The sequence below is a fragment of the Megalopta genalis genome, chromosome 10 (genome assembly GCF_051020955.1).
Source record: "Megalopta genalis isolate 19385.01 chromosome 10, iyMegGena1_principal, whole genome shotgun sequence".
NCBI lineage: Eukaryota > Metazoa > Arthropoda > Insecta > Hymenoptera > Halictidae > Megalopta > Megalopta genalis.
The window spans coordinates 9,345,292-9,573,357 of record NC_135022.1 but is presented as its reverse complement, the minus strand read 5'-3'; the positions used below and the strand labels follow the sequence as shown (position 1 = coordinate 9,573,357).

Sequence of the window (228,066 nt, the reverse complement as noted above, 5' to 3'; positions counted from 1 at the left end):
ATTCAGGTAAACTAAATATCTGCTAAACCAATCATTTTTCGTCTTAAATAATGTTAAAAAAAATGTATGATTACAATTGAAAAATTGAAGATGGCCTTGAAATTTCCGAAAATTTCTCAGCTGCGAAGAAATTGTTACGTTCGAATCATACGTTTCTCTGAACTGAAAAAACTTTCGTTAACACTTTGACGACCGGAGTCACATACACGTGACGTACACGTGACTTCGCGAAGATTTGAATTGTAGAAATCGATGTAGCGTAACTTTTCGAAGAATGCATCATAATTATATTATTAACCAAATTTATCCTGTTTATATTTATCAATAAGGTATATGTCATAATCGCACTATTGAAAAACTGTATTACAATTTCATTATGATACAAAAAATAATAATATATAAAACTATTAATACCTTGACATAACCTTGACACCACACGTGGGTAACAGATATTTTGAAAAATTTAATTTTTGAAAATTAATTTCTTCACCGTTCGGTTGTAATTTCTTAATTTCATTAAGGTTCGCAAGGCGTAAGAATGTTAGAAAAGGTATCGTATGTCACATAAAATTGCCGTAGAATTTGTATATTTCACCGAACAAAATACTATAATTTTATGAAAATTTCGAGACGTTCGCCGCGGCAAACAAAACGTTAACACTGTACTTGGGTGGCCTACTTTAGCTGAGACACCCTGTTTAAAACTTTTCCTATTCTATTTATTAATACTATTCTATTCTATTTATTAATACTATACTATTCTATTCCCCGTATATAACTTTAACTATATATATTTTAACTATTATATATAATATATTATATATATTAATATATTATATATAACTTTAACTATAACTATCTATTATTTAATTGGGACAGGCGCAGAAACTGGTGCATCTACTCTATTCGGTGCACGCTCGTTGCAATTCGGAATTGTCTCTCTCTCTCTCTCTCTCTCTCTCTGTCTCGAGAGAGGGTTGAGGCCGCGAAAGGATGACCGGCGAAGAGGATATTTCAATATTTTGATGTTTTGCCAAGTGGCCGAAACAAACGGCCGAACGAACCGGTCGCGTCTGGTCCGCGCAGATAAGAACCGGCGTGTGCGCGCGTGCTCGCCGGGGGCGTTTTAGGGGCGGTTTTCGATCCTATGGGACTCGCGGTTCGGCCGGCAGCACTCTCTCTCTCTCTCTCTCTCTCCTCGTCGTAGGACCTTCCCTCGGGAAAACGCGGCGTCGGCCAGCAAACGATTCGAACGTGGTTCGAGCGTGGTTTGCAGCGCTCGCGCCGCTCGCATCGTCGGCCGACTCGTCGACGAAAGGAGAGCTGTCTCCTCGACTGATAACGCCCGCATACGTATGCACGTACACGCGGACGACCGTTTGAAACGCCACCGACGTTGTCGCTGTTCCAACTTTGGCCTCAACTCGGTTTCCGTTTTCGAACGCGCATGGGAAAATAACCGGCTTTTTTTTCTTATCACCGACCCCGGCTCCAACAATTCCGTGTGCCGACTACGAACATTGTTACACACAGAGCTACTACTAGCTTCACCGCGCCGCGCCGCGCCGCCGCTCCCCGCTGCGACCGGTTGTGTTGCTGCACGAGGACGCGCCGACTCGCGGACGCGCAGATTGTTCAGCTGCCTTGGCAAGGCGGCGGCGGCGGAAAAAAAACGACGTTTGTAAAGGACACGTTGCGTGGCACCTTCGTAAACGTAGCGCAGGTGGCGGAGCCATGTCCCGGACCGTATCGTCGGGCAAGAAAACTCTGCACGCTCGCCGACCGGGTTCGCCACCCCTCGCCGCCGTTCGCTTCAGTCCCCGTTCTCCCGTTTTCCCGAGAACACGGATCACGGAGACGCGGAACGAACCACCGGACTTCTCGGATGCGACCTGCGATCTCTCTGTTTCGGGCGACGAACGGAAATGGCGAACGGCAAACGACAGAAACGCACGGCCGTGGTCACCGGAACCGACGAGCCGCAGCCGCCGCGGCATTATTCGAGTTTGCCGTGTGCCGCGCGAGATGCCTCGCCAGGCCAAGGAGTATTAACATCGTTATGGTTTATCTGTGCGTCCTTGGCTAATCTCTGTCCGCGAAAGATTACCGTATCACAGGAGTTACGTTGCGTTACGCCTCTGCCGCCTTAGTGTACCAGTACGTGGGCGTTTCTATCGTTCTCATCGTTCCCATCGCTCCCGACGAGCGGTCGGTCCCCTGTCTCGCTCCGTGTTTCTCGGAAGATTCGCCCGGCGTGCTTCACCGCCCGGTATATTCTCTTCTGGTCGCATCTCTTTCGTTCTCCGTCGACGCGGGCCCCGACGGTGCGTGCGCCCGGTATCGTTCTCTTATCGTTTCGCGCTGCTATTTATTCATTCGACCGGCATGCGAATCGGCATGGCATCGCGACGGAATTTATCGGGCCCGTCGATCTGGATCGAGGATGAATTTAGCGAATTCGATTCCGAATCGGCGATGTGTACGTATCACTTGCGTGCGGCGCTCGTTTCGCTCGCTCGCTCGCCGAGCGCCGTTTCACGTGGCCGACGGTCGGACGAAACAAGCCGTCGCTCCGCTGTTGTTGCTATTTATTTTTTATCGACGTTGTTATTGCTGTTACGCGGAACAGAGGAGGGCAGCCGACGTCGTGGACGGATCGCCGTGAACGAACAAATCGAAGGAGCCACTTGTGGAGCGCCGAGGAGCGCCGAGGGGGAGTGCCCGGGAGGGTTGAGGTTTGAGCCATTACGGGAGCTTCGGCAGAGAGCTTTGCGGAGTGGTTTAGGAGAGCTCCGCGAGAAATAGGGGAGAGCTTTAGGAGAGCTTTAGAGGAGAGCCGAGGAATGAGCAAAACGAAGCGGAACGATGCGTTACGTTCGGTCATGCTGCGTAGCGTTATCGCGGGGTCCGGCCGTCAGCCGATACCTTATCTAGAGTAGTTGCACAGTTCTACTAACAGTGGTTCCCAACTCGAGCGCACCGTGGTCTATTTCTTTTTTTTCAGATCGGCGAAACGTTCAACTTGTCGCGCCGCCTTCGCGTAATCCTTTGCGTGGCCTCGCGTTAGCTTCGTCCGTCCTCGCGTGGCCTCGCTTCGGTGTTGCGTACGCGTGTAGAAATCGTTTCGAGATCGAGACCAAGAACGAAAGCGACGAACGACAACGAAAACGAGGCTCTCGCGGTGATACTGGCGAGCGCGAATATGTATATATGTATGTATATACCAACCGAGATAAAAAATGAAAATGGAACACTTGTCGAAATTCGACGAGATTCGAGTCTCGCGATCCACGATACGCGCGATTCGCGATCCGCGTCACGCCATGCGCAACGGGTCCGGACGAACGGCGAGAACTGAAAGATCCAGCGAACATGCGGCCGCGACGTTACAAAGGAAACCGAACGAGTCGAGATGCGACGAGAACAATTCCGTTGGCTAGCAATTGGCCACGATGCAATGGTCACACCGGGCCTCGAGACCTCGGCAACCTCGGGAACCTCGGGAACCACGAAACGCTTCCAACTACAATTCCGCTCTATACTAAACCGGAGGAAGACTGCTGGTAGGAAGGAGTTAAAAGTTTCTTCGCCGAGCGCCGGTGTATCGCAAGATAACTCGTATCGCGGTGGCTGGAACACCGGCCGATAGAACGCCACCCACCATTTCGCGTTGCACGCGCCCAAGATACAACCCGTTCCCCGGTTTCGCCTATGCTTTTGCCTCCGCTTTCGTCTTTGCATTCGTCTCTGCCCTTCGTTCTCGTCTTTACACTCGTCTCTGCCTCTGCTTCCACCTCTCTGCCAGAGACTTTCGTCGCCGTCGCTTTCGTCTTCGTCGTCGCCGTCGTCGACGTCGTATCGTCTTTGCCTTCGCCTTTGCTTTTGCCTCCGCTTTCGCCTTTGCATTCGTCTCTGCCTCTGTTTCTACCTCTGCAGAGACTTTCGTCGTCGTCGCCGTCGCCGACGTCGTCGCAGTCACCGTCGCCGCCGTCGCTACCTCGTACGTCGGACATGTCGCGTCGACTAGCATGCATTGTATCAATCGGTAACACACGAGAAATAATCAGTCGCCGCGACGAATCGCTTTCCATTCGGTCGCCGGTGCCGGCACATTCGCATTTCTTTCTCCGCGTTTCTCGCACTGATTCAACACCGATCTCGAAGGTACGTATCCCCCTTTTCCTGTTCGTTCGTACTCCTGCTGCCCTGTCGATTTCGACGTTCCGTCGAATTCGCCGTCGAGAGACGTTCGCCGCGAAAAAAAAACGCTCGGCCGGACGGCGGTTTTCCTTGCGGCGGCGGCGTGTCGATGTTCACGCGCGCATTTCCGACTGTGACCCGTGTCCAAACCGCCGGCAAATCGGCCTACGTTACGCCGATTGTTGCGTCCGTTAAACCGGTTTATGCGTCGCGCCGGCAAATTCGGTCTCGAACGTTTTAGAAAATCGTGCGCGGCCATCGAACGTATAAGTAACAGCTTCCCTATAGCCGGAGTCCCTTTGCCCGCGAACTACAAAGCTCGTTCGCGTCGGTATTCGTGCACCACGAGAAAACTCGAAAACAATGGGTACCTATACACGTGTGAGCATAATCGGCGCAACGGTGCTGCGACAATCGCGACGGCCGCTTGCTCGCCGACGAGGTCGGTTGAAGGCGGCGCGTAACCCAGCTCGCGTAACCCTCGCACGATTTTCCAAAGCTGTCGTGTACCGAAATCATCGGTTCGGACCGTTTACGCCTCGCATTTTGGCGCTCGCCGTTCCATGTTGCTCTCGAGGAGCATCGTCGTCGATTCGAACGGCTCCGTCGAGAGAGAACACCGCAAAGTTCGCCGTAAAGACGGCACGCGACGGCAATCCTGATACACGCGGCCTCGACCGCAATCTTATTGTTTGGAAAAGAAGGATACGTTTCGCGCAAGCAGATTCCCGTAGCACACCCGTGCAACAAACATTTCGAATGTATTGGGTTGGCAACTAAGTAATTGCCGATTTCAGTTATAGACGTCTCTCGCTCCCATTTTTATGATATCCGTAAATGTTATATTATAAAATTATTATTATTATTATTATTAGTATGTTATTTTTTAACCGCTAGCTTTGAAGAAAGGAATCATAGCTCTATGGCGAGCACGCTGCATTACACCTTATAATCCTGATCTGCTGCCACCTGAACCGGTACCTCTGCAAGAAGAGGTAACAATATGTTCCATAAACAACCAAGCCTTCGTTAAACTCCATTATTTCTATTCAGCTAAGAAAAGCACTTCTATTATGCATCGCTTTCCAATGAGAATCGTTGTTGCGACGAATGAAGATATTTATATTGGGTTGGCAACTAAGTAATCGCCGATTTCGGTTATAGATGCCTCTCACTCCAATTTTTATGATATCCGTGAATGTTATATTATAAAATTATTATTATTAGTAGTAGTATGTTATTTTTTATTATCCGTGAATGTTAGCAACTGGACAAATTGAATGCAGCAGTCAAGGAAAAGCGAGCAGAATTGGTCGATCGTAAAGGTGTCATTTTCCAGCAGGACAGTGCTAGGCCGCGCACGTCTTTGTCCACTCGGCAAAAATTCATGGATATTGCTTGGGAATTGATGTTACACCCCTGATCTCGCGCCATCGGATCACCACTTATTTCGATCCCTGGACAACTCCCTTCGTGGTAAAATTTTTAACGACGATGACGCTGTAAAATCTCGCTTAACTCAGTTTTTGGCCGCAAAAGGATCAGACTTTCTACGAGCGTGGGGTTTTCAAGTTGTCGGAGAGACGGCGAAAGGTCATCGAACAAAATGGAAAATACATTACAGATTAAACTTCGTTCCAAGTAGAAAAAAATTTTTTATTTCATTGAACAAATCAGCGATTACTTAGTTGCCAACCCAATAGATATGCGTACGTAGATATGCGTGGACGAGGAAGACCGTACCACTTTGGAATTGAGTCGTTGATTCTGAATGAAGTACAGTAAATTCTCTCCAATTGTCCCTCTCAGCTTCTAAAGAGAAATGAAGAATTTCGGGAGAGGAGATATGGCTCACATTCGAGTCTCGCGGCTCGTTTTTACAGTTGTTGACAATCGGCGGCTACAACAACTAGCCGCGAAGCTCGAATATTCGTATCTTCCCTTCCCAAATTGTCCATTTTTATTTATAAGTTGATGGGCAATTGAAGAGAGAGTTTACTGTATTCGAGAGAGAGAGAGAGAGAGAGAGAGAAGAACAAGTACAATAAATTTTCCCTAATCACGCTCAGCTTGGAAACAAAAATGGACAATTTGGGAAGTGGTGGTGTACGATTATTCCAGCGTTGCGGCTCGTTTTTACAGTTGTTAGCAATCGGCGACTGTAACAACTAGCCGCGAAGCTCGAATAATCGTATCTCATCTTCCCAAACATCTATAGTACGGCGCATCCTCCTTCTTCTCGTTGTTACCATCCCTTTCTCCGTCTCGCCACCCTTCGCGCTCCTCGCTCGTCTTCGTTGTCCCTTATTCACCTGCGCGCATTCGTTTACCTCGCGAAACATGCACGCGTGGAACGAAAACGCGTCCGTAAACGGCCGAATTTTCGAACAACCGAACGGGATCGAATCGAACGTTTCGTAAGCAACTCCAACGTTGTTTCATTGTTGCGTACGTTGACCCTTGACGATGGAAGATCACCGATGCTAGAAAAATTCTGATAACGAATGGACTTGGACCTTACCGTACAGCGTCGGTCAGTCGTGTATACACGCGCTGAAAAGCGGCTCTCTTTCGGCCGAGAATATCGTTCGGATATTCTTCCTCTGCTCTCGCGCTCGCCGTTATTCGTTATTTTCCTTTCTTTTCTTCTCTTTTCGATCGCGCGACGCGATCCGATCCGAGTTCCGAAGCAGTTCCGAACACTTCGAATTCGAAAGTCCGAGGCTCGAAGCAGCCGAGGCTCAAACTTTCGTCTCTAAAGCATCGGTTTACCGCGGCGCCGATGGCCAAGCAACCAGCGTACGCGAAATCGCGTTCAACGTGCGAATCGATTGCCGATCGAGCGAGGCGAAAGAGAGGAGTTCGACAAAGACGTTGGCAGAAGCAAATACGCTTGGCAAGGGGGAGGAAAAGGAATGTATGTATGCGGATCGACGAACAGTCACGGATCGAAATTATTACGCAAACAAGCAGACCGTTCGTTCGTACGCGACCCCATGATTCATAACGCGTATCTTGCGAGTACAATGCAACGAGGTTGTTTAAACGAACGAAAGCTTTTCTTCTTCTCCGAAAGCTTGACCCCGCGCGCAACAACGTCGTCGTTCGGCCTCTCGTCGCGTCTCGTTTTCCGGTACAGCAACAAAAACGGAAACGACGTCGTAGGTTTGCTGTGTTTGAACGGAGCCCGGTATACTCTCTTTGCAGAGCTTTGCCCAATGCAAATATCATGCGTATCGCAACTTGCATCTCGCATCGTGCATCTTACGTCGTATCTTGCATCTTGTGTCTCGCGGCACATGTAGATGCTACACAAATATGTGTAATGCAATGGTAGAAAAATCGACTAGGAATTTCTCGATCTCGAAAGCTGTCGCGTCGACGCTTGGCTCACCGACGCGGGCAGCTATTGGCAAAGCATGGGCCAACTTTATCCTCGTCTTTTTATATATTTAATATAATTAATAGTATAATTTAATATAATATAATTTTAATAATATAATTTAATATAATATAATAAAAATAATATAATTCGTTATATAATATAACGTAGGTAGTAGGTAATAAGTAATTAGACGATAGATAATAGATGGCGAACAAACGTCGCGCGGCACACGTTTAACCCTTTCCACTCGAACGGCGACTCTGTGGCGCCACTAAAAATTGCTATACTATTTTTCAAAATCATTCCAAGAGCATATCAGACTCGTTTATATTGGAAAAAAAGAAGCTATTAAAACCGCATCGCATTCGCCAATAGGCTAAATTTCATATGCATATATATAAATCATATAAAATAATAATTAATAAATTATATAGGATAGAAATACTGTAGATCAGAAATAGCATGCTTTCGATTTCGAATTCGAATAGCTTCGACTGCAAAGGATTAATCGCGCTAGTCGACCAAATATCGCTGGTCAGTTGTTCCGTTCGCTGTCGCCTCGCGGAACGCATTAACGTGACGCGATTCATTTTTAGCAGAAATCAACGCTACATGCAGTTATTCGTTAATTCGGGCAGTTCACCCTTCGATCGGGAGGAACACCATCGAGCAGAGCTACTTACCGCGATAACATTGCTACGATCTTGCTTCTCTCACGATCGATCCCTTTCCGTGTTCGTCCATCTTCCGGATCCTCGATCGATGACCACGATCGTTCAATTAGTTCGCTCGTCTCGCCGTCGCAACGAACCGCCCTTATTTTCGGCGAACGCGCGCGCGCGACTTCGATCTCGAGATTTCGTTCGAAATCTCGAACCCCTCCCGAAACTGTTTCCTACCGCGTTCCCGTATCTCCTCCTCTCGGCCCTTGCGCGTTCAATTCCTTCTCACTTGATCTCAATTCGCACTTGCGCTCGTTCCCCCGATCAAGCGAAACACTTTACGCGCGCAATCGATAATCGCGATGTCGTCCTGCGATTTAGCGAATTCCATTTATTAGCAGTCGCACGAAAATGCACGGTGACCGCTGTTCTATGATTGGTAGCGAGGTTACCGTATAGTGTATATTATGCACGTAGCGGAGAACCAGCGGCAAAGTGAAACCACTGCGGACTGCACGACATAAAAAAAGAGAGAAGAGAAAAGAGAGGAGAAAAAGAGCGAGAGAGAAAGAGAGAGAGAGAGAGAGAGAGAGAGAGAGAGAGATGGAGAGGGAGAGAGAGAGAGAGAGAGAGAAACAATCGCGTCTCTCTGGATGGTCGAACCGAATCGGGTGCAACGCAGTCGGGGACTCTCTGTTTGATTGAAACGGCTTGTTCCGTTCGATCGGGAAATGCCGATTTCTTAATCGAGGGAAAACCTTCAAATAAATGCAAATATATGTGTATTTATTGGAAGCGGCGAAGAGACGGAGGAATAACGTTCGACTTGCCGGGGATGCCTACGGTTATAGGCTACAGTTGTAGGCTTACAGCGTACAGCGTGTTAGTTGGATGGTTAGATGGGGGAGGGGGAACTCGGCGACTCGGTGGCCCTGTATGCAACGGAGGATGTGTGGTGGGAGTACCGCGAATAGTACGCGAAGAAAACTATGCGCACGGTCGACGCAGATCTTCGCGGCCCAACATACACTCGCACGTATGCGCCAATTCCATCGGTTTCTGTTTGCCCGGCTGTACGCATGCGTCGCTTCTATCGTTTACCAGCGAAACGCGTTTTTCTTATCGGTTAAACAGAATATACATTATATTAAATATATCTATGCCCATGTACGTGTACATACATACGTACATACGTACATACATACATACATGCAAATATTCGTGTACGTGTATCGGTATGTACGTGTACGTTACATTATGCGCAACTTTCGTCTTCCTCCCAAACGGCTTGTTATTCCACCGTTCGAAAACGATGTTTTTTTTTTCAAACGATGTTCGAAATCGGATCTTTTCCTGCGCCTGTTTCCCTTTCGTTTCTTCTTCTGTTCGTCAACGTTCATCGTCGTTGGTCCTTGTCGTTTTCTTTATGGTCGATTTAACGTTGATTTATTTGATAAAAAAAGATAATTATGGAACGGAAAGAAACACAAGGTAGGGCTGTAACATAAAACTTTTTAAATCCCTATGGGTCAAGTCTTATTCATGTTCGAGAAGAAAAAAAGAAAAACAGTTAGAGGCCGAGGAATGACGGGAAAAGCTCGATAGGCTATTGTCAAAATGAACGTTGTGTTATCAGGCAAGCCAGCCGACCTTTTCAAATTTCCTTTTCAAATTTCCTTTTCGCAGTGACTCACCATGTACACTTTTGTTCTCTATGAGGGGACCAGGTAAACAAATTACCTGCGCTTGCGAACTGTGAGAACACGACCGATACAATCTACGAAGCGCCAGTGACGAGGCTAACAGTAAGATGCAGTTACACAAATCGACATTCGGAATCCGGCAAAGTCGATCGCATCTTGACACGGATCGTCGCATAGAGTAATGCGTGACAACGATAGAATATAAACGATCAACCGAAAAACGCTCTAATTACGCATAACATTAGGTATAGGCAAGTGAAATACGAACGTGGATCGATCGATCGACTACGCGCGCGATACTTTAGGTCGGTCAAGGTTACCGAGCTACCGTAAACAAATTCATACTCGTGGCTAAGTTTATTCGTTTCTTTTGTCTGCAATAAGTTTCGCTGATCGATCTTGACACGTTCGTCCGCGATTCATCCATCTCACCGCGTATACCGTGTTCCGTATTTAGTTGAAATTCGCCGTTATGCAACTCGAGTAAAACTGTTATCGAGTAGAACTGGTCCAGCGAATATATACATATATTTTTGGTTTTCATTTGCACGCGAACAAATCGAAACAAGTATGTAATTACTTTGGATCCGTTGGAATTTCATTTGATCGCGGTTGCGCAACGATACCATTAACCAACGACAGAAACAGTCCACCGAATTCTATCGTTAGCGAAACCAACGAGCAAATTGTTGTTATCGCTTTCGGTTAATTACCGAGGCGATGCTACGCCGCGCCGGTGGCTTCTTCAAGGTGACGACTACTCAGCTTAAAACTATGTACGCCAAAAATGGAGGAATAAATAACCGGTCAAAGGTTAATTTCATCATTTGCCATCGGTGCGCAACCTTATATTCTTCGAGTGTTTGGAACATCAATTACGAATCTTGTGTCGTCACATATCGATAAGTGTCGCGAAAACGACTGTTCTCTATTCCCACGGGCGATACCTACCATACCTTCTTTCTTGTAGTTAGCATTTTCTTGACAATTCCGACTCGAGTTGAATTCAATTCTCATCTCGACTTGCACCGTGATCGAATATTTCGTTATTTCTTACGTTCTTTTGTTTCATTCGTCGAAGAGAAAAATCGAAGAGAAATTCACGATAAAATTACCTCCGTTAAAACGCGCGCTCCTTTACAGTCAACTTTATTTTAATTTCCCTCGATCGTATTCGCTTCTGACCTAATTAATCGTTAAATTTATTTCTACGTGCACCCTCTGTATCGAATTTCGGCCCAACTTCGGAAAAAAAAACAAAGTTTAGGACAATCAGAACTTACAAGCATTCCCAACTTTTTCATCTTTTGCATTTTCCGTAATATACAATTTTACGACATACCTTATGAAAATTAAGTTCTCCAGGGGGACAAGAATGCAGGAAGAACATACACTTAGAAATTGCACGTTACGTTCGTATTAAGCTCGTGTGTATCATGTACTATCCGCCGTTCTGGGTCCTGTATACCAAATATCGCGTCTTGTATATTGTGTATTGTATATCGTGTATCGTGTATTCGAAAATCATAAGTTGATTTCTCGTTCGATACACTTTTCACGGGCAGAGATGGTAGCACTGATAGTAGATACAATGTAAGTCGCATTGCAATCTTCTACGAAACAGTTTTTCCTTTGCCAGTGTACTCTGATTTACACGTACACGCGCACAATTACACGGCTGAACGCACAGAAATAATTTACACATTTTTCGTTGCCATTGTTTACCAAATAGCTTAAAAAATAAATACTTTTTGCTGATTTCTCATCGTAATACAAACGAGACAACGAACGGTGCATGCTGCAGAATAAAGGGACGTAGAACACACCCAACCCTGAGGATCCAGTGTTTTTTTAATAAAAGATAAATCAACAAAACAAACGTAAAAACACGGTGATTGATCGACGAGATAAACAAGGAGAAAGGAAGTGGTTGGGTATTATCGGCACTAATTACAACGTTCTCGTAGGAAAAGTGCACAGAGATCGAAATACTCTCGTCGCTTCCTTTTTCCAACCGTTCGGCTAGATCACATAAGCGATCGGTATTCAACTACGAGACTATCCTTAACCGATTATTAGTCCGCAGCCCAGTCTAAAGTGTTGTTTACTATGATTCACCATGCCGCTTAACGCGAACGAAAATGGCAGTGGTGGCAATTTCTTTTCCAAAACAGCACCTACCGTCCAATTTGTGTCGACGCTTCCTACGATCAAAATTCAAATTATATTTCAATCTTTTTTTTTGTGAAATTCCGCTGCTACGAATCGAGAACGGATACTATACCTCTGAACACTAAATCGGCCTTAGGTAAATCTACTTGATAAGCAATAGTTCCAGTACATTCCTGTATTCGGGTATCAATCTCTAGTTCCACGCCTACTTGCAACTGTTGACTAGCTTTCTGATGAAAACATAGATGACAACCGGTTACTCCTGAGGAAAATAACGGGCATATTCAGACACAACTTTTCTATTTACGATACCTATTAGAACCAAACAACGTGAATCAATTTTAAAAACGCGTACCCAGACTTCCACTAATCGTAGAATCTCCGTTCGTATATCTTGCGGCGCCTGCAACAACGGCGACTTGACCTCCTGGTACACCAGGTCCTCGCTGATAAGCCAGTTCACCACCGAGCGCAACAGACGGCGTTACACTTTGAAGATAATGCAACACAAAAACGCCTGGAAACAATTTCTTTCTGTAGTTATATTCTACTACAATATTTCTACCTATCATCTCATTATACTGTTTTAATCTCCCACACTTACCAGAACCATCAAGTATATCTACATTGCCAAGCGTCAAAGAGGCAGTATATGCATCACCTCGATAATCTGCTGTCAGTTGCGCAGCAGTCAATTTACTTTTCTGTATTTGGGCTGCTAGCTTTCCCTTTAATCTCTGTCCGAACTGGTGAATCACATTAGCATTAAGATTTCCACTTGGATCTATGTCCCCTAACAATACTGGATAACCTTCCGTAGGTACTGGCTGTTTCGTACCAACGTACGTTGCTCCAAACCTGAATAAAATCAACTACAGTTAACAATGTGTACTTTATTATCGAATAACTAAAGTAAATTGTCGTCACGCGTAAACTTACCTGTATCCGGATGGACTACAAGAACTCATATTTATTGTATGAGAAATTTGAAAGTGATTACTGAGCCCCTTACTGATCATTAACTTTGCTCCTTCAAAATTTACAGGGAATACATCTGTCATAACATAAATGTGTATTAGCAAAATTAAAGTTAATCGTCAAAGCTAATTCGAATCTAGCATATAAAATATGTGTTGATCTCTTCATTTTTTTACTTTTTCTGAGAACACTTAACAGAATATAGTAGAATATAATAGCAAGTATAAAGAAATTGATAAGCTAAACTGCAAGGATACCTTTGCATTTCTTATGAAGATCTTCGATTGTGCCAGGATTTTCCACGGTACTCGGGACTTCGGTGGACGGGTATAATCCCGTGGGTGAATCTTGCTTTCCCACATTGGGCAATACAATTGAACCTGGAGGCGGCGGCGGTGGTGGCGGTGGCGGAGGAGCTGCAGCGGCTAATACGTTTCCCATTTTCTCTCAATTTTATGGTTAACAATTCCGCTATTTTTGATTTTCCAAATACAAACGAATGGAACACCGAAACTATTTTAGCAGACCTGTACTTCTACTCTGTACACGTACGCTCGATACTTGTTTCTATAAAATTCGTCAGCGAGAAATCCTCGCGGTCAAACGAATCGGCGTGCTTCTCCGGGAGTCGCCATTTGTAAGAGACAACCATTGATACCTAAGCCTCAAGATACGTAAGTGCATGCTCCAATTGTATCTGACAATGAATGTATGTACACATTGCATACTACATTCTTCTTACACTGTGGTTAGATACGCAATCCCATATGAGTGCTCATTCTACTCTGATATCTCGTCCGTGCCCTAACTTTGTTTCAAAATTTTTCCATAAGTGGCGCCACTATTCATAAATGGCGTTATTTTTAAATTTTCATATTTGCAACAATAAATTAACTATTTTTGCATGGTACGAATGCGAGACGGTCTCGTGAACATTTCTGTAACACTAGAAAATAGTGAAAAATTTTAAAACCTCCCTTTACAACAGTCCTAAACTTGCACAAGAAATACAGCGACTAATTATGCTTAAATACATACATGTAGGATTTTTTAATGGGGTAAACGGATTCAAATAAAACAATATAATTATGTATTCAAATTGAATATTCTACATAATGAAATTGATTAAACAAATTTTGTGGCAATAGCCAGTAGTTTCGTGTAATCAGCTCCTTTAGCGTGAGTATTCTTTTTCATAATTGTTCGCAGAATATTTGGAATTGGAACATGAATTCTGGTACCCAGTGGTGTTCCATTGTCATCTATTAGTACTAAGTTATTGCTGTCAAATTTTGGAACTTTTTCATTCTGATTCTGTTTTAAGCCCACCAATATACCTTTCTTCTTCTCACCTCTTATTGCAACCAGCACTCTGTCTCCTGTATCATTTAAAGGGAAGGATAAGAAAACAAAAATGACCAAGTACATTGTCAGTAGACTCACCTATATATCCAACTCCTGTCTTATTATAAACATGTATACAACGTGGTGGCTTCCCTTCCATCATCGCTTGCTTTCCTATTTCGCTATTATCTACAACTCTTAATCGTGTTAATCTAATTATTTGACTAGACACTGTCGACGTAGAAATATTTCTAGAGAAAAATGAAAATAACATCCCCCTTGTAGACATTATTGCACAATTATCTGTAAAACATAAGTACACTGTGTACAATTATTTCTATTACACAAGTCTATTTACGTAAAAGAACGTTATAGTCTTCTCTGACAATACTTAGTTCAAGCGCACATGAACACAATCATTTCTAATTAATAATAAGTTTTATTTTCATGGAATATTATTCCATATGATTGACTTGAATGTTTCATTAAAATTACCTCGAAATCGCAAAAGATGTCTTTATAAATGTTTGAATAACGAATTTAATGCGTGTACGCAAAAACGACCGTTTAAAAGAAGGTTTATCGACAGCTGAACATAACCTATATATTAATGTTAACAAAACGCATGTCCGCCGTAAAGAAACATGGAAGGAATACTGTGCTGCAGAAGAATGATACGACAATTAAATATAATTCATAAACTTAGAGCAAATTCAGTGCTGATACGAAAATGTAGTACAGAAAAAAGCTCGGACGATAGCGTAAAAATATCGGAAAGATCGGAAGAACAAAATGTTGATACAAAAAAGCACCTAAGTGGATTCGCACAAGCTTACGACAAATTCGAATCCATCGATAAGTCCTACGACCCTTCAAAACTATTAAAGCCTCGTTCGTTCGCTAAAATGCTTCGAGATTCGAAGTTCATAGACGTAAATTTTCTATATTCTGTAACATTGTACATTGTATTTAATTTACTGTTATTTTATAGAATCATTTTTTTTTTTAGCTTGGAGATCCCCAAAAAAAGGTTGTAATTGGAGAAATTTTCAACGTTGTTGGGGATGATTTATATATTGATTTTGGATGGAAATTTCATTGCGTGTGTCCAAAACCTAAAAAAGATACGAGGTAAATTATAAAATAATTACGGTCACAACGAGATCTTATTTTTACTGTTATTTTTTAGTAAATACGTTAGAGGATCGAAAGTCGTTCTTAGGATACTAGATTTGGAAATGTCTACAAGATTCCTAGGAGCACGTTCCGATTTAACGCTTTTGGAAGCAGATTGTGTTATCTTAAATTTAATATCTTCACCGATTCAAGATCAGAAAATACAAAAATGAAATTACATACATTGTACATTATAATAAAGACTCATCTCAGCGTGCACATGTCGTTTTTCTTCGATTTTCAACAACAGCAAAATTCAGAATTTACTGCTAGCGAATTTCGCCTAGCATAACATATTCTTTTCTTGTTTTAAATTACATAGTGCGACATAAATAATAATAGTATTTCTACTTATGCAACGACATATTACACGTTTTCAGTAAATATAAGAACATGACTTTTTATATGCTAGTAAAAATATATACAGTAAATTCTTCCCAATTGTCCTTCGGTTTCTAAACAAAAATGGACAATTATTAACAACTATAAAAATGAGACGCAAGGTTCGAATAATTGTATCTCCTCTTTCCAAATTGTCCATTTTTGTTTACAAGCTGAAGGACAATTGGGGAGAATTTACTGTATGCATATAAATATGTACACACATACATATATCGCACTACATGTATATATGATGAACATATCCATATACAGATTCTACCGCCGGTATATTTCTCACGTAATTTAATTTTAGCCAATTTTAGTTCTGTTGTTTACCATAAGATTGCATGGTGACAGTGTTGTAAAAAGCATTCAAGTACTTTGTTAAAATTATACAAGATTTATACAAAAAAACAAATTCTAATTTTCAGTTTCATACAAAATGATAAACGAGGTTTGTACACTTCACATAATAAAATTTTATTGAATATAACCTAGATATTTATTCTCTTTTTCCTCCTTAATATGTAATATTAATTGAACATCAATCAATTTGTTGTATATACATAGCAAACCGTTTGTTGTGGATGTTTCGAATCAATTTTGGTCGATGAACGGAAAAACATATTTGACGATAATTTATGGATCTCTATACATCAGTACACCGAAAATTTTAAAGAAACCAACGAGAGCATGAAGCAAATGAAATTAAGCGACTGCATCGAATTAATCACAGGTCGGAAGGTAGGTAATGCATATATGTAATTCTTTTGAATAATTAATCCTAAAATTATTATCTAATGGTAGTGCAATTATCTATTTGCAGATTGTAAGAATGAACCAAAAGTTGGTCGATTTGTGTCCTAAATGTTTTCAAAATGTACAGTCATATATAAATTTTCGCACTAGATTATTGCTTTCATTGTGTTCCGAGAAAGACGAGAACAAAAGTACAAATTTAATTCAGAGTGAGAAGGATTCATGTTTGTTAGGAAATACAACTACAAATGACAATAAATTGTTAAAAGAGGAGACACTGGCTGAGTGTGCAGTAAATATAGTCGAGTCTGATATACCTTTGTATAGTATAATCGATAACAACAATTCTATAGATAATATAAACGAATTAGGTAATGAACAGGAGAATAAAGCCTCCAATGATTTAGAAAACTCTAGAATTAATTTTGGTACTTCGATATCCTGGCATATAGACTTAAAACATCAAGACACCGATATAGAATCAGAGATAGATGTCTGTTCTGGTGAGGACGAAGAAGTATTGGAACTAGATGACCAGAAAAGAACCATTAATATCATTGAGATTGATACATCGTCGGAATCGGATATAGAAGTGTGCGATTATGAACCAATTGGAAAAAGATTTAAAAAATACCAAGTTTTTTCGCCACATTTACTTTTTTAACTGTTTACTATTTTTTTAAATTAATAACATTGAATTACAAACTTGCGAGAAGACTAGTATTCAAAATTTTGTTAATAATTGTACATAGTTTAAAATTTTAGAAAAGACATGTAATTATCTTTATAAGTTAAATTTTACATTGTGTTCATATAATGATTATGTAATTAATTTATTTAACATATTATAGTGTTGTAACATTTAATTATGAAAATATCATGTAGAATGGAAATTAATTTTTGTAATTCATTAGAGGAAATGATTGTACTGTATTACCAATGTTTGATTTATTTTTCTTCTTTGTGTAATTTTTTAACCCATTAGCTTAGTGGATTATGTAGTTGATTTCATTATGTGATGATATATACATATTTGTACATTTGCATATATGTATGTACGTATGTAATACAAAATAAGAATCGTGATCTGCGTTTTTACAGAAAGATCATTAATTTATGTTAGTGATGTAATAATCTTTGGAACCACATAAAAACAATGATACATATAAAGTTATCTTATCTACTGGTGCACAGCAATATGCCCGTTTAACCTTTCGATAATAATTGTAACTATTGCTCCGTTTACGCGTATACATAATTTTCGTTATTCAGTGTGAAAAAGTGTATATAGTAATAATAAATTAAACAAAATTTAATGACGTTAGCCATTTCTTGTCTCAGCTTTTTATAAAATTCAGTAAGTAAACAAATTATTGTAGCCATGGATCAATTGTCAATTATGTATAAAATAACAATGTACTTTTCTATTATCAACTATGTGTACCAAGTTAATTGCAGGTACTCAGAGCATGCAGATCTCAAGAATTTCAACCACCAGATTTGGGAAAGTAAGATTAAAAATTTGAAGCATAATTTTAACAAATGATTCTGTGGTTATAAAATACAATTTTGTTTATCGATCGCAGATCTTAATTGCGAATAGAGGAGAAATAGCATGTCGTATTGCAAAAACTGCCAAGAGGCTTGGAATTCAAACTGTTGCTGTATATAGCGACGTGGATCGTAATTCTATGCATGTAAAGCATGCAGACGAAGCATATTACATTGGTCCAGCACCTTCTAGTCAAAGCTACTTGCAACAGGATAAACTTGTATATATAGCAAAAAAGTCAAAGTGTCAAGCAATACACCCTGGTTATGGATTCCTTTCGGAAAATGCAGAATTTGCTGAACTTTGTGAGAAAGAGAACATTACATTTATTGGACCACCAGCAAATGCTATTAGAAATATGGGAATGAAGAATACCTCAAAAGCTATAATGGTAGCAGCTGGAGTTCCTGTTATAGCTGGTATACAAATATTTTTACAGAATATATAATGTGTTTCTGGACTATATTGTTTACCTTTGTACTTCTACTGCTTGCACTAGCAAATATTATGAAAGAAATATTCCAGTTTTCAAACTACATAATCATTTTTCTTCTGCTGACAAAACAAAAATGCACAGTAAACAAAACGAAGTGTATAACAATGCGTTAATGTAAGTATATTGTTATAACTTTCTGTTCATGAATAACTGAATTGCAGGATATCATGGAGACGAACAATCTAACGAAAGTTTGCTACTGCAAGCAAAACGAATTGGTTTTCCATTAATGATTAAAGCTGTTCGCGGTGGAGGAGGAAAAGGAATGAGAATTGCTTTCAAGGAGTCTCAGTTTATGGAAGCTTTAGAAGCTGCGAGAACCGAATCTGAGAAAGCATTCGGCGATGCAGCTGTATTGCTTGAGCATTATATCCCCGAATCAAGGCATATCGAAGTTCAAGTCTTTGCAGACATGCACGGAAATATTGTACATATGTTTGAAAGAGATTGTTCTGTCCAGAGGAGACATCAGAAAATTATCGAAGAAGCTCCTGCGGTATGCTGACAATTAAATTAAAAATAAATTAAATATTAGTCATGTAATATATATAAATACAATGTATCGTAGCCTGGCATATCAACGGACATAAGATCAAATCTAGGTGCAACTGCAATTCGAGCAGCTAAAGCAGTAGGCTATGTAGGTGCGGGTACTGTAGAATTTATAATGGATCGTAACGGAAATAGTTTTCATTTCATGGAAATGAATACTCGTCTTCAAGTGGAGCATCCCATTACTGAAGCGATTACTGGATTGGATTTGGTGGAATGGCAATTACGAGTTGCAGCAGGAGAAAAACTTCCACTAAGACAAGAAGAAATCGGGTTCGTCGGGCATGCATTTGAAGCAAGAATTTACGCCGAGGTATCCAATTTTTTATTTCAGCGATTCTGAAGGCTATGTAGGTGCTAAATTGTTTCTCAGCTTTCTTCCATGCTTGCTTTTTTTGTCTTTTTGAATTGTCTTGCTATAACAAACCATAGAATCCAAGGGATGGCTTCCTACCAGGTGCTGGACAGCTGTTATACTTGAGAACTCCCAAGGTTCTGCCCAAGATGATTAGAATTGATACAGGAGTTCGCGAGAATGACCAAGTATCGGTACATTACGATCCTATGATTGCAAAATTAATTGTCTGGGGAAACGATAGAGGAGAAGCATTAGCCGTACTCAGAACGAAATTAAACGAATACAATGCAAGTACATGTACTTAGATACAGTAGCGTAATCTACGTGTTCAACCATATTACTCTGTATACACATTGTCATGAAATTCTCTTATATAATTTTCAGATTGCCGGACTGGATACCAATATAGAATTCATTAAGGATTTATGTTCTCATCCCAGTTTTCGACAAGGTCAGGTACACACGGGATTCATAAAGGAACATTACCAACAACTATTTCCTAAATTACGTGTCCCGCAGTCAGTCGCGATGCAGGCTGTTCTTGCATCAATATTTTACGAAGATCTTCTGTCATTACAATCTTCGCTTACCACTGCCGACCCTTTCAGTCCGTTCGCTACAGAAATTGGATCGCGTTTAAATCACAATTTAACGCGAGCTTTTCGTTTTAATGTTTGCGATGAGGACATCGATATCGAAGTAAAATACATTGAGCCAGAAGTTTATTCTGTCAGAATAAATAAAATTGGGCCGTGGAGAAAGGTAACGGGTATGTTATCGAAGAAAGACAACTCGTTAGAATTGTGTACTGAAATCGATGGAAATATCACCAGCACGTCGATAATCAAGATTAATAATAAGCTACATTTATTTACCAAAGTTAGTATACTTTCTAAAGAAATTAATATATATTATATTAATAATTAAGTAATAATATGTCTAGTTTCGTTAATTCTCGAAATTCGTAGGATCGAGAGTGGCAATTCGTTGAACCCTCTATGAAATTTCTTTCTGATGATACAAGCACAAATTCTGAAGTAGATCCATGCAAAGCGTTAAGTCCCATGCCTGGTTTAGTAGAAAAACTGTTTGTTGCGAAAGGAAGCTTTGTAAAAGCTGGCGATGCCTTGCTCGTTATTACTGCTATGAAGATGGAAGTGGGTTCTTTCTTATCTTTTGTAAACATTATTAAATCATCTATTCATTAGTCAGTCGTTAATTGACAAATAATTTGATTTGTTCATAGCACGTCGTTAGAGCGTCCACAAACGGAACAGTTGAAGAAGTCTTGTGTTCAATAGGCGATAACGTGGCAAAGAATAAGATTCTTGTTAAATTGATTGAATCTACATCTTAAAATATAAAAATTCAAAATAATAAAAATGTTTGCCTTTTATTATCATTTGCTTCTCTTCGTTTCGGTTAGTGTTTAAAGATTTTATCTTGCCATGCGAATAAATTGAAATGAAGTCTCAAAATGAGATCGAGATTAATCATGCAATGTGTGCACACAAATGAAAATTTAAATTTTGAATTGTCGCGCGCGGGCGGTCATCGACGATTCCGAACTTCCGAACCCGAACATACCCGAAGTAACGGCGCGCGAACCGTATAAATTCGTTTTTCGAATTCTGTAGTGACTGATGAAGACGTATTTGGAAGGGTTACAGTTACTGTTTCATTTCTTTTTGTATGTTCAACAAATATAAAGATATTACGATCCTTGTAATAAATAGCTTTTAAGCTCGGGTAATAAAAAATGAGCAATTTTCATTCTCCTATGCGGTGTATTTCACCTAATGCAAGGTAAGTTGATCAACGTGACAAATTTAATTTCAAGAAAGGTTAGAATGCTGTTCGAATTTCGGAAAAAATATTAAGTTGTTACCTACATTTATAGAGTTCTAACTGCTAAACCTCAAGTAGAACAGACACTGGATATCAGACAAGCACAGAATAAAGCTAGGAACAGTATTACATGGTTTTTTGTCAATAGCTCTTTGCTTGGAATCATCGTTTTTGACATGTAAGGGACCAATTATATTTAAAATAAATAAACGATCAACTTGATCAAAATTAAAGATCAATACTCATACTATTTCTTATATTATTTTACAGATTGTATGGAGGTGCTGCGTATAAACCATTTTGTTGGGTCGAGTGGTGTTTAGCCTCTATATTTGCATTGAACGCGTTTTATCACATTGTACGATATGCTTGGGCAATATTCACATTAAAACCAGTCATCCTAAGTCCTAGACAAAGACGATTGCTAGGAGTCTCTGAAGATGACCCCATTTTCAAAAATGAAATTCCATCGCCACAAAAGTCATCGGAGCCAATATTTCCATTGAATTTGTCTTGCATTAGTCTGAATAGGCGTTTGACATCTTTAAGTTCTCCAGGATTAAATGAATCCAGTATGAAATATGTTTGTTTTTTCATATTCTAATTCTCTATTATACAGGGTGTCTCAGGTTTTAATGTTCAAACTTTGTCAGTGTATTCTATGGCACAAAGTAAGAAAAAAATGTTATGTAAACATAGGTAATATAGAGCTTTATTAAGAAGTTATAACAAAAATTAATAAAATTAATAAATTAATTTTTTTGTCAATCATGTATTGTCAACAACAGTAGACATTTCAAAATGTATTAATAAACACAGCATACATAAACGCACGGCATGTGCTGATCTATTCAAGCCAATGCTCGCAGTAACAGCAAGTTGATTACTATTCCTATCCTGAATTTTTGTTATAACTTCTTAATAAAGCTCTATATGACCTATGTTTACATAACATTTTTTTCTTACTTTGTGCCATAGAATACACTGACAAAGTTTGAACATTAAAACCTGGGACACTCTGTATAGATACATACATTATATATAGCAATATTATTTTAACTTTTTCTTTTCAAGAGAACTTTACATCGACAAATCCATTTTTCAAATACAGTAGTCCAACATCTCAAAAATCTACATCCAGTCCCAATGGTTCTTTTAATAAATCTCTTAATGCTTCAACAAATGCAAATTTAACTGGTGAGGATTTGATTCAAAGCGAGAAAGAACTACAAAATTATTTGGAAGAAACTCGACAAAGGAAACATGTTCTATCCACTGATATCGATCAACCCTCTAACTTGCTTAGTTCATTTTGGTCACATCCTGCGATTAGAAGTCCAGGAGAGGTATCTCCTTTATTGAGGAGCTGCGCATACCAATTAGCGCCTATTATCGGTATTATTGCAGAGCAAACAGTTTTGTACGACGGTCAAGGTTTTACCACGTTACCATACATATTCCGTTTTTGTAGATAAGTCAAAATCTACTAGCCCTGGTGCAGAAGAAGGACATTCACCTAGAGGTATGCTCGGAGTATCGGACGTTTGGAGAAAATACAGGATAGATTCTAACAAAGTAAACGAGTGGACGGCTAATTTACGCATGGCAAGTAAAAATAATTTTATTTCGGGTGAAAACTTCGTTGCGTGTTAATCATGTGTTAATTTAAAACCTGTTTGATAAATTTCAGTGGATTAGTAAGACCGTTGTCGAACGAGTGGCTATGGAAATTGATAATGTGTGCTCCGCTCTAGTTCGTCATGGTTTAAGCGATTCCCAACCAGGACATGTAGGATTGGATAGATTGCGAAAACTTGCTCAAGCACCATTTTTAGTCACAGCCATTCCAACATTACCGACTTTGGTACCATTCTTAGAACTTTCCAACAATCAGGAATATTTGATTAATAGGATCAAAGTTCTCGCGAAAGGAGGCTCTATGAGCGAATTCAAATGGAATGGCGGTGGTTGTCACGGTGGCAAAGAATGGGATTCTAGTTTGCCGACAGATTCAGCGGTAATTTAGTAAATTTCATATATTATAAATTATGCAAGAGAAATGTAATTAAAATAATCTGTTTAACACGTATATCTGTAACTTGTGCAGATAATTATGCACTTGATATCGACATACATGGATACGCAATTGGAAGCGCCATTAGATCAACCCGACGCACGGCCTTTTACCTCCAGATACATGGCTAGATCTGGAATGTCTTTACCACGGAGCAAAGGACCCATTATAGTGTGCCAATCCATAAATCCACCTTATTATAGTTTAACGCATAGTGGTGACTCGTTGCCCAATGACTACGAGGAAATACAACGGGTGAATATGTTTATTAAATTTCGCATGAGGGTAGTTTTTTTCGCGATCACGGTACTATTACGATAACATCGCATGATATGCGGGCATAACATTTGAGAACCTAATCGTCTCTTTCTATTCGGTTTCAGGGTAGAAACAATTTGTTTCATATATTATTGTTGTTCCTATACATCGTCAAGACCCGAGACAACGGCATGTTGGGTCGTGTAAATTTAGGTACTTCAGGCATAAATGTTTTGTGGGTAATCGACAGTTAAGCGTCCGCACATTCATGAAAATTTCAAGCATAAAAAATGAAACATTCGCTAAAAACCTAATGAAATACAAATCGAACAAATTGCATTTCATCGAAACCGTTCCTATCTTCAAATACGGACCGAAAAACGTGACAAATATTTTGATACCACTACAAATGCTTTATTCACAGTATTTACGTTTATGTACAAATAAATCACAAAACATGATCCATGTTTTAAGAATGTCAATTTTCAAGTATTTGGCTTGTTGTGTGGTAAAACCATAATCTACCACTTTTAATCGTGGTTATTGCCAATTTATTAATGTATTTTGTATTATATAGTTGTATGTATACACGCATAAAGTAAAAATGACAATAACAATGACAGCAAAATAAAAGAACACAAAACTGTAGGATTTTGAAGAATGGAACGAATCGATCGAATAAATGCGTACGAAGATGATAGATAACGAATACATTTGCATTTCTATGGATTGCAATATTCAATACGTCATTCCTGGGAGTACATTCCTATCTGGCGTTACTACCGATGCAATAAATTTTGTATACAATTTTATATCGCGTTTTTATTGGAATTTAACGACCGAAAGTCATACGTCGTAAAAAATTATGTTACACTCGTCGTGCAATTTATGATACAATCTTTGGATAATGATTTTCTTAAAAATCAATCGGTATGTACATTAAAGTTTAGCGTCATAATAAAATTAAAACGAACTATTCAACGTACGGTTGAAAAACAACAATGTATTGCTTCGCTAGCGAATGTCCAACCCTTCCGAGAGGTATTTGTGCGCGTAACGCTTCCATCGAAAGTTGCCTGAATCTAGAAGAAAAACACATCAAGTGAAAAGAAGACGATGAATTCTAAAAAGGAAACTTTTACAATCATTTGCCGTTCTGGCAATAAGCATACGTATATACGCACGTGCGTATGTGTTTGTGTATACTTGTATTTATTTATTTATTTATTTTAAATTATTTACGTATTCAAATACGAATTACCTATACATATTCCTACGTAATTGTTTTGTTGGAATTAGCTGGAAACTAAATGAACCAGAAAAGATAAAGAACGGTTCAGAAATAATGAGATACGTTTAAAAAATAGAATATTTGATGCGAATAGTGAATCTTGTACTTGTTAAAAGCAAAAGAAAGCAACTGTTCCCATCTTCCTTTTTCTCTTATTAATCTTTCAGACTATGTATCATCTCATCCCCACATATTCTATGGTTTTTGTAACTTGTTTCAATATAAACAGAGATATACAACGTATAGTACAAAATTAAAAAGATCATCTCCGATGGTTCGCTATTTCATTACTTGTTTCGCCCTGTCTGTTTCATCTTTTTTACTAATTGTTCTTCCCTCGCCTCTCTGTCTCTCTACTTCTCACCTAATTATCGTAGTGAGAAACATGTTCAGTGTTACAAGGAAAATCGTAAATGATCAGCGATCAGAAAGAGAGAGAGGGAGAGAAGAAATCGACCTACCTATCACCAGACTTCAGCCGATGTAGTCAGGCAAGAATCGCTTGAAAAGACACACAGAGAAACTTGTCTAGTTTAGGTGGTCGTAAACAATTTGGTTCCTTCCGGTAATATAACTTCTTCGCTGATATCGGCGACAGTGACAGTTAAAGGAAAGATCAGGGGCATTATTATCTCTTGGTGCTGCGTGACGTGTTGACCAGTAACGGTATCTGGTTGTCTAGTGATCGTAATAGTTTTAATGTTCTGCGCTTTCAGCAGTTGTGTCTGTCCAAGCGTGGTTTGCTGGTGCAGTATCCTTTGCTGATTTTGAGCAGACTGTACTTGCGCCAACGTTTGACCACGATTCTGATTCTGAACAAAATTTTGTTTGCATCTCTTGCTATGAGCGTACCGACTTCCGTTATTGTTGAAACGACGATCACAGGTTGGACAGGCGTACGGTCTCTGTCCAGTGTGAATGAAAACGTGCTCCTTCAGGGATTTCAGACGACGAAAGTTTTTGGGACAGTACTTGCAATGATACTTTGCCTCGCCGGTATGTGACGTTAAGTGATTGGCGAGCGTATCGGCTCTGGCGAAAGCGCGCGAACAGTACTGGCAAATGTATGGTCGTTCTTGAGTATGAGTTCTCATATGCATTTTAAGATAGGCGTTGGTCGTAAATGGTCGAGAACAAACCTCGCAAACGTACGGTTTAATACCATTGTGAGCCCTAAGGTGCGCGATCAACGTTGTCGATTGGGTGAAACTTTTCGAGCAGATTTCACAGAGGAATCTCTTGGAGCTGTCGGTTTCTTTGTTCTTCTTAAAAGTTCGATCGTGCTTCGATAAATGATTGGTCAGTTGCTCTTCTTTAATGAAACGTTTCGTACAGCGTGTACACTTGTATGGTTTGATCATATTGTGCTTGGCTACGTGTATCTTCAAATGTTCTCTCCTGTAAAACTTTTTCGGGCATATATCACAGAGGTATTTCTTCCCTTCGTGAACCTGAATGTGGCGAAGAAGTCCTTTCCTAGAGGTGTACTGTTTGTTGCACTCGGTACACTCCAATCCTACTATATCGGTCCTTCTTTTCCTACCGATCTTCTCCCCAGGCTTTTTCTCTTCCGGTCGTGGTTCGATATCCCTCAAGTCTTCTTCTGTGAGAATGCCTTCCGTCACGTGTTTTGATCTATGCTCTCGCAATATCTCGTTATTTTCGAAACTATCCCCACAGATGTTGCATTTTCTCACCTGGTCAGGGTTCTTTTCCGAACATTTGTCGTAGTGAGCTTTCAGTTTGTCCTTGCGATAGAATTTTACATTGCAAATATCGCACTCGAAATTCGGTTCTTCATGCAACAGTTGATGACGCAGTAACGATTTCTTCGTGCTGTACCGCTTTTTGCACTTAACACATTCGTGATTATCCATCGGCCAATCCAACCCGCTTTCGAAATCCGAATCGTAATCATCATCCTTGTTGACCTCGCTCGATTCGATTGCTTCGTTCGCGCAGGTTCTCTGTCGGTCCCTCTTATCCCCGAAAGAGCCCTGCCTTGGCCTCTCCGATTTGATAATTTTCTCTTCCTTCACGTGTTGATCCATGTGCTTTGCCAACGATTGTTTCGAGCTACACTTTTTATTGCAACTCGCGCATTCCAACTCCTTCTTCGTGCAATTATGTTTCTTCTGTGTAGAAGCATCGCGCTTGTTTCGTCCGTAATTTCCGTCCGTAGTGTTTCGCTCAATTATCTTTGCCTCTCGTTCATCTTCGTCCTCGTAATCTTCCAAGCCATCCTCCGTCTTAATTTTATCGATTATCTTTTGAGCTGCTCTCGCAGCTACTCGTTTGATCCGCTTGTTAGGATCGTACTCTTGTCCTTGGACAAAAGTTTTGTGATTCGTAGCTATAAGATGATTTCGTAAAGTTAGTTCATTACCGAACATTTTATTGCATTCTGTACATTTGTAATTTTTCGCACGTTCGTGTTGCTCCATATGCCTCTGCAACAAATCCATTCTCGTGTATCGCTGATAACATAGCTTGCAACTGAATTCGACCTCCGTATGGATCTCCGTGTTTCTAAACAAAACAATATCATTATTTGATCATTTTTTAAATTTACGACTTAATAGTTGGTTAAGACTACTTAACGCAATATATAGTATAGTAGTATAATCTTAGTATAACCTTATATTCCTACCTACCTAGAGTGTCTCTTCAACGCGTTCTCCGACAACTGTGCCTCGTTTTCTCGTTCCCCGTCCTTTCCTTTTCGTCTTCCTACTTCGTAATTTCCTTGCTCCTCCTCTTTAGATTTATCCTCGGAATCCCGATAACCATCTACATCCCTGTCAATCGAAAACTCCGTACCCGCTTCCAAATCTTGTTCAGACAATACACCTTCCACGACGTGCTTGGTTCGGTGATTCCTCAGTTTTTCCAACGAGTCAAATTCTTCTTCGCACACGCTGCATCTAAGAGCGACATGCGAAATCGTGTGCTTCCGCAAACCCCGTCTAGTAGAGAATTTTTCTAGACACTTGTCGCATGCGAAAGACGTGTCCATACGTGCCTCGCGTTTCTTTCGTTCTCCATTTTCGTCTCGATTACATATTCGATCTTTACCTTCGCTGTTCGTCTCATATTCCGTTTGTTTCGCTTTCTCCTCGCTTCTGGTTCTCTCTAGCTCCTCATGCTCTTCGTCAGGGGTTTCCTCTTCTTCCTCCACCTGCTTCGCAATTCTTTCCTCCTTTTCCGACTTTGTTGCAGCCGCGCCTTCTCTTCTTCTGACTCTTTTTCGATACTCGGAATTCAAGTTGTCTTTATCCACATAATCTTCGAAATCTAAACTATGTTCGTCTTCGTGAAACGAAATTTCTAACGGCAATAATTCCTCTTTCGACTCTTCTTTCTCTTTCTCGTGTTTTTTCAAGTGCTTACTAAAGGATATTATGTATATGTATTGTTTACCGCAATAGGGACATTTGTTCGATCTTTTACCGGATGGAGGCGATTTCGTGAGGTTGCATCTTTCACCATCTTTTTCTGGTTTTTCGATGGACTTTCGCAACGATAACGCTTTTCGGACTTCTTCGTGGGAGTGCATGTGTTCCCGCAAAACGTTTTTCGACAAAAATTCTTTGTCGCAAAGGTAACACATGAAAAAGATCCTTTCCGATTTGTCAGAGTCCTCAGCTTTCTTCAGTCGTGAACTTAAGTTTAGATTTTCAAAATAATTTTCCTCGTCGGAGTCTCGTGCCGTATCGGTGTTCCTTTGAACTAGCTTACGTTTGCTTCTTCTCATTTCGCTTTGACATTGATGATCTTGTTCGACCTTGACATTTGTTCTCGGGTCCTCTTCATCAGGTTGCTCTATTTTATTCGGATCTTCATCTTCTCTGTGGGTCACATCGGCTGCTTTCACCAACATATTGACATACTGCACGCAATCGTCGCGTGAGAACGATTCTTCCGATATTAGTTGCTGCTCTTCTCGGTCTTCTTCTTGGTCTTTTCGTTGACCATCATTTGCCAGTATACATTCTTGTTGCAATATATAATCGTGCTCTACCGTTGAAATATTGTCGATACAATTTTCATTGGTTTCGTGTTTCAGAATACATTCGTCCTTGGTCATAATGTCTGCAACTTTAACATCTTGTTCTTCTCTGTTAGAACACTCCTCCAACATCTGTTCCGACGCGATCACTTCTTCCATCACTGAATTGTCATGTTGTTCTAAACGCGAAAAGACTTTTAATAGAATATAAACGTATAGTTTTCTTAATTTTATAAAGGAAAACGTTTTATCTACCCGTTATTGCATGTTCCTGTTCAGCCAACTTTTCTACTTGCAACAAAGCCAACTGATCCTTTAGAAGAGACGACTTTTCATCACCAGACATCGTTTCCAATGTTTCTACAGCATTCTGATAATGATTTTCTATATGCATTCGTTCTATGTCCTCGTTTCTTTCTCCTACTTCCAGGTGTACTTCGACTTCGTTAAAAAATAATTCTTCCTTCATATTCATGGTAACGAACTTTTCTCTTAGAACTGTATCCGCTTGTTCCACCTGTAGTTTAAATTCGTATGCAGATTCAAGTTTATCCGCGCATATACAACATACGCGCGTTGGCAAGCCATCTCCAGGTACCATCTAAAACAAACCAAACACCGTTAACCCGCTTCTAATAATAATAATTGATTGTTTTATAATACCATCGAATTTCTTTACTTTTCTCTACTTTTCTTTATTTCTTTGCAAAGTAGAGAGGAATCTCGTACAAAAGTATACCAAAAGTATGTTACAGTTCCCGCAATGACACATAGAACATGCTATTTATCAACTGTTCCTAATTAGACGAGAAAACATTACATATCGCTACATTTTCTATAAAATATAACCTCTAAATGGCAAGTCTAACCTTAACGTTTGCAAAACTCATCGCTTTTGTCGATAGTGAAGAAACCTCGTTCTCTAGAAACAAGTCCCGCATCACCAGATTACCCAGAAGACAAACGCGACATATTTCCACTGTCGACACGATGCTTTCCTCCTCATTTTGCGCCGAATCGGACGTATTTATTCCTACGGCGTCCATATTTTGTTTGGTGGACTAGGTGACCTGTATCTGTACTCTGCACTCTGTACTCGCTTCTCACAGTCCGCAGCTTGTGAATAGCCTACAGACCACAATTTCAAACTTGTCGTTCCCTCCAGACTGATTGTACATACAGTGTACGTATGTATTAATGGTCAATCTCCTCCGTCAGCTTCGTAATAATTCAAGCTGCAACAATCTGTCAAATGTAATCACAGACATTTCTTATGAATTAATTATCTACTGTCGCACCCCTTTTTCTATACCGTTTTTAAGTATCCTCATTGATAATGTTATTCCCAGCGTACAAACCGAGCACTTTGTTTTACTTTATGCGATTATATCTCGTTTGTATGTACATACATATGTGGTATGTACGCGCTCCGTTGCCAGTCTATGATCGTCATGTGGCTCACAATCTTATGCATTTCTCTCCACGGGCTCTTTTCATCGTTATGTTATGTTGTTATGTACGCACCTGAAAGTTCAAGTCACGTCTCAACTCATTTCACGGCGTCACGATCGAATTAAATATAGCAGATAATATTCATAATATTCATTAGTTGCACTGAATGGCTGATTCTTTAATTTTATTGTACCTGCTTTTACTCCTATAGATATATACACACATTCCCACATTTACGTTGTATCGTATCTACAATGTACATAAATATGCACGTAGACTATGAACACAGACAAGAAAACATAAACAAACGTAACTTCTCGGTTAAACAAAGGGTCAACCAACGTTTATTTTAAACAGCCAATGAAAGAAAATGAAACATAAATTAATAAATATAAATTTAATAAATAACACTTAATAAATGCGATTACAGAGTTATAGATTTTTTCAATTCTACGTACATATGTACTTACACGTTACCATTTAAATTACAATTCGCACAAGGGCGCAGTGTTATAACTTGCTTGAGTTCATTATAATATTGCATTATTTGTAACCATTTGCTGATAGATCTATGAAACTGTAGTCACCAGGCAAAACGATCCACATATACATAGTTCGAAATACTTAGTAATTAGACAGAGATTTAAAATAAGGCTTTTTATTCCAAAACGAATAATCAATTTTCGGAGCGAGCGAGTTACAAACAGCGATAAGATTTTTCAAAAATCTCGTGAAATTTTAAAACGCCATCTACAATAAAAATGCTGGAGTCATTAATCAATTTAGTAATACATATCTATGATGAGATGTCGCTAGTAGACATTTCGAAGGTTTAGGACTGATTTCAAACTTAATTAAATGTGTGTAAATGAAAAATACCAATATATCGCATTTATTTTAATTTCTTTTTTTATAGTATAATTACCTCATAAGCATAGGTGGTCATTATGCTAGAAAAACTCATAGCGCCATAAAAGAATCTTATTAACAAAGTTAATAAGATTTATGCTACTAATAGACCTTTTGCTGCATGTACAATAATCTCTCCATTCAAGAACCATATCTGGGACCAACGAGGTACTTGAATTGAGAGAATGCAGCGAATTGCTGGGCTCCGATTGGCTGACAATTTGCAACCGAACAGTGCTGCCCTCATAGTAAATGACAAAGAGAGGAAATAGCGAGTGAGCACAAGTCAGCACTGCTGTCGTGCTTGCGGTAAGCATCATTCCTTTTGCGCATTCGTGCGCCTGGCGCTCGCGGCACGATATTTAACTTGTACTTTTCGCCTCGTAGGATTCTCGACTAGATTTGTCAGCGAATTTTCGAACGATGCTCAATGCACATTGAGATTTGATCTGATTGTATTGCATTGACCTGAATGTTAACGCGGGAGTATGAACGAATGTTGCAAGTGAATAGTGTAAATCTCGTATCTATCGCCAATAGATTTTCATTTCTTCTAACACCTATATACAACTCTTTTCAGGGAAATTTCTTTAAAAATGGCATTTATTCATTAAAATGGGTCATATTTCATCTTTCAGAAAAAAATATGAAGTTTACACTATTGCAATGCAGTGTAAAGTGAAACATATACACAAGCATCGTTCGAAAATTCGCTGGCAAATGTGATCGAGAATCCTACGTGGCGACAAGTACAAGTTGAATATCGCGCCGCATGTTTCAGATGAAGCGTCAGACTGTACAGATGCGCGAAAAGAATGAGACCGCAAGCACGATAAAGTGTGACGACGTAGGTTTCTCGTCCGTGTGGACACTTAGCATAGAGTTCGCTGGGTTCTTTCTCTCTCTCTCTCTCTCTCTCTCTCTCTCTCTCTCTCTCTCTCTCTCTCTCTCTCTCTCTCTCTCTCTTGATCATCTTCCGTTCTCTTTTTAAAGTAACTGCGCGAAGATGGATGTGTAGTAGAATGGTAGGGATAGAAAGGTTCTTGAATTGGGAGAAGAAAAAGCTCTGAATTTGAGAGGCGACTGTGTACAATGTAGCACAAGATGACGTCACAGATATCTTTGACCACATTGACCAAGAAAGATTATTATTTTCGGTATCGTGTAACATTATCTTCGAATATATTTAACATATTCGCACATCGAGCTTACTATTCTAACGTCAATTACATCATATAACAAGAGCCCGCTTAGCAAACTTCAGTAAACCTATACTAAACGGTATGTACTTGGTATGTACATTGGTATGTACATTGGTATGTACTTAGTATGTATATACGTGATACATTGGTACTGATCGTGAAACAGCATGGTATTGTACATTGGTACAATTTACGTACATATATACGTGTAAATGTGTAGATATGTATGTATATGTCGCCATATACACGCAGCAAGGGCATCATTGGATGAATCATCTTATGATGCGCGCGCAAGCAAATTATATGTATGTGTGCAGTCCGCGTTGTATATATGTACACACATGCAAAACATATTTATATGTATCATAACTGAGCACTGTGCATCGTTCTCTTCCTATTCGTTGAACACTGTTGAATAGTCGTGTTCAGTCGTGCTGAAGTGTTGAACTACTCTCAGGGGATTTGTACATATATAAATGTTAACAAACAGTTTAAAGTGACATTGGAAAATACTATTTTGGAAAATTTGTGTTGCGTGTTAAACATTCACGTATTTGTCTTACAGCAAAATACGTTGAATCATGTATGAAGAGTCGAGAATTTCTCCCGTACAGTGTCGGTGAGTTGTCTATAAATAGAAAACTTTTCGGGAAATTAAATGTCGGGATTAAATTGCGATATACTATCTACGAATTCGTAACATCCATAAATTATTTATAGTTGTAATGCTGAGAGACAGTTCTGAATTAGTGTTCCAAATAGTGTTGTATTTACCCTGTGACTTAAATATTTCGATAGAATGTAAGATTCATTTGTACATGGCGTGCGATTATTTTACGATTTTAATTACAAGTTTACCTATATACGTACGTATATGTATGCAAATGTAATGTATGCATATATATGCGTTTGATTGGCGAAGGAAGCAATAAAAACACGTAATTACGCATCGTGTACTTATCCACATATGTAGTATCGGTTTACGCGACGCGTTAAATCTAAAACAGCCGCGTTGTGGGAGATTTGTTCGAAAAAAAGCTCAAGTAAATGAGAGCGAAAGGGACGAAAAGAAAAAGCATGCTTGAAATAGAAACCAACAGAGAAGGGCTATGTACAGATATGTTTCAACTGGGAGGGATTACAAGTATTTTTAGCTATTTAGCTGACAGTAGCCATGCAAATAAGATTTTAAGTTTATAAAATCTTTTCGAATGAATGTCCTTTATATATTAATTTATATCCGTTCTATCAGGATAACTTGTATTGTTTATTTTGGTAGTGGTACGGAGAGCGAACAACGATATTATGAATTACGAAGTGGCAGTAGATCTCGTTCTCACACTCCATTGGTCCAAAACCGTGCCTTAGCAGAAACAGAAATCTCGGATCATCATTATGACTTAAGAAATCGAAGCCGAGAGAGATCCAGTACTCCCGGAGAAACTATGAACAGCAAAAGGTTCCCTTTTAGATCTTTCTTAGTTTATGATAATTATTATCTATTAGTTTCAAAAGTATACATCTTTTTTCAAAACTAGATCTGGAACTTATAGCAGGGTACACGATCAAAATATGGAAATGATAATGGAAGGAAGCGAAGAAATTACTGTCTTAGAAACATCTGAAAGTGATTGCAGAAGACCAGAAAATTCACCTATCTCTGCTAAAAAAGCAGAGCGACGTTCAGAGCGACAAAAAGCAAAGAGGGAAGTACTTGCAAATGGTCAAAATGAAAAGAAAGATATCTCGTCTGGTGAAAAGTATGAGAAACAGAGCAAGAATATTGCCGTGCAAAGGACAATAACTAGCGATTACTCCTCTGAAGAGGGTGAAAAGGATGATTCATCTAATAGGCCAAATACCGCGCATGAAATTTACAAACAAGCCGGCGATTGGTGGAAGTATGTTTTTCAAATAATACAGCCTTATAATAGAGATAAACATTTCTGCAAGTATAATGCTATACATTTAAAATACTATATTCCAGCGTATTTCCAAAGACAGACTACACTTATTCACAAACGTCACAGTGTCGGTACGAAATTGCTCCAGGTATACTAGCAATGCCTAATATGTCACGACGGTCCATACATTCGGACGCAGAAATGTCCGAGCGGTTGACGTGTAATCCATCGGTGAGCAGTACATGCAAAACAGCGGGTATCAAACGTGACACGGACACAATCCTTCGTTCAAGGTTGGTTGCTCGAATGTATTATCTGTACGACGGAGGTCGCCGGGTCAATATTGTGTTTACACTTTAATGTTGTAACGTCTTACCAAGACTAGGTACAGTAATAACTCGGTTACATTCATGTTCACCTTCTGAGGGGTCATACGGAAATGGAAAATTTTACAGGTTCACTTCTGAAGAGAAATATGTTTGCTTTCTTGTTTGCCTTAGACATTTGCTGCGTTCCGATTCGCCATTAAAACGTATCAACTCTCGTAAGTTGAAAGTCACATCCTCTCTTGAATCTGACACAGAATTGGACGACGCCGTAACAACGTCGAGCAGATCGAACAAGCAGAGGAGATTGATGGAACGTTTTACAAGTTTCGTATCCATCATTATTTTATGGTTTAATAAGATACTTGAGTTTTTAAAGCTCAAGACAGTCAGAAGAAGAGACTATAGTGATAGTTACCACTATTTGAGACATGGTATTGTTGAATCAGTAATTGCAGTAGGGTAGTGGAACCAATTACAGTGATGTCCACTTGCTGTGCCTTTGGTTTTTTTGTGGACGTAATTAACTATATATTTATCGAATAAGACATATTACATTTTTCTTTTATTTTTGAATAAAATTTGATAAATATGAAGTTAATTAAGCCCGAAAACAAATCAAGAAACACAGTAACTGGCTCCATTATCCTATATTTTCAAATTTTTTAGGGTTGATATAATCGTTAACTTTTTTCAATTACAGAATCTAAATGGTACAAAGCGTGGCAATACATTGACCATTATTTGCTGTATGTGTATATCTTTATGGTTAAAGTATTCTTATTTGACACGTGGCTGCTGAGCAGAGTTTCGAATATACGAAAATGGATAAGGCAAAGAAGCCCTAAGGTCCTTTGGGTCGCTCTACTACCATTGCTTTTTCTAATGGGTAAATTTTGACAAACGTGGAAATCATTTTGATAAACTTATCGCGAAAGAGATTTGTCTCGAGCATATCGTTTAGTGTGACCAAGATTTTCTTAAATGTTCGTCGGCAACATAAAATAAAATGAAACAGTTGAAGTGGCATCATTGAGCATATTGGCGAAATATCAACTATTTTGGCGTTTCTTTTTCTTTTTGTTTCAGGAATTTACATCGTGAAAAAACAGAACGTTATCAGTCTGGATTTGCTGCACGATATTTCCTATGATATCACTGAGACGTGCGATCACATGTATTCCGATTTTGTTAATAGAGCACGCTTCGGAAGCGATTTGCTCGTCGAATATATCAAAAAACTGAGAAATTTCCCAGCATATTTTCTATCCAGTGTAAACGTGTCTTTATCCGAGATACCTAACATTGGCTGGAATTTAGTCTGGTGATTGGCCACGATAAACTGTTTCTCCGTGAGATTTCTCACGATTAACTTTCGATCGAACGCGACGCTAGGACACAGCCCCTTTATTGCCTGTTTAGAATTTTTGTTTGAAAGGTTGTATGTCGTCGGAATCTCGACCGTCTCAATCTTGGATGTTTTATTATTCGCAACGCTTCTTAACATTTTGCTTTCTAATCTTCTCATTTATAGGTATTTGTATATTGAAAGTTTTGCGGTGACAGAATTCTTGACTTTTGTCGCCTGTTTTATTAATCGACCACTTCATTTATATAATAAATACGCGTGTCTGCATTTACTAATTTAGAATCTTAAATACTATAGTAGCGTGCGTGGTTATAAGTACTGTCGCGTTACGTATCTTAGGAGGATATTGTATTTGTAGCATGTAGTTGGAATGCTATCTTCAAATTATTTCAAAATGTACTTCTATTTATCCCGGATACAAATACGGAAGCGGATTGCTCCTTGGAATTCAGAGAACAACGCCGCGAGCAATGTTTCTCTGCACACATTTGGTGTCGCTGTGGTATCTGTGAGAAACATATTCGTATATCGTCGAACGCATTCGTTTTTTAAAAATTGCTTCTACTCATTTAATATAGTATTTTTCATATTCTCAAGTCACGAGATTAAAACGACATTTGATACGATTTAAGTATTCAATCGGGTCTGGGTTAGGGAAATAGATAAGTTAAAAGACGGGAGAAGGATAGATGGAGTAGGATTATTTGACTGGCGATGTAAAATGGAGTATTTGCGCTTCACGGGGAATATGGACACGATCAATATCTTGATGTCATCGGAATGGTGAGTCCCCTTCGTCTATCCTTCTCTCGATACCTATATCGAATCTAGAACCAACAAAGCTTAACAAAGATTGCATTTGAATTTTTCAGGTAACTGGTGTCTACCATACTTTTCGACGTCCTTACTTTCGATCGACGCGATCACTGGACGACTTCGAGGCCAGCACTGGACAATGTTAGAATTCTCTTCAAACGATAGAGAATCTTTTTCTAAGGCGAAACGTTTCGAAGAGACTGACGATTTTAGTACTATCGCTGAAAAATTACACAGTAGTATTAGTCGATTAGAAGATCGAACCATCGAACAAGGGGTAAGAGTATATAACAGATATACTCGTTCGCTTAAGCGTTATATTTAAATGTTTATTTTCTGTTTTGTAATCCTTACAACACTGTAATCGTTACACATGTTGGCCGTTGCAGAATCGCCTCTCGAGAGCGCTCGAGAGACTACGGGAAAACGATTTTGCCTGGTCTAGACTCGACGTAAGTAGCCAGAATGCAAGCAAATATAACGTGAAGAAATACGGATCGTAATAACGTAATATAAAAGGTTAACGCTCTCGTTACAGAATAAGATACTGTCACTGGAGAAAAGTATAGAAGATCGTAATTTAATCCACACTTACGATCACGAGTTTAACACGTTGAAGGAACTATATTCAGAATTGAAGTTGTGTTGTAACACTCGTTTCGAACAGATCGGTACCAATGACTTGGAGAAACGCATTGAAACGATTTTGGCCAAATACATTGATTTGCCGAATGATTTGCCGAATGATTTGCCGAAAACGATTCGAAATACGGTACTGACAGCGAATGACTATAATTCGAATGCGGATACGGAAACTAGTAAGGATAACTTTTCACTTCTTCTTTGTTCTTTTTTTTTTAATTTCATGGATTGTATGATTTGTAAAAAGAAATGAACATATCTACAGGGAGGATGGAATCTTTGTCTGTTGATGAACGCGTTCGTGAAATAGTCAGAGATGCCTTAAGGATATACGACGCGGATAAAACGGGCCGCGTAGATTACGCATTGGAGTCTGCAGGTACAGCATACATTTCTTCTGTTGTTGTTATTCTTCTTCTTCTTCTTCTTCTTCTTATTATTATTATTATTGTTATTATTATTACCTGATCAACATTGCGTTTCGTAGGCGGTCAAATTATTAGCACGCGTTGCACGCAGAGATACGATATAAACACGAGAGCTTTCAAGTTACTGACGTTTATGCTCTATCATGAAAATAACAATCCTCGAACAGTGATTCAAGGAAATCCAATACAACCTGGCGCCTGCTGGGCGTTCCAAGGATTTCCAGGATATTTATTAATTAAGTTGCGTAGCTCTATTTACATTACTGGATTCACAGTCGAGCATGCACCTAAGTCGATATTACCCAATGGAGAAATGAGAAGTGCTCCTAAAAAGTTCAATGTTTGGGTAAGCGAACCGCTTTTCAATTAAGATTGATACGTATTTGATAAACACATAATTCGTACAGGGTTTTGTCGATGAGAACGATCCTCTTCCGGTGATGTTCGGAGACTATGAATTTGCTGCCACGGATGACAATTTACAATACTTTCCTGTTCAAGTAAGGTTACTCGCATGTCATACGATTTCTCTGTTTGGAAAGTTGTTTAAACAGTTAACGTTTTTATTCGTAGAACACAACAATTCAGACTCCATACGAGTTCGTGGAATTAAGAGTGAACAGCAATCACGGACAACTTGATTACACGTGTTTGTATAGATTTCGTGTTCATGGTAGACCAGTATGAACTAGTGTTAGCCGATTGTGCGAGAGTGTGCTATTTTGTAATCGAGGTTCATGATGTGGTATCAGCAACATCAGCAGGACCAACAGCAACATAATCGGCAAGCCTGACTACTTAACAGAACAAGCTCGCGCCTCGAAAGAAACTATTATTTCTGGATACGTGCCTTCAATTGTCATCGTTGACGAAACGACCGATGTCGTTATAGTTGTAAAAGACGAATCTTGAAACACGCCTCTGCTTAGTGCGAAAGCGAACAAGGTGAACACGAGTTACCAACTTCGTCACCGGTATATTATAGAACACTAGTGTCGAGTGTGGAGTGTCAAGTGCACCGAATCGGAATCGATCGCTTAACAACTAACTTCACCTTTTCTGATCCTTTGCGTGGCTACTCGTGCTCTTTTGTTTAATTTTTTAATAAAGCACAAAAACATATGATAAGTGATCTTAGGTTTACATAGAAGAGAACTTGACTTCTGTGTGCTGATATTTTGCATCAAAACGGGCGAATCATGCTACAACTTCTACGGAAAGTAAACACTGTGTTCCAAATATTATCCAAAGCATAATAACCCTAAAAAGTAAAGATAATGCGACAGTACAAATTGTAAGAAAGAAAATGAAAATCACCTGATCGTTGTTTGATAATTGTGTTTGGAGTGTTTTTTACGGTCACCGAGTGTATGATGTATAATGTTCTTATTTTCTTTTTTCTAGAAGTTTAACATATTTTGTTCAAAATGCATGTGCTTTATGCCGTGTAACATATAATGCATATAATGTATGTATATGTATACATTACTGAAAATTAAGGAACACTATTTTGCAATCATGCATTTTAGCATTTTACACCTACCCTTTTCCTCTAATTTTCATTTATTTTGTTTAGTGCAATCACAGGATGTTCATCAATGACAAACCCATTCGGAGATACCACATCATTGTCGCATTGCTATTTAAACATTAATCATTTGTAATGTATTTATGGATTATACGTATATACACACATATCGTTGCAACGTGTTCTTTGCATTTTTCTTCGGTACAGGCCCAGAAGTATGTCTGTGCGCTGGTGTTAACAAAAATGTGCAATCTCTTAGTTCAAGCTTACAAAAGTAGTGCAATCTCTTACTTTAAGCTTAATTAATCTCTTAATTTAAGCTTATAAAAGCTTAAAAATTCCCATGGAAATACGGACATGTTAAAAATGAATTTTTCAGTAATCATTTTATGAAATAACATGCATTTATTAAACATTGATTTCTATCATAGACTGTTTTAAATTTGATGCGCTTCGTTTCGGGATCAGCACAGTGTTAAAACTACTTAACGACAAAGTAAAAACGGTAGACAAATTACCGACTGCCAATATATATTTTTTTAAATATCAGTTGGCGCCACTGTACGTCTCTCTGATTGTTTTTACTTGGTCGGTAAATTTGTCTACCAATTCGAGCGTTTCACCACTACGTATACTGGCGCTATTTCGACATTTTTCAAAAACCGATAATTCGTACTGGAATTAATATTGTCTTATGAGAGGAGTGGTAAAAATCATCTGTTCCGAATATTTGTAATAATAAATAAATTTTCGTTGTACCATGTACACGGAAAAGAGTCTCCTGAACATTTTCGTAGCCCTTAAAATAGTTCTTTGAACCCTAAATTGGCAGATATCACGTCAAAGGATCGATTATGATCACTTTATTTCAAGTTTCTTGTACTTCATTAACAATTGATTTATAATGATTCTCCCCTTCATAATATTCCTCCTCGCCTTCTCCACGATATTCGCTAGGATATTTCAAATATTGTTCTGGTTCCATTAAGTCCTCCGAACATTTCTCTGCCAGTGAGTCCAAGGAAACCTAGAAAATTTGTTGACTGCTGAATTATCAATCATAGAATATAGTGTAGAATAATTATTATATTATATTATATTATATTATATTATATTATATTATATTATGTTATGTTATATTATGTTATATTATATTATATACATTATAAATCATATGAAATGGGAATACTGTAAATCGGAAAAACTTTTTTGGATTTAGAGTGAAAAAGGTTGATACTAGATTTATGGAACGCGGTTCAAATTGTTTAATAAGATTACTTGAATTGCAAAGATACATTTACGGAAAATTCGCTCTCAACAAATATGTCTCATTGGACATGCATTATAATAAAAACCATTGAAGATCCGAATAAATATATGCTTTGTTGTCTTCACGAAGCAACATAAAATAGCTGTTTTTAGTGCTCCCCGTGATCCTAGCGTTAAAGATTTCTCGCGGTGGTTGATGTATATCGATAGCATCGGGTAACCGGAACACTTTTTGTCAGCCCAAGATGCATTTACGAGACGCGGATATCGTAATTGCTTTAACGAATCCGCTGTTCAGACGCGCTGCGCGATCGAAATTAGAGCGACCGGAAATTCTCGTTAGACCGTTTCCAGTCTATTTAGACCGATCATCTTGTCGGCCTTGTTTCCGGGAACTTCCGCTTTCGGGAATGTTCGAAGCATTGGTTGAATCCGTTACGATCCCGGAAACCGGATATTGTGAAACAGCTTTCCGATATTCATTTCGAACCGAACCGAACGGAACGCCGTACAGGGTGGTCGTTTTTAACACGTTAAATGTCACGGAAGACACCGATGACTGACGCGACCACGTTTAATTTTCGAACAGTGAACTCTGTGAAGTTTTCTAAGTATAATTAATGGAACGTAACAAGTAATAAATATTGGGTTGGCAACTAAGTAATCGCCGATTTGTTCGATGAAATAAAAAATTTCTTTTTTACTTGGAACGAAGTTCAATCTGTAATGTATTTTCCATTTTGTTCGATGACCTTTTGCCATCTCTCCGACAACTTGAAAATCCCACGCTCGTAGAAAGTCTGATCCTTTTGCGGCCAAAAACTGAGTTAAGCGAGATTTTACAGCGTCATCGTCGTTAAAAGTTTTCCCACGAAGGGAGTTGTCCAGGGATCGAAATAAGTGGTAATCCGATGGCGCGAGATCAGGGCTATATGCTGGGTGTAACATCGATTCCCAAGCAATATCCATCAATTTTTGCCGAGTGAACAAAGACGCGTGCGGCCTAGCATTGTCCTGCTGGAAAATCACACCTTTACGATCGACCAATTCTGCTCGCTTTTCCTTGACCGCTGCATTCAATTTGTCCAGTTGCTAACATTCACGGATAATAAAAAATAACATACTAATAATAATAATAATAATTTTATAATATAACATTCACGGATATCATAAAAATGGGAGCGAGAGACGTCTATAACCGAAATCGGCAATTACTTAGTTGCCAACCCAATATAAATATTTTCATTCGTTGCAACATCGATTCTCATTGGAAAGCGATGCATAATAGAAGTGCTTTTCTTAGCTGAATAGAAATAATGGAGTTTAACGAAGGCTTGGTTGTTTATGGAACATATTGTTACCTCTTCTTGCAGAGGTACCGGTTCAGGTGGCAGCAGATCAGGATTATAAGGTGTAATGCAGCGTGCACGCCATAGGGCTATGATCCCTTTCTTCAAAGGAAGCGGTTCTATTGCCGTTGGATCCTTTCTCTCATCTTCCTCTTTATCCTATACCGAGTAAACATGGTGCAATTTTAATCGCTGGAAACTTTTTCTTGGAAACCGAGGCTTGAATCATAGCATCCGCAGTCGACATAAATGTTCGTCTGGTTATCGCAGTACAATAAAAAAAGAAGTTACAAATGAGACAATGTCCTTATTATTAAATCACCGTCAGTCAAACGACCAGTTTCATAATTTTTATTTTACATTCATTGAATTCATAAAAATTGCTTCCATCAAAAATTGTCGAATACATTTTCTCGTTACGCAATATTATAGAAAATTGTGGAAAATGTAAATACATTCGATCCGATAACGTTTATAAGACAACACTGTACTTTTGGGTCTCGGCGCGTTTAGTGTTAATCGAGTCGCCTATTAGTATTTCAGATGCACATTTTCGAAGCACATATAATTCATTGGATTGTACAGAAATTGTCTGTATAAATTGCAATACGTATAAAGATCTGTTTTTTTTTCTTTTTTTAATACTTTTAACGAAGCGAACACAGTGTCGAAGTGTATTTAAATTCTTTGAACGTTCTTACCGTTCGGTACAACATTCGATCGACCGAATTTATCGTAACTTACGTAAAATCATACGATAATATTATCTTACCTCGACAGGTTCTTCTTTCGTTTCGTCGTACTCGGGATTTTTAACGTGAACGTAGTGGCCGTGCTGCATGCAAGCGTTCTCGAACGTGAAGCACCCGCGACCATAAGGCTGCGATTGTATGTTCAATGAATGATATAGTTTTTTTAGATTTTTCTGATGCCGGGTCGTTTCCCGGAACCACCCACGGCCTCACCAAATTTAACTCCCAGAATCCGTGGAACCTATGACGGGGGTGTATTAATTGACCAGCCCCTTGCATACGATCCACGATCCATGTGCCCATAAATTTCGTGTTCGTGGCCGCGTAGAGATACGATCCCATACCGTGCCGACAGTTCTTCTTCCAAGAACCTTCGTAAATATCGCCATTCACGTAATAGTAGACACCGAAACCGTATTTCATGTCCCGCTTCCACTCACCTACGAAATCCACGAGAGAAAAAAAGCGGAGCTACCAAAGAGATTTCCAAACGAAAATCACGGACGACGCGTGCAGATTAACCAGTTAGCTGTGTTCGACGAGTATACTCGTCACGGAGTAGTGGGCTGTACTTTGTGTCACGAAAAGTAGTGATCGTTGGCTACTTAAATTATAATTTTAGTTAGAAAACAAATTTATAAATTATATAAATATATTATTATTAATTATATATATACAAATATATTATTATTAATTATATTTATATATATAAATATATTATTATTAATTATATATATACAAATATATTATTATTAATTATATTTATATATATAAATATATTATTATTAATTATATATATAAGTATATTTTCCGAGATCTGTTAAATAAATCTAGATTTGTTCCGTGATGCGAGAAAGTTACAAAACTAAATGTTGCCTTTTCTGCAATATTTGTGGATAAAATACTTTTGGATTTCTGAACGTGTGCCCTTTTCTCGATGACTTTTTTTTTATAATCAGCCTCTTATCTGTTCATTTGTCTGACCGGTAAGAATCATCGAAGCTGACGTGTGCTACGAAAATAATAGCGTAGATATAGGTATGACTAGGTAGGGACCCACGTTTTCCAGATTGAAGCAGATCATTCTATTTTGATAGATGATTCCGTACCCTCGTATCGTGTTCCGTCCGGGTACCAAAAGGTTCCTTGACCGTACTTCACGCCTTGTCTCCATTCACCGTCGTACCTGGCACCAATTTTCAACACATAAAGGCCTCGGCCGTGCCGCAAGCCTTTGCAATATTGGCCGACGTACATATCGCCGTTCGGAAGTAGAGCTTTCCCGTGTCCATGTCTATCACCATTCTCGTTCCTTTCACCTTCGTACAACTGCAATTATCCTCTTTTTGTTGTTTAACAATCGTTTCACTCGAAAACGATATGATCTAGATACAGTGGCCCACAAAAGTGTTCGTACACCCTTTAAAACGCAATAACTTTTTTTCAAACTAGATTAAGTGATTTGAAATTTTTTAGATGATAGCGAAACTGGTCTACTAGACGATGATCAAAATGTCTTTTTTGAATTTCGTTATTGCTTAAAATGACAAGAGAAAATAAAAAACTCTCGTTTTTAAATTTTTTTAATCTAATGTCTGTAATGGAAATTTAAAAAATGCCATTCGTAGATCTTGGTGTAACTTATATGCATGCTTGTATTTGAAATTAACTGTAATAATTAATTAATAATTATTTATATAATAATTCATTATTATTTATATTAATAATTAATTATAATAAATTAATTAAATCAAATTAAAGATGACAAAAATCGCTGTTTTGTTTAACCGATTTCGATCAAATTTTCAACATGTGTATAAGTTACCGAGATCTACGAAAGGCATTTTTTAAATGTTTGTTACAGGATCAGATACAAACATTAAAAAAACGTGGGTATTAAGAGAAGAAAATGATAAAAATCATGATGTTTATAATGATACAGTTTATAGAGATATTAAAAGAAGAAAATTATAAAAAAACATGATGTTTATAATGATATAGTTTATAGAGATATTAAGAGAAGAAAATTATAAAAAAACATGATGTATATAATAGTTATGTTTATAATGATATAGTTTATACGGATAAAGTTTATAATGATGAAGTTCGTATGGATAAAGAAAGAAAGCAAAGGTCCATGAAAGAATTGGAGCCTCTTCAGGATTTAATCCATACCGGAAACACGTATTACCAGCACGATTTGCGTTCACGTTGCTTTTGAAAATGGAGGGATCGCAGCAAAGTATGTCACTGCATTTTGAATATTATTTCCGCGAAGATTTTAGATTATTAATTTGCAAAGAAGGATGCTTACGCCCAAGGGATTTGTTTCCTCTTCTCCTCTTTCACCAGGATATTCCATGTTTCATTTGGTTGACAGTTTCGTTTTGCAACCTCGAAACAAAATGAGGATCATGTGCCATAGACGCGGCGCACGTTTCAAAACGGAAATGGGCGTGTCGTTGTTTATAATGTTGACTTTATTTCGACTTATTAATTCGACTTAGCAGGATTAAGATATCATTATGATATTAAACTGCAATGTATTCTGATGCGTTATGCGAATGAATAGTTTAAGAGGAGATATATAATTTATAATTATATAATAATATAATATATATATAATATAATAATAATATATATAATAATATTATATTATATATATAATTTAACGCTTTATTTACCGGATTATAACAATCTCGTCCGTGATCCATGAAATTATTTAGATTAATATAACGCAACAAGCTCTTTTGAAATTATTATTTAAAAGAAAATTATCGAGCTTCTCTTAACATAGTTCACTCATTTAAAAGCATATTAATAGACTTTCAGCAGGTTTGGGGAGAAATAGATTTTTGAAATAGTAAAAATGAACTATAAATATTTGTATCTTCTCATGTAATATAATAAGAATGACAAATAAGCTGTTGATTATATTAAATTATATTATTATATTAAAAAGATAGTAATTACGTACGTACACATTACGTAGTTAAATATATTTGAAAATGCTATATCCATATGTAACTATTTCAAGGGAAGTTCATTTGCCAAATTCTGTATCTCGCGAGAAGATACAAACTATTTCAAAAATCTATTTCTCTCAGCCCCGGCTTCCAGTAAATAAAGCGTTAAATTGATAATGAAATGTGACGAAAAGATTGGTGGTAACATTTTCTGATTTACCACTTCGAAACATAATCGGCAAGGGTCGTAGACCGGGAAAGGAACACAATAAGAAGAGATCAAAGAATAGTATTAGTAAGAATCTACTTTTATTAAACTATACGCATAATTTTCTATAGAAGTCATATTTCCAGACGTAACGAATAGCCTATTTCGCAATGAAATTTTCAGAAAATAAATCTGTCAATTAACTATCAAAATTGATACATCGACACTTAAATTCACGAATAATCTCTTGTTCGACTTTTGCATTCTATACACACACGCGCGCGCACGCACACACACACACACACACGCATACAAGACACAGTGAAATAAATGTGATTGTACAGTTTTGGTTTCGTTCCATCCTCTCCGAATCGAGCGATTTTCGATAGGAGCGTAGGCGCAACGATGAAAAAGTTAATTCAACGGTTCACAATTGAGAGGTCGACCCGTGCAACGGGCGCCGCGAGGAGGCCGCCCCTCCGACGACGAGAACAACAGTAATCCGTGGAAATGAAAGAACGAGGGTTATATTGCGTCACCGGCCGGTCAACAGACCAATTAACGCCTGTTTCTCTTTCTCCTTCTTCCGGACCGACTCCAAATTTCGCTGCTTCCAGGAGCTCTTGCGCAGCTTTATGGGTCGCGAGCCCACGTATCGTCCTGAAATCACAATTTCCCTCGATCAAATAAATCAATTTCGCAACAGTTCGGGGTCACCACCAGCTTGTATCTCTCCTTTCGTTTCATTTAAAAATTCATCTGCCGGCAACACGATAAATTAGTAGACTTACGGATTCTTATGTGCAGAATGAAAACTGTCTACATTCACTGCCAAGAAGTGGGGGCACTGCACAAAAATCTATTTCTTCTTATCAATACGAGATGCAAAGAGTATATGATGTTTCGTTTCTTTGAATATTTTCACTGTTGTGTAAATCTGACGTGTTCATTTTTCTCATAAATTCATAAAGATCCGCAATTAATTAATAAGTAATTAATATTAATATTATATAATTATATAATAATTATATTAAATATATATAAATATATATCAATTATATTATATATTATAATTATATAATAATTATAACATAATTAATAATAAGTAATTAATATCTAACTACACTGTGATCATATTCGCTATATGAGCCGTTTATTTTGAAAGTGGCACGAATCACTTTTTTTTTCTTTTAGATGAAAAGATACCGTTCAATTGTAATGAATTGTTACCATTAACTCGGCTCATATGTATACAGAAAATCATTATTCTAGTTGAAAGATTCTAAACCGAGTCCCTGTAGAAAACTATAGCGAGCGTCAACAGCCGATTTTTCAGAACAGAGGAAGACCTTCCTGAAATGATTTACCATAAGAATCGTACAGTTTTGCAGCATCCCATGTACAATGCTGAACGTAAATTTTCAGAAGCAGAGTTCCAAAGACTGGAATATAAGATAATTCCTAGGGCAGTTCCAGGGAGGGGGGGCGTAAATAAACTCCTCGCGAAGTGGTTTTCATGAGAAACAAATTACAAGGTTCCGCACCCTCGTGAGAACATTGTTGGAGGGGTGGGTGTTACGTATACCTTGATATTCAAGGAGAATTCTTTCCGAGTTTGTTGTTTCTACTCCAGACAGACAACACCCACGATCATTATAAATACAATTTTATCACGTTTCTTTCGCGTTGTCTTCGACAGCTTCGGGCGAATCTTGCAAGTGTTCCATGCAAATTTCTTTTCGCGACCTCTACGTACCAGTTATTTAAATTTCAAACGTCCATTGTATTTACACATTCCCTGCCTACTACATACGAACATCCACCTGCATTCTGTTATCAACGAACCTCCACACCACTTCCTTTATTTCATCCGAATCGTGCAATTGTCTATTGCAATTTGACATTGCTTCGACAGGGACCGACGCTTGTGCTCAATTTCTCCTTCGAACGGTCACATAATAAACATTTGATTACAGAGAGAGATTCTTGAGGTGATTTGAAGTAACTTTTTCCTTAGCGAAAATGCAATCCGCAGCTTCGTTTACGAGTTATTAACGAAAAACGCTGACCAATCGGAGAGCTAGTGTGGCCGGCGACGCTCCGCCCTTGCGGCCAATGCCGCGTCGCGCCGGCCGTCTGACGCACAGTGGCAGTGGTCGCGAGGGCGGGGCGTCAGCCATACGCGATCTCTCATTGGTCAGTGTTTTTCGTTAATAACTCGTAAACGAAGCCACGGATTGCATTTTCGCTATGGAAAGAGTTACTTCGAATCGCTTCAGGAATCTTTAGCTCTAGCCTTTCAACGTAGCCATCCGGAACATTGAAATGTTTCATTGAAATTGTCCCTTCATCGGCGATCTAACTTTTGAATATTCAACGATTTTATTGTCTCAGGATAATGTTCGAAACATTTGCAAGATTTCAGCGGTGACACGCATTGACGAACATTGCCAAAGTCGTTGGATTTTTCAAGTCTATACTCGCGGAAAATTTCACGATGTTTTCGTTAATTTATTCCGGACTGGAATAACACCATGACTTTCTCCGTTGATGCGGTACAATTTTCGTTCGATTTGTTTCCACGAGGAAGAATAAATTCTCCAGAGTTTTTCTACCAATTTAGATCGCCGTTAGAATAACAAGATTCGATCGGAAACATTTCTAGCCGCGCCGATACGGAAAAAACGTTGTCGATTCTGCAACGACGTTTCGTTCGAAATGATTACGAATGCGAAACGTAAACCACGAAGAAATTATCGCGAGCGCAAAATATCCGATGCCCCGAACGAAATTTTACGTAATAATGACGGGGGCTTCGTTTATTTCCTTCAAATGCTAACGAACGAAAATCAAGTTCTCGAACGCTTTTACGTCCGTTAAAATGTTTTCAGGGGGTCGCGCTCGTTCACCGTCACCGGTTTGCTCAGGAAACGCAATGGATTGGCTCGATAATTTCGGAATAAAAGGAACGAAAAAGAAAAGAGCAGAAGAGGAACAGAGGAAGAAGAAAAAGCGTGAAGAGAAAGTAACAGCTGTTCCGAAAAAATTGAATTGATTGTTATCGGAGCGATGCATCGCGGGGATCATCTTGCGGCCAAAAATATTCTTCGAGATGCATCGGTAAGAGAGCGGTTCTATCTGGGAAAGGCACGCGACCTCGGAACACAACCATCAATTTTCCCGGCTGTTTCGCGATCGCCCACGCCGTCACCCATCTATCCCGTCACTTTCCGTCGCTTTTGGAAACGCGAAACTCGAAACACGACAAAAGAGACGCGTGACTCCTCCCGCGACGGCCTACCAAAAACTCCTAAAGCCTTCTACGCATTTGGACCCGGTCTCTTTCTCAATGAATTATCGACATTCGCAAAGAGTAACCCACATATGAGCCGTTTATTTTGAAAGTGGCATAAGTCACTTTGTTTTTAAGTCGAGATATTTAAGGGTTCGCGTTTTTTAACACGTTTAAAAATATGGATGCTAACTTTCGAGAAGATTTACTTGTATTTGTTGTCTCGGGATACTGATATTTTTCTCGGTATAAATAATTTCGTATAAACATTTAAAAAATCATCACTTTTCATTACGGTAAAGTGACTTGAGCCACTATCAAAATAAATAGTTTAGAAAAATGACTGACATATGTTAATTTTGTCCAACGTATTTTACCGAAGTGACGTTTTGAAAGGACAGTGATTTATTAAAATTGTTGAATAAATTACATATATAATAATAATTTGTACTGTGAACATATTTAATGTAAAAGTTTGATTTAAGTATTTTTTATTTTAATATTCATAAAACACAAAAATAATTGGCACATTTTGAAACATAAGTATAAGTAATTTGTATGAAAATACATCGGTTCAATTTAATTTTCGTCATCGATAAGCATGATTAAGTCCTCGGAAATCGTGTTTCGTTTCAAATTTTAAATAACTGTGGTATATGTCGTTTCGTCGTTCCAAGTAATAACAGAATTAAAAAAAAAAAGCATTTCAGTCATCGTCTAGTAGACTAGTCCCTCTATCATCTATAAAAAAAACTCAAGTCGTTTAGTTCAGTTTCGAAAAAATTATTCAGTTTTAAGAGATGTAGGAACACTTTTGTGGGCCACTGTACATCTATACCTTCAGTTGAAGATAAAATTAAGTGAACGGAATGTAAAAAGAAATGGATGGTAATTACTACACAGGGTGACCCAGGTTTTAATGATCAAACTTTGTCGGTGTATTCTGTGGCACAAAGTAAGAAAAAAATGTTACGTAAACATAGGTCATATAGAGCTTCACATTAAGAAGTTATAACAAAAATTCAGAATAGGAATAGTAATCAACTCGCTGTTACTGCGAGCATTTGGCTTGAATAGATCAGCACATGCCGTGCGATTATGTAAGCTGTGTTTATTAATACATTTTGAAATGTCTACCGTTGTTGACAATACACGATTGACAAAAAAATTAATTTTTTATTAATTTTTGTTACAACTTCTTAATAAAGCTCTATATGACCTATGTTTGCATAACATTTTTTTCTTACTTTGTGCCATAGAATATACCGACAAAGTTTGAACATCAAAACCGGGGCACCCTGTATATCCGAGATTATTATAGAATAAAATCTAATTAATTAAGTAGTAACAATTTTGTGTGTGATATCGAAAAATTCTGTTTATTTGCAAAAGTTTCGGTTCGCTTAGTGTTTGCGGTGTACCGATGAGAAAGTTATGAAAACCAAGATTTCAAGGGACTATCTATGAAAGATAATTTAAGTACACGCAAAATGTAGAAAGTTTATTTATAGCAGGGTCACGGATCAGATGTGCGTAGTTTTAGTCATAGCGATCGCAAGGTTCCGCCTAGCCAAACCAGGCACCTCAAACAGCCACTCGTATACCTGTTCAAAGGATCATCATTTCCGTGGTTCTACTTTCCATAAAACATTAACAATAATGGAACCGACAAAGTCTCACAATTACCATTTACTAAAAACAGAATCGTAAAATGTAAAAAGAGGGTTGCTATTTACTCAAAACTTATCGATATAATTATTGTCGTTATCGTCGTTATCATTGTCACAACAGAAATGCAAATATTGCGCCTTACGCAAACAGTTAACAATTCATTCTACATATATTTAATGGTTCGATGCATCCGGAGTTACAGCTTGAAATAGTTCAACTTTCGCCTACACTTTCACGTTGATCTTTATGCTTCCAATAATTAAGTAATTAAATAATTATGTCTACAGTAAAAATTACTTAGATGAAACGAATTTAATCCTAAGCAAGCAAACAGATAAAGAAACATTTTCTATTGGATGTGGCTCGTTTATAGCAAATCTGCGACCTCGCGAGAACGGGAATTTATTCAACAGCGTTTCGTTGGACCGTTTATTTTGAAAATGGTGTTAAGTCCATTTAAAAAAGAAAAAATGTGATATCGCGTAATTTATGCTTAATTTAGTGAAAAAAACTTTTTATTTATAACTAGTTAAAATTTAGTATCTTAAAAAATGCCAATGCTTTTTGTTCAATTTAAAATTGGTCGAGAAAAGAAATTGCGTAGCCATTGATTATTGCAACCCGTAAATATACATTATTTTAGTTAAATTCGCCTAAAAGAAATGTATACAGAGTGTCCCAGGTTTTAATGTTCAGACTTTGTCAGTGTATTCTATGGCACGAAGTAAGAAAAAAATGTTACGTAAATAGAGGTCATATAGAGCCTTTATTAAGAAGTTACAACAAAAATTCAGAATAGGAATAGTAATCAACTTGCTGTTACTGCGAGCATTGGCTCGAATAGATCAGCACATGCCGTGTGTTTATGTAAGCTGTGTTTATTAATACATTTCTAAATCTATTAATAACCGTTGTTGACAATACATGATTGACATCGATCGAAGATTTGTTTTTATTTTTTTTTTTTTCTAGCTGATTACTATTCCTATTCTGAATTTTTGTTGTAACTTCTTCATAAAGCTCTATACGACCTATGTTTACATAACATTTCTTTCTTACTTTGTGCCATAGAATATACTGACAAAATTTGAACATTAAAACCTGCGACATAATTACCCTATATTTTGTTAATTGACATATATGCTAACCCTTAATTTGCTCGCAACAACAGAAAATGGATTTGTACCACTTTCAACGGTCCATGTTACGATAGAAATCTACAAAAATGTTAATAAATATCGAACAGCTGCTCTTGGTGTTCCACAAGCATAACGTCAACACCGAAATCTCTATATCGAGCTCTAAAAGTAACTAACACACGTTGCTTTATAAGAATGTCAAGACCGAACTTGTTCAGACTTCATTGTCATTTTTATTAGAACGTTCGCTTAAATTTAGAAATTTGTTCGATCATTTCCAACGAAGGGGTCTTCGCGGTTTCGACGATTTTAAAATCGAATATATAAAACCGATCATTTCGAACTGTCACGATAAATTTAGCGTTAATGAGAATGGCAACGCCGTTCCTCAACTTTTCCTTCAATTCGTCATCGGCCTCCCACACGGTCACGAATTCTTCTCGAAATTCCGCGAGTTCTTTCCGGACGACGCGTTTTTCCAAGCTGACCGGCGATTGTGTAGACGATCGTCATCGCGCGAAGTACAGTAAATTCTCCCGAATGAACGCTCAGATTTTCCAGAAAAAAATGGACAATTTTTTGAAGAGGAAATACGACGATTATTCGAGCCTCGCGGCTCGTTTTTCGGATCGTCAACAATCGGTAACTATAAAAAAACGAGTCGCACGGCTCGAATAATCGTGTCTTCTCTTCCCAAATAGTCCACTTTTTTGTGCGCAATCCGAGCGCGAATTAGGGAGAATTTACTGTAGTCGGGATCGATCGGGGAACACGCGCGCGATCCACGATCACGAAGCGGTGCCGAGAGGCTCGATCATGGACTACATGTGCTCGAACTACTTGTTGCGTCTGACCGAATTCTCAGCGCGCCACTTGTCCCGCTCGATGATGTCCGCATGCGTTTCTCTTTGCGACGAACGAACAATAAAGCACCGATAAAGGCAGCGATTTATCATTTTCGCGAAGCACAATCGGCGACCTGACCCGAACGCGCATCCGAATATGCCGAGGGACAAACTGTCGAACCATCGACTCGACGCAGCCTACAAATTTCTAAAAATATATAGTCATTTCTTGCGTAGCATAACACTTTTGGACTTACATTAACCCTTGCACGAAGAATGCTTTCGTCCACTTCGCGGCTGTTGTAACTAAATCTAATTTCTATGCAGCAACTTTATCTCACATATTTTTATCGAATCTTGCAATATATCTTTGACCTCACCTTTTCCACAGATAAAAACTGACCGTTCTTTTTTCATGTAATTTTGTATATTTAATTCTTCTGAATTTGTATATTTAATATTTCATTGTGAATAATTAATTTAATAATTGATCCCCAATAATTATGTATAAAATGTTGCAAAATAACGCTTGTTAAAAATCAGAATAAATGTCTTATCGTTACTTTCATAAACCAATATATAGAACAGCCGTTTTTTGTGCTCCGTAAATCTAGCGTTAAATACCAGCTTTCAAGCCTGCCTGCCAGACCAGAACCTCCCCTTAACCCCTTAACGCACAGTTTTTTTTTTAAAGAAAACCGGCCAAAAGGAATCAATATTTTTTATGTAAAAAATTGTACGAAGATAGTTCAGAAGAAGATATAGCCGTTGATTGGAAGTAGATAAGCAATATCCAACCAAATCCACATCCTCGAAGGTTTCCATTTGTTACCGCCCCTGATTCAACTTTTCTTTTGGTGGAGAATTTTGATATACCGCGCTTTTGTTCCATGGAGAAAGGCTATATTTTATTCTTGAATAAATAAGTGTTATACAGCTTACAATCCCATGTAAATGATAAATATCAATAAAACGATTTTTTTTCTTTGCTTTCACATTGTTATTTTCAATTCTCGATTATATTCGGGTGTGAAGAATTATAGCAGCATAAAATACAACGCCGCTCGAATTGTCTCGAGTGTGCACAGTTTGGCCTGTTCGGCGCGCTCGAATTAACTCGAGCGTACAAGTTAAGGGGTTAAAGTTCCGAAGCTCGATGCTTCGAACTTCGCCCGATCGCGCCAAATGGCCTGTTACCTCGCGAATTATTTTTCCGAATGTGCTTACTAATGTCGTTCTCAGGTGTGTTAGACGGGCGACGACCTTAATTCTCCTAGAAGAACGCTCGCAGCGAGCTCTCGCGAGCTGAAACACGAGCCACCTTGGGTGACAATATGTTTATTTTGTAATCGACCGTGTCCCTCGCGGCTTACAATAAATATATCGACGGAAATATGCCTGGCATTCGAACGAAGAGAAGAACGCGTGGTCAGCGCGCGGGTCGCGGAGCATTCGTGTATGACTCTGATTCATCGGGATCGCTTATGCTTCGCGATCGGAGGAGCCTCGCCAGTGTCCGAGAAAAATGGAACGCGTTTAGGACGATCGGGAGAAAATCCGGGAGGAAATTCGGAATGAAAGTTCGGGGCGATCGCGCAACTTTTTCGTCGTCGCGGGACCTCGTAGCGAAGGAAGCCGATGCGCGCTCGAGAGGGTGGCATAAATTAGGCCATTTTCGCAGCCGCGTTGCAATATCGAAGCAATCTCTTTGCGCTCGTCGGCATAGACAGATGGTCGGACGGTAGTGGTACCAGGTACATCAAATAGTTTCGCAGTCGAAATATTAAGTCAGAGATTGATTAAACGATTAAATCAAAACATTAACCCTGTGATATCAGTTTTATGGCTTTACGCTACATTTAGATTGGACAGGAACTATAGACTCGGCGCGTCGAAGCATCGGCATAATCGTTAACACTTTAATGGCCGATCGCACGACGTATGAGCCGTTTATTTTGAAAGTGGCATAAAGTCACTTTGTTTTTAAGTCGATATATTCAAGGGTTTGCGTTTTAACACGTTTCAAAATATGGATGCTAACTTTCGAGAGGATTTACTTGTATTCGTTATCTCAGGATACTGATATTTTTCTCGGTATAAATAATTTCGTATAAACATTAAAAAATCACCACTTTTCATTACGGTAAAGTGACTTGTGCCAGTTTCAAAATAAACGGCTCGTATGTGCGGTGCTGCCGCCGAAGATTATTGGAAAAAAAACAAAAAAATGTACGAAAACACTTTCTTTCTATTTAATAAATTGTGCCATTCGGACATTAAATTACCACGACGTCGTTCGTCCCGATCCAGTTGGAAGATTAACCGGAGAAATAAAACGTCAATTAAGTTAAAATATCGGTAATAAAAAAGGGTGTACGAAGGGTGTAATCGTTCTTGCCAAGTACCGTTACACGTAGGTGGATCGCTTTAAAAATTATCACACGAAGGAAAAATATTAAATTTGTTGTATTAAATCTATTGTTATCGTTGTCGTTGTTTTGTTATTTTTTGTTTTATGCATATGTTCGCACATGTTGAATTGTTTCATGAATTTACATAAAGTTTTTTTTTTAAATCAATTCTTCAAAAATATTGCCGACTCCTGGCGACATGCGACCACTAAAGTGTTAACGAACTAATTTTACGCGGTCGTACAGTTTAAAAAATGTCGAGGATTTCGAGCGTAAGCCGTGTCCTTATCGAATCGTTACCTCAACGTTTCGCAAGCAATGGCTAAGCTAGGCTTCGTCAGGATCTGGTGACACGTCGATACAGTCTACATCTAGCTACGCAGAATCTCGTGTTTTTAAATAGGATGAAGATAAAAAGAGATAGCAGGAATTTGTTAACCGTTTGCGTACCACGAGCCACTTTTGCGCTCTTCAGATTTTCTGTCGAGGAAAGCCAGGGCATTTGGCCGAAACGGACGACTTACGGCCCACCCGAAATTTGTCGAAACGTGCTCGGTCTTTCAGACGCGTGTATACGTCGCGCGTCGCATCGCTGTCAGTAATCCAATTTGCATTTTGTTGTTACCTATTCTAAATTAATAGTATATATATTTTTTCATTCGTAACGTTTTATTTTATGTTTCACGGCTTTTTTCGACGCATAATCGAAGGAGCGCTATTGCGCTCTTCGGCGCTTTTCGACGCATAATCGAAGGAGCGCTATTGCGCCCTTCGGCGCTTTTCGAAACACAATCGAAGGTGCGCTATTGCGCTCTTCGGCTTTTTTCGACGCATAATCGAAGGAGCGCTATTGCGCTCTTCGGCTTTTTTCGACGAATAATCGAAGGAGCGCTATTGCGCTCTTCGGCTTTTTTCGACGAATAATCGAAGGAGCGCTATTGCGCTCTTCGGCTTTTTTCGAAACATAATCGAAGGTACGCTATTGCGCTATTTATACTGTTTTTTCAGAACCATCTGGTACGCAAACGGTTAATAAAAGAGCAAGCAAATTCGATGTTGACTCCGCCGAAGCGGCGATTGAAAAAGTTGGATGTCTTGTTGGACGAGTCTGATACCGCGTTGTAACGTAGAAATCCGAAACACTGCAAAAGCGTTAAACATGTGTACACGTGCACGTGTACACGTCCTGTAACGAATGAATGCAATGCGAGCAACGTTTCGGGACAAGATAATTCGTTATGAGGTATACGAATCGGAGCCAGAAGAAGATGGAGAACGATAAGAAGACAGTCAAGAACGAAGAGAAAGATGAATAAGGAGGAGAAGGCGAAGAAGACGAAGAAAAAAAAGTAGGGGAAGAAGAAGATGTCGCGAAACGTTACGTTTCTCAACGCGGAATTTCGATGACGTCGTGGACGCACCACCGACGAGGACGATAACCACACAATGACAGCGATCCGATCTCGATGACGAGCGACAAGGAGAGAGACGAGGAGCCGAAGCAACGGAATCTCGGACCAGAGAATCAAGAAGAGCAAGTCGAAGAGACCCGCGATTGGCTGTTCCCCATCGAGTGGAGGGGTCGTCGACGGGGGCGAGACGAACCGGTCGGGTAGGGGTTGCTGAATGAGTAGCGAGACGTCCGGCGTCGCGACGCACTCCGTCCCAATCACCCCGACGGGCAAACCAATGTCCGACTGCTCCGGCGAAAACGATCCAGAGCCGAGAGAATCCTCGTCGACGGGCAACCGAGCGAAAAAGATCGACTGATCTGAGAAACGAACAGACGGCCGTGTCTCCCTCCCGACGACGAAGGTGAGTGTCTCGTTCGCCTGACGTTGATCTTTGCGATCGCTGGACCACGCGTTATACCACGCGATCTCTCATTTACGGGCCGTGGATTTGTTATTTTAGAATCGCGATCCTCGATTACAAGACCGCGTTGTCTCTTTGATTTTCAAACCGTGATCTACGAACTAGGGAACCGCGGCCGCTGACTTTAGAATCGCGATCGTTCACTTTAGGATCGCGATTTCTTTTATTTTATCACCGCGACGACCGACCTCGAAGCCGTGATCTTTCGATCTAAGGACCGCGATCTTTGATTTTCTTAGAATCGCGACCTTTGATTTTTTAGAACCGCGCTGTAACTTTTTAAGCGAGGAATCGCGACGGTGCTCCTTCACCTTCTAAAGAGCAAACAAAACGTATGTATTTCACCTTCTATTAACCCTTTGATGTTTGTGTAGAGTACATTCGTTGTGGAAGGGTAAATTCCGCTTTTACCGCAGAACTATTTGCGATCAGAATTGTTTCAAAGTGTTTGTCTTTCGTAAGCTAGAATTAGTTCCGTACGTCTAATAAGTTATCATCGAAAAACACTTGCAAATAGGTAAACTATCTCTTTCTTTAGTTTTATTAATCTCACGAACGGTTAACATTTACGTCGAAATTTTCTACGATGTTCGATCTTACCGTAATTTACTGTAGGTTCAAAGCATATTTTCATTTCAAATATTCGATTATTTGGCATACAAATATTTTCCATTCTAACTATCGATTGTTTTGTTTAATAATTAATATACATGAAGAAATCGTGTAGAAATATTTATCTTGGCAAAATCTGAACACGAAAATATAATTAGATTTTAGAGAGAAAATATTCACGCGGTGAAAGATTAAATAATTTCTGTGATAATTTTTTCAATTAGCAAGATCATCCGTGTCCTTTTAAACTGTGTATTTATATTACGTGATCTTGGGCATCAAAAATATATGGAAACAATTATAATTAAGAAATAGCTATGATAGCAAGGTCGATGAAGATAATTTAATTTCGTAAATACTCCAGATGACGTCCATTAACTTTGACACAGTGTTGACTGGTTCTAGCACATTCCTGACTAATGTAAAATGCACATGCAGTTGTTATTGTTACTGGTACCCAAGGTCGCGCGAAGGTTATAATATTACTGTTATTGTTGGATTCGTATTGAACTTTGCTATTACATGATGATGGTGATAACAATAATATACAGTGTCATTCAGAAATACGCGCAAATAAAAAATAGTCAGATGGTAAAGAATAGTTGAAAAAAAATGATTGGATTGAAACAGAAGTATTCTTGACATTAGCGTGAACCATGTTAAAAAAAAAGAAACAGATTAAACAGATTATTATTACTCGCATAAAATTCTTTAAACTGTGAACTTAATTCCGTTAAAAGAAAAAGCAAAAAATTTGGAAAGGCAGCAATCATAAATAAAATCTCCCTCCTCATAAATAAAATCTCCAAACGAAATGAATAAACGGTGTGCAACGGGGGTGGGAGATTCATTGGGTTCCCAGACGTTCGGGGATATTTAAAATGGAGAATACAGAGGTCCATTTTATCGTGATTAGCTGGCATTGTGTCTTCGTACGAATTGTTCAGAAACGGATGACCAAAGAAACAGACACGCCACGTTTCATAATTCTCTCGTTAGCCGGTCAAATTGAATATGAGCAATTATCGCGGCGCTTTCACGCGAAATTTCCTGTGACATTTTGTAGTTCCTAATTGCCAATTGGTTTCCGGATATTAGGGAATTGTAGGTTCCATATTACACATAACCGGGATATTCAATAGCCGTCCGCATTGACACGAATTTCGCTTCCACGAATAATCGATGACGTGTTATAACTGTTCTGTGAATGTACCATTGAACAACTGTATCTCAATTTGGCTAAAAATTTTGTTTTGCGTTTAATTGGAATTCTTAATTGACAAATACAATACAATGTCATTGAATCGTTGCTGTTTTATATAAACAAGCATTAATAGTTCAAAACGATCTGAAAAGTAATTTTACTTATTGTAGTTCAAATTATAATTAAAATGTTTCTCTTTGCATAAAAAGGTCAACCGTAATTTCTTTGAATTTGTCTTCTAACTGATGTAAGTCACAAATAGGTTGCTTCATAGTCCGTTTTGAATATAGTCCGACAAGTTTATTACCGAAACTAGAGCAAAAGATTTGTTACATTTGTATTTTCTAATTTTCTCGAATCGAAAATAACTTGAACAAATTTGTTTCACCCGACACCTGTGTATAAAAATTAATTAACTATGAAGACGAATATGAGCTACACGATGATCTACGTGATAAATATTAATAAGTGCTAAAATACGCATGAGAGGGGTATCAAATTTTCAAATATTGGACCAGGGGGGTTCAAGTCCATCGCATTTTGAACACCTTTTTCTGAAAGAAGATTGATCCTACGCACGGTCGAATTACCTTTATAAGGTATACTTTACGGGTTAGTGAACCTTCATCGTATCGGATTGGTGTTGCCGAAGTCACCCACACTATTTTTCATCGATATCTCTCACCCTATATCGGTTCGTCATCATCACAAAGTGTTAAGCGAAAAAGTCGGGTGAACGGTTCGAATGAGTTTGAAACACTTTTTCTATTTTCCACATGCCAAGGAATATTAGAAATCCAAGCAATGACATTAATTTCCCACATTCGAACAAATAAATAATTATCGAAATGTCATTGGTATTCGTAAAATCCATCGGATATCCCGCAGATAATCGACAGAATACGATTTCCAGATGCTTATGAATCCATCGGTCACGTAACGATAACACGTTGCTTGAATCTCATTTTTGAAAATAAAAAGAAGTCACGCGAAGCTAAATCTGTTAACTTTTACTTTTTTTTCAAAAATGAAGCTCATAGAAGAAATGAAAAATGAATTGCAACAGCTGCTTAACTCGATACAGTCCCCCAGAAATTTCTTAAGACATGATGGGGATGAGAAAGCTGCACCAATTCAGAGGGGTATTACTCTGAAGAAGATCAATGCTATTAACATTTTTGTAAACCCAGACTATAGTCTCTTTTTAAATTTAAGCTTAAAGAAAAAAATGGCGACACACGATCAAAGAAACGGTGTTTTAAACGAAGAGAAGTGTACAGGTCTCGATTTAGGAAACACGTGTCATGTGTCGGGCGCTGGTGCACTTCTTATGCACTTCAAAATTGCTACGTTATTGAGACGATTTATCTAGAAAAATTTCTTATAAATTAATTATATATATATATATATATATATATATATATATATATATATATAATATATATTATATTATTATATATTATAATATATTATTATTATTATATAATATTATATATATAATATTTTATATTAACTATATAAAAAAATACAACAAAATTCTTTGGTCAAACTAAAAATGACTAAAAATATATGTATGTTTGTTAACAATGTGATTTTCTAGTCAATTCGATTATCCTACAATTAGTCCGGCAATATTTGCCACCGATCGATGTTCACGTGGCAATGACAAAGCCTTGTTCCGTCACGGGCCAGTGATATAGTCACTAAAATCGGCAAGTGTGGGAGTTTCGTTGTACTAAATTAAGCTGGAATGTTGTATAAATAGTCGCACCCATTGCAGAAATATCTCGAAAATGTAAACAGCCCAATCCCCTGTCGTCGAATAGGGAATTTGCGAGCGTCCTAATAACAGTCATCGAGACAGCGCAATCTTCTTACGCATTTCTACTGGCATCGTCACCAACTTTTGATTTAATTTATAATCGTGGTTTAGTTCGGGATAACAACCGGCCTCTGTTTAAGCCCACGTGCTTGCGTTTCTGGTCAGAGTATCAGTTTTAACAATCACGCTCGATATGACCCTATAAGGAATACTTAAACTTCTGTTCTTCGTACAACGTCAATTATAAATAAACTAAAAATCATTTTTTCGTTTTTATACAAGCTATCAACCGGACGATGGGTGATCGTACCATGTTCAAATATGTCCACGAGAAAGAATAAGATTTTTCGGTTTGAGATCTTATTTCTTTCAAAATAATGTACTTTATGCATTTTCAAATCTGTTCTTGTCAATAGTTCTCTTTGGATCATATTGGATATAAAGATGAGGATATCCCACTCGAGATTTTTAACTGTTTGGCTACGTTTTTCAGGATTGGAAAGGAGAAAGGAAACGACGCGCCGCTGTATCCAAACCACGATACGCGTTTCGAGGAAGAAACGTTCGACGAATACGAGATCGATAACGAACGAAAAGCCTAACAAAAATGATGCTCCCGATTGTTATCTTTATCTCCGCGCTTACCACACTTTCGACTTTGATTCTGGCTGTTCCTCTGACCGATTTTAAGAATAATCTGAACAGAAATGCGATCAACAATGTGGTCTCCCCCTGCTCCGCTAATGAAGCTTGTTGGGAAGTATTACCAGTAAAGGAAGAGATTCGCGGAAATATTCCTATGGAAGAAGTCGTACCAAAGTATACATTACAGTTCTTAAATCGTCAAACTTCTAAACCGAAAAAAATTTGGAATCTTCAAGAACCTTATTTGAAAATTTTTTAATTCTTCTATGACTTCCAGAATACACACACGAAGAGAAGCAGCGAGCGTAGATCCTAACACGATTATAGACTCGTGGGGGGAGAGTGCTCCTGTAATAGACAAAAGGGCTGACGCGTTGTTGCAGAATGCTAAGCAAACTAAAAATAAATTGCCGAAGAAGGATGTAATTATGTCACGTAGCTGGGGTGCTGGCGGAATGCCGTTTTCTGTCCTTTACATGAGTCCTCATAGTCTCCGTACAAATTATGCCAGTGAGTGATGAATATTAAAACATTGTCAACCAATAAAAGCTGTGGATTATAGATTGAAAATCCTAATATATGAAATTGTTCAAGGTTCTGCACAACAAGAGGTGCCAAAAACAAACGACGCTTCTACACCTTCTGCGACACATCCTGATTATCGTATCACATTACGCAATGGAGGTTCGTCACAGCCAAGAAGACAATATTCGATAATACCACAATTGTTTATATCTTATGGATGGGGCCCATTTGGCAAATGAGGAAAGTCTACCAATCGAAGTACTACTACTAAGTGATCTCATGATTTGGGCAACTGCACAGACACTTCTAGAAATTCTTGAATGTACATCTATAAAAAGTTGATTTAGAACAAGTTTCATTTCGATATCAGTTCTACCTCAAAAGCTCCTTTTGTCGTGCGTAACGTAAAGACAAAGTGTAAAAATAAATAAATATTCAATTATTTTTCAACTCACCATTCATCTCTTTCATTGCTTTGATGAAGTCCTGCGGATCTTTGAAGGAAACAAAGCCGAAACCTTTCGTTTTGTTTGTTCTTTTGTCCCTAACTACTTTTGCCTTTTGAAAACTGGGATATTTGCCAAACACTCTCACCAACATTTCATCTGTGACATCATTTCCTAGGTCTCCGCAAAATATTCGGAAATCATCTGCATGTACAAAGAAAATATTGTAAGCTATATGTAAAGCAGAAGAAAATTTATAAACGATACAAACAAGGTTGTAAATTAATCACCTTCGTCCCATTCTAACAAAGATGGATCTTCCCATATTTGTCCACCAGCCATCCGAACTATTTTCTTATTTTTCTTTCCTTTGCCCTTTGGATGACTTTCTTCCGCGCTAGCGTTTGCCATGATAGAACTTGCTTTTCCTTGACTAATTGCCAATTCAGCTGCGGTGCTAACTCCTTTTACCTTTGGTTTCTTTTTACTCTCATCTTCTGGGATCTTTGTATTGATAATCTGTTCAATAATTTCTGGGTGAATCATTGGTGCTGATGTGGATTCATATGTTTTTGGAGTGGCAGTTAAACATGGATCCACCATGTTTGGTAAATACGGGTTACTTATCTGTGCAGGTGACGAATATGTTGTAATAGAAGGAACCGTACCTGTGTATCACAAAAATATTCTTATAGGAAATGTATAGCACAGAAGCATTCTTATATATCAAGTGGTTGTATAATAATTTACCTTGTCTTGCTACTTGTTGTGGTATTAACATTGGAGGTGGCGGAGGTGGTGGCGGTGGTGGAGGTGGTGGTGGTGGAAACCCGATCATTGGTGGGAAAGCTAATGTTGCTGCCGCCGCAGCAACAACTGGTGTAGGTAATTCATGTTGTTCTAATTGTCTAGCTACTTGATTATATGTATTTGCACCAATTACGGGTCTAACCATTGGTGTAACTAACTGACCACCAATTTCTGCCTCGAATCTAGAAAATTATTTAATCTTACAGTTAGCTAACATTATATCTACATTACCTACAATTATTTAATCATACTATTACCTGTATATGCACTTGTATTAATTTATTTGTTTTCTAACAAACAAGCTGTTCAGAATAACATAATATGCAACTTGTTATCATTTCAAAAACGTAAATACAGTTTATGCGAAATGGTAACATAGAGTTCCTTGAAAAGGTTAGAGTGTTTATGTAGCTTATAAGTATACATTACCTGTTCATTTCATCTTCCATTTGTCGTAATTTATCCTCCATTTTGATACACTTCCTTTTTGATTTGCTCACAGATTCAAATACGTATCTTTTTCTCTAATAAATAACTTTATTTGGATAAAACTCCGCAATCGATCTGTAGAGAAGATGTCTTGTTGCGCGTCACTTCCCGAACTCCATTTTATGCACTGAACTAAACCGTAGAATACTCTAGTGCGTCCGACGGCATACTGTACTGTATTACAGTAGTGCCTCGCTACTAGTCAAGGAAGGGGGCAACCGGCTTAGAATTATGAAGCAGGTAGAGAAACTGCTCCTTCTTTGATTGGTTGACGCTTCACAGCTGAACAGTGCTGCCCTCACAGCTTTAGACAAAGAGAGGAAGTGGCGAGTGAGCAAGATAGCACGACATCAGTACAACCACAAGCGAAACAAGTCACACCAATGATCAATGTAGCTTGTCTCACTTCACCATGCTTGCGGTCTCACTCTTTTCGCCCCACAGGATTCTCGACCACACAGTTCAACAGTTCAACGTATTTGCGAACATCTTGAAACAATGATCATTTCTACAATTATTAAAATCTTTGAAAACCTGTAAGCTACATTTTAACTAATGATTTCTACCTGTTTCGTAACTCGACGAGGAATTGCCGGTGATCAGAATGAGGCGGTAAAACAGTTCAACACGTCTGACGTTAAATATACGTATATTTAACCCAACTCGACTAACACTTGCATATTCGCACATACACCGATGTCAGAAATTTAGCGAATTAAATAACAATTGTTGAAGCACGGCTTCTTGGTAAGACGCAAGAGCACAAAATTTGTCTATCTTGTATGTTGAGCTTTGCGGGGGACCGTTTTTCACCGTCGTCGTGATGTACGAACTGTCCACTAAGGTGAACATTTGGCAGTCGGATCAACGTACATCGGTGATGCGAAGTGTTTATGAAAACGGCGACTTTCGCTTTTTCTTCTGTTGCAGTCTTCTTCATAAGAATATCGAAACTTTCACTGTTAAAACGTTTCTGAAAACCAAGTGTTAATTATGTGATATATGATTGAGAAGAGTACAAATTAAAGAAATTAAGGGAGAAGAGGGCAATGAATGGATGAAACAGCGTTTTATTTCAAAAATATACAAAATTTTACAAAAATAAAAATATACTTGAATTCTTTCAATTTAATTTCAACTTTTCATTATTTCCGACACTCTTTACGAAATACATGAACACATAACTTTTAAAGTGTCACACTTGATAGGAATCAGAAGAATGAAAAAATCTTGAAGTCTATAAGTTTCAAAGCATTAAATTTATCATTTATATCATTCAAATATCATTTATAATGAAAATAAGAAAAATATTACTTTTTGCAGCAGTTAATTAAAAAAAACATGTTTATTTTGTTACCAGTTGGATCATTCTTTAACAATTTTGAAATGATGACCATAGATTTGAATTCAGTGACTCATAAAACATAACAATACTAATTTTCATTAGGATCATATGAAGTTGCTGCAGAGGTTACTACGCGACAAGTTTCCTCGTTGCATAAGCTTCATATTTTCATTTTAAAATTTCACTTTTACGAGTAAATATTTAAAAAAAATGTATACGTGAATCGTTAACGACAATCATGTTAACAAAATATACAACCAAATAGATGATTTTTTATGTCACATATCTGTAAGACCATAAATAAAGAAATAATTCTGACATTATTTAAAATTTATAACTCATCATCTGATTCATAATATATCTCCTGAATAGGTGAATCTCGACCTCTTGATTCGTGTGGTAAATATCCCGTTTGGAATAACGTGTCCAAGTTTACAAAATAAGATGGACTTTTTTCCAATACCCTTTCTATTTCTCCTTTTAAACGATCGTATGCTGCTCTCATACCTTGTGAATATTGAGTTAGTAAGTCTGAAAGCACATAAATGGCACTTTTCACGTTCCTTTCAAGGAGTTTTAATTATTAATTTTTCTTGAATACATACCTTTGTACTTTGATCGACTAACGTTAAATAGATAACGATAAAAACACAGTTGTTTGTAAAGTTCTAGTTCTGAATACTAAAAAATTAAGACCATATTATAGCTTTTAATATACTTGATAAAACGAAATAAGTATAATTTTAAGTTTACCTCTTTATGCAGCTCCATGACTCCACATTTCCTGCAAATTAAACACCCTAATGGAATCCGCCGTGTTCTTTCATCACATAATGGATTCTTGCATTTTAGCCAACCATCATAATATTTTGTCATTACTTCTCGCACAGCAAGCGTTAATGCATTTTGTATAGCATTTACATATGTCCACGGTTGTACCGTGCACTCTGGATTTGAACATGATGCAAGTGATAATTGATCACCGTTAGGCTGTGAAATAATTTTTTCCAATAAACATTAATTTGAATTTTAAATTTAAAAAAGAACTTCATTTCTACTTACCGTTTCGGTTACAATGTCCTTTATTATAATCTCGGACCGACAATTTTGATTTACACATTTAAATGTGAATGGAATACAAAATCTGTATCTTTCTTCATCTATAAACGTTGGTATATCGGCGATACTTTGTTCGTATATCATTTTTTGAGGTTTATAAATTTTCTCTAAACCTATATAAAAATATATTGTTTTATACCATACTTGTCCGATCATTTATTTTACATATTGAAATTCAAATTATACCTAAATTCCGCATTAGTATCACGTCATTGATTCCTTCGATTGGTTCACAAATTCTCAACGCAACCGGAAGTACTTGACTTAGTAAATAATAATTAACATCAATTTTCAAAGAACTGGATTTTTTGTACTCGTCGATGTGATATGCTCTATCAGTTGCAGACTTCTCCGATTTATCCTACATTACAAGATACTATTGAAGAATGACGTCAAACACTAAGGATAACTTTAGACATATTAATTTATACGAACTTCACATATGATGTATGGTACAATATCTCCAACTTTCCATGTTCTACCACCTTGCTTATTTAATCTTAAAGCTACTTGCACGTGAGATGGCTTCGGGTTTCCATATGTCTCTGGATTTTTCGATAACTGTTTTCTAATAATTAACGATGATAGGAAAACTTGATTGTTTCGAATATTTTTCGAAACGTTTTGCAATGCCAGGAAAATCTCTTTTAGCCGATTTTTGTTAGATTGATCAGAAAATAACTGATCCAATATACACCTTTAAAGTATTTAGAATGTTCAGTAATTGCAAGATAGAAAATATTTGTGCTGTTAACCATTTTTTACTGACTTTCCTACATCAGAAGCTAGCTGACAGCAATCCCTTTTCACAATAGTCAAACCCTTATGCTCTTGCGTTAATTCGATTTGTCCATTAGGTAATTTTGTCATTGTAACCGCAGCATACATTTTCTTCTTCAGAAGTAATAAATAGCGAAACACGCTATCGATATCTAATTCCACCAGCTTATACAATATGTTCACTTCTTGTTTGATCTAGAGAGTCGTTTTATCTGTACATGTAACTACTTTGATAGAAGTATTTGTGCTAAACATTAAATATTTACCATTCTACCAATAGAAAGAACCTTTTCATAGTCCATCGAATTAGTATTTATCATTATCGAATCAGTGTCCCCATATATAACTTCATAATTCAACGCTTCAATAAGAAGTTTTGTATCACTTAAAATTTCTCGACCTTTTGCTGTAAGATGTTTTTATATTTAATATGTATGCAACAGTGTGAACAGAGAAATTTGTTTCAAATTTTACCTGTTACCAAAGCAGCAAGCCCTTTAGCATAAAATCTACAATGAGGTGCGCCTAAACAACCGTATATGGAATTAGCTATTACTTTCAAAGCCAACTGTCTAATATTATATCGCATTTTCAACTCGGGTGAGTTATTTGGTTCATTCATTAATCTTTTCAGTTCCATTCTACTCTCGATCAATTTGCGAATTTCTGTTGGAATTACTCCAGGTTCTAGATCTGATTCGGGGAAAACTAAATCCTACAAGCACATTTATTCAGAGCAAGACTGAATATTTCTTAAATGATAATAAATATATTTACCCCGATATTAGTATATGCAGCACCACAGACAGTAGTGAAACACAAATTGTACTCTTCGATTATACTAGGATACAATGAATTGAAGTCCATTAATAATACGAGTTTATCGTAAAATCCTTTTTTGGGCTCAAGAACTAAACCTCCGATATAAGTTTCATTGTTCTTGCACGTATTTTCTGCAATCGATGCCATAGTAGTTCCCATAGTAGTTACTTTACTTGAAATAACTCGTTTATCTGGAGTTATATAATTTTTCGAGTGAAAAGCATGTAGTAATAAATATTCATTTCTTTCTGTACGTCCTAGTCTTAATGTTTTTGATAAAATGTTCCCTGTGGGCAAGTATATACATATTTCATTGAAAAAAGAAATACATTTCACATAATACGTCATTATCAGTACACGTACCAGTAATGCATGTAATTTCTAGTGCAAGTGGGAGAATATTAAGTTCATGTACAATAGAAAGAATATGGAATGCCTCTATTAGTGTTATTTTAATTAAATTATCTATTTTACTTGCTGTAGCATAAAATGATCTACATTCACCAAGTTTTATTTCTTTACATTCATTTTCGTTTTTCTTTAGAACCTACGATAGCAAATTTTTTGATAGTAATTTTAATTTTTTTAGTGAATTTAGTTTGAAATCTTAAATGAGCATTTATGAAATATTTACCGTTGTGCAGAGAGATTGGAGATCGTAATCTCTAACTTTCAGATTAAATTCCTTGGCTGAAACTTGTATATCACACATAGGACGACCACTAAGTACTTCATTCATATTTAATTTTCCCTACAATTTTTGCTCTTTTCAGTTTTTTTACAACAACTATATCAGTTGCTTATAGATTAAGTTCAAATAAGTATAATATGTCACAAAATTAAAACTTTATAGTAAAACATATACCTTAATTAAAGGAAGCGAGTAGCGTTTTAGCTTTCCAAATCTACTCCAATCTGGAACTTTTAGACTGGACATTCTGTGTATCAGTGTATAAAATTGAAAGCCACAATCATATCCAATTAATAAATCTGAATCTACTGTGTTCACTATTTTTAGCAATTCTTCTAGCAGATCCACTTCAGTATCGCATACTATTAGTTTGGTATATGCAATTTTCGAGAGCATTCGGCGTGTTTCTTGCGACCAAGGAGTATCACGCGGATGCGTGATTACTAAAATAAAATACATAATATTGAACATTCGAGGCAATATTAAAGTTTAGAATATGTAAATTTACATACAACAGATGTGTTGCTGAAACAGCGGTTTAGAAGGTTCTTTTTCAACGTGAAATTCGTGATGTATTAATATCGCAACCATGACTATTTCATTCTCTCGAGATTTCAAATTCAATGATGTTCGTACATTTAAAGTCATGATTGCTAATGGTGGCGAAGCTGGAGCCTCGGAACAAACTGATATGTTTTCCATCTTCGCACAAGTCACCTGTTGTGTTATACAATTTGTTGAGCTTTAGAACTTAACGATAGATCAAATCAAGAGATTAAATTATTATACCTTTATTTTACTCCAACAGATGTCTAAACTACTTGGTGATGGATGTTTCACATCTAACCAACAGGGTCCTTTAATATTTCTTTCTATTATAAATACTTCTAAAGCATTCACCGTGGTCCCAAAGACACGCTTTATCGATGATCCAGAATAATTCGAAGGCACAGCTGGATACCATGCTGGATATCTGACTTCTAAATATTTAGACACTAATGGAGTATCTTCTTGTTCAAAAGCATAATGTTTTGTAACTACATTGCAATCAAATTGTTTTATTCCTGATTTTTTTGCAAACTCATTAAATTCTTCATAAACATCTTCCATTGAATTCAATTTGAGTTCATCATTATTACCACTAGGAGATTGTATCTAAAATTTATAATTGTTAGAACATATTCAACAGGGGAAAAAACAAGCTTGATAAATATTTGATCATACATGCACTCTGGGAAGAAGATATATTCTTCGAGGAATATTTGAAACTTGTATACGGCAAGGACAGTATATATTCGTAGACGGTACATAGACCTTACCAAATAAGAATACAGTTCCAGGCTTTTTGTACGCATCTTCGTATGCATTCCACCAATAAAATCTTAACACTTCTTCTTTATTTGCATTTGTTGTAAGCAGTACAGGCAAATCTGTAGTATTTACTGTAACTTCAACATTTTTCGTTTGTGTTGAAAATTCAGTGTCCAATATTTTGCTGAAGTCTATAGATTCAGCATCTTGATTTGTACATTTATTTTCGAAATTATAAGACATGGCCAAAATTTCCCAAATATTTTACTATAGATTTAATAAGTGGATATTATGCCCACTAACGTATCACGATAAAATTACACAAAAGAGGTATTTTAAAATACCCATGTACTAGAAACGTATTAACACTTTTCGGAATTTCGGAATTCGTATTAACATTTATCGGAAAACTGAAATTGTGTAAACACTGCTATGATTCTTAAGAGACTAAAAAATTACAACAATAATCAAATATATTATCAAACTTGGTTTCAAATTTTATTTTCAAGCTACTGAACAACTCTGATACATAACGGAACTTTTGAACTAAAATTCAATATGGCTGCCATCTGCATGCGCATCAGGTAGACCATGTGCTGACGCTCATTTCATGCGCATGCGTTTCATAGATAGACAGCTTATCGTTGACAGTCGAACATCGCTGCAGAACACACGTGCTCGTGTATTTATTATTGAATCATTTACTTGACGAAGTTAACAGACATGAATGAAAAACAAAAGGTGCAGCATTTGATTGTTGATACGAGTGCATTCATCAGAAATGCAGCCTTACAGGTAAACTTATTACTATATTTTATTTATTTCGTAACGTCGATCAAAAATTTTATGTCAACAATATCAAAGTCAATGATATTGCTTTGATACTGAACTTAATTAGTTGTTAAAAATTCTGTAGTTTATAGTAATATAATAACGAGAAATGATGCCTTTAGGACATTGGAATAAATATAATAACAGAACAAGATGTAGTAAATGAAGTGACGAACAAGAGACAGTTGAGAAGATTGGTTGTCCTGCCATATGATTTAATAATACAAAGTGCACATCCTGAGAATATAAAATTTGGTAATCTAGTGTAATTTACATGTATTCAAACTGTTATTTAACATATGTATCAAAATGTATTTTATATAGTAATCGTGATATCATATTTATAGTTACCGAGTTTTCCAAGAAAACAGGTGATTACACAAGTTTATCAGCAACTGATATAAAAGTAATTGCATTAACATATCAACTGGAAAAGGAGAAAGTAGGAACAGATCATTTAAGAACTGCTCCACTTGTATCAAAAACTGTAGATTACAGTGTCAGTCAGGCTAAGGATTCTCGTACTACATTATCTGGTTTTTACATACCAGAGAAAAATGTAAGCATATATTTTTTAACTAATATATGTAAAACTGAATATGACTATTAAAATCTTTTTATGTATAGGAGGCTGTAGAAGAAAAAGATACAGAGAAATATGATTCAGAAGAATTAGGTAAGGAGAATGATTTGAAGAATAATGATGAAGAAAAAGTGGAAATACAAGTGGAGGACAAAGTAAAAGATTGCAATACCGAAGAAGAAAAATCAGAATCATATTATAGTGATTCTTCTGATGAATCGAACTATGAAACTGCAGATTCTGATGTCGACCAAGAAAGGACAGATGATTTATCTTCTAAGTTTTTAAAGTTAACTTGTGAACCATCAGAATTCATAGTTCAAGCTGAAGATAACAGCAAATACAATGTTAATGACATTCTTGCTACCATTGAAAACACTTCTGACAATGGAGATAACAATGTTGAATACAATGAATATGAAAGTGACGGAGACAATGACAACAATAATGATGATGACAGTGGATGGATTACACCTAGTATGATTTTTAAAACCTCATATTATGAAAAAAAAAATAGTTCTGTTAAATACATAGAATCTTCTTTTCATTGCAGAGAACATCTCTACCGTGAAGAAGGAGATTAATTCAGACCTCTTAGAAGAAAAACCTGCAACTGTCGCATGTTTAACAATAGACTTTGCGATGCAGAATGTTTTAAAACAAATCGGTTTGAATGTAGTAGCCTTGGATGGAAGATTAATTAAACAGATGAAAACATTTATCTTCAGGTGTTATGCATGTTACAAGACGACCAGTATCATGACAAAAGTTTTCTGTCCTAGTTGTGGCAATAAAACATTAAAAAAAGTTTCAACGACAGTTGACGAAGAAGGAAACCGACAAGTTCATATCAATTTCCGAAAACCAATTTCAAAGAAGGGAAAAAGGGTAGGCTTGTTCATTTTTTATTCTTTTCTGTCCAATTTTATGTAAATGGTAAACGATACACAATTTGTTTTAGTTTTCTTTACCAATGCCAAAAGGTGGAAAACATGCGAACAATCCCATACTTTGTGAAGACCAACCATTACCTGATCAAAAGCAAACAAGACTGGCTCGCACTAAAAATGATCCTTTACAGGATGATTACATAGCTGGATATTCTCCATTTATTATGCGCGACGTACATTCTAAATCAGCTATGTTAGGTATACGGCCATCAGGTTCTGTTAAGTATTGGATGAAAAAAAATCCAAATGAATGTAGAAAGAAGCGAAAATAAGAAATTTATATCATAATATGATATGCATCGTAAAAATATAATTTTTGTTTAATATGTACGTTAAACATTGTATATTGAAAATATCTGTACATACCTCTCAGATTTAATTTTTAATTATTCATCCTTTCCTAACATATTTCTCTCTTCGTAATGTATAGTATGCGTAAAACATTAAAAAAAAAAGAGAAGAATTAATCAAATATCTTGTCAATCATTTTATCTATTTTAAGAATAAAAAGGAAATTGCCCCGGGTGAGGATCGAACTCACGACCTTAAGATTATGAGACTTACGCGCTGCCTTCTGCGCTACCGAGGCTTGAAATACTTTTTCACTAAAATTTTATTAAAGTAGAAGTATATGGCAACACGTGGAATGAATCTTTTGAACTAAGTTTTGAAAGCTAAGCAACAGCCTATGAACATCTTCGTACAGAAGAGTGAAAACAAGTGTTTCCAAATTATACTTTTGTTTATAAAATGCTCAGCCCGGAAACATGGAACTTTAAGCCACCCCAACATTTTTTTTCTACACAAAAGAGAGATTTCAAGAAGACAGATGTACCAGACATCGTCAAATCGCATTTTTTCAATCATTCTGTACGTAAGATACCGTTCGTCATTAATTATTATTTTGGGTAGGTTATGTTTTGAGAAATCTTTACATAATTCGCAATTACTTTTGGCTTTGCGCCAGGTATCTCTGGTGCTTCCTGACACCGTCAGAATTCCGGATGATTTGCAAAGTTGCATTTCAGAAGATAGCGACTATTACCGAGTCAACGCTGTGAATGTATTTGATTTAATAAACAAAGAATTCATTGAGGCATTTGTTAAAAAAGGTAAATACATGATGCGGTACAAACAATTAATTAATATTGCTGTTTGATCATTGCTTACTTATCAAAGGTTTGATATTTCATTTAAACATAATAAAAAAAATTTACGCTTATTATTTACATAATAATTAATCGTAATAATATAACATATGTTAGAAACGATTATATTTATCATTATCCTATAAATGGAAATTCTTATGGATTAGAGCCAATATTTTAAATTAAGAAGCAAGAGCATCATAATTTTCTGCAATACAATGAATAAATAGTGAATAATGTATTTGATTGTATTACATAGATTTCAATTAACTTTTTTTAGGAGAACTGAGTCTTCTGACAATTGGAAATAAAATAGATGTGGATAATGCAATTGTCATTACACCAACTGGACATTTAATATTATCATTATTGACAGAAGATTTCCAAATACTCGGTTTAGAGGGAAAAGTCTCTTTTTTTGACCGTAAAGTACATACACGTTATGGTAAGTTCGAAGGAAGTAAATAAAAAAAAATCAGAATGCCAAAGAAACATCAAGTACCTATGCTAGTGGATCTAGCTTTACAGTCCATCGGCGAATTTGTAATTGCTTTTGGTAGATATATGACAAAGCTTGTCTGCACCATTTCTAAAACAAATCCAGAATGTGGAAACGTTAAATTACATTCAATGTTAGAATTCATGAAAGATTTACTAAACTCCAATGTACCACGAAACTTGTACAATAGAATGTCCGTGGCGGTGTTGACTGCGGTTGAAAATTTAGTTGAAGAAACCAGAGGTACATACAATGACTTTGTTTTAACTACAGCCTTCCTATCAGAAATGACAATTGCTCTTCACTTAACAGAAGTTGCTATAGGTGCACATTTAAGAACAATTGAATTCTCAATTTGGCCTAAAATTATGAGGCACATGCTTTATAATAAGTTACACGATATGGTCGGCCTTGAAGTTTTAGACTTGGGCTCAGGTTCAGCTGGTTGGAGAACATCCGACATCGAGAAAATGATTATCAATGGAGTTTCTGTCATGCCGAACTTAGCATGCTTCATTTTATGTTCTGACTGTACAGATAATATTATAATGGCCTTGGCTCAGCATTGTAAAAAGCTGCAAAAGCTAGATGTAACTGCATCTAGGTCTGTAACAGAACGCAGCGTTCTTCCTCTGCTTTCATGTAAATATTTAACACAAGTTAAATTATGTAGAACTTCAATGACTATACCTGGCTATGCAAATCTGTTCTTAGAGCATTTGAACATACAAGATATTGGTAGATGCGATGAGTTTGGGTTTGTTTTAGAGCTTGTCAATAAAAGAGAAACCAATGTTAAAGGTTCTTTTCACATAAGAACGTTTGAAAGTCGAAATTTCAGTATGGAACATTTATATCTTTTAGTAGACATGTGTCCATATATTACAAGTCTTTGTTTACTACGTGATGAAAGAATTGTTAACTTAACAATTCTTGCTACTCTTGACTACTTAAAAGAATTAAAGCTCTTGTCTTGCGATTTTTATACCCATGGAATAAACTCATTATTGGAAATAAAGGGTAGCACAATTATAAGTCTGCACTTGGAGCATGTAGAAGAAATTGATCTAAATGCACTTATTTCCATAAGCCAATACTGTCCAGGTATAAAAAGCCTAATGTTTTATAATTGTGAATTCTTAGAACGTGCACAAAGATATCCAAGGAAGCTTGCAGTTTCACCTTTTCAATTGTTAGAGAGAATCAAATGTGTAGCGGAATGCGCTAGTATGCACCTAGAATTTTTGCTTTCTCATTGTACGAATATCAAGTTTATACAATTGGGTTCATCAACTGGTATCGAAGATGAAACAATGAGAAGAATACTTTTGCAAAATCCAATGAGCAAGTTAGAAGAACTTAAAATATTATACAGTCATGATTTATCAATGAGAACTATACAACTGTTGATGGAAAATTGTGATAATTTACAACGTTTATCTGAATTAGAAAACTGGCAAGGAATATCGCCTGCAGAGTTAAATCTATTTAGAGAAGAATTAAAAAACACTAATACAAATTTGGATACGAGTCCAAATGTATTTTTTGCATAAATGAAATTTCGAAGGTGATTAAATTGTTGTAGACAGTGTAGGATATATTTTTTTACATTATCCTATATAATAAAGTTATATTAATTAATTAATATATAATCGTTTAATATTTTGTGCATACTGTAGATCGCGTAATCTAATATTTATATCTTTCCTTTTCTTCATGTTAAAAAAACAGTTTAGCAGGAACAATAGTTAACAGTAACTATTTATTAACGTAGATTTTATTGTATATTCGTGAATAAAGTTTACATTTTATTATTATTACTTTCTATTTATTTTTTTTACCGGTAATGCAAATTGAAGTTGTGACTATTGATTTAAAATCTGAAAGCTTTACACCTGGTAAGAAGAATTACGAGCACGTCCGAACATCGTTGAAAGAACGTTTAAAACATAAATTCGACGTAATATTTTCTTGGAATCCACCAGGTAAAGTAATCCCAATCAGCTTCTTAATTACCATTAATTTTGCGTGTTGTTCACTGAATAATTTATTTTACTTTCAAAGATGAAAATTTGTGTCCATCATCGATAGCAGCATGGTTTCACGAGCATCAATACAACGTTCTTCTTTGTCATTTAACTTTTACACAAAAAACTGAATATTCTTTAAAAATACCGACAATTTCAGAAGAAGGTGATAACAATACATTTTTTGAGTGGCTTGGAGTTTTTAGTATTTCTGGTGAATTGTACGTATAAAATATATTATAAAAAACGTTGGTGGTGAAAGAAGGTTTTACGACAATAAGTTAATTGTTTCAGAAAAAATGTTAAACCAGACGATTATGTAAACACATATATATGCCCATCACCGTCTATGGATGTTGGTCAAGTCAAATATTTGCAATGGACTGGTTTTTTTACAAGACAGCAAGTAACAAGTTTATATAAGGCCATAAAAAAATATGTATCAGTGCAAAACACTATGCCATGGGGTGTTTTACATGTACAAGGTTTTTCAGACAGTCCACTTAGTTGGGATTTAAAAGAACATACATTTTATACTGATGGTGATAATAGTTATACAATTGTATTTAGACCAGCTGCTAATTCCATTATACGGAAAAGTCTTAGTTCAAATAATAAACCAACAAATTTTCACTAATGATAGATAAATCTTCTTGTTGTCTAACGATACAAATAAAATGTATGAGAAGAAATAAATTATATTTTGCAATTTATACATCGTTTATTATGATATAGAGAATAATAAACGTTTAATGAGTAACATTTCTTTTAATATAACATCACTTTACATCAATATTTTTTGCAAAGAAATAAGTCAAAGTGTGGAATGTGTATTTAAGAATTAAACAAAAAAGCTCCTCAAGATTTATAGGATCGCAGTATAAAATACATTATATGTATAAATTAACTTTGACTATAGGGTTTTTAAATTATTTTTTATCTTTCTGTAGATGTTTTAGTAAATGCCGTGCCGCGAAAGCATTTATATACTATCATATAATACCAAAATTATGCTATAATTGTAGTATTACGTTATTGCACATATTAAACTTAGAAAGTGGAAAAGATCATCACATTATTAATTACGCTAATTGCTTTGTAAAATTACAAGACTAGAAATCAATCTAAATTGAGCGTTCGCGTGTAAATTAATTTAACTTATAATAAATAATATATAAGGCATACTGTACTATGAGATCAAAGTAACATATCACGTATATAGTTTTGAAAGCTTTCCAAAATGCCTTTGCAAATAAATAAATACGAAGTGATCCATATAAAGGTTGCTGCATATGCCTAGTTTGCCAACTTCATACTGCTTGCGAGATGAAAATAGTTCATTACTTATATTTTTTAAGACTTCTCAAGATTTCTCATAAATCATTAAATATAAAATGATTTAGATAAATATTGCTACTACCTTTATTTGTATTATCGACTAAAAATTAAAATGAATATTAAAATATTGTATTGCATGAATAAATATATGTATAGAACTGTTATTGATACTTAGACAAATGAAGCAACTATTACATGCATCATTATGCACATTTATATGGAAAGATAATATGATTTTAAATGAGAATTGAAGTTCTTATTATCACTAGTAGACAATCCACTATAATGTGGTTTACCTTTCATATTAACACATGAGAACTGTCTGATTCAGTAAATTTTACTTTGGAATTATAGTAGATGTCTTCAATCCCAGAACCGACAGACATGCGGGATTTAGAACGGGCCATGAGTTCGCCCAATTCATCAAAATCTTTGTACCTAATATAGAAATATAAAAAAGATAATAAATTTTAATTGTCATACCATATACATATAATATGAATTCATAGGTCATAGGAAATAAAGAAATTTGTAAAGAAATATAAAAAGCTTACCTGCTGACTGGTCGACTTTGATTTTCAGATGATTCTGAAGAATTTTTCATAATTGAAAATCTGTCATCCGCATTGAATGATGCGATATTACCTATTTTGGATTTAATTAGTTGTAGTGGTATTACAGTATAGAAGTGGGTAATAAATATATGTATATTGAAAATGATTTACCAGATGGGAATAACATTGTATTGTTTAAGAGATCACCATTCGTAAACGGTGAAAGACTATCGTCTTCTTCTGGTAGTAAATGATTAGTAGAGTCGCTTGTTATAGACTCGACCATTTCTAACCATTGCTGATTATGCGATCTGAATTTTTCCACTTTTATACGTGCTGCCCAATTTTTATCGCACATCTAACATTTAACAATTAGTTCAAATTGATTATCTCCGTGAAAAGGCTATAAATGTATACAATATACTTACAGCAATAACATCCAGACATGCGTCGCACACTTTTCTAATTGCTGGATTTTTATCATGCATCAAATCTATTAAATATCCAGGTGCTTCTGCAAATAATTTACGCATAACAATTCACGTTTTAGCATACTAAAATAAGAAAGAAAAGAATTTGATTATTACCATTACCAGTCTCACGTATTAAATAGTCTCTTGTCGAATCATGTTTAGATATTTGATAAAAAACATATATTATTTGCAAAACCATTTCATCATCTTCTTGCTTAGCTGTTAAAAATGAATTATTGTTAAGAATTAATATTTACTTCCTGTTTTCAATATTACACACACCTTTAAGAAGTTCGATAAGGGACAAAAGTATGTCGGCTTTACATAATAATCGTGCACAGTCTTCATCATAAGCTGCTGTACCCAAAAATATAACAATCTCAAGTACTAAATCGTCAGGTGCTTTACCTGCATAAAGATGACACAAATGAAATTCAAAGAAATGTTAATATAAAAGGAATAAAGTAAAAGGATTTCTATTTAGGAAAATATACCTGGCACAAGATTATTGCGTATCCATGGTATCAAATCACATCGATGGAGTATTTGTGAATAATCCAAGTCAGGTAATTCCAAATTACCTAATACACCGATAACTTCCAAAACAAAATCTTGAGAGTCTGATTGATTCAAGGCCATAGCAAAATCACCCACAAATTCCTAATATTTGTTGTTGTTAATTATGTGAAAAATTATTTCTAAATAATCACGCTTACAAATGATATATTGCATAGAGTAAACTAACTTACAACAAAACTGTCCTTAGTTGATTCGTGTTGAGAGATATTTCGTATCATTTTCATTATAAGAGGATCTTGATTTCTGAATGCTTTTTTTATAAGTCCTTGCAAACGATTATTTTCTACCATAAGTTGGGCATTTTTACTATTGATTGCTAAATTTATACCAAGAGCAACTAATTCTAATTTTGGTTGATCATCTTCAGAGTTCAAAATCATATTTGTTATCTTAAAAACATTTATATTTAATACAAATGAAATTGATGTATGTATACGAAAATTTTATAATGCTCACCATTTGTATGCATTCAGTATTTGTAAACATAGCTTTCACTTTATCATCCATACTAGTATGATATAATGTTCCCAAAATTATTGTCTTATTTTTAATGTCACTTTGACCAAGGAGTTTAATTAATTTTGGTAACAAGCCAACTCTTATCATTCTTGCCCTAAGCTTCGTGTCAAAGGAAAGATTGAACAATAATTTTAAGGTACTCAATACCAAATCAGCATTATTATTTTGCAAAAGTCTTGGTATTTTTTCAATAATATTTCCTTCAGCCTGAAACAATGGCAGATTATGCATGAACTGTAATTAAATAATATTAAAATTATTTATCATAGAATTATACCATAAGATCTTTATTTTCTCGAAATATCGATAATTTTTTCAAGAATGCAATAACTAGTATCACCAAATCCGTATTTGTCCTGTCCAATGTCTTGATCAGCATGCCAATTACGTTTTTTTTGCGCATTTTTCTCTCTACTTCCATATTTTCAGCAATATTTAATAATAAATAAAAGGCCACTGTAACACAACTTATATTGTAATATTTTCCAAACATTTCAATTATAATAACAGACCACTACCAACCTCGCAATAGATGCTCCTGCTTTTTTATTAAGCTTTTAAATTTCTTGCGACTTTTTTCAAGTTCCTCTTTTAATTTCTTAATGTCATTCTCAGTTACAGAAATTTCGCTAGATCGTTTTTTAATTTCATAATCTAGAGGACCATCGGTACTCCAGATGTCATCGATGATTTTATTCTTTTTGTCACAGTTATCATTTGCACTTGAGAAGAACGTTAAACCGGTAGTATTTTCGAAATGACGTCTACGTTTCTCCATGTCCTCTTTCCATTGATCATACCGACGTAGTTCAAAGTCTATTATATCCATACATAATGATCCAATCTGAAGACAATTATATTAGATGTATTAAGTGTATTAATGTTTTTAAATTATTCTTACTTACTCTGTATTCAAGCACAATATTATGAAATTGACTATATGTTGAGAAACAAAAGAAGATGTAGACAATATTTGTAGACAATTCTATGCTACGTCTCCAATCCTCTCTTAGAACTCTAGCTAAAGCACTTAACAGGGATTCTAGAAAGATACACATTAATTATAAATTATGTAACCAACATCTATAAAGATCAATATAAAAATATTTAATACCATTTTTTGTCAATTCATGCAGATTATCAGGTATTCGTGCTAATTGTAAGATCAGTGACGATCCCTTGATTTTTCCTGGAATCTCCTCATATAATAATTCAATGTAACTATCAACGTTGCTAATGATAGCACGTTCCGTTTCTCCATTGTCTATAGATAAAGAATTTGACGACGATGGTCTTGAAAGTTGAGAATTATTATCATTACCTGTATCAACAAATATTTAATGAAAAAACCAGAATTTCAAAAAACGTTCGAAAATATTTAATATAGATAAATAAACTAACTTGTAGTAATGTCATTTGTTTTACGATTCTGGAGATAGTAAATCAATTGTTCTACCTCTCTCAACCTAGATTCGTGAATTAAAGAACATTTTTCTATCACTTCTTTAGCAAGAAGTGATACATTAGTATCTGCATTCAAACTTTTTAATCGAATTATTTTTTGACATTCCTGTAAATGAGAACAATTATAAAACCATTTTAAATAACAATCGTGACAACGATGTATTGCATAACAATTGTCAACGATAAACTATTTGAAATAAACTATTACCTTACGTTCACCCAACATAGGGTCACCCAATTCACCCAAGATTAATGCTTCCACATCATAATTGACTACCAAAGCTTTTTCCGTAGGATGAACATCCAAAGATCCGGACCTCACTTTTCTAAATATTAAAAATACACTTGTTACAGTAGCACAAATAATATCGAATCTTTTGTCAAACTATTATCATGACAATTATGCGACGATCATTATCGTAATTACGTGATCGAACACCTACCGTTTTAAAAATTTTGCTTCATCCATTTTCAGATTTTATTTATAATTTCGAGCATGAAAATAAACCTGCCTTTCAAGTTTCAATAATTAATTCATCTCCATGGAGAACAAATCGTAGGTAGAACCACTAAGTACAATTCGTGTGAGATCATGTGAGATTTCTATGCTGTCATTGTCAATAATATTGTACGTACAGTACAGCATGTAATACTTTAGGTCTTGCGAGACTCCAGCCGCAGTGCGCTCCGTTAGCGAGAATAGAAGTAGAAATTGCTTCGCTTTAATTGGCTAACGATTCAATGCTTAAGACACAGTTCACTGCGGATTGGATGTGTAATAAAATGGTGGGGATGCTTGCAAAAGCTGAAAGAGGTAGAAAAATCATGAAAAACCTGCCGTATATGCATACATACATGCATACATAAATGCATACATATATGTTGTCATAGACTCACGGACTATAGAATTGTAGCACGGAGTACGTTTTCATGTACATCTCCCGTTTATTTCCTGTGAACAGCACCGACGGATGTAAACCCACCGTAATGTGATTTTAAGGGAAGCGACACTAGCGCCATTATCGGGACGTGAAAGAGTTAATAGGAGCGCTCAGTTGACGCCAGTCGTCGCGACGCGCAATCTATTTCGTACAGGATGCTCCTTAGAGCATTCTAAGGGATGTTCTTTTAATTCTTATTTATAAATCATACTACATATTTTTCTCATAAGATTTTAATATGACAATTGAATTTTAAAGTATCGAAGGTATACCATAATAATAATCATGAAGTAAAATTCTGAGTGTGAAAAATAATTGCACAACATTCTAGTATCCTGCAACAAAAATGTTTCATTTTCGTGATAACGATTATTAATCATTTTTAATGTACACCGTTTACTTGACAACCAAACCAACGTAGAATATTCGCTTGACAATGTTCTATAGACGCGTTTTTCATTTATGTTGCAATTCGTAAGAAATCTATTAAGCTATTTAATGTATGTATACCCGTGTGCATGTATACATGTGCATGCAAATGTAGGCATGTGACGTACGGCACGAGTGCTTGACATTTAAACGGAGCGCGCCGGATAAAAGGGGTTGAAAATTTAATTACACGTACCACGAAAATGATCGTTCAATTTACCGAATGACAAAGGCCATTAGTTATAATCAAGTTATCGAATCATCTTTTCGGGATTGCTTTACACATTTTGGACAGAACCAAACACATTATTTGTTTTATACGTACTCACTTCTCTCTTTTTTATCGATAATATTTAACCTTCTTCTTCACATTACATAAATAAGTGTGTACACAAGAACGAGAAAAATATATAACGATGCTTGCAAGAACGTTATTTTTCACTTAATTTTCGTAGATCATAAATTGCTGCCTCGAATTCTTTTGTTTAACGTTTTTCTAAAGGAACTGTAATTTGTTTCATCATAATTTATAATGCCTTCATTATAACATAAATAATCGTCTTGTACTTTATATTATTTTTTAAAACAAAAAATCAACAATTATCGCAGCGTTATTATTCTTTCTACGTAAATCGGTATCGCATACGCTGTTTATGGTTGCATTTAACTAATTAATAAACACATATTGCTTCATATTTACATTGCTTTGATAATCAATATCTGAAACTAAAATATACACACGCTTTGATTCTATTCAATCGTCTTTTGAATGGATATCCTCGAGAAGCGGGATATATTTCTTTCTTCCGATGTATCCATGATTATTCCTTGCGAACTGCTTTCGCGGACAGAATAATAACACATTGACAAAAGCAGCCGTGCACAGAATACGATCCTACAACAATGCATGTCGTTTTCATTTGGACACTTATTTATAAACGAGGTGACATGACATGCGCCATGGAAAATAGGACATAGCAATGGCTTAAAGGAGAAGAAAAGAGCGTCGCTCGCATAACTATCTTTGGTTATTCTGATTCTCGGTGTATTTTACTATGATACCCCTCGCGTACACAAAAGTTAATATCCGCTGTACCAATGTAACATTTTTAATTATTCACGACACGTATAAATTACACGAATTCAAATGCGTCTAATATTGCAATTCAAATGTCATCAAAGCAACAGAGAATCCGTTCTCGATTCAAGGTAATATCTCGTTTTGTATCGTATACATAATATGTAAACGAAAGGTTATTTTTCTCAGAATTACACGACAGTTTACTTTTAATATATATGTTGCATCTACGTTAGTACATATCGCACAAAATCTAATTTTTATTCAACATAATTCACGATTTACTTACACGCTTTTGACTACTAGTCTAAATAGTTTTGTGCGTCTATTTCAAACCAGACTGTTATTGCACTTAATTATTTATTGATTACTTTCAGTGCATTTGCCTTTTATTTCTTATAATCTATTGATACCTTTTGTAATTATATACCATGCATACGTCCGATGTTATGATATGCTTATACATTGTAATAAAAGATAGCTTTATTAAAGTTAAACGCTTAACAATGATTATTAGGTAAACTGCGTATGTTTTATAACAGGTGATAACTCCGTTTCGATCACTGGTTCTCTGTGGCAAAAGTAGACAAGAAATGGAAGATTGGTTGAACGTACTAAGAACAGTAACAGAGAATCGTGCCCAGGCAGATTCTGGAATCGCAGAAATGCTTAGTGGTAATCACCAGTGGTACGCAACAAGTCATGCAAGACCAACATATTGTAATGTTTGCAGAGATACTCTTTATGGTATGTAAATGTATTCTACTATTTTTAATCTTTTAACTAATTTAACAAGTGTAATACAAACAGAGCGTTTAAAAATTTCAATAACAAAGGTGTATTTATAATTAAAAGCTATAAAATGTATATTTGAAATTGAAATTTCTATTATTACCTCAACATAACAAAAGTAAATATGCCACCGAATGGTAAAAAGTGTATTCTTTTTGTAAACATAATATTCTGTGTTAACAAATATTTTATCAAATCTTTAATAAACATTAAGAAAGAAATTCATACGTCGGATTCTAGAATTAAAATAAGTGTTTTGAACACGTAACTATGTTAATATATTTATATATATATGACAGGTGTTACTTCCCATGGATTAAGTTGTGAAATATGTAAATATAAAGTTCATAAACAATGTAGTATAAAAGCAATAAATAATTGCAAATGGACTACATTGGCATCTATTGGCAAGGACATTATTGAGGACCAAGATGGGGTACGTATAATTAAAAGAATTAGTTCTCCGCATGCGATAAACTACTTAATTTATTGCTTAGGTTTATCATAAGAAATGCAAATTTTGTTTAAATCTTTTCTTTATTTCTTTCACTTCGAGTTACTTCATTCCTTTGTAATACATCCTGTTTCTCTCTTTATCAATTTTTGATAAAGTACACGTATAGTGGACCGTACGACATAAATGAAGTCAATAAATATGATTTATTACAATAATTTCTTTATTTATAAGAATAATCATAATTAGTAAAATAAATTCTTTTCTTGCTCAGAACATTACTATGCCACATCAGTGGATGGAAGGCAATTTACCAGTATCCTCAAAATGTTCTGTATGTGAGAAAACTTGTGGCTCCGTGCTCAGGTATGAAGCTCTCTCATAAAAAGTGTTTCACTTAATGCTTAAAACTTTTACTGATTATTATTCTGCTACTTCTTTAGACTTCAAGATTGGAGATGTTTATGGTGTAGAGCTACAGTACATACAGCATGCAGACCTGCCATAAGTGTTAAATGTCCATTAGGACCAGCTAAATTGAGCGTAGTTCCTCCTACAGCATTGCATAGTATAGGTAAATTTAGTAACATTTCTGCGTTCATATTTCCCCATTAAAAACTAGATGCAATCATATCGGTAATAAGATGAATTAGATGATTAGAACTTTCATGTAAATAGGACATTGAAGACATTCAATGAAATATTTAGAATCACCAACTTTCTAGAAAAAAGTATATGAAATTATGGAATGGATACTCTTGTAATAAGTTTTAATTTGGTATTTTAATTTATTAATCAAACTGTGATATATTCGTTTGCTACGCTAAATTTGCATATGTATAATTCAATGTATTTAAAATTGTTTGATATAAATATATATAAATATTAATAATTTAATAGGTAGCGATGAAGCTTGGGAAGCTATTAGACCTACTGGATGCAGCCCACTTTTAGTATTTGTAAATAGTAAATCTGGTGACAATCAAGGCGTTAAATTTCTTAGAAGATTTAAACAATTATTAAATCCTGCACAAGTATTTGATCTAATAAAAGGAGGACCAGGACCAGGGTAAGATTTTTTTGTGTAATTATACTTAAAATTTGTATACATTTCCATTTTTTAAAGGACTTAATTTGGTATCTCACTGTAAACAGGTTGAGATTATTTCGTCATTTTGATCCATTTCGAATATTGGTGTGCAGTGGCGATGGATCTGTTGGCTGGGTTCTTTCTGAGATAGATCGTTTAGGAATGCATGTAAGTAAAAGTAATGAATTTGACGAATTATATTTTGTTTTGTATATAATAACTAAATGCATGGAATCGAATTTTTATTACGTGATATACATTTATATATATATATATTTATCTTAAATTGTGTTATATAAAAGCTGTGATGCTCTATAGAGTTAATGTTGAACCACGGTCATATGCCCTTACAAATGCATGATTATTGATTACAATTGTAAAGATATTTAAAAACTATACCAGGAAAAAAATAAGTAAGATGAATTAAAAATAAAGTGATTATCAGTTCTTTATTGTCGCATGTTTGTTCTTTTTTCTCATTGTTTAGAATGTCTTAATATTTGCGGTATTATAATATTAGAGTACTCAAATAAATTAAGTTTCTTAACTCTTCTGTGAAAATCGAAATATCTTTTACCATATTTTACTATGTTCGGTAGACATATTTATATCAACAATATAGCATTTTATATAGCAATAAAAATAAAATGAAAAAAAAAATATTTTTTGTAAGAACTGTTTAGAATAAATGTAATCAGTGTGACAAAACTTTGAAGATAAATTGAAACAGTACCTTTTCATATGTATATAATATAGTAAAATATATATATTTTTCAAATTTTCTTGGATACTGTTTCTTGAATTTTATAGAAGATTTAAGTAAATGTTCACGAAAAGCTTTAATATTTTAAACAGCATGGCGTGTCTCTTTTATAATTTTATTTCAGATGATACTGGTGTTTATGCATTAGGATTCTTTGTATGCGTGAAGCTTCATTAACTTTATTTGTAGATGGTAAGTGTAAATTAAGCACGAATTCTTTAATAATTCTTGAATGTGACAATTTGTTTTTTAACTGTTTGTTCTTTACTGTTTTTTTTTCTTTAATCTCACATAGACATTTTTAATTGTCTGAATTTTTTATTTGTTATACTAGTTTCTTCAGGTCTGTTACAGTGATAAATAATACAGTAATGTACATAATTTTAAATTTAAATAATTAGTGACATGATATATCATACACATGTTTATACTAGACATTTTGCGATTTATTATGAAATTTCTGTTTAGCATATTGACAATTATATTTTATGCTATTTAATAGCATATTAAATCTAATCAAACAGATAATTAGTCTCTAGATTCACACAAAGTAATATTAAATTTAATTAACGTATTTCATTTTATTTTAGCTTAGGTTTCTATCTTTACTGCTATAATTTATTTTAGTTGTGCAGGAAACTTAAACGTTATGAATAATTTATTGTTAAAACAAAACATTTAATAAAATTAATATATAAGGAATTAAAGAGATGTGTAATTTAAAATATAATATTTTATAATTGGAACATTTCAGTTTTCTTTGCACTGTAGATTATGTAACAAGCAAATAAAATATAAAAATGTAACATTGCTATTAGTTGCTTGTACTATTACTATAAAATCAGTGGGACATATTTGCATCATTGTAATATGTTCTTGAACGTGAATTTCGCTTGATATCACTAATAAAAACATTTGTTGCTTCAAACTTTGAAATAGAAGCAGTGCCAAGTTGGAGTTTTACCTTTGGGAACAGGAAATGATCTGGCACGTGTATTGGGTTGGGGGTCTTCTTGTGATGATGATACTCATTTACCCCAGTTATTAGAAAAGTATGAGAAAGCAGGCACAAAAATGCTTGATCGATGGAGTATTATGACTTTTGAGCGTAGCATATCTTTGCCATGTCATAAAACTGCTTTAAGTCGATCCGATACATCTTTAAAGTCCAGTATCGCCCATCAATATGAGAACAGTGTTATTACTCATGTAACAAACATTTTACAGTCAGACCAGGACGATGTAGATTTATCTAGTATTCAGTAAGTATTCTGCAATGAACCGTATATACAAACATGCAACATAAACAAATTATGCAACAAGTAGTAATCAAGAATAAATTTGTGAAATAACGAGATAAAAATATTAAAAATTTTATAGTCGCATTATAATTTATATATTAATATTTGGTGCAATAAATTGTGTTAAATGTGAAGCACTTAAAAATTATTTATTTTTAGAATTTTGTGTGACACAGTAAAAGATTTTGCGTCACATATAGTAGAAAATATAAATTTAAAGGACCAACAGGTGGAAGATAAGTGTAAGATACTTCAGCAGAAGCTTGATTTGTTTTTACAAACATTATGCAAAGAAGGAGGATATTTGAATGAATATACTGATGAGATAGATAATAATACCCTAAATGCTGATGCATCTTTACCGCTTGAAAACTATGAAAAAGGTGTGCTAGAGAAACCAGAAAAAGACATAACGAATTTAAAAAAGGTTTTAAGAGGAAGACGTTTCATAGAGAAAGAAACTGTAATGACAAGGTATGTTATATAGAATCTTTAAAATTAAATAAAGTATGAATTAAGATTAAAAATAATAATAAATATGTTTATTAATTTTTCACGTGATTATAGAGCGAATAGTTTAAAAAGATTTATAAGACATCTTATAGAGTATTCACAATTGACCATAGATGATCATATTAATACACACACTAAATATAATTCCAAAACAACAGATGTAACTGTTTCATTGGATGATACTACAATCTTAAATTCTGTATCAAGTAAGTCCTATATAATAGATTAATTGAAAAAAAATTTGTTTTATCTCTTTTTAAATACGTTGCAGCATAAAATATTTATGATGAAAAATCCTATATTATAGATAAGAAACAACAAATGGATATTCCTGGTTTAAAAGTTGATCATAGTGAAATCTTATCTGTGGGGCCGTTAATAGAATCTATAAAAAATACAGAAGATTCAGCATGTAATCTTAGTCCTACTCCTAATGTGGCTTCTTTAAGTCCAATGCCAGATCTTAGAAGAGATTCGCAGCCTGAAGAGTTATTAACATTACCTGCTCCTGATGGTTTCGCTGACAGTAGAAGAAATAGTGAGAATTTACCACATGGGTAGATATATTTATTTCTATGTTGTATTTAACTCGATAACATTTAAAATCACTTCCTTATATTCAACTTGATAAAATTTGTAAAGTATACGTATATATTAAAAATCCTGATATTCATTAACATCTTTTCAGCTCGTTTAATTTCCATGAGTCTATATCTGTTTATACTCAACAAGAAACAGATATTAATGTGTCTAATTATCAACACGAATCTAATAATATAGAAGGGTCTTCAGAATTTCAAACAAGCGTTACAAGAACAAACTTTGATACAAGTTCGCCTTCGGATGACACTACCATGCAAGATACAATGATTTCCCCTGATACAGATTCAATTCATTCTCGGCTTATATCACCGGAACACGAACAAAAGTTCGAAAACAGAAGTAAAATAGATACAACTAGAGGTAGTTGTAGTAATAGTATTGCTAGTACAGACAGCATGATTTCCGATACTTTGGATTTTAAAAGTTATAGAATCCGAAATAGTGAAAGTGAAATTGGTAAGTATATATGGAGAATTTTCTAAATTCTAAGTCAGCAAGGATATTACAGATAATTTTGCATGATGAAAATTAACAGTTTTAGTCTATAAGAGCTCATTTCAAACAATGTTCTATACATTTTATAGATAACTTGTCCTAATTATTCCAGTTCGTATAGGTAGTGACATATTTGACTCCACAAAAAGATCTGACAGCTCTGAAATTGGGCACATCGATTCTCCTGACAATTCTGAAATGTTTACCAGCGAAGTACAAAATTCTGAGAGTTTAATTGATGATTTAAGTTCTCTCGGGCAAGATTTGATAAGCACGATGATTGGGGAAAAATATGATTCTGTAAGAGAATGTTTAGAGTCTGAGCAAATAGAGAAACCACAGAAGTATTGTAGTTTAGCTCAGTTTGTAGAAGGCAACGATATCGCCAGGAGATCATTTAAAAAACAAATAAAAACTTTCACAGTTACAGAAAGAGAGGTGAGTTAAACATATACTTTATTTTAATACCTCAAATTCAATTTTTTTAAACATAATTTTAACTAACTAATGTTGACTAAATTAAAAACTAACAGTTACGCACTGTCCTTCTGTAGAATAGTAAAGCCAAGCTTAAATTAGGATCACCCGAACAAAGTACACTAGATGGTGTGAAATCTAAAGACTCCCAAGATATTAAAGCGTCTGATTTATTAAGTCCAGTTTGTTGCTTTACCGTATCTTCGGACACCACTCCAACAAACGAAAAACCTAATAATTTTCCACCTACAATAAGTGTTATTATTAATCCTCCGAGTCCATCAATGTCCATTGAAAGTCAACATGATTCAGATACACCATACAAAATGAGTCCGTATTTACGGCGATATAATGGTGAAAGTATGGAAAAATGTAAGTTATTTATTTATTTATACATTCATACCTACAAAAGTTTCTGTAAACTACTTAGCTGTATTTATTGTTTATTCTTTTTTATTACATTTAAATAATGTGAAATTAATGGTTAATTGTATTTAAATATAGTAAGCGTAGAATTGCCAGAATCTGGCTTTTCTCCTCAAGCAACTCGTCGAATTAGCAGCGGCAGCTTATTAAAAGCGTCAGAAGTTGTTTCCTTAGCAGCTACAGCTGCGCGGTTTGGTGGTTCTAATGCGAGTTTACGTCATGAAAGAGTAAAATCTTTCGATAAAACTGAAGATGCAAAAAAACTACCGATTATTAATCCATTAGTTCAATTGTCTATGTGGCCCAGTAAGTATTTTACACTTTATAAATATTACAAAACTGTGATAGTAGTGTTATTCTAGCTTCGTTCGACACGTTAGCATATTACATTTTAAATTAATATTTAAAACGTTTATAGATGTTAGTGGCGGAACAGGTCTCATTAGTCAAGCACTACTTGCAAATGCAGATGCACTTTGCGCAGCAGTGTCACCATTGATGGATCCGGATGAAACTCTAATGTAAGTATCGTATAGTATGTTACATCGATTTACCCTATTTTAATATACTGTTTGAATTGTATTACATTGTAATTATTTCACTTCCAGGGAAGGCTATTTCGAACGTTGTGTTATGAACAATTATTTTGGTATTGGCATAGATGCTAAAATTAGTCTCGATTTTCATCATAAGAGAGAAGAACATCCAGAGAAATGTCGATCGCGTGCTAAAAATTATATGTGGTATGGTGTACTAGGATCTAAACAGTGGTTACAAAAAACGTACAAGAATCTCGAACAAAGAGTGCAACTAGAATGTGATGGTCAACGCATACCGTTACCTTCTCTACAAGGCATTGTTGTATTAAATATTCCAAGGTATGTATATGAGTGTGAAATGTGTATTTTTATAAATCTTTCAACTAATTAAAATTTGATAGTTTTATGGGTGGCACGAATTTTTGGGGTGGCACCAAGGAAGGAGATTTGTTTTTGGCACCATCATTTGATGACCGTATACTAGAAGTTGTTGCAGTATTTGGTTCTGTTCAAATGGCTGCATCAAGACTTATTAATTTGCAACATCACAGAATCGCACAATGTCAAACGGTTCAAATTAACATTCTGGGTGACGAAGGAGTACCTATACAGGTTGACGGTGAAGCTTGGATTCAACCACCTGGAATTATACGCATCATACACAAAAATCGTATGCAAATGCTTTATAGAAATAGGGTAAGTAAAATAATATGATAATATACTAATAATAAATGTATTAGCAAAAGTATTAATAATACACATATAGTCCTGAATTAAATGGTAGTCCATTTTTGTTCATTTTTAAAGAAAATATGTCTATTGGTCGCATGATAAGACTCGATCTGTAGCATAGGCATAACATAAACATAAATATTTTTTAGGCTCTTGAGACATCGTTAAGAACGTGGGAAGAAAAACAACGTAGTACACTGACTGCAATATCTCAATCAACATCTACATTAAGTAGTGCACAATTGCACTCACAATCTAAATCCAGTTTAATAACACATTCTAAACCATCACATTTAAATGATGAAGAAATGTATATTTTGCTTGGGTTCATTGAAGTGGTTACAACTTTAGTTAAATGGGTGAAACTGCTCATTATATCGCATCCAAGTTTAGAACCAGATTTATATCAAGTTGCAACTCGTACAGATCAGGCACTTGAACAAGTACATCCAGATGGAAAAATTTTACAGGGAGTTAGTAGTAGCATTTATTACATTAGAATTTATTAATTAGCGCTTTTTATTTACAATTGTATTTAGATCTCTTATTCTTTGAAATTACTCAAATACTGCTTATTATTCTATACCTCATTGTTATTAATTATATAATATATTTTACCAGACCAATTTAAGACCAGTCGTAACAGAATTGGTTTCAAGCGCAAGGCAACTTTACGAAGACTCTTGTGAATTACTTAGAGATAAGGCATATAATTTAGTAAGTATTCTTTATTTCAACATTTTAACCATAATTAATTTGTTAAATTCGAAATTTAAACAATGCAGAGATTGCGAGAAGATTTAGAAAATAAGTTATCTTTTTCGTTGGCCAACATGGAACAAGAATTGAAAAAGTGTATATTTGACGAAGGAGGCACAGGACTAGTATATCTACAAAATCTGCCGTCAGATGATCTGGTAGGCCCTTTAACTTGGCGTAATATTTTTTAACTTTTTAAGTTATAATGAAATATTTTGCTCGAATAGGGAGATAAGAAGAATCGTCATAGAGGTTTGTTCTGGTTGAAATTCCGGCGTTCAGGAGGTAATTCTGGAACGCATCCTGCCCGGGATCAAGTCACTACATGGGGTGTTCAAGAAGTATGCTCTTGGTTAGAGAATCTTCAATTGCGAGAATACACTGACAAATTCGTTTCACACGACATACGAGGTAGGGAATTGTTAACATTAGCTCGTAGAGATCTCAAGGAACTTGGTATTACTAAGGTAGGGCATGTAAAGCGAATCTTACAAGCGATACATGATTTAAATAATTAAGTATACGGCAAATGTTTGACTCTTTCAAGTTATAAAAATGCAATCAATTCGTAGCGAAGAGAAAGATATCTATGAGTATGAATTTACGTTAATGCTATTGAGACTAAAAAAATATACTGCTGCTGAAGTAGTATAGAAATTGTTTCAGTGACAAGAAAACAGATATAGCATTATGCAAAATTTTCTCTGATAATATATATATATACAGTGCATACTTCTGATACAAAATGGCACACTACGTGATACAGCAACATCATATGGAAATTATGTTTAGGCTGCTGTACTTGAAAAATTAAAGCCATTTGTGCCAAACTATTTACTTGACTTCTTCTCAAAAACGGAAAATTATAAAAAACTTAGGAAATAGAGAACAGTTCCATTCTAATAGTAGTATGGTCATGCCTAATAAATTAATGTAAATCGTATCACAGAGAATGTTACCAGAATTAACATCCATGATACAGTAATTAATCAACTATGATTTGAAAATTTAAAGTCTTGTTAAGTTATAATTTAAGTTACTACATAGTGTTTTATATATCGTAGAACGATTGAACACGCTAGTATTATATTAATATAATATTCTAGATAAGTTTAAAGATACTGTACCAATCTTTCTCAGTTTTTGCATTTGATAAATGTTACAGTTGCAATATTAAGTTTAACCAAAACAGTATTATCATTCAAAAGTTAAATTCTAAACCTAATCATAAAAAGAACTTTCATTATATAATTTATAGAAACATATTCTAGTAGCAAATCATATGTTATTTTAATTCTGCTTTAATGTTGTAAGAGGTAAATATGTATATGTATGTATACATAAAATGCACATGAACTAAACATATATATATATATAATATTTCGAAAAAAAGAATGATCCTACATGAAAAAATAATTCAAAAACATTGAATATTTGTTGGTTGTGAAGCTTCGAATGAACAAAATTTCATTCCACGTTGTTTACATATTTTAACATATATAAGTATCTAGATATATGTTATTCTGGATGTATTCGATATTTTTCTATATTATGACTAAAGATTTTTTAATCATACGCAATACATTCATGGACTTATGTGTCAACACGAAAAATTATTTTTTCAATATTTTTTTACTATGCATCTTCACATTTTTAAAGATTTTGATATTTTATTTAGAAGAAAAAAATCACTTCAAAACATTTTATAAAACTATGAAATGTCAACGATAACAACGATCGCTGAGTAAAATTTAATGCAGAGACAATTTATGTTAATTCTGTGACAAAAAATATAAACAACAATATAGTAGATAATAAAAGCTTTTATCTATCAACGTAAATTAAAATTTGTTTATACATATATTCATATAATTTGTATAGAATATTTTAGTTTATACATTTATTTGTATATTCATTTTTAAATGGTCTTACCTAATATTATTAGATATTAACAATATGTAATTATATTTTTTTACTATACATCCTAATTTTTCTTCCAAAAGAATATTAGTACTTATTGGACAAATCAAGAAATTGAAAAAATTGAAAATGTGCATTAATAATATGGGAAACAAGAACATTGAACAGTATTTGACTCACATTATTTTTTTTGTCTATCGTGCAATCTAATTGTATAAATAATGCATTAATAATCTATGTATACAAATATGATAGATTATTAATGTAATTCATACATTGTACTATATGTAATATACATATACATATGTGCACATTTGAAAAGAATCTTGTATATAGATACTATGAATATGTGGTTGAGACTTTTTTATACACGTTAATTAAGGTAGTAACCATATTTAACTTCTTAGAACGATTGAAAAAGTACTCGAAAATATGGGTTTATCATAACGTAATTACATGAAAGTGACACTAAATCAATACAGTCGTACACGTCAAACACATAAATAAGATGACGGTAATAATAATAATAATAATAATAATAATAATAATAATAATAATAATATAAAGAATTGAATACGTGTATGAAATACCCGCCGATGGCAATAAAAATACTATGTACAAATTTAATGGAAAAGAGAAAGAAAAAGAAACTTTCTAAAATACATTATAATTTCAACGCTATAATATATGAAAAAAATGCTCTTTCGGGAAAGGTTATCATTATAAAACATGATTAAATTAAACATCCCATTTATGAAATTCTCTATAAATGGCATGATTAGTAATGAATTATATTTATTATAACAATGTTTTATAATTAAATTCTCTTATAGAAATTTGATTATTACTGATTAATATTGCTAGCTACTTAACAGTGGCAATATTACGAATTGTTGTATTAAAATCAATTAACCGCTCACGACATTGTATGATTATTCTCGCTATATTTATTATTCGGCTACACTGCCTTCTACTTCTCATCTTTATACGTAGATCCGTAGATACGTTTTGAAATAAAGCTTGCATAACATAAAAGTAAAAGACATGTTTGCCGTGTAATCTTGTAGTGAAAAAGTTGTCTTGAGCGGCTGATTGAATTTGAGTTGAATATAACGATAGGTATTATCAATAGTCCAGTGTTTGAAAGATCAAGACCTAATTATTTAGAATTTGACTCGAGTAGATGAAATAAAATTTCACACAAATATTAATCGTCTAAAATTTACGATTAAGACAACGTATTTAATAAATTATATAATTCTGTATATCTTCAACAGTATGCCTACATCTTCTGACATCTACTCGACTCATGTTCTTTATCATAATACTATGCCAGATTTTCAAATGCTGAGACGTCTTAATTACTCGACTTCAGCACTGGTGATAAAAGTAGAGTTACCCATCCTATTCAAATAACACTCAACTTACAATATCGGAGATAGTTAACATGGGATAAACAAGTATTGTACCAGTGAAGTAATAATCGAGAAAAACAATCATTATGTCTGAAAGATTTACCTATCAGTACTGCCTATGGGTGAATCGTTTGGAGACTTGATGTCTCCGTTTGTACCTGTTTTTAGTTAAATACTGTACCATTTTTAGAAAGGTGTAGACACAGGCTACGTTAGCCAATTTCCTTTGTATCAAATTTAATTGTTTCATAGACTGATAAAGTTGCAATGTTGGTTCTCCTTTTGTGTGCATGTGTTTATAAATGGGTGTCTGTGCCTGTCTGCATGTATGTGTCACGTATGAGTCTACAAGTGACTGCACATTTGCTACATATTTGTACATGTTTCCTATGCACATTCTCACTATGTTACCACATAATTTGCCATCTTAAGGTCACACAGGCACTGCCCTTTTGATATTGGCACTGCCCCTATTTCAATTATTTATCGTCTATGTATCTTTTACCATTAATGTTGAGCGCAAAATTTACATCTTATTCTATAATTTCATGATTTTTCAAAGTGGTTTCTTTATTATTATGTGGAAGCATCGAATACTGAATATTACATATGTTTAATATTACATTTCTAAATTACTTACGCAGTAATAATTATAATAATATATTATTATTTTTCTTAAATAATAATAGATACGATCTATTCAAATTTCAAAGTAATGCACAGATGATAAGATAACTTCTAATCTCATATATGAACTTTTACAATATTCCCTATATAATATGAGAAAAAGATACCAGACGTTTTCTAATCATTTTTGTCCCTTACTGTACTTCCGGGTAGTCGTGTTATACATACAGATTTATGTAGGCTACGAACATTTACCAATTTCTATATTTGTTTATACTTAACACATAAATATTCCCTTATCGATATATGAACAAAATCGATAAAGAAAAAAAAATCAATAATTTAAAATAGTAACGCACATCATACACTTAAGATACATACCAAATGTATCACATTGTAAATGGATGAACATACTAATGTATTATTCGATCCAAATTAAGGAAAGAAATTCTTCAAATGATTCGGGAGGTTTTTGTAACAAAAGAAATGAAAAAGAAAAAAGTATTACAAATTTCAATATAGATATCTAAAGAAAATGGAGGGCAGTTAAACTGTTTCTCAGTGTCATAAACTTCTTTTTATAATGTACACTTTAGAATAAACTGTTAACAATGTGTAACTTGAAACCCTTTCATGACTATACAATTTGATGTAGTGCTTCATTTATTACGCCTTGTCTTTTCGAATGTTACCGGATGCTCAATCTATACCACAAAAACTAGTCGATTCTTTCGTATATACATGTACATTCGCATTCCAATGTAAACCTGAAAGGACAAAAGTGCCTACCTTAGATTTTCTAATCTCATATATGTGGATGGTATTTACTTAACAGAGACATGCTAAAATATACTAACTACAAAATTATATTATGCATTCCACATTGTACATTTAATATTGTAAGCAACAGTAAATCATAAAAATAATTTGCATGTGATATTTCTTTAAGACTATATCAAAACTTATATGTTGTATTCAAATAATAGTATAATGACAGTATTGTAAAATGTTAAACGTTCAGTTGTAATTTCATATTTATGCACCTAATATCTCTGAGATATATTTCTTAAAAATAACAATGATACATGTTTTAAATCATAAGGAAATATTTAAAACGTGCATGTAATTAAAAAGAACATTTTAAAAAATCTCCTAAAGTTACAATAAACTATAATCAATGTATTTTTATTCTCAAGACAGTTTTGTGGTATTGAAGACAAAAATATCAAAGAAGCATAAACCTATGCATTTATGTTCGGAATACAAAATACATATAACTTGTTATTCGAAACTTTCAATAATAATTTCATTACGTAAATAAATTAAATATCTATGATTCGGTGATAACTAAGAGTTTATCTTGTAAATGTACATATTGTTAATTAACAAATTTCTTTGTATCAGTATTACTTAATTCTCATTCCTCCATATTATTATTAGAAGTTAAATCAATCTATCTTAAATATATCTTATCATATATATTTATAGAAACTTTTCAAAGCAATGTTATAATTCACAATTTATGACAAAAAATATAAAAGTATTCAGGATACATGCTAGTCTTATGTACACTGTTATAGTTACTATATATAATGACATTTCTAATATAAAAATAATAGTAGGCACAGTAGTAAATCAAAGAAAAATAATAAATATAATAAACAGGGTAGTCATGTAACTATCGAGCGATGGATGGTCCAACAACCAGAGGAAAAGCCTCATTTTGAACCTACTGCACTTATTTTGTCTGTAAATGAACAATTTAGCAACAGCTTTCTCAAATTTTTTAATTATGTTACATTAGTAATTTTATCAAAATTATTAATAAGTAACCATTGAATTTTCTTCTAACAAGGCAAGGATATATGTTTATTAAATTAACACAAATCGATTGCGCATTACTTATTTATTGATTATTAATTTTTTGCAAAAATGAATTTTTCAATTTACTTCAATTTAATTTTTCAAATTTTTATTTCATGAAAAGCTGAAAGATATCGTAAACATAGCATATTATATCACAGTATCAATTGCATAGAACAAGATACATAAAACACAGTAAATGTATTTGTAAAGTTTCATTATGCGCGCGCGCGTTCAGAATAAATGTCTATTGTGTATACAAATTTTAATAAATGTTTATTATAAAATTGAATATTACTTTTTAATTTGAATTGTTTCATACGTTACTTATACGTTTTATAAATTAATTAGTCAATAGGTACTATTCGTTGATTCTTCTCCTCATTTTGCATTTATTTTTACATTATACAGACTTACATTTTTACAGACTTTAAAAAAATCTTTGATAAAGCACATATAGTAATAAAATGCCTATATATGTATATACTTAAAAGTAAACGTAATTATACATACATAGAGATATGTATAGAACGTATATAAATTAGATTATTATATTATGGAATTAATAGAATTATCGTTTTATGAATTAATTGTTGATGGACACATTTGATTCTGATCTTCTCAATTTTTTTTTATGAATGAGTTTTTTCTGAAGAAATCCAACACTTTAAACAAATAGAAACTTTATATATTCTGCTTAAAACATTCATCAACCTATCCATATTGTCAATATTTACCTTTAAAGAAATATTATAATACTAAATCGACCAATACGAAATTAAATATTCATTACTTGTTATTTATACTGAAACAAATTATAAAACTGAATGGAATAATTTCTTAACTTTTTATTTTTTATATTACTTATTTGTAGTAATTATGTGTTTCTATACCATACACTGAAAATCTACTTCAATAAAGCAATACTTTTGAAACAAAAATAAATTCATCGAAACGTAATAAACCGATTTTCTTTAATGTCTTTATAAAAATAGACAATTAAGCATTACAGACTCTTTATTATGTATACTGCATATTTAGGTGTCAACCATTATGATGTATTTTCGTATTGAGTATCATTTTCCTACATGTAAAGAATACTTATATTTTAGAATCACCTTTATAAGAAATACAAATTTATTGTAATTTTTTAATTAAAAGTAAATGCATTATCTTTAATTATATGCATTCTCGTACAAATGATCTCTTCTATTTTTAATGTAACCATGAAGTTTTAATATGCTAATTTATGTCCTTCCTCACAACTTGATATGCTAATTCATTTTATTTTGTTTCATTTTAGTATACAGGAAAATTCTTTCAAGCTACATACAGATGCATATACTTATTTCCACCTGAACTTGTAGATTCTGTATATTTCGCGTAAAACAATAAACAAATTAAATTAGGGACATTCATGTTTCTTTTAGGTTTACAAAGTACTTAAGCTGTGATAAATAGCACTCTCTATAATAATATGAAGCTGTTACTACTTACAAATAAGTTTACTCGGTGTTGATATTATAATAATCATTGTAACATTTCCATAACTTACATGGATGTTTTTTTTTTATACATTTAGTATATTTTAGTATATATTTTAAAATGTGTAGCGGTATTTGTAACTCTTTTTACTTCTTACTATGTGATGTCATTCAATACACATATTTTTTGTATACATTGTTATGTATCTTCGAAAAATGTAAGAGTTATAACTTTGAAGTATATCAGTTATAAAATTATACTTGAATGAGGCGACTGTTTTTAATAATTACTTCTTTACACTTTTGTGTTCCATTTAGGCAACTTTCCCTAATTTCGAGCGATGAAATTTTAAATTAGAAAATCAAATATTTTCTATGCAGGTATGCCTTATAGAACAAGTATAATTATACCTTTACATCTGTATTTACGACTTACTTGAATGTTGGAAAAAATGTGGTTTACTATACCTAAAATCATATTTTACACATTGGTAAATTATGATTACTAAGAAAATCGAAATGGCATAATTTCTCAAATTCTATCTAAGCAATGTACATTTAATATTATTAAGTTAAATATTGTAAATCAAATATTTATCACAAAACTTCTATATTGTTAATTAAATTTATTATAACAAGAAAACTTATGTAATGTCTTTTATTCATGTAAAAATAAATATTCGGTATCGAAGTAGTAGTATTTAAAGAATTATTAACCAGAACTTGTACGTTTAAAATCATTCAAGTATTTGCTCAATTAAAAATACTTATTTCATAGATTTCATAGATTATTATTCATTATTATCCAATTTTATTAAAATGAAAGGAGACATATTTATATGTAGATATCTTGGTATTTATATTAGAAACTATTGAATACGTCAAAATTACGACCGACTTTATTTGTCTATATTAAAACATTTATTATAGGTTTTAATCCTAATAATATGAAATAATAAAAATAAATATATCATAGTTGATTACATTATTGAATGACTTTTCAAATAATAATTTTATCAAAGAATTTACCCAGATAATGCGTTCAGTTATCTGAAGTAATAATAAAATAAAATAATATAAATATATCCCCCTTAATTATCTTTACAATACATACTTTAATGTAATTTGTATAAAAATGTACAATCTCTTATGGTATTTATAAATGTCATAAGTAATAAAAAAAATTGACTAGATATCTAATTCTATACATTACCGTATGCTAATATATAGTAATTGCTAGGTATAATTAATAAATAGGTACTTAATACGGTTGTTCTCAAAATTTTATATTAATTAGAAACTTACAAATGATGTTGATCAGCTTTAAGAAATACATCGGTTTATCCTTAATAATGTGGTATCTTTTCCTAAAATTTCTATCATTTCTCCTACAGGTGGACCCTCCTAAAAATATTACAATATACATTACATACAAAGTATTCTAAAACTGTATCAATGATTAGGCAAAAATCACCTTTAAACCACTAAGAATACCACGTAAAACCTTCATCAATGTTGCGAAGGGAATTTTATGCTCATTAGCAAACTCTTTAAGATAATTATTGATCCATGTCTTATTAAAATTATGAATGTCAGTTTCAATTAATTCCGTGTTTAATATTTTTAGCATATCTGTAACAAAAAGAAATAATCTCTTTAATTATGTAAAGATTTTTACTAAATCTAATTTATACCTAAACATTCCAATTGAATATTGTCAGGCGTAGTTGGTGGTACTATCCATAAAAAGGATAACTCTGGAGATACCAGGTCAGTTAATTTATATATTCTATTCTGTCCCCATTTCAATACTGAGCATATATGATGATCATCTAATTGTAAACTTCTATCCGCTTCCCTAAAGCAATGTTGAGGCTACATCATACACTAATAAGGAATAAAGATTTACAATTAGTGTACATACCTATCTGGAAATGCGTTTATGATTAGCTCTTTAATTCTTTCTACCAAGAATTTATTATTCTTTTCATTTGCCAGTAGCTTTGAAATTTCTAATTTATTAAATTGTAACAGTTTTTCAGGTATAAGCTTATTAGAGGCCACTTTTATATTCGAAATATTAAACTGAAAAAATAAAAAATTGATGTGCAAAACAATAAAGTAATAAAAGCACTTATTAGTTGCACGATACAAATCTATAGTGAGGCTTGTGACTTATTAGTTGGATGACATACATATTAAGATCCAAATTCTGCAATAACAGAACTTTAATTAACTAATTATTAACTTTAACAGACTAATATTTACTTGCTTAATTAACTCCTCGTAGCTGTGAATGTACTCGGTGCCTCCTTTGTTATCAAAACCACCACCAGCATGTATAACATAATTTATAACTGGCAATGGAAAAATTCCTTGCGACCTAAGAAATTCAATATGTATATCGTTTTGTCTTTTTGATAATTTGGTTCCGTTAGAATTCAATATTAAAGGTAAATGTCCATATTTGGGAGGTGTCCAATTAAATGCTCTGTAATAATTTTATTATTTTTATTATTTTCTTTAAGATTATAATTTATTCAATTCTGCTCAATTAATTGTAATGTAGTATCTTTTATACATATTTAAACTTACTTATACATCATCAAATGTTTAGGTGTAGATATTTGCCATTCAATACCTCGTAACACATGGGTTATTTCCATAAAATGGTCATCGACAACATTTGCAAAATGATAAGTTGGATAACCGTCTGATTTAATAATAATTGGATCACCCTCAATTTTTGCAATATCATGGATTATTTCACCATATATCATATCATCAAAACATTCTGGTGTAGATGATAACTACAGATTAGGAACATGGATTTAGGACCCTTTCTAAAACTCAATTTATTAAAGTTATAGTATTCAAAATTATTTGTACGCTACCTTAAATCTAATACAGTATGGATGTCCTTTATCAAGTTTCTCTTTTATTTCATTACTACTTAAATGTCGACATCTGTTATCATATTTGGGCACTTGCCTGCACTTCAAAGCTTCTTTCCGCAATAATTGCAGTCTGCTTTCTGTGCAGAAACAGTAATATGCAGATTGATTACTTAAAAGTTTAAGTACTTCTTCTCTGTAATTTAATCAATGGTACATTAAGATCTTCATATTACATTCAAGCATTTTTCTTAAGAATCGTTTAACCATAATTGAGCTATAAACATAACATTAAAGAGTATATAATTCCATTTACATAAAATGGTATAATATGTTATTCTACTGACCTAAGCTATGTTTTTACAGTGAATTAAAATTTTAATTATAAACTACAACATATATTTTTATTTTAAGAACGTTTAACACAGCAAACGCTTGCTGATCTTCCTATATTTTGACCATGAAATTATCCAAATAATCTGTACAGAAAGTCCAATAAAACTTGCGGATGATAGGTTCGATATAATACTGAATATATCAAGTAAACAAATAACTATTCATACTTGTATAAATCAAGTCGTTTTGATTGAATATATGGCCCGGCAGGTCCGCCTCTTATAGGATCTTCATCGGGAATAATTCCAGACCAAAGCATATCATTGTAAAGCTTCTTCATTGCTCCTTGTATGCATCTACTTTGATCTGTATCTTCAATTCGTAAAATAAACGTACCATTGTTAGCCCGTGCAAATAAATAATTATACAATGCAGTTCGTAGACCCCCCAGGTGCAATAAACCTGTATTCAAAAAAAAAGTTCTATCTCAACGATCAACATTTTAAACATAACACAAAAATATCTCTCCGCATACAATTGTTCATTCAAAAGTATTAACCATGTTACATACCCGTTGGACTTGGTGCAAATCTAACTCTTACTTGATCCTTCTTGAAGAAACGTTTTTGCAAAATTGAAATACTCGATATACGAAATAAATTTCGATGCATTTTATCCAAAACTAAAATTATATTTCCGTCATTTAAATGTCATTGATATTATTTTATACTAAACGACAGTCGCATATAATATAATTCGTTACGTATTACTGCGTTTTGCAGATTATTTTTTTAATACACTATTTATTTAAAATACTCCTATAACTTATATGAATAGGTTACCAGAAGCATGAGTATATGTACATATATATGTAGTAAGTTCGCTCGCACTGCTTTTTACATAATGTGTGCACTTTCACATATATACATATGTATTTATGTCATATACCTACATATATGATGATCTACTTTATCATTTTTATTTTCAATAGCATATAAAATAATTTATACTAGCACATTTCTTTCTTATCGGACAAATTTTATTTTCACATTTACTGTATATTGTTGATATATAATTATTGTACCAAGAAATTTGAACCAATCCTGAACCAGTGGAATTAAACTGAACATAAATTGGGTTATAATAAACTATTATTGATAATGATATTATCAATGATATATTATTATTAGTCATATATTGGTATTGGTTATTAAATAACAAAATTGTTATTTCTTAAAGATTCTTTACTATACCTTATAATTTAAAAAAAAAATATCGAGCAATGAGTCATCTATCAAATATTAAAAGGAAGGTTTTGCCGCAGCCGTCTTCTTTTTTAATTTTGATTTTTCAGAGATTCAATTCCAAAACTTGACAAGGTTCTTCAGGACTTATTATTCATAAAAAAAGAAACTATAATATTTACCGTCGTGCTAAATGGTCTAAAGCATGGTTTAAATGTTCTACAATGGAGTAAAACTATTTTTTAGCCAGCAAACTGTATACATATACGTTGCTCCGTCGTAAACGCTATAGCAACTTATTAAATATTTTAAAACAATATAACATTAACCTTTTACGCGAACAATGTATGTACATATTTAAATCATGTATCTAAATACATGAAAAACGCGGTAATATTTACATTTGCCGCGGTGCACACCGCGATAACGAATATATATATATATATATATATATATATATGTGCATATGTAACATGCGTATACATATGTATGCAATTGGTTAGGCTGGTTACTAGTTTCAACATAAGGGTGCGCTTTAGTTGTAGGCTTAGTGCCGCAGATTTCGCGCGGGGCGGGTGTTGTCATTGTATTTTCACGTGACGAAAGTGAGTTTCTGTGGGATATTTGACAACAAATCGTGTGAAAATGCCGCCGAAAAAGCGGGAGAAAGAATTGGATGGACAGAAGGGCCCCCGGATGGATCAGATACAAGCGGATCATGAGCTATTCCTACAGGCCTTCGAAAGTAAGATTCCACAGATATCGTTTTTCTTCCGCACAAATCGTTGCGATTCAGCAACAAATAAACGTCCGAACTCTCGGTATCCAATTAGTTCATCTTTCCTTTCTCTCACGAATGTTTCCTATGAATGTTGAAAATCGAGCGTACATAACCCCTTTCGTTGAAAACGTACCAAGCGCCGAAGCGCGCGTCGGTTCTCTTTGCTCCCTCCTTAACTTTAATCCGCATGGGACACCTGTCATTCGTTCGCTGTGTTAAATGTACATTCCAAGTTTCTTATATTAAAGGAAACATCATGAATAAATAACAAAATGGTGTAGGTTGAATATAAGACCTGAAAATCATTAGCGACTATTTTTTCGAGTTCTTTCTTAAATTATTATTGGAAGAGTTCGATATGACACTTTTAATCTACTACAATTATTAATTAAAGTTAGCGAACTGTGTTATTCGATACAACCTAAATTAACGAATTAGTGCTTATATGTTTTAATATTGCACATTTTTTTATTTTCCTTGAGCCTAATTTTAATCATCTCTCCGTACCATTCTCGTCAAAATTACATTTTTCATGAAACTGTGCGCGATAAGTGTTGTGAAGAATACTTGTATTTTCTTCTTCAAGATAGTACTGGAACAGTTAGATTGAATGTGTAATTATCAAATGCAATCTTTAATGTACACTACAGGCTAAAGGTTGAGATTAAAACTTTATTTTTCAATATTTAAAAAAAAAATGGGATCAGATGGGTTTAACCTGCTTTAAACGTAACAAGAAATGAAACGGTGCAGGCGTATCGTATCAGCACGAGATTAACCCAGTCATCATATCCCTTTTGATTGGGAAGAATCAATTTCGTACTATCAGACTTCACCTTTTAAACTTCTGTGTGGACCATTTCACTTTTGAGAGGGATATCATCTTCTGAGCCATCTAGAGGCGGTTAGATGAACTACACATCTTTCCCTTCCCTTACAGTGTACAATTTAGCTAACTGTTCAAACTTACTATTCGAATGTTTTTTTTATTTTTCATTCTAAAATGCATAATTTGTATTATTTTCAGAACCAACCCAGATCTATCGATTTCTACGCACAAGAAACCAAATTTCTGTGAGTAAAAATATTTAATTAATATATAATTTATAATTTTATATAAATTATTAATTATTTATATAGTTTTAACATGTCTTCAAAGTGTTAACTGAATATCCCAATATTCAATTATAATATACATAATTTGATATGTATATATTATATGCTATATGTATATACATGTAAAAGATTTAATTAATTGGGTACACTATTTATTTTTCATACCAATAATCAAATGAATTTTTCTTTGATTATTCTAAAAAAGTATTACAAACTGTTATAGTGTTGTGTTTGTGATTACATATGATAATGTAGCAAATGTTTGTTTCGAACTTCTTATATTTATTTCTCATGTTTAATATGGTAGGTATACAAATTTATTATTTTGCATTTTTAGCCAATAATTTTATTACAAGAACATTCTTTTTTTTCTTTGCAAATTTGTGTTCATATTAAAAAGATACATGTATAACCATATGAAAATATAAGTTGTTAAAAAATTATTTATATTTTATATGATTCTTTTTAGCCAATATTTCTGTATAGAAATTTAACTTACATGAGACAACGTATGTCTAGAAGTCATAAGTCACGACGAGGTTTTAAAATTGACACAATGTTGGAAAAGTTAATGTCAAAAAACAATCAAGAACAAAATCCTGGTATGCGTGGATATATGACTCTTACTTTTCTAGGTTTTTATGATAAAAAAGGTAAATTTGCACAAAATAAGATGTTATTTCTAACTGTACATAAATAAAATTCAACGCTAAGTCATATAAAATGATTCGATTAAATAGTAATGCTACTGTCTTTGCAGCTGAAGCTCCTCAAGACCCGGTGAAAGTAGAAACGTTATTATTAAAAATTTGTCATAAAAAACGGAAGGATGTGAGTTCACCGATTATGCAGGTAAATATGATAATCTAACATTCTTTTCTTTTAATCAAAACAGAATTAGTATAGCCACTATTGCTGTAAAAATATTTTCTGCTTCAGGTTTCTGTAGGTACAAGCGAAGTTCCGATAAATCCCTGCGAGAACCAGCCTCCACCGAAAGCACCTACTATATCTATACCAAATGAATCCTTTAGTTTGAACAATGGTCATGTAGCAAAGACTTACATGCTTCTACTTAGAGTTTATTGTACATCCAGTACTGGCTGCCTTATGCATAACTGTGATTTAGACGGTTTGTAAAGCTGCATGGACTAAACTAGATTGAAAAGTATATTTCTTCTATGTGTATTTGCTTTTTGTTTTCAGAGCCAGCCCAGAAACGTCGTAAATCCTCCACTGGTTCAATTAAAACTGGAGGTGAAGAAGTAAAATTGTACGGTTCTGAGCTCATAGTGTATGATAAACATAATCGATGCTTATTGACAGATGGCGATTATGAATTAGGTTTACAAGAAGTACAAACCAATGTTCGATCTAGCCCAAAGAAGCACAGCTCTTGGGAGTCTGTACCTGACATCAAGGAATGCGGTCCTTTCGAAGTGTTTAGCAAAGGACCAACATTAAAATTTAGACTTAATTGGACAATGGAACCGAGCAATGGCTTGGTAGATAGGCCAACTCCGATACACCCAATTCCAAACGGTGATAACAAAGAGAACAGATCAGGGAATAGTAAGTGTTTAGAACTCTTATAAAGTTATTCAAATGAGAAAGATATATTTAATCATTTATTCATTAATTTTAGCTGGTCTCGAACGTTCTTCCACAAACAATAACAACAATAATACTAATAATAATAATCATAGCAATCACAATAATAACAATAACACACTGCCAACGCCTAGTCCCCTCAATTCTTCAAGGATCATCACATCTAATGAAAAGACAGATAATTCAATGGGTACACAACAAATAGTTTATCAATTTCTGTATAATAATAATAGTCGTCAACAAACTGAAGCCTGCGAAGATTTGCATTGTCCGTGGTGCTCTTTAGACTGTGGGAAACTTTATTCTCTTTTAAAACATTTAAAATTATGTCATTCACGATTCACATTTACATACGTGGTAAGTGCTTTTAAGGTGATATTATTTCTAAGAATCAAATGTTGTTAAACAAATCCTATTTACTTTATTAGCCGATTCCGCAAGGTGCTCGTATAGATGTAGCAATAAACGAATGCTATGATGGCTCGTACGCAGGTAGTCCTCATGAGTTGATTTCACAACCATCTAACGTGGCTTTCTCAAGAACAGGGCCAATGAGACGCACAAGTGTGACAAATATTTTAGTATGTCGCCCGAAACGAACAAAACCAAGTCTTTCAGAGTTTTTGGAGCTTGATGAGAATGAATATGAAAGCCAAAGACCGTACATCACTGGACACAATAGGTATAAAATTCAATTAAGATGCGCAAACGCTATTTCCCGTTTTGCGATTACGATACATTTTTATAAACAATTGTTGTAGGTTGTATCACCATACTGTTACATGTTTGCCTATATATCCAAAAGAAATGGATATCGATTCGGAAGGCGAAAATGATCCCAAATGGTTACAAACGAAAACGATGATGATGATCGATGACTTCACCGATGTTAATGAGGGTGAAAAAGAACTGATGAAAATGTGGAACTTACATGTAATGAAACACGGTTACGTAGGAGACTGCCAAATACCACTAGCTTGCCAAATGTTTTTAGAGACTAAAGGGAAAGAATTGCTCATGAAAAATTTATACCGCAACTTTGTTTTGCACATGTGCAGTTTGTTTGACTTTGGACTAATCAGTCCTGTGATCTTGTATCAAATGATCCAACGATTACAAGAGATCATGAAAGAAGGAGGCGAGAATAGTGACATACGAAAAGTTTTACAAAAATCCCACGAAGCTCAAGTTGACAAATGGATCAGCACTGGTTATCATGCGTCTTCGGATACTAATAAACAAAGTATTACAAGCACTAAAGTAAATTTTAATAACGACGGGGGAAGTTCTAACGCGAGACGAAAAACATCTTTACCGCTTGGATCACCAAATTCACAAAACGTAAAGACAACTGTATCTATTCATAATAATGTTAGTAAACACGCTAGCATGATAACTACGTCGTCGAACAAGGCTGTAAGTCATAATAATGCAATTCAAAATTCAGTTAATAAAAATACTGGGACATTCACCTCTGTACAAAGCAGCGCGAATAAAACTGCTTCTACAGCGTGCGTAACAAGTACTGTTAACAGTAAAACATCTTCAACTACTTCGATGTCCAATGGCGTGTCCAACCAAAATGAAACGGCACAAAGGCAAAACAGTGATATCCCGACACGGCGTAAAAGTACAAATTCGATTACTCAAGGTTTAGAAAACACAACGCCTTTACGCCGAAAATCAATGGCCAGTGAAAGTGCAACTACCGAATATCATAGAAGGAAATTGATTTTGGATACGATACCGAACACCAGCGGCGCTCATCAAAAACCGGCCCAAAATGGAAATAGTTATTAGTGAACATTATACATGTGTCACTATACTGATTGTACGTTTTTGTACAGTAGTTGTTGCAAAGATAATTCCCGAATAGAATGATTGATTAAGTTAATATACTTGATAATCACTGCTCTAGCCAGTAAAATAAATTTTTTATGAATTAGGAAGATTTAGCGTATGGAAAGAAAGAAGTGACATATTTCCAGATCAACAGAAATTTTAGTAATTTTAGTCATTCTGATTAAAATCTTGACATTACGTCAAAAAATTTGAATGCACTTCATTAAAAAGTTTCATCTCGTGAAAATATGATATACCCGTTCTTTTTTGGTCTAGTCAATGGCACTTTGTTTTTTAATTCTCTAAAACTATTTGCTTAACAATGTACAAAAACTTTATTGCTATATATATATATATGTGTGTGTGTGTGTGTGTGAGTGTGTCTGTCTGTATATACATATACACATATATATATGTGTGTGCGAGATTTTTCAAGATTCGTTTAAATAACAATATGAGAAATGTGAAACAATACGAGATACGTGAACATAATGATAAAATAATATATTGAAGTTTATATATAATTGCTATTTGTGGAATAACTCGGGGGCACTGAATAAGTCTAGTAAATTCATAATTAGAAATGATAGATTATTCTTTTACATAGTAAAACGATCGTACCTTCTATGTAATATTAATTTAAATTATCAATTAGATTTATAGATGAATTTATTAATATCTAAGGTTGAACAAAATTGAAAAGCTATCACGCAATCTCTTTAATGATGGGACCTTGGATAATGGATTAATTCAAATATTTCTTGTAAACTCAATTTAATAAACCGAGGCTGTAAATTATAAGTTTTACCCAAAATAAGGAATAAGTAAATAGTTATACAGAAGTGCCTTTACAAAACCAGGGAATCTGAATACGAGAGTGACTATCGCTAAGTTATATCTCTTAAGTTGAGTTTATATACTCGTTTGTAATACATTAAATCTCATTATGATTTAGCAGAATAATTTATCGTCGATTGTCGTTCTCTCAGATGAACTTGTGGAGAAAAAATTTAGTACACATGTCACAATGAACTGTTCTTCGTGTAATGTACACAACTTTACTGCCGATGGTCGTTCGAAGAAACATTTTTCATGCCCGTTAGCGAGTACGTTTCGTTCCTTTGTAATTCAATTTTTTTTAACAAATTTGTTTTAAATTTTGCTTCAGCTCTCAGCGATTTATCGTTTACGGGGAAAATTTTGTTCTCTTCGCACGACTTTGATCACTGTCCATTAATATTATTACTTATGTTAGGTTGTAAATAAAAAAAAACAATAAACATATGGACATGATAAATCATACATATTTTTATTTGATATTGTTAACAAATTTTTCTTTAACTTTTTAGATGTAACAACTCAAAAAATTTTACTTTGTAAAAAATTCTATTATAGTTAGAAGTACTTTTATTAGCAAAATATCCAAACGTATAGCTCTTCCAAAATGAATCGAGTCAAAGAAAACTACACGTGCAACCATAAGATAAGAGAGTAGGAGAATCTATCAATCTTCTACCATCTGTTTAAAGAAAAAATAGTAGAGGCTCCCTCAATTTACATTTTATTATGTATGATGAATCGACTTTCCCAACTGATATTTCTCTTATCATATCTAATCATGTGTACTCCTTTTTTAAGTGTCAATTCATTATGGAAGACCTGTAATAATAATCACCATCCAGTTTTGACTGAATGTAGAATTTACATATGTACATATTTATATTTATATATATATATAACAGTTGATTTGTAATAATCAATGTTCTTTTAAACCACAAGCAGTAATGCCAATTTCTATAGTAATTACATACATGTTTCCACATACTTATAATTTATAAATCATAAACTTCAAACTCACAACAAATTTGATAACGTCATACATGTAAACACCTCTTCCCATTTATCATTAATAATTTTCATTCCTTGCAGATACTTTCTCAATTTATGTTATTAAATTGTATTAATTTCTACGATATCATTAAATTTGTAACTTAATACTGTTGAAAATGATGAACATTTTTGTTATTAATGATATTATCACTTGAAAGTATAGAATATTTCTCATCCTCCTGTTTTTCTAATTATTATGTATTAAGTTAAATTATTCATTTAATTTATTTTGTATTTTCATAAGTATCATTTGCTTTAATCTATCATACTTGAAATATTTTGGAAAGTCTATTTTAATGTATTCGATACGCCAGTTCTGTTCCTCTGTTTCGATGTGTTTCAAAAATTCTTCATACATTGGAGCTGTAGTATCCATATTAGCTGCAGTAAAAACATATCTTTTCTCTAAAGCGATATAGATAGTCTTTGGAATTTCTGAAGACAAAAGTGTTTTCAGTGTTCGAACAAATCCTTCTGTTATGCTTTCGTCATAAATTACTGAAAAACAATTCAGTGAAATAAATTCGTACATTGTTTTGATTACTAATTAAATTAGATTATAGCTTACCATCTGCTGCCAAAATAATTGTTGCTTCATTCAGTCGTTCTTTATAAAATGTAGGCCATGTTGAATTTAAGAAGTCTAATTCGTTAACATAAAACTTCGATTTAACGTAAGCGCTATTTCTTAAAAAGTTTCTACGTATTAATTTTAAAATTCCTTCTACATCAATATCTAAAAGACAAAAGAAATATTACTATAATGTTTGATATATGTGGTTACAATGCATAAATTTTTAATAGAATTAAAATTTAAATATTTTATTACCTGTACAAATTACTTCTTTAGCCAAAAAGCTTGCTACTATGCTAGTTAAACCAACTCCGGCTCCCAACTCTAAAACTGTCTTATCTTTAAATAAATCAGGATTTGACAGGATATAATCAGCTAACAACAAGGCGCCTCGCCATACTTGTAGTCCAACATGTTGTAGCTTTGTAGTTGTACGATGTTCTACAAATATATTTAGATATTCTATAATTTTTTTAAATTAATTTATTTAGAATTATGTAACTACATATAGATTAATCTGTACCTATTATTAATTTTTCTTCCTTTTGTCTATCTATATCTAAATCATCATCGCTATCGTGTGGTAGAATAGAGTTGGCACAATTTGGCTTAATCATATAAGATGGACACTTAAAAATAAAGCTGGATATTGCAGCTGAAAAAATTGATTATGTAAATATTATATTAATACGTATTCCCTTATATTATCATGTAAAAACATGATACATTCAGATAATATTTCATTTAAAAAAGCAATACGCACTGCCATTGTTCAACTTGACAAAGGAATTTTTATTTTCTGTGAATATTTCTGATGTTACCGTATGCGGTGTCATTTTTATTTGCACCACTGTATTCAGGAATTTTTTAAATTTTCAGTGTTTTCTTTTTTTTATTGAACAAACCAGATTACATTTTTCATTACTCTGTCCTAAGCAGATAAAACAATAACTTTCTTAAAGAAGGATAAACTATTTTAATATCAGCTAAAAATAGTTATGAAGAAAATCTGTATGCACTAATTATAAAAACATACTTTTACAAATGAGGAACAATTAAAGATTGTTAATTAAAATGTCCATGTAATATGCGTACTTACCCGGGACCGTAAATATCGAACTATATATAAACAGTTTACTGCTTGTGCATAATTACGACTTATGCATTCCATTCCATTCAAACGTTTATATTATAACTGCACTTATATAATGTGCTATTATAGATTAAAATATGTCTCATTTCTAACAAATTTTAAATTACATCGTACTTGCAATTGATCTTTAACAGAGTCGCAAAATAATTACAATAATATTACAGGGTAATGTAAAGACCAAATTTTATATAATAAAGGAGAAAAATAAACGAATTAAAATTAAGTGCTACATCTTTAAATTGTTACTTTAGATAAAGGATATTTAAATAAGAAGTCATAGTTTCGCTTTTAAATGTTCGTGTTGTTCCGATGCACGTTACATATGTACATTGAAATTATTGTTATTATGTATGAGTTCACTTTTCTTATCTGCAGTTTCAGTTCGTTGGAAAATATTATGTGCTAAATAAAATATCATGTATTCATATTATTCATATTTAAAAATTTAATAAATATTCACAATATATAACACATTTTGAACAAATTAATATTTAAAGTTAATACATTTTTTAAGCTATAAATAAAATTAAAAACTAGTATAATACAAAATTGCAATATAATGTGTACATAAAACGACAATATATATATAAGATAATACGCATATCAGAATTAAAAGAAATAATAATTATTAGTTTTCTATCAGCCACAATTACAGTTTATGTACGTACTTTTTCTCTTTAATAAAAGTCATTTTATAACCTACATTCCACTTTTGTGTTCTCATTATTACACACTTACTTCAAACGGATAAGATACATTATATGAAACGATAGAAACAAATTGTATTACATATGTAGATTCATTTTTTACACGTGTATGTATTACACTATGTACACATGTGTATATTCCCGAGTTGTCAACGAATTTGTATAGAATTTGAACCATAAATTGTCACAAAAATGAATTTCAGTTTTGGAAAGATATGAAAGTATATATATATATATACTTTCATATCTTTCTTATAAAGTTGAGAAATGATATTATCATGGAAAAATAAAATACATAATGTATCCCGACCCTTGTAATGTGTGTACATAATGTAATCCAATGTAATCTTGTGTCTCGAAGTGACATCCTACCAAATTCTTGAGAATTGTACCGGCCAATCAGCGGCCACCACGATGAATATGATGCCACGCATTAGCTACGTTCTACCAACTCTCTAGTTCCTGCACATCACCGTACTTGATCACTTTGTTCGTGTTTCTCAACGTATGGTGTTGGGGTGTCTTCAATTTTGGTACCATAACGGCAGGTTTACTGTTTTCTTCGACACCAAATCATTAAGTTCTTCGTGTGCGTGTCGTAGAATAAAACAGTAGACAATTACCATCGTCTTGCTTTGCAAAATGAAGTTTTCTGCGTTAATATTTTTACTAATTTCTTTCTTCGCTGCTTCTCTTGCGGAAATTGAAACCGAAGATGCCGTTTTAGTACTTACAAAAGATAATATCGATGAAGCAATTGCACAATATGATTATTTGCTTCTTGAATTTTGTAAGTAATATATTAATATTTTTATCACGAAATCTCTTCAAACTACGATTGCATACTCGTGATTCTATTTATTATTTTTGCATGAAACGTCTACAATTTGTCTAAGGTTGATCCAGATGCTCGGTCCGCACACGTCATCATTTAGAAGCCGGTTTCTAAGTTTAACGCCACTTGTTGATAATGCTCTAACTTCGTATTTCTAGTATAAATAATTGAAATTTAATATCTGTTATTTGTTCTTAATAGTCAAATTTTGAATCTCTAAATTAACAAATTCCATGTTTCGCGTAACATGCAATGTCGCTTGCCATTCATTTTGACAATTTTTCATTTATAAATTTTTCAGAATAAATAACGCTTGGATACGTTACTTCTATAATTATAATTAAAAATGTTTAACACGTTTCTTATACGTTTTTTTCACTTCTTTCTACCATTGTGAAACATTGAATAAAGCTGTTATAATTTAATAACTTTTTATTTTCTTTGATATGTAGATGCCCCATGGTGTAAACATTGCAAAGATTTGGCTCCAGAATATGCCAAAGCTGCAAAGAAGTTACAGGAGATCAATTCCCCTGTAAAGTTAGCCAAAATTGATGCAACCGTGGAAACAGAATTGGCTGAAAAACATAATGTTAATGGATACCCTACTCTTAAGTTTGTTCGTCGAGGGTTATTTATTCAATATACTGGTACCCGTAATGCAGATGATATTGTATATTGGGTAACATTGAAGATTGGCCCGCCTGCTAAAGATTTAACGACAGTTGATGAAGCTAAATCATTTCTTGAAGCACATAATGTTGCAATTGTTGGATTCTTTAAGGTATTAATTGTAATTAAATATACGAAAAATAATGATTTATTATATTTTTACATGTTTTATATGTTGACAGGATCAAGAATCCGATGATGCAAAAGAATTTATAAATGCTGCTAGTCTTAATGGTGATTATGCATTTGGTATTACTAGCAATGAGGAAGTTGTTAAAGAGTATGACACCGAATATGGCAAAGTTATTTTATTCAAGAAGGTATTTATATTTCTTTACATTTTCTATGCATGTATTAACGGCAATATATTTTATTTACTTTATTGTTTGTTTTAGTTTGACGATGGTAAAGATGAGTTCACTGGAGAGCTTACTGCTGAAGCGCTCCAGAATTTTATCTATGTATACTCACTGCCGCTGGTTGTTGAATTTAATCAAACTACTGCTTCAAAAATATTCCGTGGTCATATTAAACATCATCTTCTCCTATGCCTTAATAAAGAAGCTGGTCACTATGACAAGTATGTGGATATGATGAAAGAACCAGCAAAGACTTTCCGTGGAAAGGCATGTATAAACTGCGTATAAATAGTGAGCAGCTTTTTAAATGTTAGTTCGCCAATTTCATTATAATAACACATCATTGCAATCAACTTATAGGTCTTGTTTGTTACTGTTGATACTGTTGAGGCTGATCATGAACGTATTCTAGAATATTTTGGCTTGAAGAAGAGTGAAGTACCTGCCATGCGTATCATTGAACTTGAAAAATCTATTATTAAATATAAACCAGAGAAACCAGAATTATCCACTGAAAATGTTGTAGAGTTTGTAAATGCATTCCTTGATAACAAACTAAAACAACATTTGATAACACAAGACTTGCCTGAAGATTGGGATAAAAACCCTGTCAAGGTTCTTGTTGGCACTAACTTCCACGAAGTTGCACACGATCCTAAGAAGAATGTTTTAGTTGAATTTTACGCTCCATGGTGCACGCACTGCCAAGAATTGGCTCCAGTTTATGAAGCAGTATGTTGTATTACAGTATTTTTTTCTGGATATTGCAAAATGTTTTATTAAATATATTTACAAATGTATCTTTATATGTATTCTTAGCTTGGAGAGAAATATAAGGATAGCGAAGATATCCTTATTGCGAAAGTGGATGGTACTGCAAATGAATTTGAAGACATTGAAATTGCTGGTTTTCCCACAATTATTCTTTATAAGAAAGAAACTAATGAAGTAAGCATTCTAGATTTACGTTACACAAACTCTGTAATTATCATTTAGCAAATATTCATTAGTAAATCACTTCTTTTTAGCCTTTAACCTATTACGGTGAGAGAACATTTGAAGGGCTTTCCAAATTCCTCGAGACCAATGGTGCTGAAAGCGAAGTTCCGCAAGAAGTTCGTATAAATAGCTTTTTCATTTTTTCTCAACGGTAGATTAAGTTTTCAGTAACTAATTTCAAAAATTACATTTTTTATTGTTACAGGTTCTAGAGGAAGATGAAGATGACGATGTGCCAAGGAAAGATGAATTATAAAAATTTTATCATTAAGAAGTAAATGAAATAATTTTTCCACATCTATTTGCAGTTAATAAACTCCGTAATTCTATTTAAAAGATATTAAGTCTTTGCGAACGAATATCATCGGTGAAGTTGTAGAGCTATTTTAATGTGTAAAATTGTAAGTCGTCGCTATGGTGGTAAGCTGCTATAAAATAGGAATAAATAGTGGCTTACCAGTATTTGTCATTTCATAACAGAAACTAAGAACTCCATTTACTTCAAGATTTTCCCTTTCATCTGTTTCATAGTTTGTTTACTATGATAGCAACGGTTTTCTATTTTATGTACGAGAACTGATGTTGGCTGACAGCATCTATTTACAAAGACTTAATATCTATAGCAGACTTCTTAATCATTCATTTTCATTTTGTTAAAATTACAAATTTAAGTTTGTAATCGATTTTTCAATGTGTATAATTAACTGTTAAAAATTTAATTGCATTTTTCACAGAGTTTGTTTATATTTCATATTTGTGCGAATTATTTAAAATTATATACACAAATGTTTGTTATTTTGGGGATATAAAAATACTCTAGGATGAAATTACATCGCTGAAAGAAAAATAATCAACATTTATGATTTTGTTAGATTATGTAATAGGTTCGTTCGTGTCGGCAACAGAAAAGAATTTTGTGATAAATGTTTACACAGAAAAAATGGTGTGACGCTTTTTTAATGAATTATGGCAGCTCAAACTGAGCCACGATGTTGCGACGCTTGTTTTGATTTCTTCAGCGCGATTGACTTTGATGTCGTCTTACTTAACTTCTTCATTACCTCTTCTCAATTTACAAATCGACTGAACATGTTCCGTTCTGAACATGAAGTGGCAGGCTAATAATACAGAGTAATGTTGAAGAAATCGAAAATTTAATCAAATCAAAATTCAATTGCAATTTAAGCTTTGCATGAGTTGACGAAGAAGAATTTGTTCAATCGCATTTCAAAAACTTTCCTGTAAACAAATACGAACGGACTTGTTGCAGAACCTAATAATTTTCGGGGTAATTCTTTATATAATACGATTAGCACAATTTGAATACAATATACGCTCCATATTGCTGCAATTTTGAAACGTTACACATATGATTGAAGAAAAAGAGTTATTACTTTAAATATTTTAGATTTGTGATGATGAAACTTGTATATCAGGATATGTTCTTCATACATACTTCAGGAGCAGAAATTTGTGCCACTCGTATTATTTATGAACATTTTTTATTCAGACTTTTTTATATATATTGTTTTGATATACATAAATTTATTCATTTTATATACTTAATACGGATTTATTATGTATATTTAAATTACCACACTTGCGTCCATAAAACGTGAACACACTAACGTTAACAATTACTGTGTTTGCTGTTACAAAGTAGAAATTTTAAAACGTTGTTTTCATAAAATTTATTCAGATTCCATTTTCATTTACAGCATTTATACAGTCCATGATACATTCTAAGTGAAAATAATTTCAGTGTTTCTCTATGTTTGACTGAGTAATTCCATAGAAAGGAATAGTAGGTTTGGGATGTCATGTAGTATGAAAAAAAAAAGATACATGTTTATTATACATATATTATTGTATATATATATATGTATACGTATATCATATCTCTCTCTCTCTCTCTCTCTCTCTCCCTCTCTATATATCTATCTATCTATACATATATATATATCTATATATACATATATTTTTGTATATATATTATTCCATAGAACCGTATTTATTTTAATTTGAATAAAAATAATTCCAATGGACCGTAATATAAGCTTTGTTTGACAATGGTTGCATGTAAAAATTTTAGCACATGTATCAAAGGAAACAACTGAATATTTTATAATTATATTGAATTTAAATGATTTATACAACGAGTACAGTTAACACTTTGATTGACACCTAATTTACTTTTCTGCATTAATCTGTTTTTTTTTCATTTTGTTACCGATCATTTCATTTTGTTGATTTTGCTCTTATTTCTTTCTTGTTCACTAGGAACAGCAAGATTTAATTACAAGCATGGAGCAAACGTTAAATCTTTTAGAATTGAATAAATTTTTGCACGAGGCATTGGCATTTACAGAAGACGTAAAAAATGTAATAAAATCCGATTGTGAGGAAGCAACGTTTTCTTTAAAAACATGGTGTCAAAAAACTGTTACAAAACAGGAAAACAGTGGAAATTCCTGTACTTGTATCAAAGTAAGACAATCCTAAATTTGTTTTATATAATTTCACAATTAAATCCTATTAACTCGTGTCTTCTTCTTAAAAGTCGGAAACTGAAGTTGAAGAAATTGCTACAAACATAAGTAGGACATTGCTGCAAACGCAACAATTACGAGAAAAGATATCTTCTAATGTAATCAAAGGAAAGAAATATTTGAAACAACCTAATGTGTCTGAAATTTATAATCCTTATGTGTCTGGTAATTACATAACAGGCGAACATAACATAGTTATTATTAAATTGATTTTATCATTGAATTTATTACGAAACTAGGCGGTGGAAAAAGGAATGAGAATACAACTTTGGGTATGACCTGTAATAAAACAAGAAAAGATACAAAATCACTTGCAATAAAGTCAACTACGGCAACTGGGAATAAAAATTTTCTTGCAATAAATAAACGAAATATTAAGAATATAGCAGAAGTTAGAAAACACAAGAACTATAAATTGGAAAGTAATTCTAAATTTAATTGTCCCGTAGCAAAGGTAATATATTTGCGTATTGTGAATACATTTTATTTTTTTAATACAACTGTAAAAAATATAAACTTTTACCTTTACAAAAGATGTAAATGTATGTATTTTGATTAATACAATTTTTTCCATGTAGAGCGAATATGTCGAACTTGATAAAAGATCTAGTGCAGCATCCACCACTGAATTAAAAAGTTTAATAGAAAAAATATCCCACCCATCCAATAATACACATAATGTGAACAATGGAAACTGTCCGATACATGATGATCTTACTCCAGAAGTTACGTACAAACAGAATTTTGTAACTATGGATGTCGTAGATAGTATTAAAGCATTTAATATTCCTGGTGAAATAATTAAACCGCTGAAAGCTTATCATACATATCTAAGCAGTGAATATTCTGATAAGTCATTTAACAATAAAAAGCGACAGAAAATATGTAATATATTTTTGACGGAATTCAATAAAGTGGTAAGTAACTCTTATGATATATTAACAAAATACTGATTGCTATTAACAAAATCCGTATATTGCAGGATGATACTATACAAAACGAATTGCTAGACAAATCTGATAATGTAATATTATTAAGAAAATTTATATCTGAATTTTCAAATTTTTTTCTTAAAAACAAAGAAATATCTACTTTGGATAATATGGAAAAGATGTATGCTGAATTAAATCTCGTATGGAAACAATATGATACAAAGAATTTTAATAATTTACAAATTTGGAAATCTCATATGCAGAAAACACTACTTTATAATCACAGCACAGTAGGATCTATGTCATATGGAATGTGGAAATTAGAATACAATTTGAAATATTTTGAAGGTATGAATGTCTATTCCCTATTTTTAACGATATATATATACTATTCTACTTTATACTTGTTTTAGGAATCTCAAAACTACAATATATACCTTATGCAAGCAAGAATCAGTTATTATCATTTTTTGAAATGCTGCAACAACTACAACAAATAAGATATTTTAAAGATTTAGTTAATATCATTATAAAAGAGGTACTTCCTAATGTTACAAGGTCTTTTGACTTTACAAAGCCAGAATGTATAAAGATATATAAAATGATGTATATTCTTCACCAAGGTTTAAATCCAAAAATTCCAGTTTTAGTAAGAATCGATGAATAAAAGTTTAAAGACATCTTATTAATCTAAAAACTGTGTACTACTAACACCTATATAAATGCATATGTTACTATAGCAACTAAGCAATACTGATAGTGCTATTACTTATACTCTATAATATTGTGAACATGTTTAAAGTAATGATACAAATAAACACGATGTTAATTAATTTGTGACTAAGAAAATGAAATAATTTCTTTAAAAATATACGCAAATATAAAATTTATCTTAGAAATTAGTGTTAACTCTTATGACAAACAGAATTTAAATTGAAGTATATAAAGAATATGAATTTACAATATGCTTATACGAAAAAACGACTGCAATTTGGTGGGCAGTGTAGCTTTTCAGATCATGAAAATGTATTAGTAGATGTTACACCTCATGCGGGATATACAAGTAATTATGTTCAAGTAAATCCTGCAACTCATGGAACCCAATGCGGGAAAACATATTCTGCTCACAAGGTAATAAATAATTCAGTAACTTATATAAATATATACGGTAATTTGTTATTAATATTGCTAGGTGAATACAAATACTGCAACATTCAAAGATGGTGGTATGTCTCATTCTGAAGGTGGCTGGCCAAAAGATTTAAATGTGAAAGACACAGAGCAAGTAGTTCGTTACAAGCGTAAAATAGAAAAGGATGAATTGTATATTCACACCATGCTCCAGTTATTACCTGTACTTTTACTTTTTTACTTCATTTTTGTTTGTAACACTAATGTTAACATTAACAGTAATACAAAGTATTTCTAGCCAATGGAACATTGTATATTACAAAACAACACTTGTAACATTTATGAACAGTACTTTAGTTACATGGAACCTGTTTCATTAACGCAGAGAGCCTATTCACGCACAGTTAATGTATATAGAGATGTTTTACCAATGAAAAGACAAATAACACATCTTTCTTGGTCGCCAGATCAGGGCAATTATTTTGCTGCCAGTTACTGTAACACCGATTTCAAGAAAAAAGCAAATGATAATCCAGTGTCATATATTTGGGATGTAGGTACGTTAAACTGGAATCATTCGAAATAAATTAGTACAAAAAATTTAATAATTCTGTAGAAAATCCAAATACTCCATGTATGTCATTAAAACCATTCTGTCCAATTTTAACATTGGAATACAATCCTAAGGATTGCAATGTATTAGTAAGTGGATTAACAACCGGTCAGGTAGCTTGTTGGGACATCAGAAAGGGATCTGAACCAGTTGAAATAAGTCCGATAGAATTTAGTCACAGAGATGTATGCAATAAAGTTTTGTGGATCAATTCTAAAACTGGTACAGAATTTTTTAGCGCTTCTAAAGATGGTCAGGTAATGTAGCGATAAAATAAAAGCGTAAATGTGTGGGTAAACAAATATATAAATTTTAGATAATGTGGTGGGATACTAGGAAATTGCAGAAGTCAACAGAAACGTTAGTGATAGATTTATGCAAACCTGAAGACCAAAATGTCGATAATGCAATTGGAATTTCTGCATTACAGTTTGAACCATCGATGGGTACACGATTCATGTGCGGATTAGAAAATGGTAAATAAGGGGTTTGGATATTTCATTTGTATTTTTATCTTAGATACTTATATATTCTTATAATTAGGTGTAGTAATCTCGGGAAATCGTAAAGGTAAAACTCCGAGTGAAAAGATTGCAACTAGATTCAAGGCGCAATATGGGCCTGTTATAGGATTGGAAAGGAATCCAACATTTGTGAAAAATTTTATTACTATTGGTGATTGGACGACTAGGATATGGTCCGAGGATTGTAAAGAATCTTGTATCGCTTGGACACCGTAAACATATCTTCCAATTTTAAATATATAATTATTCTAATGAATAACACTTGCTAAAATGATATTCCCATTATGTTTCAGTGGACACAGAAATTTCTTAATGGGAGGAGCATGGAGTGTAACAAGATTTTCAGTATTTTTTTTAATAAAAATGGATGGAACTTTAGACGTATGGGACTTACTATTTCAACAAGATTCTCCTATTTTGAGTATAAAGGTATGCTACTTTTTGCAGTATTAATATTAATATTATATTCTAAATATAACAAACATTAGGTTTGCGATGAAGTTCTAACATGTATACGACCTCACGAACAAGGACAATTAGCTGCAGTTGCTAATAAAAAAGGAACAACATTTTTGCTAGAGTTCTCAGAAGCTCTGACAACAAATCAGAAAAATGACAAGCTTTTGTTCACTACAGTAAGTTTAATCGGTATTATATAAAAAATGAAGAATATCAATCTCAGGAAAAATCCAATATTTATCGTTTTGTTGTATTTATATTATCGAAATGAACAGCTACTCGATAGAGAAACACGCAGAGAGAAGGTGATAGAAGCTAAGAATAGAGAATTGAGATTGAAAATGAAATCTCTTCGAAATACCAATATTGAAATTGATTATTCTACAGGAGGTACAAAAATCGATGAAAAATTAGATTCAAAACATTCAATTTCAGACACTCATGACGCAGTATTAAAAATTTGCGAACAAGAATACGAGAATGCTATAGAAACAGTGAGTACAATTAAAATTTGTGTAAAAATTGTTGTCATAGGTTGCGCTGAAATTAAAATATTGACCGAATTTTGTTAGGAAATTGCAAGGCAAGCGAAAAAAGATAATGAAGAATTAAATGACAAACATCTAACGAATGGTGTAGCTAATTGAAGATCTTAATCTATTAATGATTATTATTTCATTACAAATAAACCAATAAAATCTATTCCATTTTATTTCATTAGTTTTTAATTTGTGCGATCTCGTTACGTTGAAATTCAGTGCAAGCAATAATGTAACTATAAAAAGTATGTATGCACATTGTTACATCGATCGATGCACACCCGCATCGTAACAGTATGCACATGTGTGTAGAAATTGAGCTTTGTAACTGTAACGTACCTTTCAACAAACACATATAAACACCTGGCGTCTTTTAATTATCGATATCAACGTGAATTCTGTGTTATTCAACGTTATTCGATATGCTTTACATGTAGAAGTGAAAAACTCTAAATTCTCGTGAATTTGATTAAAATCATGACATTTAAAAATCAGTTCAACATCAAAGCTAAAAGTTATAAAAATGTAACAAGTTTCACGAGACATGCAACACATGAAAATACAATATGCATATACGAAATAACGAAATAGTTTTGAGTGGTGCATTCGATCGGGGAGTAGGGGGAGTATGTATTACATGTACGGACCATACGCGGTCGAGTGTCACATAACCTCTAAGAAATCCAGCGTAGCCATGCAATTGGGAAGACTGAATCGAATATTGAATGACTCTGCGTAAGAAATAAGAGAAAAAAACCCTATAAAATCTGTCACATTATCACACAACTATTATCTTATAATCGTACGTTTTGTTTGCTGTCACCAAATCCTTTTTTTCGCAGAAGCACATGTATTACAAGCACGCTTTTCATCAAATATAATGATTACCGAACCGCATATAATTTCCTTTCCGATATTTGTTCTGTATCACCTCGGGAAGATGATTGTATACTCTCGATAATGTACTTTGTAACCTCGCAATAAGGAAAAAGAAGAAGAGCTCTGATCCTAGTCGATAATGAGAAAAACTCAAGCTTCGAATTTAAATAGCGAAACCATGGAATTAAGATTACAAAATACATTAGCAAGGAGAAAAAAGCGGCAGCCTCAAGACGAAATGAATTCGCGTGCGATTAACGATAATAAGTCGCATTCGAAAAATAACGATGCGAACATTTCAACCGAGCATCACGTTTCTGTAGATAAAGCGATTACCCCGAGAAATGTAGATAAAGCTGTGAAAATATTCGACACCAACGAGGTGCACAGGTTCGACAACGCAGGCTCCACGGATCTAGACGAGTTCGCATCCAAATCGATGAACGTTGTCGTCGATATTCACCGAGAATACAAATCGGAAAAGTCCGGCGAGAATTCGGATCGTACCAGAACCTCCGAGAGAACCGAAGGTGTCAGAATGTTTTCGAAAACCAACGCGTTCGGCGACAGGAGGAGCGACCGTCAGAAATTCGGTCAGGTTCAAACTCGGAGTATCAAAAAGATGCACGACGATATAGAGATCGACGATTCGATAGACACGATAGAGGTGGTTAATTCGACGACGGCGAAAGGGGACGAGAGAGGAGAAAGAAAATTGTCCAAGAAGAACAGCGACCAGTGTTCTTCCACCGAACGGAAGTCGCGCGGTAAGGGGAAGTGGGGGGTACCGCAACGTCAAACGGACGATTTGAAAAAGCCGCCGCGGAAACGCTGGTCAAAAGACACTTCGATAATTCGTTTGCCGGAACCGAGAAGCGGTTCCTGGGCGTCGTCCACCGAAAACAAGCTTCCGTTGACGCGATCCCCGGATGATACGAAACAAGCGTCGTTCTCGGCTTACGACAACGCGGCGTTCGTCTCGGACGACGAGGAAATACTGCGAATCGAGACCGATTACAACGGCCGGGAAAATGTGAGGATAGAGATGAGGGAGTTCGCTAAGGAACATTTCGATAACTCGACACTTTCGCCGCGCGGTAGAGAAATACCGGACGCGGCTGCTGTCACTATCGAAAGCTTAGACGAGTCGGAGAACTCGAATTTCGAACGCTACGAAACATCGAGGAAAGTTCGGTCACGAAACGAGAACGGTTACGACGAGCGCGGGAAACGCGCGATTTCGAAAAATGCGAGAGGAAACTCGGATGAAAGCGACGACGACGACGGATCCGATAATTCGAACGTATCGCAGTCCTTGAGAAACGTGACCGTTCGATCGAATTATCAGTCCTCTGAGGAAACATCGACGAAACATCGACGTTCTGCGAAGAACAGAGAAACGTCTAAAAAGCGTTCTATCGATGGTCAAGGTTATGCTAGCCAAACTGTACCGTCGACGACCGAGGGTGACGATGTAAATCGCAGAAAATCGGGGGATCGTCGTGGCTCGAGAAGCGAGAACGAGAAAAGGAAAGTATTTAAAAATGTTTCCAGCTCTTCTCTGACCAGTCCGTATTCCGACGTGGCCAAAGAGGATTCGAAGAGGAGGAGGGAAAAGAAACATGGCGCCAAGTATATTTCCGTTACGATCCATAGAGCGGACATGTTGGAGATCGATTACTTGACGAAGCACCCGATGGTGAAGGTGCACATCGTGTACGCCGAAACTGGGAAATATTTGAAAAATGGATCCAGCAGTTATTTGCAGCCGATAATCACCAGCACGTTCGATTTCAAAGAGAACAGGTCCATCGTGCCCGTGTGGGAGGAGGAGATCGTCTTCGAGCATAATTTCGATTCGTTGCTGAAAACCGATAACGATCAGGTCGTGATCTTGTTCGAGATCATCGACCTGTTGAGCTTCGCCGAGGCTAGCTTTAATTATGATAAATTTGGCAAGTGTTGCGGTACATTGTCTCGCACGATTTGTTCGAAGAAAAATTGATCGTAGTTTGGGAACTACATACAACTTCGCTGTATAACTATTATATAATAATAGTTAGTAATAATAGTTAATAATAGTTATATAATAATAACTATATATAACTATTATCGTATTATATATATATATATACAGGGTGTTCCACAATTATTTTAACAGCCATATGTCAAGGTTATGTCAAAGTTATTGATAATATTCTTCATATTTCTCTAACAACCATATCCCTTACGTCCTTTAACCTTGACATATCAAGGTTATGCCAAGGTTATGTCAAGGTTATTGATAATATTCTTCATAATTCTCTAACAAACATATCCCTTGCGTCCTTTAACACGATTATTATTTATTAAATTAGCTTTGCGAATCATTCGTTGAACTGTATTCCGACACGGAATTATTTAAATTAAAATATCATTTACGTACTTTGTTAATCTTCACTGTACATCTTGCTTAAAAATTTCATATGTTACGCACAAGGTGTTGTGCATACTAGAAAATGAAAATGACCGTCACGGTTAAATTACTTACTATTTCGGGTCCGAAAAATTAGTAAATATTCTTCAGACGTTCTAAAGTAAAGGTGAACAGCGTTTCTCTTAAAAATATCACTGTTACGTAGTAAAAAAAAAAATCCGGATAGTTCTCGCTTCGTGATTTGTTCAATACTTCGAACGCGGCTCGAGTCCATCCCGACCGTCTGTCAAAGCCTCGTGCTGCGGGCTCTCGAACTTCGCGCCGTCACCTCTCATTGGTCAATGTTTTCCGTTAATGACTCGTAAACAAAGCCGCAGATCGCATTTTCGCAAAGGAAAAAGTTACTTCAAATGGCCTCAGCTACCCCTCATTTTCGGCTGTTAAAATAATTGTGGAACATCCTGTATATATATATATGTTATATATAGTTATATGTATTTAGTATATTTATATATATTATATATAATATATTTATTATTATATTATATATTTATATATATTTAGTATTATATATAACTATATATAACTACCATACTATTATACTATTCGCTGTATAATTATTTGTAATAGAATTTCGTCGTATTAAGGGAGTCATTTAAATATGAACAAGTAAAATTACAATTCTTAGACACACTTGCATTTTTATCCGTAATTTTGCTATCCGTTCCCAAACAGTTCGATGAATTCTTCCTTCGACATCCCGTGTTACATCATTATGCAAGCTCATTTTGACATGTTTTTACAAATGTTGCATGCAGGCCACGAAGGTTGTTGGTACAAGATTGCTTGGGCCTTCTTGAAACCCGTGGGAAGAAACAGCGTCGTTCACATCGATCGAAAAGTTCGATTACAATTGTACAAATGTCGCAAAACCGTGAAAAAGTTCGAACGATTTCATGCGTGCGAAGTAAGTGATTAATTTTATGTAACGTACTCTGGGCGTGTACAAGATATATTGCTATCACTAATATCTATGATGCACAGCGCGTTGTTATATAAAAATGGATTGTAAGGTTTTCATTGATTTATTAGGTGTACACATGGTGGAGATCCAGTGTCAGAGAGAAATATCCTAGCAGCTTGTTCGTCACGATAATGTCGATCGATCCGCCGAAATTGGAACCGGTTCTCTATCAGCAACTATCGTTGAACGAGTTATCGTTATCCGACGCACGCAGCGAGCCGCAAAAAGTATCAAGCCACACGACGAATTCCATCGATTTGCCGAAGTGGTCGCGGTTGTCCGCGCAGTCTTGCAAAATACCGAACGAGATCACCTTCGAGACCGAGATCAGCGAGAACGGATGCTTCTTCGCAGCTTTCAGTAACAACGGCAAATACTTGGCTTGCTGTCACTCGGAAGAACATAATTATCCTTTGGTCGTTTACGAGGTGGAGAAATATATCGGCGCGTGTAGAAATTGCAGCACCGATGAAAGTGCTGAATTCGTTCGTTCGGTGAAATTTCCAGCATCCTATACCTTGTAGATAAAAAACGCAAAACATTATCTCGAGATTAAGCTATAATCTTCGACATTTTACTCTTTGGACTTTCTTAGTGATGCAATTTTCATACGCGACCGTATAAAGGCTGTCCCAAAAATGTCTCGCAATCCGAAATTGGCGGATTCCTCGGGTCATTCGAAGCAACTTTCTCCTTTACAAAAATGTTCTCCGAGGCACCGTTAACGAGTTATCAACGAAAAACAGTGACCAATGAGAGGCGAGCTCGGCTGGCGCGAGGCAACCGAGACAACGAGCGGAACTGGGCTTCGCGCGCTGGTTGGCTGGGCCGCCTCGCGTCGGCCGTACTCGATTCCTTATTGGTCACTGTTTTTCGTTGATAACTCGTTAACGCTGCCTCGGAGAACATTTTCGCAAAGGAAAAAGTTGCTTCAAATGATCCGAGGAACCCGACTAGACATTTTTGGGACACCCTGTACGTATAAAATAATATTTCTACAGATTCGTTTGTATCGTTCGTCGAAACTATATCAGAGATTTCTTTGCTGTCGTTAGATCGAAACGAAACAAGTTCATGTACGATTCTCCGGGCACAAGAACTTCGTGTACTCTCTGAATTGGTCCGAGAACGATAACCATCTACTCTCCGTCTCGTCGGATCAGACCGCTCGTGTTTGGGACGTGCAGAATCAAATCGTGCAACACACGGAAGTAAGGGTGTCCGTGCGATCGCACATTGTAGTAGTAGATTGGTTAATGAAATTAATGTAACAGATGATGCCGCATCCTTCGTACGTGTACTGCGGCAAATTCGATCCGGAAAGCGCTCTGATCGTTGCGACAGGATGCTACGATCGTACGGTTCGCATCTGGAAGCGTGGCAGAAGATCGAAAGGTCGAGATCTCGGTCAGGAGCTGGAGGGTCACGAGGGATTTATAAATGCTATGTGCTTCCAAAAGAACAGCAATCTGTTGACCGCGGACAGCGTTGGTGTAATAATATTATGGACGGCGAAGAAAATTCGGAGCAGATCGAGCCGCAAGGAATGGCAGATTTCGCGGAAGATAAAGGTCCGAGAAATCAGCGGCGTGATCGTTAACACCATCCTTTTGCATCCCCTGGAATCTAGGCTGCTCGTCCATTCGCGGAACAACGGATTACGGATGTTGGATCTGGCGACCGGTGTCGTATTGCAGAAATACAGCGAGGTAAACAATCGAAGGTACGTTCTTCGTTCAGCAACACGTCAAATTGCGAATTAACACGATCAACGAAGGATTTTTTTCATTTTAGGATACAATCGGTGGCGTGTATATCTCCGTGCGGCGGTCTAATTCTTTGCGGGGGCGAGGATTCTACGTTGAAGGCATGGAACTTAGAGACCGGATGTCTCGTAGCGAAGTACAGTTTCGAGCGGAATTTACGCGCGGTGACATGCGTGGACTATCATCCGTACGACCACATGATAGTATTCTCGACGTTCGGTAGCCCAGCGTCGGTGAAAATTCTAAAATTCAACAAGGAAGCGAACCCGGAGGACGTAGGCTTGAGAATGCTGGAGGATAGCAGAACGAGAATGAACGTCGGCGAGACGTCTGTAAGAGCTGTGAACACACCGACGATGGCCGCGGAGAGATCGCGGTCGAGCAGCAGAATTCACACGCCGGACAACGCTTTGAAAGAAAGAAATTCGCAATCCGGCGCGAGCGCGAAATCGTACGCCGGCGAAACGTTCGATAAAGACGCGAAATACACGGACACGAGATTGAAGCTGATGCGATTGAACGAGACCGAGGAAACGATGAAGAATCGAAGCGCTAATCGGCTGTACAATATCATCGAGAAAATCGATAGGATTTTATCGAACACGTCCAGGTCCTCCGGCGACATAGAATGCGGGAAGAGCTTTTCGTTTACTCGAGAGGCGAACAAAGGCGGGATCTTCACGATACAAGACGAGAACGTGGAAAGAAGGAGGATAAGAGCGGAGAAGAAGAAATCGTTTGCTTATTTGAGCGCCGACGACTGTTCGAATTCGTGCGTCGAATCGAGTACGACCAGCAGCGTGAAACCGATGAGAAAGGTCGTGGAGTCGAAGCCCGCGAGGAAACCCAGAGATTGGAAAGAGAGATCCCAAAGCGCTAAAGTGTCGAAGAGCAATGAATACGAAGACGAAGTCCTGAAGACCTTCTCCGACAGTGCTGCGAATTATCAGCGGAATAAAGCTTGTACAGCGAGAAGCACGGAGTCTTCTTTCATTATTCCAGTCGAGGGAAGAGAAATGAAACCGAAGGAGTTTCTGAAAACTGCTTATTTCAATAATGACTCATCGAATTCTTCCGGTAGTGCCGGTACGTATGTTGTAGAGAAGGATAACGTCGAAGGGAACAGCGACGAAGGCTCGATCAAATTAATCGAAAGCGAAGATCTGATCGAAAACGACATGGAAAATTATGTGAAGGATTTACGTCCAGGAAGCGATAGCTCGGTGATCAGCAACGCGACTTTTACTATTGAGAATGAAGTGCCCGTCCCATTGCCTAGAAGAAAGAAAAATCTTTCTTGAACCAGCTTCGTTGTAGGAATAGATGTAGACTACTTGATTAATATCGTGTGAAGAAAGTAGACCGTATTTTGCTTGTGCACATTTTATAGAATCTCTGCTTTCTCATACAACTTGAACTTTTAAGGGGACTTTATTGGAAAATTGTTTATTCTAATTTAAATAATTACATTGTTATTCTTTCTTATAGAGACGATACAATTGTTACGTTCGATACGTTTGAAGCAGAATGGAACATCCCTTAAAGTGAGCACAGGCAGAATATTGTAAGATCCTTTTACACGAAGTTATCGTTTTATTTTGCGAAATAGCGTGTTACTTGTATCTTAAGAAATATTTTGCGATAAGAGAAACCGTAATTATCCGCACAATGAATTAAGCTTTATTATTTATTCTAAGTGTATTCTTTGCAATATAATATAAGTAGCCTTAAGCTGCTCTGAGTTTTGTAATTTTTGTAATAATGTGGAGTTTGTGAAGAATCGTCTTTATAAATACATGTACTATTGAAACGAAAATGTGTTTATTTCTCTTGAAAACAAAAGTTACAATTACAAATTAAATTGTGCACAACAGTTGCTCAACGCAACAATATTGTTTAAAAGCTTGTTAAACAATTATAGACTTGATTTAGGTGAACTCAATCTTTCAATTTTCTCCCGTATGTTCGTAACTTTTCATGTTGAAATTGTTATGTTATTAAAAAATATAGAAATATTTAACGTATTTATATACCGTACTCCTAATCTTATAGTTTTTCTATCGGATACTATGAAACATAAAAAAGGAAAGCATGCTATATTTTTCTGAAAAAAATAAAATAATATATATATATATATATATATATATATAATATAATAATAAATATTAATATATATTAATATAATATATCATTAAATATTTAACTTGATCACTTTTTTCAAATATGGATGCTCCAACTTCCTCTCGTGACAATGTCGTCTGCTTCTTCGCAATATCAATTTATAAAGTTTGACACGTTTGAAGATTTCTCGGAAGTAAAAAAAAAACGATGAGGAAGATTTATTAAATTTACCCCAAAATTTATAATAGATAACCTCGTCCATCATTTCCATCGTACATGTAATTATAAAAAAGTAAATATCGTAAAAAGGAGATAAAAATGGGCAATCAACTGGCAAGATTGGCTAGCATTGCTATCACCGTCATTTTTCTTCCTTTTATAGTTCTATCCTACGTGTGCATCGCTATCACTGTAATTATGCATCGCATAATTTGTGCGATGATTATTTTTATGTTAGAATTGCTCAATAGCATTGGCAATAGCAGGATTACCGATTAAAATTTTACGTAAGTGGATGAACGCTTATAATTTAAGATATCGACGAAGATTTGCATAATTTTTCTACGCATGACACGTAGCGCCGTTCATTTTACGTTATACTTTTCAGGACTCGGGAGAGGTTGAGTTCGACGCAGAAGCGGGAGATACGTTTGAATAAAATAAACAAACTTTCGAATATTCCGACACATAAACGCACATTTAAAAATTACACGAAGATGCAAAAGAAGCTTGAAATTTTCTTCAAACACATCCGAATGCTAAATGCATTCCGCACGATGCACAAACAAAATTAAATTATATTGATATTCGACTCACCAGTTGTTCGGTATTAAAGATCATGTTAGATACGTTCCACTGTCACTTTGGCACATATGTATATACATGGAATAGAAATCGAACATATTAATCGCGCAAAATTATATAATCAAAATAATTTGTACAATTGTACTTTTGGGGCGATTAATTTTTTTTCAATGCAAAAGACTTTATTAGTTCTTGCAAGAAATGCCACTAAATATTTCTAATTGCCGTTGAGCCTCGGGTTTGTGGTTTCCACTTAACGAGTCGTTGAAAAATACGCATCGATAGGAAACCGTTTTATAAACTTGCACTTTCTGCATTTTTTGAATCCCCACTCTGTGCAATGCTTTCGCATATTGTATTCACGCAGTTATTGTGGCTGAAGCGCAAAGCTCAACTTCAGCATTCAGCACCTGACCTCAGCATCAGGATCAGCAGTTCAGTGTGGATGCCGGTATGAAGACCGTGTGGCGTTGTACAACGAAAACATGGTAGAAATGTACTGGAATTTGTCGTGTGCGTGGAAATTTGACGGCTAGAAATGCTCACTGTTGTAATCGTGTGTATCGAAATAAATGATGTGTAACATTCTAGATTGATACGGGAAAAGGCTACGTCCATTTAACAATCTTTTTGCTGCAATGGTAACATTAACGAAATTCGTGCTCATCGCAATTGTTTATGGTAAGTGTACTACACGCGAACGCTGATTATTTCGTCACGCCAATGTAGCTTTAACCTTCGTTCCAAAAATATATTCGTTTATAATTCGTTATATCATTTCATAACCTTGACCACTATCGATCGATAATTTACTAGTGTCACGGAACACTTTTAATTTGATTTTGTTTCTCAAGTTTATTTACCGGAACGATAATGTTTATTTTCTTCTTCAGAGAAAGCGTTTGAAAAATAGCATGTCTGTTCGCGAATGTATTTTGCTATAAGGAAATAAATGTACCACCGTTTGAATTTATACATACTATCAGTTCAATACTTTGTTTTTCTTATTAACGCAAAACAACGACTTAGTTCCTTTGTTAATTAGTTGTTTCTCACGACATTAGCTATTTTATATAAAATATTTTTTATTTTCTATATCGCATAAAAGATACAATGTCCATTATTAAAATGTAATGTAGCTTTTTCAGGAATTCTCACACATATAACGGCATCACGTGTACTTGAATTAAGCGACAGGTGTGAAATACTCATAATTATATCATATAACACTATTATTTACATATAAGTATATATTTATTGTGTCTATACACATATGTGTATTTATCGACTTTCTTTTTCAGATTCTTGGACATTCATAAAGATGGACAATGGCTAGTAATGGTATATAAACAGATTTATAAACTGAACGTATCAAATTTATTATACGCAAAGTTAAACATCTCTTTTTCCTTCAGATGTATGCACCGTGGTGCGCACACTGTAAAAGATTAGAACCAATTTGGGCCCATGTAGCACAACATTTACATGCGACATCAATACGTGTAGGGCGTGTTGATTGCACTCGATTTACAAGTGTAGCACATGCTTTCAAAGTCAAAGGATTTCCAACCATTCTATTGTAAGAAACACAATAATCTGTGGTCTTATATTATAAAAGCAGTTATTTACATGAATAATACTTGTTTTCGTATAGTTTAAAAGGAGAACAGGAGTTTACATACCATGGAGACAGAACGAGAGACGAGATAGTAAAATTTGCGTTAAGGGTGAGTGGTCCACCAGTTCAAGAGATAACAAAAACTCAAAGTTTTGACACAATTAAAAGAGAACGCGGCTTATACTTTTTGTATGTCGGAGAGAAAGTTGGACCATTATGGGTAAGACTACAGTGTTATTTTGATTATAATATTACCAAAAGAATTAAGCAATAAAAAGTGAATATGTATAGGAATATTACCACAAGACTGCAGATGTGTTCCAACCGCATGCGTTTTTCTATCAGTCTCATCCAGGTGTTGTCAACAAGCATGCTCCAGTAGAAAGTGTTCCAGCATTATTTGTTTACAAAGAAAATTATCATTACAATTTTACTGGTAAAATTTTATGGAAATACCAAATAATTCTACAATTATGTACATATGTAATTAGAAAAACTGATCTATGCATACACGTTTTTATGCAGGTCATACTACAAGTGATATAGAACAATTGAATGACACGTTGTACAAGTGGATAAACTCGGAACGTTTTCCAACGTTCCCAAAAGTGACCAGAGGAAATATAAATCAATTGTTTTTAACAAATAAAAATTTGGTTCTAGCAGTTGTGGAAGAGAATCAATTAGAGAAAGTACCACCACACATGTTGCGGTTCAAAGATATGGTGGAGTCTATAATTAAAAGCAAACGAGAAAAATATCACGAGTAAGTCATTTCAGCAGAATTTTCAAGCTATTTTGTCTTCATGAAAAATTAATCATAACTTCTTTAACTAGCCACTTCCAATTCGGTTGGATAGCTAGTCCTGAACTAGTCAATAGTATAGCGATGATGGTTCTTCCTTTGCCAAGTTTAATTGTTATTAACACTACGACAAATCATCATCACATTCCAGAGGATGAAACAGAAAAATTAACGCCTCATGTGATAGAGTTGTTCCTAGAGCAAATTCGTAACGAAAGCGCTCCGGTAAATAGAACATAATTTTTGCATTTTTTCTAAACATAATTAATTCCTTTAAATAAAAGCAAATTAAAATCAAGAAATAAATTTACAGCGATACGGTGGAAACAGTTGGCTAATACATATTTACAGATCATGGTTTGAATTGAGAACAACTCTTACTGCTATGTGGATGGGAAATCCTATCTTGACAATGGTTTTATTCGGTTTACCAGCTGGCTTTTTATCATTAATATGTTATGGAATTTGCTGCCCAGACATTCTAGATGCAAATGACGAAGAAGAAGGTAAAAATCACTTATCTTTGAGTGTTAACTATATATTTATATTGTACTCCTTTTAAACGTTAAATTATGTTACAGAACAATCAGGGACAAATCACATGAAGAAAGACTAAAAGCACTTAAGTTACGATTATTTTTATTAAATAATTTTGTGAGTCTTGGCAATGTGGAGACCTATGTATTTTTACTTAATATTTTGTAAACTCTAATTTAATATGGTAAGTTCTACAAAATTAAGATTGAATTATTCAAATTATGGCATTTTGTGTATGTCGGTGTGATTATGTTCATTATTTATGATCGTTGTAGAAAATAATGCAGTGGAAAAATTGTATGAATTAGATAGTATAATAATTAATCCTTTTCCGGCGATAAATACCAACAATGTTATAATTTAAATAGTTTTTTAATTTAAACATTAATACGAATATATGATGCTTGGGTAAACAATAGTTTTTATTTATAAAATATACAAGCAATTTTCAATGTCCATTAGTATATTCAGTATTGTTCTATGCTGTTTTTTACTCTTTTACTTTCGATTGGTGTAGACGGGGAACATTAAAGAATGTCTATGTATATATCGCCGGATAAAGGATAAAACAAATCTCGAATAAGTAGAATGTTCATAAGACAATACAAATCATACAATTAAACGAGTTTTCTTAAACTGTGTGAAAGAATGTCTCTTATTATAATTTTAAATAAAACACATATAACTAAAAAATGTTGAAAAAATGTGAATTGAACTATTATAAATTGGAGTTTGTTATTGAATTTTTAAATTACGGTGTACGTTTTTTTTTTACATAAATGTAGTGAATGAAATGTTTCATGCGATCACAAATACATGTAAATCATTATTTAAATGTTTTGAATGCTTCACTCAAAGCATAACGATTTTTTTAAGAAAAATATGCGTTTTAAATGTGTATTTACTTATATTTAATAAAGAAAATGATAATACTATGGACGTGTTTTACATAATATAAAAATTAAAGTATATGAAAACTGATCATTTATAAAATTCAGGTGCTATTAATTAATTAATTAATTATTTAATTCTTTTCATCTTTTTTTATTTCAATATACCATAAAAAATAAGAACATATAACTAATTAAGCGTACATCTGTGTGTTATAACTTCAATTCTTGATCGCGAATAAAACAAACTTATGTAATGTCGATTAGCAAAACATATATAAAAGTACTATAAATCATCATCATCAGAGTCTAGAGCTGCTCTTCGCCTATCGAACTGAAATTTAATTATATCATTAACATCTGTCATACCGAGAGATAATGCGGATGAATATAACGTTTACTAACCTTGACAACAGTTTTTCGTTGCGTTTGTTGATTTACACTTTCAAGTAAGTTAATAAGTTCTTTCTCACCTAGTTTACCAGGCAGTCGTCCTTGTTGCGCCATACTTAATATCATATCTTCTACCATTTTTCCCTTCTCCGGTTTTCCAATACTTAACGTATTAACTAAAGTAACAGATACGTGTGTGTAGAATTTAAAAAATTCGTATTGACCTACTATGTACGGTAAAGGTTAAATACAACGGTATTCTTACGTCTTGCCCTGGCCGATTGATCTAATACTTGTATAAGAATTGAATTTCTCATTTCTTCCATCTCTTGCATTTTCTCCTCCATTGCTTGTTTGTTATCAATATTTCCATGCTGTACATATCAAATATAATAGCTCTATTATAGTTTCGCTTCTCATGTTACAATTAAAAATAGATCTGGTATAGATTCAATAAAATATTCTAGGTAGATAAAATTGTGATTCAGAAAACTTAAATTAATTGTACATTTTTCATTTTTAATTTGTCGTAGATCTATACATGATTATCGCAATTTATTATGTCATTTAATACCTTTTTAATGATCTTTTAATTTGCTTTTTTCAAATTTGACAGTTATAAAATTGGTAAATTTTGTGGTTACAAAATGACAGTATCTGATAATATACCTTATATTGTTGTTGTAATTGAGCTAATCGTTGCTGTCTTATTGCTTCCAGTTCTGGATCTGCCATTTTTGTCACAATATTAGCTTTACACTGTAATTTCTTAAATAAATTCTTTGCTATTCAGTGTGTTTCTGTGCAAAGTCCATTTAAACCGCAACAGTGACGGGTTGCAGTTAATAACTCCTATTTGATCCTATTCCTTTTAAAGGCTTGCTACAAGCAGTCTGAAGTTAGATGAATACGTATAAATATATCGAATGAATTCACGTATCATGTACGTATGCGTATGTAATAAAATTTGTATTTCTGGCATCGTGATTAATACGTATGTAGAGTTGGTTAAATCCGATACATTTCTTCATTTTTTATATTAACATTTTCTTTTTATTGATTTTTTTTTAATCATTTTTTATAGTATATAAATATTAAGGATGAGAAGTAATTTTAAATAAGAAGTAGGATTATGTTCGGGTTTTCGTTTAATAATAGCAAGTTTTTATAACATATGTATAGGATAAAGATGTAAGAAAATTATGAATTTGAAAATTTTTATTTGTTTGTTTATAATATAGCAAGTACAAATGATCAGATGTAATAACAGAAAAGATATACATATTTTTTATTTCATTTGCTTTAATGCATTTCGATATAGAATAATACAATATTATAAACTTGGCAGTTGTATGTATGTGTGATAAACATATGTTTATAGACTTTCTACATTTATATACTTATATCTCGTGCAAATTTTTTTAATAAAAACGAAATATTAGGTTTACCAGAAAGTTGACCAATTTCGAAGTGTATAAGATGACAATATTTCTCAGTTTGAAAAGAGTACAACTATTTTCTACTCTATAAATATGGAAATTTAATTAAAAAAAATAAACAGTAGTTTTCAGTAAACCTAATCGTTTCCTAGACAACAAAATTTCTTCTATGATCATTTATAATATACCAAATGTATTCTGTCTAAATGTTTAATAGTACAGAATAAATTATGATTATCATAGATATATATGTATAATTCCATAATGTATTTTTTAAATCTTATAAACTTAACATTTTCTTAAAGCTTCCTTTTACTAATTGAATTCTTAAACATAGTTTAAATGTAACAAGGTTCGACGCAAAATCATAAAACCATTGTTAAAGTCACTTTTTCAACAATCCAACAAACAAAGAAAATATATAATTTATATAGTTTCTACATATTTATACACAAGGTTTTATGTTGTCCTTGTACAACAAAAGTAGTATGCATTAAAAATGCTGCACTAATCTTTTCATCAAATTGTAAGCAAGTATATTTGCTTGGAAGAAATAATTTGTAACAAATATATTACTTGTAACATGTTCCGTGTTTACGCTAAAATGATATCGTTTCGCACCGACAAGTAAAGTCTACTTTTATTCATAGCAAGTAAAGAATGCGAATAATGCAGATATTGCTTTAAATGGTGTTTGTACTATCATACCATGGCGGCATCCAATTGCTTGTGGCTCTATTTCTTCCTTTGGAGTGGGCAAGCGTGCCATCGATATTATAATTTCTATCTGTCATTTTTCTGCGTATCTCATTCTTGTTCGAGTCAAAAATCTCATTATCCAAAACGACAAATGATTGATCATTATTGTGTTGCTTGGTGCTTTTACCAAAACTAGGAGAATACGGTCTGATAACATCAGTGGGAAGTGCACGATCAGGTGAAGGATTGCGTATCCTTCCGGAAGACTGAAGTGACGGCGATCGTCTACGTCGAAAACCTTGGGGTTCGTCGTCAACGTTACAGACGTGAAGTCGATAAGATGGACCAGACGATTCGTCCTTTAATCTGCTGCATTCTGGCGCGTCTAGCTGGCCCAGTTTCTGCAGGTGAATTTGGGAAGTCCTCGAATGTCTGTATTATCATCACATCGCAATTACATTTATATCATAGAACGTACACAGGTGTTTCTTTAACAGCATATAACAACTAAATAGACAAGTACAGTATGTAACAACTAAATAGAGCGACTAGAGGACATTTAAATATTAATCGCAATACAAAAAGAATCGATTTAATTCCTTGAAAGTGCAGTTGTTAATGGAACGCTTTGTATAATCTATATGAAACGATAATCATGACATTTCAGTAATATTCTTCGACAACTTTAAGCTTTCTTTTCAGAACTTCCCTCCTAACTTTTGATAAATTCTCTTATCGAATCTGAATACAACGAAGAATACCAACAATTTTTTAATCTTCCCTCTTATCGAATAGGTCAAAGGTATGCAATTTCATGATACACAGAAAGCTACGAGAAATTCTTATGAGAAATTAGAAGTCTGTTGTAAACGGTGTAATTGAAAAATCCATCGACTGATTTAACAGTCTCTGCATACGAACCTGCGACTACCCGACGGCGGTTTTCCGCAAACGTTGTCCTCGTGGATCCGGGTTTTCAACACTTGGAAAGCGTTCCGATCTTGGACAGTAGTCGCGTGATCGATCTGATCCACATTGTTTATCCAGTGATTCTCTCTCCGTCTGGAAGCACTTAAACTATGATCTCGTCTACGATGCATTCTCGGATTGGCGCACTGGCTTTCGCGTTTCGTACAGTAAGCCGTTCTGTATTCCGGTTCAAGGTCGAGATTTCCCTCCAGACGCAAACTGGACGGCATCCTCAACGGTTCCACCTTCGGCACGCAACCGTAGGGAACGTATTGCGATCTCACCTCGCTGGTGAGCTCGTAATCGTACCGTCTGGCGTCCTGTTTCCCATAGGCCGTACAGAATTCCTGAGGAACCAGCGTCGACCGTACCGTCAACGGCGGTTTCCGGTACACAGGGTGGTCCCTTTGATAATCCAAGTACTTGGATTTGTATTCCGGATCCTGATCGATCTTGGTGGAGAACTTGCTGGTAGGCGATGAAGGGATCTTCGAGCCGTCTGCTCGCCCGATCTCGTCCTCCGGTTTTAAAATCTTCGGTCGTCCCCTTGGGAAGTTCTGCAACGGAATAACGTAGCTCCATGAAGTACGTAACAAACGTTTTGTAATATATTTCACTAAATGCTAAACTTTTTATCGATCCGATCCACCGACGCTTATTTAATATTCATTTGAAAATCAGAGATTAACCATTTCGGAGCTTCTTAATCAATTTTTCAATAATTACAGTAATGTCGCATAGTCTTGTAATTTATTTGCGTATTCTTATTTGGAAGAAAATGATTAAACTTGTGTCGGATATGGAACAGCCAGTGGAGATTCTATTAATAGGTTCTTGCTATCACTCGCTATCACGCCGTGATAACGTCTCGAAAAAAATATGACTTCGACAACACTTTTCTCCTTTGTCATTTTTTGCTTTTTTCTATCAAGAAGCATAGACGAGATGTTTAAAACGTTAAAATTAGGTGGCACATCCTGTATAAGAATCGCATTAATTTACAAAAAAAAGTATTAGTTGCCTTGTACGCGTCTTTGTACTCGGGAACTTCGAGCGGTGGGCCCTTTAAGTCTTCCAACTTCGAGACCAACATTTTCATCTCTTCTTCCGTTTTCTTCTCCTTCTGTTCCCTTCGCTTTTTCTCTTCCTCTTCGACGTCTTTGTTCAATTCGCCCATCAGTTGAGCCTCCCTTGCACGGGGATTGATAAAGTTCTCCGCGTTCTCGGTGCTCTTGAAGAACTCCGTTCCTGTCCGTAGATGCGTTTCCGGTTTCACTGGCTGCGGTCTTTCTACAGTATACAAAGAACAATCAAATGAAATATCTCGAATTTTCGATATCGATCTTTTGTGATTACTTTACCGTAAAATCCTATGGAATCAATGTTAGCAAATTATAGATTCGGGGCAAGTGAATTTAGGAAATTCGGTATATATATATAATAATAATAATAATATATATATAATATAATTATATTATATAATATATAATAATAATAATATATATATAAATATAATTCGACAAAAATTAAAATGTTCTGCAAGAAGCAAATGCTAAAACGATATCCGTATCCTATTTATTTTTTAACATTTTTTAATCCGCAGGCTATCCCAGAGGCTATCCCGCAGGGTGTCCCAAAAATGTCTCGCGAACCGGAAATAAGAAGTTCCTGGGATCATTTGAAGTAACTTTCTCCTTTGCGAAAATGCAACCCGTGGCTTCGTTTACGAATTATTAACGAAAAACACTGACCAAAGAGAGGCGAGCTCGGCTAGCGCTTGGCGGCCGAGCCAATGAGCACACGAAGCCCAGTTCCGCTCATTGGCTCGGCAGCCAAGCGCTAGCCGAGCTCGTCTCTCATTGGTCGTCACTCTTTTTCGTTAATAACTCGTAAACAAAGCCGTGGATTGCATTTTCGCCAAGGACAAACTTACTTCAAATTACCTCAGGAACCTCCCATTTTTGGGACATACTCCCATGTATGTCAAAAACCGTGTATTGTAATTATTCATTTATTCGGTAAAAATTCGTTTCGATCGGTTCAAATGGAACTATTTTGGAATTATTTTCGAAGAACAGCCGAAACGTCGTCACCTCTGTTGCTGTGCCTCTTGAAAACTTCGGTGTACTCCGGCATAAAGTTCGATTCGCCTTCCAACTTCAGGTTCGTATGCTGTCTGAGCAGTTCCGGTCTACGCACACCGACGAACGGCACATATTTCTCGTGGTTTTCGGTGGTCGTTTCGATCTCACCCTCGAGCTTCAGATGCGTGGGCACGCGCATAAGTCCCGGACGGCTGACGTTCAACCACTGTACGAATTTCTCGCATTTCTCGGTGGTCGTCTGCAGATCGCCCTCCATCCTCAACGACGTCGCTCTTCGGGCCAGTTCCGGCCTGTGCTGACCGGCGTAGGCCACGTACGACGAATACGTTTCCGTGTCCGTGTAAAACTGTCCATCCCTTTTCAAAGTGGTGCCCCTTTTATCAAACCGAGAACAAATATTAGCTCGTGTCATAAATACGTAATTCGGGTCGCGTTACGACAGCTTCGTTTATCGATAAAATAACCATTCGCGTTGGTTCTTCTAGCGTTAATCGATGGTGTTCGCAATTTTCTTGCGTTATCGTATATGCCATGAATTAATCGGTAACCGGAAATTCATCGGATTTATAATTATTATTATTATTAATATTATTATATATATTATAATATATATTATTATTAATATTATTATATATTATTATATATATTATAATTATAATTGTAGTAATCGAAAAATTCGTATTCACGTTGCCGATTAAATATCGAATCAGGACAAATCTACAGGGTATCCCATAAATGTCTCACAATCCGGAGATGGGAGAATCCTGAGGTCATTCTAAGTAACTTTTTCCTTTGCGAAAATGCCACCAGCGGCTTCGTTTGCGAGTTATTAACGAAAATACAGTGACCAATGAGAGGCGAGCTCGGCTGGCGCGGGACGACGACCCAGCCAATCGGCTGAATCGGGCTTCGTGCGCTCGTCGGCTAGGACGCCTCGCGCCAGTCGATCTCGTCTCTCATTGGTCAGCCTTTTTTCGTTAATAACTCGTAAACAAAGCTTCGGATTGCATTTTCGCTGAGGAAAAAGTTACTTCAAATCACCTCAGGAACCTCCCATTTCCGAATTGTGCGACATTTTTGGGATTACTAAAATTAATATTATGTAACGTTCGCGAACGTAGTAATTTTTACCTTCTGATCGGAGACGGTCGTCGTTTAGGTGCTCCAAAATGGCTGACGTACTTGGAGCTTTCGGTTTGGGTCTCCATCGTCTCATCCTCGTTGGTACGCGACAAAGCGATCACAGATTCCTCGCGTGTCGTTTCCGGCACCGTGTCCGCCTTCTTTCGGTCGTCGATCTCTTCCCGATCCGAGGCTTCCGCGCCTTCGTCTAATAAATCCTTCGACTGAACATCGTCGACCCGTTCGCTTCCTTCCGGCCAGACATTTTCCTACGGTAAGGGGTACATCTATGAATCGGAAAATTTTGTTGCTTAATGAAATTAGTCACGGTGACTTAACTTGTTTATTTCTAATTTTTTTTTGCCACGATTCGAAGGCAATTCGGGGCCACGTGATACGATTCGAAGGCAATTCGGAGGTCACGTGACACGAATCGAATTGTATTTCCGATTAATTGGCACGCGAAAAGCGTAGGTTCAACCTGATAGACCGAAAATGTATCGACGAAATTTCTGTTCGACTAACCTTGGACGAATCCTCGTTACTCGGACCGATGGTTTTCTCAGGCTCGACGAGCGGCCTGTCCTCCGATTCCGGGTGAAGTCCGAGATTGTCTTTCGGCTGACCTTGAACCCTCCTGCGTCGGTAACGTGCCAATTCGTCGACCGTCAGCCCGTCCAAAAGCGGCCATTTCTCCCTCGATTTCGTCCTCCGCCCTTTGCTTCTCCCCTGCGCTAGCTCACTGTCCGAGGACGATCTGTTGCCATGCTTCGAGGTGGACCTTTGCCTAAAACGTAAAAAATCAATCCATCGATCGTAATTATGAAGAAAAAAGAAGCAGATTAACCCTTTGCACTCGAAGCTATTATATTATATATAAAATAATATAATATTTATTATAATATATATAATATATAATACTATAAATATTAATATATTATAATATTTATGAAATAGAAATATCGTTGAACAGACGTCTGATTTTTCGACCAGATTTTCAGAGTTTCCGCGAAGCGGTTCGAAACGTAGAAGCATCTTGAAAGCTTTCCATCGTTTATCGATCGTTATCGAATCGAGGGGGATGATCGATCGAAGAAACGCGGCTTCGGCCAGGACTCGTATTCGGAGCGATATCGATCGTCCTTTATCTTTTAGGTTAATGGAATCCTAGCCGCTGTTATCGCAATCCTGAATTACGTTCTAGACGGTTTGTCTTGAAATTGATCATCATCATTCTTGAAATTGATATTCTAGCAAATAATACATTCACTCTTTTGCATCACAAAAATCCTAGTCGAATTCAACCTGTTCGAATACTAGATTGGAATTAACCCTTTGCATTCGAAGCTATTTTAACCGTAAACCTAACATAATTTTTCTGATTTACGGTATTTTACATTTTATACGACAAAGTGCATTTTTATGCGTACGAAATTGAGTCTTACGGTGACTTATACAACAGTTACACTTTCAACAATTTCTTAAATGTAAACTTTGTTAATATAAAAATTATCTTGGAATATGCTGCAACAATTTTAATAAGTTTTAACCCCCTTTCCACTCGAACGGTGACTCCAAGGCCATTAAAAATTGCTACGTCACGTTTCAAAATAATTTTATTAATCAAATTTCAGTTCATACTTGAAGAACCGTTGAAAGGATAACTGTTGCGTCAATCACAAAATTCAATTTCGTACGTACAAAATGCATTAGGTTATATAAAATGGAAATACAGCGAGCCAAAAAAATTATATTAAATTTTCAGTTAAATTCGCTTCGAGCGCAAAGGGTTAATATATCCCGTGGCTGAGAGATGCTCGCTTCCGGTTCTAGCGCGATCCACGAAAACGACGACGGTCAACAAAAATACCATCGAGGCCGACGGGGTCTGTTTTCGAGGTTAAATCGATCGAAATGCTACCCGAGGATTCGATTCACTGCGATGATTTGGCACGCCGATCGCGCCGGAATATGTATGTACCATGTGCAGCGTTGATCAGCGTTCACGGTTCCTTGGAAACGCCGGATCCGTGGACGGAGCGAAGGAGCCGGTGCCACGTGCCACGGCAAGCCCGGCCGAGGTTGTCGATGGGTGGAGGAGGGAGGAGCCCGACGAGATGGAACACCGAGCCGGGTGGATGCCCGGAACGGACTGAAATCCTTGCTCGCGGAAACTGAGGCTGTTAGGAGGATCCAAGGCGGGTTCGGGCGTCGGTGTGCCGGTGACGGCGGCGGCAGCGAACGGGGGTCGAGGGGGGCGAAGAGGCGAGCAAGGGGTCGAGCCAGGAACAGGAAGAGGGTGGTACGGGGCTACATGCCTCTGCACGGAGACTCGTAGACGCGACGCATCGATCTACGGAAGAGGAGCTTGAAAAAGATATTTCGTTGCGGAGCTAATGACTCGCGGGCACGGAAACGCTCGGGCTTTGGCTCTGGAGACGTCGTTGATTGGAGTCGTCCGATTGATATACAGGGTGTCCCAAAGATGTCTCGCAATCCGGAAATGGCGGGTTCCTCGGATCATTCGAAGTAACTTCTTCCTTTACAAAACTTGTCTTCGAGGCACCGTTAACGAGTTATCAACGAAAAACAGTGACCAATAAGGAATCGAGTACGGCTGACGCGAGGCGGTCCAGCCAACCAGCGCGCGAACTAGCGAGCCACGCGCCAGCCGAGCTCGCCTCTCATTGATCACTGTTTTTCGTTGATAACTCGTTAACGGTACCTCGGAGAAAATTTTTGTAAAGGAAGAAGTTGTTTCGAATGACCCGAGGAACCCGCCACTTTCGGACGAAAGTTCTGAAAGATGTTTAAGTACGAAGGGCGAGAGTCTAAACTGAAAAATAACAAATTGTCGAGTTTTCGAAGTTTAGAAATATCATTTTCTTAAATTAGAAACAACATCGTAATATTTCAAAAGAAGATGTTGCCGAAAAAGGTTATTTCAAGGTTATATTCCAGTTAATGTTCAACAATGATAGATTCGATTGAAAAGCGGAGAATAAGACTGACCGTTTTAGTATCGGCATCTAAACGTGACCCACAAAACAGGGTAACCGAGTGTAATTGACCAACGTTTCCTTCTGATTGGCACACAATTACAGAGTTCCTACAAATTGGCCCCGATTCGATGCATTCTACCCATTATTGACGTGCATTTGGATTAGACCCAAGCTTCGAACCAATACTCTGCAGTACGAAGGAAATCCTCGAATGCACCTCCGACGGATGCTTCACCTTTTTTTTCAGAACCTTTAGATCAAATTTCAAAACAGTCGATTTATTGTAAAAGAACAAATATACCACAAGTGCTTTTACACTTATTATTACGCGAACTAAAAGCTATATTGAAGTAAATTGAAACAGAGGTGCGACTTAATCTATGCGACTATATTATAATATAGTTTTAATATAATAATTAATTATTATATAATATTATTTATATTAATATTATTATATATATTATTATTATTTTATATTAATATTATTATATATATTATTATTATTTTATATTAATATTATTATATATATTATTATTATTTTATATTAATATTATTTTATTATTATAATATAATTATAGATAATTTATTTTAATTATGACATTTCTTCGTAGCATAGCATAATAGAGACAATAATAGACTGCACGATGTTCGCGTTAGAAGTATTACTTCGGCTCGAATGGTAATAAAGTTGCGTCCAATTAATTGTAAGGGACGACGCCACCCCTGCGAGGCTAATTATGCGTGTCGTTTTTTCGTTCAGCATTCTGTACAATTTTGTCTGAATTTTCTTATCGACGGGCTTCGCGTTTCTATCTGCGTCGCTTAACCTGTTATTCAGCCTATGCGAAAATGTTCGATATGCAAACCGCATGTGATCACATAGGATCGGATTCGATGTCACATGGTAGCGTGGCCGAGCGGTCTAAGGCGCTGGTTTAAGGCACCAGTCTCTTCGGAGGCGTGGGTTCGAATCCCACCGCTGCCAATATTTTTTTTTTCACCATGAAAAAACGACCACAGAGAAACTAAAGATAGCAGCAGCATATTTTTAGTACACGTATAAAATTCCGATCGAATCTCGATCGATGATCAACGAACACAATTTGATACAACAACACACACATATATATATATATATGTTGATAATTTTTAAAGCGACAATAATAACAAGAAATTTGTTGCAACACGTATCGTAACAAGAACTGAAGAATGATAGCGGTGTAAAGTCAGTTTCTCGAGGGAACCGGATGAAATTGAAATTTCCATTTTAAGTTACACATTGATTTATATTCTTATTTTGTTGAGAAATGTCTGTTAAAATTAAGTCGTGTCAAAATTCAGCAATAACGTCGAGTTATAAATTGAGAAAAATGTATACAATTATTATTACAAATGTATACAATAAAATCCGACCGCGGATTTTATGCGTTCATGAGAAATTGACTTATCATTGCGTGTGTAATGTAACATCGCTCGCAGCGACAACGCGGGGAAAGTATTTCGTTCTGATTTCGCGAACAGTTTCGCAATAATCGGCGCTCGATTGACCGGCGAAACGGAAAATTACCGTTGAAGAGTCTATTATCGACTATTTGTCGCGATCAATCATCGAACAGGGGGACGTTCTCTCTCTCTCTCTCTCTCTCTCTCTCCCTCTCTCTCGTTCGCTCGCTCTCTCTGTCTCTCTCGCTCTCTCTCTCGTTTTACGTATATTTGCATTTACATATGTATGTTGCGTCGCGAGGGAGATCGTGCCCGGCGGCAATCGCGGCCGGCAATCGCAACCAAGCCGCGTTTCCCTTTTCAATCTCGCCTGAACCGAGCCGCGAATGGCGACTAAAGTCACGAGACCTCGTGGCCTGGTGGTTCTTATTCGAGATCGTTCGTGCGCCGAATTATCACGGCCGGGGCACGACCATCGCGCCAAGGGAGATTCAACCGTCGCGTCGCGTCGCGCCCCGGTGACCCTAATTTCCGTTCATCATGTTCGCGACAAATTCCCGTCGCGCCCCCGCTGCCAAGCAAATCTTCGTCCCGCGTTCTCGTATGCATACATTTATTACGAATAATATCGTATAATACCGCTACACAATAACGCACGATAATTGATATTATTATGTATAATACGCACGCGTGATTATGTCAACGGAGTGCAGTGATCGAAAATCCAAAACGCGTCAAAAATTCGAATGCAATGATCGCAAAACAACGTTCACATTCGAGTCCACTTCGACTTAAAAATTCATTCGTTCGTTCGTTTTTGTTCATTTTTTAAACTTAAAATGGTCACCGCTTTCATTGTACAGGGTATCCCAAAAATGTCTCGCAATCCAACAGTGGCGGGTTCCTCCGGTCATTCGAAGCAACTTTTTCCTTTACAAAAATGATCTCCGAGGCAACGTTAACGAGTTATCAACGAGAAACAGTGACCAATGAGAGGCGAGCTCGGCTGGCGCGAGGCGACCGAGCCAATGAGCGGAACCGAGCTTCGCGCGCTGGTCGGCTGGGCCGTCTCGCGTCAGCCGTACTCGATTCTTATTGGTCACTGTTTTCCGTTGATAACTCGTTAACGGTGCCTCCGACGAAAAAGAAAATTTATCTTCGTCGCGTGCTTACGTTTGCACGGGCGAGAAAACAATGGCGGCAGGAAAACAGAATTTTCACTTTTTAGAAATCACCGTCGCGAATTAGACTCATCGAATTGCGGCAAGAGGTTAACGGTCGATTGTTGTTTCGATGTTATACGTAATATTTTATATATTAATAATATATATTAATTTAATATATATATTTAATATTATATATTAATAATTAATATTTTATATATTATAGTCTACGATCGATGCATTCCAATATCGTCGGAAAAATGCTTGAAAACGAAGCTTTCGACGGGAAACGATTATTCGCCGAGTTTCGAGGACTTTCGACTGTTGTCCGCGACTCGCATTCGATCGTACGTACTTTATAAACCGGTCGTGAGTCGCGCGCGATCACCCACCTCGAAGAAGCAGCGTCCTCGCCACGTGTTGAAAAACTCCTCCCTGACATAAACTCCTTTTGGTCATTCTAAGATGTTTTGCTCTTTCGCCGCTCCATTTATAATTCTCTCGTTCGCAGCCACCTTCTCGCCGGATACACAGGTTATGTCCTCGTGCACCTTTCGCAGCGAGAACGAGCTCATTCGAACATCGGAAGAATCGGTTTACCAGGTACGACCGACGGCCGTACGCGAAGTTTTTTCAGAAAATTGTATTTCACGGAATTTCGAAGAGAACGGTGGCCCGGATATTTTCACGCTTTTTATCTGCGCCCTTCGATGTCCACTCGCGAACGACCAAACGTTTCGTTTTGGTGTGCATTCCACGGATTTACACTTAATAATTTTGTATAATAAACAAATTGTGTTACATACGTTCCCGAGAAGATCCGCTGCCGGAAGTTCGTCGAAACATGCTCGGGCGTCTGTCGACGCCGACAACACATCGCAAACAAGTTTTCGAAGGAGCCTATAGATGCCCGTGGCAGACTAGGGTTAATAAAAATTTAAAAAAAATACGTTCCGGAGGTCTATGTCAGACGTACGGCTGCTGAAAATTTCATCGATATCGATCGATGCGGGAACAAGCGAAGAGCATTGAAAGTTGCGAGAATAATTAGACTCGAGTCGTGATTCTCGCATACGGTTTCACTTTCAACCGTTCATAACCCGTGACAGGGTTACCTAATTTCGATGAAATTTTCAGCACCGTCGATCGAGTCACCGATAAAACAAACTAGGACAAAATTTTCGACGCAAAATGTAACTTTTACACTTTTACTGACATTTAAGCAAATACTTTTCTATTATCAAATAATTTGCTATTGTTATGGAAATGTGCAAATACGATGTTTCGTTAACTTTTTTTTTAAACATCGGTAAAATCGTAAAAGTGTACATCGAGTCTATAATTATTCGCACCGCCCTGTACAGCGGTATTTTATGTTTCAATTAATTAAATCGAAGATACGCAGGTCCAGTATAATTAAATATAACCTTGAAATTTCGTTGGAAGCGCTGCTTTAACCTAGACACAAAAAAAGGTCGAGGCTCGTTATGGTTGGAGAGTAGTATGGCAGCGCTTTTAAACATATCGAAGACGCTACGCGCGAGCACTTAACCTTTCGTTTCGATGATAAATCACCGAGGCCCGAGAAGGTGCTCTTAAAAATCGTACAGGAAATTAAACCTCGATTCAAAATTTATCGGCAGATACTGTCAATATTCGTTCGCGGTGGATGCTTGTTGCCCCTAATTCTTTACAATTACTTAATGAAAAGAGCCGAGACAGTTCGGCTTGTAATCCAATAAACGGTAGTGGCTTCGGAGCCCCGGATCGATCGCGAATACGATAATAATAGAAAGATCGCGAAGCTTTCCGCGATATTGGTACCAATTACGGGTGAAACCCGTTTCTGCAGCTTTAATTTTAGAAAACGTCGCGAATTTATCTTCCTTCCGTGATTGTCGTTTCGATCTCCGTAAAAGCACGTGTCCCTGACTACCGTAAATTTACATTGCCATCGGCAGGCATACCATCCAATTTCCATATCCGGAAACCCGACTGATATCGGAATTCGTTTCTAAGGTCAGCACCGGCTAACGGCGGACGGGAATTAAAATTAAATTAAGGATCGTGATTTTTCGCGAATAATAATTTGTATCGTTAATCACAACGATAAAAAATGTCTCGCAATCCTAAAGTGGCGGGTTCCTCGGGTCGTTTGAAGCAACTTTTTCCTTTACAAAAATTTTCTCCGAGGCACCGTTAACGAGTTATCAACGAAAAACAGTGACCAATGAGAGGCGAACTCGGCTGGCGCGAGGTGACCGAGCCAATGAGCGGAACCAGGCTTCGCGCGCTGGTTGGCTGGGCCGCCTCGCGTCAGCCGTACTCGATTCTTATTGGTCACTGGTTTTTCGTTAATAACTCGTTAACGGCGCCTTGGAGAACATTTTTGTAAAGGAAAAAGTTGCTTCGAATGACCCGAGGAACCCGCCACTTTCGGATTGCGAGACATTTTTGGGACACCCTGTATTTCCATATTCGAGTCTCTTACGCGCACGTGTACCGATCGATTTTTATATCGTAACACGGGAATCGAGGAAACCATATATTTATTTAACAAGATAAAGTTCCACTTAGTGTACTAGAACATAACCTAAGAATAATATATTACATGGTAAATACAATAAGCGACCAATACAATAAGTTACCAAATGAAGGCGATCGAAGAATAGATCGAGATAAGTATGACATAACCTCGATAAAGTATTCAAATAGTAGAAAAAGTATTCAAATAATTAACAAATGCGAGAAGCAATTGAGAAATCTATAAGTTTACAAAATATTTTCATAGAAGAAAAAAAAGAAGAATTTGCGAATGAAAAATTGAATTTGACGTTTTATTTCTATTTTCGTTAGTAAATTCTCACGACGATTCAACGAACGACAACGCGTACAACGATAAATAACTACCGTGGCCGGTGGCGAAGTTAACTGGCAGAACTCGCTGTTTCTTTCGCACGAACCTAATATGCAAATTTCGATGAGTCTGTGCCGAGAAGTTCGTTAAACTTGGTGAGTTCGATACCCCGCGATCCGTTTCCCGCCGGTGCGATGCGAGCGAATACATAGTAAACGGGCGACGACGTTTTCGCAGTCGGTACACACAACAGACTGTTAAAAATTTCGTTGGATTAATTGCGATCACTAATTTCGCTAGACAGATAGAAAACGCGTAAATTCGGAGTGAAAATATTTGCCTGAAAAATTGGCGAAACGAAGGCAAAGAGTGCCGAGTAAAATCGACTTCGACGTTAATTTTATTCGAAAGATCGGTATCCGCGAATTTCGGTTACCTTAATTAATTTCGCGAGACAAATAAAATCGCAGAAAATCAAGATCGTTTCGATTTGAAAAATCGCCCCGCGTTTAATATTGGTAATATTATTACTTAATATTACGCATTTAATAACGCGTTTAATATAATTATAATTATATTAATATTATAATTTTAATAATTACTATTAATTAATTTAATTATAATTATATTAAACGCGTTTAATATCTCTCTCGTTTTTATCATTTTCCTCTGAAAATGATCTATTCTAACAGCAGTCGCCAAGTATTATTATTATTCGAATTCACTGTTCGGTATCCTCGCAATAATTTCATTTCAACAATACACGGCCGTTGATTCTAAAATCGTTGTTCTTAAAGCGGGTCTCGCGAAAGTCTCAGCGAAACTGTCGGCCCTATCTGACCTGGTTGCGGTATCGGGTTTCACCGATCGGATGTCTCCCGGGCGGCGTTAATTCGACCAACGATAAAGTCGTCGGATTTCGTCGGAGCAGTTACGGAGTTTCGGACGACTCGTCGCATCTAGGCGGCGTCGGAGATGCCACGCGAGTCTCCGAACTTATATACTCGATGCGCCTTTCTCCAGTAATCTCCCGTAATCTCGGCGGTTCGTTGTACCTCTCGCCTGTCGCGCGCATACCTTTTGCCGGAACGGTCCCTCTTCCCCTCGCCCATCGCATCTTCTTGCACGACGATCAGCTCCCGAGTCGCGCCGGCACCAGAGGTCGATCACTGAGACTGGGCTTTGCTTTTCTTCTCCCGAGCGGAAGCTTAACGCGAGGAGGCCCGTGCAGGAGGGCCGGCTTCGTTGAAGGACGCCGGAGATCGATAGGATGACTCGACCGTGCCAGATCCTTCTGCTGGCGTGACTGGGCCTTTTCGGCAAGATGTTAATGAGAAGGTGCCGCCGGTACACCTGCGCAGCTGCGAAGGGGTTAGGGAACCGCCGCTCCAACGGACCGACGCCGCGGTGTGTTACGCTACAAGGAACATACACTCGTGACCCGTTAACCAGGTTGAATCGCAGTTGAATCGTTCTCTATTTCTGATGTCGCGAACGCGAACGACTTAAGTACTCCGCCGCGTCCTGCGGCCACGAACAGAATCGATAATACTCTCGTTCCGAACATTTTCGACCTGTTTCTAGATAAATGGACGCACCTCGGAAATCTCCGCTCGATCCTAAGGAAACCAACACGAGGTTATTAACGAGGTTATTGACGAAGTTGTCGGCGAAGTAACGCGTGCCGAAGACGGAACCGATCGCAACGTTCGACCGTGACAAATAAGAAATCTTTGTTAATCTTGTTACACACGAGATTGCCTGTTAATTTTACGGCCGTTCTCGTTTCACAGTTCGATCTCATCGCGGCTGCGTTTTATTCGTAATTTCATGTTTTGAAGAAATACATAGAATCACAGAGAATTTCGCAGAATACCTGAATTTTCGCTCTTATTTTTTTGGAAGCTCTTCGCAGATGTTTGTGGAGTTTTTTTAGAGGCGATTTTATTCCGGCTGCTTTTTGGTTCTTCGAGGCGGAATCGTCAAGTAAAGGCGACGCTTGTTGATCGCTGTTTCGTCTCTTGAATGATACGTTCTTAATTAATAATAATAATAATAATAATATTATTATTATTATTATTATTATAATATTATATATAATTATAATAATAAATATATTATATAATAATAATATTATTATTATTAATTATTAATTGATTGTTTAGTCGCTGTTTTATTAAACAACGCTTTGAGTCTTTTGGATGATATATACGGTGTTAACGTTAGAGATTATTTGACAGCCAGCTTTTTGGAAAATATTCAGATTCACGAAATAAACTTCCATTTGCAGAACTGTGTCATTTAAATGCGAATACGAAAATGCGTGCAGTAAATATTTTATTCTAGGAAATGTTTTTCCTTTCTAATTTTACAAAAATTTAAGTTTTAACGATTCGACGATACATGCCTTGTAACGAACCGAATCATTTGAAAATGGTTGATTTATCTAATATTATCTTTTAGAGAACTTAGCATAATTACGATGAATGAAAACGGTTCGATTTTTAATACGGAATTATATTTTCTGAAGATATTGTTAGATATACGGAACTGTGTGTGGGAAACTTGATTCGATATTTGAGCCGTTTATTTTGAAAGTGGCATAAGTCACTTTACCGTAGTGAAAAGTGGTGATTTTTTAATGTTTAAATATATCGACTTAAGCCACTTTCAAAATAAACGGCTCATTTGTTGCGTCCATCGTGTACGTACATTTCTACGAAACTGCGATCTTTTACGTCGCGTCAGAAATTGACTGATAACGCGTCCGCAAATCGCTGCTTGTACAAACATTACGACGCGACATGCATGGGATTTCTATTTAAATAGATAGACAGACAGCGATACCACGTTGCAAAACCATTGCCAAGTACATCGTGATATCGATTTCAGGGATTGATCAATAATGTCGTGCTTTTGCATGATTTCAAAATCTCGTGTTTACTCTGTTCACGCACAGAATACCGTTGCACCGTTTGATAGGAATCGAAATGAAGGAAACTGTGATTATGGAAAAGTTTTTAAACTATAATCGAATACAGTGAGGATAATGTGAACATTAAAAGTGATTAAGAAACGCTGAAATTGTGATAATTACAAATACTATCAAAATATTAAATATTAAAGACTGACTAGATATACCACAATAGTGATAACGTACAATTTCGACAAATGCGATGTAATAACTTGACCACTGTTATAAAATTCTATATAAAATACTAAAGTGATAATAAATAATATTATGTATTTTTTATCGATGCGGTAGATTCTCTCGAACAATTTCGTACCCTCGGTTTCATTTTAAAGGCTCTAATTTTGTCATAATTAATGTTTTCAGTCGATCATGTAGTGTGCACATGTGGCGCCTCTTTTGGAGAAAATTGTGGTAGTGGTAAAACGCTCAAACTGTTAGCCAAGTTACCGACAGCGTGTAATTGGCGCTGCACGGACATCGAACGAAGTTTCGTTTTTTCTCCGAAAGGGGCGTCACATCTGCCTACTGCCGGGTCATCTAGAAACATTAATATCGGCAAAATTAGAGCATAAAAGAACTGAATCAATGGTACGAAATTGTTCGGGAGAATCTACTCTGTTGCACGGTTGCCAGGAATTGCAGGAGTGCTCTCACGTTTGCTATTGGTCACGCCACGTTTTGTTGACTACGCTTTCCTCTATCCCTACTCTGGTTCGATTCTTATGCTTATCTGTGACGTCACGGATGGAATCGTGCGACATCTGTACCGACAACTCTGGTGTACACCTTGATCTGCAAACATAAGTTTCACGAATCCCGATGCACCTCCGTACCTGCGGTCGTGTCAAGAGAGAAATATTGAAGATATTGTTACGAATTTCTATTGTACCATAGAAAATGATAAGTGCACGATGATTATGTAACTATAGAAGAAAAATAGTGTAAATGCTCCGTCAAGGTAAGAAACCGGTATTTATAATTACATGAAAACAGATATACATACACACGTTTGACGTTTCTGTCCAAAATATTTATTTGTTCTGAATCTTTGATGTAGGTGTTAAAAAGATGTTCGGAGAATATAGGAGGAGATAGCACTAGTCAAAATGAATAAGAATATGAACTCGCCGTCTAAACTTACGGAGTTCGCTCCGTTAAGTCCCGAGGAGAGCCAACCAGTCGTGGCTTCGCTATTTTCAAAATTCTTCAGCTTTGCAAGAAGTAAGATTTTTTCTGCGACGAAATAGCACATCTAGAGAAACAGCGAAGGGACTGCGCTATGTAGAAAATGAATTTCTAGGTTCACAAAATGTTGACGATGCCGCAGTCTCGTCTACCAAAGAGGAACAGAGCTCGTCCGATTCTGAATCGTGGAAACAATCGGAGAGCACAGAAAAAACGCCGGAGGATGATAGCTCTAGTATGATGAACTTTCCATTAGATACTCGCGAGGGTAGAAGTTTACCCAACGTTTTGAAACGCATTAGCAACATAGTGGCTGTCGAAAGGAATGTGAGTTAATTTCCATGAGTTATATAATCACTTACAGATGATTCAAGGTGATAATATACATAATTTTAGTTGTAAATTAAGTTAATGTAATTGATATTAATATAGAACTTGCGCTCATACAAGGATTCCCAATTGAGAAGTTATTGGATGCCTGATAGCGTGAGCAAGCAGTGTTACGAATGCGGCGAAAGGTTCACAACATTTCGTAGACGGCATCACTGTCGCGTGTGCGGTCAGATATTTTGTTCGAAATGCTGTTGCGATCAGATTCCTGGCAAAATTATGGGATACACTGGTACGTACAAATAATATTTGTTTCGCTTTATAGATATTTTATGCAATCGAACTGCTTGTCGTAGGTGATTTAAGAGTTTGTACATATTGCTGCAAAGTAGTTTTATCTTATCTACAATCTTCTGATATGAGAAGCGATTTATCTGAAGATTTGAAAGCTTTGCAAGAGGACCTACAAGTTAAATATGGAAATGACCCACCGCTTCTTACGCAGACAAATGCAAATGAATCTGTGGAAGATGAAACATTGATTTGTAGGAAACCAAGCGTAGGATATATGGAAGAAAAATATGCCATTGAAAGGTATTGTTTCCTTTCCAGTTTTGTTTCCCTTTTTAAACCAGCGAAACTAACATATACAATAAATATATTTTACAGGTCGTCGAATAGTTATTTAACATCTCAAGAACGTTCTCTTGCTTTACAAAACTCGGCTTCTTTAAGGATGATCTACGAAGAGCTCTTTAGATCAAGCCAAGCAATACTTTTACAAACTCACAGAATCAGGCTGAAGAGCTATTACAATTGCTTCCTAGCGAGCGAGCTGGTAAATTGGATGATAGCGCAGAATAAAGCAGCTACTCGGTACAGGCACAACAAATAGAATATAATAGGAGTAAATATTTAAATGCGATATTAAAATATAATGTTTTATAGCGTACAAGCCACTGCTATCGGACAAGCACTTCTCGAAGCAGGTTTTATTGAGCCAGTAATCGCTGATAACGTATTCAGCGACACTGCGACAGTGTTCAAACCAGTGACGCTGTCGCAAATGCAAAGCATGGATCTATTAACCGAAACTCAAACTACCTGCGACGCTCAAGAGCCTGCATGGGTAAAAACAATTCCACAGCATGATTCTACGACAGGTAATATTTTATGTTTGTTAGTGTAAAAGGCGAGTGTCAATGACAATAATATATTTTAGACTCTGAAAGCGAAACGAAACCCCCGAATTCAATGCAACAGACCAGTGGACGTTTACCATCTTCTAGTTCAAGTTTTTATATTGACGTCAATTTAGAATCGTCTACCGTTACATTGAAAAGACCAACCTCGGAAGATTTAACTACGTTGTCTGTAGATAGTAGCGACAGCGTACTCGATCAAAAAGAAGACCCGGTGAAGTCGCACGAATGCAATCTGAAAATAGCCGACGATTTGTTGAACGAGACGCTACAAGTGCAAGAGGTCAAAGAGAGAAACGGTTGGCACAAACCATCGAATCTTAGAACTTCCTTTGGAGAGCTGCATACGTACGAATGTTTAACGTAAGTGTCGCATGTTTATCATCGAGAAACGACAATGTTAGCTTACGTACATTTGATCGTAGGTCTGCGTACAAACAACACGAGGATTCGTTGATCAAACAGCTGCTGAATAAAGAGGGTTTGTCGCAAACCTGGTCGGAAACAATACTTCCGATTGCGCATCAGGTTGTCGACATCGTAAGACCAGATCTGAACCATAACGTCGACGACTTGGACATTCGACAATATGTTCAGATAAAAAAGTGTCCAGGCGGTAGCAGGGACGACTGTGAAATCGTGTCGGGCGCAGTGTGTAATAAAAATGTTGCGCACAAAGGGATGAACGCGATGATAGCTTATCCGAAAATTTTATTGCTTCAGTGCGGTCTTATGTATCAACGCGTCGAGGGAAAGTTATTGAGTTTGGAGCCGGTGATGTTGCAAGTACGAGGAGAAAGTTATTCCAATAAATATTAACGTGATTGCCTTATATCGTAACATTAAAAGTATATTGTTTCTAGGAAAACGAATATTTAGGTCATACAGTTGCCAGAATTACCGCTCTTGGCCCGGACGTTGTACTCGTGCATCGGTCTGTATCAAGATTAGCGCAAGACCGGCTTCGAGAATGCGGCGTGACGCTTGTCTTAAACGTGAAGCTAAGCGTTCTGGAGAGAGTCGCGCGTTGTACGGGCGCAACTATTGTGAATACCATCGATGCGCACATAAGTGCACGATACATGCTTGGCACGTGTAAAAAGTTTTACCTGCGAAATTTTACTAGCGAGAAAAGTGAGTGATCGAGGAACCTGATTTACCGTTTCAGACTCAATGGAATAAAGAATTTGATGATTTTCCAGACGGTGTTAAAACATTGATGTACTTCGAGGGATGTGCGAATCCGCATCTTGGTGCTACGATCCTGCTGCGCGGTGGTACTCACACAGAATTGAAGAGAGTGAAGAATGTGACTTCGACGATGATCTTCGCAGCGTATTCGTGGCGTCTAGAAAAGTCATTTCTCATGGACGAGTTCGCGAGACCACCGTCCCCTAAAGACAATTCATTTTTAGACGAAACCTCGCAGAAGGACTCTTTAGACATCGAGGAAAGCAATAAGATATCATCCAAGTCTATCGAAGCTAATGATAGTATAGAGAACACAGACGACACAGAAATTGTAAGGATATCGACGATTGAACACGACCCTACAGCACCGACAGGCGCGAGACACATCATAGAAATTGAGAGCTCTTCCAATAGAAGCACACCGATGAAAGATAAATTTACAGATCAATTATACAGTGAAAATATATTGAACTCAAGCTCCGTCAAGCAAATATCCTCTATATTATCCGACGACATTGATTCCTACGACACTCTGAAAGTATTCAAGCCGAAAACAAAGTCTTCTATAATCGATTCGAAAGCCGCAGAAGATGGTGCACCGAGTAAAACATCGCATAATAATGATAGTCATAATAATACTTATGGTACCGACTGCGTGGAAGATCCAAATAGTACATTGGGATTATTTAGCGGTAGACTTGTTGAGAGAACGAACAAAGAGACCGACGAAGAAACCGAGAAGCCAAAAATAAAAGATAAAGTTGTTTCAGAGGAGAAACGAATTCGCGGAGAGTCTATCAGCGACCGAAGCGATCCTTTGCATCAGTATTTAAACGAGGACGAGGAGGACGTCTTCAGTCAAACTAGTCCGAATGGTCAACATTTAAGCGTGGCCGACTTGCCGCTGCTAAATAAATTTAAGAAAGCCTTGGAAGGCACGATATTAAGCGTTTCGCCGTACTTGAAATTTTCTATACCGTATCTGGAGACTGAGACAGGAAGAAATTGCGTGCTACGAAGCTTCTTCCCAAGGGAGATTTTTTACTCCGCACAATTTCTGGACAAAGTGAAGGAGGTCAAAGCGAGCAACGCAGCTTCGGATCTGTGCGGCTATGAAAATCCGTTGATGAGATTGAAATTGAAGCCGCAGCATCCGTTCGTTCAAGCAAGACTGACCACGGACGTCGACAGCCGGGAGGTGCAAGCATTGTTGGCCGACTTTCGAGCCCGCGGTAGTCGATTGTATCCGACGAATAACGTCGTGTCGGATAAACAGCAGGTTGCGATGCAGTGCGACGCGAGCGAACAAGCTCCGAAGTGGCCAGACTGTCTGGACCCGGCGAGTCATCAACGTTTGTCGGTGTCGTTCTGCAGTTTTTCGCATACCGGCAGCGACACGCCGGCCTTCTGCGTGAATCCATGGGTGGTCAACATGGATTTGTACGGAAGAAACGATATCGCCTTGGGACGTTTCCTGGAACGTTACTGTCTCACGTCCGAATACAAGTGTCCCGCATCAGCGTGCCGAGCACAAATCGCCCAGCATGTTCGAAGATTCGCGCACGACGGTGGATGCATACATATTAGCTTGAGCGAAATGAGCACCGAGCCGTTCGCCCAAGAGAACAGCAACCAGATTTTAATGTGGAGCAAGTGCATGAGATGCAAAAATGTCTCACCGGTGGTGCCGATGTCGGACGACACCTGGTCCCTGTCTTTCGCCAAGTATCTGGAGCTACGTTTTCACGGGAACGCCTACACCAGACGAGGCACCGACACCTGCCAGCATTTGCTGCACTACGATCATTCCCAATACTTCACGAAGAAGAACATGCTGGCCGTGTTCAAGTATACGAAAATATCCCAGTGGGAGATCTCCTTGCCGCCGCCACTGATAAACATTATATATGATCCGAAGCAGCACGCGGACGTGATCGAGGAAATGAAAAGCTTAACGTTGAAAGGGGACGAGGTGTTCACGACTATAAGAGAGAAGTGGACAACCCTGCAGACTGAGGTGGACAGTGTAAACGCTGTGAAGCAACAACTGACCAAAGATCAGCAGAACTTCAAGACTAAGATAGAAGAGATTCAATTGAAATTAACGTCCCCGACGTTGGAGAATAAGAAGCTCGAGGGAAAGATGTCCGAGAGACAGGTTCAAACTTCGATGTTCAGAATCGAGGACGCAATCGTCATTCTTAAGCGATTGATATCCGAAGTCGTGTTCTCTTGGAATACGAAGATCCTGGAGATGTCTGCTAAGAAGAAGGACGAGAGGCCACGAAGGTTCACCGAACGGTCATTGACGATTGGAAGCAACAGTATTATCGACACCGATGGATACATCACGGAAGACACTGCCTCCGAATCGCAGATCGAAGATCAAAGTCCCATGTCGGCTGACTACAATGCTGTCGACGCCATTGCTGCTGTGCAAAATGATTTGCAGAGATTCGAAGGAATAGAGACTTCAGACAACGAACTATTAGAAAGCAATAATCCCGATGAGATTGTTGTCATACCGGGATCTCCAAAAATGCATCAGAGATCGCACTCCGATGTTCTACCTTTGGCCGTGGAGGATATGCAGGATAAGAAGAAGAAAAAGAAAACTATTCTGTCGCAGTTGCTACCCTCTCTGCCTGTCACTCAACCGATACCAAATCCGTTCGGTTCGTTGGAGCACCACTTACTGCCTCTTGGGTACGATTCAATTAAAAGATAATCTGCTTATATCGTAGTTTATCATTGCAGGTAATACTTTAGAAGCAAATGTTCTATTAATCTGTGAAACGTTTGTGTTCTTAGCGTTTCATACGTTAAAACCTTATATTGGTCTAGTAATAATTAATGTCGTTTTCCAATACATTTTTAAAACTAATTTATTTAAACAAAACAATTTAATCAACGATACAGTCGCCGTTGTTTTCAACCACTTGTGCCCAAGGCTCAGGTTAAAAACAGGTTATGTCAAGATTATGTCAGATAAACGAACACTAAGAAACGACACTAATTATTACTAGATCTGATAAAACATGTTTGGTATTGAACGATATCTTTCTTTAACAGATCGGTCGTGCCTATCGTGGTGTACGAGTCGGAGCCATCGTCTATAATTGCATACGCGCTCGACTCGCTCGACTATAAACACACGTTGCAAGAATTGATGCGCACCATGAAAGGACCCGATTTAAATCCGAGCCCTTTGAACAAGCGAAAATTCCCCGAAAATAAAGAGAACATTCCCGAGGTTATGCAATCAGGGGAATTCAAGCGTCCGTCCGTTTTATCCTTTTTCCGTGGAAACAGCCCGAATCCAGCGAGCCCCATAGACTCTGATAAAAATGTCTCGAACATGGATTCCAACCAGCAAAATCCAATAACTGCGTCAGAGACAGAGGAGGACAAGAAAGTGACCAAACAGCAGAATTACGTCGAGGTGCAATTCAACGACGCTACAGCCAATTTCTACTGCAGAATATACTTTGCTGCACAGTTCGCTGCGCTCAGGGAGAATGTTTTAACCTGCGGCGAAGATGGTTTTACGAGAAGCCTGAGTCGAAGCATACAATGGGCTGCAAGGGGTGGAAAGAGCGGAAGTAGCTTCTGCAAAAGTGGAGGTATCCGATTGTTAACATGTTCTAAAATGTTATACATGAAATGTAAAAAGAGCGAAACGCTCTTTGTGTCTGTTTAAATATGTAATATTTCTTACGTTTGTTCCGTCTTCTTCTTCTTCAGATGACAGATTTATCATAAAACAAATGTCTGAAATAGAAATGCAAATATTTCTGAAGTTCGGACCGAACTATTTTGCCTACATGGAAAAGTGCCAGCAAACCAAGCAACCAACCTTACTGGGAAAGATCGTGGGTGTTTACAGTGTATCCTTTAAAAACAATACGACAAATGCAGCGCTTCGCCGTATGTGCTTGTTAGTGATGGAGAATTTATTTTACAATAGAACTATAACGGACAAATTCGATTTGAAGGGGTCCGTGAGGAATCGGCTGGTGAATCCCGTCGACATGTGTCACGAGGGTGAACTTGTATTGCTCGACGAGAACTTGTTGAACAGTGGGTATATCTCATTCATGTTCAGCACATTAAATGTGTACCGGTTATAAATAAATTATATTTTTAGTGAGCTGTGACTCGCCCCTTTACATCAGATCACATTCCAAGGCGGTTTTAAATAGAGCCATCGAACAAGACACTAAATTCCTGGCTGATAATTCTGTGATGGACTATTCATTGCTAGTTGGTTTGGAACCAAATTCGGATGAGCTTGTGTTAGGCATAATAGGTAAAGTTTTGTGATATGGTCGTTTCTCTCCAGACTTCAGATAATTTTCATAAAATCGTGATCCATTTACAGATTATATACGAACTTTCACGTGGGACAAAAAATTGGAGACAATGTTGAAGAAGTCAGGTATATTAGGCGGCCAAGGAAAATTGCCGACGATAATATCGCCCGAAGAATATCGAGCCCGTTTCATAGCAGCTATGCACCGGTACTTCTTGCCGGTGCCAGACAGGTGGTCTGGATTAGGTAGAGGCGTGGAAACATAAAAGACTTCCAGAACATAAGGTTCTCATCTTTTTCTGAAATTTTAAATAGGATGCTCGTGTTACTATTTGTTCGTAAATGTACAAAAGATAAAATAACGCAAGAAGATTTGACGTAGTTCATAAAAAAAAAGACAATTAAAATTATCTTTCAGTATTACAAGTATGAAACGTTGTCTCGAGTCCGTTTAAAAGATTGTAGCGAATTCTTTTTACCAAAATACTAGACAATAATAACAAGAACATCCTGTACACTAAGTATACATTGTAAATATATTTTCTATGCACCCGACGCGAATGTAGCGAATAGTGTTGCATATAAAGATATATATAATGTATAGTAATATTTTATGGAATGACTAGTCCTTCGTAATATTTTGTAACAAAAAAAAAAAGTGATAACAATGAGTTACCATTATCGTAACGCGAAAATACCAACTGTTGTATAGCTTCGGTTCTATAATTTATACAATTACACGATAGTTAAAATCATATCACCTGTATTTGTATTTATCGGCACAGCGATTAACTGTATTGTCTCTGTATATAACAGGATTTCTAATAAACTTTATAAACAAATTTTCCGTAAAAGTTCGGAGAACGAAAGCACAGGAATGAATAAGACAAAAATGTTCGATAAAAATGATGTATATGAAAGTCTGTGAAAGCACCATTATTAATGTTTTATTTAGATCATTTTTTCAAAATTATGTACATGAACATTGTTTATTATTATTGATAGCCAAAATGAACAATAATAATAACATAATATAATAATAATAATAATAATGAGTTTTAAACGTAATAGTATTTTCATAATAGTCGAGACCAGTGTTCCGAAATTTCTATACCGTCTAGACGAACGAAAAATATTTTCTAAAACAAACATCGTATCGCTCCAAATACAACAATTTTCTTCTTTCTTCTTTTTTTTATACATATACACATTTTACAATCAGGTCACAACAATAAAAATATATATACATACAAATATGCGTACACATATAGATATACATATATATATATACAAATATGTGTGTGCATATACATATATATACACGTATATATAATATATGTATATAACACATAAACTATATTTTCTTGTGAAAATATTACGAGACACTGGTCCATACATTACAAACACAAAGGAAGATATTAAAGCGTATACCTTACAGAAAAAACATCTTTTTGTCATACCTGTTTCCGGTACGACGATTTATCTATCGTATTTACATAAATGAATGCAATAGTGATGAAGCTGCAGCGAAACTCGAATACTTGAACTATTTCATCCGTGAAAATTAGGTTACGTACTGATCACAGTGTTTCTTAGATTCGTCGGGATTGTGTAACGTTGATCGCGCGCGGTAGAACGATGCTGCTGCTGCGAACAACCATGATCGAAATCATATCTACGAACGTTCGAACCAGACGTTCTATTCGCGGTTAAAAGCATCGTCGTCGTCCACCGTCTTCCTTAAATTAATTACGAATAGTAGAGACGGGTTCGCGAGAGATTAAATATAGTCTATCGTGGAAAAGAAAACGAGTCGTTTAAAAAATTAAGAAGAAGAAGAAGAAAAAGAAAAACAATAAAAGAAAGGAGAGAGAAAAAGAAAACATTTCATTTTTATTGAATCGTTATTCTGGTCGGAGGTGAATCACGCAAAGCCTGCCGCACACGAATCTTCTCTGTGAACAATAATGAAATATCTACGATGATGAAAATCAATTCGCGCGCGCGCGTAACAGGCAGTACGAAATCATCTAATTCTCGTAATCCTAAGTTGTGAGTTCAATTGACGATGAAACAGCTCAGCTAACCAATGGCTCCACTGCTCTTTTATTTTCCCAGTAGAAAAAATGACCTACACTGGATACTATCTGAGCAAGTCATCTCTCTCTCTCTCTGTGGTGTATGTGTGTGTATGTATGTGTGTGTGTATGTTAACACTAATCATGATTGAAAGTTTACACGTTCTTTCTTTCTTTCGTTCAGTTCGAATAACTTTACATAAATACATCTAAATGGACGATTACGTAATCGATAAATTCTTTTTTACAATTTTTTTTACATAATTATAATTCGCGATAGTTTCTTCGTTTACCATATATTTTTAGCCTCGCGTCGTTCCTTACTTTTGCTCCTGGTTTTCTTAACTTTATTCCATTCGCTCTGTTTTTCGCTGGGCAGTTCAGCTCTCGTTAAAACAAACAAACAAACAAAAAGAAACAATGACACCTCTCGATCGAGCACGATCGTCGTCAAAGCATACAAGTTTCTCGTTAGAAGCTCTTCGTCGACACGCAATCGGACGTGTATATCAGTAGTATCGAATCGCAAACGCACGGACACGTCTAAATGTTCGCGCGCGATCTTTCAAACAAAATAAGAAGCTAAACGTTAATTCGTCGCTAATCGCCCTATCCAGTGCCGGAGATCTTTTGTACTATGATGTGTGTACGTGGTCGCGTGTACGTGTTGTACGACGTGTGTACGCGCGCGCGCGTATGTATGTATGTATGTATGTGTGGAAGTGATATTGAATTTCTCATTGACTTCCGCGGTTCACGGGACCGCAAGAAACATTTCCTATCTAGCCGCGAGCCTGTAGATCGAGAAACAACGAGGAAGATACCCGGGACGGTGGAGGAGGCTTCTCGCTACTCATTCACAATCAAGCGGCGATGATGTCTCTGGACGCATACTAATTTCCATAAACGCTAAAGGAGAGTATCGCTGTCTTTCATAATTGTAGGAACTACCGTCCCGTAGAGTGCGTTCAAAAGGGGGGAGAGAGAGAAAGAGAGAGAGAGACAGAGAGTAATTAAACGAACAAAGAAGTATTAATAGAGTCTTTTACAGCGCCTCCACCCTCTCTCTCGTCCTGCGTCTATGGATCGCCTGTCGCACGCGTATTTGCCGACGGAAGATAAATGGTTCCGAGAGGGGCTCTCTCGGCGGTCACGCGCAACCGCTGCCGTATTCGACGCGGCGCACCGTCGAAAGAATAAACAAACACACAATCGAGGATCGCGTAACCAGCAGCTCTAACCGGAGATATCCACGTGTCCCGCGCGACAACGTGAATTCGGCGAACATGCCGGTCCGATTTGAACGGAAATCCCTTCGTCTATAGTTCTCAACGCGCGCGCCAAATAAAATCCGATTCGCTTCTATAACGAGGTTAGGAGGAGGGGGGAGGTGTGGTCTTCTCGCGCGCGTCTTCGATGCGAATCTTGCGTCCTTCCGTTGTTGTCCTTTCTTGTTGTTGTCGTCGTCGTCGTCGTTATTGTTACAGCTGTTTGTTGTCGTTGAGGAAAAATTCGGTGAGCAACGAGCGCATCGAATGAATCTCTCGTCGAATAAATCGCTCGCTAGCGTCACCGCAGCGCGTGTTACCCTGGGAGCAGTCGCGATCTTTTCTGTAAACCATGTCTCCTCGTTTTGTGTTGTTTTTGTTTTTTTTTTTTTGAACGCCGTTAAAAGTGCATCTCGCATAACGACCTCGGGATCTCGCGCACGGGCCGCCGACTGGCCAGCTTCTTTTATCTCTGCGGCTCGCCTAAACCGAACTGTTGTTGACTTTGCGCCTGTTGTTGCGCGTTCCCGGTCACGCTACACCGTCCACCGTGATGCGGCGCTCCGGTGCCCATTTGCATCGAGTTCTGATGCAACCCGTTCTGGCTCGGGGACATGCCTGTAACCGACAACGAAACTTTTTTGTTTAACTTCCCCTTTCAACGGCCGCCGGAGCGCTCTTCGGTTTCTCGAAGCGGACCGAATCCGCCCGACAAACTACTGCTGCTGCTCTCCTGCTCGCGCCACCGAAACAAGAATCATTGTGTACTCTCTGTTAAGACGGTTATTTCGTTACAGTCTCTCTCTCTCTCTTTCTCGTTCGCCGAAACGATCGGCTCCGTGAGAGATAGAGGAGATCGATAAAATTGTCCGTTAATATTTTCTTTACGACGCACGCGTGTAAAATTCCTATAAAATCAAAGCAATTTAATTCATCAAACCGAAACTAGGAAGTTAAAATTTATCATAGTAGATGATATTAGAGAACTCCTTCGCGTCCGAAACATTCTGTCTCAAAAATGCCTCGCAATCATTATCGGGTTCCTCGGATCATTTGAAGCAACTTCTTCCTTTACAAAAATGTTCTCCGAGGCACCGTTAACGAGTTATAAACGAAAAACAGTGACCAATAAGGATCGAGTACAGCCGACGCGAGGCGGCCCAGCCAACCAGCGCGCGAAGCCCGGTTCTGCTCGTTGGCTCGGTCGCCTCGCGCCAGCCGAGTTAGCCTCTCATTGGTCACCGTTTTTCGTCGATAACTCGTTAACGGTGCCTCGGAGAACATTTTTGTAAAGGAAAAAGTTGCTTCGATTGACCCGAGGAACCCGCCACTTTCGGATCGCGAGACATTTTTGGGACAGCCTGTATTACAATGAAAATGAATTTTCAATTGGTCAAAAATTGGCCGCCGAACGTGTTAAATTAGTTTTTCTAGCCGAGACGGTCTCTCTTGGTGGAATGTTTACGGTCTCGAGGAGCAGGTCAAAAAATCAAGGGCAAACGTTTCTCCGCCGATTCGGAACGTTTTACGATGCTTCGAGCGTTAATTTATCAATTGACAAAATATGTTATGTTATTTTTATGTTATTTCTCGCGAAAGCTATTAATTGCGGAAAACAACGATATTTCGAAACTGAGCCGATTTCGAGGACTATTCTATGTAGATTCGATCTGGCGCAATATTGTTGCAAGGAACAAAGACCCGGTTACGGAAAACCGCCGCAACGATCGACGCGGCAATTTTCATAAAAATGATTACGCAACGGCTTTATCCTTGAAACCCTTTAATTATCTTGTTCTGGCACGAGAAAACACGAGTGCCCACGGCTCTCGAACAATTTTACGGTTACGTTATACAATATCTCCGCCGTCGTTAACGTTTTGTAACAACGACGAGCAAACGATGCGGCCGTGTGAATCCGAACGATTGTAACTCGGATTGGCAAACTTGACGAGCGTGTACATAATTAGCGGCTTCTCCGGAGTTCCATTTATTGTTTCGGTTCCTTTGCTCGTCGATTCGAAGCGTCGAATCCATTTCCTGAATTCAATGTTCACGTTTTACTGTTTATTTGTCGATAAATGAATTTATGAATAAATAAATAAATAAATCATTAACCCTTTGCACTCGAAGCTGTTTTAACTGAAAATATAAAATTATTTTTCTAACTTATAATATTTCTACTTTATGCGACAAAATGTATATTTTATGCATATGAAATTGATAATTGGGACTCGCGCAACAGTTACGCTCTTAACAATTTTTAAAATCTAAACTTTGTTAATATGAAAATTATCTTGAAAGGTGATATAACAAATTTTAGCGGTGTCTCAGAGTCACCGCTCGAGTGCGAAGGGTTAATACAATAAATAAATGTATAAATAAATAAATTACTAACAAGCAAATTTATAAATAAATAAAGGAGGACTTTGTTAATATCAAAATTATCTTGAAAGGTGATGTAACAAATTTTATCGGTGCTTCAGAGTCACCGCTCGAGTGCAAAGAGTGAATACAACAAATAAATGTATAAATAAATAAATTACTAACAAGCAGATTTATAAATAAATAAAGGAGGACGCACAACTCCGGAGCAACGCTGCAGTTGTTTCCAGAAAATTACTTTCAAGCGATGCGCGAGACAACAACGAACGAACACTTAATTTCATTTCGCATCGCTTAAAAGTAATTTCGAGGAAACAACCGGAGCGTGCCGCGAAACTCTAAGGACACCTCTCTCGGACGTTTCTAATGATTTATGGCGAATTGCTAGGCGATGTTCCGATTCGTTAAACGGCTGGAACAGCCGGCACAGTTAGAACATTTGCCGAAGCATCAAAAGCATGGATTTCCCTCCGTTCTTCCGAATCGATTGGCATGCGCGAAAGAAGCACGGACTCTAATTCTACGTCGAAGGGAAAGCACCGGCGGTGAAAATAAAGCGCGAGGTTCAGCGAAACACGACGACGAGTGCCGAGCGCGCGTTCGACGACGACGATGCGTGAATTCGCGTTCGTCGAACACGCGAATTCACTGGAAAATCGGAACACTCCTCCGCAGGAAACGTTTGTTGCGTCACTCCGAATATAACTATGACCGCTATTTCGCGTCGAGTGTACGTATCGATATCGCGGCGTTCGTTCGAACGGTTCGGTCGAGAAATAAAAATAGCGAGCGATCGCCTACGATCTTCCCTAAGGAACGTCCGGTTTATTGTTGCAGATTATCATCGAGCAGACGATGGAACCGAATTTATCTGAGAAGCGTTCCGATAACCGTTTCCGCGACGCGACGTGTAAACAATGCGAATGCGGGTCACTCTACCTTCTCCCGTGACGCCTTCTTTCGGCCGTAAACCGTACTTTTATCTCGGTCTCGATCGGTTAGACGCACGTGACGCGCGACTCGATACCCCACCGCAATCAAGCCCATATTCAGACCGTCTCCTCTATTTAAGCATGCCTCTTTCACACGCTTTACGGTGTCCCATGGAAACGCGGACTCTGTTTGCACACGAAATGCCCGACTTCGAACGGTAAAAACGAATATCATATTTCGTCGATATAAAATCGATTATATATTATTATTATTATTATTATTATATATATTATTAGCATAAAATTATGAGCATAAAAGAAATACGGCGGAGACACGATATGAAAAAGTGTAAACTAATAAAATAAATACATATTATGTTACGAAAATTTATACAATTTACATTTATATAATATGCATTTATATTAAAAAAAACAACAACCAACGAAACCGAAATATATATATTGCACAGAAAATACTGATAAGATCGTCTACAAGACTTGTCAATTTATACAAATTAAAATATTAAAATTGATTAAAATTTATTAAAATATCGATGTGCTTTGATAAAATAAGATACATAGACGAACATGCTGGTAATTACACTGACTAAAATTGCGTTTACGTTTCAGTTTCAGCATTAGTTAGTATAGCATCGATAGCAAAATAATACCGGTTCTGAATTCGTGCTTGAAAATACAGGGTATCACACAATTACGTCAACACCCGGAACGGAGTGATTCCCAAGGTGATTTGAAGTAACTTTTTCCTTAGCGAAAATGCTTTACGAGGCTTCGTTTACGAGTTATTAAACGAAAAACGCTGACCAATGAGAGGCGAGCTCGGCTGGACGGCCGAGCCAATCAGCGTAACCGGGCTTCGACCGCTCGTTGGCTCGGCCGCCGCGTCAGTCGACCTCGCCTCTCATTGCACGCGGTTTTTCGGAAAGTTGTACACCGTTTACGCGTTTAAAAACAATTACAACGAAACAAGGAAACCGGGAAAAAAAAAGTTGCCAGAAAATATCGATAACGTCGCGACGAATATTTCTTCTGTATTATCGGTAGAAGTGCCCGGACAAAAATCGGACATTTCGTGGAGAGCAATAGACGCGCAACAATTCGGTGACGCAGCGCGGGTCTCGGAGACGCTCGGCGACCGAGAAAGAGAGAGAGAGTGGGGGAGACGCGGCCAGAAAGAACGAACAGCGTACAGTGCGACGACGATGGCGTCGGAACAAAGGGGGTTCCTCGCGCAGCAGTAATTAGAGTGAGACTTACCCGAGGGAGTTTTTTCTCCGGCGGACATTTTGGAGAACGCGAGTAGCGCGTCGGGGAAATTGGGCGGCGTGGCCGGTGTGTTGCAAGGCGTTATCTGCGAAAGAAACAGACTTTTATGACTTTCTATGGGTGGCTCGCTCGATAATGCCGTCCAGCCTCCTCTCCGATGCATTATCTCTTTTATATAACTCTGTTTGTTTACGTTCGGGCCGCGATCGCGTGTGCGGCATTATTTAGGCCGAGACTCGAGGCTCGGGGCTCTCGAGACCAAGGCGCATGACCGGCCCTGCTTCGCTTCGCTTCGTTTCGCTTCGCTTCAGGTTGCGCGTCGCGGGCATAGATTCTTTATTCGAGGATCGATACCCGCGGCGCGCGGACCTCGTGTCCCCGCGTGTGTTTCTTTCCCGCGGCTAAGACATGCTAATTGCCAGATTCTACGCGCCGATTACCGGCCGTCGAGCGCGCGATTCGTTGGCTTCGCATTCATGAATTATGGAATATTTAGCGGACGTGATGAACAACGACTCGAAAAAAGATTGTTGCACCTGTCCCGATGATCGTGCGCTTACAACGCTTAGGAGACAACAAGCGGCGAAATACTGAATACGCTTGTAAGCTTCGTTTTATCTCTTTGATCGAGGCGTTCCACGGTGCTCGGCTTCCGCACAAAAAGCGGACGGAAACGTGTAACAACTAAAATTATGTATTTCAAGCCTTACGTTTGCATTTTATATTATCGATGCATGTATTTGGGTTTTTGTTGGGTTAGAATAGTAATGGAAACAAAATGCAGCGTTTTAAATATTTGTAAATGAACTTTTTAAAAATGCAATTTTTCTCTTCAATTCAATTCAATTCGATTGAAATAAAATTTTAATAAAATTTTTAATTGAACGTTCTCTTCATGTTCATATTGCGAGCATTGCTACGAAATGGTTTCAATTTCTTTCTTTCTCCGTTCTTTTCGTCGTAATCGACGCGAACGGCTCGGATGCGAGCAAAAGTCTGCATATAATCAAAAAAGAAAATAATTCATAATTATTCTCATTAGTTTCGACGGAGTGCGAACGGTTGAAACATCGATATTTCACGTTGCGGAAACAAACTTTCCAAGTTCACAGGATTCGAGGATCTTAAGAGGATCGTCGATGTCTAAATACGGTTACATCGATTACAATTGCGTCGCGTTACATCATCGCGAGCGTTCGGAATTGAAAGACCGCCCGGTAGAACTGGTTTCAAAGAAGAAAGAAAATTAATCCAAAACGAATAACAAGAAACGAAGACGATCTGACGCGCGACGAGAAGGAAAGCTTTCACGTATGGTAGTATGTATGTGCTATAAAGTATGAATGAAGCAACGTATCGTATATACAGAGTGTCCCAGAGTAACGGCGACAGATACGCGCGCGTAAAGATAGAAACAGTTGGAACAGTGTACGCAACTAATTCTGAGAAAGTAAACAAATCGATCGATTCAACTAATGCATTTCTAATTTCATTCAGATATTTTCCAAATCGTATGAAATTATTTATTTATACGTGTCCTGCATGTGTCGCGAAAATCAAACGATATCGAGTATACTCGTCGCGACACAGCTAACTGTTCAAAGCTTCGTTTCTCGATTACATTATTTCACTCGTTTCGATTATCCAACCCTGCTACCTAAAAATCCTTTATATTATCCACGTTTCGCAAAATAAACAGCAGCCTCCGAGTCGGTCCTTACGCGACGCTTGTATTTATTACACAAATCAATCAATATTTAATCTCGCCGAGAAACCAGGCAACATTTCCATCATCGAAACGATCGTATCCAGCCGATTAATTCGCGCGATCGAGACACTCAAGCCGTGTTCCAGGGATGCGCGAGAATGCACACGGAGCACGGAGAAGAGCGATCGGTGGCTATAAATCTCGCGCCCGCCGGTTCGCGTAACGCCGGCTAAATTGCCACGGTTTCGTGGCAACTTTGTATGTATGTACACGGTTGGTTCGACGGTGAGCGCGTCGAAGAAAAAAAATAACGACCGGTTCCGATTCGTTCCACCGTGTAGGCGCACGAAAGAGCCAGAGAGAACCACTGTCAGGCACAGACAGTCGCTAGGTGCGTTACTATTCTCGGTCGGCGGCATTCCGATAAGCTGTGTGCCAAATCTTGGCTCAATCACTGGACGAACGACAACGGTTTTCGATCCGACGCGACGCGACACGACGTCGAAATTCTGCGCTTATCGATCTCCCGGTTTCCTTATTTCCCGGTCTCTCCTATTTTCCTTACCCCCTCCCTCGCTTCGTTTTCCAACAGCGACCTCGATGCTTCGGGTACACGGTCGCCGAAATATTCGGACCCCTTTCGAAAAGAATCCCTTTTCGCCTTGCGAAAATTGCAAACCGTATGGATCGATGGGAAATAAATTAAAGCGACGTTTTCGTTGTCGAGCAATTGTCCTACGATTGTTTGTTCATAATTATTAGAAGAACGGTGCGCCTCGAACCGAGATCATTGCTTCGGAAACTGTTCGATTTCCGACGGTTCCGCGATAAATGCCGGCTAATATTACTCGTCCTCCCCACCACTCGGCCTCCCCACCGCGCATCCGGCGCAACCGGCGAGAAGTTGCGCACGCGGCAACCGAGAAACGAAGTCTCCCGGCGGCCGGCGAAGTTTCGAAGCGAGAGAAGAAGAACTCTTTGGCCGACGGAACGTGGTCATGCCCGCGTAACTTCTCGCGGAGAGTTCAATTAATTAAGTCGACCACTAGGCGAGCTCGTTGTTGCGCAGATGTTTGCGAAGTACAGACTGTGAAATTAATACCGATTCTTCTCTTCTCTTCTCTTCTCTTCTCTTCTCTTCTCTTCTCTTCTCTTCTCTTCTATTCTATTCTCTTCTCTCTCGCTTCCTGCCAGACTTCTTTTCTCGCTCGCACACGTGACGCGCTTCGGAATCGGCCATCGGCGCGTCCTGCCTACGGCCGAAACATTGATCCGCCGGAGCGCGTCGACAGCCGAGAAACCATTTTGATTTCGCCGATTTTCTTCAAATACTGCAGCGCGTCGGCGAGCACTATCCGATCGTTTTTTCCAACGAACGCCGCGCCGGCGGAATTAGCGAACTTCCCAGCGAGAGTTTATCGTTCGAAATCACGGTTGTCCGGGCATTTTTATGGATCCCGCGAATAATCGTGGGCTCGACTTTCCGGCAACTTTTCAGAGTGCTTCTGGCGCAGAGGCTCGGCGCAAAGTCGCGATTCGCTCGCGTGCGAAATTTTCGTTTTGGGGACGAAGAACGGGAGACGTTTCAGTTTTACTTGGCAACACCTTTATTTTTAAAAATAATTGCCACTGGGATTTTGGATCGTCTTGAATCCAATGCATTGAAATTTTTACTACGATTTGTGCATATCATATCGAAGAAAATTGCGCATGGATTTTGCGATCTGATAATTTGTTCGCGAAAGAAATTTTATTTTGTTACTCGAAAAGGGAAATTGGAGAGTTAATTTTTACACAATTCGATTCTGCGTGAAAGATACTATAGAAATATAGTTCTTCGAAATTTTATATGGAAAATTACTGGTATTTGGTTCGAACTGAATGCACCCCCCCTCCTCACTACCCTTAACTGCACGTGACAGATACAGAGCATTTTCGGAGACTGCTCCGACATGTGCTGCAGAGTGATATCGTCCAATCCCATTTGTGATGGGTAATTCTCCCCCTCCCCCTCCTCCTACTTTTCTGGAATGAAGTCGTAAACTACTGTATGGACAACGTTTTGGGGCAATGTCACCTACGTTGATCGCAAACTAAAATTCAAAAAAATAAAATTTAAATAAAATTCAATAGGCTCTGTGTATCGACCTCCGGTTGCATACGAAAACATTCGAAATGGTTTCGAACGGTTCCTTGAACGAGAACGCGCGTTCGATAACGCGGCAACAGTGTTTCGATCGACGAAATTATCGTGGCGACGACGCGTGGCTTGTTTAATTGACGATTAAAGCCTCGCGAAACGCGTGTCGCGTTACGAGTCGCTGCACGGCTATAGATCCAATCTAATGTGTATAATGAGCACACGCTGCCTATCCGTCGTGGTACAACGATCGGAAGCGCATCAACACCTTCGCCGCCGAATTTTCTGCGTACTGTTTATTATTTCATCGAATTTCTCGCGAGCCGTCCAGCACAAGTGGGTCGTCGGTCAAACAATGAGATAACTCGTTTTTTTCTCAATTATACGAACTGCGAGACTTTTTGCAACAGATCTTTGTATACTCGTCACGGAGAAATTGCGGTATTTTGCGTTGCGACGAGTATACTCGTCACGGAAAAGTGACAGTATTTTGCGTCAGGACGAGTATACTCGTCACAGAGAAATTGTAGCATTTTGCGTCGCGACGAGTATACTCGTCACGGTTATATTGCAATATTTTTTGTCGCGACGAGTATACTCGTGACGGAGAATTTATCAACCGTGAAGCAAGAATAGAGTACGTTAGCTACGAGACTGCCATAATTCGTAACGGTCGACGACCCGACGACGAGATTTTTTTGTTATTTCGTCTGCAACGTTGCGAACCGCTCGACGCTGCTGTAAACAAAACTCCGATACCAGTTTCTCAGAATTAGTCCATAACCGTACGCGTTTGCATTCGCATAAGCGGCCCAGATGTTGCCGATGTATCTATGGGGTGGTTCGAAAATCGAGATAGGAGTCGGTACGTACAGCTGGGGCAACGCGACTAAGGCTTCTAATCTTGCATAATAATATGATAAAATAGCGTGGGAAAAATTATCTTTCGTTTTTACGTTATCTATTTCTCATAAATATCGAATCTTAATGCACTCGATGCTGCAACGGTTGGATTTTCATTTTCATCGTCTGGCGGCGACCATTTCGTTTATCATAATCTCTGATGTAACGACAACAATTTTGTAATTTGTTATTTGATTTCCTATTTCCAATCGTGATACAGTAAATTCGCCGTAATCGACGCTCATATTGTGTACGAAAGTGGACAATTTCGGAAGAGAAGAGAGATGCGATTATTATTATATATTATAGTATATTATATTATATTATATTATATTATATTATATTATATTATATTATATTATATTATATTATATTATATTATATTATATTATATTATATTATATTATATTATATTATATTATATTATATTATATTATATATATTAAGGCTTGGATAATCGTACCTCCTCTTCCAAAATTATCCGCTTACGTTTCCAAGCTGAGCGTTAATTAAGGAGAATTTGCCGCATCCGGTACTATTACATTTTAGTGCTCGATACGAAGTTTCGATCGCATAAATAGGTACACTTCTATTTCCGTGATCGGTCGCTTAAAAAGCATTATTTATGGAAAAGAGTTATGCAAACGAGCGAGAAGCCTTACTCGCGCGCGCGCCGCGCGAACGGAGCATCGAGAAGCAATTAGCATTTGATCAATGGAGAGTGTGACGTCAGTCGACGAAATCACGGATAGGCCAGACAGCAGATGCACCGTGTCGACATTTCCTGGCTCCTCTTATCGGGGGATATTGCGTAACCCGACCGACCGATTTAGTTCGGGATCGTCTCGGGGAAGCAAAGTCGTTTTTTGTTTGTACTTTTCACGGGGCTGATAACGAAACCGCGTGGATCATCGTCCTCCCTCGATGCTCTCCGTTCGAACGATTCATAGAGCGAGCCGATGCGACGCGACGCAACGCGACAAGAATATTACGTTACGTCTTTCCGAAGTGAGTCATTCGAAATTGCAAGTATCTCTGCTGTGCCGTAACGCTTATCGCATATCTGCAAATGTTATGCGTAATGCCGTGGAATAACAAAAGCGAATACATGCGCCTTGTCCCGAGGCCCGGCCCGGCCCGACCCGACCCGACCCGAAGTTAGGCCCGTCCCGGCCCGAACCAAAGTTAGGCCAGCCCGACCCGACCCGAACCGACCCGAAGCTAGGCCCGTCCCGTCCCGTCTCGTCGATTTCAACAATTTTCCTATTTCCACGGCGATTCTGGGCATATCGTCAACGACGGTTAATTACGATTATTCGTCGTAAGCGTGAATCTAAGTTTAAATAATATTAAAGCGAAAAATTGAACGCTGCCGGGAAAGAAATGGAAATCTCTCGTAGCCCGTAAATGCTTGTTTCGTTTTGAACGGTTACAATTGGACACCGCGGACCTTTCTGCAAATGTAAAAAATTGTCTTCGTTAATTGCAAGATGCCGGAACCGCGTTGACACGCTTATCTCTTTTCTTAATGATTTCGACGAGTCGACGGTAGGTCGGTAATATCTCGAATCGAATTGTTTAAACGTTTCTGCTGTTTTGAAATCGATCTAGATTAGAATTTGCTAAATTAGAATTTTTTTTAATTAGGAAAGGAAAGTTCCCTTCGATTTCCAACAATATTCATCTCGTATAAATTTTCGTCAATTTCTTGTCTCCCGGATGTATCTCCGCGCGTACAAATAACTAAACAAATATTTGAATTATCCAGCCACCTAAAACAATAGGAAATTCCAAAAGAAAAGGTATATATACACGCGTATCGTCGACATAGACGAGAAAGCGCCGGATACTCGCATAGCTGCGCCTATGTCTATTTAGACGCAGCTGTACGAACGGCGGCGTATCGATCGTTTATCGTTCGGTTCATGGATTATGCAACGTGTTCCCGGTTAATATGCAGGTTTTATCGATATCAACAACCTTCGTGCATTGAGATCGTTTAATGCCGTTCGAATCAGACGAAGAAAGAGAATCTCAACTTTCTATCGTGGCTGGACGGCCGCGGGAGCACGACACGCCGCTTACCGGCAAAAGTTACGTAGGAGACAATTAATCAAGGACAGCCCGAGGCCCGCGTGACATTTCCTTTCCATCATAATCGACGCATTTTTTCCTGAAACGAAATTTCCAAAGTTCGTCGAGTCGAGAATTTCCAAAAAATCGATCTGTGCATAGCGTGGACTTTGCACGGTATAAATATTAAAACAATTTTCCTGAAACGAAATTCCCAAAGTTCGTCGAGTCGAGTATTTCCAAAAAAAATCCATCTGCACCATGAACTTTGCACGGTATAAATATTGAAACAATTTTCCTGAATCGAAATTGCCAAAGTTCGTCGAGTCGAGAATATTCAAAAAATCGAACGAAATTCCGAAGTTCGTCGAAATGTCCGCGAAACCGAGGATCTTCGTTCTCGCGTGACTTTTTCCAGCGTTCCGATCGAGGAGAATTGTCCGCAGAAAATGCAGCGATCCTTATTAGGCGAACCTCGTTCCTGGAAACAAGTTCGAAGCCGCGTGTAGGAATGGTTCTCTGGATGGAAAGAAGCCGAAGCCTGAATGACATTTCACGCGATAAACGAGGGGCTCGCATCATCGATCGAAATAAAGCTCGCGAACAGACGGCGCACGGTATTCGCAACTGTGCGCGGTCCGCGACATTTTATCGAATGCAACCGCGAGCCGCGACTCCGCTGATACGGGAATGCGACCGGCGCACCGTTCCTGAATCACCGACGCCGGAGTCGGCCGGCGGCGCGGGGAACAATAAATTGACCTTACGCGGTTAGAACGTCGCCACCATCTCCCGCGATTCAATGAAATCATCGCGCACGCCGCGTAAGACGCGTGCAACCCCGTGTCCGACTAATTTTAGTCGCATATTAGCCTCCGCGTTCTGATCGACGACGAGTATACTCGTCGCGACGCGAAATACTGCAATTTTTCTGTGACGAGTATACTCGTCCTGACACAAGATATTGCAATTTCTATGTGACGAGTATACTCGTCCTGACGCGAAATATTGCAATTTCTCTGTGACGAGTATACTCGTCCTGACGCGAAATATTGCAATTTCTCTGCGACGAGTATACTCGTCCTGATGCAAAATAATGCAACTTCTCTGTGACGAGTATACTCGTCGTGGCACAAAATATGCACTGCCATTCCTCCACGACGAGTATACTCGTCGCGACTCAAAATGCCTCCGTGTCGAGTATACTCGTCAAACGCACAGCTAACCGGTTAAAGATGCTCGACAGCGTATAATTCGACGCAACGGAGAACGCAGAAGCGACCGCGCCGATGATATTAAATGTCAAATTGAATATACGGAGCAATCGATTCATCGTGTTACCGGACGAAACAGGAACTTCATTATCGAAGCTGAACGTGTCGCGTAGCTCGCGTCGCGTGGGCTCCATGCGCGCGTTAATCCAATGAAAATTTAATTTTCCAACGAGTCTCGAATCACCGTGACTCGTTGCAGCGAATCCGTACGCGAGCCCATTGTTCGTCGAATCGCGCGGACATTTCCGCCGCAGCGTCGCCCGATCTCTATCAAAAACTTCTCAAAAACGTCTTAAAAAAGCGATCGAGTTTTATTTCACCTTAATTCTCGGCCCGTCGAGCCCGAACGGTTCCGGAAAGTTTCAAATCGCGTCAAGTTCGGAACGTTCGCTCGGAATTTCCGAATTACCTTCATCTCGATATCTTGATTCTACTTTGACCGAATGACTAATGCACGATGATATCGTTACGTTATGTTATTTCCAGCAATACGTCAACAGATAGACACGTCAACGGAATATAACTTCGATTATCCGATTTTAAAAAATTGATAGTTAGACTCTTTCTTATTTTCGACGAATTATTGATGGATACAGGGTGTCCCGAAAATGTCTCGTAATCCGGAAATGGCGGGTTCCTCGGATCATTCGAAGCAACTTCTTCCTTTACAAAAATGTTCTCCGAGGCACCGTCAACGAGTTATCAACGAAAAACAGTGACCAATGAGAATCGAGTACGGCTGACGCGAGGCGGCCCAGCCAACCAGTGCGCGAAGCCCGGTTCCGCTCATTGGCTCGGTCGCCTCGCGCCAGCCGAGGTCGCCTCTCATTGGTCACCGTTTTTCGTTGATAACTCGTTAACGGTGCCTCGGAGAACATTTTTATAAAGGAAAAAGTTGCTTCGAATGACCCGAGGAACCCGCCACTTTCGAATTGCGAGACATTTTTGGGATTCCCTGTATATTGACAGATTGGTCGAGGTTCGATCGAGGTACAATAAATTCTCCCTAATTCTCCTTCAGCTTCTGAACAAAAAATGGACAATTTGTAAAGAAGAGATACGATTTTCTGTCACATACTGACAGAAAATTAGGGAGAATTCACTGTGTCTCCATGGTTTCATCGTTGTCGCTCGAAAAATTGAAAAATAGTGATAACAAACATGGAGAAAAATCCGGTTCGGTTAATCGTTAATAAAATCGTAAATAAAAAAATTTTCGCCAGCGCGTACAACAAACCGCTTTGTCGTACTTCGCGGAGCATCGTAAACCCGCGAAGATCCTCGGTCTAATAATTCCACGCGCGTACATAACAGACACGTAACGCTGCTGCTCGCGATGCAGCGAGAAATCAACGACCATTAAATTGATTCAGATTCGACCGCGCGTCAATGGGAATATATGTATGTATGTATGCATGTATGTGTACATATGAAATTAATATTTAGAAATACGCGCGGTGTACGATAGCCTCGTTATTTCTGCCTGATCGATCTGTTTTTAGACGCCGCGGCGACGGCTGCGCATCCACCCCGTTATCGCGTGCGTTGTTAATTAAAAAAAATCGTATTTCAAAACACTCGATAGACCGTTCGATAATGCTTTTATCCATTCAATTGCGAAAAGAGATATACGTCGGTGCCGTGTTTTTATTTCCGTTGTTTATAGACGCTCGCCGTGTATATCTCGTAGCGTATCTGCCGGCCGATGAGTTCATTATTGTAACATTATTTATTTACCCGGTTAATCCTCGATATCGTTCGACCGCCACACGTTTGCGATTCGCGTATCGCGAACGCGCGCGGTTGCAAACATTGCTCGCCGACGATAGTTGCACAAATACGTACCATGGACACACTGCATACGGTGTACCAGGATAAGTTAAATTCTCCGCTATCGAGGATGAGAATGATATTTTTTTGTTTTTTTTTCCTTTTTTCGTTTTGCGTTATACAGTAATGTCTCCCTTACCGACGCTCAGATTGTTTACTGAAATGGACAATTTGAGGAGAGGGGATACGATTGTTCGAGAGCCTCGCGGCTCGTTTTTATAATTATTGACAATTTATAACTATAAAAATAAACCGGAAGGTTCGAATAATCGTATTTCTTCTTCCTTAATTATCGTCAAGAGCGTCAAGTAGAGAGACATTGCTGTACAGTAATGTCTCCCTTACTGACGCTCGGACTGTCCACTAAAATGGACAATTTGTGAAGAGGAGGTACGATTGTTCGAGCCTCGCGGCTCGTTTTTGTAATTATTGACAATTTAAAACTATAAAAATAAACCGAATAAGCGTATCTCCTCTTCCCAAATTGTCCATTTTTGTGGTCAACCTGGGCGTCAAGTAGAGAGACATTGCTGTACAGTAATGTCTCCCTTACTGACGCTCGGATTGTCCACTAAAATGGACAATTTGTGAAGAGGAGATACGATTGTTCGAGCCTCGCGGCTCGTTTTTGTAATTATTGACAATTTATAACTATAACAATAAACCGAATAATCGTGTCTCCTCTTCCCAAATTATCCATTCCAGTGAACAATCTGAGCGTCAGTAAGGGAGACATTACCGTAATACCTACGCTTATCCTAAAAACTTCTGCGCTCGCATCTTGGAAAAGCGCTCTCGAAACACGATACGTACAATTTCGTAACCGGTTGAAGCGAGACCGATTCAGAAACAATTCGCTCCGATCGGGCAGAAAAATGTCGGACAAATAGAAGCTGGCAACGACGAGAGCGGCGAGGTGCGAAGCGCGTACGTACGTCGCGCAATTAATTCGCCAGGGACGAAAAAGTGGTAGGAACTAGTTAACACCGGAAAGCAAGCAACTTCGCGATGCGTGCATCGGAATCGCGATTATCATCGCCACCTTGACCTTAATCCGAGCGATTCGCGCACAGCATTCCCGTTTCGCGGTAGCCTGTTTCGAAAATAAATGATTATTTCTAGAGCTTCTCATCTCGTGTGTGTTCCAGATATACATACATACATACATACATACGTTACGCTATTTATCTATTTCGTTCATTCATCCATCCGTCTCTCTGTTACGCCAGCGACCGCGCGCCGGGTATAAATAAACAACGGTTACAGTTAGCGAGCTTTCGTTTGTTATTCGCGAACCCCGAAAAACTCTATCTTGCATCTCCGATAATTTATGATCGTTCCACGGCGTTGTTGCTGGGGCTGCCTGCGGCCGGATAAAACGCCGATGGTTTATTAATAAGCTGTTGCAAAATAGAAGAGGCGAATCGGTGCGCGCGTAAATTCCAAAGGGCGAGAGAAAATTAGGAAAATCCGCAAAGGTCAAACATCGCGGATTGATTACCTCCCACGCTGGCCACCACCGGATTGATTTCCTCTCTGTTCGTGCCACGAGCTCTTCGCATAATCGTTTGCATAGCGAGCCCCGAATACGTGCATAGTTCTTTCGTTTTAACTCCGAACGATGGGTTAATTATGCGAGCAATTATTCGCGCGGATGTTCCGCACGCCTCTCTCTCTCTCTCTCTCTCTCTCTCTCTCTCTCTCTTTTACAGATAAATGGAAATGTTGCCTTCCGCGATATTTAAAAATGATACACGATAAGGGAGAAATTCTGAGATAATCAGGTTTGGTTAAAATCTGTGATTTGAAAGTTAGGTCTGTATTAGAACGAGAATGCTAGCGCTGTCTTATGTGCCAATTTATGCAATAAAAAACTAGAGAACGCTTGGATTCCAAAATTTTTATTATTATAAATTGTAAGATTATTATATCAAATTATTTATATATGCATAATATAAATATTATTATATATATATATTAAATTATTATATGTCGTATCAGCGTTGTTTCAAATTATTATTAATTGTAAAATTATTATATTAAATTATTCTATTTCGTATCAGCGTTGTTTCAAATTATTATATCAAATTATTTATACACGTATAATATAAATATTATTATATGTAAATGTATTAAATTATTATATTTCATATCAGCGTTGTTTCAAATTGCATAATTTTCACGAGCACGCGAATCCCGTGTGCGCTGCAGTTTCAATTAACGAACGTTGATTGAAATTTTTTCAAATTGTCACTCGCGGCGTTTCCTCGTTATAGCTGCAGAAACAACAATAACAACAACAACAACAACATCAATAATTGAGTAACAAAGAAAACTCGCGATCCGGCCAGAAGTTTCATTGGAAGAGAAAATAACGAAAGCTCGGGGATGCAACGGGACCGATATCAGGTTCCCAAATAATGTATCAAAATCGAGCAGCGTAAACATTAATTAATTCTCGCTCGGAACGAGGGAAAAAAAACACGGCAACGGGAATCGCGAATGTTTGCAAACCGTTCGAACCGTGTTTCCTTTTCTTTTTATTTGTTCACCTTCCGAAAGATTTGTTGTCGTTCCAATCGATTGCAATTTTTGCAGAATTTCTTCTATCGACAGCTGTGTTATTTTTGTTATTCTTGTAAGCCGACCGTCGCGGCGCGCTACTACACAAACCAAGTCCGAAGATCGAAAGAGGAAGGGGGAGAGAGGAGGGAGGAGGAACGGTGTATGCTGCGTTTAATTTGTCGCACGTGATCCCGTCGGGGTTCGCGCAACGAACTTAATGAATAAAGTCGTTCGCGTGATGCGTCGTGGATCGTTGCACGTGACACAAATAAATAGACTCGCTGGAACGGGAGAAAGAGAGAGGGAGAGAGGGAGGGAGGGAGGGAGGGAGGGAGAGAGAGAGAGAGAGAGAGAGAGAGAGAGAGAGAGAAAGAGAGAGAGAGAGACGGATCGAAGCCGACCTTCGAGGCTCGCGACGCGAAAATACTTTCCCATCGATCCGATCCCCGAGTGCAACGCTACGCGATCGAACTTCGTTCCATTTTCTTGTTTTTCCGCGCGCTTCTCAATCGAGGCACAAAAGGTACGAGCCCGAAAATTCGAACGAAATGAAAGCCGAGTTGTGATCTACGCGAGTATTTAATTCGAAGTGTAAAAATGTTAATAGGATTTAGAAAAGTATTCATTTCGTGTACAGAAATATAAATGCGAACGATCTGCGAAAGGATTTATTAAAAGATAAATTTGATCTGATAAAGGATTAATTTCTAAGCCTCGATTATTCGGGCTAAGTACAGGGTGTCCCAAAAATGTCTCGCAATCCGGAAGTGGCGGGTTCCTTGGATCATTTGAAGCAACTTCTTCCTTTACAAAAATGTTCTCCGAGGCACCGTTAACGAGTTATCAACGAAAAACCAGTGACCAATAAGAATCGAGGACGGCTGACGCGAGGCGGCCCAGCTAACCGGCGCGCGAAGCCCGGTTCCGTTCATTGGCTCGGTCGCCTCGCGCCAGCCGAGCTCGCCTCTCATTGGTCACTGTATTTCGTTGATAACTCGTTAACGGTGCCTCGGTGAAAATTTTTGTAAAGGAAAAAGTTGCTTCGAACGACCCGAGGAACCCGTCACTTTCGGATTGCGAGACATTTTTGGGACATCCTGTAGAATGCGACGTTAATGTTCGTATAATAGAACAGCGATTAAATTAAAATGCCAGATTAAATTTGTGTCGACATATGTATACATAGAGTAAGCCATTTTGCATGTAAGTAATATCGACATAATAATATAATAATATAATATATAATAATAATAATATATTATATAATAATATATTATATATATAATAATATAATATAATAATATCGACATAACCTTATTTTTATAGTTGCCGATAGTCAACAACTATAAAAACGAGACGCGAGAATCGAATAATCGTATCTCCTCTTTCCAAATTGTCTATTTTCGTTTACGAGCCGAAGGACAATTGGGTCAGAGTTTACTGTATCGAATTTCGCCGAGGTTAAGATACACGAATAATCGAGAACTTGTTTAACGACGAGAGCGGTGCGTTAATCGCGGGACACCCTGTACACTGCTTATCGTTGCACATTGTTGCGGCTGCAGAGAAGTCGGTGAACGGGGTGTATGTCGGTCAAAGTTGGCATCGATCAATGTTGGTCGGCGAACGCTGCTGGTGTCGGTCAAACTTGCTTTCGCGACTTCGTGTCGCGTCGCGTCCCGTCGGCAAGAACACGAACGGAAGCTCGGCGTCCCGACGATTCGAACAGAGCGCGCACGTGGTTACGGCGCTACGTTCTGGACGCGTGTCGTTGTACAGTAATTGTCTCTCTAATTGACGCTCGGATTGTCCACTAAAATGGACAATTTGGAAAGAGGAGATACGATTATTCGGTTTATTTTTATAGTTATAAATTGTCAATAATTATAAAAACGAACCGGAAGGTTCGAATAATCGTATCTCCACTTCCTTAATTATCGTCAAGAGCGTCAGTAAGAGAGACATTACTGTACAGACGCATTGACATTTTGGAATTCTTTTAGTCATTTTATCAGTTTGAAATGCAACTACTCGATGCTAGCATAAATGCATAAAATCCGCACTCTACTTATGTATTTAGCACGTTCGCTGGCAGCGTCGCGTATGTGCGATCACGACCACGATTTTTGCACATCACGTAAAGAACGTCGAACGAATTTTGTGAATATAATTATTGGAAATTGTAGCCAACACAGCACGATGTTTCGAGAGTTCGTAGCTTCTCTTCGACGTTTCACATTTTTCTCACATATTTTATAATACGATACAAATATATCTCCAGGGTGTCCCAAAAATGTCTCGCGATCCGAAAGTGGCGGGTTCCTCGGGTCGTACGAAGCAACTTTTTCCTTTACAAAAATGTTCTCCGGGACACCGTTAACGAGTTATCAACGGAAAAACAGTGACCAATGAGAGGCGAGCTCGGCTGGCGCGTGGCGACCGAGCCAACGAGCGGAACCGGGCTTCGCGCGCTGGTTGGCTGGGCCGCCTCGCGTCAGCCGTACTCGATTCTTATTGGTCACTGGTTTTTCGTTGATAACTCGTTAACGGTGCCTCGGAGAACATTTTTGTAAAGGAAGAAGTTGCTTCGAACGATCCGAGGAACCCGCCGTTTCCGGATTGCGAGACATTTTTGGGACACCCTGTATGATAAAATGCATTTTATGCGTATGAAATACGCCAGCGAGGACTGTGAGCGATTAAGATACACATTGGAATAATATTCTCAAATTACACTTACTTGGCCGAAATGCGCGCCCGGTCCTTGCGCGCACGGAGGTATCGCAGCCTCTTGGAAGAAAATACTGAGAGCCGTCTGGAAACAATCAGAAAGACGGGGATGAAATTACGTGCAACGTACATTTATACAGGGTGTCTCATAATTACGTGTTAACACCCGGAAAGGAGTGACTCCCGAGGTCATTTGAAGTCACGATGAGATCATTGTTATAAAACAATATGCGTTAGTTTACCGTTAAATGGTCAGTGTGTCACACCCGTGAAACGATACGCGAGAAATTATGCGATTTTTCTTTTTCTGTGCGATATTGTAAAATATTTTTTCGGTAGCCACTGCGGTCGGAACAGCGACGGTGTTCCAGCTTCGGATATTTCATATCGAAGTTGGTGCAAAGCGCGTAATCCATCTGTAAAAGGAGTCTCGGGAGGGGGGGGGGGGGGTGTAGCGAGCGGCACCGCGGTCGAACCTGCAATTTCTACCAACAAAATGCCGAACCGTGCGGCATGTCCGCACAATATTAAATATTTCAACAGCGTGTTAAGAAAGACACTAAAGCCCCTACGTGCGTTAACGTTCTGTTACGGTCCGACACGCAATCGACCAAGTAATACGGTATACATACATATGTATGCAACGCTCGGCAATGTACCGTTTACACTGCCCAAGAGTCTCGACCATTTCCAACAGGTATACACGCCGTCGTTCGGTCAGCATGTATTATCGCCGAATTACGAATGTTCCTGCGGCTACGGTAATGTCTCCCTAATTGACGCTCGGATTGTCCTCAAAAATGGACAATTTTTTTAGTTACCAATTATATTATATAGTACAATTATATATATAGTTACCAATTGTCAACGATTATACAAACATAGTGCAAAGCAGGAATAATCGTATCTCCTGTTCCCAAATTGTCCATTTCAGTGGACAATCCGAGCGTCAGTAAGGGAGACATTACTGTACTATACTACCTACTAGCAACTCTGGCACATTTTTGGATCAAAGCGCCTGAGATAAAGCAAGTCTTATTTTGAGCGGGAAAGATTACGCGTCCTTGTAAAAGCCTTTGATTTTATTCATTTTATGTTGCTAAGTGTAAAAAAAACATAGCATCTTCGGTGTAATCATGCTAAAAACATTGGGCTCCGCAGAGCAGAGCCTTTGGATTTACGGAACAAACGACGGATGTCTCCGTAGCGGAGCCAACGGAGCGCCAATGGTTGAATACCGACCACCCAATTTTTTTTCCCGTAAACGCCGTAAAGTCCGTATAGTATAATTATACGGCGCAACAAACCGCAACGATAAATATCTCGGCGACGGTCTCCGGCGCAAGAGAGTCAGTCACGCACGTTTACACACCCGGCTACTCGTGGAAAGCTTCCACGCAACATAATCGCGATAGCGTTTTTTATCGTCTGATCAAATAATTCGATTGTTTGTTATCTCCGTCGGGGTTTATTGACGCGAATAGAGTTAACATTAACATAACGCGCGGCCGGGGAACCTTCGCGACACCCGAGCTTCTCGACAAATATGGACGTGCGTGCGCGCGTTATCGTCGCCGTTTGCACGACGATAGCGCGAAAGTCGCCGGCAGAGACCACCTTCCGTGTTTTCTGTTCGAACACTTTAGAACGTACTACGCGCAGACTTTCCTTTTTTCCCTGCTCTTTGTCCTTCGGTTTGCGCGATATCGATATACAGGGTGTCCCAAAATTATGGTTTTCCCGGAAAATGAGGGATTCCTGAGATCATTCGAAGTAACTTTTTCCTTAGCGAAATTGCGATCCGCGGCTCTATTTACGAGTTATCAACGAAAAACAGCGACCAATGAGAGGCGAGCGCGGCGGCCGAGCCAACCAGCGCACGGAGCTCGGTTCCTCTCATTGGTCGCCCGGTCGCCTAGCGCCAGCCGAGCTCGCCTCTCATTGGCCGCTGTTTTTCGTTGATAACTCGCAAACGAAGCCGCGGATCGCATTTTCGCCAAGGAGAAAGTTACTTCGAATGACCTCAGTAATCCCCTACTTTCGGATTGCGAGACATTTTTGGGACACCCTATATTTAATATATTTACTATTATCTACTTATCGCAAGCATTGTTCCTTGACGCGAAATCCGACGAGTTTACCGTCGGATTTCACCATTTTTCCGGGTGCTAACATAATCATGGGTCACTCTGTATGTTTCAAATTCAAGTCTTACATGCGTGGATGAAATTCTTGTTGCATTTTTTATCTTTTATTCGATGCGATAGTGAACGAATTAAACAATTTGGATTATTCGAATAATTTCAAAGAAAACCGATCCGACGCGCATTATCGATTATAAAATAATAATTCGATCCTCGACGTTGCCACGTTTTGCCGTCGAGAGGGAAACCGAGGACTGTCTCCGTTCCGGCTACGGCTCTCTTGTAGGGTTTTTTTTTCAAAGCGTCCGCACGCTCGACGTTCCCGATCCTTCGAGGAAAGCAAACTTCGGTGACTCATCTCTTGCGACGGTAAACACAAGGCGACGATGACCTTCGAAAACGTATCACTGTTTACATATTTAAAGCGTATTGCGGAGCGACCGATTGCTGTTATTTTTCGCACGCTTTCGCATAATTAATTTTATATTTATGGAACAGGTAGTATTCGATTTTTTTTTATTCAAGAACAAACAGTATAAATGAATGCGAAAATTGAATACATCTTCGTCGACGAATATAAAGTCAATTTATGCCCGAAACGAACCGAAAGCACGGGAATCGGCGAGCCCACGGTAACCGGCTCCGCTACCCTATCGCCTTTACAGTTTCTATCTTCCGGTTTTTTCGTATCGGGCGCGACGAAAGGGTAGTCGGAAACTCGATTGTAGTTCGGGAGGAACGTTAGAGACTGTCGGCGGGGTACAGTAATGTCTCCCTAACAGACGCTCAGATTGTGCACGAAATTGGACAATTTGGGAAGAGAAGATACGATTATTCGAGCCTCGCGGCTCGTTTTTATAATTGTGTAATACAATTTATAATTATAAAAATAAACCGCGAGGCTCGCGAATAATCGTATCTCCTCTTCCCAAATTGTCCATTTTTGTGCGCAATCTGGGCGTCAATTAGAGAGGCATTACTATACTCGAGAAATGCGTGGACCGCTAAGGGTTGACGTTGTAATTGATTGAAAGAATTTCCAATTGTCAACGTATCGTTTTTTGATCTATCAAAAAATGATTCAAAAGTATACGAATTTTGTTATTTGATTTCTATTGGTTGCAATAGAATAAACAATCTTTATATCGAGCATGAAGATCCGCTGTTCAATAACATCTGTTTACCGTTCGAGATATGTTACAACTGTATTACAGATTGCGTTTCGACGAGTATCGCAGAAGCGTATTAGAAAATACGCTTCCTCCTAATCGGTTTCTTTTTCATTAGCCGTTGCAAACAAGTTACGATAAACAGGTGTTACCGCGATTGCTTCGAAGAGCGTACATTAATATTTGATCGGCGTAATGAACGGCGATTAAGCGACAATTATCGTTTTACAAGAACAATTTGAATTCGACCTTTTCAGCTGCGACGGTAAATAAAAGTTCACGTTTATTTCTGTTTCAATACGCGCGCGCGGAATGATCGCGAACGTGTAAACAAACTCTATTTCCTGACCTTTGAAGTTACACTCTAATAGGTATCCGTTTATTGATTTTCCTCCGCGCGGCGCGCCGGTCGCCGCTAAGAATTCGCGCGCTCTAAGAATGTATGTATGTACATAATCCGTTCGATACGAAGAATTTACACGATTATCGTGGAATTATATCGTTTATAATATATTTCTATGATATATGTATATTATATATCTATATAATATATATAATATATTATATATATTTATTTTATATTTTTATATTTATTATATATATTATTATATATATTATATTATCTATTATATAATATATCCAAAGATTGGACGGACACTGAGGAACGTGGAAAAAATGCAAAGAGAGATACGTAACGGCGATACATAATATGCACATAATATGTAAAACGTATACATAATATGCAAAAAATGCAGAAATGCACACAATGGCGCTACATAATACGGTATTTATTACCGAAACAGCAAAATCTAAAAATAACAGCGAGTCCTCGCGAGTTTCTTAGTCCTGCTGTCCGAAAGCCAAAAACAACGTTATGCCCTCTATAACATCAGAGGCCTCTAACAACAAGCCTCATGGGTTTACCAATAATAAAAAAAAAACAGAAAGAGTATTGTCTATATCGACAGCATGAAATAGAAACTAAATTTTTTTAGTTTCGATTATTTATAACCTAATATATATTTAGGTTATTTAACCTATATATATTTAGGTTATTTAACCTATATATATTTAGGTTATTTATTTATAGGATATATATAACCTATATATATTAATTTAGGTTATTTATTAATAGGTTATTTACAAAGATATAAATTTAATAGATTGAAAACAATAAACCGACGGTCTCAGATTCTTCCGATCTTCTTGCTATTTTAAATTGCAGAAAAACCACGATCTAGCGACAAGAGATTACGCAATCGATCGGTGGAAACGATACGAGCATTTACGAAGATAAATAAGATATTCGTATCTGTCAAATAAAGCGGGTTTTCGAGTCGGAACGATCTTTGTCCCATTTTTCGAAGGAATCGAGCGCGCCCGTGTGGGTCGCGTTACCGGCACGTTCGTAAACAACACGGGAACGTTTTATCTGCGGGGACACGCGAAATCGCTGCTTCTGTATAAATACGCGTGCCAATTGATCGCGCCGATACGGTCGTTTGTACACAAAGGGGACCGGTGTGAGCGGAACGCGAAGCGAAAGATTCGACTTGGCTTCGACTTCGGTGTGCCCCACGTGTGGGGCCATGCATAACGCGAAATCTACGACCGATTATAAAACATAACGGTGGATCTGTACAATAATGTCTCTCTAATTGACGCCCGGATCGACCACAAAAATGGACAATTTGGGAAGAGGAGACACGATTATTCGAGCCTCGCGGTTCATTTTTATAGTTATAAATTGCCCACAATTATCAAAACGAGCTGCAGTACAGTAATGTCTCCCTAACTGACGCTTAGATTGTGCAGAAAAATGGACAATTTGGGAACAGGAGATACCGATTATTCCGGCTTCGCACTATGTTTTTGTAATCGTTGACAATCTGTAACTATCAAAAACGAGTCTCAAGGCTCGAATTCGCAAGGCTTACATCAAGAAATTGATTTAGATTTGAGAAATTTTTATGAACAATCTGAGGCGTCAATTAGGGAGACATTACTGTGTTTACACTAGTGACGCTGATAGCGAACATATTAATTGTATCATATCAATTAGGTAGTAGATCGACGAAGGAATTCCAGAAATTATGAGAACGTCCCGCTAGATCCGGTGCGAAGCATCGTACATCGAAGATATACACATATCTAATTACACAGCAGTGTCGCGAAGGCTGTAAGATAGGTCCCGAGACGAGACGAGGGAAATAAGAGCATTGTTATCGTTATCGTTGCTCCGGATCATCGAGCCATGCCATTTAATCGGGGCTCCTTTTGAAAGAGAGCCACCCCCCCCCCCCCACCGGCTAGAGGCAGAACGGCAGATTACGACGATCCGTTGCGGTGACATCTGGCAAAGTCCATCCGTTCTGTTTCTGTCGTCACCGTCAGTGTCGTCTCTCATCGTTGACAAACCCGCGCGTCTTTCTGGGCGGCACGGCGCGGCCCCTCTGGACCTCGATAAAACGATCAGCGCGGCACGGTCTCGTTTTTCGGCCAAAAACTCGACGAAAGCTCGACATAACCTCTTCGCTGCCGGCAGCAGTTTCGCGAACGCTCGCGTCCGTCGTCTTTTATTCGGCGGGGTTCATTCTCGCCGCGCACACGCGTCGACCCCTGCGTGCTCCCGTGAAAATGAAGCACGCGCGGTGCGCATGCGCCGAGCGACTCTCCTGCTCGACGCCAGCTTATTAGACACCGGGGGCGTTATTGTTGCAAAGGAGCGTGTGGAACGCGCAGAGTTGAGACACAATTTCAGGTTCGCCGGCAGCAGTTTCGCCGAACGCTCGTCCATCGTCTTTTATTCGGGGATCATAATCGCTGTACACCCACGCGTCGATCCTACAGCGCTGTCGTGAAAATGAAGCACGCGCGGCTCGCGCATGCGCCGATCGACTCCCGGACGAATCGCAGAGATTTCAAAGTCTCTCTGTCAGCGTATTAGACGCCGGACGTTATTGTCGCGAAGGAGCGTGAGACAAGAGCAGAGCTGAGACAATTTCAGGCTCGCCGGCGCTGAAAGTAAGCGGAGTTGTTATTAGCTCTCGCGTTGTCGTCACGTTTTACACAGTGATTCAGTGATTCTTGCCGCTCATTGCCGACAGAGTTACGGCCCGGCTGGCAAGAATTTATTGGAACTACATACATACATACGTACGTGTATACACGTTCGCGCGCGGAACGTACAGTCATGTTGGCGACAAAACGGCATGCAACATGGGTGGGCACCGTGCCATTCTCTTTTTATTCTCGAGCCACGGGTCGAACCGAAGAATTTTGTTTACAAACACTGTTAACGAAACTATTAAGTTGTCGCTCGCGCGCGCGCGCGCACTCGCCCGCCGAATCGTACGATCGCTTTCGAATATTTCTGGCGAGAGAGATGCGATCGAGATTATCGTTTCCAAGGATTGTTTCCACGTTCCGAGACGAGATCCGCAAGATACGCGAAACTCTTTTTTTACACGACGATCGGATATTCGTGTTCGATATCCATCTTTCTTTCTTCTTTTTCTTCTTTTTTTAATTTATCTCGATCTCGGTGTACCGAAAAAGAAATTCCGTAACATTTCGCGCCACGGAAACAGTTTTCCAGCTCCGTCGGAAATCGTGATTATTAACCCTTTGCACTCGAAGCTATTTTTTCTGTAAATATAAAATCATTATTCTCGCTTATAATATTTTTATTTTATACAGGGTGTCCTAAAAATGTCTCGCAATCCGAAAGCGGCGGGTTCCTCGGGTCGTTCGAAGCAACTTTTTCCTTTACAAAAATGTTCTCCGAGGCACCGTTAACGAGTTATCAACGAAAAACAGTGACCAATGAGAGGCGAGCTCGGCTGACGCGAGGCGACCGAGCCAACGAGCGGAGCCGGGCGTCGCGCGCTGGTTGGCTGGGCCACCTCACGTCAGCCGTACTCGATTCTTATTGGTCACTGGTTTTTCGTTAATAACTCGTTAACGGTGCCTCGGAGAACATTTTTGTAAAGGAAGAAGCTGCTTAAAATGCATTTTATGCGTATGAAATTGCCTCTTGGGACTCGCGTGACTGTTACGCTCTTAACAATTTTTTAAATCTAACCTTTATTAATGTGAAAATTATCTTAGAACGTGATGTGACAAATTTTAGCGGTGCCTCTGAGTCATCATGCTCGAGTGCAAAGGGTTAAGATAAATCCCGTAGTGATCGAAGAATCGATGGAACGAAGATGAAACGAAAAATTGTTGCTACGGGTCACCTGTGCACAATAAATAGAAATACCGACTAATGAACAGACGCGTTACGCAAGACGAGTATTTAGTTACACGGGAGCTTTAATTTTTCACTTTATCCGTGTTTTTCAGAAGCGGGCATCACGATTTTTTAATGGAAAATAATCGCGGCGACGTGAAATCTCTCGATTTCGATATGAATTTGAATGTTCAATAAATTTTAATATTTTAAACGAATACCAATGTTGAACGAATTTCAACGTCAAACGAATTTTCATTGTTAATCGAATTGAAAATATTTTCCAATTCTACCTGCAAAACGGTGCACGCGCGTGTTCCCGCCTGCCGGCACAGCGAACAAACTCAATTAAAAGTTCCCGCCCACGCGTGTTTGTTGTCTTCTCTCTCTCTCGCGCGCGCGCTCTCTCTCTCGCTTTGTCTCTCTCGCGCTCTCTCTCTCTCTCTCTCTCGCTCTGTCTCTCGCGCGCTCTCTCTCTCGCTCTGTCTTTCGCGCTCTCTCTCTCTCGCTCTCTCTCTCTGGATAATGAAAGCAAGTGTCCGAAATAAAATGGGACGAGGACGTCAATAGAAATATGTACGTACGTACGTATGTATTTACATTAAGCGTGGGCTGCGCGCGGAAAGTTCTCAAGCGTAGATCTATTTCAGGCTCTCCTGATTCGAACGTTATTGTGTTCCTAGCGCGTACTCTTTACGACCATAACGCAAACAAGCGAGTTTATGGAATATCGCGGCGGCTTTTCTATTCGAACCGAACGAGTGCCGTTGATACACCATTGGAATCGAATACACGAAACCGATCGTTTCTGCCGACATTTTGCTGCAATAAGTTTTATCGTCTTTTTAATAATAATTTACCTTAAGAACTTGTCACACCGTGTATCGATCCGAATAAGATTATTACAGTTTCCGAAGACCGTTCGGAAACAAAAATCTTAACCTTCGCGGGCGGGCGCTCGATTTTTGCCGAATTATCGGAGAACGGTCGTCGGCGGACGAAGCTTTAAGAAACGGAATTGGTTATTTCGAGCGCGCGGCCAGAGAGATGGATCGACGCGTCCCGAGCAAACGGGGTTCGATTCGGCGCGAGATAAAGTTTGATTCGATCGAACATGTTTTTCTACGTTCGCGCGATAAAGAGAGTTTACGGCCTGTTCCAATTTCTAGGATCGACCTGCACGGTACAGAAACTCGAGATCGTGATGCGATCTCGATAAAAATATGCGCCGCGCCGTTGTGCCGTTCGACCTGAAACGTTTCGAGCACCCGCGCACCCTTTATCGAGCCAAGTATTGAGACACGAGACAAGGCGCAACCGTTTCACCGCGTCGCTGCGAGGCCTCCTCTCTACCACGTGTACACCGTGTACGTACACTCGTACACGAAAGTATTCGAACGCTTACGTTTCTAACATACAATTGATAAACTATATGTGTTACACCGAAGCATTCGATATGATATGACACGTACAGTAATGACTCCCTTACTGACGCTCAGATTGTCCACTGAAGTGGACAATTTGGGAAGAACAGATACGATTCGCGGCTCGTTTTTATAACTGTGGACACTTTATAGCTATAAAAATAAACCGCGAGGCTCGAATAATCGTGACTCCTCTCTCCAAATTGTCCATTTTGGTTTTGCGAGCCGATGGAAAATTGGAGAGAATTTACCGTGGACGTTCGTTGATGCGAATGCCTCGGCGAATGTCGGAAGATGCGCGATATCTACTTAGAATTATTGTTCGACAATTTCTATACAGTTACTTTAACCATTTGCGCTCGAGCGGCGACCCCGAGGCACCGCTAAACAATGTTTATATCGCGTTCCAAAATAATTCTTGCATCGAGAAAATTTAGATTTGAAAAATTGTTAAAAGTATAAACCGTTGTACGAGTCGCGAGACTCGATTTCGCAAGCATAAAATGCGCTCTGTCGTATAAAATAGAGACGGCGTAGGTCGGAAAAATCATTTTAGATTTACAGTTAAAACGGTTTCGAGCGCAAAGGGTCGATTCGATTCGTTGTAAGATTTTGTTGTTGGGATAACTCGACGCGACGCGTCGTCTTTGCGAAGCGGTCTCGCAGAATTGCATACTTGAATTAAATAAGTTATTTATTTCTCAAATTATTCAATTATTTACTTATTCGATTGCAAATAATTTATCGATAATTATTCTACAAAGTACAGTAATGTCTCCCTTACTGACGCTCAGATTGTCGACTAAAATGTACAATTTAGGACAGTTTATAACTATAAACATAAACCGCAAGGCTCTTCCCAAATTGTCCATTCTTATAATCAATCCGGGCGTCAATTAGAGAGACATTACTGTAATTGTAACCATCGCCGGATACCGATGGCCTTCGAGGTGCCAGTTCCGATCGCGCAAATTAACCACAGATAGCGAACGCGTTCGGAGATAACAATGGTACCGTCTTCGCAGTGTTTGCAGAAAGGGTGTTCTTTTTTTTATCAGCAAATTCGCGAGCGGTTCGCTAAGCGTAAAGATCAAGGCTACCTCAGGAACGATGGCTACGAGGTCGATAGAGTGCAACGTATTCCACGAGAATAGCGCAGATGTATGTCATCGGAGATTCTTGCGAGAAATAATGGTTTGAACGGAAACTCTCGGCAATCCGGCGGACAAGCTCGTATTACCAAGCATCACTCGAACCACCGCGATATTGATTACTCCGGTTCGACTTTTTAGTCCGTTTATTTTTAGCGTTTCATATCGCGCGAACAAGGAACAGGTGCCAAATAGTCTTTCTTTTTTTTTTCGTTTCGTTTCGTTTCGTTCGTGGTTGTTGGTCAATTATTAAACGCTCTCGCGTTTAAAAGAGAGAGAAAGAGACAGAAAGAGAAAGTTTTCGGTAAGGTTCTCTTCGACTCTGCAATTTTCCTAACGAAGTTTTTCCATTTATTCTTAAATACCGGCGACTCTATCAACTCGCGCCGTGTTCGAACCCGTCCCTATTAACCCTTTGCACTCGAACGGCGACTCCAAGGCACCGCTAAAATTTGTTATATCACGTTCTGAGGTAATTTTCACATCGACAAAAAAGCTTACATATTTTTAAAAAAATTGTTAAAAGTGCAACCGTTTTGTAAGTCACGAGACTCAATTTCGCCCGCACAAAATGCACCTTTTGTCGTATAAAATGAAGGTACAACAATAAGTCGGAGAAATTATTTTAAATTTACAGCTAAAATAGCTTCGAGCGCAAAGGGTTAATCGCGTAGAAAGGTGTACGGAAAGGACGGCGACGAGAGGAGAGTGGAGGGAGGCAAATAGAAAGAGAGAAAGAGAAACTGGAAAGGTACCAGGGTAACGTAACAGACCCGCCAGTAGTCATTAGAGCCCATGTCGTAATCTGTTGTTAAACGTATTAGCAGTCGGCCGGAGAAAGTTTTCAAACTAGACTCGGCGAACCAGCTGAATTCTCTCTTTCTTTCCTCCCTTGTTCCGCCGCGTTTCTCCCCGGACAACGCGGCATTGCCGCAACAGATTATCATTTTGCTTGTACGTCTTCGACGTACGAATTTGTTAACTAACGCTAACGTGTACTAACGTCTGCACCCTCCGAAAATTTTCTAACATTTTCTAACGTCATGTATTATTTACGAAAGGGATCCTATATTAATAATAATTAATCCCTATACTAACCCTTTAACCCTTTCAGCTTTTAGGCACGACGCGCCACTATAGTGGCTTGCTCTCGTTTGAACCAAATAATCGTCTTCATATGCATTGTTTCATACTTCTTTTGTCTTCACATCAATTTACAACAGTCTACAGGGTGTCCCAAAAATGTCTCGCAATCCGGAAATGGCGGGTTCCTCGGATCATTTGAAGCAACTTCTTCCTTCACAAAAATGTTCTCCGAGGCACCGTTAACGAGTTATCAACGAAAAACAGTGACCAATAAGAATCGAGTACGGCTGGCGCGAGGCGGCCCAGCCAACCAGCGCGCGAAGCCCGGTTCCGCTGATTGGCTCGGTCGCCTCACGCCAGCCGAGCTCGCCTCTCATTGGTCACTGTTTTTCGTTGATAACTCGTTAACGGTGCCTCGGAGAACATTTTTGTAAAGGAAAAAGTTGCTTCGAATGGCCCGAGGAACCCGCGACTTTCGGATTGCGAGACATTTTTGGGGCACCCTGTATATACAGACAGAATATACAGTATCAGACTCTGCCGTCCAGAGAAATAGCCTCGCGCAGAATTCAGCCGTACCTAAAAGGTTAACCCTTATTCCTTATATTAACCCTTTGTATTCGAGCGGTGACTCCGAGGCACCGCTAAAATTCTTACGTCACGTTCCAAGATAATTTTTATATCATCGAAGTTTAGATATAAAAAAAATTGTTAAAAGTGTAATTGTTGTACGAGTCACCGCAACACACAATTTCATACGCATAAAATGCACTTTGTTATTGTAAAATGGAAATACCGTGAGTCAGAAAAATTATTTTAAGTTCACGGTCGAAATAGCTTCGAGTGCAAAGGGTTAATATTTTTGCCAAAGAACGACACCACGCGCGTTCCAGGATGTTTGATTCAACGGTATTTTTACCGAATGAGTCGGAAGACACCGTTTCGATTTAAAATGATTTTTCAATGATTTAATTGAATCGCTCTTGCTACGGTTATGAAACGAATTTGGTAAAAACCTGTACATACATCGGACAAAAAATAAGTCCAACTACTATAATAATTTCATTTGGGACGCAACGCAATAATTGATAATCCTATTAACAGGCTCAAGTGCCGAGTACATTATTTTCAACAATCTTTTTCATTCGGAACGGCCGTTTGGTAGCTTCAAAAATGTCCGTTAATTACAATTACCTTTTAAAACGCGCTTAAAAGTATGGCAGCATTTTCTGGAAAAAGTACGTTCTTTGAAGGAAAAATCCCCCTTTGTTTCTTTGCGACTAAATACCGTGAAATGGATTAAAAAACGAAAACAAGAGCTCCGCGCAGTTTTATAAAAAAAAAGCTGCATGGAAAATTTAAAGTTAATTAGTCGGTGGCTGCGGGAGTTCTCGGGATCTCCCCGTAAAGAGAAAAGTGGTTTGTAGAAAAACTCTTGTAAAATGTTCGTTCCGCAAGAAAAGTCTCTTCAGCGGAGAAATGTTCGTTTCAACGAGATCTCGTTGGATTTAGAAAAGATTATCACAGTCTTGTAAACAGATGCGCGTTATTTACGGAAACAGGAAAACTGTGTTTCCTCCTGGGTCGAATGTTGCGAAAAGCTATCTTCTAAAAGAAAAAAAAGAAAAATGCTAAATGATCTTTGATCTATGACGATCTAACGATTTCGTGCAATTGACTCATCGGATTCGTTGACTTCGAATATTACTCGCGTGTTACACTAGCATCCAGAAATAACTGAAAACAGAATCGAAAGCAAATTTATACCGTGCTAAACAGCATTTGGATTTCGCATTTAACGCAGCGAAAGTGTACAGTAATGTCTCCCCAATTGTCGCACGGATTGTCCACAAAAATCGGCAATTTGGAAAGAAGAGAAACGATTATACGAGCCTTGCGCTTCGTTTTTATAATTGTTGACATTACTGTACAGTTCCATAAGAATATACCGAACGCGACGTTAACATTGATTTCGCTCGGCGGTTATTATCGTCGCAACGGTCTCGTAAAAATAACCGCAGTATCGCGGCTCGAAAGAGGAAACATGCGTGTTTTCTTTTTAATCGGAAGCATAATATTGTTTTCAAGAATATTCAATGAGCTTCGGCATCGCCGCCGTCGTCGTCGCCGCTCGTTTCTTAATTATGTTTACGCTGAATGGTGGACGTTCAACGTTACACGCCGTACTATCTGCGTACTATCTCAATTGAGAAACGATAGGCTATCGACTTTTATTATAGTTGCAAACCTTACGATAGTCTCGCGCTCGTATTCGTTTAGGCAACAATTTCGCGGATACGGCAATGTCTCCCTAACTGACGCTCAAATTGCGCAGAAAAATGCACAATTTCTGAAAGAGGAGACACGAATATTCGAGCCTCGCGGTTTATTTTTATAGCTAGAAAGTGTCCACAATTATAAAAACGAGCCGCGAGGCTCGAACAATCGTATCTCTTCTTCCCAAATTGTCCATTTTAGTGGACAATCCGAGCGTCGGTAAGGGAGACATTACCGTGCTCGTTCGAAGTGCAGCGGAGAGATTACAATGCAACGTTCGGCCGGTGCTGGTGTCGCAATCGCTCCACGAACACAACACACCGAGCAATCTAATCTCGTAACCTATCATCTAAGGAATTAATTATGAATTAACGCGTTCCCCGCCAGCAGGAACTTGGCGCGAGAACATATGTTACACACGCTGTACGGAGCAAACACTTCGGAACTCGATCGAAACGGGTAACCGATGGTAAACGGCGGCGTTTAGTTCGATATTGTAGGTCAGGTTGCGTAACGATCATAAATTAGAGCGCGGATCTCCGTGCGTTTGTGCGACAATCGGGAATTTGTAACGCGTGAGAAAGCTTTTTCTGTCGTGACAGAATTAAAAACAGCGATTATTCCAACAAAGTATTGGACCGTGTTAGTCAAGGTTGCCTGTTCGTTTACCAGATGAAAGTGTAAATCGTTCTTCGGACGTTTGTCGAGGTGCCGACAATTTGTTAAGTTGCATTTTTAATAAATGCCCAAGCAACGATCATTGACAAAAGTGTGTGCAGAGAAGCAAATAAGAACGGTTACCGAAATATTTGTTCGTATTTATTTATATATTTATATAAATTATATATATATTATATTATATATATTATATATATATATATTTTTATTATATAATATATATGTTATATATATATTATTTATAAATTATATAAATTATATTTATATTTATTTCGTAAATATTTGTTTGTATACGTTCGCGATACGAAATAAATAGAGCGAATAGTTTATCGTTCCGTACGAAACGTAAATAAAATTATTCGCGTTATGTTTGTCATGCGTGGAAAATTTACTGAAAATTTACTTATTAAATTATTTGTAGAATATTTGTACTCTACAAATATTTTAGAAAGTTGTTACCAATTTAGATGAATGCACAATAGTCTCCCCGATGTTAAATAATTTCCTTGTCTGAACGATGACGTCATAGGAACTCCATTAAAATTTATTTTATATGCCGAGGTGACCGGTGTTATTCGATACTAAATAGAGCCCCGGAAATAAACAACGCCGATAATTGGTTTCGTTGTATTGCAACTCGTGAATGGGTGTGTATTGTACACGATTGTTTATGCAAACGTTCGATCCCAGATATTATTACATAAGAACAAGGAACGAAAACGTTCGTTCTATCGAAACAAAAGCTTGATTGAAATTATTATTATCAACGCTCTCGCCGAGTTAAATATTTGCGAAGATACAAATATGTTATGTTTACAACGTTTGGAAGAAGAGAAGTAATAATTAATATTTGAATATTATATTATATAATATTATTATTATTTATAATTATATAATTATAATTATATTATTATTATTATATAATATTATATAATATTTCAATTAATATTAATTGAAAGTAATAATTCGCATCTTATTATGATCCGGATATACTTGACGCAGAAAGAGTTATTTTTCTCATTAAAAATGAACAAGCTCCGAAATTTCGTTGCTATCGCTTTCATTTAAATCCATTGTACCGCTCGAAGCGAGAACTTTGCGAAAGAAATGGGCGGCGATTAGCCGGCCACGGATAAGATACTAATTGCTGAAAGGCCACCGCAGGTTCTTGACCGCATTGTGTGTATGATGTGAAAGTATGAGAAACGTATATAAAACGTCGACGATTTCGGATAGCAGAGAGAAATTATCGAACCGAACCGGCGCGTTATTATTTCTCGGTTAACGCGTAAATTGGTTTCGCGGAGCTTAAAGCGCGAGTCGCATTAACCCGTGAAAGTTTGACACGAATAAGCGCGAATAATTTCGTTACGGATTTAAAAGTCATCCTACCCGTCTAACGGGTGCTCGGAAAACAACGAGCGCGCGCGGCCGATCGATGCTGCCTGCCGCTCGTTTTACGAGCGCCGCCTAAGATCCGAAGTGTTCAAACATACTGCGTAAACAAAGAAAATGAGGATATTAACTCTTTGCACTCGAGCGGTGACTCCGAGGCACCATTAAAATTGTTACTAATTATTATATTAATATTAGATTGTTATTAAAATTAATATTATTATTAATATTATATTATTATATTATATTATATTATTGTTACTAATTAAGGTAATTTTTATATTATAAAAGTCTAGACATCAAAAAATTGTTAAAAGTCTAACACTGTTGTACGACGAGTCGCAAGACTATAAATTTCATACGCATAAAATGCACTTTGTTATATAAAATGGAAATACCGGAAGTCGGAAAAATTAAATTACATTTACAATTAAAATGACTTCGAGTGCAAAGGGTTAAAAGATGCCTCGATAAACCCGTACACAAACGGGAAACAGTCGATTTAGTCAACAACTTTGTTAATGTAATTCGGTAATGTAACCGCACGATCCGCGAATTTTCTGTGAATAACGTATTGCCGTCTGTAAACAACGAATTCCGAGCTAAGTAAATATTCGAGAATTTTTTTAGAAACCCGTACTTTGTTTTAGTTTTCTAAACGTTTGCGATGGCCGTTGTTCCTTTTCATCTTTAAAACATACGCGAGGAAAAGAAATTGATTTGCGATTCACAGCCTAGACTTAACCTAGACTTACCCCAGCTATCGTGACGTTATGGTTCTACGTACGTGTTCTAACGACGCTTCGGCCACGGTCTTACGTAAACGCAGGTATCGACTAGAGCGAGCGCACACATTCGCGAAAGTTCACGCTTTTATTGTAAACATACACACCGGTGACTCATCAAAACAGGTACCGAGGAGGAGAACGCGCACAAACCTGACCAACGCGAAGATCATTGTCGCGAATGTGATCTGACACCACAGCTGCGCTAACAAGGAAAAAAAGAACTACGGTCGTCGATGTTTGTCCCACCGAGAGTGAATTTCGGATCGTAAATGTCGAGCACCCTGTATGTACATAGCAATACAAGGGTGTCCCAAAAATGTCTCGCGATCCGGAAGTGGTGGGTTCCTCGGGTCATTCGAAGCAACTTTTTCCTTTACAAAAATGTTCTCCGAGGCACCGTTAACGAATTATCAACGAAAAACAGTGACCACTGAGAGGCGAGCTCGGGTGGCGCGAGGCGATCGAGCCAATGAGCGGAACTGGGCTTCGCGCGCCGGTTGGCCGGGCCGCCTCGCGTCAGCCGTACTCGATTCTTATTGGTCACTGTTTATTCGTTAATAACTCGTTGACGGTGCCTCGGAGAACATTTTCGTAAAGGAAGAAGTTGCTTCAAACGATCCGAGGAACCCGCCATTTCCAGATTGCGAGACATTTTCGGGACACCCTGTAGAACGAACAGAGCAAGACGTAATATTCGAGGTAATATTTAAGCGACGACTAATACACAGAACAGCCGTTACCGTGCGTGAGAATACAAGTTTAATAAATCGAACCGGTTTTCGGAGGATTCGATCGTTGCGTGCGTTTCGAGTGTAAATACACGCGTTCGAATCTAGCCAGGCGCTTGTTTACATCGTGCGCGGTGTAACACGTATGTATACGCGGAATAGTCCGCGTTGCTCGTCCGTATTCGTCTCCGATGTTAATAAATAATCACGCGAGATTCTATTTCCTATCGGACCGATTGATTGCACTTTTATCCACGCACGCCAACGGTAGAAAAGGTTAGGTCGATTGTAACTCCATGGTGCATACATATACATGTACATCGAAGAGGCTAAATACGATGATCGCGTTTACATAAACTAAAGGAGGCCTTTAACGGTAATGATATCCCGTAAATCGATAGGAGAAACCCGGCACCGAAAAGATAATCATTGTTCGCGATCGGCGCACGCGATGTCAGCGTTGTTTCCATTGTTGATAGCCTGGGCGGCCGCGTTTATGCAGGTTACGTTCGACGAAAATCGAGCACGATACGTATAGCATTATTGCACGGCGCAACTTATTTGGACAGCGAGAATATTTACACGGCTGGGATCGCGGCGATTGTGCGTCTCGCGCGACGGTGTGTCTAAAAACGAAATCGCGGCTAACCAGAGTCACGAGTGCTTCAACGAAAACAAATGGGAAGTTGTGTGTGTGTGTTAATCCGAAAAAGCATCGCGCGATGCTGTACATAACCTTGACGAGAGAGAGATACCAGCGATCCCACTGGTCGCAACGAAATAACGAACAAAAAACCTCTTAGCAACATCGTATGATTTTTATGAATGGACTTGATCATCCTGTGGTGGTAGTAAATGTGCTCATTGACTGGCCGCGAGAACAGCCACGAATCGCGCGATTGTTACGAATCGATGGATCGCGGAACGAGGATGCGTCGCGCGCGGACCCGGCGAAACGAAACCGCCGCCGCAGTCTTTCGATTGATCGAACGCGGATAACGCAATGTTTTCCGTGTCGCGTACGTACGCAACAAACAGCACCTGGGACGGTCGGCCATTTTCGCTCGCTTTGTTTACGTAGCCGTGTATCGGAGCCGCGACGATCCTACGAATACGATGCAGTTCTGAATGTCCGGCAGGATAACGACGCGGAAAATGATTCTCCTACCTCGAACTGCCAGTGTGCTGCCTGCAGCAACTGTTTCGCTTGCTCTCTAGCACAACCTGCGGCCAACACGAACTGATTGATCATCACTTGCTCGCGAAGGGCGTCCATTTTTTCGTCTGGATTTTCGAGGAAACGGGGGAAAATACCGGAAGAAAACTGGACACGATCGAGGCACGAGCACCGGGGCACAGCGTTTCGTGTCACCGAGCTTCTACTTCGCCTCGGGGTTTCCGTTCAGACGCGAGCGCGGCTTACGAGCGGCGACCAGCCTCTTGTTTTCAAAACTAAACTCATCGCGGATCGCAGGCGGCTCGGCGGCGGCTGACGGGCATCGCGGGCGATCGCGGGTTGCGGAACGTGAGAGGCGAGGTGCCTGTGACGTCACTGCCAGCTATTCGCCAGCGAACGTGCCGCCTCCCCTGTGTTTGGGGACGTTCTACGCGCCGTGCCGACTCCCCGCTCCGATTGTTTATTTTCGTGCACAATAAACAATGCGACGTTTTGCAGATCAATGAACGGACCAACCGGGCTCCCCGTGCGCAGCTGGGCTGCTCGATTTTACGAACGGCGACCGGGTTCGCGAGCTGTGCGGTATAAAAGGCTTTCCCGCAAGTCCCGTTCGCCGCGAAGAGGTATTTTCACACAGAAATAGATAACACGATTTCGTATTTCGTTTACTGGGAATACCTATTAGGTCACCCACCTCTGTTCGAGAAACATCGTTTTCGTAATCTATTAGAGGCTGCGTTCGAGGTTCACAAGTTTGCAAGCCTGCAACGGTAGAATCCCCGGCTTCGCGGTAACGCGTTCACTGTCTTGCCGGTCGTAGGCAAAACGCTAAATAGGAGATACGTATCTATCGATTGCTGTGGGATCAAATAAATAATTGCGACGTTAACATCGTTAAATCGAATTACAGAAATAGTAAGATCAATTTATAGTATATAGTATTACGTAATAGTATAATATTATACATATTACAATATTACAATATTATACATATTACAATAGTATATTATATAATAGTATAATAGTATATTTCGCATGAATCGATTAACAGTTACGCGCAATATTAACATTTCTGTGAAATGTTAATAAAAGCGATGCCAATATTTTAAACTTTTCGAATGGAGTAAACTTTCAAATTTACGCATACCAATTCTTATTTGTTACTTTGTTAATTATTTTGAATGGTACGTAGTAGAAGTTCTAACGGAGGTAAAATTACGGTAGAGATATTTCTAATATCAATTGTTTTATTGTAATAGATCTGTCAGACATTAATGCTACTTTGTAAAATAATTTCCTATCAAAAAAACTATAGCAACGGCCTCTTATATGCCCATAACTGATCATGATCGTACATAGTATGAATCTTCTCGTACATATACTTAAAAAAATATAAGAGATTGTCGTATTGACCTCTGTATCTCTGGTCCGTTTCAGGTAATCCTTCTCTAACCGATCTTACAACAGAATTCTCCAAATCCGCGTAACCTTCTACGATGCCGAACGCACACGTGTGCAGTTCTACCAGAAATTGATGAATCGCTTCGATCGTAGCCAAATACCATCTTGGGCTCTTCTTTTGATGACGCCAGAACTGCGATATTCTTGATTTCAATATGACGCACTGTAAGTCTACAAAAATTTATATCGTTCGAGATCTCTCTGTTTCGTAGTATTCCAATTCCGATGCTATCAAAGGATATTATTAAGCGTACGTACAAAGAATGATAATATCGTCTACGATACCTCTAAATCTTTGGTCTTTGTAGATAGCTTTCGTCTGATGCCACGTGCTGTCGATGAAAACAGCTCTTTTCACAGGAAACGCATTCTTAATCCTGTTTATTATTATTTGATCACCTTGTTTAACCACGTCTTCGAAAAGCGATTCAATCGTTTTGCCAGTTTGGCTAGGAAAAATTAAGACAGTCTAAGGGATGATATTATACAGACCAAGTTATAAAATCTGAACAAGTTGTGCGATCAATTAAGTCAACATGTTTAGTTTACGTAATACAGTAGAACTTACCTCTTTCTTATCGATTATCTCCGGAAAGTCAGGGTATATAAAAATGTTAACATCTTCCGGAGCGAGTACAGCCGCATGAATCGCAGTGCTTTTCCCGTCAATTTCACGGGCGTGCTTAATGATGTCGATTTTAATCGGTAACTAAAACATGTATACAACCATATATACAATATATATATATATATATATTAATAATAATAATAATATATATATATGTATCGCTCTGTTTATACGATATAGTAAATATATACAAGTTACGATACCTTTACTTTTGGAAAATACTTCTCATTGATAACCGGCAAGCGGCACGAGTAACAAAAGAACTTTCGTGACTTGTAACAACGACTGCATATCTCTCTACCTTCTATCGAGTCTAATACGTGTGCATCGGTGATCGTTAAATGACGAAACGGTGCTCTATCTATTATACTTTGTTCTCTCTCCAACTTAGTCAGATCTCTGGCATAATCGTTTATCATATCCGATCTCGCCATATTTTTAATTACGCAGGAGTTTCTTAATTAACCGTACGTACAATATAATCCTACCTAATAACGCTTTACATACTACTATCAGGATAATCTGGAGAGCCGACAAGTTATTTTTATCGCACACATTATGAATCGTATGAAAATAGACTTTCCGATGTTTATTGTTCAATTCATCTATTTAAGAAATTATTATGTACTGTTTTCATTGATAAGAGAGCGCACAGACCAGGTACGGTATACATATCACCATAGACGAGGTATCCGAGCAGATCGACCACCATGCGAGGTGTCGTGTCGCCACCGACTTAAAAACTGTACAGACAATACGTGCGATGCGATTTTTCCGTCTCGGGGTCTGAATTGCCGACTCTGTAAAAAATATGTGCTACGACACCACAGACTATACCTCGTTTGCGATAATATTGGGTTGGCAACTAAGTTATAGTTATATTATTATAATTGTGATAATTATATTATAATATGTAAAATGTTATAATTGTTGAATTATTTTCTAATTTTACTTACGCAGTCTTAAGACCCATCCCTTGTTATACGTGTCTTATTTTATATCGAATGCTTCGGTTTAACGCATATATTTTATTAATTGAATGTTAGAAACGCGTAAGCGTTCGAATACTTTCGTGTACGAGTGTATCTCTATCTATTGGGTTGGCAACCAAGTAATTGCCGATTTCAGTTATAGATGTCTCTCACTCCCATTTTTATGATATCCGTGAATGTTATGTTATAAAATTATTATTATTATTATTATTATTATTATTATTATTATTATTATTATTATTATTATTATTATTATTATTATTATTATGTTATTTTTTATTATCCGTGAACGTTAGCAACTGGACAAATTGAATGCAGCGGTCAAGGGAAAGCGAGCAGAATTGGTCAATGGTAAAGGTGTCATTTTCCAGCAGGACAATGCTAGGCCGCACACGTCTTTGTCCACTCGACAAAAATTGATGGATATTGCTTGGGAATCGATGTTACACCCAGCATATAGCCCCGATCTCGCGCCATCGGATCACCATTTATTTCGATCCCTGGACAACTCCCTTCGTGGTAAAACTTTTAACGACGACGACGCTGTAAAATCTCACTTAACTCAGTTTTTGGCCGCAAAAGGATCGGGCTTTCTACGAGCGTGGAATTTTCAAGTTGTCAGAGAGATGGCGAAAGGTCATCGAACAAAATGGAAAATACATTACAGATTAAACTTCGTTCCAAGTAGAAAAAAATTTTGTATCTCATTGAACAAATCGGCAATTACTTAGTTGCCAACCCAATACATTGGGTCTCAACTCGGCTGTGTTCCTATAACTCGTCCGCAGCGTTAGGTTTCAATTAGTTTCGCGGTTCGATTGTAAGATGGCGAAGCTATTCGTTTTTCGCGGGATACTTGTCAAGTTTTTTAAATACCTATGTATTCTCATTATCATAAAACTCTCCGCGGAATTTCGCATTACGGTGAAACTGTCGACTGTACAACTTATCGATAATAAAATCTCACTTATTCGAAGTTTACAATATTTTGTATTATTTGTGAAGTCGCAGTAATTTCGAGAAATACATTTTTCATCGATCATTAATTTACATAATGAAATTACATCGGAGATACGGGGGATGTATTAAAAAACTGTAGTGAACCTGTGTTATTTTAGGAAATTAATAAAATTGTTCAAGCAATCTAGCGAAACGAAATTCGACTCAATAATTACGTCAGGCATCACGGATGATTTCAGTTCAATCTGATATCTGCCTTAAAATGTGAGAAAAAAATGTTATCAATTATATAGAAAATATAATAATTGATTTTTATGCATCCAGGCGTTACCTTACAATCGTACGAATAAAATTGATGAATAATCGCTAACAATTCGTATCAACAATATTCAAAATTGTTCTTCGACTATTTAATCACATAAATACTTGTATAAACAATTCAGAACCTAGCAACGTATTCCTATATTAACAATTTTTTATTTCATAAATATCACGAAAACTCCTGGGATCCTCGGTTCCCATTCCGACGTCAACAATTTCAACAAGAAAATGAAATCTCCGTAATTTTCGTTCAATTGTAACATTCGTCCGACCGCTCGAAAGCTGATTAACACTAAACACCAACCGACCTGTAACGATGATTAGCGTGCATTGACACGTGAGAGTGAAAAGACAGAATTCACTTGGATTTTGTAAAGTTTTAATTACGAGACTTGTTTCGATAATATAATTTATTCGATCGTTCTCCACGAAGAAGTCTCCAAAGTTTGTAGTATCGTAAAATAAAAAAATCGGTCATTTCGACCGTGGCAGATTTCGCGTTAATTCCGGAAACAGCCGACTCCGAAGGGAAGCATCCAGCATCAAAGCGTTCGTTTCTGTTCGATGATACGCGGCACGACCGCGTTCTCTAAGAAAATGCTCATGATGTCAACAATGATTGGACATATTGGCAGGTAAATTACCAGCAAATTAGATTGCCGAGTTTTGTTGAGGCTTCCGTAAGCGAATCGAGAAACCTAGCAAGAGTCGGCTACTCTCAGAACTTTATCGACCTCCGGCAAGGTGAGTGCTACGGGTGCCACTCGAATATTCGACGAAATTCAGCGGACGGAGCCTGTGACACGTGTGCAAGTTCCCGTTTTCGAGGCTCCGCACATCCCGAAACTCTAAGGGTAAGTACACCAGCCCCTTGACACGACACTCGCAAAACCTTATGGTAACTGGAAACCGTTCGGAGGCACCGATTGCCGCTTCTCTAGTTTCCGAATACAGCAATGTCTCTCTAATTGACGCCCGGATTGACCACAAAAATGGACAATTCGGGAAGAGGAGATACGATTGTTCGAGCCTTGCGATTTATTTTTATAGTTATAAATTGTCCACACTTATGAAAATAACCGTATCTCCTCTTCCCAAATTATCCATTTTAGTGGACAATCCGAGCGTCAGTAAGGGAGACATTACTGTAATAAGTTGATCACGGTAGATGACGAAATTTTCAGGCGAATTTTTGATTAGGAAGCGGTACAGTGACGTCTCTCTAATTGACGACGAAATTTTCGGGAGAATTTTTGATTAGGAAGCGATACAGCGACGTCTCTCTAATTGACGCTTCGATTGTCCACGAAAATGGACAATTTTTGAAACACGAGATACGATTATTCGAGCGCTCGCGGTTCATTTTTATAGTTACGAATTGTCAAGATTATGTTCAAGGTTATGCAAGGTTCGAACAGTCGTATCTCCTCTTCTGAAATTGTCCATTTTTCTGCGCAATCTGAGCGTCAGTAAGGGAGACATTACTGTAATAAATTGATCACGGTAGACGATGAAATTTTCAGGAGAATTTTTGATTAGGAAGCGATACAGCGATGTCTCTCTAATTGACGCTCCGATTGCCCACGAAAATGGACAATTTTTGGAAGAGAAGATACGATTATTCGAGCGCTCGCGGTTCATTTTTATAGTTACGAATTGTCAAGATTATGTCAAGGTTATGCAAGGCTCGAACAATCGTATCTTCTCTTCCCAAATTGTCCATTTTTCTGCGCAATCTGAGCGTCAGTAAGGGAGACATTACTGTATAGCGATCCGATCGTTCGATTCCAACGTGAAAACCGGGAATTTTTAATTCGAACTAAATAGCCTGTTCTCTTCGATTTCAACATAAATTACCGGAGACCTTTTCTTCGTTCGATCGTAATACAAGCGCGCGAACGCGTTCGTTTTTCAAACGCGTGATTTACAATGACATATAGAACATTTGCTAGTTGAAAGTAATACGTTGCCCGGCGCCGCTGCTTTCTGTGACTTTAAGTATGTTAATCCTTACTGGTTAGAAAGTGTTCGGAACTTTCCAGTAGACGCAATAAACATATTATTTAGGATGTTAACGTTCGGCTCGCGGAAACCGCGGCACAATTAAACCGTGAGCTTGCTTTATTTATTTCAAGCTTGCTGCTGTTATCGCTTTATTATTATCGACGCGTTCCGCTGATGCTCGAGCGAAGCGGAGAGACATGTCGTTGCAGCAAAAATGTTCAACGCGCCGATCGTTGTGACGTTCGCATTGGTCGACACGATTTTACTATGTACGGTCGATTGAGCCAAGATCGGCGAAGGCGATCGTAAATTGTTCACAATTATAAAAACGAGCCGCGAGGCTCGAACAATCGTATCTCCTCTCCCCAAATTGTCCATTTCAGTGGACAATCTGAGCGTCGGTAAGAGAGACATTACTGTAATTATATTTAAATGAATACGGTCGGTTTGTTTCGTTCGATTTGGGAAGTCGGATTATTCTGTGCAAATTGAAGAAAAAAAGAAAAAGAAAGGTAAACGGAAAGGCAAGCTTTAAGAATTCAGTGGTTGGTTTATTAGCGATGACTTTACGCGGAGGGACTATGTCTGCAAAGTAGAGTATTTACGACATTAAGTAGTTCTAAGCGGGAAATACTGCGGCGGTAGCTGTCCAAAGTTTCTTCCATGTTCTCGCGGAAAATACTATCGGAATACGCGGAGCGTCCAGTTTATTCGCAGAGCGCGATAAACAAACGGGCGATATTCTCTTAGGAAAAATATATAAGTCGAGAGTTTCGGATGAAATTAAATTTGATCTTCGAGAGATCAGCTTCTGGTCCGAAACAACAGAAGCAGCTGTTCCATCGACTGGCTGCAGTCTGATCACTGCTCGCTGTATCTACTGACGCGTGCAGGCGCTGTCTACAGTAATGTCTCCCTAATTGACGCCCGGACTGTCCACAAAAATGGACAATTTGCGAAGGGGAGTCTTGCGACTCGTTTTTATACTTACCGATTGTCAACGATTATAAAAACATAGTGCAAAGCCGGAACAATCGTATCACCTGTTCCCAAATTGTCCATTTTTCTGCACAATCTGAGCGTCAGTAATGGAGACATTACTGTACAGCAATGTCTCTCTAATTGACGCCCAGATTGACCACAAAAATGGACAACTTGGGAAGCGGAGATACGATTATTCGAGCCTCGCGGTTTATTTTTATAGCTATAAATTGTCCACAATTATAAAAATGAACCGCAAAGCTCGAATAATCGTATCTCCTCTCCCCAAATTGTTCATTTTAGTGGACAATCCGAGCGTCAGTAAGGGAGACATTACTGTACTTTGTAGAATAATTATCGATAAATTATTTGCAATCGAATAAGTAAATAATTGAATAATTTGAGAAATAAATAACTTATTTAATTCAAGTATGCAATTCTGCGAGACTGTTTCGCAAAGACGACGCGTCGCGTCGAGTTATCCCAACAACAAAATTTTACAACGAGTCGAATCAACCCTTTGCGCTCGAAACCGTTTTAACTGTAAATCTAAAATGATTTTTCCGACCCACGCTGTCTCTACTTTATACGACAGAGCGCATTTTATGCTTGCGAAATCGAGTCTCGCGACTCGCACAACGGTTTATACTTTTAACAATTTTTCAAATCTAAATTTTCTCGATGCAAGAATTATTTTGGAACGCGATATAAACATTTTTTAGCGGTGCCTCGGGGTCGCCGCTCGAGCGCAAATGGTTAAAGTAACTGTATAGAAATTATCGAACAATAATTCTAAGTAGATATCGCGCATCTTCCGACATTCGCCGAGGCATTCGCATCAACGAACGTCCACGGTAAATTCTCTCCAATTTTCCATCGGCTCGCAAAACCAAAATGGACAATTTGGGAAGAGGAGATACGATTGTTCGAGCCTCGCGCCTCGTTCTTATAATTATTGACAATCGGCAATTATAAAAACGAGCCACGAGGCCGAAGATCTGGAGAGAATTTACTGCGATTGCCAAACGTTCGCAGCGACAAATGGCGGATCCGCTTCACTTACTTTCCGTAAAAATCCGTAAAAATTGAAACTTTTCCTAAACATATCCGCGGTCTGGTAAAAAGATGGGCGTCGAATCGTTCCACGCAATTGTCAACGTCTCGTCGCGAATCGATGAGAGACGTTCGCGCGATGATTCCGCTTGATGAGTCGCCGGCGAAATTGACAGAAATAAAATGAAAAAAAAATCGGAAAACACGGGAAAAAAACAAACGAACCGAGTAACAGAACGAAATGTCCTGTTGCCTGTCCGGTGACGTGGTTCTTCTGTGTTCCATTAACAGGAGTCCCCATATACAGAGACAGTTCTATTGATTTTCCGTAGAGGCGCAAGCGCTATTCGGCTCTTATCTGGCGAAAGAGAGGCGCGGCTATAACCATGGATCCCAGTGTACTCGCCAACATGGACAAGGACGCGTTGAAGAAGCAGATCGAGAACATGAAGTATCAGGTCAGCATGGAACGATGGCCCCTGTCAAGAAGTATCGCCGCGTAAGTTCATCCGAATCCAACGATTTTTCATCTTGTTACACGCGTTTAATGCGTGTTGCTTTTTTCGAACCGATCGCCACGGTTTTTTTTTATTCTTTCGTTTCTCATTTGATTTCGTTTCGTTTTCTTTTTTTTTGTTTATAGTAGCCGTACCTGTAACACCCTCGCATCCTAGAGACGCTTCTTAGAAACGCACCGGATTTATTGGTGTGCGACTTTTGCGTGCGATTGAGTGCTATGAAACGCGGGGATCGTCGAATCTCAATGATCTCGATAAACAATTATTAATTACAATTATTTTCTCGATATTTTCAACGATATTTTCCGAATTTCTATTTTTTGGGATTGTCTTCGATGTTTTCCGCTCCGTTCGATCAACTCTTTCGTCTTTCGTTTCGTTAATTCTTGCGGATTTTCGATCGTTCCGTCTCGTTCGGTGAAATTGTTTCGCGGCGTTTTAACGCATCGACAGCTTCCGATGCATTATTTATGGAGCACGGTGTTTGCGACAGAGCGTTGTTATATATTTAGAAGATTTTATCCGTCGTTGCTACTGTTCTTTTGCGGCCGAGACAGTTCTCGTTCGGCGCGGGTTAAAAGTGCAGCCAGCATCCGCTGCTGGAATATTTATTCCATACTGCGAGACACGGATAGTTTAATCGGTCGAGTCTATCGTTTCGTGGTTTTCTTTTTTTCTTTTTCTGTTTTTGTTTTGTTTTTGCAACCTAGTTGCATTCGAGCTATTGTATTCGATGTCGGGAGTGATCTGAGATAGTTGTGTGCGGTAAGTGAAAAACTATCGCGTCGACACGACGGACTTGGAAAAATACCGGAATCGAGAAACGTTATCGATCGACGGTTTTGTGATAAATTATTCGGTCCAGGCGAATCTTCCGATCATCGTTTCGTTTTTATGCTTTTTATTGTTGTCGGCTGTGGAAATAATGAGCGAAACGTGTCGTTCGAAAAAAAATTGATCGAGAAATTGATAACGAAGGATACGTCGATTGTGATTTGTGTTTTAATTGTCGTAGTTATTTACGTGTAAATATTATTTACATATAAATATTATTTACATGTAATATTAATATATTAAATAATAAATATCATTTACACATAAATATTCTTTATATACAAATGTTATTTACACATAATATTAATATAGTAAATAATAAATATCATTTACACATAAATAAAATAATAGTCGCTCCGATAGTAAATTGAACGATAAACGATAAACTGACAGCAAGAACGATCATAAAATTTTGGTTCAACCATCGAATCGCATTCTAGCATTCCATCTTTATCACGACAGGGTTCGTCATCCATAAATACACAGGGTATTAGCAGCAACAATTATCTCGGTACTCGGTACTGGGCTAATATTTTTTGTGAAATGCGCTCGCTCTTTATCTTATCGAGCATCTTGTCTCGCTAACGCCAATAACATTTATTTATTATCCTCTTATCGAATCGTTACGATGCCATTAGTTGTGTGTAAACGTTATGCCAGTTCGCGGGAGCCGAAAGTATTAATATATATTAATATATTGAATAATAAATATCATTTACACATAAATATTATTTACACATAATATTAATATATTAAATAATAAATATCTATTATAAATATATATTATCCAATCGATGAACACAAGCTTTCCCACCCCACTAGATGCCATGCAGCCCCAAACTAATATACAGATCCATCGTTATGTTTTATTATTTTATCGACGAGCCGTGCCGTACAGTGGAAAAAAATTTTATCAATTGCATAGAAAATATAATAATTGATTTTTATATGCATCCAGGCGTTACCTTACAATCGTACGAATAATCGCTAACAATTCGTATCAACGATATCCAAAATTGTTCTTCGACTATTTAATCACATAAATACTTGTATAAACAATTCAGAACCTAGCAACGTATTCCTATATTAACAATTTTTTATTTCATAAATATCACGAAAACTCCTGGGATCCTCGGTTCCCATTCCGTCGACAACAATTTCGACAAGAAAATGAAATCTCCGTAATTTTCGTTCAATTGTAACATTCGTCCGACCGCTCGAAAGCTGATTAACGCTAAACACCAACCGACCTGTAACGACGATTAGCGTGCATTGACTCGTAAGAGTGAGAAAATAGAATTCACTTGGATTTTGTAAAGTTTTAATTACGAGACTTGCCTCGATAATATAATTTATTCGATCGTTCTCCACGAAGAAGTCTCCAAAGCTTGTAGTATCGTAAAATAAAATAATCGGTCATTTCGACCGTGGCAGGTTTCGTGTTAATTCCGGAAACAGCCGACTCGAAGGGAAGTGTCCAGCATCAAAGCGTTCGTTTCTGTTCGATGATACGTGGCACGGCCGCGTTCTCTAAGAAAATGCTCATGATGTCAACAATGATTGGATATATTGGCAGGTAAATCACCAGCAAATTAGATCGCCGAGTTTTGTTGAGGTGTACGTACAGCGTGAGGTGTATGCTCCGGGGGGGGGGGGGCACCCTCATACCGGTATCGTTGTAAACGTTGTATTGTTACAACGATCGAACGAACAATTTCAACGAATCGATCGGCGTTAAATTGAACCGAAAAATTAGAGCCGATTTAAGTTTCTGGTAAAAAAGCTTGCCGGCTAACTAACGAGCGTAATTAATTGTCGACGGTGGACGAGATAGCGAGGAGCCGGATAATTTTGACAGCGGGCCGCCGAGCGCAAGAAGAAAGGAAGCTATGGGAACACAAGGCTTCTTAGATCGGCGGTTCGCGAAATTTCTCATGGCGGTTCAAAACGCGAAATTACGAGCGGGCGTTCGCGCAGATTCTCCGAGGAGATTGAATTCTCACGGTTGTGCAACGGATAAGGGAGACCTCGAAATCAGAAAAATGTTGCTGGATATACCGAGCGTGGCCGCTATTACTATGAATTTAACATTATTTTAATATTACTTTTAATATTATTATTAATAATTAATATTATTAATATTAATATTATTTTAATATTACTTTCGATATTATTATTAATAATTAATATGATTTAATATCAATATTATTTTAATATTACTATGAATGAATCAGAAAAATACAATTGCGAAGCGAGCAATAGAGAAAAGTAAAAAGAAATCCGAAGTACAGTAATGTCTCCCTTACTGACGCTCGGATTGTCAACTGAAATGGTCAATTTCGGAAGAGGAGATACGATTATTCTCGAGCCCTGCGGCTCGTTCTTATAATTGTTCGACAATTCGTGACTATAGAAACGAACCGGAACGCTCGAATAATCGTGTCTCCTCTTCCAAAATTGTCCATCTTTGTGGACAATCTTAGCGTCAATTAGAGAGACATTACTGTAATACATACTGTAATACATTAAATTATTACAATTTTCAGTGCATTTTTTTTTTAAATTCGTTGAACGTTCATCCGATCGATCTGATTATTACATTATTGTAGAACAATTTTTTCGACAATATTAACGATTCGTTCCCATTTCATGTTTCGCACGACGGTGAAATAGTGATCGAAAAAATTAGTAAGCAACTTTTTATTTAATAAAAAATATAATATAATATTTATTAGTAAAATTGAATGTTCTTTTTTTCCATAAATTGACGCATCTTTGTATCACCGTTAAACGAATATTACGGGTGTTAGGTCGAAAATGAATTAGTTTAAAGAGAAATTATGAATTTTTAACGCGGGCCGTACGATGTTGATGTTGTTAACTTTAACGATCACCTCTTACGCGCTCAACTGTATAATTACTCTCGCACGGGCGTAGGCGCGAAGAATGAACCGATTCGCGTTTAAACAATCAACGAGGAGTTCCATTACGATTGTCTCGCGGGAATATATGGATTAAATAACGGATTCCCGTGCGGTTAACAATAGTCGGCCGATCGTAGGTTTTCTTCCATTTTGATCCAAGATATCGAACGTTCGAGACGTTTTACATGATAACCGAACTGCGGATCTTTATGCAAAATAGAAATTTTCGAAGACGATTGCAAGAGGCAACCGCAAATAAAATTGTAACCGCGTCGTTTAAAAAATATGTACCTTGTTCCGTTGCTTCTCCTTCGTAAATTCCTATTATTATACTGATATAATACTATAATACTACTATATATATATTATATTATATTTAATATATTTTATTATTATATATTATATATATTAAATCTTACATATTTTATTATATATATATTATATTCCTATTATTATACTGATATAATACTATATAATATATTATAATATATAATACAATACTCTATATATAATACTATATATATATATATATATATAATATTATAATACTAATACTATATACTTATTGACTGATTTCGAGTTTCATAACATTCTTTCCACCGACGCGAAATTAATTGTACAGGAAAATTATACGGACAGTTCAATTTGTCGAGTGTCAAGAGGGTCTCGGATCTTTCTTAACGGTCGCTCTCTATTCTTTCACACTTCGCTGCACCGGCGACCGAGAAGGCAAACTCGATGGCCCCGCTATTTTTTTTTCAAGCTTTAGAACGCGTTAGAAATTTTCGTGAACCGAGAGGGACCCCCGGTACGGCGAAGTGCGATGGAATTTAAGTTCATTAACCTGCTTACTGCAACGCGTAAAGCGGCGCAAGAAAGTTCAGCGTACAGCAAACAATAGAAAGTTCGCTGCGAATTACTGAAAAATCTGTTCGAAGAAACAGAACGAGTAGCGAACATGTATGTGTATGCAAGTTCTTTTTTTTTCTGACGAACTAGGTTACGTTCGGTAAGTCTTCTCAACATTGCATTTCAATATTTAATTTCCTGGTTCGAACTCGTACGTTTAAAAGTGTCACAATGTTAATATCCGAATAAACGAAAGTAATTTCGAAAATAGCGATGAATAATTCGACTGCGGATTTTATGCATTTACGACAGAAATGACTGCATAAAATAGCAACGTATGAACGCGTTAGAAAAATTGGAACACGTTGCTACTCTTCTCTTCGATCTATTCAAATAATTAAATGAGGAAATTCCTCTTGCTTTTAATTTCCGTTTCTTAGTATTAACTAAGTCAATTTTTATTTTGCATAAAGATCCACGGTCTATAGATAATGATAATAATAATAATAAATCTATACAATAATAATAATAATGATAATAATAAATCTATATAATAATAATAAGTCTATAGATAATAATAATAATAATAATAAGTCTATAGATAATAATAATAATAATAATAATAAATCTGTATAATAATAAGTCTATAGATGATAATAATAATAACAATAATAAAGCGTTCTTGTCACTTGGACAGAAGGAACATCCACGCTCGTTGTTACAAATTAGTCCGTCTAATCTACAATTAATCGAAACATCCTCTCGTTAACTGAGTTCGAAGTGAAAGATAATTCGAGGGTGATTAAAAAAAAACGGAAGTCGGTAAAACGCGTGTGCCGACATTTAATGTTGTATCATTATCGTGAAGCCAGAAATGCTTTCCAGACACAAAAAATAACGATTCGTGCCGTTGACGGAGATGATGCTGTTGGCGAAAGTACCGTTCGCAAATGATTTTCTCAATTTCAACCCGGTAATTACCCGCTTAAGGACGCGCGTTTCGCGTCGCGTCGTTTCCGGCAAAACTTCCGCGGTTGGTGACATTCGAACGAAGGCGGCGATTAATTAAAAAACGAAAAAGAAAAAAAGAAACGAAGAAAAATCGCAGATTTACTACCGTCGTGTCGGGAAATTCGTGTTTGCTAATCGCTGGATATCTGCAGATATTTATGCAAATTTGAGGTTATCCGCATCGTTCGCCTGAAACGGGAAACAAATAGACATGTATAATAATCTTAAAACTTTCGAAATAATTTTAATCGGCTGAAAGTGGCACAGCGCGATATCATATAAATTATTCAATTATTATATTTACTTTTTCTTTCGTCGTAACCGCGTCGAATCTATGGTTTATCGATCTTGCACAAAATTAGGTTACCCTAATCACGATGTCGGGCTGAATCACATTTCAACGAGGAAACATCGAATCGATCGCATCCTGAATTTTTGAAACATTGCGACTCGTTTCTGAATTAATATTATTATTATTATTATTATTATTATTATTATTATTATTATCTATAGACTTATTACTATATAGATTTATTATTATTATTATTATATAGATTTATCATTATTATTATCTATAGACCGTGGATCTTTATGCAAAATAAAAATTGACTTAGTTGATACTAAGAAACGGAATTTAAATGCAAGAGAAATTTCCTCGTTTAATTATTTGAATAGATTGAAGAGAAGAGTAGCAACGTGTTCACATCGTTCGTTGCGGGATGATCCTCTTCACGATTATGATCATAAAATGACGCGTGATCGGTGCCTGCTCACAAAAACCTAAAACTCGACATGAAATGATCCTATGAAATTGACGTGCGAACGGTCAAAGGTCATTGAACGCGATGGAATCGATATTATTGGCTTTTACCGATGCACAGAGTGTCCGAAAAGTCACTCGCAATCAGGTTCCGAGGGGTTTTGAGGTTATTCGAAGTAACTTTTTCCTTAGCGCAAACGCAATCCACGGCTTCGTTCGCGAGTTATTCAGGAAAAACGCTGACCAATGAGAGGCGAGCGGACGAAGCTCGGTTCCGTTTATTGGCTCGGCGGCCTCGCGCCAGCCGAGCCCGCCTCTCATTGGCCCCTCGTTTCCCGACCGCGAGCGACTCTTCGGGCGCCCTCTATTTCGTTAAGTTTTCGATCGGATATCGGTAACAACGCAAAAGTTACCTCGAGTCTGTAATTATGCTCACCGCAGAAGATGCCGTGTAAACGATGCCTTACGTCAACGATTACGAGTCGCGCTAATAAAATATTCAAGGAGTAGACATCGAATGGAAGAATCGTCAATAGGAAGTACTGGTATGTTGCTGAAAATTAGGCTACAGCCGGGTGTATCCTGCGAAAGAAAGGGGATTCGTTATCTAGATCGGCGTTGCAGGCCGCTCGTATCGAAGCGGAATCCGAGTTTAACGCGGAATATATCGCGATGATGCATCGTTAACGAGGTTTAATAACACATGGGGAAGTTGGATGGTGTTCCCCCTCGGTTGCGGAACAACGCGGAACTGCGTTCGCTCGCCGGAGTTATCCCGATTCTGCGGTTTTCGAGGTGGATCGTACCCCGAAAGCAAAAAGTTTCCGCGGTCGACTACTCGGAGAGTGCCGGAGTGAAAGGTACCTCCCATTTTTTCCCCTCTTTCCGATCAAACTAATCTCTTTTGCCAGCGCTAATGTCCCTTCGGCTCGGCGGTACTCGACTTCGCGGTGCTCGGCGGTGCTCGACTCTATTCGGCTCGGCGGTGTACGACTCGGCTCGCTCGACTCGGCGGTGCTCGGCTCGGCGGTGCTCGACTCTACTCGGCTCGGCTCGCTCGACTCCACTCGGCTCGCTCGGCTCGTCTCGGCTCCTGCGTTCGAGTCGCATCGCGTCTCCTCTTCTATAGCGTTTTCCCTTGGACCGAGAGACCGTCGCCGGGAACGACATCGCGAACGATTTCAGCTCTTCGACCTGGCTACAGGACCGAACTTCCTTTCCAGAGAAATAACCTCGAGCACCGGCTGCGATACACGCGACCTCTCACATTTATCACCTGCTCACTTTTCCATCAGATTTCTATTTACGAGTATACTCGCTAAATTATACCCTTTCTTCCGCGCGTGCCGCGGCCAGCGGACTCTCTACGGAGTTTACTTCTACGGCATTTATGACAACGTAGGTGAAATGTCGGACAGTGTCGGACAAAATCGGAAGAGCTTGACGCTCTCTGGAACCAGTCAAACGACTGGTTTCTGAGATTTTCTTTCACCGTTTCCTCGATATTATAAAAATATCGCTGGGAGAAATTTTTAGCTACACTTCTCTGTCGAAGTGTACAGTAAATATACGCAAAGAAATGCGCAGCTTAAACGAATCCGGTTTCGGCGCTGTATAAAATAAAAATGTGTCCAACAATTTCCGGGAAAACTAGCTTCGCGACGCGATTCATTGGCGAACGAGATATCAGCAAATTGCTCGCGATCGTTTCGTTGTTAATATTTTCGTTATAACTCGATCCACGCGAATCCGACGAATTATAATTATAATTAATATATATAACGAATTAATATATATATAATATAATACATATAACGAATTATAATTCGCGAAACAATATTTTCCTGGGAAGCGTACAAAATAATCGTTAAATCGGGGAGCAATAAAATTCAGCAGATAAATATTCGCAGACTCGCGTCGCTGTCTAAAGAGAGCGCGCACGATTCGATTAAATCGAATAAATTGTTATCTCGATCGAAGCTTTCACCGTGCGAGAAAGAATATAAATCTCCCGTTGAATTCTTTTAAAAGGCCTCTTATATCACTTGCTTCGCCGTTCTAATTTCTGCGTATCACGAGAACGTGCACGATTTTAATCTAATTAAGTCGAGTCGATTCTCTCTCCGGTTACCGGGATAAAACCGACGTCGTTCGAACGTTCGCTCGACCGTTATCGTCGAAATCTGGGGAGGGAGGGGGGCGGAGGAGGGGATAAACTATTCGCGATGCGCGATATCCGCGAAACGCGCGAATTCCCTTCTTCTCGAATAATTAAAAAGAAAATTATAATCCGACGGCGATCACGACCAACGAAATCACGGCGGTGAACGACGTGTGGCGGGGGTCGTTGACCTACATTCGTTTCTAATATAAAAGCGATAAGTGAAAGCCTAGAATTTTCCTCGTATTTTCTGGTAAATCGCGAGCCGTCCAACTAGATCGTGAGACATTTCTTGCCGGCGGTGTGACCGGTATTTATAAAGCGCAATTAAAAGGCAATTAGCGCTTCGAAATCGTCCATTCTATTTTGAGATTTTATTGATTCCACTCGCAGCCTCGTGCAACGAACACACTTATTATTTGCGCGCATATTTTGCGAGTCTCGAGTCGCGATTTAATCCTCGTTACGGTATTTTTTAATGTATATGTAATCATATTTTATCGGTCTCAGAGCCTTCGTACGTATATAATTTTTCTTTCGTTATACGGTGCGTCCATATAATAATATATAATAAAATATTATAATATTATTAACATTATAATTATAATAAAAGTAAACCGCAACACGAATAATCGTGTCTGCTCTTCCCAAATCGTCCATTTTTGTGCGCAATCTGGGCGTCAATTAGAGATGCATATTACTGTATTTATCCGTGAATCTGAAACAAGCAGCGGAGCGGTAAAAATTGCGTTTATCGTCGATCTCGAAGTTGATCTGGAAGATACGATCGGCAAACCTGCATTAAAATATTGTGTCACGGTAAAACGGACAATTAAATTATTTCATCTACGAAAGTACGTTGTTTAACGAACCTATCGGGTGACGCAAGACCACGATGTATTTCTGCACAAAGTGTTGTCAATGTTATATTATCATATTATATTATTATACAGGGTGTCCCAAAAATGTCTCGCAATCCAGAAACGGCGGATTCCTCGGATCATTTGAAGCAGCATCTTCCTTTACAAAAATGTTCTCCGAGGCACCATTAACGAGTTATCAACGAAAAACAGCGACCAATAAGAATCGAGTACGGCTGAGGGGAGGCGGCCCAGCCGACCAGCGCGCGAAGCCCGGTTCCGCTCATTGGCTCGGTCGCCTCGCGCCAGCCGAGCTCGCCTCTCATTGGTCACTGTTTTTCGTTGATAACTCGTTAACGGTACCTCGGAGAACATTTTTGTAAAGGAAAAAGTTGCTTCGAACGACCCGAGGAACCCGCCACTTTCGGATTGCGAGATATTTTTGGGACAGCCTGTATACTATATATAATATATAAATATTATTATTGTATTATATTATCTGGCGGCGAAGAAGCAACATCGTCGCGGCGGATTTCGAAAAAACGAAATCGCGAATCTTGTAAATCGGTAATCCAGCTTTCGGAAACGTTCGGCGTGAAAATACGAAAAATTAGCCGTGCGTAATAAGACAGGCTCTCGGCGTTCCTTTGGAACACAGAGCTCTCCTTGAACGCAAAATCGGCCCGAGGAGGGCCGGAGTCCCTTTCACCGAGCCGTTCGCAACGGCCGACTAGTATTCCTTATTCGATTCCCCGTGATTTTCTTTGCATCGCTGCTGCAACCTTGTTATATTCAGAGCAATTCTACGCTCGCGCGAGCGCTGTTCCCAACGATTCGATCATTCGTTTCGGATTTAAATCGCGATTCCAGCCGAAGAGGAGATTATTCGAGCCCTAATTATTCTGAGCCCTAATTGTTCTTAGCCCTAATTATTCTGAGCCCTAATTATTCTTAGCCCGAATTATTTTGAGCCTTAATTGTTCTTAGCTCTACATATTCTGAGCCCTAATTATTCTGAGCCCTAATTATTCTGCGCCCTAATTGTTCTATGCTCTAATTATTCTGAGTCTAATTGTTCTTAACCCTAATTATTCCTAGCCCTAATTATTTTGAGTCATAATTATTCTAAGCCCTAATTATTCTGAGCCTTAATTATCCTGAGTCTTACTTATTCTGAGCCCTGATTATTCTATGCTCTAATTATTCTTAGTCCTAATTATTCTTAGCCCTAATTATTCCGAGTCCTAATTATTCTTAGCCCTACTTATTCTGAGCCCTAATCTCTCTCTCTCTCTCTCTCTCTCTCATTCTGAGCCCTAATTATTATTGTCTCTGATTATTCTCCCTAATTCGCTCTCAGATTGTCCACAAAACTGGACAATTTGGGAAGAGGAGATACGTTTATTTGAGCCTCGTAGCAGCTCGTTTTTATAACTGTTGACAATTCGTAACTATAGAAACGATCCGCGAGGCTCGAATAATCGTATCTCCCCTTCTCAAATTGTCCATTTTCGATGACAATTCGAGCGTCAATTAGAGAGACATCACTGTATTTAGTTCGGAGACAAAGAAGACGCGTGAAAAATCTCTCGTTTTGCACAGTCGAATTTCGTCGAACAGTCGACGCTGGAAGCGCCGAGTTGCGCGTTTGTTCTGTTTAACAGTCGCCGGTTTCCAAGATACTTATCTTTTGCCCACGCGAAATATTACTTTCATTATGAAACCTTATACGAGGGATCGACCGCAGCACGGTGCCTGTTTCATAATGAAAATATTGGAATAGACAGGGACGAGTGCCTCTTCCATCTATCCATCGAATCTGCTCCGGCACTTTCAATCCTTCGCGTCGGATTTTGCTGATCTTAAGAGCGAAGCTGTTCGAACAACGGGAATACGTAATGCTGAGCCTAAATCGCGCCGATCATTTCGATCGTTTTCCCATTTTCTGTTTCAACATCGACTGCCGCTGCCAAGACCTTTTTTTTATAAGAAATGATCGAATGTATTTCTCAATTCGAGCATGCGTTCGAATAAAAACGACGAAAATAAATATATTATAATTAAATAATAATGATAATATTATAAATAAATAATAATAAATAATAATAAATATATTATAATTAAATAATAAATAAATTCGATCTCATCGTTCTTATAAAACAACATTTGCCAGTATGTTTTAGCTTTCTGTCCCAAAATTGTGGTATTTCCGGGAAACGAGGGGTTCCTGAGGTCATTCGAAGCAACTTTTTTCTTTACAAAAATTTTCTACGAGGCATCGTTCGCGAGTTATTAACCGGAGAACAGTGATCAATCAGAGGCGAGATCTGCTGGCGCGAGGCGGCGCTAAGCGGCCGAGCCAACGAGCGGAACTGGGCGGCCGCCTCGCGTCAGCCGAGCTCGCCTCCGATTGGTCACCGTTTTTCTTCGATAACTCGTGAACGAAGGGGCGGATCGCATTTTCGCTAAGGAAAAAGTTACTTCGAATGACCTCGGGAACCCATTCGTTTCCGAATTCCGAAAAAATTTTGTCATACCCTGTACGATTACGCGCACCGCCGTGTAATGTAACGCACGCCACTCTATAATTCACATAGATCAGCGTCGAACGAAAAAAATGCCTTGGGTGCGATCGAACGTGACCGGAGGATTCTGTTTCTTTTCCAGGATGAGGGAGTACGTCGAAGAGAACGAGAAGACTGACCCGCTGCTACACGCGCCCGACAAGAAGAACAATCCCTGGGCCGAGAAAGGCAAATGCATAATTATGTAATCAGGACGAAGAGGAACGGGGAGCGTGGGAACGGAAGAGGGAAAGGACGGAGGAGGGAAGCGAGAACATCCGAGGAAGAAGGGGCGGATCGTTGAGCCGTGTTCGAAGACAACGGGGAAACAGGAAGAGGAGGAGAAGGAAGGAAGAAGCCGCGTGAAATAGAAGACAGAACGATGAGGAGGACGAGGACACCGTCGGGATCGGGGATACGGTATCGGAGGGGCCTCGCCGACGACGAGCACGAGCCGATCGACGACGGACAAGCGGCTCCTGGGATCGCAGGGGACCCGATCGAACGGGGACCGCTGCTCGAGACCGAGGGGGCTCGATGCTCGGCCGGCTGGGCCGAATCGTTCGGCAATCTGATCGTCCTGGTCATCAGAACTATCCTGTTGCGCGTGCAGACCGCGAACGAGCAGACTCTCGAGACTTTGCTGCGAGCCCTCAGACCGAGCTGAGACGCGAAATAATCACCGCGTTTGCGATTTCAATCGGTTAAACTTTCGCGTCGCGCGTTTCCACCGCGTTCCTTCTCCCGCTCCCGAGAGAGAGAGAGAGAGAAAGAGAGAGAGAGAGAAGAGAGAGAGAAAGAGAGAGTCGGTGATCCTTTTGTCGCAGCGTGTCTCCGAGATCTCTCAGCCGGGAACAAGAAAAATCGGCGGCGTGCTGGAAAAATCGCGCCGTGATCGGAACGCCGCCGATCGAGACTATTATTATATACACTAACGAATATCTTCTACAGAGACACACAGGCCGACGCGTTCCCGTAAAAAAAAACACGAAACCGCGAAACGGACGGCGACAATCATGCTCCGGTCGTAGCTCCGCCTCGTCGTTGTTCCGACATTGTTGAGATAAACCGATGTTACGCGTCGAACGCCGCGTTGCGATTTCTTATCCGCTATTTATGGAAATCTCTTTGAATCGTTCATTACGTCGTAAACAATAATTTTATCTTAAGTAATCTAACGTCACTATGTGTACACGCATACACGCGTCCACGGACACACGTACACATGTATACACGCTCGGACTGACACACACGCAACACACCACACTTACCCATGCCGATACACACACACACACACGTACACATACTTTACTTCATACGAACGGACGATTAATACGCTGTGCATATTTATGCGAATTTCTTACGGAAATATAATATATTCATATCATTTCAACACGTATTTGGGAGTTTCATTTTTACACCTGTGCAATCTGTAGACACGGATCTATCGCGTACTCTCGTTGGAAGCGCATTTCACTGTCAGAAATTCACGGCGGAATATCGTTGATCGAGAAACTCCGGCATTGCGAGCAACAATTGTATTCCTATTGTACAATTGTATTCCTATTGTACAATTGTATTCCTATTGTACAATTGTATCCCTAGTCATGTTCGACTTGTCAAACAATTGTATTCCTATTCGGCTCGCTGAACAATTGTATTCCTATTATACAATTGTATTCCTATTATACAATTGTATTCCTATTATACAATTGTATTCCTATTATACAATTGTATTCCTATTATACAATTGTATTCATATTATACAATTGCATTCCTATTATACAATTGTATTCCTATTCCTATTCGGATTACCGAACAATTGTATTCCTATTCTTATTCGGATCGCCGAACAATTGTATTCCTATTCCTATTCGGCTCGCCGACCAATTGTATTCCTTGCGTCGCTGTTCATCGATTTCACGTCGTTTTCAATATCAAACGATCCGGAATTACGATTAGAACGCGATCGTGAACATCGACGCTTCGAAAGTATTATTTTCCAACGAAACAATTACAGTGAATCCCCTGGAATCGTCGGTGAACATGTACACCGCGAAGAAAATGATACGTCAAGGGGTTAATTCGACAAATTCTGTTTAACGTCGAGTCGATGGAATCCCGAGGTCCGGTTTAAGTTACGGGTTTTCAGTGGGAGCACGAGACACGTTCGAACGTGGCTCATTGGGATCACGCTCTTATTTCCGATGATCATCGATGCCGCCGCGCCGACGTTTCGAGCCGCTGCGAATCGCACGCGAAGGTAGGGGAACGCATTGTACCGAACGGCCATTGTCATGGCTCCGTGACATCTCGCCCACGACATTCTGTAGCGAGCCCCGTGGACCCGCTGTCCGACCACTTGCCAACTATTTCTACTCTCTGTTACAGCGTGAATTCTTGACGCGTTCGCCGAACGAAAAAAAAATATGCGTTCTCTCACGTATACACAACAGAGGGGGACGAGATTTTTCTCCGAGAAGCACGCTGGCGTTTCACCAACGTATCACGATAACACGCCCTTCGCTTCGATCCGATCTACGCTGCGACCACCGCTGCAGCTATTTGTTTCACGGCAACGGCGAATTTCGTGCTGTTGTCCAGAGCCGATATTACATTTTTATTGCAATTATTTCTGGTCGACGAAACTTAAGTAAGTTGTTCCACTGAAAATGAAATTTTTCTCTTATTGATTGTGCTTAGGATCGTTTATAAATTTATTTCTCAATAGTTTTTCTACGTATTTTTCATGGTATTGTTTATAGACGCGTTAATTTATCTACGACAGAGTTAATGAATTTTTATATTAATTATTTCTAGTCTACGCAACTTAAATAAGTCATCGAATTGAAACAAATATTTTTATTTTATAATAATAATAATATATATATAATAATAACATAATATATATATAATA

At 37.4% G+C, this 228,066-nt stretch overlaps 30 protein-coding genes, 3 long non-coding RNA genes and 2 other non-coding genes across 78 annotated transcripts; 20 read left to right on the top strand and 15 right to left on the bottom strand.

Moving 5' to 3' along the window:
* Positions 1-11,238: 11,238 nt before the first annotated feature.
* Positions 11,239-13,754, bottom strand: LOC117222688 (Translocase of outer membrane 40). The gene is made up of 6 exons (XM_033474533.2): positions 13,358-13,754; positions 13,062-13,176; positions 12,727-12,980; positions 12,478-12,639; positions 12,235-12,384; positions 11,239-12,154 (listed from the first exon to the last, which is right to left on the bottom strand). Exons 1-6 carry the CDS (start codon positions 13,539-13,541, stop codon positions 12,015-12,017), a joined length of 1,005 nt encoding a protein of 334 aa, XP_033330424.1. The 5' UTR covers positions 13,542-13,754; the 3' UTR covers positions 11,239-12,014.
* A 413-nt stretch (positions 13,755-14,167) lies between these two features.
* mRpL14 (mitochondrial ribosomal protein L14) lies at positions 14,168-15,081 on the bottom strand. Its single transcript, XM_033474536.2, has 3 exons — positions 14,940-15,081; positions 14,544-14,747; positions 14,168-14,479 (listed from the first exon to the last, which is right to left on the bottom strand). The coding sequence occupies exons 2-3, from the start codon at positions 14,731-14,733 to the stop codon at positions 14,226-14,228; spliced, it is 444 nt and encodes a 147-aa protein (XP_033330427.2). The 5' UTR covers positions 14,734-14,747; positions 14,940-15,081; the 3' UTR covers positions 14,168-14,225.
* A 7-nt stretch (positions 15,082-15,088) lies between these two features.
* On the top strand, positions 15,089-15,837 carry mRpS28 (mitochondrial ribosomal protein S28). Its single transcript, XM_033474535.2, has 3 exons — positions 15,089-15,376; positions 15,454-15,575; positions 15,634-15,837. The coding sequence occupies exons 1-3, from the start codon at positions 15,089-15,091 to the stop codon at positions 15,791-15,793; spliced, it is 570 nt and encodes a 189-aa protein (XP_033330426.2). The 3' UTR covers positions 15,794-15,837.
* Positions 15,838-15,980: 143 nt separating this feature from the next.
* LOC117222693 (uncharacterized) lies at positions 15,981-18,076 on the top strand. Of its 2 annotated transcripts, XM_076524988.1 has the most exons (4): positions 15,981-16,455; positions 16,572-16,745; positions 16,828-17,131; positions 17,213-18,076. In XM_076524988.1, exons 1-4 carry the CDS (start codon positions 16,444-16,446, stop codon positions 17,422-17,424), a joined length of 702 nt encoding a protein of 233 aa, XP_076381103.1. In that variant the 5' UTR covers positions 15,981-16,443; the 3' UTR covers positions 17,425-18,076. The 2 variants fall into 2 exon arrangements, with proteins under 2 accessions (XP_076381103.1, XP_076381102.1); XM_076524987.1 differs by having other exon boundaries at positions 16,828-18,076.
* Positions 17,978-21,101, top strand: Mccc1 (Methylcrotonoyl-CoA carboxylase 1). 2 transcript variants are annotated; one of them, XM_033474542.2, is made up of 9 exons: positions 17,978-18,117; positions 18,209-18,268; positions 18,347-18,731; positions 18,970-19,304; positions 19,377-19,673; positions 19,793-20,005; positions 20,103-20,597; positions 20,687-20,875; positions 20,965-21,101. In XM_033474542.2, exons 2-9 carry the CDS (start codon positions 18,230-18,232, stop codon positions 21,073-21,075), a joined length of 2,064 nt encoding a protein of 687 aa, XP_033330433.1. In that variant the 5' UTR covers positions 17,978-18,117; positions 18,209-18,229; the 3' UTR covers positions 21,076-21,101. The 2 variants fall into 2 exon arrangements, with proteins under 2 accessions (XP_033330433.1, XP_033330432.1); XM_033474541.2 differs by having other exon boundaries at positions 17,979-18,117; positions 18,219-18,268.
* Positions 21,102-21,339: 238 nt separating this feature from the next.
* On the top strand, positions 21,340-24,900 carry LOC117222696 (transmembrane protein 209). Of its 2 annotated transcripts, none has more exons than XM_076524984.1 (8): positions 21,340-21,524; positions 21,619-21,744; positions 21,837-22,149; positions 22,643-22,961; positions 23,038-23,171; positions 23,257-23,583; positions 23,674-23,895; positions 24,024-24,900. In XM_076524984.1, exons 1-8 carry the CDS (start codon positions 21,478-21,480, stop codon positions 24,150-24,152), a joined length of 1,617 nt encoding a protein of 538 aa, XP_076381099.1. In that variant the 5' UTR covers positions 21,340-21,477; the 3' UTR covers positions 24,153-24,900. The 2 variants fall into 2 exon arrangements, with proteins under 2 accessions (XP_076381099.1, XP_033330434.1); XM_033474543.2 differs by having other exon boundaries at positions 21,341-21,524; positions 21,837-22,138; positions 22,641-22,961.
* LOC117222694 (uncharacterized) lies at positions 24,291-30,942 on the bottom strand. Of its 7 annotated transcripts, none has more exons than XR_004490743.2 (6): positions 30,511-30,832; positions 30,068-30,433; positions 29,454-29,799; positions 27,844-29,392; positions 25,651-27,718; positions 24,291-24,980 (listed from the first exon to the last, which is right to left on the bottom strand). XR_004490743.2 is itself a non-coding variant. In XM_076524969.1 (6 exons), the coding sequence occupies exons 3-6, from the start codon at positions 30,242-30,244 to the stop codon at positions 25,723-25,725; spliced, it is 4,068 nt and encodes a 1,355-aa protein (XP_076381084.1). In that variant the 5' UTR covers positions 30,245-30,433; positions 30,511-30,722; positions 30,844-30,942; the 3' UTR covers positions 24,291-25,722. The 7 variants fall into 7 exon arrangements, 6 of the variants coding, with proteins under 6 accessions (XP_076381084.1, XP_076381085.1, XP_076381086.1 ...); XM_076524969.1 differs by adding an exon at positions 30,844-30,942 and having other exon boundaries at positions 24,291-27,718; positions 30,511-30,722; XM_076524970.1 differs by having other exon boundaries at positions 24,291-27,718; positions 30,068-30,443.
* Positions 30,943-32,579: 1,637 nt separating this feature from the next.
* LOC117222734 (uncharacterized) lies at positions 32,580-39,762 on the top strand. Of its 3 annotated transcripts, none has more exons than XM_076524952.1 (13): positions 32,580-32,840; positions 34,041-34,220; positions 34,300-34,662; positions 34,749-34,958; positions 35,166-35,425; positions 35,695-35,880; positions 37,233-37,453; positions 37,566-37,628; positions 37,715-37,994; positions 38,066-38,197; positions 38,306-38,592; positions 38,654-38,746; positions 38,820-39,762. In XM_076524952.1, exons 2-13 carry the CDS (start codon positions 34,207-34,209, stop codon positions 38,931-38,933), a joined length of 2,223 nt encoding a protein of 740 aa, XP_076381067.1. In that variant the 5' UTR covers positions 32,580-32,840; positions 34,041-34,206; the 3' UTR covers positions 38,934-39,762. The 3 variants fall into 3 exon arrangements, with proteins under 3 accessions (XP_076381067.1, XP_033330502.2, XP_033330499.2); XM_033474611.2 differs by lacking the exon at positions 32,580-32,840 and adding an exon at positions 33,134-33,380 and having other exon boundaries at positions 38,084-38,197; XM_033474608.2 differs by lacking the exon at positions 32,580-32,840 and adding an exon at positions 33,134-33,380.
* Positions 39,763-40,609: 847 nt separating this feature from the next.
* LOC117222735 (radial spoke head 1 homolog) lies at positions 40,610-45,506 on the bottom strand. Its single transcript, XM_033474612.2, has 6 exons — positions 45,459-45,506; positions 44,254-44,473; positions 43,358-43,584; positions 43,165-43,272; positions 42,405-42,551; positions 40,610-40,801 (listed from the first exon to the last, which is right to left on the bottom strand). Exons 1-6 carry the CDS (start codon positions 45,504-45,506, stop codon positions 40,643-40,645), a joined length of 909 nt encoding a protein of 302 aa, XP_033330503.2. The 3' UTR covers positions 40,610-40,642.
* Positions 45,507-46,397: 891 nt separating this feature from the next.
* On the bottom strand, positions 46,398-64,522 carry LOC117222667 (uncharacterized). The gene is made up of 5 exons (XM_033474484.2): positions 64,045-64,522; positions 63,556-63,797; positions 63,096-63,473; positions 62,815-63,009; positions 46,398-46,978 (listed from the first exon to the last, which is right to left on the bottom strand). Exons 1-5 carry the CDS (start codon positions 64,083-64,085, stop codon positions 46,854-46,856), a joined length of 981 nt encoding a protein of 326 aa, XP_033330375.1. The 5' UTR covers positions 64,086-64,522; the 3' UTR covers positions 46,398-46,853.
* LOC117222668 (uncharacterized) lies at positions 54,750-62,813 on the top strand. The gene is made up of 5 exons (XM_033474485.2): positions 54,750-55,019; positions 56,685-57,491; positions 61,683-62,008; positions 62,112-62,344; positions 62,429-62,813. The coding sequence occupies exons 3-5, from the start codon at positions 61,797-61,799 to the stop codon at positions 62,596-62,598; spliced, it is 615 nt and encodes a 204-aa protein (XP_033330376.1). The 5' UTR covers positions 54,750-55,019; positions 56,685-57,491; positions 61,683-61,796; the 3' UTR covers positions 62,599-62,813.
* Positions 64,523-64,544: 22 nt separating the features above from the next.
* LOC117222666 (RNA-binding protein NOB1) lies at positions 64,545-72,910 on the top strand. Its single transcript, XM_076524958.1, has 7 exons — positions 64,545-64,640; positions 70,682-70,967; positions 71,126-71,258; positions 71,351-71,562; positions 71,631-72,063; positions 72,140-72,474; positions 72,548-72,910. Exons 2-7 carry the CDS (start codon positions 70,896-70,898, stop codon positions 72,806-72,808), a joined length of 1,446 nt encoding a protein of 481 aa, XP_076381073.1. The 5' UTR covers positions 64,545-64,640; positions 70,682-70,895; the 3' UTR covers positions 72,809-72,910.
* LOC117222664 (DNA polymerase alpha catalytic subunit) lies at positions 64,737-70,682 on the bottom strand. Of its 3 annotated transcripts, none has more exons than XM_033474479.2 (17): positions 70,086-70,682; positions 69,651-70,016; positions 69,374-69,578; positions 69,036-69,304; positions 68,805-68,921; positions 68,534-68,717; positions 68,126-68,457; positions 67,823-68,063; positions 67,615-67,754; positions 67,338-67,543; positions 67,004-67,265; positions 66,755-66,929; positions 66,512-66,681; positions 66,203-66,439; positions 66,055-66,130; positions 65,769-65,980; positions 64,737-65,077 (listed from the first exon to the last, which is right to left on the bottom strand). In XM_033474479.2, exons 1-16 carry the CDS (start codon positions 70,413-70,415, stop codon positions 65,781-65,783), a joined length of 3,510 nt encoding a protein of 1,169 aa, XP_033330370.2. In that variant the 5' UTR covers positions 70,416-70,682; the 3' UTR covers positions 64,737-65,077; positions 65,769-65,780. The 3 variants fall into 3 exon arrangements, with proteins under 3 accessions (XP_033330370.2, XP_033330371.2, XP_076381065.1); XM_033474480.2 differs by having other exon boundaries at positions 65,834-65,980; XM_076524950.1 differs by having other exon boundaries at positions 64,737-65,980.
* Positions 72,911-73,052: 142 nt separating the features above from the next.
* On the bottom strand, positions 73,053-73,125 carry TRNAM-CAU (transfer RNA methionine (anticodon CAU)). The gene has a single exon. It is a non-coding gene; the product is annotated as a tRNA-Met (tRNA).
* Positions 73,126-73,163: 38 nt separating this feature from the next.
* On the top strand, positions 73,164-76,923 carry LOC117222736 (ribonuclease P protein subunit p40). 2 transcript variants are annotated; one of them, XM_033474613.2, is made up of 6 exons: positions 73,164-73,406; positions 73,504-73,648; positions 73,965-74,129; positions 76,043-76,168; positions 76,248-76,431; positions 76,505-76,923. In XM_033474613.2, exons 1-6 carry the CDS (start codon positions 73,287-73,289, stop codon positions 76,845-76,847), a joined length of 1,083 nt encoding a protein of 360 aa, XP_033330504.2. In that variant the 5' UTR covers positions 73,164-73,286; the 3' UTR covers positions 76,848-76,923. The 2 variants fall into 2 exon arrangements, with proteins under 2 accessions (XP_033330504.2, XP_033330373.1); XM_033474482.2 differs by lacking the exons at positions 73,164-73,406; positions 73,504-73,648; positions 76,248-76,431; positions 76,505-76,923 and having other exon boundaries at positions 74,033-75,750; positions 76,043-76,173.
* Positions 76,924-76,958: 35 nt separating this feature from the next.
* Positions 76,959-81,811, bottom strand: Kap3 (kinesin associated protein 3). 4 transcript variants are annotated; one of them, XM_033474649.2, is made up of 16 exons: positions 81,581-81,811; positions 81,346-81,463; positions 81,075-81,243; positions 80,788-80,994; positions 80,579-80,715; positions 80,196-80,517; positions 79,951-80,129; positions 79,611-79,880; positions 79,325-79,543; positions 79,070-79,235; positions 78,858-78,983; positions 78,696-78,794; positions 78,531-78,616; positions 78,274-78,460; positions 78,103-78,193; positions 76,959-77,986 (listed from the first exon to the last, which is right to left on the bottom strand). In XM_033474649.2, the coding sequence occupies exons 1-16, from the start codon at positions 81,604-81,606 to the stop codon at positions 77,848-77,850; spliced, it is 2,541 nt and encodes an 846-aa protein (XP_033330540.2). In that variant the 5' UTR covers positions 81,607-81,811; the 3' UTR covers positions 76,959-77,847. The 4 variants fall into 4 exon arrangements, with proteins under 4 accessions (XP_033330540.2, XP_033330541.2, XP_033330539.2 ...); XM_033474650.2 differs by having other exon boundaries at positions 78,531-78,613; XM_033474648.2 differs by having other exon boundaries at positions 78,531-78,613; positions 78,690-78,794; positions 81,581-81,810.
* A 393-nt stretch (positions 81,812-82,204) lies between these two features.
* Positions 82,205-100,529, top strand: LOC117222751 (diacylglycerol kinase eta). Of its 7 annotated transcripts, none has more exons than XM_033474644.2 (22): positions 82,205-82,344; positions 84,128-84,332; positions 84,677-84,813; positions 85,106-85,197; positions 85,275-85,405; positions 85,732-85,900; positions 85,987-86,089; positions 87,624-87,946; positions 88,145-88,459; positions 88,553-88,704; positions 88,806-89,055; positions 89,187-89,557; positions 89,709-90,034; positions 90,151-90,445; positions 90,578-90,805; positions 90,918-91,020; positions 91,108-91,377; positions 91,440-91,734; positions 91,920-92,243; positions 92,392-92,487; positions 92,556-92,687; positions 92,757-100,529. In XM_033474644.2, exons 2-22 carry the CDS (start codon positions 84,179-84,181, stop codon positions 93,045-93,047), a joined length of 4,557 nt encoding a protein of 1,518 aa, XP_033330535.2. In that variant the 5' UTR covers positions 82,205-82,344; positions 84,128-84,178; the 3' UTR covers positions 93,048-100,529. The 7 variants fall into 7 exon arrangements, with proteins under 7 accessions (XP_033330535.2, XP_033330533.2, XP_033330534.2 ...); XM_033474642.2 differs by lacking the exon at positions 82,205-82,344 and adding an exon at positions 82,370-83,716 and having other exon boundaries at positions 87,627-87,946; XM_033474643.2 differs by lacking the exon at positions 82,205-82,344 and adding an exon at positions 82,370-83,716 and having other exon boundaries at positions 89,718-90,034.
* On the bottom strand, positions 95,183-103,986 carry GluRS-m (putative glutamate--tRNA ligase, mitochondrial). 3 transcript variants are annotated; one of them, XM_076524957.1, is made up of 10 exons: positions 103,640-103,986; positions 103,296-103,530; positions 102,733-102,928; positions 102,434-102,648; positions 102,107-102,329; positions 101,763-101,923; positions 101,533-101,696; positions 101,313-101,470; positions 101,144-101,242; positions 95,183-97,258 (listed from the first exon to the last, which is right to left on the bottom strand). In XM_076524957.1, the coding sequence occupies exons 1-9, from the start codon at positions 103,737-103,739 to the stop codon at positions 101,162-101,164; spliced, it is 1,533 nt and encodes a 510-aa protein (XP_076381072.1). In that variant the 5' UTR covers positions 103,740-103,986; the 3' UTR covers positions 95,183-97,258; positions 101,144-101,161. The 3 variants fall into 3 exon arrangements, with proteins under 3 accessions (XP_076381072.1, XP_076381071.1, XP_076381070.1); XM_076524956.1 differs by lacking the exon at positions 95,183-97,258 and adding an exon at positions 98,727-100,306; XM_076524955.1 differs by lacking the exon at positions 95,183-97,258 and having other exon boundaries at positions 101,104-101,242.
* Positions 103,987-104,831: 845 nt separating this feature from the next.
* Positions 104,832-110,964, top strand: Su(z)12 (Polycomb protein Su(z)12). Its single transcript, XM_076524951.1, has 9 exons — positions 104,832-105,057; positions 106,121-106,167; positions 106,679-106,862; positions 106,970-107,061; positions 107,149-107,341; positions 107,416-107,781; positions 107,855-108,177; positions 108,249-108,502; positions 108,582-110,964. Exons 1-9 carry the CDS (start codon positions 104,958-104,960, stop codon positions 109,618-109,620), a joined length of 2,598 nt encoding a protein of 865 aa, XP_076381066.1. The 5' UTR covers positions 104,832-104,957; the 3' UTR covers positions 109,621-110,964.
* Positions 110,945-114,298, bottom strand: LOC117222737 (methyltransferase-like protein 22). 2 transcript variants are annotated; one of them, XM_076524964.1, is made up of 6 exons: positions 113,226-114,298; positions 112,890-113,057; positions 112,650-112,781; positions 112,382-112,567; positions 112,121-112,288; positions 110,945-112,050 (listed from the first exon to the last, which is right to left on the bottom strand). In XM_076524964.1, exons 2-6 carry the CDS (start codon positions 112,960-112,962, stop codon positions 111,764-111,766), a joined length of 846 nt encoding a protein of 281 aa, XP_076381079.1. In that variant the 5' UTR covers positions 112,963-113,057; positions 113,226-114,298; the 3' UTR covers positions 110,945-111,763. The 2 variants fall into 2 exon arrangements, with proteins under 2 accessions (XP_076381079.1, XP_076381080.1); XM_076524965.1 differs by lacking the exon at positions 112,890-113,057.
* A 190-nt stretch (positions 114,299-114,488) lies between these two features.
* Positions 114,489-119,257, top strand: Pdi (protein disulfide isomerase). Of its 2 annotated transcripts, XM_033474487.2 has the most exons (9): positions 114,489-114,776; positions 115,274-115,605; positions 115,676-115,813; positions 115,889-116,119; positions 116,213-116,584; positions 116,672-116,800; positions 116,881-116,967; positions 117,057-117,125; positions 119,132-119,257. In XM_033474487.2, the coding sequence occupies exons 1-8, from the start codon at positions 114,629-114,631 to the stop codon at positions 117,105-117,107; spliced, it is 1,488 nt and encodes a 495-aa protein (XP_033330378.1). In that variant the 5' UTR covers positions 114,489-114,628; the 3' UTR covers positions 117,108-117,125; positions 119,132-119,257. The 2 variants fall into 2 exon arrangements, with proteins under 2 accessions (XP_033330378.1, XP_033330377.1); XM_033474486.2 differs by lacking the exon at positions 119,132-119,257 and having other exon boundaries at positions 117,057-118,417.
* On the top strand, positions 119,156-121,165 carry LOC143260184 (uncharacterized). The gene is made up of 6 exons (XM_076524959.1): positions 119,156-119,338; positions 119,412-119,565; positions 119,640-119,854; positions 119,979-120,317; positions 120,383-120,680; positions 120,746-121,165. Exons 1-6 carry the CDS (start codon positions 119,156-119,158, stop codon positions 120,997-120,999), a joined length of 1,443 nt encoding a protein of 480 aa, XP_076381074.1. The 3' UTR covers positions 121,000-121,165.
* Positions 121,166-121,283: 118 nt separating this feature from the next.
* On the top strand, positions 121,284-123,771 carry LOC117222673 (dynein axonemal intermediate chain 2). 3 transcript variants are annotated; one of them, XM_076524954.1, is made up of 10 exons: positions 121,284-121,463; positions 121,525-121,686; positions 121,762-122,020; positions 122,080-122,333; positions 122,393-122,552; positions 122,620-122,812; positions 122,894-123,029; positions 123,089-123,235; positions 123,495-123,553; positions 123,632-123,771. In XM_076524954.1, exons 1-9 carry the CDS (start codon positions 121,284-121,286, stop codon positions 123,513-123,515), a joined length of 1,512 nt encoding a protein of 503 aa, XP_076381069.1. In that variant the 3' UTR covers positions 123,516-123,553; positions 123,632-123,771. The 3 variants fall into 3 exon arrangements, with proteins under 3 accessions (XP_076381069.1, XP_076381068.1, XP_033330387.1); XM_076524953.1 differs by having other exon boundaries at positions 123,335-123,553; XM_033474496.2 differs by having other exon boundaries at positions 123,335-123,771.
* A 16-nt stretch (positions 123,772-123,787) lies between these two features.
* Positions 123,788-131,499, top strand: LOC117222672 (uncharacterized). The gene is made up of 6 exons (XM_076524949.1): positions 123,788-126,432; positions 127,712-127,860; positions 127,986-128,345; positions 128,973-129,128; positions 129,192-129,640; positions 129,712-131,499. Exons 1-6 carry the CDS (start codon positions 124,617-124,619, stop codon positions 130,982-130,984), a joined length of 4,203 nt encoding a protein of 1,400 aa, XP_076381064.1. The 5' UTR covers positions 123,788-124,616; the 3' UTR covers positions 130,985-131,499.
* A 912-nt stretch (positions 131,500-132,411) lies between these two features.
* On the top strand, positions 132,412-136,503 carry Tmx3 (Thioredoxin-related transmembrane protein 3). 10 transcript variants are annotated; one of them, XM_076524961.1, is made up of 11 exons: positions 132,412-133,096; positions 133,200-133,289; positions 133,757-133,805; positions 133,910-133,949; positions 134,024-134,187; positions 134,263-134,446; positions 134,518-134,662; positions 134,752-134,992; positions 135,064-135,256; positions 135,345-135,537; positions 135,613-136,503. In XM_076524961.1, exons 2-11 carry the CDS (start codon positions 133,247-133,249, stop codon positions 135,645-135,647), a joined length of 1,287 nt encoding a protein of 428 aa, XP_076381076.1. In that variant the 5' UTR covers positions 132,412-133,096; positions 133,200-133,246; the 3' UTR covers positions 135,648-136,503. The 10 variants fall into 10 exon arrangements, with proteins under 10 accessions (XP_076381076.1, XP_033330382.1, XP_076381075.1 ...); XM_033474491.2 differs by having other exon boundaries at positions 133,748-133,805; XM_076524960.1 differs by having other exon boundaries at positions 132,412-133,104.
* An 85-nt stretch (positions 136,504-136,588) lies between these two features.
* On the bottom strand, positions 136,589-137,737 carry PDCD-5 (programmed cell death 5). The gene is made up of 4 exons (XM_033474607.2): positions 137,521-137,737; positions 137,117-137,225; positions 136,864-137,027; positions 136,589-136,792 (listed from the first exon to the last, which is right to left on the bottom strand). Exons 1-4 carry the CDS (start codon positions 137,584-137,586, stop codon positions 136,745-136,747), a joined length of 387 nt encoding a protein of 128 aa, XP_033330498.2. The 5' UTR covers positions 137,587-137,737; the 3' UTR covers positions 136,589-136,744.
* Positions 137,738-138,051: 314 nt separating this feature from the next.
* Positions 138,052-152,847, bottom strand: LOC117222747 (uncharacterized). 3 transcript variants are annotated; one of them, XM_033474636.2, is made up of 7 exons: positions 152,728-152,847; positions 143,711-143,972; positions 143,195-143,454; positions 142,052-142,437; positions 140,980-141,248; positions 139,911-140,515; positions 138,052-139,421 (listed from the first exon to the last, which is right to left on the bottom strand). In XM_033474636.2, exons 1-7 carry the CDS (start codon positions 152,760-152,762, stop codon positions 138,974-138,976), a joined length of 2,265 nt encoding a protein of 754 aa, XP_033330527.1. In that variant the 5' UTR covers positions 152,763-152,847; the 3' UTR covers positions 138,052-138,973. The 3 variants fall into 3 exon arrangements, with proteins under 3 accessions (XP_033330527.1, XP_033330524.1, XP_033330525.1); XM_033474633.2 differs by lacking the exon at positions 152,728-152,847 and adding an exon at positions 149,600-149,814; XM_033474634.2 differs by lacking the exon at positions 152,728-152,847 and adding an exon at positions 149,186-149,393.
* TRNAL-AAG (transfer RNA leucine (anticodon AAG)) lies at positions 147,091-147,172 on the top strand. Its single transcript has one exon. It is a non-coding gene; the product is annotated as a tRNA-Leu (tRNA).
* A 116-nt stretch (positions 152,848-152,963) lies between the features above and the next one.
* Positions 152,964-153,525, top strand: LOC117222750 (uncharacterized). The gene is made up of 2 exons (XR_004490749.2): positions 152,964-153,102; positions 153,235-153,525. It is a non-coding gene; the product is annotated as an uncharacterized LOC117222750 (long non-coding RNA).
* Positions 153,526-155,146: 1,621 nt separating this feature from the next.
* fab1 (1-phosphatidylinositol 3-phosphate 5-kinase fab1) lies at positions 155,147-163,686 on the top strand. Of its 2 annotated transcripts, none has more exons than XM_033474631.2 (15): positions 155,147-155,582; positions 155,682-155,845; positions 155,925-156,136; positions 156,260-156,431; positions 156,496-156,733; positions 156,809-157,015; positions 157,088-157,302; positions 157,362-157,704; positions 157,767-158,127; positions 158,205-158,475; positions 158,544-161,238; positions 161,605-162,155; positions 162,277-162,612; positions 162,680-162,841; positions 162,914-163,686. In XM_033474631.2, exons 2-15 carry the CDS (start codon positions 155,731-155,733, stop codon positions 163,108-163,110), a joined length of 6,075 nt encoding a protein of 2,024 aa, XP_033330522.2. In that variant the 5' UTR covers positions 155,147-155,582; positions 155,682-155,730; the 3' UTR covers positions 163,111-163,686. The 2 variants fall into 2 exon arrangements, with proteins under 2 accessions (XP_033330522.2, XP_033330521.2); XM_033474630.2 differs by having other exon boundaries at positions 156,242-156,431.
* Positions 163,687-164,716: 1,030 nt separating this feature from the next.
* Positions 164,717-204,556, bottom strand: LOC117222749 (UBA-like domain-containing protein 2). 2 transcript variants are annotated; one of them, XM_033474638.2, is made up of 4 exons: positions 204,260-204,542; positions 186,028-186,102; positions 170,786-170,879; positions 164,717-166,808 (listed from the first exon to the last, which is right to left on the bottom strand). In XM_033474638.2, the coding sequence occupies exons 1-4, from the start codon at positions 204,365-204,367 to the stop codon at positions 166,657-166,659; spliced, it is 429 nt and encodes a 142-aa protein (XP_033330529.1). In that variant the 5' UTR covers positions 204,368-204,542; the 3' UTR covers positions 164,717-166,656. The 2 variants fall into 2 exon arrangements, with proteins under 2 accessions (XP_033330529.1, XP_033330530.1); XM_033474639.2 differs by lacking the exon at positions 186,028-186,102 and having other exon boundaries at positions 204,260-204,556.
* On the bottom strand, positions 167,957-170,779 carry LOC143260186 (uncharacterized). The gene is made up of 2 exons (XR_013034323.1): positions 168,741-170,779; positions 167,957-168,230 (listed from the first exon to the last, which is right to left on the bottom strand). It is a non-coding gene; the product is annotated as an uncharacterized LOC143260186 (long non-coding RNA).
* A 196-nt stretch (positions 204,557-204,752) lies between the features above and the next one.
* LOC143260185 (uncharacterized) lies at positions 204,753-207,284 on the top strand. Of its 2 annotated transcripts, none has more exons than XR_013034320.1 (2): positions 204,753-204,891; positions 205,706-207,284. It is a non-coding gene; the product is annotated as an uncharacterized LOC143260185 (long non-coding RNA). The 2 variants fall into 2 exon arrangements; XR_013034321.1 differs by lacking the exon at positions 204,753-204,891 and adding an exon at positions 204,898-205,183.
* On the bottom strand, positions 205,498-206,791 carry LOC117222748 (tRNA-uridine aminocarboxypropyltransferase 1). Its single transcript, XM_033474637.2, has 4 exons — positions 206,561-206,791; positions 206,298-206,438; positions 206,015-206,198; positions 205,498-205,900 (listed from the first exon to the last, which is right to left on the bottom strand). Exons 1-4 carry the CDS (start codon positions 206,789-206,791, stop codon positions 205,578-205,580), a joined length of 879 nt encoding a protein of 292 aa, XP_033330528.1. The 3' UTR covers positions 205,498-205,577.
* A 2,063-nt stretch (positions 207,285-209,347) lies between the features above and the next one.
* On the top strand, positions 209,348-226,548 carry Ggamma30A (guanine nucleotide-binding protein subunit gamma-e). Its single transcript, XM_033474658.2, has 3 exons — positions 209,348-209,484; positions 213,001-213,167; positions 225,253-226,548. Exons 2-3 carry the CDS (start codon positions 213,055-213,057, stop codon positions 225,356-225,358), a joined length of 219 nt encoding a protein of 72 aa, XP_033330549.1. The 5' UTR covers positions 209,348-209,484; positions 213,001-213,054; the 3' UTR covers positions 225,359-226,548.
* Positions 226,549-228,066: the final 1,518 nt, after the last annotated feature.

Coding starts and splice junctions, on each gene's coding strand:
- LOC117222688 (XM_033474533.2), bottom strand. CDS start 13,541: ATGGGAAACGTATTAGCCGCTGCAGCTCCTCCGCCACCGCCACCACCG. Junction 13,177..13,357: donor TCTTCATAAGAAATGCAAAG/GTATCCTTGCAG, acceptor ATGTTATGACAG/ATGTATTCCCTGTAAATTTT. Junction 12,981..13,061: donor TGTAGTCCATCCGGATACAG/GTAAGTTTACGC, acceptor GATTTTATTCAG/GTTTGGAGCAACGTACGTTG.
- mRpL14 (XM_033474536.2), bottom strand. CDS start 14,733: ATGTCTACAAGGGGGATGTTATTTTCATTTTTCTCTAGAAATATTTCT. Junction 14,480..14,543: donor GACAGGAGTTGGATATATAG/GTGAGTCTACTG, acceptor TAAATGATACAG/GAGACAGAGTGCTGGTTGCA.
- mRpS28 (XM_033474535.2), top strand. CDS start 15,089: ATGGAAGGAATACTGTGCTGCAGAAGAATGATACGACAATTAAATATA. Junction 15,377..15,453: donor GAGATTCGAAGTTCATAGAC/GTAAATTTTCTA, acceptor TTTTTTTTTTAG/CTTGGAGATCCCCAAAAAAA. Junction 15,576..15,633: donor AAACCTAAAAAAGATACGAG/GTAAATTATAAA, acceptor GTTATTTTTTAG/TAAATACGTTAGAGGATCGA.
- LOC117222693 (XM_076524987.1), top strand. Junction 16,746..16,827: donor AATTAATCACAGGTCGGAAG/GTAGGTAATGCA, acceptor ATCTATTTGCAG/ATTGTAAGAATGAACCAAAA.
- Mccc1 (XM_033474542.2), top strand. CDS start 18,230: ATGCAGATCTCAAGAATTTCAACCACCAGATTTGGGAAA. Junction 20,598..20,686: donor AGCTACATTTATTTACCAAA/GTTAGTATACTT, acceptor CGAAATTCGTAG/GATCGAGAGTGGCAATTCGT. Junction 20,876..20,964: donor TTACTGCTATGAAGATGGAA/GTGGGTTCTTTC, acceptor ATTTGTTCATAG/CACGTCGTTAGAGCGTCCAC.
- LOC117222696 (XM_076524984.1), top strand. CDS start 21,478: ATGAGCAATTTTCATTCTCCTATGCGGTGTATTTCACCTAATGCAAG. Junction 22,962..23,037: donor CCAATTAGCGCCTATTATCG/GTATTATTGCAG, acceptor CCGTTTTTGTAG/ATAAGTCAAAATCTACTAGC. Junction 23,172..23,256: donor GGACGGCTAATTTACGCATG/GCAAGTAAAAAT, acceptor GATAAATTTCAG/TGGATTAGTAAGACCGTTGT.
- LOC117222694 (XM_076524969.1), bottom strand. CDS start 30,244: ATGGACGCCGTAGGAATAAATACGTCCGATTCGGCGCAAAATGAGGAG. Junction 29,800..30,067: donor TGAGTTTTGCAAACGTTAAG/GTTAGACTTGCC, acceptor GGTTTGTTTTAG/ATGGTACCTGGAGATGGCTT. Junction 27,719..27,843: donor GCGTTGAAGAGACACTCTAG/GTAGGTAGGAAT, acceptor TGTTTTGTTTAG/AAACACGGAGATCCATACGG.
- LOC117222734 (XM_033474608.2), top strand. CDS start 33,343: ATGTATGAAGAGTCGAGAATTTCTCCCGTACAGTGTCG. Junction 34,959..35,165: donor GACACAATCCTTCGTTCAAG/GTTGGTTGCTCG, acceptor TGTTTGCCTTAG/ACATTTGCTGCGTTCCGATT. Junction 37,454..37,565: donor ATCGAACCATCGAACAAGGG/GTAAGAGTATAT, acceptor TGGCCGTTGCAG/AATCGCCTCTCGAGAGCGCT.
- LOC117222735 (XM_033474612.2), bottom strand. CDS start 45,506: ATGGAATATCCTGGTGAAAGAGGAGAAGAGGAAACAAATCCCTTGGGC. Junction 44,474..45,458: donor AGGAAACAAATCCCTTGGGC/GTAAGCATCCTT, acceptor GGATAATTGCAG/TTGTACGAAGGTGAAAGGAA. Junction 40,802..42,404: donor CGGTACCTCTGCAAGAAGAG/GTAACAATATGT, acceptor CAAATTTTCTAG/GTTTCCTTGGACTCACTGGC.
- LOC117222668 (XM_033474485.2), top strand. CDS start 61,797: ATGATGCTCCCGATTGTTATCTTTATCTCCGCGCTTACCACACTTTCG. Junction 62,009..62,111: donor ATGGAAGAAGTCGTACCAAA/GTATACATTACA, acceptor TATGACTTCCAG/AATACACACACGAAGAGAAG. Junction 62,345..62,428: donor TCTCCGTACAAATTATGCCA/GTGAGTGATGAA, acceptor AAATTGTTCAAG/GTTCTGCACAACAAGAGGTG.
- LOC117222667 (XM_033474484.2), bottom strand. CDS start 64,085: ATGGAGGATAAATTACGACAAATGGAAGATGAAATGAACAG. Junction 63,474..63,555: donor ACAACAAGTAGCAAGACAAG/GTAAATTATTAT, acceptor TGTGATACACAG/GTACGGTTCCTTCTATTACA. Junction 63,010..63,095: donor TTTGTTAGAATGGGACGAAG/GTGATTAATTTA, acceptor TTGTACATGCAG/ATGATTTCCGAATATTTTGC.
- LOC117222664 (XM_076524950.1), bottom strand. CDS start 70,415: ATGTCTTATAATTTCGAAAATAAATGTACAAATCAAGATGCTGAATCT. Junction 69,579..69,650: donor TCTGTTGGAGTAAAATAAAG/GTATAATAATTT, acceptor ATAACACAACAG/GTGACTTGTGCGAAGATGGA. Junction 66,930..67,003: donor TACCATACATCATATGTGAA/GTTCGTATAAAT, acceptor CTTGTAATGTAG/GATAAATCGGAGAAGTCTGC.
- LOC117222666 (XM_076524958.1), top strand. CDS start 70,896: ATGAATGAAAAACAAAAGGTGCAGCATTTGATTGTTGATACGAGTGCA. Junction 71,259..71,350: donor TCCTGAGAATATAAAATTTG/GTAATCTAGTGT, acceptor TCATATTTATAG/TTACCGAGTTTTCCAAGAAA. Junction 72,475..72,547: donor TTTCAAAGAAGGGAAAAAGG/GTAGGCTTGTTC, acceptor AATTTGTTTTAG/TTTTCTTTACCAATGCCAAA.
- LOC117222736 (XM_033474482.2), top strand. CDS start 74,165: ATGCCAAAGAAACATCAAGTACCTATGCTAGTGGATCTAGCTTTACAG.
- Kap3 (XM_033474647.2), bottom strand. CDS start 81,606: ATGGATGAAGCAAAATTTTTAAAACG. Junction 80,716..80,787: donor GCATGAATTGACAAAAAATG/GTATTAAATATT, acceptor GTATCTTTCTAG/AATCCCTGTTAAGTGCTTTA. Junction 79,881..79,950: donor GAGAAAATAAAGATCTTATG/GTATAATTCTAT, acceptor CCATTGTTTCAG/GCTGAAGGAAATATTATTGA.
- LOC117222751 (XM_033474641.2), top strand. CDS start 83,678: ATGTCATCAAAGCAACAGAGAATCCGTTCTCGATTCAAG. Junction 84,333..84,676: donor TTGCAGAGATACTCTTTATG/GTATGTAAATGT, acceptor TATATATGACAG/GTGTTACTTCCCATGGATTA. Junction 92,244..92,391: donor ATGGAAAAATTTTACAGGGA/GTTAGTAGTAGC, acceptor ATATTTTACCAG/ACCAATTTAAGACCAGTCGT.
- GluRS-m (XM_076524957.1), bottom strand. CDS start 103,739: ATGCATCGAAATTTATTTCGTATATCGAGTATTTCAATTTTGCAAAAA. Junction 101,924..102,106: donor ACGAGGAGTTAATTAAGCAA/GTAAATATTAGT, acceptor TTATTTTTTCAG/TTTAATATTTCGAATATAAA. Junction 101,471..101,532: donor TATTCAATTGGAATGTTTAG/GTATAAATTAGA, acceptor TTTTTGTTACAG/ATATGCTAAAAATATTAAAC.
- LOC117222737 (XM_076524964.1), bottom strand. CDS start 112,962: ATGACACCGCATACGGTAACATCAGAAATATTCACAGAAAATAAAAAT. Junction 112,782..112,889: donor TGTCAAGTTGAACAATGGCA/GTGCGTATTGCT, acceptor CAATTTTTTCAG/CTGCAATATCCAGCTTTATT. Junction 112,568..112,649: donor GGAAGAAAAATTAATAATAG/GTACAGATTAAT, acceptor ATATATTTGTAG/AACATCGTACAACTACAAAG.
- Pdi (XM_033474487.2), top strand. CDS start 114,629: ATGAAGTTTTCTGCGTTAATATTTTTACTAATTTCTTTCTTCGCTGCT. Junction 116,585..116,671: donor TGGCTCCAGTTTATGAAGCA/GTATGTTGTATT, acceptor ATGTATTCTTAG/CTTGGAGAGAAATATAAGGA. Junction 116,801..116,880: donor ATAAGAAAGAAACTAATGAA/GTAAGCATTCTA, acceptor ACTTCTTTTTAG/CCTTTAACCTATTACGGTGA.
- LOC143260184 (XM_076524959.1), top strand. CDS start 119,156: ATGGAGCAAACGTTAAATCTTTTAGAATTGAATAAATTTTTGCACGAG. Junction 119,855..119,978: donor TTAATTGTCCCGTAGCAAAG/GTAATATATTTG, acceptor TTTTCCATGTAG/AGCGAATATGTCGAACTTGA. Junction 120,318..120,382: donor TGACGGAATTCAATAAAGTG/GTAAGTAACTCT, acceptor CGTATATTGCAG/GATGATACTATACAAAACGA.
- LOC117222673 (XM_033474496.2), top strand. CDS start 121,284: ATGAATTTACAATATGCTTATACGAAAAAACGACTGCAATTTGGTGGG. Junction 122,813..122,893: donor TCTTGTATCGCTTGGACACC/GTAAACATATCT, acceptor ATTATGTTTCAG/TGGACACAGAAATTTCTTAA. Junction 123,030..123,088: donor CTCCTATTTTGAGTATAAAG/GTATGCTACTTT, acceptor AACAAACATTAG/GTTTGCGATGAAGTTCTAAC.
- LOC117222672 (XM_076524949.1), top strand. CDS start 124,617: ATGAGAAAAACTCAAGCTTCGAATTTAAATAGCGAAACCATGGAATTA. Junction 127,861..127,985: donor AACGATTTCATGCGTGCGAA/GTAAGTGATTAA, acceptor TTGATTTATTAG/GTGTACACATGGTGGAGATC. Junction 128,346..128,972: donor ATCCTTTGGTCGTTTACGAG/GTGGAGAAATAT, acceptor TGCTGTCGTTAG/ATCGAAACGAAACAAGTTCA.
- Tmx3 (XM_033474491.2), top strand. CDS start 133,247: ATGGTAACATTAACGAAATTCGTGCTCATCGCAATTGTTTATG. Junction 133,950..134,023: donor ATGGACAATGGCTAGTAATG/GTATATAAACAG, acceptor TTTTTCCTTCAG/ATGTATGCACCGTGGTGCGC. Junction 134,993..135,063: donor AAACGAGAAAAATATCACGA/GTAAGTCATTTC, acceptor TTCTTTAACTAG/CCACTTCCAATTCGGTTGGA.
- PDCD-5 (XM_033474607.2), bottom strand. CDS start 137,586: ATGGCAGATCCAGAACTGGAAGCAATAAGACAGCAACGATTAGCTCAA. Junction 137,028..137,116: donor TCAATCGGCCAGGGCAAGAC/GTAAGAATACCG, acceptor CTGTTACTTTAG/TTAATACGTTAAGTATTGGA. Junction 136,793..136,863: donor AACGAAAAACTGTTGTCAAG/GTTAGTAAACGT, acceptor ATTAAATTTCAG/TTCGATAGGCGAAGAGCAGC.
- LOC117222747 (XM_033474633.2), bottom strand. CDS start 149,670: ATGTGTTGTCGGCGTCGACAGACGCCCGAGCATGTTTCGACGAACTTC. Junction 143,973..149,599: donor CAGCGGATCTTCTCGGGAAC/GTATGTAACACA, acceptor TTTACGTTTTAG/GCAAAGGTCCACCTCGAAGC. Junction 142,438..143,194: donor CGACCGTCTCCGATCAGAAG/GTAAAAATTACT, acceptor GTTTGATAAAAG/GGGCACCACTTTGAAAAGGG.
- fab1 (XM_033474630.2), top strand. CDS start 155,731: ATGAATAAGAATATGAACTCGCCGTCTAAACTTACGGAGTTCGCTCCG. Junction 155,846..155,924: donor ATTCTTCAGCTTTGCAAGAA/GTAAGATTTTTT, acceptor ATGAATTTCTAG/GTTCACAAAATGTTGACGAT. Junction 156,137..156,241: donor TAGTGGCTGTCGAAAGGAAT/GTGAGTTAATTT, acceptor ATATTAATATAG/AACTTGCGCTCATACAAGGA.
- LOC117222749 (XM_033474638.2), bottom strand. CDS start 204,367: ATGGACGCCCTTCGCGAGCAAGTGATGATCAATCAGTTCGTGTTGGCC. Junction 186,103..204,259: donor CAGCACACTGGCAGTTCGAG/GTAGGAGAATCA, acceptor GATTGTTTCCAG/ACGGCTCTCAGTATTTTCTT. Junction 166,809..170,785: donor CGGAGAAAAAACTCCCTCGG/GTAAGTCTCACT, acceptor TGTCGGTTACAG/GCATGTCCCCGAGCCAGAAC.
- LOC117222748 (XM_033474637.2), bottom strand. CDS start 206,791: ATGGCGAGATCGGATATGATAAACGATTATGCCAGAGATCTGACTAAG. Junction 206,439..206,560: donor AGTATTTTCCAAAAGTAAAG/GTATCGTAACTT, acceptor TACATGTTTTAG/TTACCGATTAAAATCGACAT. Junction 206,199..206,297: donor AGATAATCGATAAGAAAGAG/GTAAGTTCTACT, acceptor ATCATCCCTTAG/ACTGTCTTAATTTTTCCTAG.
- Ggamma30A (XM_033474658.2), top strand. CDS start 213,055: ATGGATCCCAGTGTACTCGCCAACATGGACAAGGACGCGTTGAAGAAG. Junction 213,168..225,252: donor CTGTCAAGAAGTATCGCCGC/GTAAGTTCATCC, acceptor TTTCTTTTCCAG/GATGAGGGAGTACGTCGAAG.